A 288,358-nucleotide genomic window follows, 5' to 3' on the forward strand; every position below is an offset into this window, starting at 1 on the left:
GGAGATCCGCAAAGAGTACAGGGAAATTCAGCCAACACAGGCAAAAACTAGCAAGTGCAAAAATCCTGTGTATTAGAACTTGCAAAAGCCCAGACAGCACTGAAACTCACAGCCATCTGCATACTAATGAGCGATCCCCAGGTACAAATGAAACATGTAAGGTGAATAAAGCCAAGCCAGACTCCTCGGCGCCAGCAGGAGCCAAGACAAAAGGAAGGCCAACGGACACTCAGGGACTGCCCAGCGATCAGGGAATAACTCCAGTATTGGAGAAACCGATCCAAGTGATCGGAACGTAGTCCAATCACTTGGAACCAGGTACGGGGTCCGCCCAAAGGGGCGGGAAGCCCCTGGGGACTATAAAATAGAGTCCCTAAGTTCAAGTCAGTCTTCTTGGCAGGGTCACTCAGCAGTGAATCAACCCTTGAGAGTGAACTGCCCAAGCTGCCGCATCAACCAAGTAAGTCTCCAGTCAACGCACACTACGAGATAGGCGCTCCTAGCTACCAGTCCATACCAGCTTTTGAATCCTGCAGACGCAGATCGAACGAAAGGCCATTTGTTCCCCTGACCTGGTGGCCAGTTCCAAAGCTAAGTATAGGCCTTTTAGTGATAGAGAATAGTCTAGAAAGTAGAGTTTATGCATGAGTAGTGATTTACTGTGTATAATAAATGTGTTTTGATTTGAATCTTACTAATTGGTGTGTTGAGTTATTGATCAGTACTTGAACTTGAACCTCGTGGCGGTATCATAAAGATACCTGGCAACTCTAGAGCAAAGGTTAAAGAAACAGAGCAAATTAAGTAAAGATACAACGGGCAACATTTAGGAGCCAACCAAAAGTTAGCAACAGTGTCATGGGTCATATGGTGTCCCCCTAGACCATTCCCCTAGGTATCGTCTGGCCCCAGCCGACCCATCAACAGGATGGGCGCACTCCAGTGCAACCAGTCCCATCTTGTTGGCTGGGGTGAGTGTGTGTGTGGGGAGTGGAGTGCTAATATGTGGCTGCAGCTTGTCAGCCTCATGATTGCCAATCCTGACCCCGGTGAATCAGACACCGTCTTTCATTGGAATCGGTGTGTCTTACGTGGTGCCGGTGCTAGCCCATTAACAGTTCCAGGATTCCTCCGGAAGCGGGGCCAATTTAGCTGCCGTAGAAGTTCACCAATTCTGTCCCAGCGTCATCCTCTGAAAAGGAGAATCCCGCCCCAGATCTTTGATGGAGTTTGACTACCTAACAAACTAAACCCTTATCACCCATAGAATTGTGTCTATCAAAGATATTCCCTGGCGTGGAGAAGAGTGAATGAACAATGAAATACCGTGAAGCAGCTATGAGCCTTTGCAAAGTGTTCAATTATTATCACGAAGCTAAGGATATGTCCTGTACTGATGTGACAACACTTATTTCTCTTCCTAGCCAAAATTAACCTGGCTTGACAGAAAAGATTGGAAGACATCCAGCAAATGAAAAGAAATAAACATATGATGCACTGGCACATGCACAAATTACATATGTAACCATTCAAGTGTTGCAAGTGTTGGGCAGGTCAAGCTTGTAAACAAAAGGGCAGTGTTCAGGATTAATACCTTGTGGTAAGATATGACTAGAAAATTGATGAGTAACAAGGTCACAAATGAACTGTGCCAGCTTCATGCGTGGAGAGATTTGGAACACCTCATTGCTGAGCAGAGCATATTCTCCTCATACTGTATACTGATGGTTTGTTTCACTTTAGGCCAGGATAGTAAATTCAGTGTAGGGCCAGAATTAAAACTTTGGCCATATCTGCTAAGTCTATTCCTCCCCCTCTTGCTAAATTCAGTGGAAAACTGCAGCTAAGTGCTGTGCGGGACAGGATGGCTGCTGTCTTTGGGGTATGATAGGACAGGATGGCTGCTGTCTTTGGGATATGGTAGGACAGGATGGCTGCTGTCTTTGGGATATGATAGATGAGTGCTTCCCATCTGTTACAGCCCTGTTAATGTTTTGTGATTGTAAAAAATTCCCACCTGTCATCTAATGCCTCATTCAAGCGTACAATCCCCACAGAGACTTTTTTCATGTTTTCTGTTTCAAAGGCTTCTTTGACTAACACTGAGTTCTTCATAAAGGCCATCAAACTGAAATGCTAGATTTGATTTTACCAGCTTTATAGAGACAGTCGAGAGATGGGCGGGCTGGTAAAATTGCGGCAGGTGGTGAGAAGGGGCTTCGATGTGTTCCTGCTGCCCCAGCATAATACCAGAGGGCAAAGGTCAGTAGTGTGTATGTTTGTTGGGTGGCCTTTTTTTGCCAATCAAGTGCCGAATTAAGGGCCACCTCCCTCACCTGGCAGTAGTTTACCAGCACATGAACGCGCCACTGCTACATGGGGAGACTGCCAGGTAAATCCTATAGCCTCCCATTGTGCCTCTGGTTGCTGGTCCTCCTTTATACCCACACCATGGCCCGCAGAACCCTGGTAGCAATGGCTACGCCACCACCATTCGATGGTGTTTCCACTCTAATCCTCCTGTCACCACATACCACTCCCAAATTCCGAGGTCTACCTGCCCAGTCCCAGTACCAGAGAAGCTTACGTCATCTTTGAAGGTGCCTCAGCATGGAGTTTCCCTCTCCTTCACGCTGTGGCCTCAGCAGCAGCCATCTCTATCGGTACACTGCTGAGGCTGCTTTCTCTGATTGACCAGAACTGAAATCCCATAGCCCTGGAACCATTCTTGACAATAGTTCTGGACCCTCTCTGAAGCCTTCACATCTTTCCAAACGTTTGATGCCCTGAATTAGGCACAATGCTCCAACTGAGGCTGAACCAGCTCATCCTATCTTCCTTGTTTTTGTACTTTATACATCTTTTTGTAAAGTTCAGAATTCCATATGCCTTTCAAATTCTCTCAACATTCCCAGCCACTTTCAACAATTTCATTAGAATCATAGAATCCCTTCAGTGCAGAAGGAGGCCATTTGGCCCATCGGGTCTGCACGTACCCTCTGAAAGAACACTATACCTAGGCCCACACCCCTGCCCTATCCTCGTAACCCTACCTAACTACAGATCTTTGGGCCGTGGAAGGAAACCGGAGCACTCAGAGGAAACTCATGCAGACACGGGAAGAACATGAAAACTCCACACAGACATTCATCTGAGGTCAGAATTGAATTTGAGACCCTAACGCTGTGGGACAACAATGCTAACCATGCCGCCCACATTTGGGTACATATGAACTGGCATTTATCTCCCCAAGGTCTCTCTGTTTCTGTATCCCATTTAGAAATGTGTCCAAATTTAACATTGCCTCTCCTCATTCCTCCTACCAAGTGTAACTTCTCTGACCCCTTCCCCTCCCCCACCATCAGCGATATCATTCAAAACCATACGGGAGAATGTGTATACATTACCTTCATTCTGCATTTGCATTTATGATTGTCTTCCTTTATGTTTTTCCAAGCAAATGCCAGACCGTCCACAGAATTGGCAGGAAGCAGTTCAACTGATGCCCCATCACAATTCCAAGAGTTTGCACTGCATGGCCCAGTTATAAGAGGTTCTGGATTGAGCATATGAAAAATACAGTGTGCAATCCATCACCCATGTCTTAATTGACATAGTGATGAATTGCACACTGACACAGGCACAAAAACTTCATCCTTAGCATTTTCACTTTTAAAATGATCTGTCGGCAGAATGAAGTTCTCAGAAACATTCAAGATGGAATCACTGAGCGTCAGAAAGAATACCAGGGGTAATATAAGTCACAACAGAGAAACAGGACATTCTTCACAACCAGTAGCTCATGCTACACAGGAGAAACTAGTCCTACTGACATTAACCTACCTTGTTCCCCTATCACTTCATTCTCTTTTATTCCACCTAATCAAACTAATCTTGAATGTTAACATGATTTCTGCCTCAACCACTAACCCTAGAAGTGAATTCTACAACTCACAGGCGTTAATTTATCTGTGACCTGCACACGTGACAGGTAGGATTGAAGTGACTGCGTTTACCGGTTCTGCCTCCGATCCTGGAAAGACCAAATTATTACGTTGGCAGCCGGCATGAGACACATCAGAAAAGGATTAGTGAGGCCAGTGGGGGTGGGGGCAGGAGCATGGCAGATGCTGGGTCCAATGGTGAACCGGTGAGATGTTTAAGGCAGTTCCCTGAGACCACTGAATACATCAGTAGAGGCAGAGGGAGGTCTTCATCATGGCAGCAGCACCCAGGCAGGAGGGCACCTCCGCTGGACAGCCAGCCTTCCATTTCTCAGATGACTGCTTCAACGCTCTTGTGGTGGTGGTGAGCGCTAGGCCCGATGTTTTGTTGCTACGGGATGGCAAAAGGCCACCCCACCTCACTACGAAGGCCTGGGAAGTGGTGGCAGCTGAGGTCAATGGGCACAGCTTGATCCACCACACATGGAGTCAGTGCTGTAAGAGGTACAATGGCAAGGTGAATTCAGAGTTGTCATGCTCCAGTGGACAAGTGTGGAAGGGTGCCGTCCTTAGTGACGCTCATGGGTGTTTGAATCAGAGGAACACAACTCTTGTCTCGGTGTGTCAAGCTGAGAGAGAAGATCAAAGGTCAGGTGTGGCCACCTCCAAGAAGGAGAACGAGGACGAGGACAAGGCGGCATCGGACCAGAAGAGGCTGGAGGGGAAAACCAAGGAGGGCTTGCAGGACCAGTCAGAAGATGGATTACAGGTGGGAGAGGAGAAGGCTGGCAAGTTTGGAGGGCCACATAGGACGCAGCCTCATCCGTCATTCACCCTCTCCTCAACCCATCACACACCCTTCCCGCCCCCTTCCCCTTGATTCACCATCCTCCTTGCCCCCCCCCCCTCCCTCCCAGGTCATTTACCACCCTCCCAGCGTTTGTGTAACATCACTCCAGGGTGATGGAGCTGTGACGGCACTGCCAATGGTGTGACACTATGATAAATGTACAGGACTGTAAGGGTTAATGTTATGTCCAAATCAACCACTGGAGGGAGCTAGGTGCAGAACTATATGAGGCATCGATGCTAAGCCTTCTGGGTGAGAGGTTGAGGAGAAGGCAAAAATACAGACTGTAGGAAAGATAGTGTGAGTGAGAGCAGATCATTGTTATTGTATTAGTGTAGAGATTAGTAGTAGATGAGTGTAGATTGCGTGTTTATTATCAACTGTTTATTATATAGGAGTAAGTGTTGAATCTAATTAAGTAGTGTAAATAAATCTTTAGCTTTGTTCAATATAAAAGCTAGCTATGGTCTTTGTGAACACTATGCCAACCATCCTCAGATTAGAACCACAAAGAACACCAGAAATGGGTCATGGTCAAGGACAGGGGGGTGATGGTGACTCGCAGAGAGCCGAACGTTGGTGTTCCTCATTCAAAGCTATTGTCTGACCCCTGCCTGTCTGCTGAGTGCTCGCTCACACCCATCACCTGCATCCAGGGGGCAGGGTGCAGAGGGAAGGGAGAGGAATCCAAGACCTCCCTATCCGTGAGATGGGGCATGGCATTGGTGCTCAGCCTGCATAGCAGAGGAAAGTGCCAAAGGCTTCATATTGGTCGAGGTCAACAGATTTTAATCATTAACAAAAGTGTTCCCAACTGCCCCACTCTCCTGATGGTGCCGTCTCACTCTCCACAACCCTCCCAGACCCTTTCCCCACCCTTTCCCCCCAAAACGCCCCCTCACCCCCTGAGAGAGAGAAACGTCCCCCAGCGACCAGGACATGCTCTGCAGCGCCTCGGCAATGCTCACCTGAGACTGAAACATACTCGGCAGCACTTCGGTTATGCCCATCTGGGACATACACTGCAGTGCCTCATCAAGGACTACCAGTGGCTGGTACATGCTGTTGAGGCGGTTGCGCGCCACCTTGGACACCTCCATGCATACTGCTGACGGCTCTCCCCTGCAGTCGCCACCTCAGCAGTGTTGGCCTCGGTGCCACGCATTGCCAGTGCCATCTGCTGCACCTGTAGCCTCTGGGACTCCTCCAATCAATTATGGACCTGCTTGAGAGTCCCTGATAGCCATCCTCTGAAACTCACAGCCATACCCTAGCGTCTGCATCAGCTCCGGGTAAACCTGTTCTAGAGGCTCATCCAACTGAGAACCAGCTGAGTCCTGGGGTCCAGCAGGATCCCACCAAAACATTCAGCAGTTTACTTAATCATGATTTTCCTGAATACAACAGTGCTGTCTTTCCTTCATTAACTAGTATTTGCCCAAATGACTATTCATTTTGTCCTGAATTACTGTCTCTAAACACTTGCCCAGCACTAAGGTTAAACTGACTCCCCTTGTTGCTTGGCTTATTCTTACACCCTTTTTTTGGACAAGGATGCAATAGCTGCAATTCTCCAGGGAGGGGGATCTCTATTAACCATTGAATAGAAGATCAGCCAATAAGATACCGACCAGAGAGAGGACCCCAGTAGGGATCTACCAGATAGTGTACATAATCGTTATTGTGAATTAATCTAAGTTCTTTATTTTATTCAGTGTGGCCCTCCCCATGTCTTTATTAAAGTAATCTTGGATGCATCCTATCTGTTGTTGCTTCTTTATTGACCCAAGTCAACGCTTGTCCCCATTAAAACAATGCAGGTCTTGTGGCACAGCAGATGCGCCCCACCTCTTGAACTCTGGGCTCAATTTCAATGCCAGGACTTGTTGACCGTGGAAGGAGCATTTGTAATGGGGTTCACCGGCTGTGATCAGCTCGGGAATCCATTCACCACTTCCTCCACCATTCCGTAAACGGAATAACAGTGTGGGTGTGAAAATACGCTAATAAAAGATTAAACAATTACTCTCTCTCGCACTCCGGCCTGCTCTCTCTCTTCTGGTATGCCTCTCAACTCTGCTCCCTTAAGTCCAAGGGTCATTGATTTGAATGAATAGTGTTAACAACTAGCTTTCCCATTCACTGCTGGAGCTAGCTGAATCACTGTTTGGTCCAACTCTTATAGACCCACCCCTGTGCATTATTTCCCCCTTATCAATTTTAAAACCTTCAAGTTTCTGAATTACCTCCTCTGTCACCATAACCTGCACAGCACCTTGTTCATTAAGGACAGATGCAAAGTATTCATTTAATACCTCAGCCATGCCCCCAGCCTCCATGTGGAAGTACCCTTTATGGCCTCTAATCAGCCCCATTCCTCCTTTTATACCATGCTACTATTTAAATGCCTGTCGAAGACTGTTGGATTCCCTTTATTAGCTGCTATTATGAGTTGTACTCTCGCCATCGGTTGCAAAGCTCCAATTTAAAATGAATTTGATAGTTTCAACCCAAGTCCTGAGATCAGAAGCCCACAGTACAACGTTGCCTGCAATTTAACACTAATTGGCCCTAAATTAGCATTCATTGTTAGAAAAACACAAAGTGGTCGGTGTGGGTAATGAGTTATTGCACTAATAAAGTAAAGAGTGCTGTTCTGAGGTTTGGGTTATGTACAATGTTGAGGGAGTGTACACGAAGAAATCTTCATCTAAACTTAAGATTTCTTCCAGGAGTGCTTGATGTTGATGGTAGCTGTGTAGCTGCAAATGTGAAAAAAAATATTCCATTTATTAGCAATAATATCCCTCATAAAAAAAGCAAAATCAAAATAAATTTAGAACGGTACAAAAGTCCAAATCAAATATTCGTTCATCAACTGTGTGACAAATAAGAAATTTTGGCTCAGGAAATATTTATGCAAGGTGGTTTATGAATGGAATTAAATGTTCCTCCTTAAACCTGAACAAGTGAGCACTGTGAATCAATTTTACAGCTCTAAAATAGCTGGGTCTTCATGTAGGATTTGAAATGTTTTACCAAGAAACTGGTTCTGTGCATTTTCACCTGTGTTCAGCAGTTAGAATTTGGAACCGGTTATTGGGTTAAACATATCACTGATGGTGATGCTGCTCTGTAAATCAGTTTGGCTAGACTGGACCCAACTCTAAGTGGGCATGAGTTGCTGAGCCCCTTGCGATCTGAACTGGATATTGTGTCAGTTGCACATGCACACTCTTATTGTTGTGTTCCCCAGTTCTTTAGTGAGTTGACTTAGAAACACATTGGAGGGTTGAAGTTTGCTGAGATTTATTAAAAGGCTTTATTGCACAATTTCACAGCATATGAACAGAGAAATAATCATAATCCCACTCTCCTGCACTCAAAGCAAGGGGGTGCCTCTGATGGATACAGGGGGCCTGTAAAGGAGTCAGCCCCCCCACCCCCATCCTGATACCTGCCTGAGCAGTGTTACTAGGTCGGTTTCCCAACCATTCCCAGCCTCAGTCCGTCGCTTGGAATCGTGACAGAGGCTACCCTTAGGTAGTCATTAATTGGCCTCAAGGGCAGACGGGCCATCTGATGTCTCCCCGCCATGTATAGAATTGTGGTGGAGGAAGATGCAGGCTGATAGTTGGCAGGAAAGACACCCATGGCATTTTATGGGCCCCGCAACCCCACTTACCAGGGAACGTAAAATTCTGCTAATGTTTAAGCTGATAGATGAGGTGCAAATCAAGCAGGCTGCTTTGTCCTGGATGGTGTCTTACTTGAGTGTTGTTGAAGCTGCACTCATCCAGGCAAGTGGAGAGTATTCCATCACACTCTGTGGCTTGTAGATGGCGGACCAGCTTTGGGGAATCAGGAGATGGGTTTCTCACCTCAGGATTCCCAGACTTTGACCTGCTCTTGTAGCCACATTATTTATATGGCTCGTCATGTTCAGTTCCTGATGAATGGTAATCCCCGGGATATTGATATTGGGGAGTCAGTGATGGTAATGCTGTAAAACATCAGAGGAGGATGGTTAGATTCTCTTGTGGTGGAGCTAAGGTAATGGTCATTGCCTGGTGTTAGGATGCCAGACCAGACACCAACTTTTGTTAGGGTGGCACGGTGGCACAGTGGTTAGCACTGCTGCCTCCCAGAGCCAGGGACCCAGGTTCAATTCCAGCCTTGGGTGACTGTGCGGAGTTTGCACATTCTCCCCGTGTCTGTGTGGGTTTCCTTTGGGTGCTCCGTTTTCCTCCCACAGTCCAAAGAGACACAGGTCAGGTTGATTGGCCGTGCTAAATTGCCCCTTGTTGTCCAAAAGGTTAGATGGGGTTATTAGGTTACGGGGATAGGGCGGAAGAATGGGCCTGGGTAGGGTGCTCTTTCAGTGGGCCGTTACAGACTCGATGGCCGAATAGCCTCCTTCTATGCTGTAGTGATTCTATGATCATTATCTTCTATGATCTTTGGACTGTAAATTGATTTTTTTCCCCACGTCCTCTTTTAACCACATGGGAGCTTTTTCCTTTACTCAGTTTCCCATTTGATTTATTGGCCTCTTTTTTTTGCAAATTTTGTCTGAAACTTGTTTCTTTTTCTAATAAGCATATTCAATGTGGCCCTTTCTGCCACAATTCCTACACATGATGGGCGAAATTCTCCACTCCCGCGCCGGTTGGGAGATTCGCCTGGGACGCCAACATTTCCCGGGACGCCGGTCCGACGCCCTCCCGCGATTCTCCCAAGCGGCGGGAACGGCCCGGTCGAGTTCCGTGGGCCGCAGGCCGGAGAATCGCCGGAGACACCCAATATGGCGATTCTCCGGCACGCCCGCTATTCTCAGGCCCGGATGGGCCGAGCAGCCAGGCCAAAACGTCGGGTTCCCCCTGGCGCTGTCCACACCTGGTCGCTGCCATCGGGAACAGCGCGCGAACGCTAGGGGGGGGTGGCCTGCGGGGGTCGAGGGGGGATCCTGCACCGGGGGGTACCTCAAATGTGGGGTGGCCAGCAATCGGTGTAGATGATGCGGCCCCGATCCTAGCCCATTGTCAGGGCCTGAATCAATCGGGATCGGGGCCGTTTCGCGCCGTCGTGAACTTCGACGGCGCGGCCACTTCGGCGCGGGAGTGGAGAATCCCGCCCAATGTCTTTGCACCAAAACTCTTAACTTCACAGGAGCAGGCCAGTCGATTTCGGCAGGAGCGGTGCGCAAGTGATTTCAGGGAGGTAAGTGTATCCTTTAAAAACTCTTACCTTCACAGGAGCAGGCCAGTCGATTTCAGCGGGAGCGGTGCGCAAGTTATTTCTGGGAGGTAAGTGTATCCTTTTAAAAAAACACTTCTTTTCTGTTTTTTTTTTTTTCGACCCGTGGACTTCTGGGAAGACCCCCCCCCCAACCAATAAATTCTGGTGGAGAGGAAACCCGAGACACTACACGTGTAGTGTCTCCCACCCGCCCTCCTCCTCTAACCTAATAATAAGACCCATTGGTGTGAGGTAAGTGCCATATTATATTATTATTATATAATATTATTAGCATTGTGCAAGTCAAGGTTCGGAGGTGGAGGAGCAGTCTCTGTCAGGGAGAGAACCTGAGAACATCTAAGACACTCAGAAGGTAAGAAGTAAATAAGTGATTTTTACTCATTTTTACTTTTATACCTTTTTCAAATTGTGTGTGTCGGGGGAAACTGAAGTGACATCACAGAAAAGCTGTGACCTGAGTGGCTGGTTGGGAATCTACACTAAATTAAAAAAATTAAGCATTGGTAACTAATTAAACATAATTACTTAATTATAATTTAGAGGGGTATCTAAGCCAGAGATTGGAGAGTACTATATTTAGCTTTCGAACTCTATTAGAAATCTAGTGCTAGGAAACAGAGTTAGCAGTAACTTTGAAATTTTTAAAAATATATATTTTAAAAAAAAATTTTTTTTTAATTTTAATTTTAATTAATTGACGCAATGTCAGTTAGAGGGGTGCAGTGCTCTGACTGTGAGATGTGGCAGGTCCGGGATGCTTCCAGCATCTCGGATGGCTTCATCTGCAGAAAGTGCACCCAACTGGAGCTCAACACAGACCGCATGGTTCGGTTGGAGCAGCAATTGGATGCACTTACGAGCATGCAGGTGGCGGAAAGCGTCATAGATCGCAGTTATGTAAATGTGGTCACACCCAAGGTGCAGGCAGAGAAATGGGTGACCACCAGAAAGGGCAGGCAGTCAGTGCAGGAATCCCCTGTGGTTGACCCCCCCTCTCGAACAGGTATACCCCTTTGGATACTGTCGGGGGGGATAGCCTATCAGGGGAAAACAGCAGCAGCCAGAGCAGTGGCACTACGGCTGGCTCTGATATTCAGAAGGGAGGGTCAAAGCGCAGAAGAGCAATAGTAATAGGGGACTCTATAGTCAGGGGCACAGATAGGCGCTTCTGTGGATGTGAAAGAGACTCCAGGATGGTATGTTGCCTCCCTGATGCCAGGGTCCAGGATGTCTCCGAACGGGTAGAGGGCATCCTGAAGGGGGAGGGCAAACAGGCAGAGGTCGTTGTACATATTGGTACTAACGACATAGGCAGGAAGGGGCATGAGGTCCTGCAGCAGGAGTTCAGGGAGCTAGGCAGAAAGTTAAAAGACAGGACCTCTAGGGTTGTAATCTCGGGATTACTCCCTGTGCCACGTGCCAGTGAGGCTAGAAATTTGAAGATAGAGCAGCTAAACACGTGGCTAAACAGCTGGTGTAGGAGGGAGGTTTTCCGTTATCTGGACCACTGGGAGCTCTTCCGGAGCAGGTGTGACCTATATAAGAAGGACGGGTTGCATCTAAACCGGAGAGGCATAAATATCCTGGCCGCGAGGTTTGCTAGTGTCACATGGGAGGGTTTAAACTAGTATGGCAGGGGGGTGGGCACGGGAGCAATAGGTCACAAGGTGAGAGCATTGAGGGAGAACTAGGGAATAGGGACAGTGGGGCTCTGAGGCAGAGCAGACAGGGAGAAGTTGCTGAACACAGCGGGTCTGGTGGCCTGAAGTGCATATGTTTTAATGCAAGAAGTATTACGGGTAAGGCAGATGAACTTAGAGCTTGGATTAGTACTTGGAACTATGATGTTGTTGCCATTACAGAGGCCTGGTTGAGGGAAGGGCAGGATTGGCAGCTAAACGTTCCAGGATTTAGATGTTTCAGGCGCGATAGAGGGGGATGTAAAAGGGGAGGCGGAGTTGCGCTACTGGTTCGGGAGAATATCACAGCTGTACTGCGGGAGGACACCTCAGAGGGCAGTGAGGCTATATGGGTAGAGATCAGGAATAAGAAGGGTGCAGTCACAATGTTGGGGGTTTACTACAGGCCTCCCAACAGCCAGCGGGAGATAGAGGAGCAGATAGGTAGACAGATTTTGGAAAAGAGTAAAAACAATAGGGTTGTGGTGATGGGAGACTTCAACTTCCCCAATATTGACTGGGACTCACTTAGTGCCAGGGGCTTAGACGGGGCGGAGTTTGTAAGGAGCATCCAGGAGGGCTTCTTAAAACAATACGTAGACAGTCCAACTAGGGAAGGGGCGGTACTGGACCTGGTATTGGGGAATGAGCCCGGCCAGGTGGTAGATGTTTCAGTAGGGGAGCATTTCGGTAACAGTGACCACAATTCAGTAAGTTTTAAAGTACTGGTGGACAAGGATAAGAGTGGTCCTAGGATGAATGTGCTAAATTGGGGGAAGGCTAATTATAACAATATTAGGCGGGAACTGAAGAACATAGATTGGGGGCGGATGTTTGAAGGCAAATCAACATCTGACATGTGGGAGGCTTTCAAGTATCAGTTGAAAGGAATTCAGGACCGGCATGTTCCTGTGAGGAAGAAGGATAAATACGGCAATTTTCGGGAACCTTGGATAACGAGAGATATTGTAGGCCTCGTCAAAAAGAAAAAGGAGGCATTTGTCAGGGCTAAAAGGCTGGCAACAGACGAAGCCTGCGTGGAATATAAGGAAAGTAGGAAGGAACTTAAGCAAGGAGTCAGGAGGGCTAGAAGGGGTCACGAAAAGTCATTGGCAAATAGGGTTAAGGAAAATCCCAAGGCTTTTTACACGTGCATAAAAAGCAAGAGGGTAGCCAGGGAAAGGGTTGGCCCACTGAAGGAAAGGCAAGGGAATCTATGTGTGGAGCCAGAGGAAATGGGCGAGGTACTAAATGAATACTTTGCATCAGTATTCACCAAAGAGAAGAAATTGGTAGATGTTGAGTCTGGAGAAGGGTGTGTAGATAGCCTGGGTCACATTGAGATCCAAAAAGACGAGGTGTTGGGTGTCTTAAAAAATATTATGGTAGATAAGTCCCCAGGGCCTGATGGGATCTACCCCAGAATACTGAAGGAGGCTGGCGAGGAAATTGCTGAGGCCTTGACAGAAATCTTTGGATCCTCACTGTCTTCAGGGGATGTCCCGGAGGACTGGAGAATAGCCAATGTTGTTCCTTTGTTTAAGAAGGGTAGCAAGGATAATCCAGGGAACTACAGGCCGGTGAGCCTTACTTCAGTGGTAGGGAAATTACTGGAGAGAATTCTTCGAGACAGGATCTACTCCCATTTGGAAGCAAATGGACGTATTAGTGAGAGGCAGCATGGTTTTGTGAAGGGGAGGTCGTGTCTCAATAACTTGATAGAGTTTTTCGAGGAGGTCACTAAGATGATTGATGCAGGTAGGGCAGTGGATGTTGTCTATATGGACTTCAGTAAGGCCTTTGACAAGGTCCCTCATGGTAGACTAGTGCAAAAGGTGAAGTCACACGGGATCAGGGGTGAGCTGGCAAGGTGGATACAGAACTGGCTAGGTCATAGAAGGCAGAGAGTAGCAATGGAAGGATGCTTTTCTAATTGGAGGGCTGTGACCAGTGGTGTTCCACAGGGATCAGTGCTGGGACCTTTTGCTGTTTGTAGTATATATAAATGATTTGGAGGAAAATGTAACTGGTCTGATTAGTAAGTTTGCAGACGGCACAAAGGTTGGTGGAATTGTGGATAGCGATGAGGACTGTCAGAGGATACAGCAGGATTTAGATTGTTTGGAGACTTGGGCGGAGAGATGGCAGATGGAGTTTAATCCGGACAAATGTGAGGTAATGCATTTTGGAAGGTCTAATGCAGGTAGGGAATATACAGTGAGTGGTAGAACCCTCAAGAGTATTGAAAGTCAAAGAGATCTAGGAGTACAGGTCCACAGGTCATTGAAAGGGGCAACACAGGTGGAGAAGATAGTCAAGAAGGCATACGGCATGCTTGCCTTCATTGGCCGGGGCATTGAGTATAAGAATTGGCAAGTCATGTGGCAGCTGTATAGAACCTTAGTTAGGCCACACTTGGAGTATAGTGTTCAATTCTGGTCGCCACACTACCAGAAGGATGTGGAGGCTTTAGAGAGGGTGCAGAAGAGATTTACCAGAATGTTGCCTGGTATGGAGGGCATTAGCTATGATGAGCGGTTGAATAAACTCGGTTTGTTCTCACTGGAACGAAGGAGGTTGAGGGGAGATCTGATAGAGGTCTACAAAATTATGAGGGGCATAGACAGAGTGGATAGTCAGAGGCTTTTCCCCAGGGTAGAGGGGTCACTTACTAGGGGGCATAGGTTTAAGGTGAGAGGGGCAAGGTTTAGAGTAGATGTACGAGGCAAGTTTTTTACGCAGAGGGTAGTGGGTGCCTGGAACTCGCTACCGGAGGAGGTGGTGGAAGCAGGGAGGATAGTGACATTTAAGGGGCATCTTGACAAATACATGAATAGGATGGGAATAGAGGGATACGGACCCAGGAAGTGTAGAAGATTGTAGTTTAGTCGGGCAGCATGGTCGGCATGGGTTTGGGGGGCCGAAGGGCCTGTTCCTGTGCTGTACATTTCTTTGTTCTTTGTTCTTTGTTTGACAGCGACGCCAGCGTCGACCCGATCAAAAGTGCACAGATTCTGCGCCACGGAAGGGGCCAGCACTGGTGTCATGGGAAGCGCAATGGCGCGACCCGGAACGCGTAACAGACGCACATGGTGTAATTGACGGCGCGCTGCATCGCTCTGAAACAGACGGCACCCGCACAGATACAGGCCAACGCGGGAAGATGACCGCATGCTGCCATGTCCATGACATGGAGATGCTGCTGGACGCCGTAGAGCAAATGAGGGAAGCCCTGTACCCCGGACACGGCCGCAGGGTCGCAGTCAACACCGCCCGGCGCCTGTGGAGGGAGGTGGGAGAAGCTGTCAGCGCCATAGGCGTAACACCCAGGACAGGCAACCAGTGCCATAAGAAGCTCAATGACCTAGTCAGGGCAGCCAGGGTGAGTACCCCTCACTGTGCCCATCGTACCAACCCCTCACACATGTGGCTCTCCCGCCCCCTCCGCATGGGGGGTGGTACAAGCCTAGCTGAGACCCACATGGCTGCACCCACCCATGCAAGCTGCATTGGCAGGATGGCCTGTGAACCTGTGCCAACTACACACAACCACTGGGCTGCAAGTATATGTCCGCCTAACACTATTGATCTTTTTGTGCCCCCTTGCCAGGAAAAGCATGCCCATAACAACTGGGAGCATGCCAGGGCCGGAAGGGTTCCACCGAAATTGCGCCCCCTCACTGTGCATGAACTGAGGGCCCTGGACCTCACAGGCAGACCCGAGGACCTGGAGGTTGCGGATACCGAGATTGGGAGCGCACCACTAAGTGAGACTCCCCCTGCCTGCCCCCCCGCCTCGCCCCCCTCCCATCCCCCCTTCTCTCCCATCCCCCATTCCAATCTCCTCCCATCCCCCCTTCTCCCCCCATCCCCCATTCCCCCCCTCCTCCCAATCCCCATGACCCCCTTCTCCCATCCCCCCTTCTCCCACTTCCTCACACCACCCCTTCCCCACCTCACACCATCCCTTCCCCCACCTCCTCACACCAGCCCCTCAGCCCATCTGTGTGTCTAACCATGCAAGGTGTATCGTGTCTTGTGAAAAGCCCCTAGTCGCCACACTGCGTCACCTGTTCGGGGAGGCTGATACGGGAATCGAACCGTGCTGCTGGCCTGCCTTGGTCTGCTTTCAAAGCCAGCAATTTAGCCCTGTGCTAAACAGCCCCTATCTATAAGTTGTAAGGGGGCATTTGCTTCCTAATTGTGCTTTTGCAATTTTAGCATTTTGGGTATTTTTTTCTGGATTTGTTGGTATTTTTGATATTTTTTTACTGTAGTTAGGTGCATTTTGCTATTGGTATTTGGGGTGTATAGATGGACGAGGCAGAGGTGCCCGCTGTCGCCATTGTTATTTGCATTGGCGATTGTGCCCTTGACGATGAGTGGCTGGGGATAGTGAGAGGATGCAGCGAGCACCGGGTATTGCTGTACATGGATGACCTGTTGTTGTTTGTGTTGGACCTGCTGGAGAGTATGAGCAGAATCATGGGTTTTTCGGAGAGGTTTGGAGCCTTTTCGGGCTTCAAATTAAATGCAGGGAAAAGCAAGGTGTTCCCAGTGAATGCTTTGGGGAGGAGGGTGAACCTGGGGGATCTCCCATTTAAGATGGCAAGGGAGCGGTTTTGGTATCTGGGGATCTACGTAACGCTTGAATGGGCCACATTACATCGGTGGAACCTGACGGGGTTGGTGGAGGAAGTCAAGGCGATCTTAAGAGGTGGGATACACTGCACCTGACATTGGCGGGGAGGGTACATGTGCTGAGGATGAACTTGCTGCCAAGGTTTCTATTTGTGTTTCAGTTCCTCCCGATTTTCCTCCCTAAAGCCTTTTTCTGGAAGGTGGATGTGCTCATCTCGGAATTTGTGTTGGTGGAAAAGGTGCCGAGGGTGAACAGGGCTCTGTTGGAAAGACAGAGGCAGGGAAGGGGCTGGCGCTCCCAAACCTGATGCATTAATATTGGGCGGAAATTGTGGAGAAGGTTAGTTGATGGGGGCAGGGGCAGGGGGAGGGGGGGGAGGCAGAGTTAATCAGGCTGGAGGAGGAATCCTGTAAGGGCTCGGGTTTGAGGGCTCTCGTGACGGCACCGTTGCCGCTGGCTCTGTGGAAGTATATGGGGAGTCTGATGGTGGAGTCGACTATTAAGACATGGAATCAGTTGAGTAGGCACTTCAACTTGGGCCATATGTCGGTATTGGGAATCATAGGTTTAAGCCGGTTGTGCGGGAGGGGAGACGATAGGACAGGATGTACAGGCGGTGTAGGGAGGAAGGGTTGGAGTGGGTCAGGAATATGTTCTCGAAGGGGAAGTTTGCGGGACTGGAGGAACTGCAAGAGAGATTTGAGATCCCAAGGGGGAGTGAGTTTAGGTCATGACAGGTGCGGGACTTTGCGCGAAAGGAATTGCCTTCTCGCTCTCAATTACCGGAGTACACGCTACTGGAGAAATGCTGCTCCCAGAAATGAGGTGGGGGAGGGAAGGATTGGGGATATGAGTGAGTGGTTGGGAGACAAGGCAGGGCATTAATAAAAAGGATCAAGCGGAAGTGGGAGGAGATGCTGGGGAGGGAGATAGGATGGGGACTTTGGTGTGAGGTAATGCGACGAGTGAACCTCCTCCTGTGCAAGAATGAGTTTGATACAATTTAAAATGATGCACAGGATCTACATGACTCGCTTGGGTGAGTGGGTTTTTTCCAGGGGTAACAGATGGATGCGGGTATTGTGGGTGGGGGGGCGATGAATTATGTTCTGGGGATCTGAGGGTTTGGAGAACTACTGGGAGGCAGTGTTCGGGACCCTATCAAGGGCAATAGGGGTTGAGATGAAGCCGGGCCCAAGGGTGGTGATCTTTGGGGTTTCAAAGGTGCCGGAGCTGCTGGAGGGGAGGGGGCTGATATTATCGCCTTCGCTTCTCTGATTGGCTGGCGACGGATACTTTTGAATTGGAGGTCACTGGGGATCATGGCTTGGCTGGGGGATTTATCTGAGTTGGAGAAGATCAAATTTGCCTTCAGGGAATCTGAAGAGGGTTTCGAGGATATGTTTGAGGAGCTGTTCGTCTCGGTGGGGAAGAGGGCGGAATTAATAGGGGACAATGTACAAACTGTATACTTTGCTGTAATTGAGTGTAGAATTGATGTTATTGCTTGTGTTTGGAATAAAATAACTTTTTGAAAAAAATGTACACCCACAGTGCTGTTAGGAAGAGAGTCCCAGTGACCGTGAAGGAACAGCGATAGCTTTCCAAGTCAGGAAGAGAACTTGCAGTAGGTGATGTTCCCATGTATCTGCTGCCTTTGTCTTTCTTGGTGGTAGAAGTTGCATGTGTAGGAGGTACTGTGGCAGGAGGCCTGGTCAGTTCCAACAGTTCGTGATGTAGCTGGTACACACTGCTGCTACTGTGTGTCACTGGTGGAGGGAGTGGATGTTGCTGGATCAGACTACATTGTCCTGGATGGTGTCAAGCTTCTTGAGTGTTGCTGGAGTTGCACGCCTCCAGGCAAAGGGAGAATATTCTGTCACCCTCCTGACACTTGCCTTGTTGATTGTGGACAGGCTTTGGGGAGCTGGGAGGTGCATTACTCCCTGCAGGATTCCTAACCTATGACCCCCTTCTTGTAGCCACAGTATTTATAAGGCTAGTCCAGTTAATTTTTCTGGTCAATGGTAACACCCAGATTGATTCTTCTAAACTCAAAAGACTATAGGACCAATTTACTTAGCTTCTCACCATAGGGCAACCCTCTCATCCCCAAATCCAGTGATCCTAGTTGTACAGTCTCCAGTGCGAGTATATCTTTACCTGAATATGTACAGCAAGGACAGGCACAATCCATGTGAAAATAGAGCACCTAAAGCAAAGTGTTTAAACTAAAAGCTGAGGAAAGAAAATAAATGGCTAATGCAGGAAAGGTACTTGATGTATTGGGTGCTCTGGATCCGTGGAACGCATACAGGCCACCAACACTTAAAATAGTACAACACTATTTTATTAAGTTAGAAACTGTTGAACATACTTTAACTGTGGGTTAACACGATGTTAGATTAAACTAAAGACCTATGCCTGTCCGAACCAGTCTATGCACTCAGCACATGGTGAGGATCTGTGCTGTATGCTGTAAGCTCTGTCCTTGTAGGAGGCTGCATTCCGAATGAGCGGAAAATTGATGCCCTCTGTCTTTATAGTGAGTGTGCTCTAACTGGTGATTGGCTGCTGTGTTGTGTGTGTTGAGTGGTCTTGCTGTGTGTCCATCAGTGTGTGTGTCTGCACCATGATATACTGGTGTATATTATGACATCCCCCCTTTTATAAAAGAATGTATGTGTGTGGCAATAAATAATGTGTGGTGATAATGTTCCTAACTACATGTGGGGTGCGAGGACATATTTACAGGACTACGTACATGAGAACTAAGCTATTTACATGGGAAGGTGCCTGGTGCAGAGAAGCAGTATGCAACAAGAATAACGAGATCGACACTATATACAAACCAGAGACACGATCACACAAAGAAACTAAAAAATTCAGAGAGTTTCTAAGTCCGCAAAGTTCATAAATTAAGTCTCTGAGGTGGGCGACGAATTCTGGTTGACCGCCTCAAGGGTGGGTCGAGAGCCGCCGGTTCAGGAGCGGGCTGGACTGCGTCAGTGTCAGGGGGAAGCAGAGTGACAGGGAGCTCTGCATAGTCCCTGGCAGGGTCAGCAGGAGGACGAGGCGACAGTGGAGGATCAAGTGGCGAGCGTGGAACGAGACGAAGGGCGCGTCGATTGCGGCGCAGAACAGAGCCATCCGGTAGATGAACCAGGAACGAGCGGAGGGCCACCTGCCGAAGGACAACAGCGGTTGCAGACCAGCCACCATCCGGAAGATGGACGCGGACGTTGTCATCTGGAGCCAGAGCAGGGAGATCAGCTGCACGGGAGTCATGAGCCGCCTTGTGCTGTGCACGAGATATCTGCATCCGGCGAAGGACCGGAACGTGGTCGAGGTCTGGGACATGGATGGACGGCACCGTCGTCCTCAGAGTACGACCCATGAGGAACTGAGCTGGTGACAGGCCAGTGGACAGCGGGGCGGAGCAATAGGCCAGCAAGGCGAGGTAGAAATCGGACCCAGCATCGGCAGCCTTGCATAGGAACCGTTTGACTATACGTACTCCCTTCTCCACTTTGCCGTTGGATTGGGGGTACAGGGGACTGGATGTCACATGGGCAAAATTGTACAGCCTGGCAAAGTTGGACCATTCCTGGCTGGCGAAGCAGGGGCCATTGTCCGACATAACCGTGAGCGGGATGCCATGTCGAGCAAAGGTTTCTTTACATGCACGAATGACTGCAGACGAGGTGATGTCGTACAACCGTATCACCTCCGGGTAATTCGAAAAGTAGTCCACGATCAGGACATAGTCTCCATCCAGCGCGTGGAACAGGTCGATACCCACCTTAGTCCATGGTGACGTGACCAACTCATGGGGCTGCAGGGTCTCACGTGGTTGGGCCGGCTGGAAGCGCTGACAAGTGGGGCAGTTGAGCACTGTGTTGGCTATATCCTCATTAATGCCGGGCCAGTACACTGCCTCTCGGGCCCATTGGCAGCATTTTTCCACGCCAAGGTGGCCCTCGTGTATTTTGTTCCAGGACAAGTTGGCGCATGCTATGCGGGATGACAATGCGGTCCAGTTTTAGAAGAACCCCGTCTACGACCGCCAGATCATCTCTGACATTATAGAACTGAGGGCATTGGCCCTTGAGCCACCCGTCGGTTAGGTGCCGCAGGACACGCTGTAGCAAGGGGTCAGCCGCCGTCTCGTGGCGAATTTGGACGAGGCGTTCATCCGTGGCAGGTAGATTGGAGGCTGCAAATGCCACATGAGCGACAACCTGGCAGACAAATCCCACTGGGTCACATGGAGTGTTGACTGCCCTGGAGAGAGCGTCAGCAATGATGAGGTCTTTGTCTGGGGTGTATGCCAGCTGGAAGTCATATCGCCGGAGCTTGAGAAGAATACGCTGGAGGCGAGGCGTCATATCGTTCAAGTCTTTCTGTATTATATTGACCAGCGGGCGATGGTCGGTCTTGACGGTGAATTGAGGAAGTCCGTAGACATAATCGTGAAACTTAACCACACCGGTCAGAAGGACCACGCACTTCTTTTCTATCTGCGCGTAGTTCTGCTCCGTGGGGGTCATCGCACGTGACGCATATGCAACGGGGGCCCATGATGAAGCCTCATCACGTTGAAGGAGCACTGCCCCAATGCCGGATTGACTGGCATCGTTCGAAATTTTGGTCTCCTTTGCTGGATCAAAGAAAGCTAAGGCCGGGGCCGTGGTCAGTTTTGTTTTGAGTTCTCTCCATTCGCGCTCGTGGGCAGGGAGCCATTGGACGTCTGTCGTCTTCCTGACCAGGTTCCTGAGAGCCATGGTATGAGAGGCGAGGTTAGGGATAAACTTCCCTAAAAAATTGACCATGCCCAGAAATTGGAGGACCGCCTTCTTGTCCTCTGGTGTTTTCATAGCTGTGGTGGCAGCTACCTTGTCCGCATCCGGCTGCACACCCAATTGGGAGATGTGGTCCCCGAGGAACTTGAGTTCCGTCTGACCAAAAGAGCATTTGGCCCTGTTTAGGCGGAGGCCCTGCTCATGTATACGTCTGAATACGCGCTGGAGGCGACTAACATGCTCCTGCGGGGTGGTGGACCAAATGATTATGTCATCGACATAGACGCGAACATCTTCAATGCCTTCCATCATTTGTTCCATAATCCTGTGGAACACTCCTGATGCAGATTTGATCCCGAACGGCATCCTGTAGTAACAATATTTGCCAAAGGGGGTATTAAATGTGCACAGTTTCCTGCTGGATTTATCAAACTGAATTTGCCAGAATCCTTTTGAGGCGTCGAGTTTGGTGAAGAGCTTGGCACGAACCATCTCACATGTGAGCTTTTCGCGCTTGGGAATTGGATAATGCTCCCTCATGATATTGCGATTTAGAGCCTTGGGATCAATGCAAAGTCTCAATTCGCCGGAAGGCTTTTTTCTACGTACCATGGAACTGACCCAGTCGGTCGGTTCCGTGACTTTGGAAATCACTCCTTGGTTCTGGAGGTCCTGCAGCTGCTGCTTGAGGCGGTCCTTGAGGGGTGCTGGGACCCTGTGAGGTGCGTGCACCACAGGCGTGGCATTCGATTTTAATAAAATCTTGTAGGTGTACGGGAGCGTGCCCATGCCCTCGAAGACGTCGTGGTACTGGTTGATAATGGTGTTGAGCTGCGCCCTGAAGTCGGTGTCCTGAAAGGCCGACGCGTCAGCAGGAGAGAGAGAGCGAACTCTCTGAACTAGGTTCAACAGCTTGCATGCCTGCGCGCCAAGCAGGGAGGCTTTCGAGGAGCCCGCGATTTCAAAGGGAAGGATGGCTTTGCGTGACCTGTGCGTCACTTCAAGTTGACACGAGCCGCTGGCAGCAATGGCATTGCCATTATAATCTAATAGCTGGCAGGCTGATGGGAGATTGGCTGGTTTGACACGAAGGCTTTGGAGGTCAGACCGCACAATGAGATTGGCGGAGACACCAGTGTCCAGGCGGAATTGTATTTGGGACCGGTTGACTGTAAGGGTGGCACACCACTCATCGTCCGGATCAATGCTGTAAACCGACAGAGGCTGGATTCTTTGCTTCGGGGACACCCTGATTTTTGTAACGATACCGACTCGAAAAGGTGCCTTCGGGTCCTCAGTGTCAATATCGGATGGTAGGTCCGCATCGGACTCGGTGACCATGGGTTGAATGGCCTGGACATTCCTGCGAGGCTGGCTGGAGCGATACGAATTGGCAGGCTGAGCTGATTGCATAAAGCAGCGTAGTGGCCAAGTTTACCAGATCTCAGGCATCGTCGGGATTTGGCAGGGCATTGCCGCTTTAAGTGGGCGGAGCCACAGTTGTCGCACATTGTAGTGTCAGTATGTTCGCTGCGCCACCGCGCATGCACGGTGCGGCCATATGTGGTGCGCGCCTGCGCAGTACGTTCGTCGACGTCGACGTCCCCTCGTTCGGTGCGCACAAGCGCGGGAGTCCGCGAAAAGCGCACAAAATGGCCACCCTCATCCAGGCTGAGGCCCCGGAGTTGCTCGATTGCTTGGACCCGTTCTGCCTCGTGGGGAACTTGCCACACTGTTTCAGCCGCTTGGATGTGGGAATACCGACTAGTGGCGTGTTCGTGTAGCACGCACGTCTCGATGGCAGTCGCTAGGCTGAGCTGCTTCACCTTGAGGAGCTGCTGTGTAGGGGGTCCGACTGAACACCTAAAACGATCTGGTCACGTCTCATGGAGTCGGAGGTGGGCCCGTAATTACAGGACTGCACAAGGATGCGGAGGTGGGTGAGAAAGGACTGGAAAGGTTCATCCTTACCCTGCAAACGCTGTTGGAATACATAGTGCTCGAAACTTTCATTCATTTCTATGTTGCAGTGAGTGTCAAACTTGAGGAGGACCGTCTTGACTTTTGATTTATCTTCATCATCGGCAAAGGTGAGAGAATTGAAAATGTGGATGGCATGTTCCCCGGCCGTGAATAGGAAGAGAGCGATTTTCCTGGTGTCTGAGGCAGCTTCCCAGTCTGTGGCTTCAAGGTAGAGCTGGAAGCGTTGTTTGAATACCTTCCAGTTGGCCCCTAGGTTACCGGTGATGCGGAGCGGCGGCGGCGGGCGGACGCTGTCCATTTTGCAGGATGATTGTATGCTGGTGGAAGGCAGATCACTTGCAGGTAGGTCTAAGAAGTTCTAATATCCCTCAACTCCTGGTATCATGATGTGTTGGGTACTCTGGATCCGTGGACCACATACAGGCCACCAACACTTAAAATAGTGCAACACTATTTTATTAAGTTAGAAACTGTTGAAACTTTCACTGTGGGTTAACATGATGTTAGATTAAACTGAAGACCTATGCCTGTCCGAACCAGTCTATGCACTCAGCAGATGGTGAGGATTTGTGCTGTAAGCTCTGTCCTTTGTTGCTAACTTTCCGGTTGGTTCAATTGCTCTGTTTTATTACCTTTGCTCTCGAGTCGCCAGGTATCTTTATGATACCGCCACGAGGTTCAAGTCCAAGTAATGATCAATAACTCAATACACCGATTAGTAAGATTCAAATCAAAGCACATTTATTATACACAGTAATCGCTACTCATACACAAATTCTACATCTAAGCTACTTCTACAACTCACAGGCCTATACTTAACTTCGGACTGGCCCACCAGGTCAGGGGAACAAATGGCCTTTCGTTCAGGTTCTGAGTCTGCGGGATTCGAAGTTGGTACGGATTGGTAGCTAGTAGCGCCTATCTCGTAGCGAGCGTTGAATTAAGACTTACTTCTTTCGGTGGTCACGGTCAAGGTTGCTTCGCGTTGCTGGGTGACCCGGGCAGGACGAAGAGAGCGAGTTGAACTTGGGGCTTAACTCTTATAGTCCCCAGGGGCTTCCCGCCTTTCGGGGCGGACCCTGTACCTGGTTCTAGGTGATTGGACTTTGTTCCAATCGCTTGGTTAGATTTCTCCAATACTGGAGCGGTTCCCTGATCGATGGGCGGTCTTGAAGTGTTCGTTAACCTCTTTTGTGTTGGCTCCTGCTGGCGCCGGGAAGTGTGTCCCAAATGTTGCTGTTGTTCCCGGGGATTGCTCATCAGTATGTAGATGGCTGCTACATTGTTATGCTGATGGTCGCTGGTATCGATGCTGTCTGGGCTTTTGCAGAGATACACAGCAAACCTGCACCTGCTGGTTTCTGCCTGTGTTGGCTGAATTTCCCTTCAGCCTTTGCCGTTTGCCATTTTAAATCGGGAGTAGGCCAAATTAGGTGGCTACACCTTGTAGGAGGCTGTATCCCGAATGAGCGGGAACTCTGATGCACCCTGCCTTTATAGTGAGTGTGCTCTAACTGGTGATTGGCTGCTGTGTTGTGTGTGTTGGTTGGTCCCACTGTGTGTCCATCAGTGTGTGTGTATCTGCACCATGATATACTGGTGTATATTATTACAGTACTAAGGTACGAATAGTCCATTTATCAATTGAGCAATGCCAACATGGTCATGGGTAGGATTTTCTATCCAGCGATGCCTAAATTGCGAAGTGTGATTGGGTGGAGAATCGTGCCACAGCCAGGCACCCAACAGAATGCCATGCTCTGGTGCCTCGCCAGCGGTGTGAATGCATTCCTTGCTGTACGACAGCGTGGCCATGCAAATTGTACAGTAAAAACTATTAGCATGTTATTAACGGGCCCACCCGGCAATTTCTGGGCCCCCTGTAATACTCCGCCTCCGCCAGGAGGAAGTATCAATGGCGAGGTTCACTTGTGGTATTTAAAATTGAGAAACAGGCTGCGTGGCTGCTGAGGGAGAGGGAGGGGTACAATAAGTGTCTAACACCGCTATAGTGTGTTGACAGTTGTGCCACTGGCTGGGGGGCTTCTGCTAGGGCCAGGGGTGTAGTGGACGGGTGGCCGTGGGGCCGGGATGAACGGCACGGACCACCATTGCCCCAGCCTGCAAGGCAGCCATCGGCTGCGCACACGGCTGACTGCCCACTGTGAGCTTAGCACCACGGGTCGTATGGGCCATCCTACCTAGGTACCCTCCGGCCCCAGCCAGCCCATCATCGGGGTGGGTGTGCTCCAGCGTCTCTTTCTGCACTGTGGGGATTATGTGATACATGCTGTTCAACGCCTTTAATTGGTAGTTCAGAGAGCAAGATGCTATTTATGAGAAGCTAATGGTGAAGAGCCGCACACAGCACCTTTTGGAATTTTACATTTAACTGTTCATCTGCTGTGTTTGAAGCTGATGTACCATTTGCGCTTAAATGATAGTGAGGATCATTATCCTCACTGTTATTTTGAACACAAAATCTGGTCCAACAGGACATTTTCAACACTTGCCCCTCCTCCATTTGTTGCAAAATTGATCAAGGCTGACATTCTATGCTTGAAGTGTATCAACACCGAAAGTGTATGAACGTCAGAGTATAGAATTTGAATAATTTTGGAAGAGCTGACATTGATCTTCTTGGGAGCTGTCTTGGGACAGTCACTGGTATTTAAACAGAACACTCATTTTTAAAAAAAAAAACTATTCACTACGGGAATCGAGAGATAAGGGGATAGAGTGAGAAAGTGGAGTTCATGTACATGGTCTTCTTGACTGGCAGTGTAGGCTCGAGGGCAATGTCACCTACTCCTGCTCCAGTTTCTATCATTCTTATTCGAAAACCAGTTGTGGGCGGCACGGCAGCACAGTGGTTAGCAGTGTTGCCTCACAGCGTCAGGGTCCCAGGTTCGATTCCTGGCTTGGGTCATGTCTGTGCAGAGTCTGCACGTTCTCCCCATGTCTGCGTGGGTTTCCTCCGGGTGCTCTGGTTTCCTCCCGATGTAGCCATCACAGATGGCCACCTGCAAAGGACCATGGGAATTATGGTCAACCCAGGACTCAGACACACTCAGAGCTTGTGTGTGTATTTGCAACCCAGATAGCTAGACACGATCGAAACCCCCGCTCGTTTGCATTCTAATAGCCCATTTCCCCAGAACAAAAGGACTGTACTCAGGTAACCGATACAGATACTGACTAATCGGCGCCACTCCCTTTACTCAGGGAACCCAAACAGCCAAGGTCAATGACGGTTAAGAACACGCCCAGCCATCAAGGCACCAAAATCGAAGGCAGTGATCGAAGCCTGTCAAATTATTGGGTCCAAGTTATGGACGGTCCCAAAGAGTGCAAAATCCCAGAGGGATAAGAAGAGACACAGCCATGTGCTCGGTCTCTCTTGGATTCGGCCTATGCCAACCCAAGTGCAGCGTAACGACCAGACAGACAAGTTCAAGACCAACAATCGCTACCAGTCGGATGAGCCCAGCAGAAACAGCCACTTCTTCCACCCAGCCACACAAGATCCGGACAAACGCCTTGTCCATCTGCAAAGAGCCGGTTGCCCTGAAGTTATGTATAGGTTATTGTAGTTGTTAGGTGTAGTTTAACTTGTAGTGTTTTGTGTTGCATGTCGAAGTAATCCTTGTGTGTAAATAAACCATCTTGGAACTCGAACTGACTGACTGGTTGTGTGGTCCTATGATCGCTATCCGGTAAAGCCTTGTGGTGGTATCATTTGATACCTGGCGACTACAAGGAGCAACATTATTAATTGGCAACATTATTCGTCACTCTGGTGGCCAATTGGCAACACCACAAGTCCCGAAAAACGTGCTTGTTAAGTTATTTGGACATTCTGAATTCTCCCTCCGTGTACCCGCACAGGTGCCGGTATGTGGTGACTAGGGGATTTTCACAGTAACTTGATTGCAGTGTTAATGTAAGCCTACTTGTGACAAAAATAAAGATTATTATTATTACAAAGGAAAGCATTTGAAATGGCTAAATACCAGCAAGATATTTGAGGCCAAATTTAGCTTCAAAAATGTATATATAATAAAGCATGCATGGGAGGGAATTACAAAGTCCTAATTAAATCAAGACATGCTGATAACATTATCCTCGAGAGTGAAGTTGATTCCTCAGCAGTCCTTAAGATTTAGCTACATCTTTGACTGCTCAGCATTGGTTATTTAATATATGTGCATTTGTAATATTTGAAAATAGAAATTTTAAATCATTATATTAACGGTTACCCTACAGATTTCCGAAGAGTCTTCCAGTTTTGCAGCCAGTTGAACATAATTAACTATGAAGTATCATTGCAAAATAATGTAATGGCTTGATTCACAGTGAGTGGAACCACTTTCTGCAGTGGATGATTGCAGGCTATATTGTCCATTTTTATGGGTGTTACTTGTCTTCAGACCTAAGTGATGATTCCTCATGCAGGTATCCATTGGAATAAAGGCCACAGTCAGCTCAGCCATGATATTATTGAATGGCGGAGCAGCCTTGAGTGGCCGAGTGGTCTATTCCTGTTCCTACTTCTTATGTTCTTACGTGGTGAGTGAAGGCAAGCCATTTATGAGCGACAGACCTCGTAGCTCACATCGCCTGCCAGAGTCACTGGATATAATCAAAAGCAGGAACCCAGATCGTATTTTTCCACAATAGGCTCAGGGCAAACCTCCATTAGATGAAAATCCAGTCAGTTATGTAAGGTTCAAACATTCAATTCCAGCACAAGGCTGGTCTCTGTCCTTATATGCGACTGGCTGTAATTTTTTGAGTTTGAGAGATACAGGTTTAAATTTTCTCTGCCACTACCAATTAAAAAAACAAACATTTTCTCAGTTTTTCTTCTAGTCAAAGTGGGGCCGGGGAAGCAATTTGCTGGTAGCAAACTGAAAAATAAAGGTTAATATTCAAATACTTTAAGACGCAAAAAGCTTGGGCCCAGTGGCACAATGATGTAGGAGGCCCAGTAAATGCCAAAATTGGGGTTCAAAAATGTCCAACCATTTCAATCTTCCAATTTGTATTCCATCAAAACATATAGAATCCCTACAGTGCAGAAGGAGGCCATTCAACCCATCGAGTCTGCACCATCATTCAAAAGAGCATTTTACCATGACCACTCCCCCGTCCACCCCACCCTATCCCCGTAACCCCATAACCTTTTGGTTATTGAGGGGCAATTTACCATGGCCAATCCACCTAACCCACACATCTTTGGACTGTGAAAGGAAACCAGAGTACCCGGAGGAAACCCACGCAGATATAGGGAGAACGCACAGAGAGTGACCCAAGGTCAGAAATGTACCCGGGTCTCTGGCGCGGTGAAGTAGCAGTGGTAACCACTGTTGGTACAAGTGATTATTGAACTGAGAGGATGGAATTTACCACGTCAATAATTTCCTCCACTTGAAAAACCTGCACATCAGTATGGAAGTGGGGCCTATCTGGAAGAGGCGGCATTACGGCTGTGCAATTGAATCAAAGAACAAAGAACAAAGAAATGTACAGCACAGGAACAGGCCCTTCGGCCCTCCAAGCCCGTGCCGACCATACTGCCCGACTAAACTACAATCTTCTACACTTCCTGGTTCCGTATCCTTCTATTCCCATCCTATTCATATATTTGTCAAGATGCCCCTTAAATGTCCCTATCGTCCCTGCCTCCACTACCTCCTCCGGTAGTGAGTTCCAGGCACCCACTACCCTCTGCGTAAAAAACTTGCCTCGTACATCTACTCTAAACTTTGCCCCTCTCACCTTAAACCTATGCCCCCTAGTAATTGACCCCTCTACCCTGGGGAAAAGCCTCTGACTATCCACTCTGTCTATGCCCCTCATAATTTTGTATACCTCTATCAGGTCGCCCCTCAACCTCCTTCGTTCCAGTGAGAACAAACAGAGTTTATTCAATCGCTCCTCATAGCTTATGCCCTCCATACCAGGCAACATTCTGGTAAATCTCTTCTGCACCCTCTCTAAAGCCTCCACATCCTTCTGGTAGTGTGGCGACCAGAATTGAACACTATACTCCAAGTGTGGCCTAACTAAGGTTCTATACAGCTGCAACATGACTTGCCAATTCTTATACTCAATGCCCCGGCCAATGAAGGCAAGCATGCCGTATGCCTTCTTGACTACCTTCTCCACCTGTGTAGCCCCTTTCAGTGATCTGTGGACCTGTACTCCTAGATCTCTTTGACTTTCAATACTCTTGAGGGTTCTACCATTCACTGTATATTCCCTACCTGCATTAGCCCTTCCAAAATGCATTACCTCACATTTGTCCAGGTTAAACTCCATCTGCCATCTCTCCGCCCAAGTCTCCAGACAATCTAAATCCTGCTGTATCCTCAGACAGTCCTCATCGCTATCCGCAATTCCACCAACCTTTGTGTCGTCTGCAAACTTACTAATCAGACCAGTTACATTTTCCTCCAAATCATTTATATATACTACAAAGAGCAAAGGTCCCAGCACTGATCCCTGTGGAACACCACTGGTCACAGCCCTCCAATTAGAAAAGCATCCCTCCATTGCTACCCTCTGCCTTCTATGGCCTAGCCAGTTCTGTATCCACCTTGCCAGTTCACCCCTGATCCCGTGTGACTTCACCTTTTGTACTAGTCTACCATGAGGGACCTTGTCAAAGGCCTTACTGAAGTCCATATAGACAACATCTACTGCCCTACCTGCATCAATCATCTTAGTGACCTCCTCGAAAAACTCTATCAAGTTAGTGAGACACGACCTCCCCTTCACAAAACCGTGCTGCCTCTCACTAATACGTCCATTTGCTTCCAAATGGGAGTAGATCCTGTCTCGAAGAATTCTCTCCAGTAATTTCCCTACCACTGAAGTAAGGCTCACCGGCCTGTAGTTCCCGGGATTATCCCTGCCACCCTTCTTAAACAGAGGAACAACATTGGCTATTCTCCAGTCCTCCGGGACATCCCCTGAAGACAGCGAGGATCCAAAGATTTCTGTCAAGGCCTCAGCAATTTCCTCTCCAGCCTCCTTCAGTATTCTGGGGTAGATCCCATCCGGCCCTGGGGACTTATCTACCTTAATATTTTTTAAGACACCCAACACCTCGTCTTTTTGGATCACAATGTGACCCAGGCTATCTACACCCCCTTCTCCAGACTCAACATCTACCAATTCCTTCTCTTTGGTGAATACTGATGCAAAGTATTCATTTAGTACCTCGCCCATTTCCTCTGGCTCCACACATAGATTCCCTTGCCTATCCTTCAGTGGGCCAACCCTTTCCCTGGCTACCCTCTTACTTTTTATGTAAGTGTAAAAAGCCTTGGGATTTTCCTTAACCCTATTTGCCAATGCCTTTTCATGACCCCTTCTAGCCCTCCTGACTCCTTGCTTAAGTTCCTTCCTACTTTCCTTATATGCCACACAGGCTTCGTCTGTTCCCAGCCTTTTAGCCCTGACAAATGCCTCCTTTTTCTTTTTGACGAGGCCTACAATATCACTCGTCATCCAAGGTTCCCGAAAATTGCCGTATTTATCTTTCTTCCTCACAGGAACATGCCTGTCCTGTATTCCTTTCAACTGACACTTGAAAGCCTCCCACATGTCAGATGTTGATTTGCCCTCAAACATCCGCCCCCAATCTATGTTCTTCAGTTCCCGCCTAATATTGTTATAATTAGCCTTCCCCCAATTTAGCACATTCATCCTCGGACCACTCTTATCCTTGTCCACCAGTACTTTAAAACTTACTGAATTGTGGTCACTGTTACCGAAATGCTCCCCTACTGAAACATCTACCACCTGGCCGGGCTCATTCCCCAATACCAGGTCCAGTACCGCCCCTTCCCTAGTTGGACTGTTTACATATTGTTTTAAGAAGCCCTCCTGGATGCTCCTTACAAACTCTGCCCCGTCTAAGCCCCTGGCACTAAGTGAGTCCCAGTCAATATTGGGGAAGTTGAAGTCTCCCATCACCACAACCCTGTTGTTTTTACTCTTTTCCAAAATCTGTCTACCTATCTGCTCCTCTATCTCCCGCTGGCTGTTGGGAGGCCTGTAGTATACCCCCAACATTGTGACTGCACCCTTCTTATTCCTGATCTCTACCCATATAGCCTCACTGCCCTCTGAGGTGTCCTCTCGCTGTATAGCTGTGATACTCTCCTGAACAAGTAGCGCAACTCCGCCTCCCCTTTTACATCCCCCTCTATCCCGCCTGAAACATCTAAATCCTGGAACGTTTAGCTGCCAATCCTGCCCTTCCCTCAACCAGGTCTCTGTAATGGCAACAACATCATAGTTCCAAGTAGTAATCCAAGCTCTAAGTTCATCTGCCTTACCCGTAATGCTCCTTGCATTAAAACATATGCACTTCAGGCCACCAGACCCGCTGTGTTCAGCAACTTCTCCCCGTCTGCGCTGCCTCAGAGCCACACTGTCCCTATTCCCTAGTTCTCCCTCAATGCTCTCACCTTCTGACCTATTGCTCCCGTGCCCACCCCCCTGCCATACTAGTTTAAACCCTCCCGTGTGACACTAGCAAACCTCGCGGCCAGGATATTTATGCCTCTCCGGTTTAGATGCAACCCGTCCATCTTATACAGGTCACACCTGCCCCGGAAGAGCTCCCAGTGGTCCAGATAACAGAAACCCTCCCTCCTACACCAGCTGTTTAGCCACGTGTTTGTCTGCTCTATCTTCCTATTTCTAGCCTCACTGGCACGTGGCACAGGGAGTAATCCCGAGATTACAACCCTCGAGGTCCTGTCTTTTAACTTTCTGCCTAGCTCCCTGAACTCCTGCTGCAGGACCTCATGCCCCTTCCTGCCTATGTCGTTAGTACCAATATGTACAACGACCTCTGCCTGTTTGCCCTCCCCCTTCAGGATTCCCTCTACCCGTTCGGAGACATCCTGGACCCTGGCACCAGGGAGGCAACATACCATCCTGGAGTCTCTTTCACGTCCACAGAAGCGCCTATCTGTGCCCCTGACTATAGAGTCCCCTATAACTATTACTCTTCTGCGCTTTGACCCTCCCTTCTGAACATCAGAGCCAGCCGTGGTGCCACTGCTCTGGCTGCTGCTGTTTTCCCCTGATAGGCTATCCCCCCCGACAGTATCCAAAGGGGTATATCTGTTCGAGAGGGGGACAACCACAGGGGATTCCTGCACTGACTGCCTGCCCTTTCTGGTGGTCACCCATTTCTCTGCCTGCACCTTGGGTGTGACCACACTTACATAACTGCGATCTATGACGCTTTCCGCCACCTGCATGCTCCTAAGTGCATCCAATTGCTGTTCCAACCGAACCATGCGGTCTGTGAGGAGCTGCAGTTGGGTGCACTTTCTGCAGATGAAGCCATCCGGGACACTGGAAGCCTCCCGGACCTGCCACATCTCACAGTCAGAGCACAGCACCCCTCTAACTGACATTGCGTCAATTAATTAAAATTAAAATTTGTCTTTTTTTTTTTTTTTTAAATACTTTTTTTAAATTTCAAAGTTACTGTCAACTATCTGTTTCCTAGCACTAGATTTCTACTAGAAATGCGATAGCTAACTATAATATTCTCCGATCTCTGGCTTAGATATCCTCTAAATTATAATTAAGTTATTATGTTTAATTAGATCCCAAATACTCAAAAAAATTTAGGTTAGAATCCCAACCAGCCACTCAGGTCACAGCTTTTCTGTGATGTCACTTCAGTTTCCCCCCGACACACACAATTTGAAAAACAGGTATAAAAGTAAAAATCACTTGCTTACCTTCTGAGATGTTCTCAGGTTCTCTCGCTGACAGAGACTGCTCCTCCACCTCCAATCCTTGACCTGCACAATGCTAATAATATAATAATATAATATGGCACTTACCTTACACCAATGGGTTTTATTTATAGGTTAGAGGAGGAGGGCGGGTGGGAGACACTACACGTGTAGTGTCTCGGGTTTCCTCTCCACCAGAATTTATTGGGGGGGGGGGGGGGGGGGCACTTGCCAGAGGTCGAACTTCCGGTTCCCGCCGAAATCCAAAGGGCTGCTCCTGCAAAGGTAAGTGCTTTTAAATTCACTACTCACCTCCAAGAAGGCCCCTGCGCACCGCTGCCGCCGAAATCCAAAGGGCTGCTCCTGCAAAGGTAAGTGCTTTTAAACTAACTACTCACCTCCCAGAAGGCCCCTGCGCACCGCTGCCGCCGAAATCCAAAGGGCTGCTCCTGCAAAGGTAAGTGCTTTTAAATTCACTACTCACCTCCAAGAAGGCCCCTGCGCACCGCTGCCGCCGAAATCCAAAGGGCTGCTCCTGCAAAGGTAAGTGCTTTTAAATTCACTACTCACCTCCAAGAAGGCCCCTGCGCACCGCTGCCGCCGAAATCCAAAGGGCTGCTCCTGCAAAGGTAAGTGCTTTTAAATTCACTACTCACCTCCAAGAAGGCCCCTGCGCACCGCTGCCGCCGAAATCCAAAGGGCTGCTCCTGCAAAGGTAAGTGCTTTTAAATTCACTACTCACCTCCAAGAAGGCCCCTGCGCACCGCTGCCGCCGAAATCCAAAGGGCTGCTCCTGTAAAGGTAAGTGCTTTTAAATTCACTACTCACCTCCCAGAAGGCCCCTGCGCACCGCTGCCGCCGAAATCCAAAGGGCTGCTCCTGCAAAGGTAAGTGCTTTTAAATTCACTACTCACCTCCAAGAAGGCCCCTGCGCACCGCTGCCGCCGAAATCCAAAGGGCTGCTCCTGCAAAGGTAAGTGCTTTTAAACTAACTACTCACCTCCCAGAAGGCCCCTGCGCACCGCTGCCGCCGAAATCCAAAGGGCTGCTCCTGCAAAGGTAAGTGCTTTTAAATTCACTACTCACCTCCAAGAAGGCCCCTGCGCACCGCTGCCGCCGAAATCCAAAGGGCTGCTCCTGCAAAGGTAAGTGCTTTTAAATTCACTACTCACCTCCAAGAAGGCCCCTGCGCACCGCTGCCGCCGAAATCCAAAGGGCTGCTCCTGCAAAGGTAAGTGCTTTTAAATTCACTACTCACCTCCAAGAAGGCCCCTGCGCACCGCTGCCGCCGAAATCCAAAGGGCTGCTCCTGCAAAGGTAAGTGCTTTTAAATTCACTACTCACCTCCAAGAAGGCCCCTGCGCACCGCTGCCGCCGAAATCCAAAGGGCTGCTCCTGTAAAGGTAAGTGCTTTTAAATTCACTACTCACCTCCCAGAAGGCCCCTGCGCACCGCTGCCGCCGAAATCCAAAGGGCTGCTCCTGTAAAGGTAAGTGCTTTTAAATTCACTACTCACCTCCCAGAAGGCCCCTGCGCACCGCTGCCGCCGAAATCCAAAGGGCTGCTCCTGCAAAGGTAAGTGCTTTTAAATTCACTACTCACCTCCAAGAAGGCCCCTGCGCACCGCTGCCGCCGAAATCCAAAGGGCTGCTCCTGCAAAGGTAAGTGCTTTTAAATTCACTACTCACCTCCCAGAAGGCCCCTGCGCACCGCTGCCGCCGAAATCCAAAGGGCTGCTCCTGCAAAGGTAAGTGCTTTTAAATTCACTACTCACCTCCAAGAAGGCCCCTGCGCACCGCTGCCGCCGAAATCCAAAGGGCTGCTCCTGCAAAGGTAAGTGCTTTTAAATTCACTACTCACCTCCAAGAAGGCCCCTGCGCACCGCTGCCGCCGAAATCCAAAGGGCTGCTCCTGCAAAGGTAAGTGCTTTTAAATTCACTACTCACCTCCAAGAAGGCCCCTGCGCACCGCTGCCGCCGAAATCCAAAGGGCTGCTCCTGCAAAGGTAAGTGCTTTTAAATTCACTACTCACCTCCAAGAAGGCCCCTGCGCACCGCTGCCGCCGAAATCCAAAGGGCTGCTCCTGTAAAGGTAAGTGCTTTTAAATTCACTACTCACCTCCCAGAAGGCCCCTGCGCACCGCTGCCGCCGAAATCCAAAGGGCTGCTCCTGCAAAGGTAAGTGCTTTTAAATTCACTACTCACCTCCAAGAAGGCCCCTGCGCACCGCTGCCGCCGAAATCCAAAGGGCTGCTCCTGCAAAGGTAAGTGCTTTTAAATTCACTACTCACCTCCAAGAAGGCCCCTGCGCACCGCTGCCGCCGAAATCCAAAGGGCTGCTCCTGCAAAGGTAAGTGCTTTTAAATTCACTACTCACCTCCAAGAAGGCCCCTGCGCACCGCTGCCGCCGAAATCCAAAGAATCACATGAAGGCCCAGAATAAGCCAGGATATGGTTTCTCTTCATGGGCAAACTGCGAATGACTGAGATATTTTGTGGATATATTATACAGGAGAGTGTTGACTTTCAGAGGTGGTCTGATACACCAGCAGACGCATGGAAACATCCCTGAGTAAACACCTCAAAAACACAACCAACATTTTTGTGCAAGGATAGACTCTGATGGTTTTAAAATGATTTTTTTTGTGAACTGTCAGTATTTCTTTAAAAGCAGCAGCTGCCTAATGCCATGGGCTGACTGATGCGATAGCATTCTGATGCACAATGAACCCTTTTAAGATCTATGTTTATAATTGTGTGCCATGGGCAAAATATTGGATCAAATTAGGAAGGTTAGGTGTTTCAACAATATTTGCCAATTATAAAACATTTTGAGATGAGCATTAAGCTTCTTTTTCCCACACATATTCAGTAGCACAGGTACTAGTCACACCATTGCAGATTGGAGAGTATGATTCTGTCCCATTCATGAAATATTTAAAAATGCAGTTTTTCCCATTCTCCCAAATATGTATGACTTATCCGAGAAAGCAGGTTTATGAATAATGATCAGAAATGATAAGTTAACTGAAAGGAAAATATTACAGTTGTTTGCCAAAATCATTCCTGATATTTTAGATATATATCTTTTTTGACATTTCATAACAAAACTTATTAATTATTTATGAAGCGCTGGAATACATATCATGCATTTGTAAACTTAATTTGTCGGGTGATAAAACCTTTTGAATAATAGTATTTTAAACCATCTCCTCACACCTTACTCTCAGAGTCATCCTCCGCTAAATGCAGCCTCTCAGTACATTTCCTGCAAGTGGCAAAACTCTTAGAGCATTGTTGCTGATGGGAAGATAATTGGTCTAAGACTGCCCTGACACTTGCCCTAAACCTGTCAGACTCAGTTCCTACTGTTGGTTTCTGCATCGATTTCTGCCCAGCAATAACAGACCTTCTTACCGACAGCTGAATCTGGGTTATTTTTTAATATTGTGAGAGGGCATGCAGGTTAGGTTATATTCACCAATAAACGCAATTTGCTAGGTCTAAGGTTTTACGAAGTAGACAGACAATATTTTCACGCTGATTTGCCAACAATACGCAAGTGGGAAAGAGCATGAAGCTTGAATTTCTGAGGACCCTGACTGGCAGGAGCACTTCAGGGTGCCCGGTTGCAGCTCACTGGTTTCGCTTGATTAAGCCTCAAGTCCAAGGCCCAACATGGAGCTTTGCCTCTGGGTGCCATCTTCAGACAGACCCCATCAGTTTCTCGTACAAAGTTATTTCTGAGCCTACATGAGAATTCTTTCAGAGGGTATTTGATGAGAGCATGAGTCTCAGGCAACTGAAAATCTTTGTATTGATAATGGAAAATCAGTTGAGTACAGAAATGGGATTATATGTTTGGACTCAATCTTACCTTTTCGGTAAAATTCTTGGAGCAGACATTTTTGCCCTCTCATTTCAGATCGTCATGATCTCATTGAGTGGCGGAGCAGACTCGATGGGCCAGATGGCTCCAGTGTCTTATGGTCTTATGGGGCGGGATTCTCCCCTACCCGTCGGGGCGCGGGGTTCCGGCGTAATGGAGTGGCAGGAACCCACTCCGGCGTCGGGCCGCCCCAAAATTGCGGAAGTCTCCGCACATTTCGGGGCCAAGCCCTCATCTTGAGGGGCTAGGCCCGCGCCAGAGTGGTTTCCGCTCCGCTGGCTGGCGGGAAAGACCTTTGGCGCCCCGCCAGCCGGCGCCGAAAGGTCTTCGCCGGACGACGTATGCGCGGGAGCGTCAGCGACTGCTGACGTCATCCCCGTGCATGCGCAGGGGAGGGAGTCTCTTCCGCCTACGCCATAGTGAAGACCATGGCAAAGGCGGAAGAAAAAGAGTGCCATTACAGCACAGGCCTGCCCGCGGATCGGTGGGCCCTGATCGAGGGCCAGGCCACCGTGGGGGCACCCCCCGGATTCAGATCGCCCCGTGCCCCCCCCAGGACCCTGGAGCCCGCCCGCGGTGTTTAATCCACACCGACGGGAGAGGGTTGACAGTGGCGGGACTTCGGCCCATCGCGGGCCGGAGAGTCGCCGGGGGTGGGCCCGCCGACTGGCGCGGCGCGATTCCGCCCCCGCCGAATCTCTGGTGGCGGAGAATTCCGGACCCGGTGGGTGCGGGATTCACGCCAGCTCCCGGCGATTCTCCGATTCGGTGGGAGGTCGGAGAATCGCGCCCATGGTCTCTCTGTATGCACCCCTTCTTCAGGACCTGCTTATATAAGTGGTTTTTCAAAGGACAAAACAGAATTGAATTTATTGTACAAAAGAAATAGCGTTCTTCATCAAAATGAGAAAAATTCAAGAATTCCTACTGTGGAAGAGGCCATTCGGCCCATCAAATCTGCATTGACCCTCTGAAAGAGCACCCAACCTAGGTCCATTGTCCGGTCCTGTCACTGTAACCCCACATAACCTGCACATCTTTGGACCGTGAGAAGAAACCTGAGCACCCAGAGAAAGCCACGCAGATACAAGGAGGAATTGCAAACTCCACACAGTCACCCAAGGCCGGAATTCAACCCAGGTCCCTGTGAGGCAGGAGTGCTAACCGCTGTGCCACCGTGCTGCCCGAGGCCCAACTTCAATGTAAAACCAATTCTCATGAAGGATGCTTGCCCCGTTATGAATGATCTCACGCTGTACATTTATCATGTACCGTTGTGCTAATGTTTGTGTGTATTCTGTAAATGAGCTGCTGGTTTATGAAATGGTAGTTGACATTTCAGGAAGATTTGGTAACAGAACGCATGGTGATATTAACTACATTAAGGGGATTAAGATCGGTAATTTGTCTCCCTTATTAATGGACTTCTGCAAGAACAGAATATATAACTGCCAGATCGAGTGGGATAATGTCTACTTACAGGGATTAGCATAGACTGTTGCTCGTGATGAGAGGTCCAGCAACCAGAAACTGTAATAAGTTCCATAGGTAGCTACTTTAGAAAACTTCAGTTATAATGGAGCAGTGGTCAAAAACTACCTGGCCCCAGGTCTATTTATTAATGTGCCAGTGGGAATGGCTACTGACCACAAACAATGAAAAAGAATGGGAACTCGGGAAGTAATCATTTTAAAGACAGAAGCCTAAAAATGAGAAAGTGTAAGCCTTATATAGCTTAATTTGAAGCCAGGAATCGGTGAGTCGTTCAAAAGGATTTTACAGTTTGTGCTGATTTGCAAAAGGTACAAGTGTGGGAAACAAAGGGAAAATGGTATCCCGCTGGAAGTGACAGCTTTGGAATGCTTGGGAAGCTGATCTGGGGAATGTGTGTTAAAAAAAATAGGTTTGAGTCTGGACATTTGCTGATTTTTGTACAGTACCACAAGAATTTCTTTGCTGTTTACTTTACAAAAATCAGTTCATTATTTTTAGACCCAGACTTTCATGGGTCTGCGATCGTGTTAGTTTTGCAAACATTATGCCGATTTTTTCACAGAGTATAGCTGAGACAAAAGTCTCATATGGAGCAGAGCAGGATAAATTGGAAATATCAACTTAAATGTTTTACTCCAGCAAGAAAGCCTCAAGAACATGTTTATCGGCGAGGACTGATTGGGCAGAATGGCCTATCACTGAGTAGTATATTCTATGTAATGTTTGAGGTTGTGGGTGAAATTGAGGAGCACGAGTGACCCACAGAAGCTAGAGGAGGATAATCAGCAAAATCCACTAATGCATCAGGTAGCATGCTCTATGATCTGTAGAAATGCTATCTGACTAAACAACAATATCTCTCCAAGTAAGTAGTCTGAACTATAACATTCCGTGCAAGTCATCACAATCGGTGACTAACATCAGCTCTGCACTGCTAGTGGCAGGAAATGTGAAGGTAACAATTAACGGCTTTGCCATTGGCTCCTTCAAGGCAACGACTGATCCTTACCATACTTCTTGTCAGTTTATTGTCCACTGCTGCATTGCTGATGTCTCAGATGGAATAAGGTTTCTTTTAATGTGCTGGTAACACATTAATGAGTGGCAGCATGCAGCAACAGCAGACTGGCTGTTTTACATGGATAGCATTTCAAAAATCAAGGGCAGAATAAACTCAGTCCATCTGACTATCCAATCACATCTGTTATATATCATGGCATTGATTAGTAGAAAAGGATGCCACTAAATGAACAGTTAGATGCTGTGTACAAATTTTATGTTTCCATGAAGTTGATACCCATAACATGAATAAATCATGCATTCTGCATTTGTCCAAGGTGTTAACAAGTTAAATCGTCGGGTCATTAAACATATAGATTGCACCTGCAAAGCATAATTCATTGCACTGCTATGCAATCCCTGTGCCACAGCAAGGAACCTACTATGATGCACATCTGAGAGGCCAAGACACAACTGAACAAATATATAGCCTCGGTGAGGAAAAGGAGTTTCAGACTGTGCACATTGGCTACTCTGGTTTTCCCCTGAAACTGCACATATGCAGGGAGACGCCTATCTAAACAATGGCCCTTCAGGGCACCCCGAGCACCGCTGCTAGCAGCCATTAAGATATTGTATTCTGTCTCATTCTTCAAGTGTCACAATTTGTTGGCTGCCTGCAATTTTTTCAAAGCAGAGTGAATTTCTGGGTGGGGCAGAGAGGCAGTGAATTGAAGTATCGGCTTAGATGAGCAAAAACTCGATAGCTGCAGCTCTGGGCTCATATCAGAACAATCAGGGGAAATACAGGTTTTCTCAGTGAACAAAATAATCATATTTTCAGTGAGTTTGTAATTCTAATATTGGCATAAAAGACATGAGGCCACCACCACCGATTTAAATAGGCTGTGCACTTCATCATGTTTATTATTCAAGCATAATTTTCTATTTACCCATTTTAACTCACCTCTGAATACCCATGCCTAACAAAAGTCTATTACGTTTGGTTTTGAAGTTTTCAATAGATTTTTGGTGACGATTATTTCAAATTTCCTCTATCCTTTGTGTGATGAAGTGCTTCTAGCCTGGTTCTAACCTTAAGGTTGCGACGCTTGTTCTGAACTCTCCTGCAGTATAAGGGTGAAGGCATTAGGAGGTGATGATTTTGACTATGGATCAGCATGTCCAAAGCCTGTGGCATTCTGTGCAGGCGCTGGGCGAGGCTCAGGGCAGGGTTGCTGTCTCACAGGCAACCATATGCCAGAGCCACCTGGACATCACAGTGGCGCTCCTGAGCATGGCCCAGTCACAGCAGACCATGGCTAAGAACAGCAGTGGCATTGCCCAGGCACTGGCCGTCTTGCCACAGATGCAGAGGGTGGTGGCCCAGTCCCAGCGGGAGATGGCGCAGTCACTGGCTGATGTGACACAAACCAAGAAGGTATTGGCACAGTTAACGGGTGATGTGGTGCAGTCCCAGACGGAGATGGTCCACTCCCTGTGCTCCATGGCCGCAGAGCAGAGCAGGCCTCCAAGACTGTCAGTGCCAGATGGCAGGGGGATCCCCAGGGGATGGCTCCGCACGCACCCCTATCCCATGGAGTAGCCTGCAGACCATCGGGCACCCCAAGGGAGGAGGAGGTGATGGGGCCCGTGCTTGTGACGCCTGCAAGGGAGGTGCCAGACCATCACAACACCTCGGACTCCCCCCGCCCCACCCCCACCCCTCCTGTCCCTGGTGCATCTGGTGAGCAGTGGGCAGAACAGGCGTCATCACATTATCTGGGACCTACGAGCAGCAGCCGGGCCCACCCAGGCAGGGTCGCCCTGAACTTTTACGTAAGATGCCAAGTGGAGATTTCTGGTGCAGCACGCCGTCGGGATTCTCCCTTTCGGCTGCTGGTCAATGGGATTTCCCATTGTGGGGCAGCCCCACGACGTTGGGAAACCCCCGGGCTGCCGGCAAAATGGAGAATCCCGACGGCGGAGAATTTAACCCCTAGCCTCTGAAACAGAGAATCCCGCCCACTGTTCCTCTTTTCGGTTGAAAGTGGATGACCTCATTGTCATGATATTCAGGTCAACATCATGGTACAAACATTCATACATACTGATGGACAGATCAACGGATCAATCAACACACACACACACCACAGCCAATCACAGGCAAGAGCATACACAGTACAAAACAGGGAACACGACACTTCCTGAGCATTCCAGCAGGAGACAGCTCAGGGCACAGAGCTCACAGCAAGCCACTCAGACATCCACCATGTGCTGAGTGCCACTACAAGATAGTGTTAGGAATAGGTCCACAGATTCTTGGGTTATGATCGAACCTCAGTAACCAGTTTACCACTGTAAATAAATGTTAGTAATAAAACTGTGTTGTGCCATTCGCAACCGTGTTGCTTCGTCTGTGTAGCAGAGTACCCAACACATCACTCATCATTCTGCATATTGACCTCCATCTGCCACAGTTTCCTCTCCTCACTTTTATCTATTAATGTCCCTTCGCAACTTTCTGCTCCCACCAATTGTTAAAAATGTTCTCATGGGATGTGAGTGTCGCTAGCAAAGCCAGCATTTATGGCCCATCCTTAATTGGCCTTGAGAAAGGCCACTATTACTGTGTCACCTAACCTAGCATTATCAGTCACTTGCATAGACAACTCTCTGTTCATTCATCTCTGACATTCATAAATTTAGTCAAAAGTTAAAGTCCACTAAAGATCCCTGGGGGACACCATTAGTCACATCCTGTCAATTAAAATACAAATCCGTTATCCCTACTCTGTCTCCTAGCTCTTACCAAATTCCTTACCTATGTCAATCAATTACTCCCAATTCCATGCTCTTTAATTTTTGCTGACAGGATGTTTTGTTTGCAGTAATTTTGAAGTCCACAAGCTTCCGTCCTTGCATGAACACGGCAAAAGTTAACTGACAGAAATGCAAAATTCTTTTGCAGTAAATTGCGAGTGGCACCAAGATAACACGGAGCAGGACCTGGGGCATTACTATGAGGCTCGAGGCTCCGTTAGTGTTCAGTTGTGCTCAGTCAGTGCAGCAATACCAATTCACAATTTAGGACTGCCGTCTATTCGGTAACATCGACGGTGCACCTTCGCCTTCTTCAGTTTAGCCTCAGTTAAAATTTTAAATAAGTGAGTCTCCTGTTGGTGATCTGAAACTGGTTTATACATTTCAAAGAACTCCAAAGCTGGTTAATATTGAAACAAAAATACAACAGTTACTGAGTTCAGAAGCTTCAACTAAGTGTCTCACATGATGGAATGGCACATTAAAGGCCAGATATTTTCCATTATTGACACAATTAAGGCCTTTGCTGAGGCAAAGCTAGTCAGCTAACCTAGCATTATCAAAAGCTAGTCAGCTTTGCAGTGAAGTGACTTTTCTTAATTTTCACTGCCAGATCATTTAAATAATTATTCATAGCGGCCTGCAAAATTTCAACCTGATGTGAGAAACAAGTGGAAGCAGAAATCCAGCCAGCAGGTCCAAAGTAAAGGTACGGGCAGACCTGAAAAATAAACGGCTGCATATGGAGTCTTTTGAGCCAAAGGTTGAAATTAATTTTAGATATTCTCCCGGGTACGGAGGTATTTTCTTTCTTTTAATAAATTTTAAGTACCCACTTATTTTTTTCCAATTAAGAGGCAATTTAGCATGTCCAATCCACCTACGCTGCACACCTTTGAGTTGTGGGGATGAGACCCACGCAGACACGGGAGAATGTGCAAACTCCACACATACAGTGACCCGGGACGGGATCGAACCCGGGTCCTCAGCACCGTAGGCAGCAGCGCTAACCACTTTGCCACCGTGCTGCCTGTGGAAGTACCTTCTTATGAAGGTTTGGCCTATACTGATTGGTGTTTAGAAGAATGAGATGCAACCTCATTGAGGCATGTAGGATTCTCAAAGGGGTTTGACAGGGTAGGTACTGAGAGGTTGATAATACCTTTGGAGAGTCTAGGACCAAAAATAATAAAGAGGGAGAAGATAAACCATGAGGGTAAACTAACAAGGAATAAAAAGATGAACAGTAAGAGCTCCTTACATATATAGGGGAGGATTCTCCGTTTGGGAGACTGGCAGCGGAATTCTCCATTTCTGTTGACGCTAAGTGTTGACGTCAGCACAGAATTCGTGGAGTTCCACGATAGCAAACTGGTGCTGTCCTGGACCGACTCAGCAACAGTTAAGGAGGCTGCCAGCCCCTGCCATTTGCTGTGCATGGGCGCAGATGGCAAAGGCCTTGAGCGTCATCAGCAACACTGCTGGCAAGCAGTGCCGGCAAAAACTGCACAACCTCCTCAGGGTGGCCAGGGAGAATAGGCAGCGCTGTGCTCCTGGCACTAACCTCCGTCTCACACACCTGTAACCCGAACCCCCCCCCACAACCTGGAGGGTGGTCAAACCCCACCCTACACCACATGCCGGCAACCATGCCGGCTGCCATGCCGGCTGCCCTGGCCACTGAGGACACCAGCTACCCAGCCCCTGGGATACATGCGCCGAACTGTATAACAGTGTCATTTTCTGTTTCCCCTACCCTCCCCCCACCCACAAGAAGGAGGCTCATAACCAGTGGGAGCGGGAGAAAACTGGAGGGGGACCGCCGGACATGCGGCCCCTGACCATGGCAGAGCTGAGGGCCCAGGGTGTGTTTGGCGGCCTGGAGGAAAGGGAGGTCACCGGGGTGGAGGTCAGCCTTGGGGGAGGAAGTGAGACCCTGCTGAGTTGTAGTTCCCTGTGATATGTGTGTCAATGCCCCCCCCCCATCAGCCCACACCACCCTCACCCCCCACACCGCCTTCTTCCTCACCAACCCCTCGCCACCACCTGCACCACCTCTTCTACCCCACCCTCACCCCCACACCATCCTCACCACACCCCCTAACTCACCCTCAGTCCAACCTCTCCTGCACCACCACATCACCATCACCACTCCCCCATACCACCTGCACCCCCACCATCACCACTCCCCCCGGCCCATGGTCTATTCATATGTCTTGTCTTGTGTCTTGCAGAACTTTCTGGTTATAAAGAGGGTCCATCCGGTGTCCCCCGCACCCAGCCAGTGACACAGCTGGAGGACCCCCACCCCTCGCCTCCCCCCTCCCCCATGAGCCAAACAGTGACGAGGAGAGCAGCACGTCTGACAGCCCTCGACCTGAGATGTAGGACACCCCAGAGCACCCCTGAGTATGACACAAATTTCCTGTCACAGCTGTCTCCAACACCCTCCATCATCTCAGAGACACTAATCTCGGTTGGGCACTTCAGTGAAGAGGCTTCTGGGACTCTAACTGGTGAGCACAACACAGCTGATCATAGAATCATAGAATTTACAGTGCAGAAGGAGGTCATTCGGCCCATCGAGTCTGCACCAGCCCTTGGAAAGAGCACCCTACTCAAGCCCACGCCTCCACCCTATCCCCGTAACCCAGTAGCCCCAGTTAACCTTTTTGGTCATTAAAGGGCAATTTAGCATGGCCAATCCAGCTAACCTGCACATCTTTGGACTGTGGGAGGAAACCGGAGCACCCGGCGAAACCCACACATACACGGGGAGAAGGTGCAGACTCCGCACAGACAGTGACCCAGCAGGGAATCAAACCTAGTACCCTGGAGCTGTGAAGCATCTGTGCTAACCAATGTGCCACCGTGCCGCCCACGTGCTGATCCGGTACAACAGATGGAGGTAAGAACACACAAGGGACGAACGGTGGGAGGGTGGGTCAAACCCAGAGACTAGCTGCCATCCAAGCAGGTTTCGGACTTCTGGAACGGAGAGTCCCATCTATTGTGGAGATGCAGTCGCAGAGCCAGGGACTACATGAGGGGTTGTCGGCGAGCATCCAGCAGCTGCATGTGCATTGGAGGAGCCCAACCACGTGCAGGAGCAGGAGGTGATGCCGACAATGCCTGCACCCTGGCCAATACCGCACACGTGGCATCCATGGTGGAGGCATTGGGGGCGATGGTTTTGGCTATGGATCAGCATGTCAGAGGCCTGGGGCATTCTGTGCAGGCGCTGGCCGAGGCCCAGGACAGGGTTGCCATGTCACAGACAGCCATGTGCCAGAGCCACCTGGACATTGCAGCGTTGCTCCTGAGCGTGGCCCAGTCACAGCAGGACATGGCTGGGAACGTGAGAACATTGCCGAGGTGTTGGCTGACGTGGCGGAGCCACAGAGGGAGGTGGCCCAGTCCCAGAGGGAGACTGGCTGATGTGACACAGACCCAGAAGGTAGTGGCACAGTCAATGGGTGATGCGGCGCAGTCCAAGACGGAGATGGTCCAGTCCTTGTGCTCCATGGCCGCGAGCATGCAAACCCCGGTCAAGACCAGAGCAGGCCTCCAGGACTGGCAGTACCAGGTAGTGGAGGAACCTCAAGGGATGGCTCCGCTCGCACCCCCATCCCATGGAGTAGCCCAGGGGCCATCGGGCACGCCGAGAAAGGAGGAGGTGATGGGGCCTGTGCCGGTGACTCCTGCAGGGGAGGTGCTGGAACAACACAGGTTCTTGCCCCCCCCCCTCTCCTGTCGCTGGGGCATCCACGGACCAAACCTCCCCGCACCTCATATCGGCCCCAACCCGCCACCCCGACCATATTGCAGCTGTGGCAAGTGTGATGCTGTAGACCAATAGGTTGGGTCATCGAATGTATGGGCTCCTCCCGACTGATACAATGACGATGCCCTAATGCTTCACAATACACCCATCCCCATCTCTCCAGGGCTATGTAAGCTCTGGCAAGAAACACATTTAATGCACAGTTATATCTTTCTAATCCCCTGCCACATTCCTCCCCACCCTATTGTGCCCTTGTATCGCTATAGCCACTGAGTTGAAAATCCCCTGTAAATGGTATAAAAATACAAGATGTGAGTTTCTGTTTTGTGCTCCCAGCAGACATCGTGCCCATGAGAAGTGGAGAGGAAAGATTTGAGTGTGGGTTTTGAATCATTGAAATATATAGTTGAACGATGCTGGGCAACATTGTCCAAAGTTCCCTCACAATGGCAGAAAATTTCCCTTTATATTTCTTTGCAGGTTCAATTTATAGCTTTACGCATCAATTCTCTCTAGATGCTAAGCCTGTGTTGAACCTTGGTTTAGCCACACTTGAGAGTGTGCAATTCTGGTTGACATATGATAAAATTGATTTTGAGGCACTTGGAGAGGGTGCAGACGATTACAATGATGATGCCAGAAATATGTGTAGGTATATACATATTAAGAAAGGATTGGCAACGTGGGAGACTCCTATCGAAAAGGAAAGGCTGGGAACTGGCTTAATAGCTGTCTTTATAATTCTGAAAGATTTGGACAGAGAGCATATATCAATTACTCTCGAGACAAGGTGAGGCATAACTAATAGGCTTTAATCTGCTAGAACTCTTCCCCAGCAGCTTCGATACAGAAAGTGAAGGCTGCTGGGTCGGCATTGGTTCTTATACTCCGCCTCTCAGGGCGGAGCTATGTATATCAGCCAATGGTAGACTCCTGTGTCTAACCAATGGTCATCCACCTCTCAGGTACCGCAATACCTGGTATTACCACAGGTGGAATGGGTGGAATTCTACCGTAGCTCCACCGGTGGGTTCAATGGTGGTTTTGGTGTGTGTGGGGGGGGGGGGGGGGGGGGGGCATGTGGAATTCGGCAGGAGGCACAAAAATCGGTTTCCTGTCACGTGAAATTCCCGTGAGACCTTCCACTGGAGTCCGCCATGCTGGATTGTGGAAAACCCACTGGTAACCTACATGAGCAGCACGGTGGCACAGCGGTTAGCATAGCGGTACCTGAGTTCAATTCTGGCCTTTGGTGACTGACCGTGTGGAGTTGGCACATTCTCCCCATGTCTGCGAGGGTTTCCTCTGGGTGCTCCGGTTTCCTCCCACAGTCCAAAGATGTGCAGGTTAGGTAGATTGGCCATGATCAATGTGTGGGGTTTCAGGGATAGGGCGGGGGAGTGGGCCTAGGTAAGGTGCTCTCGGAGGGTCGGTGCAGGCTCACTGGGCTGAATGGCCTCCAGCACTGTAGGGATTCCATGGAGGCCACTGTGAAACTGATTTGCATCCCAGTAATGGGAAGCAGATGAAGGCCCAACCTGACGTCTGATTGGCATGTAACAGTTGGGACTGCCCTGAACAATGCCTGGAACTGCCTCCAGAGTTGGGAATAGAGGCCGTCAGCAGCCAAGAATTCCAGAATGCCACAGCAGTGGGTGCAGGAAGCATCTTCAGGTGGGCCTTTCAGATTCAGTGTCATCGAGGAAGCCCATCTTCCAGCCTCATCTTCCAAGAGCTGTGTAATGATATGTATATATGTATACAACTAAAGGGTTAATTATTATATCTCAGTATAACACAACCACGAGAGGGCACAACTAGTTCCTAATATAAATATAAGAACTCCGGGGATTTGGGGTACTTCTAGGAAACTCTAGTACAGTGACTTAATTGGATAACCTTTCATCTGAATAATTAGTCTCTCTTTTTTAGTGGTGTTGAATCACAGAACCAGGTGCAAGGTGATGGGAGAATTCCAATTCTTAATATGGGGAGGTAGTTGCCTCAGGATATTGCCAGGAGATTCTAGTCAGTAGAGTGTAAGAGAGGGAGCTAGATCACAGCATAGTTAAGAATAGATAGAAGCAGCATGTGTAGTTTAAATTAGTTGTTACTTAAATATAGATTACTTGATTACTAGTTATAGTTCTGTAGAGTGTGCAAACTCATTATTAATCAATTGTTATTCAATAAATAAGTTTTGCTTTATGTTAGAGATTGGTGGTTTATTTAAAATCACACCATCAGACCATTCTGGTTACAAAGCAAAGAGTAACGACATATTACCAGAGAGTAATATAACAAGCTGCATCTTCTTTTTTAGGGCATCCGTCTTCTTTCTTCAATAGTGGATCAATGATGTTGGATGCCTTTTCAATATGGCACCCAGATATAATAGCAGGACATGTGATAGATGAAGTGAGTATATTATTGCTTTGAGAGGGAAACTAAAGGGAAGGAGAAAGGAGTAGAGGATTCCAGTGGTAAATTAATATGAGGAAGGTTTAAAGAAGGCTCGAGTGGAGCATAAATACCAATATGGCTTAGTAGGGCTTTCCAGTTGTTGGCTTTCCCACTTATCAGTGGCCATTGGCACCAGACGTTCCATGCCCCAATAGCAGAGCTGTAGGCACCAACGGCTGCAACCTTATTAATCGCGATTCCCGTAGAACAGTTTCCCCTCTACCTCGATGGCCTAAACCCTTAGGGTCTGAATTTGATAACTTCTCTGCAGGTAACCAAGGGCACTTCCATATTGATGTATATTCGCACCTGTCTACCTGACACATCTCCTGGTGGGGCTGTTGATTTGATATTGCTGTCATCCCTCTGATTGAGCCACCTGCTTCCCTAGTTCGCCCACCGTTCTTAATTGGATGGAGCTCCAAGGGACAGCTTATTAAATAGCCACCTGTGGGAAGGTCACAACCAATGTCCCGGCATGGCCACTCCCAGTTTTCAGACCAGGAATGCAGGGCAATATTGGGAACGCAGCCCAAGCGGGAAACTCTAGTACAGTGACTTAATTGGATAACCTTTCATCTGAATAATTAGTCTCTCTTTTTTAGTGGTGTTGAATCACAGAACCAGATGCAAGGTGATGGGAGAATTCCAATTCTTAATATGGGGAGGTAGTTGCCTCATGATATTGCCGGTGGACTAGTTATCCAAGGTAATGCTCTGGGGCAAGTGTTTGAATCTCTGTTGGGGTCTGATCGGGGTATCTCTGTTGGAGGTCTCTGTTTGGGTCTGATGGGGGGTATCTCTGTTGGAGGTCTCTGTTGGGGTCTGATGGGGGCTATCTCTGTTAGAGGTCTGATGGGGATCTGATGGGGGGTATCTCTGTTAGAGGTTTCTGTTGGGGCCTGATGGGGGCTATCTCTGTTAGAGCTCTCTGTTGGGGTCTGATGGGGGTATCTCTGTTAGAGGTCTCTTTTGGAGTCTGATGGGGGGTATCTCTGTTAGAGGTCTCTGTTGGGGTCTGATGGGGGGGTATCTCTGTTAGAGGTCTCTGTTGGGGTCAAATTGGAGGGGTATCTCTGTTAGTGGTCTCTGTTGGGGTCTGATGGGGGGTATCTCTGTTGGAGGTCTCTGTTGGGGTCTGATGGGGGGCTATCTCTGTTAGAGGTCTCTGTTGGGGTCTGATAGGGGGTATCTCTGTTAGAAGTCTCTTTTGGGGATCTGATGGGGGGTATCTCTGTTAGAGGTCTCTGTTGGGGATCTGATGGGGGGTATCTCTGTTAGAGGTCTCTGTTGGGGATCTGATGGGGGTATCTCTGTTAGAGCTCTCTGTTGGGGTCTGATGGGGGTATCTCTGTTAGAGCTCTCTGTTGGGGTCTGATGGGGGTATCTCTGTTAGAGGTCTCTGTTGGGGTCTGATGGGGGCTATCTCTGTTAGAGGTCTCTGTTGGGGATCTGATGGGGGGTATCTCTGTTAGAGGTCTCTGTTGGGGTCTGATGGGGGTATCTCTGTTAGAGGTCTCTGTTGGGGTCTGATGGGGGCTATCTCTGTTAGAGCTCTCTGTTGGGGTCTGATGGGGGTATCTCTGTTGGGGTCTGATGGGGGTATCTCTGTTAGAGGTCTCTGTTGGGGTCTGATGGGGGCTATCTCTGTTCGAGGTCTCTGTTGGGGATCTGATGGGGGGTATCTCTGTTAGAGGTCTCTGTTGGGGTCTGATGGGGGTATCTCTGTTAGAGGTCTCTGTTGGGGTCTGATGGGGGCTATCTCTGTTCGAGGTCTCTGTTGGGGATCTGATGGGGGGTATCTCTGTTAGAGGTCTCTGTTGGGGTCTGATGGAGGGGGTATCACTGTAAGAGGTCTCTGTGGGAAGTCTGATGGACGGTCTGATGGGGGTCTCCAGTGTGGTGGTCTCTGATGGGGGGGAATGATGGGGGTTTGGTGGAATGATGGTTCACCCTCATGTGTGAGTGCTGTGGGGTTGTTGCCTGTAATTCATGTGGTGGTGGGGTGGGGAGTGCACCTACTTGTCAGGGTGGGGGTAGGGACAGGATTTGTGTTGTGTAGGGGAGCAGGAGGGGGGCCGGCCGCCAGATCTCCCTATTGGGCCGTTTACTCAAAATGACGGCACGATAGGGGACTGTAACAGAATCCTACAAGCTCCCGGCCGTGCATAAATTTGCATGGCAAAGGAGAGGGAATCGCTCCTTGTGTCATCACATACCAGCAGCGGTCTCTACTCGGGAACTTGGTATCCCGAATGGGGAATCCTGCCCCTTCTTGATTTGACGACAGACAAGGGAACACATCACCCCTTTACTGCTGCTATCGTTATGAGCATAGACTTCTCTGGAGCCAGCAACTATTTCCCACCCACAGAAGGAAAGCTCTCCACTCCCTTTACCACCGACTTACTGAATAAAAAGAAGCCTCACTCTTTGCTCTTTCCCAATACTCACATCATTCCTCATGCTTATTTTTATTCCCCCTGTTCCTCCAAATTCTAGATACACTAAACCACAATAAAGGATAATCAGCTGTGTTACAATTGACTCAAGCGGCTGTGAATTTTTGAAATTCTCTACCCAGAGGATTGTGGATGCGCCATTGTTTTATCATAGAATCATAGAATTTACAGTGCAGAAGGAGGCCATTCGGCCCATCGAGTCTGCACCGGCTCTCTTGGAAAGAGCACCCTACCCAAGGTCAACACCTCCACCCTATCCCCATAACCCAGTAACCCCACCCAACACGAAGGGCAATTTTGGACACTATGGGCAATTTATCACGGCCAATCCACCTAACCTGCACATCTTTGGACTGTGGGAGGAAACCGGAGCACCCGGAGGAAACCCACGCACACACGGGGAGGATGTGCAGACTCCGCACAGACAGTGACCCAAGCCAGCAATCGAACCTGGGACCCTGGAGCTGTGAAGCAATTGTGCTATCCACAATGCTAAATTGTGGCGAGCACAATTGTAAGGCTAGACAGACAGATTTTTGATCTCTCAGGGAATTAAGCGATATGGGGAGTGGACGGAAAAATGGAATGAAGGTTGAAGATCAGCCTTCATCATATTGATTGTTTGAAGCAAGCTTGACGGGCTGTCTGGTCTTCACCGTCTCCTTTATGATAATGTTTATCACTTGTAACTAAGGTTTTTGTGGATACTAAGTTTAACACACACCTTCCCAGATTCTCTACAAGGATACATACATTGCTTGTCGGGAGCATTGCAATTTGTTGTATATGCAGATGTTGAGTTTAATATACCTATCACTCTATAGACTTGTCGTGTAGTCATCTAGTGAAACAGAAAGAACAGATTCACAGGGGAAGGACACATTCAAATTCTACACCCCAGCAAGCACTTCATTGACTGTGAAGCACTTAGGATGTCCTGAGGATATGAAAGATGTTACATAAATGTTCGTCTTTCTTTTCTTTCTGTCGTTAAGAACAGAGAGGAGGAAATCAAAGCTTTAGCAAGGCATCAATGATTTCCAGCTGGCTTAAAATGTTGAACACCTGCAAAATCTTCCCTGATTGAAGAATTATTTCAAAAGTTAACAGCAGCTTTTGTTGGCACCAATTTCATCGGGGAGCCTTCTTCTGCTTGTATCCGCTTGTTTCTCTTCGCCAAATTAATTACGAAAGAAGTTTAACATCTCTCATTTGTCAACAATGAGACAACAATGAGACTCAATGGGCCAAGTGGCCTCCTTCTTCACTGGTAAGCCAGTGTCAAAGGGCTTTCAAATAGTTAACAAGATAACATAACTTTAATGGGCAGCATGGTAGCACAGTGGTTAGCACTGTTGCTTCACAGCACCAGGTTCCCAGGTTCGATTCCTGCCTTGGGTCACTGTCTGTGCGAAGTCTGCACGTTCTCCCCGTGTCTGCGTGGGTTTTCTCCGGGTGCTCCAGTTTCCTCCCACAAGTCCCAAAAGACGTGCCGTTAGGTGAATTGGACGTTCCGAATTCTCTCTTTGTGTACCCGAACAGGCGCCGAAATGTGGCGACTGAGAGTTTTTCACAGTAACGTCATTGCAGTGTTAATGTAAGCCTATTTGTGACAATAAAAAAAATTATTATGTTAGAAACTCACAAATAGGGAATAATATAGCAGGTTCTCATGTGGGGTTTCTCATACTCTCTTCCATTTAGCTTTTCCCACGTTACACAGGGTATCCACAAAGCTAATTGACCTCCAGTGCCCTGCCATTTCACCAGCTGCAGCAGGAGGCCATGCATCTGACTGTAATAAAACCACAGTTGTACCCAACTTTAGTCTTTGTGCAATTGATCATGCATCAGAGCTGGACCTCCAATTTGGAAATTTGGCCTGAGACTCTGACATATTAGAGCAACATGGCGAATGGATCCTACAGCACATGTTCAAATGTTGAGAATGTGCTTAATGTCAACTGGAAATATAAAAGTTGGAAGATGTTCCTTGCTCCTGGATTACTTACTTGAATATCTGTCATTTCAAATTGGGGAGACAGCAGAGAGTTACTCAGCTAAAATCAACCTGAGAAACAGAGGAGCAGGAGCAGGTAAACTGCTCCCTCAAACCCTCTTAGCCATTCAATAAGACCATGGAGGAACTAGCAAGTGGCTTCACTGCATCAATAAATATCAAGGCATTGCATAACTCAGTTACGATTGTGCCACTCAGCTACTAATCGTCTTTTGTACAATATTGAACTGCCAATTGCCATATTTCAGTTTGATCTGTACTTTAAAGTATTTGACATAATCCTAAAGCAATATGTATACATCCTCCTCCCCGGCACGGACCCCCCCATCCCCCTCCCTGGCACGGACCCCCCTCCCCCCCCATCCTCCTCCCCGGCACGGACCCCCCAGCCCCCCAAAAATCTGTCTATCTAGCCTTAATTAGGCTCCATATCTGAGAGATGGTATCTCTGAAATTGTTGAAATTGTTGAGGGTCCCCACACCCATGGACAATACCACCCCCTGCAGACATGGGCATTAACCACCTTCCCCACCCTCTCCCTCCCAACAAGTGGGCAACCCCGCTGTGGGGTCGCTGATGGCCCTTGCTTTAAGGACACCACCCCACTTTTCAGGTCCCCCTCTTTCAGGACCCCTCCTTCACTCCCCCAACCTTTATGAAGCCCCTTCAAAGCTCCCTTCACCCCCTCTCCTCCATTCATACACCACCCTGACCGTTTCATGGGCATGGCCCCCCTCAGGTCCCAAATTTTGGAAGTGCCAACCTGTGACCCTGACACTGCAGTGACTCTGGCACCATGGCAATGTCAACTAGGTACCCTGGCAGTGGCAGGGGGTGTGCCAGGTAACTTCCCTATCCTGTACCTCATCACCCAGGGGATTCAAATGGCCGAGACCCCCGAGGGGCCATCATGCCTGGCCTTTGCTTGTGAAGACCAGTACTAATTGGTGCCCGAGTGAGGCCTCACTGGTGCAGCCGGTGACACCCGTGTTCCGGGAGAATGCAGCATCAACCCAGCCGCACATATTTAAATTAGCCTAAAGCATATTTAAATATGCTTATCTGGATCATGCCCAGCGAGGCGGAATCCAAATCACGCTGGATGCTGGGTGACTCGTGCGCAGTTTTGCGCACGGCACAAAGCCCGATTTGGGTCCCTCCTGCAGGGCTTCTGGTGCGCCCGGATCGGCGCCGGGTGCAATGCGGTGGGAAAATCATGCTCAAGAGTTCAACAAAGTTCCAGTCTACCATCCCAAAAAGGTGTAAAAGGTTTCATTCTCTGTTTCAGAATGTGCTGAGCTAGGAATCCAACAAAGAGCTGTAGGTGCATCAGAATATTCATTAGAAGCTACTTTATTTACAGTAATTGCATATTTTGGGGCTACCAAAGAGTACCTAGTACATGACTGCTTGATATCAATGCTATTTGCCTCATAGATTAGCGTGTCAATTCTGTTGTCCACTCGTTGGAGCTTAGAAGGATGAGGGGGGATCTTATTGAAACTTACAGGATACTTCCAAGGCCTGGATAGCGTGGACGTGGAGAGGATGTTTCCACTTGTAGGAAAAACTAGAACCAGAGGCCACAATCTCAGACTAAAGGTACGATCCTTTAAAACAGAGATGAGGGGGAATTTCTTCAGCCAGAGGGTGGTGAATCTGTGGAACTCTTTGCCGCAGAAGGCTGTGGAGGCCAAATCGCTGACAGGGATAAATAGGTTCTTGATTAAAATGGGGATCAGGGAGAAAGCAGGAGAATGGGGATGAGAAAAATATCAGACATGATTGAATGGCGGAGCAGACTCGATGAGCCGAGTGGCATATTCTGCTTATCTGTCTTATGGTCTTATGGTTAACCCTTTATTCTATACCTCCCCCCCCCCCCCCCCCCCCAAGGGTACTATTTTAATTCGAACAACAATATGAGACTATGGGTAGAAGTCGCTGGCCTTCCATCCATGTGTTTCTCGGCAGTGGGATTCTCTGCTCCAGTTGTTGTTAATGGGAATTCTCATTAAAGCCATCCCACACCTTTGGGAAACCTGCGGGAGGGGGTCTGCTGCCGGCGGGACCAGAAAATCCCAGTAGTGTGAGCAGCCGGAGAATTCCAGCGTGTACCTTTAACTATTTACATGATGTTTGGTTTTGGACTATTTACATTACTGTCTCCTCTTCTCCCGCCCCCCTATCCTCACCACTTCATTCTCCCAGAATCCTGCAGCTACAGGTTCAATCTCTGTGGAGCCTGCGACTGCTCAGCAGATCGTCGTCACCGGAGGTCCCCATCCAGGAAAGTTTTAACGGTTGTGAGGCAACCCGCCTCTACCACCCTCCCAGGCAGTGCACTCCAGATAGTCAACACCCTCTGGGTAAAATAGTTTTTCCTCAAAACCACCCCTAAAACCTCCTGCCCCTATCCTTGAACTTGTGTTCCCTCATAACTGATCCTTCAACCGAGGGGAACAGCTACTTCCTATCCACCCTGTCCATGTTCCTCATAATCTTGCGCACCTCGATCAGGTCACCCCTCAATCTTCTATGCTCCAGCAAAAACAACCCAAGCCTATCTAACCTCCCTTCATCATTTAAATGTTCCATGCCAGGCCACATCCTAATGAATCTCCTCTGCATCCCCTCCAGTGCAATCACATCCTTCCTAAAATGTGGCGACTTGAATTGCACACTTTACTCCAGCTGTGGCCTCACCAATGTTCTATACAACTCTAATATGACTTCCCTGCTTTTGTAATCTAAGGCAAGTGTCCCATAAGCCTTTTTCACCACCCTATTAACCTGCCCTTTTGCCTTTGCCCTTTTGCCTTTAGAGATCTATGGACGAACATGCCTATGACAATCCCGAACCTCATAGTCTCTCTCGCCCCAAATTCTATATGTAACTCCTCATTCTCTTGGGTGAAGACAGATCCTTTTTTTAAATTTAGAGTACCCAATTTATTTTTTCCAATTAAGGGGCAATTTAGCATGGCCAGTCTACCTACCCTGCACATCTTTGGGTTGTTGGGGCTAAACCCACGCAAACACGGGAAGAATGTGCAAACCTCACATGTACAGTGATCCAGAGCCGGGATCGAACCTGGGACCTCGGCGCCGTGAAGCCACAATGCTAACCACTGTGCCACCGTACTGCCCGGGTGAAGACAGATATGAAGTATTCCTTCAACATCCTACCAATTTCCTCTGGCTCCACCCACAGCTTTCCTTGTTGGTCCCTAATGGGCCCTACTCGTTCCCAATGATATACTTAGAGAATCTTGGGATTTTCCCTACTTTTGTAGCTAGTGCTCTCGCATATCCCCTCTTTGCTCTCCTAATTGTTTTCTTAAACTCCACCCTGCACTTTCTTTACTCCACGAGTGCCTCCGTTGATTTGCTCCCCGTGTACTTGCTAAAAGCCTTTCTTTTCCTTCTCACCATATCCTGAATGTCTCTGGTCATCCATGGTTCTCTGGGCTTTTTACTCCTTCCTATTACGCTAGAGGGAACATGTTGGGCCTGTACCCTCCCCATTTCCTTTTTGAATGCCCTCCATTGCTCTTCTGTAGATTTCCCCACAAGTAACTCTTTCCTGTCTACGTTGGCCAGATCCTGTCTCATATTACTAAAATCTGCTCTCCCTCAATCCACAACCTTTTTTTGCAACTTGTCCTATTTTTTTGTCCATGACAAACTTAAATTGTACCATGTTGTGGTCGCTATCACCAAAATGCTCCCCCACCAACATATAAACCATCTGTCCGGAATCATTCCCCAGAATTAGGTCTAACTCTGCACTGTCCCTTGTTGGACCCTCTACAGACTGAGCTAAAATGATGTCCTATGCACCTGAAGAAATCCACTCCATCTAAGCCCAAGTTATGTCTCGGGTGGATTGGTTGCGTGTAGGCAAGGTGGCCCAACACCGCTCGGAACATCATAAAAGTTTTGTGACAAGTCATCCAGCAATGATCTCTATCTGGGTCTTTGAGGCTTAGAAACAAATGAAGGGGGGTACTGACTGGTCTTGCATTGCTGCAATCACTACCCTTCTTCAGTGAGGGTGTCATGTACAGCACCAACAATGGACTAAATTAATGCTGCCACCACTGCTACGGTGTTGTACAATATGCTAAGCCGGGATCCTAAAAAGGAAGAGCTGTCGGTGCATCAGGGTATTAACTTAAAGACTAGTTTATTTGCAATATTTACAGTATGTGCACAGTGGGTTACAGGAAAGGCATATCTCCCCTCAGAGTTACCTGTTTGCTGCCTCGAATACCCAACACATGACTGCCTGGTGTCAGTGTGACATCATCATGTGTCTCATAGAGTGGCATCTTCAGTTTGTTAACCGTTTATCCTACAGTTTCCTGGCCAATGTTTATCCCTCACTGAAGCAGTTTAATTCATCAATCATCTCATTGCTGTATTTTAGACCTTAGTGTGTGCAATTATCCCCATATTACAATAGTTACTACACTTTGGGCAGCACGGTAGCTCCAGGGTCCCCCAGGTTCGATTCCGGCTTGGGTCACTGTCCATGTGGAGTCTGCACATCCTCCCCGTGTGTGCGTGGGTTTCCTCCGGGTGCTCCCCCGTGCAAGTTAGGTGGATTGGCCATGATAAATTGCCCTTAGTGTTGGGTGGGGTTACTGGGTTATGGGGATAGGATGGAGGTGTTGACCTTGGAGCTGTGCAGACTCGAATTGCCGAATGGCCTCCTTCTGCACTGTGAATTCTATGATAATCTATGACTTCAAAAGGATTTAATGGAATCTGAAGTGCGATGGTGTGTCCTGAAGTTGGGTCTGTCAGGGATATTTTCAATCTTAACAGAGTCACAATGTGTGGCACAGAATAGTTTCCTTCTAGTCACAGTATATACCTTGGAGATTGCACAGTCTGGCCATCAATGTATATAGGTCACTCAAAACTCTTCCAAAATTGCTTTGGTCATTTCCTTCTCTCAGTTTCTGAGATTCCGAATAAGAAATATAAAGGTTTAAAGAAATCAGAATATAAGTGATTTACATTTAGCCATCAAATTGTTTTTTAAAAATATTTTTATTCTCCTCCTTTTTCACATTTTCTCCCAAATTTGCACCCACCAACAATAAACAATAAGCAGTAATGAATATAATGTCAATCCCCATATCAACAACAACAATCCCATCCTCCCCCCGCAACATTCACAAACATCTTCTACCCCCTCAAAGAGCCGGCTCATCCTCGCCCTTGTGAGGTGCACTCTATTTACCACCTTCAGCTGTATCAGCCCCAACCTCTGCAAGAGGTGGAGGCGTTCACTCTCTGAAGCACCTCACACCAGAAGCCCTGCTCCATACCCTTTCCCAATTCTTCCTCCGACTTTGCTTTGATCCCTTCCAGTGGTGCCTTCCCCTCTTCCAAAATAGCCCCGTAAACCACCGACACTACCCCCTTCTCCAGTCCCCCTGTCATCAGCACCTCCTCCAGCAATGTGGAGGCCGGCTCCACCGGGAAGCTCTGTATCTCTTTCCAGGCAAAATCTCGAAACTGCATGTATCTAAACATTTCCCCCTGCTCCAGCCCATACTTCGCTTCCAGCTCCTTCAATCCTGCAAACCAACCCCCAAGAAACAAATCTTTTAGTGTTTTAATCCACTTCACCCATTTCTGAAAATTTCCGTCCCACTCCCCTGGCTCAAATCTGTGGTTCCCCCGAATCAGCATTTCCTTTCACCCTGCCTCCAACCCGAAGTGTAAGCGAAACTGCCTCCAAATTCTCAATGAAGCTATTATTACCAGACTCCCTGAGTATTTCCCCGGGGCCATCGGGAACGGTGCTGTTGCTAGCACCTTCAATCCCGACCCCCAACACAAACTCTCCTCCATTCTGACCCATTGGGAATCAACCCCTCTGACCCAGCTCCGTACCTTCTCCGCAGTCGCCGCCCAGTAATAATACATCAAGTTCAGAAGCCCCAAACCCCCTGCCTGCCTTCCCCTCTGTAGCAGCACCTTTTTAACTCTGGCCACCTTTCCTCCCCATATGAACGAGGTAATCATTTCTTCAATCTCTCAGCCATCAAATTGTTTTTCTGTTTTTAATGCCTCCTTGAAAGCTGTTCCTTGATCTCAGCCTCTCCTACCAACTGGATTTGTACTTAATATTCCTGCCTAGAAATATGACTCCATCTGCTAATTTCAGATTGTTCCCTTTATACTGAGAGAAAGGAGAAAATGACAGCATTTTAATGTCGGTTGTAATTTTTGACTTGTGTTCCAGAAGCTTTTCAAAAATGGTATTGAACTATTACAAAGAGCACAAAAGAAAATAATATGTGATTTTTTTTTCATTTAATTTCACTTCAAAGTTTTTCAAAAACAATTAATTTCAAAGTCAACCAACTTATCAGCTTGAAAGTTGCAAACATTATTCTTAATTGTGTGCACATGTAAGATCAAGATTTAAATTTTTAACACAGGCAGAGGGAGAGAGTAAAACACAAATAGAGCAAAGAACAGTCTGACAATATTAATCCTTCATCTTATTTATTTATTTTGTAAAAGCTTGAATTTTGAATGCCTCTTTAAGGGAATCTTTAAGGTTAGATGAGGTAGGAGAAGAGGAAACCTCTGTCCTCTTGGTATTCATCCTTGGGAGAAGAGAATGAGAATGGGGCAGAACATGGAAGGTTCAGGCAGACTGACAGTGGGGAAAAGTTACAGGGCTTGCATGGGTCAAAGGTAATTAAGGGAGTGAGAGGGTTGTTAGAAAGTAAACTGATAGCGGTAAGCTGAAAGGAAAGGGAACATTTTGGGAGTGGGATGAAGGCTCAGTGATAAGGGGAGATGGGAAGGGAGTCCGTGAGTGCTACATTTTCTCTGTAAGCTCCACCCTAAATACAACCTGCAACTGTTGAGGACTCTTTTCTCAAACACATCCCACTCTATCACCCATCACATCCCACCAGACAAGAACAAAATGACAGAGTGAGAGAAGAATAATGAGTTAAAGGGAGATAAGGAGGACACAAAGAAACAAACAGATGAAGAAGAGAAGAGAGTATTGTTCTGAGATGGACCCTCTATCTGTGGATCCAAGATATGGTACTTGGCTGTTAGACAGGCTGCAGTCATATTCTAGAATCTGCTTAACACTTATTAGCACTACAGAGTAGACATGTTGCTCCGAGGCATGGTATTCCATTCTCTCTCTCAAGTCTAACACATGACTGACTGATGTCAGTGGTACATCATCATCTAGGTCTCACATTTGGATATCCCATCTGCTAACACTTTATACTACAGGTATCATGGAGACACCAAAGATAGAAGATGGAATGGCCATAATCGCTAACTTACTTTGTCCAATACAGTACTAATCACAAATGAAAAAATGAAGTTAACATGTCTTTGTAACATATAGTCATAATTGTATGTTATTTCAATTCTATGTATAAAGATCTGAAACATTTTCCTCTATTATTTTACTCTAGAGTGTCCTAATATTAAAAAAATACTGTTTTACATTTGATTTACTTCGACTGTCCACTGATGTTCCAAAGGTATTCATACAGTACCTGCTGCTAGTTTAAAAAGTCCATAGTTGATTTTTGCTGAACCCAGCCCAGACACTGTTAAAACAAATTCAGGAGCTGAAATTCATCCAAATCTTAAACATCAACCTTCCTGTGATTTTCAAAATGCTTGAGCAAAGCCTCAGGTACTTCCTTTGTCTCACACAATGAAAATGTTGAGGGAGGCTCATTATAACCCAATGGTTTAATCATTGCTGGCATTATAAGAATCATCTTTGGTGGTTTACTAAAAGTGCCAAAAACTTCAGTGTCTAAAAATATCTCCTTAGTGTTGTGGTGAATGTATTCACCTAATGCATGAGCTGTCTGTATAATGCTGTGACCTATGATCTGGAAGTGATGATACGGTCTACTTCCAGGTACTGTACTGGAACCCCGATGGGCTCCGCCTCTGACTCCGCCCTCACCGGGGCCACACATAAACCGGCCACCTGTGGGAGGCACTCATTTGTACAGCCGACTCTATCAGGCGAGATCATGGATAATAAAGCCTAATGTTCACTCGTTCTCATGGTCTCACAGTGAATTGATGGTATAACAAGTGTCTTTCTTGTTGTTACCTGCATGTAGTTAGAAGCATCATTGGAGCCTTGGGATTGATCTACTTTAATCAGTCAAGTCTCTTCCCTCAGGTATTTTTTGCTGCAAATATAAGGGCTTCCTCTGTGGTTTTCACATGGTGATAGAAGCCCTCAATAATCTTACTTGCAATCTCACTCAAGGCATCCAGACATAGAAATATAACTGTATGCTTGTGGTGTGTACAGTTCAAAAGAATAGGTGCCCTATTCAAAAAGAGCTAACGACATCTTAGTTTCCCTTAACATGTATGAACATAAGCAGTAGGAGAAATAAACCATGCAGCCACTTGAACTAGCTCTGCATTCAATACAATCATGGCTCATCATCTGTCTCAACTGCCTGCTTGCTCCCCAATATTCCCTAGATCCCCCGAGAAACCAAATATGTATCAATTTCAGCATTAAATCCACTCAAATATGGAGCATCCACAACTCAAGAGAGTATAGAAAATTCCAAAGATTCACCATCATCTGATGGAAGAAATCTCCCTTCACAGGATTAGATTGGATATCCAGCGCAGAGCCGACAATCAGCCAGATCAGTTCAGGTCAATGTTAATGCTCCACTCAAGCCTCTGTCATTGTCCCTGTAGATACCGATGAATTTTAAACAGAGATATGGGGCGGGATTCTCCATCGGCTGACGCCAAAAGCGGGAAAGGCGGTTGGGCGAAGAATCGCTCTTGCCACCAAAATCGTGGCAGGCATCGGGTTCACGCCAAATCCCAATTCTCCGTCGCCCCGACAGCGGAATCAATGCGTTCCACTCCACGTGTACAGTAAATGCCGTAGGCATATCATTAGCGGGCATGACCAGGTATTCGCCGGGGCTCCTGTGATGCTCTGACTCCACTGGGGGAATTCCCGATGGCGAGGTTCACTTGCGCTTTTAACAATCAGGAGGTAGGACATGCAGAGGTCCGACCATGCGCTGCCGGTCCTGACACTTACTGTGCTGGCTTGGGAGGGAGGGACTAGGGCCAGGGATGGGGGGACACGGGACTTGCCCCATCCCCCCCCCCCCCCCACCATGGGACTGGGGTGTCCAGGAAAGAACTGGCATGCAAGTCCTTGCTGCACACCCCACTGACCACCCTCTGTGGCCCATGGTTTTGCAGAGTGACGCCGACTGTCAGGGTGCCCACACCCGTTATCCACCCCACCAACCCCGTAATCCACTCCCCCCCCACCCACCATCTCACCTCCCCCTGCACCCCAGCACCCACCCTCCGCCATACCACCTGCCCCCCAACTGGTCACCACCCACCGGTGGGCTCGCATGTGGCCCACATAAAGGCAATGTCCACAGTAGCCACCACAGGGGGGCGCCGGACAGTTGCCAAGGAGCATACTGCTGGCATGGGCAGTGCCAGCCGATGGTACCCCTGGCAGCAGGGATGGATGCCAGGGTCAGAGACCCCCACAGTGCCGGGCTCCGACGGGGCTGGGGATGCAGAGATGGGTAAGGCGGGAGCGGGTGGAACGCATGGGGGCAGAGTCTGCAGTGCCAACCGGGGCCTCCATGCAGCCCAGAGGACCTAGTTAAGCATGGGGAGTACACACCATGCTAACATGTTGATCTTACACCCCCTGCAGACATTGGATATTGGAATTCAACCAACAATGGTGGCCTTCCTCCTAGTTGATGCAACACTGGGGGATGCCCTGAGGCTGTACGAGTGGGAGCTGCTCAAGGAGGAGGATACTGCAGCAGTGGAGCCTGCCCCAGATTTACAGGAGGCAGCCAGTGAGGCTGGAGAGCCAGCTGTACAACAGGGGGGGAGGAGGCGCAAAGAAGGTGTTGCATGAGGCACCTGTCATTCGAGGAGCTGCCAGAGCACGTATAATGAAGACTCCGGCTGAGCAGGTGGATAGTGCAAAATACCTGCCAGATCATGGCGCAGCTGGCACCATGGGGGAATGGGGGAGGATACCTGCACCTGGTGGCTGTCAAGGTGATGGTCTCCCTGAACTTCTACGCCACAAAGTCTTTCCTGCTCCTGGAACTAACCCCTGAGGCTCCACCGCCAGTCCTGGAGGCCCGCTCTCATCTTGACTAGGGTCTGCATGCTCCCGGCCATGGAGCACAGGGTGTGGGCCACCTCCCTCTGGGACTGTGCCACATCATGCTGTGACTGTGCCACCACCTTCTGGGTCTGTGCCACATCTGCCAGTGACTGTGCCATCTCCTTCTGGGACTGAGCCACCACCCTCTGAGTCTGTGCTACATTGGCCAGCGCCTGGGCAATGCCTCCAACGCTCTCAGCCATGGCTCACCGTGGCTGGGCCACCCTGCAATATCCAGGTGGTTGTGGTATATGGCTGCCTTTGATAAGGCTGCCCTACCCTGGGCCTCGACTACCACCTGCACAGATTGCTCCAGGCCTTGGATAACTTGACTCATGGCCGAAACCTTTGCCCCCAAGGCCTCCACTGTATATGCCACACATGCAGTGTTGGCCTGGGTAGCACCACCTCCTGCAGTTGGACCCCTCGAACTGCTGGTGCTGACAACCCCTCACGTAGTCCCTGGCTCTGCGATTGCATGTCCACAATCGATGGGACTGTTCGTTCCAGAAGCCCGAAACCCATCTGGATGGCAGCGTGTCCCTGGCGTCAGCCAGCCCTCCGACAATCTGCCCTCTCGGGTGTTCCTACCTCCACGTGTTGTACTGCAGCACATGTGTGATGCGCACCAGATAGTGTCGCAGGGGCCTCTTTACTAAAGTGCCTAAACGAGATGAGTGTCTCTGGGATGGTGGACGGTGTTGGAGACAGCTGTGATGTGAAGTCAGTGTTGTCCACGGACTAGTGCTCCAGGGTGTCATGGGATACATGTCGAGGGCTCCCATTTGTGTCCATGTGTTTGTCATTTCAGCTCGCCACTTGTGGCACTGGTTGTGGTTGGGTCGGGGTCACCAGGAGGGCCCATGCCAACACCAGCAGCTTCTGCAAGACAGAAAACAAGAGACAGGACGCATGATCGCATCATGGCGGGGGATGGGAGGGGGTCTTCTGGTAGAGGGGGGTGGTGGTGGTGGGGTAGTGTTGGGTGTGGGGGTAGTGGTGGGGGGTGACAGACGTGACATGGGGGTACCGCAATTCAGCGGGGCCTCATTTCCTCGCCCGATGCCAACCTCCACCCTGGCGACTGCCCTTCCTTCGGGCCCACAGACCCTCTGTTCCGCTGCGGTGTGGGGGTCCTCTCGATTTCAATCCCAAATCTGGCAAATCAGACCCCGCTTTTTATTGGAATCAATCATGATCCACATGGCGCCAATGCTAGCCCCTTAATGGTCAGTAAATTGGCCCAGGTGCGGCGCCAGTTTTAAAGTCGTAGAAGTTCACTAATCCTGGCCTGCCATCAACACTTAGTCTCATGAACGGAGAATCCGGCCCATGAATTTTCCAGTGATCAGTGAGAAGCATTGCATGACAAGATTTCACATTTTAAGATTTCTTGCTGTAACAAACACAAGTTAAAATCAACATAGACTAAACATTACTTCGGAGGCAACGATTATGCAAATTTGCACAGACGGTATTTTTCCCTATCAATCAGTTAACACAATCAGAATCCCCATGCCACATTGATGAATTACACTACATTCCCTTGTAGATTCAAGTCCAAATTCTTGGCATATATCAGCAGCCTTCTTTCACCATGTCATGTCAGGGTCACCCTCCAGGGTCCTTTTGAGAGTCACTTTGTTCAAGCTTCTCAGCTTCCTAAACCCTCTCTTCCTTTCTCTCTCTCTCTCTCTCTCTCTCTCTTGCTCTCTCGCTCCCTTCTCCCTCTCTCTCTCTCCCACTCTCTCTCCATGGTCCCTAAGACTGAGACTGTGCTTCAGATTTTCTCCATGTTGGCAAACCTTTCCATCATTATGAAAATGGCGGAAGTGGCTGTGAATCTGAAGTCTTTGCCTCCGAACACAGCAATTCCCATTTTTGTGACCACAGGAAAAGGTACGGGTCACGATTCACTCCTGAGCATTTTACAGAGGTAGCTGGCCATTTAAGCCATCAGCTGGCTGCATTCAAGTGGGATTTTGGTAGCCTAGGAACATGGAACCTGAATGGTGCAGATAACATTAGGTCTGGTAAAAGTAGGTCTGAATATTGTGGATTTATTTGGATAGCTACGGTACCCCTTTGGAGAGGTAGGATGCCCCTTTCGATTTGGTCCCAGGTCACCTTTGGTGGATGTCACATGCTTTTTTGGGGTAATAATAACCTTTTATTGTCACAAATATGAAGTTACTGTGAAAAGCCCCGAGTCACCACATTCCGCCACCTGTTCGGGTAAGCTGGTACGGGAATTGAACCTGCGCTGTTGTCCTTTTTCTGCATCACAAACCAGCTGTCAGCCCACTGAGCTAAACCAGCCCTAAACTAGGTAGGAGTGATGTCCCTTTCAGAGAAAAAAGAGCCTTTTGGAATTGTTAAAAGTAAACATCAACGTGCGTCTTTATCATTACTGTTTTTTTAGTGTTCATCCACTGACAGGCCAGGCTGCACTTCTCGAGTAAAGTACGTAAAGTCACCATAGTCCCAGTTGACCATAGGCTGTTTTCCCCTTCGAGGAGGGAGAGCTGGCTGATGGTGATTTAAGCTGAGGATCACCACACCTCAGGCAAGGGGAAAGGCTGAGAAGAAGGGGCCTTCATGAATAACCTCAGCCGGTATGGGAATTGCGAACCAGCTGTCCAGCAAACTGAGATGAACCAGCCCCTTGAGCATCAGAAGGGAGAAAAACATAAAGCTAAGGCTGTGGTGTGAGAAGAGGTAAAAATAAAATATATATGTTTACAATACGTCCCGATTGTAAATCAGAAGAGAGTGTGAGACAAAGTGTCATGGCAGTGTCCCTTTGAGAAATGTTTTTATCACATGGCTTCAGTGATGTCATTGTGTGGGTGGAGCTGGGCTGTGGCTCTACGTTTTACTTTCGCTTTGAGTTTGATCTCGTTTTGTATTGCACAGGTTGGAAAGAAGTGTCTCTCTATCTTCAGTTTAAAAGCTGTTTCCAGATTACTTGATAACTTAAAAGTGATAACTGTTTTCTGGAAGGAATTCAAACCTGCTGTTTTGGACAGGAAACAGGTGTGGCCATACCCAAGTCTTAAAGATGTAAGAATGCCGTGTGTTGGGCCACGTGTTTGAAAAGGGGTTTCTGGTTTATGGGATCTTGTTATTAAATTGGAACAGTTAAAGGGGGAAATTTATTAAGGGTGATACTTAGATTACTGTAGCTGTTTGGGGTATTTATGTTTGTAGTCGATAAAAATGCTTACTGTGTGTGTTTATACAAATGTTAACTAAATTTGTAGAATAAAGCTTGTTTTTGATTAAAAGTGCTTAAGGTCTCTGTTGAATAACACCTGAAAGGCAGGTCCTTGTGCTCATCGTAGCCAAAATCAATAAACAGTTGTAGGTCAGGTGAACTCCATGTTACTCTTTGGAGTCTTTTAAACCCTGGCCCATAACAACCCTGGCCCATAACATTCGGGATGAGTAAAGATACCATTTCAGCCGTACCATTTGACATAGAACATAGAACATAGAACAATACAGCGCAGTACAGGCCCTTCGGCCCACGATGTTGCACCAAAACAAAAGCCATCTAACCTACACTATGCCATTATCATCCATATGTCTATCCAATAAACTTTTAAATGCCCTCAATGTTGGCGAGTTCACTACTGTAGCAGGTAGGGCATTCCACGGCCTCACTACTCTTTGCGTAAAGAACCTACCTCTGACCTCTGTCCTATATCTATTACCCCTCAGTTTAAAGTTATGTCCCCTCGTGCCAGCCATTTCCATCCGCGGGAGAAGGCTCTCACTGTCCACCCTATCCAACCCCCTGATCATTTTGTATGCCTCTATTAAGTCTCCTCTTAACCTTCTTCTCTCCAACGAAAACAACCTCAAGTCCATCAGCCTTTCCTCATAAGATTTTCCCTCCATACCAGGCAACATCCTGGTAAATCTCCTCTGCACCCGTTCCAAAGCCTCCACGTCCTTCCTATAATGCGGTGACCAGAACTGTACGCAATACTCCAAATGCGGCCGTACCAGAGTTCTGTACAGCTGCAACATGACCTCCCGACTCCGGAACTCAATCCCTCTACCAATAAAGGCCAACACTCCATAGGCCTTCTTCACAACCCTATCAACCTGGGTGGCAACTTTCAGGGATCTATGTACATGGACACCTAGATCCCTCTGCTCATCCACACTTTCAAGAACTTTACCATTAGCCAAATATTCCGCATTCCTGTTATTCCTTCCAAAGTGAATCACCTCACACTTCTCTACATTAAACTCCATTTGCCACCTCTCAGCCCAGCTCTGCAGCTTATCTATATCCCTCTGTAACCTGCTACATCCTTCCACACTATCGACAACACCACCGACTTTAGTATCGTCTGTAAATTTACTCACCCACCCTTCTGCGCATTCCTCTAGGTCATTGATAAAAATGACAAACAGCAACGGCCCCAGAACAGATCCTTGTGGTACTCCACTTGTGACTGTACTCCATTCTGAACATTTCCCATCAACCACCACCCTCTGTCTTCTTTCAGCTAGCCAATTTCTGATCCACATCTCTAAATCACCCTCAATCCCCAGGCTCCGTATTTTCTGCAATAGCCTACCGTGGGGAACCTTATCAAACGCTTTGCTGAAATCCATATACACCACATCAACTGCCCTACCCTCATCTACCTGTTCAGTCACCTTCTCAAAGAACTCAATAAGGTTTGTGAGGCATGACCTACCCTTCACAAAGCCATGCTGACTATCCCTGATCATATTATTCCTATCTAGATGATTATAAATCTTGTCTCTTATAATCCCCTCCAAGACTTTACCCACTACAGACGTGAGGCTCACCGGTCTATAGTTGCCGGGGTTGTCTCTGCTCCCCTTTTTGAACAAGAGGTGTCAGCAATGGTCATTTCCAATAATGGCCAAAACCATCAACTCCTTGGGGATTAGGACATGCAGGCGTTCTTGTACCTTCTTAGTTAGTTAGCTCCTGCTTCCTCTAATTGCGTATCCCACAAGAGAGAGAGAAACGTGACCTTGGGTTTCGGGAAATCGTTTTGGGTAATGTGTGGCTAAACAGCTGACTGTGTGTGAAACCTGTGAACTTAGGCTGGAAGGTTTGTAGCAGTCTTGAGTGTGTGAGGGTGAGATGAAACTTGGATGTTAGTTATGATCACTGAGGATTAAGGATTTTTAGTAGGTGAGCAATGCGGATTTAGCAGTGCATGAGGCTAGTGATTCAGTTGTAAGGGTAAAGCATTTGAAAATGTATTCACTGGCTTTGATCAACTGTGGACTTTCTGTGGCAGTGCATCCATGTCCTGTGGCTTTGACTATTTTATTTCCTCAAGCGATGCAGACATCACAGGCAAGGCCAGCATTTGCTGTCCATCCTTGAGAAGGTCAAGGATGGACATCAGTTACTTAAGGAGGAAGTTTCAGCATTTCGACTGAACGGCAATGAAGGAACAGCGATAGAGTTCCAAGTCAGGGTAGTATGGGATTTGAAGAAGAAGTTGAGAGTGATGGTGTTCCTATGCGGCTGCTGCCATTGTTTTTCTAGATGACAGAGATCAGAAGTTTGGAAAGTGCTGTCAAAGAAACCTTGGTGAGTTGCTGCAGTGCATCTTGTAAATGCTACACACTTATTGCCACCATGCATTGGTGGTGGAGGGAGTGAATGCTCAGGGTGATGAATGATATGCCAGTCAAGTCAACAGTGTTGAGGTTTTTCAGTGTTTTCTGGAGTTGCACTCTGTGATAGTATTTCACTACACTCGTGTATTGTAGAAAGAGGCTGGGGAATGAGAAAGTGAGGCATTCATTGCAGGACCAGCAATCTCTGACCTGCTCGTGCAGGCACAGTATATATGCGACTGGTTCAGCTTAGTTTCCAGTCAATTGTGACCCTCTCAGAATGTTGATGGTGGGGTCTGGATGATGATAATATCATTGAATGTGAGGAGCTTGTCAACCTCTCTCTTGTTGGAGATAGACATTGTCTGGCATTTTTGTGGTACGAATGTAGCTTACCATTTCCCAGCCTCCAACAATCAAAATCACTTTCCTTTGTTCCAGGTATCATTCCAACCAGTGGAGAATTTCCCCTGATTCTCATTGATTTTGAATTTATTGGGACTCCTTGATGTCGCACTGATTAAAATTCTGTCTTAAGATCAAGAAAGGTCACTCTCACCTCATGGAAAGACCTTCTGATCCTGTCACTGGCAGCACACCCCTGGCGGCGCACCCCTGCTGCAGGTTTATAAGCGGAGCGGGGTGGAATGAGTGGGAAATCCCATTGATAGCGTGGGACTAGAAGATCCGCCTCCCACCGCGGAGAAACATGGCACAGGGAGGCCAGAGAATCTCGCCCCATTCCAGCTCTTTTAGAATCATAGAATTGTCAGTGCAGAAGGAGGCCATTCGGCCCATCGAGTCTGCACTGGTCCCTGGAAAGAGCACCCTACTTAAGCCCACGCCTCCACCCCACCCCCCGCAACCCAACCTAACCTTTTGGACACTAAGGGGCAATTTAGCATGGCCAATCCACCTAACCTGCACATCTTTGGGCTGTGGGAGGAAACGGGAGCACCCGGAGGAAACCCACGCAGACACGGAGAGAACATACAAACTCCACACAAACAGTCACCCAAGGCTGGAATTGAACCTGGGAGCCTGGAGTTGTGAGCCAGCAGTGCTAACCACCGTGCCATCATGCCACCATGTTTAGATCAGAGGTATAATGAGCTCTGGAGCTGAGTGAGCCTGAGGGAACCCAAACTGAGCAGGTTAAATGCTGTGAATGAGTAATGGCAATAACGGCAACATCTTCCATCACTTTGTGTAGTGACTGAGAGTAGATTAATGGGGCAGTAATTGTCTGGATTGGGTTTTTCCTGCTTTCTGCAGATATGCCATACTTTCCACATTGTTGGGTAGCTTTGGCTGTACTGAGATAACTTAGTTTGCAGGTATGGCTGGTTCTGGACCACATGTCTTCAGTCAAGATTATAAACTTCACTCTATCCATTGCACTCAGTCATTTCTTAATATCATGTGGAGTGTATTGAATAGATTGAAGACTGTCTCCGCTATTTGTGTGGACTTCAAGAAGACATCAAGGTGGATGATCCATGATGGGCGCTTCAGCCTTATGTTTGGCACTCTGCTGCTGGAATCTGTCATGATTCAGGATTGGGAGGTTCATGGGATCTCCCGATCCTGTTAATTTTCAATTGGATGGGTGCGGTTTCAACAAAACCTGGGACGTTTTGAACACAATACAAAATAAAGCAGTCCAGTTTGTTGCCCTCAATCCATTTGAGATCAGCACTCTTTTCTAACGTGGGAGTACCATAGGATAACTAGCAAGCTGGTGTATTTGAGCCAACTATGGTCAAAACCAATAGTCTGAAATTTTCAACAGAAGCTGCAATTACCATCCTTCGCATTGATGATCTATCACTGTATGAACTATCTACAGAATGGACTATAGCAAATTGCAAAGGTTTCTTCGACAGATCTTTCCAAACCCACAATCACTTCCACCTAGAATAACAAGCGCTGTAAATTCACGTGAATATTTCCAAATTTCATTGCAAGTCACAAACTATTTGACTCGGGCATACATCACTATTCCTTTGTTGGGGCTGGGTCAAAATCATGGAACTCCCAACCTAACAGCCTTATGGAAGTATCATGACTGCAACAATTCAAGAACATGGTTCACCATCAATATCTCAAGGGAACCAGATAATAAATGCCAGCCTTGCCAGTGGCTTCACATCTCAAAAAACTTGTTAAAAATTTAGCACATTTCCCCTTTTCCTTGCCAATGACATGAAGCAATTAAAAATTTAAACTTCTCACATTTATAATCAGCAGTAAAGCACATAGTAGAACCCTGAGGTAATGCATTCGCAATATACTTAAACAGTTACATCATTGATGAATGCTCTCCATGTGAATATTGGAAATTGTGTCTTCTGTCTTCATTGAGCAGGACAACCTTAGTACTGTTGCTATGGTTCTTGCAGGTCTGTGTGCTTATCTGTAATGAAAATGCACAGCAGGTACAAGTGCGGGCCACTGTAGTTATGTAAGGCAACTTCTTCAATGCTTCCATCAGCTTGCAGTTTAATTACCCGTATGGTCATTTTTGATTAAGTTAATGATGATGAATGTAGGCCATTGTACAAACATGACAGGATGTTAAACAAAGATATGGTACAAATCTGCATAGTCAGTAAAAGGACCACTGTTCATCACTTGAAACCAACATTGATGCACGTTTTCACTGATAAAGTAAAACAGTTTATTTTAATTGTATTTGCATAAAGAGTACTACCAAATGGGAGTGGACTATGTTTGCACTGTGTCATTAGTATATATGTAACTCAATGTTGCTGCCAAAGAGCAAGGATTTAGACTGCTTTTTGAAAGGCGCTTTTATTGCTGATTTTAATCAATAGTAATTGTAATATCAAGAGAACCAGGAAGACAGCAGACTTACGGGAGTGTCATGGGGGGGAGCAAAATGGCTAGATGAGGATCTAGTGGGGGGGGGGGGGGGGGGGGGGAGGAGGGGGGAGGGGGGGGGGAATGGGTTGCTGCTGCATTGGCCAAAGGGGAGATGGAAATAGGAGAGGTAGTCGGGGCGGGAGTCCGCCGCCTGGGGGACTGGAGGGTGCGGTTGGCGCAGGCACGTGGCTGGCCTAGAAAAGGAGATGGCTAGTCGGCGGGGAGGTGGGGGGGGGGGCGAGTAGCCCCCCGATCCGGCTGATAACTTGGAATGTGAGGGGCCTGAACGGGCCGGTCAAGAGGGCCTGGGTGTTCGCGCACTTAAAGGGACTGAAGGCAGACGTGGTTATGCTCCTGGAGACACATCTGAAGGTGGCAGATCAGGTTAGGCTGAGAAAGGGATGGGTAGGGCAGGTCTTTCATTCAGGGCTGGATGCGAAGAACAGAGGGTTTGCAATACTGGTGGGGAAGCGGGTGTTGTTCGAGGCACTGAATATTGTAGTGGATAATGGAGGTCGATATGTGATGGTGAGTGGAAGGTTGCAGGGGGTGCGGGTGGGACTGGTTAACGTATATGGCCCGAATTTGGATGATGTCGGATTTATGAAACACATGCTGGGTCGAATTCCGGATCTGGAGGTAGGAAGCTTGATAATGGGGAGGGACTTCAACACGGTGCTGGACCCAGCACTGGACCGTTCTAGGTCCAGGATGGGTAAGAGGCCGGCTGCGGCCAAGGTGCTCAGGGGGTTTATGGACCAGATGGGGGGAGTGGATCCATGGAGGTTTGCCAGGCCGCAGGCCAGGGAATTTTCCTTCTTTTCCTACGTCCATAGAGCCTACTCCCGGATAGACTTTTTCATTCTGAGTAGGGCGCTAATCCCGAAAGTGGAGGGGACGGAATATTTGGCCATAGCCATCTCGGACCACGCCCCGCATTGGGTGGAGCTGGAGTTGGGGGAGGAGAGGGACCAGCGCCCGCTGTGGCACCTCGATGTGGGACTGTTGGCGGATGAGGGGGTGTGCGGGCGGGTGCGGGGTGTATTGAAAGATACTTGGAGGCCAACGACAATGGGGAGGTGCAGGTGGGGGTAGTTTGGGAGACGTTGAAGGCGGTGGTCAGGGGAGAGCTAATCTCCATTAGGGCCCACAGGGAGAAGAGAGAGGGGAGGGAGAGAGAGAGGTTGGTGAGGGAGATTTTAAGGGTGGACAGGAGGTATGCAGAGGCCCCCGAGGAGGGGCTACTTAGGGAGCAACGGAACCTCCAGAAGGAATTCGACCTGTTGACCACGGGGAAAGCAGAGGCACAGTGGAGGAAAGTGCAGGGGGCGATGTATGAGCATGGGGAGAAGGCGAGTCGGATGCTGGCACATCAGCTTCGTAAGAGAGAGGCAGCGAGGGAGATTGGTGGAGTCAAGGATAGCGGGGGGAATATGGAGCGGAGTGCGGTGAAAATAAACGAGGTATTTAGGGATTCTATGGGGATCTGTACCGGTCTGAGACCCCAACGGGGGAGGAGGGGATGCGACGATTCCTGGATCAGCTGAGGTTGCTGAGGGTGGAGGAGGAGGAGGTGGCTGGTTTGGGGGCGCCGATTGGGCTGGAGGAGCTGGTTAAAGGATTGGGGAACATGCAGGCGGGGAAGGCCCCGGGGCCGGATGGGTTCCCGGTTGAATTTTACAGGAAATACGTGGACCTGCTGGGCCCGTTGCTAGTGAGGACTTTTAATAAGGCGAGGGAGGGGGGGACCTTGCCCCCGACAATGTCCAGGGTGCTGATCTCTTTGACCTTGAAGCGGGACAAGGATCCATTGCAATGTGGGTCGTATAGACCGATCTCGCTCCTCAATGTTGACGCTAAGTTGCTGGCGAAGGTGCTGGCTACAAGAATTGAGGTCTGTGTACCGGGGGTGATTTGTGAGGACCAGACGGGATTTGTGAAGGGTAGGCAGCTAAATACAAATGTGCGAGGGGGGGGGGGGGGGGGGGTGCGTGCTGGCACTGCCAAATCTGTGTGGCTATTATTGGGCAGCCAATGTGACGATGATCCATAAGTGGGTAATGGAGGGAGAGGAGGCGGCGTGGAAGAGGCTAGAGATGGCGTCCTGTGTGGGCACGAGCCTGTGGGCGCTGGTGACGGCACCGCTCCCACTCTAGCCGACAAGGTACACCACGAGTCCGGTGGTGGCGGCGACGCTGAAGATCTGGGGGCAGTGGAGGTGACACAGGGGCGAGGTGGGAGCCTCGGTTTGGTCACCGATTCGGGAGAATCATCGGTTCATCCCGGGAAGGATGGATGGGGGGTTTCGGAGCTGGCATCGGGCAGGGATTAGAAGAATGGGGGACCTGTTCATCGATGGGACGTTTGCGAGCCTAGGGGCGCTGGAGGAGAAGTTTGGGCTACCCCCGGGAAACGCTTTCAGGTACATGTAAGTGAGGGCATTTGTGAGGTGGCAGGTGAGGGAATTCCCTCTGCTTCCGGTACGTGGAATTCAGTTCAGGACAGGGTGATTTTGGGTGTATGGGTTGGAGAAGGCAAGGTTTCGGCGATTTACCAGGAGCTGAAGGAAGTGGAGGAGGCCTCGGTGGAAGAGTTAAAGGGCAAGTGGGAGGAGGAACTTGGGGAGGAGATAGATGAGGGTCTGTGGGCTGATGCCCTGAGTAGGGTTAATTCTTCCTCCTCTTGCACCAGGCTCAGCCTAATACAGTTCAAAGTTACTCACAGAGCGCATATGACAGGGGCGAGGTTGAGTAGGTTCTTTGGGGTGGAGGACAGCTGCGGGAGGTGCTCGGGGAACCCGGCAAATCACGTCCATATGTTCTGGTCATGCCCGGCGCTGGATGGGGTTTTGGAGGGGTTTTGCGAGGACTATGCCCAAGGTGGTGAACGCCCGGGTCAAGCCGAGCTGGGGATTGGCATTATTTGGGTTATCGGACGAACCGGAAGTGCAGGAGGCGAAAGAGGCCGATATTCTGGCCTTTGCGTCCCTGGTAGCCCGGAGGAGGATTTTGCTACTATGGAAAGATGCGAAGCCCCCTAGTGTGGAAGCTTGGATCAATGACATGGCAGGGTTCATTAAGCTGGAGAGGATAAAGTTTGCTTTGCGAGGGTCTGTGCAAGGGTTCCCCAGGCGGTGGCAACCATTCCTAGACTATCTCGCGGAGCATTAGAGGAGGTCAGCAGCAGCAGCCCAGGGGCGGGGGGGGGGGGGGCGGTGGGGGTGGGGGGGGGGTGGGGGGGTTCTTTTGGGGTGGCGTTTGGGTGAAGGTGTTTTTTTTCCCCTATTTTGTGCTTTTAAATGTTATATGGGGGGTTATTGTATATGGGGGAAATCCAATGTATAATTTCTGATTGTTGTGTTTTTGCTTCTTTTTTCTTGTTGGGGGGGGGGGGTTTGTTGAAAATTTGTTGGATAATTTGAATAAATATATATTTTTTTTAAAAGAGAACCAGGAAGAGACAACTACCGTGACGTTCTTTCACAAACATTATATCAAAGCACCTTTAATGTTTTCTTAAAGGATCAATGGTGCTGCTTGCAATTCTCCGATGTATTGTTTGAATCTTTTGGCGATGATTGTAAGTGCAACCAGGAGATCGCTGGCGGAGTCTAAATGTGAATCCTGTTTGATAGTAACGAGCGCTGCCTCATCCAGCAAATGTCTGCCTCAAGATCTGCACCACAAAAGTTTAGACTCCAGTACTGTGTATAAAATTCAAAAAAAAAAGAACACCTCAGGCAACCATTAAAACAAATTTATTAAATCTATGAGAATTACCTCACTGGTAAGAGATGTAATTAAGTGCGTGATTCTCCACATTGTTGTGCTCTCTCTCAAGCATAATGAACTGTGGGAGAGATCAAAACCGAGATCCGTGCCGGGTGCCAAATAGTTTGCGATGCAACATACCTGCTTCCATAGGCAAAATTGGGATCTCGATGTAACGTCGCGAGAAACCACTTATCACCACTTAAGCCCCATTTCCGTACAATAAATGAGAGCCACCCCAAATCCAACAGCCTCCTGTCATTCAGCAGCCTCCCCAGCAAGTGTTCACGCTGGCGCCGATTAGTACTCCTTTTTAAAAATGTGAATCTGGCAGAAGGGCTTCTGTGGGAAGTTGAGGAGGTGAGTAGCCATCTCTGCTCAGAGGCAAAGGACCCAGGGGCACTGGGCTTACTACCCCAGTGCTCGGTGGGGGAACTCTTCGCAGAGGTGGGCCGCCATGGGTGGGGGTGGGGGGGGGGGGGGAGCTGGAGGGGCAACTGGGGGATAATAGCTCGCGGCACCACCATCCCAACCCCGGATCCCAACCACATTCCGGAGGCAATGTGGACTGCAATGTGGACTGCTAAGGCCTCTGTCTGTGCGGCTGAAGGCTATCGCTAATAGGGAAATGGCAATCATGGTTAAGTGAGCACTTGACACATGCTAAGTGGATTCCCGTGGGTGGATGGGCCATGTAGCATGTGGGGGTCATTGCCTAGCATCCCAATCAGACCATGATGCCTGGACACCATGCTTAAACACTGCGAGAGGCCGCACCACACACGCAACATACAAACAACTAAGGGATGGGACACAGCCCCGGGGACATGTCCACAGCCAGAGGGTGGCTGAGTGCCATGGGGGGGGGGGGGGGGGCGGTGATGTGTGGAGAGATGGGCAATGGGTCCGGCGGTCAGCCCGCACTGCAGAAGAAAGTGATAGCGGCATCATAATGTTGTTTAATGTGCTGTCAATACCCCACTCCTGATGGTGCTTCCCTCCCCAACACCCCCTCACCGCCCCCTACCTACACCCCCACATATACCCCACCCCCTCTCCCCTACCCGGTGCCCTCAGTGATCCTAACGTGCCTGGCTCTCCTAGCTCTACCACTACATCGTGGTGTTTCCCCAGGATGAACATCAGAGGGGCCTATGCATGAGTAATAAAGTTGCTGAAGTATATCAACTTGCAACGATGGCCTGCCTGCCTTTAAACATGACTCCCTAGGAGATACGTAGCTCATCCCGATAAGGTCAAAGTGCTCTCATGTTCGTGGACAAACTGAATTGAATCAGGACATCCTACATTGATGTTTTTCCACAGTTTATGTAGCTGTTGACATTTGCGTTGTTCAAGTGTATCTCAATGTTGAGATCACCTTCAAGTTCAATGTTAATGAAGTCAAATTGTAAACCTAAGGATACATCTTCTACTTTCATTGGGTAAGTGTATCCGACAGGACCTTTAGGTTTCCTGGCTTGTACCTGATCTCACAGTCGTAACCTTGAATCTTTATCAAGAGACATTGCAATCTTGGTGGTGCACTTGTCAATGGCGTTCAGCATATCATCAGTGGCTTGTGGTAGGCCTCTACCACAAATCGTCTGCCAAATAGATAGGGATGAAAACGCATGATTGCACATATTAAAGTTAATGTTTCCCGCTTGATGTTGGAAAAGTTGGATTGCGCTACGGACAAATGTTTTGAAGTAAGTGCAATTGGTTTGCCTTTTTGTCGTATGCCTACTCCCAGACCTTTCTGTGAGGCATATAGTTCCGGGCAGTTGCTTCCCTGGGCTCATAAGATTGCAATGTCGATGCTTTTAATAATGAGTGTTTCATAATTTTGAAGAGGTAGTGGTGGTCTTTGAGCCACAGGAAAGGCACAACAATTGTCAACAATTCCCATAGCAATGAAGATTTTTAAATGTAAGGAGAATGTAAGGAGACAAGAAAATTCAGAGGCCTAGACATCTTAGAAGATAATTCTTATCTTGATGAGTTGGCACGGGCTTAATATCCTCCATTTTACTTGGATTGGAACATATGCCAACACTGGAATAAATAGTACTGAAGAAATTGACCTGTTGCAAATTGATGTTGCACCTTAGACTGTTGAACACCAATCGTTCATTACGTGCTGCTGCCATCAATAAGTGCAGATTATGATCATGTTCTTGCTTTGCTCTTTCCACAACAGCTAAATCATATTCGATACACATGCTGTCTGGCACATTGCACATAATATGGTCCATGTGAGGTTGAAAGAGATCCTGGCTGTCAGATAGCCAGAAAAGTAGTCAGCATATACCGAAATGTGTTAAGTTCTTGGGACTTCTCCGCAAGATGTACTGATCAGTAACCATGCTTGGCATTATGTTTTAAGAACAATTCTGCACCCACAAATCTTGAATTTAATTTCCTAAACTTCGTTTAAGCTCAATTGTGGATTGAGACGCACTCTCAAATGAAGATCCTTTTTTATGACATATGTGATTGAGCTGCATTAATCATGTGCTCTTCCAATGATTTTTTCTTTCTCCATTTTGCCTAGTTTGACCTTCAATTTATCTTGTGTGTGGATGCTGTACTTATGTGGTGAATCAATTGACAGGCTAGCATTCTCCTGAAAGTTTAAGGTTGCAACATTCTTGAAACTGCCAATTCTGTCAACATATTCTAAATATTTTGATGTTGGGCCATGAACTGACTTGATGAGAGTAGTTTCTGCGGTTTATCTACATTGTGATGTCTGACTAATTCCATGTATTGTTACTAGTATGAGGTGATGACATGCCAGTGGACCGGCAATCACCAGGCCTTTAGTTTCCATGACGTAGAACATCTATGACAACCAGGGGGATTCATTAGACTTGCATTCTCGGACCATAGATCCTGCACATGGAATTAGTGAGCACCGGAAGTTTCATAGTAATAGGTTTCACCAAGGCCGTTCATGTCTGTGAGTACATGTCTTTTAGGATTTGCCGAGTTAATATGTTGGCATTTGTCTTGGCCAAGAGTGAATAATGACCAACTTTCTGAGGACAGATAATTTGAATCTTGGCAAACACTTACGACGGTGAGAATGGCATTTATGTTTTCTACAAGATTGACGGTGTGAAAGCTGTATTTACTGCTCTTCATCTTGTGCACATCATCGTTATTTTCTGGTTCGTCAGTCATCTCATGTATATATTTCTGATGGGATACCAGATGGTCATTCTTATTGCTTGAAGATACCCATTGTGTAAGGTCTCCTTCGATCAGTGCACGGCTTTCTGTAGCTGTATCAGCCTTTGCTCTAGTGCATTGTTGCTGCCAATGGTCATCTCTGCTACCTGCCTTGCAGAATTGGTGGGAAGCTGAGCATTTCCTTGAGGCATGCAGAAAGATACACCTTCCACATGTCTTGGTAAGTTTGGGTGATCTTTTAAGTTCATCAGCAACTGGGGTTGTATCACCAACTGGACTTGTAAGTTTTGTTGACCTGCAATAACCGGTTCGCATTTAATTTTGATTTGATTTGATTTGATTTATTATTGTCACATGTATTAGTGTACAGTGAAAAGTATTGTTTCTTGCATGCTGTACAAACAATGCATACCGTACATAGGGAAGGAAGGAGAGACTGCAGAATATAATGTTACAGTTATAGCAAGGTATAGAGAAAAGATCAACTTCATACGACGTAGGTCCATTCAAACGTTTGATGGCAGCGGGGAAGAAGCTGTTCGTGAGTCGGCTGGTACATGACCTCAAACTTTGGTATCTTGTTCCTGACGGAAGAAGGTGGACGAGAGTATGTCTGGGGTGCGTGAGGTCCTTAATTACGCTGGCTGCCTTTCCGAGGCAGCGGGAATTATAGATAGAGTCAATGCATGGGAGGCTGGTTTGCGTGATGGATTGAGCTACCTTTTGTAGTTTCATGCGGTCTTGGGCTGAGCAGGCTCCATACCAAGCTGTGATACGTTTTCTATGGTGCATCTGTAGAAGTTGGTGAGAGTCGTAGCTTTCTTAACTATAGTATCAGTATGGGGGACCAGGACAGATTGTTGTTGATCTGCACACCTTAAAACGTGAAGCTCTCGACCCTTTCTACTTCGTTCCCATTGATGTAGACAAGGGCATGTTCTCCACTACGCTTCCTGAAGTCGATGACAATCTCCTTCATTTTGTTGACATTGAGGGAGAGATTATTGTCGTCGCACCAGTTCACCAGATTCTCTATCTCATTCCTGTACTCTGTCTCGTCATTGTTTGAGATCCGACCCACTACGGTGGTGTCATCAGCAAATTTGAAAATCGAGTTGGAGGAGAATTTGGCCACACAGTCATAGGTGTATAAGGAGTATAGTAGGCGGCTGAGGACACAGCCTTGTGGGGCACTGGTGTTGAGGATGATCATTTATATCCATCCTTGAGTAACTTTTCAATGCTTTACATTTTGGGCTTGTCGCACAGATCTTTCATGAAGACTCTCATGGGAATGAATGTGATCATCAATTCAACAATTCTGTCTGCTAGCTCTGCATTTGAAAAATCACAGTACCTACCCTTTCCTCTGCATCTGCTGACAAAGTGGCCTATGGATTCTGAAGGCTGTTGTCGAAATGTAAGAAGTTTAACCAGTCTTCCAATTGTTACAGACAAGAGAGAGAGGCAAACTGAACTGCTTTATCATCTCGCCATCTGTCCACAATCAGTATTTTTCTTTGTTTGTTTAAAAAAAGGGCGGCGATGTGTTTTCCCAAACCCTCAGTTTGTGAGGTCCAGTTTACTCTCGACGTGCTTGTCGTGTTGGGTGTTCTGATGCATAAATGATCCAACACGGCTGTAGATGGTACAACTCTGTTTTATTGTCTAATCAACGGTAACAACTAACTACTGGCTTGGGTACGTGATTTACCAGCTAACCTGTGGACCCAGCCCTATCACTATCTTAGTGAGGCACTCAGCACATGGTCTACGTCTGAGTGGCACGCTGTGAGCTCTGTGCTCTGAGCTATCTCCTGGTAGAATGAGCGGGAACTGTGGTGTTCCCTCTTTTACAGTGCATGTGCTCTCACTGGTGATTGGCTGTGATGTTGTGTGTGTGTTGGTTGGTCCAACTGCCTGTCGATCAGTGTGTGTGTGATTGCACCATGATATGCTGATCTGGATATCATGACAGTGCTGTCCCACTCACTGAACTGACAGGCTGCAATCTCACCACAAGGGATCTGTCTGCTCAGCATGTCTTTATTTGAGTACTCTCCCCTGTGTCTCCAAAGCTTTTCTTTGCAGCCATCAACACTGCATTTCTCGGTGTGTAGGGGGGGTATCGTATTCCTCAAGCAACCACCCTGCCCACATTCCCGGGTCGGACAAATATTGGGATGGTGGATTTCAGGCTGGCGCAGGATGGATATTGCCTGTACAAACTTGCATGATTCTCTTTCTGTGATTGGAGCTAGCTGGGCATTCATAAAACCATAGAATTCCCACAGTGCAGAAGGAGGCCCATCGAGTCTGAAAGAGCAATCTGCCTAGTCCTACTCCCGCCCCCCCTCCCCCCCCCCCCCCCCCCCCCCCCCCCCCCCCCCCCCCCCCCCCCCCCCCCCCCCCCCCCCCATCCTCATCCCCCACCTAACCTGCACACCTAGAGACTAAGGGGCAATTTAGCATAACCAATCCATCTAATCTCCACATCTTTGGACTGTGGGAGGAAACCAGACCCACCCGGAGGAAATCCACACAGACACGGAGAGAATATACAAATTCCACAGACAGTCACCCAAGGTCGGAATTGAACTGGGGTCCCTGGTGCTGTGAGGCAGCAGTGCAAACCACTGTGCCACCATGTCACCCAGTGGTAGTTTTTTTCATGGAATGGTAGTTTTGTCTGCTGCTGGATGTCTGCTGTTCTGCAGCCTTGTGGGCAGCCAATGAGGCCTTAAGTGCGAGGGAGGGCAGCTTCTACTGCGCAAGATCCTCCATAATACAGCTGTGTACTGCAGACTGAAAGGAGCCAGTGACAAAGGAGTTTATACTTGCAGTGACTTCCACAGCCATTGGAAAAGCATGGCTCCCAGCTCCGGCAGGCAGCATGTCCAAATCGTAGATTGTGCAATTGCCTATCTATCTATGGAGATGCACCTCTCATTGGATAGACCCAAATCCTGGCCCTTGGCTGTGCCTGGCCTCCCACAAGTAGTTCCCCTCGTCTACTGGTTTCCGGCAGCTGGTTTTCTTCCTCGGAATGTTCCTCACTCATCCTGACGGAGATGACTGATGACAATAATGTATTTCTATAGAATCATAGAATCTCTGCAGTGCAGAAGGAGACCACTCAGCCCATCGAGCCTGCACTGACCCTCTGAAAGATAATCCCACCTGGGCCCATTCCCCCACCCTATCTCCGTAAACCCCACCTAACCTGTGCCTCCTGGATACTGAGGGTTAATTTTTATCATGGCTAATCCACCTAACCTGACCTAGCACATCTTTGGACTGTGGGAAGAAACTGGAGACAGCAGCACCTGGAAGAAACCCACACAGACACGGATTGAACGTGGAAACTCCACAGAGACAGGTACCCGAGGCTGGAATCGAACCTGGGATCCTGGAGCTGTGAGGCAGCAGTGCTAACCACTGTGCTACTGTGCCGCCCGTGCCATGGCACATTTAACAAAATTAAACCTCCCAAGCTGCTTCACAGGAGCATTATTAAACAAAGCATGGCACTGAGTCACAAAAGGAGATATTGGGCGCAATCTACCGCTGTGTCGCGCCTCAACGGTAACGCGTCATGGCCTGTAGATGGGCGAGAAACCTGACGCGGGCTTCCCAGCAGCCAGATTGCCTCGCAAGATCTATCCAGATCTCAAAAGGCACACCCTAAATAGATTTAAATCCATTTATGCATGTTCACCCAGGCATCTAACAGCCTCCCCAGGGAGGCAGGATTGGAGGCTGGGCATGAGAGGTAAGATTGGTTACTGGGAAAAGAGGCTTGCGAAAGTAGGCCAGGAGTTGGATTTCTGTTCCTCACGGTTCCATATTCAGGTTGCACTTGCATTCAGCCAATCTTGAAGTGTGGCCTCAGGCAGGCCCCTTATTTGCATGCGTCTTTTCTTTTACTTTCTCAACCTGGCGGGTGAGGTACTTCCAGTCGGAAATGTGTGCATGTGTGACCAACTCTATAGGCCAGTAATATCACCCCGCTTTCTTCTAACCTGGAGTCAGAAATTTAAACACACCTACCAATATGCAACATTCCATCACAAAAATAATTAACTTAGAACTGACCACAGGATGCTTGCCTTTGCATCTTAATTGAGACCAACCACTTAAAATACAAGTGCATCTTAGAATAGTGCAATGTGTGTGACATAGTGTAATGCTCTTGTCATTATAAATAAGTATATCATCCATTTTACTACAAGTATGTTCATGTGATGTTGCCAGTATATAGCAATTAGCATCGCAGAAGGTGACAGCATCATTGACTGAGCGAACCTGATACTCGAGGAGGCTTGCTGAAATCATTCTCTGTAAATATTTGTTCTGAATAACTCTTTAATCTCTGTTTATCAATGGTTTACACATTCTGCTTCAGCAACACGTAGCTGCTCAACAGTAAATTAAATACTACCTAACACTTAGAAAGAAAACAGTTAACACGTGCAACTTTGCTGTTTCAATGTGTTCCTGATGGTTGCGGTCTTGTATTTATGCAGGCAGATCACATGATGCGCATCGCAATCACCATCAAAATGAATAGGACTCCAGCTTTATCATTTACCAAACGATCCCAGCATAGTTACTATTGACAGGCATTGCATTACACAGCTTAATCTTACAGATTTTATTGCAAATTTAGAAATGTAATTGCTTTCATTTTAAATATCAAGTTTAAAGTCCATAAAAATATCTATGAGAATCCCGGCAATATACAATCCCAACAATGTTTTCGTATTTTGCTAAACTAATTATAATGGCTTTGACAATGCATATTTTTGATTTTTTTTTTCTCTGGCTCTCTGAGGGTTGGAATGTGGAACTCAGTAGCACATGAATTTTTGAGGTTAAAAGCAGAGATATATTTAATAGGAAGATAGAGAAGTACGTTCGGGACAAAAGAATAGAAGGATTTGCTGATTGGATTACATGTTATGCATGGAGCATAATCAACAGCATAGACCCGTTGTGCCGAAATAGCCACTTTCTTTCATTATGACCAGTCCCCAGGTGAAGTTTCCCAAATTAGTTAATGTGGGGAAAATCCCACAATTTGTTAGCGTCCAGCTGGGAAACCCACAATTATTATTCCCGAGTGTGGACGGATGAGCTGCTTTCCTTTCTTTATTCAACCCCCTCTGCTGGTTGCAGCATGAATAATCAGGAAAAAAGGATCTCTCCCTTTTCACAGTTCCAATATCAATGTTTTAAAAGGAGTCAATTTAATCAAGTAATCTTGAGTTAAGGATAGATTGAGGTTATTAACTACTAAAAACAGGAAAATGGGAAAGCATGTGTGATGCACAATCAATTACTCGTGAGACAAGGAGAGTCATACTAGTCGGCTTTAATCAGCTAGAACTGCACCCAGCAGCTTCGATACAAAAAGTGAAGGCTGCTGGGGCGGCATTGGTTCTTATACCCTGCCTCTCAGGGCGGGGCTATGTGCGTTAGCCAATGGTAGACTCCTAGGTCTAGCCAAGGGGCATCCACCTTTCAGGTACTGCAATACCTGGTATTACCACATTCACCCCCTGTTAAAAAAGGACCCAGAAGGGTGATAGCCAGTGTTACTGTCGCCTTTTGTATGGTAGGACCAGGTATTGCAGGTACCGTGATGTCGAGGGTAACGGAGAAAGTTTTTATTGTTTTATGGTGCAGCAATCAGACGATCGGGTGGCCTGGTCATCCTTCTGGAGCATCTGGGCTTCGGCGATGACCCTGGTGGGGGCCCCGGCAGTTGTGGCTCCGGGAACGTGGTGTCTTCCTCCCTGGCAGCTTCGTCACCCCTAGGCGGCGTTGTTGGGGTGAAAAGTGGGCAGGGGGGAGGGGCGTCTGTAGGGGGCGTCAGTGCCTGTTCGCCGCTGAGTAAGGGCGGCGGCAGTACTGACCCTCCGGTCAGGTGCGGCGGGGAGGGTGGGGGTGGGGGCAATGGTGCGGGTGCGCGTGGGGCTCCGGCGGGTGCCAGGTCCCAAAGGGAGACCGTGTCTTGGCGGCCGTCGGGGAACGCTACGTAGGCGTACTGGTGGTTGGCATGCAGCAGGTGGACCCTCTCGACCAACGGGTCCGACTTGTGCGCCTTAACATGTTTCCGCATCAGGACGGGTCCGGGTATCGCTAGCCAGGTTGGTAGCGAGGTCCCGGAGGAGGAATTCCTGGGGAAAACAAGGAGACGTTCGTGAGGTGTGTCTGGTTTGTGGTAGTACAGAGCAGTGACCGAATGGAGTGAAGGGCCACTGGGAGGACTTCTTGCCAGCGGGAGACTGGGAGATTCCTGGACCGAAGGGCCAGCAGGATAGTCTTCCAGACCGTTCCGTTCTCCCTCTCTACCTGCCCGTTTCCCCAGGGGTTGTAACTGGTCGTCCTGCTGGAGGCGATGCCTTTGCTGGGCAGGAATTGACGCAGTTCGTCGCTCATAAAGGAGGACCCCCTATCACTATGTATGTAGGCGGGGAAACCGAACAGTGTAAAAATACCCTGGAGGGCCTTGATGACGGTGGTCGTGGTCATGTCCGGGCAGGGGATGGTGAATGGGAACTGGGAGAATTCGTCAATCACGTTCAGGAAATACGTGTTGCGGTCGTTGGAGGAGAGGGGGCCCATGAATTCCAAGCTGAGGCGTTCAAAGGGATGGGAAGCCTTTATCAGATGCGCTCTCTCTGGCCGGTAGAAGTGCGGTTTGCACTCCGCGCAGATTCGGCAGTCCCTGGTGACTGTCCTGACCTCCTTGATGGAGTAGGGCAGGTGGCGGGTCTTAACGAAATGGAAGAAATGAGTGACCCCCGGGTGGCAGAGGTCCTCGTGGAGGGCTCGGAGGCGGTCCACTTTCGCGGTGGCGCAAGTGCCGCGGGACAGGGCATCAGGAGGCTCATTCAGCTTCCCGGGACGGTACAAGATCTCGTAATTGTAGGTGGAGAGTTCTATCCTCCACCGCAAGATCTTGTCGTTCTTATTCTTGCCCCGCTGTGCATTATCGAACATGAAGGCCACCGACCGTTGGTCCGTGAGGAGAGTGAATCTCCTGCCGGCCAGGTAATGCCTCCAGTGTCGCACAGCTTCTACTATGGCCTGAGCCTCCTTTTCGACCGAGGAGTGGCGAATTTCGGAAGCATGGAGAGTTCGGGAGAAGAAAGCCACAGGCCTGCCCGCTTGGTTGAGGGTGGCCGCCAGAGCTACGTCGGACACATCGCTCTCGACCTGGAAGGGGAGGGACTCATCGATGGTGCACATCGTGGCTTTTGCGATGTCCGCTTTGATGCGGCAGAAGGCCTGGCGGGCCTCCATCGACGGGGGAAGGTTGTGGACTGGATCAGGTGTCGAGCCTTGTCTGCGTAATTAGGGACACATTGTGCTGAAGAACCCGAGACAGCGCTTCAGTGCCTTGGGGCAGTGAGGGAGGGGGAACTCCATGAGGGGGCGCATGCGTTCAAGGTTGGGGCCTATGACTCCATTTCGCACTACGTAGCCTAGGATGTCTAGACGGTCGGTGCTAAACATGCATTACCCCATATTGTAGGTCAGATTAAGGAGACTCGTGGTCTGGAAAAATTTTCGGAGGTTGGTGTCGTGGTCCTGCTGGTCATGGCCGCAGATGGTGACGTTATCAAGATACGGGAACGTTGCGCATAAGCCGTACCAGTGAGAAGACCGAGACCCCATTCGTGACACCGAAGGAAACCCTTAAAAAGTGATAGAGCCGCCCATCTGCTTCGGAGGCAGTGTAGTGGCGGTCCCCATGACAGAGGGCAGCTGGTGGTAGGCAGACTTGAGATCCACCATGGAGAAGACCTTGTATTGCGCAATCCTGCTTACCAGGTCGGCTATACGGGGGAGAGGGTATGCGACCAGCTGCGTAAACCGGTTGATGGTCTTGCTATAGTCGATGCCCATCCTATGTTTCTCCCCGCTACTTGAGCCCTCCAGGGGCTGTTGCTTGCTTCGATGACCCCTTCCTTCAGCAGCGTTTGGACCTCGGACCTGATGAAGGTCCGGTACTGGGCACTGTACCGTCATCTCCTGGTGGCGACGGGTTTGCAATCCGGGGTGAGGTTCGCAAACAGGGAAGGCGGGTCGACCTTAAGGGTCGCGAGGCCACAGACAGTAAGGGGGGGTATAGGGCCGCCAAATTTAAAGGTCAGGCTTTGTAGGTGGCACTGGAAATCCAGCCCAAGAAGGGTGGCTGCGCAGAGGTGCGGCAGAACGTACAGGCGGAAATTGCGGAATTCCCTGCCTTGGACAGTGAGGTTCGCTAGGCAGAACCCCTTTATCTCCACTGCGTGTGATCCGGAGGCCAGGGAGATCCGTTGGTTTATGGGATGGGTGACAAGGGCACAGCGCCTTACGGTGTCGGGGTGGACGAAGCTTTCCGTGCTCCCGTATTCGATCAGGCACGACGTCACGTGGCCGTTGATGGCGATCGTTGTGGTGGCTTTTGCTAACGTCTGGGGACGACTCTGATCCAGGGTCACGGAGGCCAGCTGCTGCAAGGGGAAGGTCTGGTCAGATAGCGTGGAGTCGGCAGTGCTGGGGGCCTGAGGCCGGCCCCGGGTAACGGAGGCCAGCTGCAACAAGGAGGAGTTCCGGTCAGGCAGTGTGGAGTCGGCGGTGCTGGGGGCCTGAGGCCGGTTCAGGGCAACGGAGGCCAGCTGCAGCAAGGGGGAGTTCTGGTCAGGCAGCGTGGAGTCGGCAGTGCTGGGGGCTTGAGGCCCCATCCAAGATGGTGTCAGCCACGGGTCGCACATGGGGAACAGGGATACAGAAGATGGCGTCGGCGAGGGACAAAATGGCGGCACCCATCCACCCAGCGTGGTGGCCTGGGGGCAAAATGGCCGCGCCCGTGGGTCGCATGTGGCCTGGGGGTAGGAGGGCTGCGGTGGGCCTTGGATGGCCGGGACCTGGAACAAAGGCTGCTGATAGTCGCTGGCAACCGCTGCCACGGCGCGGGCCTGGCAGACCGCGACATAGTGGCCTTTCTTGCCGCACCCTTTGCAGGTGGCGGTGCGGGTCGGGCAGCGCGCGCGGGGATGATTCGCTTGGCTACAGTGGCGCAGGCCTGCGGGGTTAGTGGGAAAGTCTTGGGGGCTGCCGCGACGGAGTGCCACACAGCCCAGGGGGGGGGCGCCGTGTGCCCAGGAGCAAATGCCAGTGAGTTTTTGTACGCAACGTTCATAGACCCTGCCAGGGCCCGTGCCTCAGTGAGGCCCAGCGTGTCCATTTCAAGGAGCCTTCTGCGGATGTCAGGGGAAGACATACCTGCCACAAAAGCGACCCAAATTAAAAGTTCCGTGTGCTCATTCCCCGTGAATGGTGGGCAGCCGCAGCCCCGGCCCAGCACTAGTAGAGCCCGATAGAAGTCCTCCATTGTTTCTTCAGGGCTCTGCCTTCTAGTTGCCAACAGGTGATGGGTGTAGACCTGGTTCAGAGGACGGATGCAATGTCCTTCTAGCAACTCGATAGCTGCAGCATAATTCTCCACCTCCTCGATCAGAGGGTAGATTGCAGGGCTGACTCGGGAGCGTAGAAGGTGCATCTTCTGCCTTTCCGTGGGGGTGTCGGCGGCTGTGTCGACGAAGCTCTTAAAACACGCCAGCTAGTGCTTGAAGATAGCAGCGGAGCTGTCTGCGTGGGGACTGAGCTGAAGGCACTCCAGCTTAATGTGGAGGTCCATCCTTTCAGAAGTAATAGCTGATTAAATTGATGCACAATCAATTACTCGTGAGACAAGGAGAGTCATACTAATCGGCTTTAATCAGCTAGAACTGTACCCAGCAGCTTCGATACAGAAAGTGAAGGCTGCTGGGATGGCATTGGTTCTTATACTCTGCCTCTCAGGGCGGAGCTATGTGCGTTAGCCAATGGTAAACTCCTAGGTCTAGCCAATGGGAATCCACCTCTCAGGTACTGCAATACCTGGTATTACCACATTGTGTACATACATTCATAGAAGTGAGAATTAAGTCCAAAGTAAGTAAAAACAAAAGTATACAAAAGAGTCTGTGACTCATGAAGAGTAGATGATTAAGCATTGCGGCTATTGCGATTTGAGATTCCACTGGCATTGACATCAACAAGTGAATAGTTGGTTTTGAGGTTCTGGTGTTCTGCAGGTTGGTGGAAAAACTTCCTTGTTACCATTTCAGCTGTGGCTAGCGCTGACTTGGCTTACCGCAACAATCAGAGAGAGATCCAGAGATATAACTGCAAATGGCTTTGGCAGGGATTCTGCTGCTGGTTAGCCTTTTGCTTCTGTGCCACACTCTCCCGTCATCCCAGCACTGGTTCACACACATGCATACACACCTTGGGCAGCTATTCAGCTGGCTTTTATCCCAGTCTTTATGTATTCCTGGAAGGCAAAATCTACAAATTGGCTTGTGACATTACGCATAGGATATGTCTTGTTGCAATGATGCTCACCTCCCATTATCTCCCATTGTCTCCAGCAAAGATGGCCATTAGTTTCTGTATGCTTTAGAAGTATCTTTGCCTGGAAACAGGGTGTGGAGTATCACCACCAGCAATTCAGCCAGTGACTGACTACATCCTCAGCCATCTTTGGCTAGTATGTGCATTTTTAAAACTAATGGGTCTTATTCAAAGAACAAAGAACAAGGAAAAGTACAGCACAGGAACAGGCTCTTCGGCCCTTCGAGCCTGTGCTGATCAGGATGCCCTAACTAAAAAAAAAACCTTCTGCCCTTACTCGGTCCGTATCCTTCTATTTCCTGCTTATTCATGTACCCATCTAGATGCCTCTTAAATATTGCTAATGTGCCTGTTTCCACCACATCCTCTGTGCAGCACATTCCAGGCACCCACCACTCTCTGTGTGAAATGCTTACCCCCTCCATCTCCTTTAAACTTTCCCCCTCTCACCTTGAACCTGTGCACCCTTGCAATTGACACTTCCACTCTTGGAAAAAGCCTCTGACTATCCACCCAGTCTATGCCTCTCAGAATTTTGTAGACCTCTATCATGTCTCCCCTCAGCCTCCATCTTTTCAGTGAAAACAATCCTAGTTTATTCAACCTCTCCTCATAGCCAACGCCGTCGATGCCAGGCAACATCCTGGTGAACCTTCGTCGCACTCTCTCCAAAGCATCCACGTTCTTCTGATAATATGGTGACCAGAACTTCCCGCAATACTCCAATATCGGCCTCACCAAGGTTTTATGATCCTCCAAAATGCACCACCTCGTATTTCTAATACTCTATATTTCCAAACATAATTTGGTGTTTTTCCTTCATTGAGTTTTCTGCGGGTGTTCCGGTTTTCCCCCACAAGTCCCAAAAGATGTGCTTATTAGGTGAATTGGGCGTTCTGAATTCTCGCTCAGTGCACTCGAACAGGCGTCGGAGTGTGGCGACGAAGGGATTTTCACAGTAACTTCGTTGCAGCATTAATGTAAGCCTAGTTGTGACACGAATAAAGATTATTATTATTATTTTGATATTGTGGTGTCATTTCTATGTACTCCCATGTAATCCCTGTGCTCAAAAAAGCATTATTAGAATCAGTCAGAATAAGGTTTTTAGCATGTGGAATTTGGGAATATCCCACGGAAAATAGAAGCTATGTACAATAACAACTAATTGAAGGTTTTGGCTTGGTGAGATACCAAAGTCAACCTTTGAACTGAGAGTCAACTTCAGGTCACCATACCGGAATCTTCACTCTGCCTGTGTAATTGAATTTTTAAAACGTTTTCGAAGAGTGACATCCCACTGAACTACTGGTGCATCATCAAAAATCATCAATTGAGATAGCTGCTGCCATCACAAATATAACAAAAAACAATAAACCCAAACTGTGAAATCTTTCCAACAGGATGCGTTAAAGTAGATTAAAGTAGTAGAATTTTTATCGTGAGTTGTTCAACTAACCTGGACACGAAGCTGGGCGCACAAACCTAAGCAAATCCACATTGTGGTGCATTCAAAAAATCTGAATTTTTCCTTAACTTACTTTGAGTAAATTGCCCCTTTAAGATCGTGTGCAGTGTTTTCTTTAAAGGGACCTGCCCCCCTTGAATTTATGTATCAAAACAGTCCATATGATAATGTTTCCCCAAAAAATCTGAGTTTGCAAAAATTTCAAGAAATTCACACTTAAATTTGGTTCAAAGTTCAATATAGTATTAAACTAAAACTAATTAGTATAATAGAATGTTCTAATCCTTCTAACAGTTTGATTGTCAGCATTTAAAACAATTTTTAAAAGCTTAAATATTCCCAAGGTGCAAGTACCATTAAAATTTCAGATGCTGATAATTGAACTACAAGGGTCACATTTTAACTTATTGCACATAAAATATTGACAGACAAGTCTGAAAGAAATAAGAGATTTGGGCCTTAAACAAGCTTTGACAGACAGACAGAGGAGAGAACTGACCTGCAAATGTAATTTTTATGAGATTTAAACAATTTTAAGTTTCAGCATTTGATTAATTATTGATTACTCCCTTGAACCCAAGATTGTAATAGCATATAATTCATAAAGTATGCTGATGTTGGCAGGAGAGTCAGGTTTTAAACTGTAACTTTGCCTTTCAGCTGCATGCTAAACCTGATAAACCTAGATTATGCATTGACAGTAATCCAGCAGAGTGGATCACCATTGGAGAACTGATCGATTTCAATGGAATCCATATTGGACCAGTTCTATAATAGGGATCCACTTGGTCAGAGACAGGCCGTGACATGAAGGCAAAAATTAATCTCAATCTCGACCAAGAAAAAATGTGCTATTTCGGCTTGGGTGTTGCGGGGGGGGGGGGGGGGGGGGGGGGGGGGGGGCGGGGGGGTGGTGGGTGGGGGGGTGATAGATGTGGTGATGTGGAGGGATTTGGCTGGGGAATCCCAGGGTATAAAAGAGCAGGTGCAGCACCTTACAGATTGAACTAATAATAATCTTTATTTTCACAATGTGGCGTCTATTAACATTGCAATGAAGTTACTGTGAAAAGCTCCTAGTCACCACATTCCGGCGCCTGTTCGGGTACACAGACAGAGAATTCAGAATGCCCAAATCACCTAACAGCACGTCTTTCGGGATTTGTGGGAGGAAACTGGAGCACCCAGAAGAAACCTATGCGGACACGGGGAGATCGTGCAGACTCCACGCAGACAATGACCCAAGTCAGGAATCAAATCTGGGACCCTGGCGTGTGAAGCAACAGTGCTAAACTGTGCTAATGTGCTGCCAGACAGTACATCTGGCAAAATTCAATAAGAGCGTGGAGTCCATTTCATCTAACTTTCTATTATTTTGCCCAGGCAATTATTTAATTGAGACACACAACAGGGGAAAATCTATCCCTTGTACCCAGAGTTGTGAATGTTGGTGGCTTTTTTAAAAGCATGCAATAGACAAGAGGTAAAATAGCAGCATGTACAGCCAATACTATTGTTATTTTGACTGCTGTATTCCATCATCCATGCACATTTGACATGGCACAAAACTGATTTTCGAGATCCAGCATAAAATAAATAAGTCAAGAGTGCCTATATCTTATTGGGTCCGCGCATTATACCAGATGCTCTGTTGATGCAATCATTATCTTTGTGGCCTTCTTTATTCAATTAAAATTACATTCTTTTTTGGCAGAGGACAAATAAATTCACTGAGGACTCACGGCACGATAGCTGGTGTTGACATTTTTAAACAACTGTCAGTGTTGGCTCAGAAAATGAAATCGAGAGTGGATCAAGGTAACAACTGAGCAGTAAAAGAAAGTGAATTCGGAAAGAAGTCAAATATTAAAGCTATTGTGATTTTTCTAATTTCTTTCATGGGATGTGAGCATTGCTCACAAGGTCAGTATTTGTTGCCCATCATGAACTGCCCTTGAGAAGGTGGTGGTGAGCCACCTTCTTGAACACATCTGTGGAACTGCATAAAGTTCATAATCGGGGGCTCGATTCTCCGGTTCTCCGGCTCCGTGTTTCTCGGCGGCCACCCATTCGCTAGCGGAGGGACTCTGTCTTCCTGCCGCTTTCAATGGGATTTCCCATTGAAGCCACCCTAAGCCACTGGGAAACCCATGGGTGGGGTTGCACTGCCGGCAGGAAATGTGAATCCCAACAGCCAGAGAATTCTGGCACAGAGAAGAGAGAGGATTGAGCTGATTCAGAGAGAGGGGAACAGCATTGGAGGGGGATGGTAACAGAAGGCAATAATGTAGACGTTTCTCATCTTTTACCTCAATTTTTAAATGTGGTTGTGACAAGGAAAACGTTCCAATCCCCCTTGCCAGTTGTACTTATGTAGACCAGATGGGCAGGAAATCAGGCATGTAGGTTGTGGTTTTTTTTTCCCATTGCCTGCAAAGTTGTTGGGTGGGGTTATTGGGTTATGGGATAGGGTGGACGTGTGGACCTTGGGTAGGGTGCTCTTTCCAAGAGCCGGTGCAGACTCGATGGGCCGAATGGCCTCCTTCTGCACTGTAAATTATTTGATATGATTCAACAGAAGGACAACTTGTGAATGAAACATTCCCAACCCTCAGAAATTGAAAATAAAAAAGTGCAAGGGAAAGGCATCTTTTCCAACTCCCACATCACAGGAATTCAGGAAATCACAAGGTATCTATGTAACCATCAAGTCCATCAACACTGTTCATTTATCTGTCCGCAACTTTTATCAAGTTAGCACTGTTGTTTCACAGCGCAGGGTTCCAGGTTCGATTCCCAGCTTGGGTCACTGTCTGTGTGGAGTCTGCACGTTCTCCCTGTGTCTGCTTGGATTTCCTCCGAGCGCTCCGGTTTCCTTCCACAAGTCCCGAAAGACATGCTGTTAGGTGAATTGGATATTCTGAATTCTCCCTCTGTGTACCCGAACAGGCGCTGGAATGTGGCGACTAGGGGATTTTCACAGTAACTTCATTGCAGTGTTAATGTAAGCCTACTTGTGACAATAAAGATTATTCTAATTATTAGCACTGGGATCAACAATGCCAGTGAATATGATGTCCACATATGTATCAAATAAGTAACTGAAGTATGAAAACTCATAGCCAGGACGTAAATTATTTTTCCCTCTGAACAGCAATAGGTGTATGCTGTAACTGCCCAAAGATGTTGCCTTATTCATGACAAAATGCAATGCTGCCAGGCTGCTTTTTCAGATCTCCAATGATACAAAAGGTGAAAATGTCTGATTAAGCAGAACTCCCTTCACACAAATTGAGCTACAACAACATCAACAACTTATATTTTAATATCATCTTCAACTTAATTCAGAGCTTAGGGCCCAGGCAATTGAAGGCACATCATCTATAAGGAGCAATTGAAATTGGGGATGGACAAGCAGCCAAATGAGATGAACGTAGATATCTCAGAGGGTTGTGAGGCTGGAGGAGATAATATTGATAGGTGTTGCCTTTTTTACCTACTGTAAATATGGCAGTCAGTCAGGTTGCCCTTCTTTCTTTTGATATCAATATTATATTGCTCAGAGTCGCCAGGTATCAAATAATACCACCACAAGGTTCAACCGGCTATCGATCAAAGAGCCAAACACCAGGGGCGGGATTCTCCAACCCCCCACCAGATGTGATAATCACCGGGGGCTGGCGTGAATCCCGCCCCACCGATTGCCGAATTCTCCGGCGCCGTGCCGGTCGGCGAGCCCCCCCCGGTGATTCTCCGGCCCGCAATGGGCCGAAGTCCCGCTGCTGGAATGCCAGTCCCGCCGGTGAGAATCAAACCACCTCTCTTACCGGCGGCGCGGGTGGGCTCCGGGGACCTGGGGGGGTGCTGGGCGATCTGGTCCAGGGGGGTGCCCCCACGGTGGCCTGGCCCACGATCAGGGCCCACCGATCCGCGGGCGGGCCTGTGCCGTGGGGGCACTCTTTTCCCTCCGCCACGGCCACAGCCTTCACATGGCCGACGCGGAAGAGACACCCCCCCTGCGCATGCGCGGACTTCTGTCAGCCGGCGAAGTCCTTTCGGCCCCGGCTGGCGTGGCGCCAAAGGCCTTTCCCGCCGGCCGGCGACGCGCCAACCACTCCAGCGCAGGCCTAGCCCCTCAAGGTGAGGGCTTGGCCCCTAAAGGTTCGGAGAAATCCGCACCTTTGGGGCGGCCCAACGCCTGAGTGGTTCCCGCCTCTCCATCCCGCTGGGACCCCCCGCACCGCCGGGTAGGGGAGAATCCAGGCCCAGTTAGTTAGTTCAGGAACAAGGGTACTTTATTTACACACACAATTAACCATGCAACATGGACACTACTAGTTAAACTACACCTATCAACTATGAAAACCTGTACTTAACTTCAGGCACCTGGCTTAGGTCAGAGGAACAGTGGTCGTTGTTCAGATCTATATCTATCGGGTCTGTAGAAGTAACTGCTGCTCAGCTGAGCACATCCGTCTGGTAGCGGGCGTTGAACTTGCTTCTGGTGGTGCTGCAATTGGAGGTTGACGTTGCCGGAGCGCCAGGTCCAAGAGGTTCCGAACACACGGTGGTCTCTCTCTTTATATCTTTGGGGGTTTTTCCGCTCTTTTGGGCGGTCCTTCAGTTTGGACCCCACTAATTGTGTAATTCCTGATCACTGTGTTCGATTCGAACCAATAAAGGGGCGGGTGCCTTGATGACTGGGCGTGTCCTAAGCGGTCATTGACCCTGTTGTTTATGCTTCCCGAGTACAGGGAGTGGCGCCGAAATGTCTGGGGTTGTATCGGTCTCTCAAGTATCAGTCCTTTGTCTGGCGGAGATGGGCCATCAAAATGCTAATCGGTTGGGGGTTTCAATACCGTCTGGATTCCTCACTCGCAAATATACATTTCCAGGCTCTGAGCCTGCCTGAATCTCGCATTGTCCATTTTTCCCGCTATGCTTTGCGACCTTCCCTGTTCCTGGTTGTAAGTGGCCATCCCAGATGGCTACATTGGGAGGGAAAAGGCCTTGGAAGGGTTTGAAAACAAGGATATGAATTTAAAAATAAATATGTTGCTTGACTGGGGCCAATGTCAGTGAGTACAGGGGTGAAATGGGAAGGGGATTTATTGCGGGGTACAAAAGAGACATCAGGATTTTGGATGCCTTCAAGTTTACAGAAGTTAAACTTGTGAGAGGTCAGCCAGGAGCGCATTGGAGTAATCAAGTCTAGGGTAACAAAGGGTGAATGAGGATTTCAGTAGCAGATTATCTGAGACGGGGGTGAGGTCGGGTAACATTACGGTGGAGAAAATGGATAGTCTTGTTGATGGCACGAAAATGAGGTCAGAAGCTCCTCTCAGGGTCGAATGAGACAAGGTTGCAGACAGATTGGCTTAATATCATGATTGTTGCCAGGGACAAGGATGGAGTCAGTAGTTAGGGAACAGAGTTCAGAATGGGGACTGCAAAAATGGCTTCAATCTTCCCAATATTAACTATGGCTAGGGAAGTGAGTATGAGGAGAAATTTCTTCAGCCAGAGAGTGGTGGGTCTGTGGAATTCATTGCCACAGAGGGCGGTGGAGGCCAGGACGTTGAGTGTCTTTAAGACAGAAGTTGATAAATTCTTGATTTCTCGAGGAATTAAGGGCTATGGAGAGAGAGCGGGTAAATGGAGTTGAAATCAGCCATGATTGAATGGTGGAGTGGACTTGATGGGCCGAATGGCCTTCCTTCCGCTCCTATGTCTTATGGTCTTATGGTCTTATGGTAATTCTATCACCGAATTGGTCTAGTCTGTCAATTACATTCACTGGACCAATTAGTGCAAACAGAAATGAACTTACACAATGAAAATCCATATAGATGTAGAAACGTCAACTATTCTTAACCCCAGCTATTATGCTTGGCATCAGCACCAACAATTGTCACATTTTTTTAATGATGTTAAGGCATCAACCCCTCATTCGGGATTGTGAAATCATGTTATGCGTTCATTTATTTAGACTCTGCACATAAAAACAGCGATACAAAGGTAGAAAGACATCAGCAGCAGAGCTCTGTGTGCTATGTTCTGCTCACAGGCAAAAGTGAAACTAAGGCTGGACTGTATGACACACTTCCCTTCCTGTGATGTCGTGCTGCTATCCCATCAAGGCATATTGCAACACCAACATGCCCAACCATAGAATTAGCTCCATGTGTCTCCAGCTATCTGTGTAAGTCCAGTGGAGTAATAATGTAACCTCATTGTAGTGTTAATGTATGCCTACTTGTGACAATAAAGATTATTTAAAAAAATTATTATTATGACCCTAATCAAGGACCTTAGGAGAATCTCACCATCTAACGGCTCATTGACAAGTCAGGGCGTAGACTTCCCTCTGAGCCTTGGACATTGTTGTAGTGTTCAGCACAGCAGGGTTTTCAGAATACTGACAGCTGCTAATCTTCTGTGCGCCTGGGTTATATTTGTGGAAATCTTTTGAGATAAAGATATGTGCAGTCAAGATCTGAATCTAAGTCAGAAAAATGCTTAGGTTTTCTTGAATTTTCTGGCATACAGCCAAAGCTATTCCAGGCATGCAGCCAATGTAATGTCCGTTATAAACAGGTATAACTAGCCATATTCCATGACATTCATACTGAATTCTTCAATTAATGGTGCATATTTTGATAAGGTAGTGATGGCCATAAACAGAATTGTATTTTTAATATGTTCAAACTAACATCAGAGAGGTAATTTTTCCTCCATCATTTGGAATTAGCTTATTAGTATAGTATTAATAATTGGCAATTCTGTATTCTATATTTTTTTAATATATTGAGTTATGGTAGATATTTCTAGCTGGTGTGAGCCATTGCTCACAGTAACCATTGGACTGATCGATTGCCCTTTGGAGACAGACATAACTACAACGGGGAACCTTGATGTGGGTCATATATTCATGCTAGCTTATAAAGAAACAGTGGAAAACATATTCATTCTGAATTCTCCAGAGATGCTAAAGTGAAAAGGTCTTCCTATCGCTCACAAATATTATGCAGGATACTGATTATTACTACTTTAAACGTAAGGCTGCTTTTAATACACTTTTAACAACCTATGCAACTATGATTTTCATTCCAAAAGCCAACAATCACCATTTATTTTGTCTACACAAGTGGTTTCAAGGATACTTGAAGCTAGCAGTGCATTATTTTGTTCCCCGTTGTAGTTATGTCTGTCTCCAAAGGGTTTTTTTGGGCGTGGAGTGGGTGTCTGTGGGGGGATCTGTGAGGTGTCCTTTTAGTTAGGGGGTCCCTGTCCATGGGGTCCCGATAGTTATGAGGGTCTCTATGCAGTGTTCCTTAAGTTAGGGGGACTCTATGGGGGTTCCCTTCAGTTAGGGGAGTGTCTGTGGGGGGTTCCTTTAGTTAGGGAGACTCTGTGGGGATACCCAGGCAATCCAGGGGTGGGGGGGCTGCTTTGCTGTGCAGTGGGGGGGGGGGGGAGTAGTCAGCCACGGGACTTCACTAATGGCAGCTTGATAGTGGGCTTCCCTCAGGAATCCCTCATATTCCCCGCCATGCATAAATTTGTACGGCAAGGGGTACGGAATTGGTTCCTGATTTGCGCTCGCAGGGGAAACGTAAATCCGTTGCAATTCTCCTCCTGCAGGAGAATAGTCTCCCAAAAGGAGAATCTCACCCACTGTCCAATTATGTTTGAGATTTGCTTTGAAACTACAATAACAACATTTTAGTATCAGTGAGACTGTTGAGAAATGTTCTTTACGTATTGTTATTGACTATTTTCTTTCTGAAAATCTTTTTCTTGGCTTTTCTCATATTTATAAACAGTTGTTACTTACATCCATTACATTTTTCTTGCCCGCGCTAATTTGCTTTATTTTACAGAGAGGTTTGTTTTGTCCTTCATTTGACTAACTGTACCCCCCCCCCCCCCCCCCCCCCCCGCCCCCCCACCCCCAACCTCCCGGGTTACACAGTCCTTTGGTTCTTCATTTTTTGTTTTTTCCTGGCTTACTCCTCATAGCCGGCCTCGAACAGGTTTAGGAACAGGCTGGCGAGCTGCCCCCAAGTATCCAGGAAGCCTTCCTCTGACCCTCGGATGGCGTACTTAATCTTCTCCAGGTGAAGAAATTCCGAGAGGTCAGCGAGCCAGTCTGCAGCTTTGGATGCTGCTGCCGATCGCCAGCCGAGCAGGATTCTCCGGCGTGCGATTAGGGGAGCCAAAGCAAGGGTATTAGCCCCTTGCCCATGTGTACCTCTGGCTGCTCCGATACCCCGAAGATTGACACTATTGGGCATGGCTTCACCCTCACCCCCACAACCTTGAACATTGCCTCGGAGAAGGCTGCCCAGATCCCAGCAAGTTTGGGACAAGCCCAAAACATGTGGGTGTGGTTGGCCGGGCTCCTCTGGCACCGCTCACATTTATCCTCCACCTCCGGGAAGAACCTGCTCATTCGGGTTCTAGTCAGGTGCGCTCTGTGCACCACTTTGAGCTGCATTAGGCTTAGCCTTGCGCAGGAGGAGGTGGAGTTCACCCTGCTCAGTGCTTCGCTCCAGAGTCCCCATCCTACCTCTGTCCCCAGTTCGTCCACCCATTTTTGTCTGGTCCCGTCCAGTGGTGTTCGGGCTCTGTCCAGTACCTGTCTGTTTATTTTCCCACATAGCCCCCCCCTTCTCGCCACTTGTGCCTATCAGGTTCTCTAGTAGTGTGGTTTATGAGGCCCCCGGGGTACCCTACTGTCTCTTTGCGGAGGAAGTGTTTTATTTGGAGGTGTCTCAATTCGTGTCCTTTTGCTAGCCTCCACTTCCTCGTCAGTTCATCCAGTGTCGCCAGTCTGCGCCCTACGTAGAAGTCCCCGACCGTCAGTGTGCCCCCGTCCTGCCTCCATCTTTTGAAGGTGGTATCCAGCATGGCTGGGGGAAATCTGTGATTGCCGCAGATGGGGGCCATAAGGGACATTTTGGTTATCCCGAAATGCTGTCTCAACTGGGTCCACGTTCTCAGCGTGGCCGCTACCACTGGGCTCGTTGTGTACCTTGCTGAGGATGATGGGAGCGCTGCTGTCGCCAGGGCCTGGAGGGTTGTCCCTTTACAGGATGCCTCCTCCATTTGTACCCAATCTGTGTTGGGTTCTTGTACCCATCCCCTCACTTTTTCTGCCGTTGCTGCCCAGTGGTAGTATTGTAGCTTCGGTAGAACCAGGCCCCTCTGACTTTCCCTCTTTGCAGTGTCGGTTTGGGAATTCTCAGATTCTTGCCCTCCCACACAAACGCCATGATTAGCCTGTCTATGTTTTGGAAAAAGGCCTAGGGGATGAAGATCGGGATGGATCTAAACAGGAAGAGGAACCTTGGCAGTACGTTCATCTTGATCATCTGCACTCTCCCCGCCAGGGAGAGTGGGAGTGAGTCCCACTGTTGAAGGTCATTTCTTACTTCCTCCACCAGGCTGGTCAGGTTCCACTTGTGGATCTGTGTCTAGTCTCTGGCTATCTGGATCCCCAGGTAGCCGAATCTGTTCTGGGCCGTTTTGAACGGGAGCCCCTTCAGCTCTGTCCCTCCCTCTTTTGGGTTCACTGGTAATGTCTCGCTTTTGCCCAGGTTATGTTTGTAGCCCGAGAAGGTTCCAAACTCTTTCAGTCTTTGCAGTATTGCCTTCAGTCCCTCCTGTGGATCTGAGACATAGAGGAGCAGGTCATCTGCATAGAGTGAGACTCTGTGCTCTTTGTCTCCTCTCCGGATTCCCTTCCAGCTTTTTGCGTCCCGCAGGGCTTTCACCAGGGGTTCGATCGCTAGCGCGATCAAGAGTGGGGACTGTGGTGATATACATCACTGTAAGTACACAAAAGGTTAATGTACATACTTTACACCTAGCTAGACACTAGAGGGAACACCAGAGACATGACACACAGGCAGTCAACCAATAGGTCAGTAAGATAGGACACGACCAATGGGCAGTCCCGATACACACAGAGGTGACACTACCACAGGAGGGCATTACACCAACCCATATAAAAGGACACATCACACATGCTCAGTCTCTTTCCAGTGGAGACACTCAGTTAGTACAGACACAGGGTTGATTGAACATCACACCCACCACGAGGATTGTAGCAGACTGGTTCGCCAGTCTGAGTAGCTATAGCAGGATTAACAGTAGAGTTGAATCCGAGTAGGAGAATCATTAACAGTTTAATAAATGTGTTAAAGCTATCTCCAAGTCTGAACCTTCCTTTGTCAGAGTGCACATCAAGGAAGCACCTTATGCTATGTCAAGAGCATAACAAAACAGGGACGGGGGCAGCCCTGTCTTGTTCCTCTCTGTAGCTGGAAGTATTCAGAGCTGGTGGCGTTAGTTCAGACACTCGCTTTGGGAGCGTTGTATAGGAGCCTCACCCAGGCGGTGAATCCCGCTCCTAGCCCAAACCGTTCCAGTACCTCGAAGAGGTAGCTCCATTCGACTCTGTCAAAGGCCTTTTCTGCGTCCTTCTCTGGTGTTCTCTCCCCAGAGGGGGTCATTATCACATTCAGCAGCCGCCTGATGTTTGCTGTGAGCTGCCTACCCTTGACAAAGCCCGTTTGGTCCTCTGCGACCACCTCTGGTACGCAGCCCACCAGCCTTTTGGCCAGGACCTTTGCGAATATTTTCGCGCCGACATTCAGCAGTGAAATGGGTCTGTATGGTCCACATTCCGTCACGTCTTTATCTTTTTTGGGTATTAGTGAGATTGTGGCCTGCGCTAACGTGGGGGGGGGGGGGGGGGCAGGGTGCCCCCTGCCAGTGAGTCCGCGACCATGTCCCTTAGGTGTGGGGCCAGGACTGGTGCGAATTATTTGTGGACGTCCGCCGGGAACCCGTCGGGTCCCGGTGCCTTCCCCGCCTGCATGGAGCTGATGCTCTCCATGATTTCTCCCAGGTCTATTGGTGCTTCCAGCTCCCCCCATCTGTCTTCCCCCATGACTGATAGTTCCAGTCTGTCTAGGAACTGTTTCATTCCCACATCCCCGTCGGGGGGTTCGGAGGAGTATAGTCCCCGGTAGAAGGTCTCGAATTCCCGATTGACCTCCTTTGGTTCTGTTACCAGTCTGCCTTTGCTATCCTTAACCTGCGCTATTTCCCTCGTGGCTGCCTGCTTTCTCAGCTGGTGAGCCAATAAGCAGCCAGCCTTGTCTCCGTGTTCGTAGAAGGTCCCCCGTGTCTGACGGAGTGGGTACACTGCTTCCCTAGTGTCATAATATGCACCCATGCACATAATGAGGTAAAAGCAGGCAATGACAGACACCCAGGTGAGCCAATCAACATACGGAACACGACCAATCACCAGACAGAACACCAGAGGGGGGCGTCCAACTATAAAACACACAAGGCATCAGCACTCCGCCTCTTTCCACTGGTGACAACTGTAGTGACAGTCAGGGTGTGAAAATCATTAAACACCTTCTACACGTGGATCAGAGCTAGCCTGGTCTAGATAGTTAATGTTAGTTTACTTAGAGTAGTAGAGAGTCAACCCACAGGCAGCTGTGTGCTTCGTTACTGAAGTTCAATAAATCTTATTGAACCAACGCCTATGTTTGATGTATGCTTGATCATTTAACTGCATGATGTTGCAGTCCGTATTACCCCAGGGTGAATAACATGACACCTAGTGGATAGCAGGTTAAAGTCCATTTGCAGCTTTTTCATCTCCGCCAGAAGCTCTACGGTCGGGGCCTCGGAGTATTTTCTATCGACTTCCAGAATGGAGTCCACTAGCTGTTGCCTGGCCACCCTCTCTTCCCTATCTCTACTTGCCTTGTAGGGTATGATCTCTCCTCTGACCAGTGCCTTCAGTGCCTCCCAGAATGTGGAGGGTGTGACCTCCCTGTTTTGGTTGTTACTAACGTAGTCGCCTATGGCCTGCGATATTTTTTGGCAGAAAGCCTTGTCGGCCAGGAGGTCCGTGTCCAGCCTCCATGTGGGGCACTGGGCCCTGCCTGTCTCCAACCTCACATCCATATAATGTGGAGCGTGGTCGGAGATAACGATCACGGAGTAGTCCGTTCCCGTGATCCCTGGAAGCATCGATTTCCCCACTGCAAAGAAGTCGAGAACTCCCTTTCTCCCGGGTGCAGGAACCTCCATGGGTCCACCGTTCCCATCTGTTCCATGAAGGCCCCTAGCTCCCTAGCCATGCCAGACTTTTTCCCCGTTCTGGGGTTTGATCAGTCGGTCAGTGGGTCCAGCAGGCAGTTAAAGTCACCCTCCATAATCAGTCGGTGTGTGCCAAGGTCGGGGATTTCCGCCATGGTCTTCTTGATGAATTCTGAGTCATCCCAGTTGGGAGCGTACACATTTACCAGTATGACCGGTGCCCCTTCCAGGACACCACTGACCATGAGGTACCGTCCCCCTGGGTCCGTAACTGTCCTGGTTTCCGTAAACCTCGTCGTTTTGCTAATTAATATTGCTACCCCCCTAGCATGAGTGGTACGCTTGTCCCACCCAGCCCTTCCTTACCAGCAGTCGGTCCTTCTCCCTCAGGTGCATCTCTTGAAGGTAGATTATGTCTGCTTTTAGGCTTCTTAGGTAGGTGGCCGTAGACTCTGGATCTTTCCACTGGGCAGTTGAGTCCCCTTACATTCCAGGTCACAATCCTGGTGGGGAGTTTCTGACCCCCCCGGTCCTGTGGGATCCCCCATACGTACCTGGTGGACGCACCCCTGAATTCCGGGGTTTCCCTTTGCTAGGGGGCCGTCCAGAATGGCCAGGGTCGCTGATCTCACCATGGGGTCGGGCCCCAGCATTCCGGGATTTCCCTTTGCCCCGGGGGCACCCAATGTAGCCTCCAGCTGTGTGTATGCCACACGGGTGTGCCCCTGCACTCCGGGGTCTCCCTCCGCCCTGATACCCTCTCGAGTGGCTGTTTGCGTCGCCCCCTTGGTTCCTCGCCCTGCTCCATGCCCGCCGAGGCCTATGTCTGCACTGCTTCACTATCTCATCATTCTCTTTGCTTCTCTTTTGTTCTGCGTTCTCCCCCAGACTCCTCTCCCCCCTTAGCCCCAGTCCCTTTGTCCCCCTCCTGCTTTCTCCCCCCCCCCCTTCTGCCCCCCCTCTCCTCCTTGTGCCAGGTGCTCCTCCTCCCGAGAGGCGCGCTGCGGCTCTCCTTCCTTCCTGCCCTCCCGTGTGTGGTAGTATGTATTGGGGGTCATGTGGGACTGGAAGCCCTAATGGCATTGGTTGACAGATCCCGGGTCCTGGTTGGCCGTTGACCTCAAGCTCCGCCCTGAAGGCGAAGTATAAGAAGCCGGTGTCTTCCCCCGCATGCCAGTTTACTATCGGGCTGCTGGGGAACAGACACGCTTAATAAAGCCTCATCGACTTCACTATATTCGTCTCATGGAGTCTTTGTGCGCTACAATTTATTAAGCGTGTCAAAAAAGGACTATGGAGCTCAGGATCATTCCAGAATGCCTGAGGATCAGCCCCCACGCAGTGAATGCGGCAGCAGCCTTCAAACACTGGCAGACTTGCTTCGAGGCCTACATCAGGACGACCACAGGCCGAGTCTCAGACGAACAAAAACTGCAGGTCCTGCACTCGAGGGTGAGCACGGAGATTTTCACCCTCATTGAAGACACCGACGATTTCCAGACGGCGTTCGCAGCACTCAGAAGTCTCTACGTTCGCCCAGTTAACCAAATCTACGCTCGCTACCAGCTCGCGACGAGACGGCAAGCTCCCGGAGAATCGATGGACGAGTTCTACGCCGCGCTGCTGATTTTGGGACGAGCCTGCAGCTGCCCGTCGGTGAACGCAAACGAACACACGGACATGTTAATGCGCAACGATTTTGTGGCAGATATTCAATCCTCCCAAATCCGCCAAGGACTTCTAGAAAAAGAGTCGCTAGGACTCTCAGAGGCACGGGCCCTAGCAGCCTCCCTAGACGTAGCCGCGCGTAATACCAGCGCCTACGGCCCCGACCGCGCGGCAGGCCATTGGGCCCCGTACGTACCCGTCGCGGCAAACCCACTACCCCACCTCCCGGACGCCCGCAGGCGCAGCCGCTCTGGGTCCCGACCACCGTGGTCCCGGGAGAACTGGGAGCCCTGCACGCCGCCTACGCTCCCCAACCCCCCTTCCCGCAGCCCACGTATGACCCGCCGCCGGCGCTACCGCTTTGGGTCCCGGCCAACACTCCCCACGGAGAGGAGGGGGTTTTTTGCGTCCCTAACGCCACCCTAACCCCCATCCCGCGCCCCACGCCTGACCCGCCGGCGCCACCTACTTGGACCCTGACCACCGCTGTCTCCGGCGAGGGAGCTCCGCACGGTCCCAGCGCTCGCGGCCCCACGCCTGACCCGCCGGCGCCGCCGACCTGGGCCCCGACCACCGCTGTCCCCGGCAAGGGAGCTCTGCACGGTCCCAGCGCTCGCGGCCCCACGCCTGACCCGCCGGCGCCGCCGACTTGGTCCCCGACCACCGCTGTCCCCGGTGAGGGAGCTCCGCGCGGTCCTAGCGCTCGCGGTCCAAGAGCTCGCGGTGAGGGAGCTCCACGCGGTCCTAGCGCTTGCGGTCCTAGCGCTCGCAGTGAGAGAGCTCCGCGCGGTCCTAGCGCTCGCGGTCCTAGCGCTCCCCAGACCTCCCAGCACACCATGTGCGACCCGCAGACGCCGCCATTTTGGGTCCCGGCCACCACGAGGGGAGGAAGGGCGCCGCCATCTTGGACCACCCCAGACCTGTACGACGCATGGGGGCGGCCATTTTGTCCACCCTCGCCGCCATCTTGTGACCCCCCAGCCACGTGCGATGTATGGGGGCGGCCATTTTGTCCATCCCCGACGCCATCTTGGACGGCAACAACGGACCCCATCCCACTACTACAACCACGACTCGCTTCGGTTACGCTCGATCAGGCTCGGCCCCGGACACTCCAGACGACGACGACAACGGTCCTAATTAACGGCCACGAGACGCCATGCCTAGTCGACTCCGGGAGCACGGAAAGCTTTATACACCCCGACACGGTAAGACGCTGTTCCTTGACCACCTATCGCAGCGCACAAAAGATTTGCCTAGCTGCAGGATCCCACTCCGTACAGATCCAGGGATTTTGCATAGTTACCCTAACGGTGCAGGGGAGGGAGTTCAAAAACTACAAACTTAACGTCCTTCCCCAACTCTGTGCCCCCACCTTGCTGGGATTAGATTTCCAATGTAATCTACAGAGCCTTACTGTCATGATATTCAAACACACACATCATGATAGACACACCAACAGACAAATCAGAACACACAATACCACAACCAATGACAGAAAGATATAAAAGCACAGACACGACCCCCGGTGGTCAGTATTAGCTGCAGAGGAGAACCAGGACACATCTGTTGCCAAACACACTTAGGGAGACAGCACGTGCAGAGTATCCAGAACGAACTGTATTATAAGAGTTATAATAAAATAGAGTTGTACCACATACAACTGTGTTGGCTCATCTGTGCACCAGAGCACCCAACACCACATGGTACAGGAGTGGATCGATACCTGCCGGCATACCTCCGTGTACACAGACAACCAGCAGTGCCCAGACATGATGTACGAGCTCCCGGTTCCGCAGCCGCTCCAGTGCCACGGCGACCTCCGCGAAAACTGGCGGCGATTCCGGCAAATGTTCGAATTGTTCCTGGTGGCAGCTGAACTCAAAGACCTGGATGATAGGGAAAAAATTGAATTTCTCCTCACCATCGCCGGTGCAAGGGCAAGAGAAATATTCAGAAGGTTCAGGTTCTTCAGGAGGCAGCAAAGGTACGATTACCAGGCAGTCCTGGGCAAATTCTCCAAGTACTGTGAAGAAAACGCAATCCAATCGGCACATAAAGGTAAGAAAAGCTGCAGTACTCACCTCGTGGCTGGGATCCCGGAGCCCGAATTCCCAGAGGCCGAAATCCCGGGCCTGAGAGAAGGCTGGGTCGAGGTCGGCGGCCATCTTGCTAAAGGTATAACGCTAGCACAGTTGCGCGAGAAGTGCGCAGAACCGGAAGTTTCGTTTGCGCATGCGCGAGATGCTGCGCATGCGCAGTCAAGAAAACGGCCATCGGTAAAGGAACAGCGATCTGAGCATGCGCAGTCGCTTCCTACGTGCTACATACCGAGCGTCAGGATGTCAGAGGCCCCAGACTGCACCAATTTAAAAGGGAAATGTCCCAAATCCAATTTAAAAGGGAAACGTCCCAAATCAAAAAAACAAAAATCTGTTAAAGCTGTAAAACAACCTTCCCTCACCTGGAATGACAGCACAGTGCCGCAAATTGACCCAGGAGATGAATTTGACCTCCGAAGAACCCTCCGACAAGCAGTTACCTACGCACAAGCCGATGATTCCGACCTTGAATACTTCGATGACGATCTTTACAGTGTTTCCGGACCTTGCGAGCCCAATGATAGCTCCGTGGTCCTATATGACTATGACTCCAGAGCGCAGTCCTTGCAGGAACAAGACCATGAGGGTCTAGCAACCTCTCCTGACCAACCAGCGGCAGACGATGCAAGTCTGCCATGCTCACGTGAACAGCAAGAAGGCTATAACAGCCTACCATGCTCCACTACACAGCAGCATGAACATGACGGTCTCTCATGCTACAATGAAGGGCACAGCGCTGAAGACTGTTCAAGCCCAACTGAAGACAAGCCAAAGGAATCGCCTCGTCCAAGCCCGAAGAAAAAAGGTTTATGCGCTGACCTTCAGGATCATTATAGCCAAACAGAGATTAATAATGCTGCACGGCCACAGAAGGATGCTGAGGATTTGCTAACAAAATTAATTGAATGTTTAACTTGCAAGGAGCAGACTGAGAATTGCCAGTGTTTTAGTACGGATCGAAAAAATGGACAAGACATTGATCCTCAGGTAATGGAAATAACACAACCTGAATCATATCTACAGCAGGGACAAATGTCTCCCTTCAACACAACACCGCAAAATCCCAACTTCGGAGACCAGCAGTTAGTAAGTAATGACTCTTCAAACCTTGAGGGGAACATTAATTGCATTGAACCTATACACGCTCCACTGATTATTGAGCAGAACATTGGAGCAAGAATCCTGAGGACACCGACATCGAGTAGCCAGATAACGAATTTAAAACCCACAGCAGTGTCAAGTGAACCAAGTGTGCTTTCCACTAATGGTGAAGATGCAGATAAGGTCGACCCGATTATCCATTGTACCACACTAACCCCAGTGATTAAGCAGTTATGTATGGGGAGTATAAGGTGGGCAATTGAGAACAGTAAAAGAGAGACTGTGACCATGCCAGTCCCAGCAAAATCAGACCCAGAGACCATGAAGGCATGTACATTAGACAAAGATACACATGAGGCACCTGAGAAGAAAAGTGAAACGGAATGTTCTTTGGAAAATAGTACAATGTCGATAGAAACATTGGATCCTATATTCGAGACCATACCTATGGGAGAATTTGGGGGTAATAAACAAGGTTCTGCAATGTCTGGGGGAAGATTTAAAATTCCAAAGAAGAAAAGCCCAAATGAAGGACAACGGCAAGACAATGACAGTCCACCGACATGGTGTGCACCACCAGATGAAAACTCTGACAATTTACCCAACCCTAGTGAACAGCAAGCTGCTAATGAGGATCTATCCACGGGATGTGAGACGAGTGATGACAGCATCCCACTTCCCATGCAAAAGGTGCAAGGTGACAGACCTAGTGCGTACCGAGGCACTCGACGATCACGGTGGGACCACTGACGACTGCGGTGGCAGCGCACCGCTTCCACCCTCGATGGCTCGACCCTCTCCACTGGTTGGTGCATTCCTGCATGTTCCGACTCCAGAAGTGCAGCTTCAGGGAATCTCGGCTGCCTCCAGTGAACCTGTTGGGACTCCGGACGGGGGGCATCGACGGAAGGCAGACCGGACTCCAGATGGGGAGCAGCCAAGCGCCGACTCTGATTCGCGCACGCCAGACCTTGCTCCGGACGGGCGGTGTCGCGGCCTCGGTGATGGCACGCTCAGGGTGACGGCGGATGCCACGGCGACAGGGAATGGATCGCGTGGCAGTCCCACTGGGTCGGCAGTGGCAACCAGCACCGGCGGTCCAAGATGGACACACCAATTCGCGCCATCGCCAGACGTTGATGCGAGCAACAATTCTCTCTCCAAGGCGACATGCTTCGACGTTTCTCTGCGGAGTCGCCCTTCCGGCACAGCAGGTGGCCGGAACCAGCGTACACGGTCTCGGCCAACTTCCACATCTGGCACAGTCATCGCCTTGCATGATATTAGTGATGGTGCTACTTCGATGGCAACGACCCATCGGCTACAAGATGCCGTCCACCACAAACATAAAAAGAAAAAGACTCCACCTTGTTCCTGGCATGCAGGGCGGATGGATTGGTGCGTAGGCGCAATCAGCGAGCTTTGCGCCGCCTTCCACGCTCACAACTGAACCGTACGCACACGCCGGATCCTCCACTGGTTCCCAAGGATGACTTCGTGGAGATGCCACGGATCATGCCCCTTCCATCGCCACCAGAACCAAATCTCCACAGCTGAACCGGCTTGAGGACCAGCCCATTCTTGAGGCGGTCACCCATTAGACTGGACTTATAACGCTGTTCATACGTTCAAAAAGTCAAACACTTCTGTATTATAACCTGTTGTTGTTTATTGCTCCAGATATCGTCTGACCAGACCAATGTTCAAGTTTTTTTTTTCTCTCGCATCCAAGTTTTGTTATGGTACAACCTTGTTAGTGTGACGCACCCGACATCGCCCCATGTAAATAGTTACGTCATATACACACGCTGTACATAACACACACACACACTCTTCGATGCACTCACGACACAATTATATTTATAACCACGTAGGCACATATCTTTGTAAAAAGGGGGGATGTCATGATATTCAAACACACACATCATGATAGACACACCAACAGACAAATCAGAACACACAACACCACAACCAATGACAGGAAGATATAAAAGCACAGACACGACCCCCGGTGGTCAGTATTAGCTGCAGAGGAGAACCAGGACACATCTGTTGCCAAACACACTTAGGGAGACAGCACGTGCAGAGTATCCAGAACGAACTGTATTATAAGAGTTATAATAAAATAGAGTTGTACCACATACAACTGTGTTGGCTCATCTGTGCACCAGAGCACCCAACACCACATGGTACAGGAGTGGATCGATACCTGCCGGCATACCTCCGTGTACACAGACAACCAGCAGTGCCCAGACATGATGTACGAGCTCCCGGTTCCGCAGCCGCTCCAGTGCCACGGCGACCTCCGCGAAAACTGGCGGCGATTCCGGCAAATGTTCGAATTGTTCCTGGTGGCAGCTGAACTCAAAGACCTGGATGATAGGGAAAAAATTGAATTTCTCCTCACCATCGCCGGTGCAAGGGCAAGAGAAATATTCAGAAGGTTCAGGTTCTTCAGGAGGCAGCAAAGGTACGATTACCAGGCAGTCCTGGGCAAATTCTCCAAGTACTGTGAAGAAAACGCAATCCAATCGGCACATAAAGGTAAGAAAAGCTGCAGTACTCACCTCGTGGCTGGGATCCCGGAGCCCGAATTCCCAGAGGCCGAAATCCCGGGCCTGAGAGAAGGCTGGGTCGAGGTCGGCGGCCATCTTGCTAAAGGTATAACGCTAGCACAGTTGCGCGAGAAGTGCGCAGAACCGGAAGTTTCGTTTGCGCATGCGCGAGATGCTGCGCATGCGCAGTCAAGAAAACGGCCATCGGTAAAGGAACAGCGATCTGAGCATGCGCAGTCGCTTCCTACGTGCTACATACCGAGCGTCAGGATGTCAGAGGCCCCAGACTGCACCAATTTAAAAGGGAAATGTCCCAAATCCAATTTAAAAGGGAAACGTCCCAAATCAAAAAAACAAAAATCTGTTAAAGCTGTAAAACAACCTTCCCTCACCTGGAATGACAGCACAGTGCCGCAAATTGACCCAGGAGATGAATTTGACCTCCGAAGAACCCTCCGACAAGCAGTTACCTACGCACAAGCCGATGATTCCGACCTTGAATACTTCGATGACGATCTTTACAGTGTTTCCGGACCTTGCGAGCCCAATGATAGCTCCGTGGTCCTATATGACTATGACTCGGACGAACCTTTCGTGTTGCACATTGGCGGCCCCCACATTGAATCCGACGCAGATGCGGATTCATTTTTCGGATTTGAGGATCTTCAATCCAGCAGATATGACGTTCCAACTTATCAGTACCGGATGATGCTGCAGCCTGACATTAACAGACAGGGAGCGGTGCAAGCACACGGAGAGTGCCCTGCTGCCACACAGAGCGTGGTCCACGTCCCGCTCAACGTTCCCGACTCTATGAAAGAAGACATGCAAGACTCCAGAGTGCAGTCCTTGCACGAACAAGAAGTGACTCCAGTGTCACAAGCCTCCACAGAGAGCTCGTGGACAGCCTCCACGATAGAAGCAACGCAAGACTCCAGAGCGCAGTCCTTGCACGAACAAGAAGTGACTCCAGTGTCACAAGCCTCCACAGAGAGCTCGTGGACAGCCTCCACGATAGAAGCAACGCAAGACTCCAGAGCGCAGTCCTTGCACGAACAAGAAGTGACTCCAGTGTCACAAGCCTCCACAGAGAGCTCGTGGACGGACTCCACGATGGAAGGAACGCAAGACTCCAGAGCGCAGTCCTTGCAGGAACAAGACCATGAGGGTCTAGCAACCTCTCCTGACCAACCAGCGGCAGACGATGCAAGTCTGCCATGCTCACGTGAACAGCAAGAAGGCTATAACAGCCTACCATGCTCCACTACACAGCAGCATGAACATGACGGTCTCTCATGCTACAATGAAGGGCACAGCGCTGAAGACTGTTCAAGCCCAACTGAAGACAAGCCAAAGGAATCGCCTCGTCCAAGCCCGAAGAAAAAAGGTTTATGCGCTGACCTTCAGGATCATTATAGCCAAACAGAGATTAATAATGCTGCACGGCCACAGAAGGATGCTGAGGATTTGCTAACAAAATTAATTGAATGTTTAACTTGCAAGGAGCAGACTGAGAATTGCCAGTGTTTTAGTACGGATCGAAAAAATGGACAAGACATTGATCCTCAGGTAATGGAAATAACACAACCTGAATCATATCTACAGCAGGGACAAATGTCTCCCTTCAACACAACACCGCAAAATCCCAACTTCGGAGACCAGCAGTTAGTAAGTAATGACTCTTCAAACCTTGAGGGGAACATTAATTGCATTGAACCTATACACGCTCCACTGATTATTGAGCAGAACATTGGAGCAAGAATCCTGAGGACACCGACATCGAGTAGCCAGATAACGAATTTAAAACCCACAGCAGTGTCAAGTGAACCAAGTGTGCTTTCCACTAATGGTGAAGATGCAGATAAGGTCGACCCGATTATCCATTGTACCACACTAACCCCAGTGATTAAGCAGTTATGTATGGGGAGTATAAGGTGGGCAATTGAGAACAGTAAAAGAGAGACTGTGACCATGCCAGTCCCAGCAAAATCAGACCCAGAGACCATGAAGGCATGTACATTAGACAAAGATACACATGAGGCACCTGAGAAGAAAAGTGAAACGGAATGTTCTTTGGAAAATAGTACAATGTCGATAGAAACATTGGATCCTATATTCGAGACCATACCTATGGGAGAATTTGGGGGTAATAAACAAGGTTCTGCAATGTCTGGGGGAAGATTTAAAATTCCAAAGAAGAAAAGCCCAAATGAAGGACAACGGCAAGACAATGACAGTCCACCGACATGGTGTGCACCACCAGATGAAAACTCTGACAATTTACCCAACCCTAGTGAACAGCAAGCTGCTAATGAGGATCTATCCACGGGATGTGAGACGAGTGATGACAGCATCCCACTTCCCATGCAAAAGGTGCAAGGTGACAGACCTAGTGCGTACCGAGGCACTCGACGATCACGGTGGGACCACTGACGACTGCGGTGGCAGCGCACCGCTTCCACCCTCGATGGCTCGACCCTCTCCACTGGTTGGTGCATTCCTGCATGTTCCGACTCCAGAAGTGCAGCTTCAGGGAATCTCGGCTGCCTCCAGTGAACCTGTTGGGACTCCGGACGGGGGGCATCGACGGAAGGCAGACCGGACTCCAGATGGGGAGCAGCCAAGCGCCGACTCTGATTCGCGCACGCCAGACCTTGCTCCGGACGGGCGGTGTCGCGGCCTCGGTGATGGCACGCTCAGGGTGACGGCGGATGCCACGGCGACAGGGAATGGATCGCGTGGCAGTCCCACTGGGTCGGCAGTGGCAACCAGCACCGGCGGTCCAAGATGGACACACCAATTCGCGCCATCGCCAGACGTTGATGCGAGCAACAATTCTCTCTCCAAGGCGACATGCTTCGACGTTTCTCTGCGGAGTCGCCCTTCCGGCACAGCAGGTGGCCGGAACCAGCGTACACGGTCTCGGCCAACTTCCACATCTGGCACAGTCATCGCCTTGCATGATATTAGTGATGGTGCTACTTCGATGGCAACGACCCATCGGCTACAAGATGCCGTCCACCACAAACATAAAAAGAAAAAGACTCCACCTTGTTCCTGGCATGCAGGGCGGATGGATTGGTGCGTAGGCGCAATCAGCGAGCTTTGCGCCGCCTTCCACGCTCACAACTGAACCGTACGCACACGCCGGATCCTCCACTGGTTCCCAAGGATGACTTCGTGGAGATGCCACGGATCATGCCCCTTCCATCGCCACCAGAACCAAATCTCCACAGCTGAACCGGCTTGAGGACCAGCCCATTCTTGAGGCGGTCACCCATTAGACTGGACTTATAACGCTGTTCATACGTTCAAAAAGTCAAACACTTCTGTATTATAACCTGTTGTTGTTTATTGCTCCAGATATCGTCTGACCAGACCAATGTTCAAGTTTTTTTTTTCTCTCGCATCCAAGTTTTGTTATGGTACAACCTTGTTAGTGTGACGCACCCGACATCGCCCCATGTAAATAGTTACGTCATATACACACGCTGTACATAACACACACACACACTCTTCGATGCACTCACGACACAATTATATTTATAACCACGTAGGCACATATCTTTGTAAAAAGGGGGGATGTCATGATATTCAAACACACACATCATGATAGACACACCAACAGACAAATCAGAACACACAACACCACAACCAATGACAGGAAGATATAAAAGCACAGACACGACCCCCGGTGGTCAGTATTAGCTGCAGAGGAGAACCAGGACACATCTGTTGCCAAACACACTTAGGGAGACAGCACGTGCAGAGTATCCAGAACGAACTGTATTATAAGAGTTATAATAAAATAGAGTTGTACCACATACAACTGTGTTGGCTCATCTGTGCACCAGAGCACCCAACACCACATTTACGTTTAAATTCGGCGGCCCCATACCCCCACTCACTATCTGCGGCCTCGCTACCCTCAAGGTGCAACCCCCGTCCTTGTTTGCGAACCTCACCCCGGATTGCAAACCCGTCGCCACTAGGAGCAGACGGTACAGCGCCCAGGACCGGACCTTCATTCGGTCCGAAGTCCAGCGGCTACTAAAGGAGGGCATAATCCAGGCCAGCAATAGTCCCTGGAGAGCGCAGGTGGTAATAGTGAAGGCAGGGGAGAAACAAAGGATGGTCATTGACTATAGCCAGACCATCAACAGGTACACACAACTAGATGCGTACCCTCTCCCCCGCATATCCGACATGGTCAATCGGATTGCCCAGTATAAAGTCTTCTCCACCGTGGACCTCAAGTCCGCCTACCATCAGCTCCCCATCCGCACAAGTGACCGCAAGTACACAGCCTTCGAGGCAGACAGGCGATTATACCATTTCCTACGGGTCCCTTTTGGCGTCACAAACGGGGTCTCGGTCTTCCAACGGGAGATGGACCGGATGGTTGATCAACATGGGTTACGGGCCACGTTCCCGTACCTCGACAATGTAACCATCTGCGGCCACGATCAGCAGGACCACGACGCCAACCTCCAAAAATTCCTCCAGACCGCCAAAGCCTTGAACCTCACGTACAACGAGGACAAGTGCGTTTTTAGTACCGTCTGGCTAGCCATTCTGGGCTACATAGTACGCAATGGGATAATAGGCCCCGACCTCGAACGTATGCGCGCACTCATGGAATTTCCCCTCCCGCACTGCCCAAAAGCCGTGAAACGCTGCCTGGGGTTCTTTTCGTACTACGCCCAGTGGGTCCCCCAGTACGCAGACAAGGCCCGCCCCCTAATACAGACCACGACCTTCCCTCTGTCGACAGATGCTTGCCAGGCCTTCAGCCGCATCAAAGTGGACATCGCAAAGGCCACGATGCGCGCCATCGACGAGTCCCTCCCCTTCCAGGTCGAGAGCGACGCCTCCGACGTAGCTCTAGCGGCCACCCTTAACCAAGCGGGCAGACCCGTGGCCTTTTTCTCCCGAACCCTCCACGCTTCAGAAATCCGCCACTCCTCAGTGGAAAAGGAAGCCCAAGCCATAGTGGAAGCTGTGCAACATTGGAGGCATTACCTGGCCGGCAGGAGATTCACTCTCCTCACTGACCAACGGTCGGTAGCTTTCATGTTCGATAATGCACAGCGCGGCAAAATTAAAAATGACAAGATCTTAAGGTGGAGGATCGAGCTCTCCACCTTCAACTATGAGATCTTGTACCGGCCCGGAAAGCTGAACGAGCCGTCTGATGCCCTATCCCGCGGCACATGTGCCAACGCACAAATTGACCGCCTCCAAACCCTCCACGAGGACCTCTGCCACCCGGGGGTCACTCGGTTTTACCACTTCATCAAGTCCCGCAATCTCCCATACTCTTTAGAAGAGGTCCGTACAGTCACAAGGGACTGCCACATCTGCGCGGAATGCAAGCCGCATTTTCTCAGGCCAAATGGAGCGCACCTGATTAAGGCTTCCCGCCCCTTTGAACGCCTCAGTCTCGATTTCAAAGGGCCCCTCCCCTCCACCGACCGCAACGCATATTTTCTTAATGTAGTGGACGAATACTCCCGCTTCCCTTTTGCCATTCCCTGCTCCGACATGACCGCGGCCACAGTCATTAAAGCCCTGAACAGCATCTTCACACTGTTCAGTTACCCCGCATACGTCCACAGCGACAGGGGGTCCTCTTTCATGAGTGACGAGCTGCGCCAGTTCCTGCTCAGCAAGGGCATAGCCTCAAGCAGGACGACCAGCTACAACCCCCGGGGGAACGGGCAAGTAGAAAGGGAGAACGGCACGGTCTGGAAGGCCGTCCTACTGGCCCTACGGTCCAGGGATCTCCCAGTTTCACGGTGGCAGGAGGTCCTCCCGGACGCTCTCCATTCCATCCGGTCGTTATTATGTACAAGCACTAATCAAACGCCGCACGAGCGTCTCCTTGTCTTTCCTAGGAGGTCCTCCTCTGGAACGTCGCTGCCGACCTGGCTGGCGGCCCCAGGACCCATCCTGCTCCGAAAGCATGTGCGGGCACATAAGGCCCGTTGGTCGAAAGGGTTCACCTCCTCCACGCAAACCCCCAGTACGCCTACGTGGAGTACCCCGACGGCCGACAGGACACGGTCTCCCTGCGGGATCTGGCGCCCGCCGGCACCACGCACACCCCCCCGACACCATCAACCCAACCGCCCCCCTTCCTGCCACCGCCGCACCCTGCGACCGCCCCCTTCCCAGGAGGATCAGTCCCCCTCCCCTTTGCACCGACAGCTGAAACCGTGCGGCTCCCGGAGGCGACAACACTGGTACAAGCACCACCACCACCGCCGGGGCCGAGGCGATCGACACGGACGACCAGACCGCCCGACCGACTTGTGGCGTCGATGTAAAACAAAGATGAACATTTTGTTTTTCCTATACCCTCTGTAAATAGCTGTAACAGGACGAAACTGTCCAATACTGTACTACCATGTAACTGTTCTATCCTCCCAGGACCAGCCCTGTAAACCCTTACCACCATACGAAGCATCACCCCGCCGGGTTCATTTTTGACAAGGGGTGAATGTGGTAGTATGTATTGGGGGTCATGTGGGACTGGAAGCCCTAATGGCATTGGCTGACAGATCCCGGGTCCTGGTTGGCCGTTGACCTCAAGCTCCGCCCTGAAGGCGAAGTATAAGAAGCCGGTGTCTTCCCCCGCATGCCAGTTTACTATCGGGCTGCTGGGGAACAGACACGCTTAATAAAGCCTCATCGACTTCACTATATTCGTCTCATGGAGTCTTTGTGCGCTACACCGTGCTGGCCCTCCTCGCTAGTACGGTGGCCCTCCTCCCAGTATTCGCCCAGTTCTGGCACTGTTTAACCTTCCTCCTACTGGCTCTTGTCTCACCCTCCTGTTTGCTTTTCTCATCCTCATTTCTCTCGCTCCACTCCCTCCCCATTGCATTGAGAGAGGAGACAATCTCAGAAACGAGGCAGCACAGTCCCGCGCAAGGCATAAAACACATGTGCACAGTTCATGAGTCCATTGTCCTTGTTTGAGGTCTGTCCTCCGCTCTTTGTTCTGGTTTTCCCTTCCTTTTCCATCCCCATATCTTTCATTGCGTTTGCATCAGCTCCTCCCCCAGTTTGTTCACCCTACCAAACTCATCAGCCGCCGCTGGGGTGTTAAAATACAGTTCTTTCCCCTCAAATGTTACCCAGAGTTTGGCCGGGAATAACATCCCAAATTTTACCTTGTTTTTGTGCAATGCTGATTTTGCCTTGTTGAATTCAGCCCTTTTTTTGGCCAGGTCCGCCCCAATGTCCTCATACACCCTTATGGTCTTCCCTTCCCACGTGCTCTGTTTCATTTGCCGGGCCCACTTAAGAATTATCTCCCGTTCTTGGAACCGGTGCAGCTTCGCAATAATCGCTCTGGGCTGGTCCCCGGCTTTGGACTTGGGTCGGAGCGAGCTGTGCGCCCTGTCTATTTCTGGTGGGTTTGGGAATACCTCCTTTCCCACTAGCTTGCGCATCATTTGGGTGATGTAGCCTGTTGGGTCTCTGCACTCTATCCCCTCTGGCAGACCCACTATTTTTATGTTCTGCCGTCTGGACCTATTTTCCTGGTCCTCCACTTTCCCTCTTAGGCTCCCCTGGGCCGTTACTAAACTTTTGACCTCAGCTTCTAGGGTTATCACCCTGTCGCTCTGGTCTGAGGCGGCCCTCTCCAGCTCCAGAATGGTTTTTTTCTGTGCCTTCACTTCCCTTTCCAGGCCTTCGATGGTCTGCTGCATTTTGTGCGTCGTCTCCTTCATCATTGCTTGGAGTTCCGACCAGAGCGCTTCCTTTATGCTGATCGCTGCGTCCTGCTCACGCTCCGCTGCTTGGTCCGCCATCGTTTTCCCTTTCAGGCTCGCCTGTACCTCTGTCTCATCTTGTGGGGTCGCCTGCCTGCGCGTCCATCGCAATTGCGCCTTACCCTCGCTGCTGCTGCTGCTTGCGTCTCGCTGTCTCGTCACCTTGGTGTTTTTCTTTCCTCCAGCCATCTGTCTGTCTCTCTTTCTTTCCCCGCTGCTGTTCCTTACCCTGAGGTTTCTCTTCCTTCCCCGCTCCTCTGCTCTCGTTATTAACTATTAACATTGACCATATGTACAGCAATCTTTTCTTACTGCATGGCATGCATTCCCATCTAAGGGACAAATGTCTGACTTTGAACTCGCAGTGGGAACTTTGTCACCAACAACATATGTCAGGAATTTCAGCGTGTGCTGCAAACGTTATTTAAAATGGCTCGATTATTATACACTATCACACCAGAATTTCTAACATGCACTCTTGAAGAGTAGGGTTCACTGTCAGAACATTCCTACAGTAATGCCTTGTCAAAGAAAACAGTGTATAACATACACTTGCATTTAGCACACCAATGATAAAATGGTACATGTTGAAGTCAAAAATGCTTGGTCCTATAAGCATTCTGCATTATAAGTTGAGTGCAGGATTTGCAAAATCTGGTTGTGACCCAGGAACTCTGACTTTCTGCTCAGATCCCTGACAATAATAATAATCTTTATTGTCACAAGTAGACTTACATTAACACTGCAATGAAGTTACTGTGAAAAGTCCCTAGTTGCCACATTCCGGCGCCTGTTCGGGTACACAAAAGGGAGAATTCACAATGTCCAGATTACCCAGCAGCATCTTTCGGGACTTGTGGGAGGAAACTGGAGCACCCGGAGGAAGACCACACAGACACGGAGAGAATGTGCAGACTCCGCACAGACAATGACCCAAGTCAGGAATTGAACCTGGGACCCTCGCGCTGTGAAGCGACAGAAGCTAACCTCTGTGCGACCGTGCCATCCATGTGGATGGGAGTTGTCACAATTTCCATCTACTTCAAACATGGCCACTGTTGATCAGAAGGGTGGGAATTCTCATAATGTGAGTTTTTCTTAGCCCCTGTCTACCTTCCACTCACTGAATGACCGTGATGTTTGCAATGAACACCTGATTGCCTTCTCAGCTTTGGAGGTATTTTTAGCTTTGACTCACATTAAAATTTCCACTCCATTGCTTCCACCAGCTTTTGTATAAAGGGGCCAATTGGTCCACATGGAGAAGATGTCTTCATTTACGGTGCGGGTTGGTCAGTGGGTATCTTGCTGGCACCAGCTCTTGTACCCACTCCTCTGGAGGACACCCGGGAATGACGTAGACATCTGTGGATGGAATAACTCTACAGTGGCTTCCTCCTGACCCAGGGTACACCAGCAGGGTCAGAATTGGAGGTCATCCATGCTCCACACTGACAGAGTGGAGCCAAGATTTTCTAGTCCCATTGAATGCAATAATTTTCTGTGGCGTTGCTTTGTTTTAAGTGGAACTGAACTGTGGAGATATATCATTCATTTTATTATATTCCATTTTACTGTGTTTAATTACTGCAATCATTTCTGGGCTGTTCCTTTTTTCCAATGAAAATGTTGCTCTCATTTAATTAGGTCACCTGGGTTACCATGCTCTTTTTTTCCAAGTATGAATCATGGGTAAATTATGTCATCTCCAAAACTCACCATTCCTGTGCAAAATCCACCTCATCAATTAAGCAATGAAAGTGTTGTCATAGAAAGTATGAGTTATTACATTTACTCATCATTTGTTACTGGAAGGGTGAAGTCAAGCTCATAAATGCAGCTAGTCTACGAGAATAAGAACCCGAGGATGAAGAAGCATTTACAGTAATGCACAAGGGCATAAGCTAAGTCAAGGATGAGTAAAGCCCATTTGGTTCATCCCGCTGGAGCTCGATTTTTCCATTGTAATGCCCAGTTGTCTTGTGAATGCTTTATCTTCAATTTCCCTGAAGAGCGCATAGTTTAATAAACAGGAACGATTTCCCCATTGAATTGCAACTTTCGGTAAAATATATCATTTTTAACGTGATTAAATTGAGAACAGTGATTATCAAATCCCATTTAAGAGTCTTGCATCAAAAGCACACCCATAATTTCACGCTTTTTGGAGGAATCATACCTGAGAGTATAGCTTTGTTGATGCCACAGTCCAAACTGCCATGCCGCGTGTGGCATGGTAGCACAGTGGTTAGCACTGTTGCTTCACAGCTCCAGGGTCCCAGGTTCGATTTCCGTCTTGGGTCACTGTCAGTGCAGAATCTGCACATTCTCCCCGGGTCTGCGTGGGTTTCCCTCAGGTGCTCCGTTTTCTCCCACAAGTCCCAAAAGACGTGCTATTAGGTGAATTGGACATCTGAATTCTCCCTCGGTGTATCCCAACAGGTGCTGGAATATGGCAACTAGGGACTTTTCACAGTAACTTCATTGCAGTGTTAATGTAAGCCTACTTGTGACAGTAAAGATACTTATTTAATTCCCCAATCAGTACTAGTGGGGATTAAATTGGCCACCACATTATTATTATTATATCTATTTGAAAACAGTTGTAAACACGACTGATGAGTAAGTACAGTAAGAAGTCTTACAACACCAGGTTAAAGTCCAACATGTTTGTTTCAAATCACTAGCTTTCGGAGCACTGCTCCTTCCTCAGGTGAATGAAGAGGTATGTTCATTCACCCGAGGAAGGAGCAGTGCTCCGAAAGCTAGTGATTTGAAACAAACCTGTTGGACTTTAACCTGGTGTTGTAAGACTTCTTGCTGTGCTCACCCCAGTCCAACGCCGACATCTCCACATGATGAGTAAGTAAGCATCAGAAGACTAATCACCCAGTTTATTTTCACATGCTGCAAATTGTAAACTGGCGAGTGGTAGAAAGTGACCATTCAAATCAACACATTACTTCTTTCAGCTTGTGTGGCCGCAGTTATTTCATAAACGCTTCACAAAAACTAACAATTTTTTTTTAACTTCACTCATGAATTGTCTTAACAGTGCTGTGAACCCCAAGAAAATCTACTCCTGCAAGGGTCTACTCCTGAGGCTCAACTTGGAGTACTTGGCGGAGAGTCAGATGATTTAAAACATATTTATATTTGTTCATGGGATGTGGGTGTCATTGGCCGGGCCAGCATTTATTGCCCATTCCTAATTGCTCTTGAACTGAGTGACTTGCTCAGCCATTTCAGAGGGTCAACTGCACTGCTGTGGATCTCGGGTCACAGGTAAGGACAGAAGATTACCTTCCCTAAAGGACATTAATGAACCAGGTGGGTTTTTACGGCAATGGTTTCATGGTAGTCATTTGACATTTTTAATTCCGGATTTTTATGGAATTCAAATTTCACTATCTGCCGTGGTGGGATTCGAACTTATGTCCCTAGAACATTAATCGTGGGTCCCTGGGTTTCTGGTCCAGTGACAATACCACTATGCGACCACACACACCATGACAGATGTGTCAACTATAACCAATTGCACCACACCGATCAACGCACTTTAGTCCCCTTGCAGGAAAAGGTGGCACACATCCGGAGGTAGCAGGCGTGGGTGGGAGACAAGGAATGGCTACATATCATCAGTCAGCCTGCTCAGATTCTGAGACCCACGCCAAGATGATACAGTTTGAAGCCCAGGCTTTCTAATGCCAGAGCTGCAAAGTCTCTACAGTCTCCCCAGTGAAAATCACCAGCCTTCTGCCCACCATGCAGCTGCCATTGGGATAGCACTGCGTAGGAACACTAGAACTGCCAAAGGCACATAAAAACAGACTGTGTCAAAGAAATACAGAGAGTACATACGGGTGATTATTTAGCCTTGGTATGGAATATAATAATAATAATATTAGATGGTCTGGTCAATAAAGTTGATTTGAATTGTTTGTTTTGCGATTTTGCTGCAACATTCTAGCCAAGGAGATATTGGTCTAAAACGTGCAACCAGATTGCCGGAGGACCGGCGTACCCCCTCTCCACCCCGTTCACCAAGATATGTCTTGGGACCCCGTGGAAGGCCCAACGCAATTACACTGAAGGAATAGCTCGGAAAGCTTGAACTTCCGATGGGCAATTCACCTGTGCACCAGGACCCTCCCAAAAAGTCTCCATCTCAAAGTTGGAATTGGACACTTCAGACAGTTCTGATGTGCTAACAGTTACCTAGGAATTGCTAGACAGAAAAATCATAGTCGAAGTGCTGAGTAACTAAACAACTGACACCCCCTCCCCGACTGCTCTCTTGAGGGCCCAACTATCCACGGACGCCTCCTCCAATCCGCCTTCCCAACTGCTCCTGACCCGACCTGACCTGCCCCCACCATCCGAGCGTGTGCTTCCTGCTGCTGAATGCATGTTCAGCTGTGTGAGGTTAAAAGAGGGCTTTAGCTGGAAAGGGGCACTGATACAGACAAATCTGCCTTCCATGCTGATTGATATCTTGACCTGCCTACTCTGGACATTTCTGGTATGAGAACTTTACCCAAAATGTTGTCTGGGGTGGTCCACTCCAGAAGTGCGCACATATGGCTGACTCACAATTTTAGACCCCAAACTGCATTAACAGTGCTGAGAAAATGGGTTCTCCATAGCTTATTTTTGCAACGAGACTGTGAGAAGCAAAGCGGAAGTCACAGATTTAGAGTCATAGTGTTTTAAAGCACAGGAGTAGGCCCTTCAGCCCATCATGTCTGTGCCAGCCATCAAACACCTTCCTATTCTAATCCCATTTTCCAGCACTTTGCCTTGTATGCCATGGTGTTTCAAATGCTCATCTAAATGCTTCTTAAATGTTGTGAGGCTCCTGCCTCTATCACCCTTACAGGCAGCGAGTTCCAGATTCCCATCACCCTCCGGGTGAAAAAACCTTTCCTCAAATTCCCTCTAAATCTCCTGCCCCTTAACTTAAACCTTTGCCCCCTGGTTATTGACCCACTACTAAGGGGAAAAGCTTTTGCCTATCTGCCCTATCGGTGTCGCTCATAATTTTTTACACCTCAACCAGGACCGCCTAAGAAAAAAAACCTCTCTTCATAGCTGAAAGACTCCAGCCCAGGCAACATCCTGGTGAATCCCCTCTGCACCCTTTCTAGTGCAATCACATCCTTCCTATAGTATGGTGACCAGAACTGCACATAATACTCCAGATGTGGCCTATGAACATTTTTTATACAGCTCCTTCATAGGAGAGCCAAGAGTGAGTGAGAAATGTAAGATAAGATCAGGGGTCAAAGAGGATGGGGAGAAATACAATATTTGGGGAAAACAGAAGTGGATATAAAGAGAAATGAGGGGAGACAGAGAAGCAATTAAAAGACTACTGAGAGTGAAACTTTTTTTCTACACTTAGCCGGTACTTCGAAAAACAGAACAATTTTTGTTTCTCCTCAAAGAAATATAGTTTGATAAATGTAGGAATGAGGGAAATTTTAGATGAACTTTATTGTCAGTTTTGATGTGTTGTTTGAGCAATGTGTGAACTAAGCCAGGCTTAAAAGGATATAAAGAAAATATTTTGCTGTCAAAATTCAATATGGTGTTAATTTGACTAAATTAAAATGTGTGAGAGAACAATTAGGTACATTCTAGGCTTTACAATTGTTTACCTGGCTCCCAACAAGTGCAAATTAAAGTCAATTAAAATTAATGTAATATTGACATATTCACACATTGTTGTGGTAATGATGATGAGGTTGTTAGCATTCACCATCATTACCCTGTGAAACTAACAGCAACCCCCTGGCATCCACACGTGTGCAGAAATTCACTAGTTGCGGTTAAGAGATTCCTGGTTTCTCCACAAAATGCACTGTCGAAAAAAGAAAAAAAGTTAGAAAGACATGCATTTATATCGGGCGAGAATCTCAGTTTCGGAGACTATGGGGTGAATTCTCTATCTTGGGACGCCCGAAGCGCGTTTCCCGAAGTGACGGAGAATCAAAAAAACCGGCATCGGCGCAGGGCACTGGCAGGCGCCAATCTGAATGCGATGCTCCATTGGCAGTGGGATTGAGGTTCACGCACGTGCATCAGTGAGAGGATGTAAATGAATACAAATGGGTCTGAATGACTTTAATAGCCCTACTTCCACAGTGCGTGGGGGGTTGGGGATTGCTTTGGGGGCTCCAGAGTGTCCCGATCTCTCCCTACACTGTGGTGTTCCGAGGAGCAGAGCTCCTCAGTGCACAAAACTGGACTGTGTGTGACCTTTACCGTGCGTTTCACGCTGAGGCCACCATCTCACGCATGACGGGAAGCATGCAGCTAAACACGCTTGCTGTAGGACTTTGTTTTCATTTAGTTAAACTGCCATTTGACACCAGGCCTTGGTAAAAGCTGCACTGCCTGGATCTCGCCTGGACTGAGTCAGGAAGGTCGGGCGCAGCAGGTACAGAAGAAAGTTGATGCAGGTACAGAGTGGCAATCCAATGCTGATTACCATTTTGAGGACGCTACGGCCCAATAACTTTTCCATATGATCCAATTCTTTTTAGCCTGTTGCATTTTCTTGGGCATCGGACATGCAAAGGTTTGGAGGGTTATGACAGCTATGATGAGGTGGCACAAGAGCGGATGAAAAGGTCTGCCACTGGGATCATGGCTGAGTGTAGTAGCAGATTCTGCAGCCGAAAGTTGGCACCGTCTAGGTTTTTAAAAACTCATTTTTTAACTTTATTGAGCCTTCATTAAAAGTAAAGACCGATTCAGAGAGGAAGGCCTTGAAATTTGTAGCTGTGCCCAACTTTCTGTTTGCAGCATAACCCCTCTGTCGCATGACGTCCTGGCCTAAACTCCCAATTGGGCACAGAATCCCACTTTACACTTCAGTCCCCTTCCTGAGGGAGGACCACCAATTGACCATTTAATGCTTGAGTTGGCGAGCTGAGACAGTGGGGATGCGAGCCAGCAGACTACTGTTTCCATTTGCCTCCCTCACCCGGTCGGAGGGGTGCGGGTGAGTGGCAGTAGATAGAGGCAAGAGCAAACAGTATCCCACTCTGCCCCCGCTGACCTTGGCAACATGATGTCCCAATGCTGGGCCTCATCTGCAAGCTGTTGGACAGCTGCTCAACCAAAGCGAGCAGGAAGGAGCTGTCACCAGCAGACAGATGTAGACATTCAGACCTTGGAGTTTTTTGTTGGCATGATGTGACGTTCATTGCCAAGGAGGAGTGTCTTGGTGAAGGACTTATCAGGAGGGACTTCAGGGGTGTTTGCTGTCCACTTAAATCTGCAGGGTAAAACTGAACATGTTTGTCAAGCTGGTGGAGCATTTGGCCCAAAGGAGTATTTTAGTAAGAGTACAATTGATCACTTAATTAACAGACCAAAGTGTTGAGAGATAGGGGCCGGGATTCTCCCTTTTGGGGACTATGTCCCCACGGACAGCGGAAACGGGCGAGAATCACTCCGGACATTTTCCTTGAACGTCAGGAGTGATTCCCCATTTTCCAGGAGGTAAGCAGGGACCCGGCGTGCGTCCCGCATCTCTAGCTGCCGATGGGGCCCTGCTGTCCAGACCGCTTGGCTGCGCATGCGCACGGTAGCCGCAAGTGGCTCCGCGCATGCGCGAGGCGGCCCACCTTGGCTCGGGCGGCGGCGACATGGCGGAGCCACACAGTGGGCCCACGCGGAGTAAGGTAGGTTCCCCCCCAGATCGCGATGGCCCGCCGATCGGTGACCCCCGATCGTGGGCCTGACCACCGCTGTGGCCCCCCCCCAGAGTCAGATTCCTTCCGCCCCCCACCAGGACCGCCACCGCGGCCACGGGTCCGAGCTCCCGCCGGGTGTTACCAGATGCAAACCACTCCAGCGGGAGTTCGGCCGGTCAACAGCGAAGAATTACCGGCGCCGCATTGACCGCGCGCGACTGGCGGGTCTGCGGATGCGCCGCCCCCACGCCGGGCGCGATTCTGGCGCGGAGGGTCAGAGAATCCCGCCCAGGTTTGTGTTCTTGAATTCCTGGAGGTTGCCGTCCCTGATCTTGTCTCAACACCAGCAGTATAGGGAGATGAGACACCTGGCAGGTACCTGTCAAATGCCTTATGCGTGCATAATCTTAAGGGGGAAGGATCGAAAACCCGCTCCCAGTAACTCCTAACATGTGAAGTAAAACTCAAGACTTCAAACATTTGGGGCTCTGATACCTGGCTTTTCGTGAATTTCAAGGTAATTTCTCCGTTACAAAACTACACAGAAATGAATGGGTGGTTTCCGATTTTGCTCTCAACTCTGGTTAAGTTCATGAAGTATTTCTCCTGCTCTGACCTGCGTATTATTTTCAATTGATCAGCAGCCAAGTCTCTGTGGTGAGGTACTGGTAATTAAATAATTAGATGATTTGCAAGCTCTGGCAGCAGATACAATAAATACTGTGATTTAGATCAGCTCATTAACTCTTAAGTGATATTTGTAACCAAATCGTAAAGTGGCAAAGTAGCCACGTGAGTTCATCTTTTTAAATTTCTTCCAGATAATATTGCAAACCCTCGCTTGCAGAATATTGCAACATATGCCTGTTACCAGTTTTATTCTGTGGTTAATGTTGCAATACCTATACACCTAATCAAGTGATCTATGCATATAAAATGACTTGCTGTTTTTGAGACCTCCCCTGATCCTGCAGTATTGATCAAGGGGTGTTGAAAACTCGTTTTACAGTCTTGTGAAGCTGCCCATAAGTACACTGAGAAACATTCTGTGATTTCATTATCTTATGGGTAATGATGCAGTGATATGCTGACAAAAAAAACAATTGAAACACATTGTTTATGGTTTCTTCTATTTCCTTCACCCCACCTTAGTTCAAATTAGTTTAAAGTGAACTCGTGCATTCATTTTAAAGCTGATAACTTTGAGGTAATTTTCTGACTTCCACTCCTGGCTTGACAATCGGGAGTCCGTATCAGAAATGTAGTCATGTGCTGGACGTGATTTTCCCCAGCATTAACTACAGTGGTTGGAAGCTTCTACACAGTGTGCACCTAAGTTTCAGAAATTTGTTCCAAGAGGACGAGTGAGTGAGCCCAGCTGCCCAAAAGAGAAAAGGCAGCTGATTTTCCCTCCAATTGCATCCACTGGCAGAATTGGTCACTCGGGCATAGTTAACCTGGCGGACTGAATGAGGAGCGTGGGTGCCTCCTGATTTTCTGCCCGTTAACAGATGGAAACTTGGGCAGGATCTGTTGCTGGAATGGTACCTACATCTGCACTGACCTTTCATGATCCAAGTGATGACTTTATACCTGCCCATAGTCAGAGGTAACCTTTCTGAAATTCTACGTTGGAAACAAATTGGTTGTTTTTGACTCTTTATTCGGCGTTACGGGCCAGGTCGCCTTAGCTAAAGTGAACAATGATGACACATTTTAAAAGAAGTCCATTGACATCTCAATATCGGAGCCTGATTTGGGGCAATAGAGGAGAGGAGGTCCACCAAAGGTAAGTGTTGATAAATTTATACGGAACACCAAGGAAGAGGAATGTACCTCCTGAAGCGGAAAAAAGTAATCTGGGCTCCTGCCACCCCAGGAGCCCCCATGATCCTAACCTCCTATCCTTACCTATTGCAGAATTTTTCTTGCTGGCGGAAGCTCCAACCTGGATTCCTCTGGCTCACCTGGCAAAGGTTCATGTGAGCCCAGGCCCCAAAATCATCCGCCAGATGCATTTTGACCAGCATGTTCCACCATAAAGTCAAAATAAACCCCAAGGTGTGTTTAATGTGTAAATATTTCATAATTAGAATGTCAGCAAAGCTGACACATCGCCAGAATTAATCACTTAATGCAATCAGGAAGGCAGCTAGCTTTGATTCAGGTATCAAATTGTACCACTGGCTCAAAACACAGACATTACACACTTACTGTTCACATCAAACAGCAGATGTTGCCAGGACCTACCTTCAAAGGGCTTTATTAATATGAAAATGCCATGCAATTCATGTATCAGCAGCTCAGTTATGTTTAACAATGAGACCCAGGGACAGAATACAGCTACATGGGTATGCACAGATTTCAAACTTCCAAGACGCTATTGATTTACTAAGAGGTCAAACCGCTACCTTTCTCTGAAAATTAATTGTTCAATCCTCAATTGTGCAAGGATATCCTCCAGGGATATTTTTTTCTGTCGCTTTTCCAGTTTCACGAATTGGCCCCCAAGGTGTCTTTTTGCACAGATGTAAAAAAAGTCTGTGTGCAAACCTGTTTCATAGTTTAGTCTGTTATGAGAATGTTTGGTGTGGCTGATGTTACCTTATTGAAGTGAGGTAAGGCATACAGGAATTCCTATGTGTTGACTGGTAATCCGAGCCGCCCTGTCTTAAGTTTTAAAATCTTCTCGGATGAAGGGCTCCTCTCCCAGCTAACCACAACGTGGCAGCTGTTAGAAATTAGAAATCATCACTCTGGTATACTGTGTGATATTCTTCTTAGGTTGGCCAGAGACATGTCTTTGCCTGGATACTTGGGACGCCTGACCTGGAAGAGATTGATTGTGACCTCGCAAGTGCAAAGTAGGGAGAAGGATGTTGCATTTATGCAGTATTATGTCTCTCGGGGTATCTTTCAGCATCTCACAGGTAACAGTTGGCTTTGAAATGCTGTCACTGTTGACAAGTGGCTGATTGCAGAAGTTGTTTTGTGCAGAGCCATGTCCCACAACGGCTACACGTTGAATTCATCTCCTGTTGGTACTGTTGATTGAGGGAAGAATGACCAGAATGTATAGAGAATTCACTGCTCGATGTGATGGGAATGTTACGTCCAACCAAAACAGCCAAAGAGGCTGCAGGACAGAGCTTTCAGCAATGCACACTCCCGTAGCAATGCAATAGAGTTAGCCAAAATTGCAGGCTTAGATTTTGGAGTGGGTCTTGAAGCCACAACTTTCTGACTCGAAGGTAAGAATGCAGCCAAATCAGTAATGCTTAAATAGGAAAGTATATTGTTTCCCGGCACTCATATAAAGTTAGAGGGCGGGATTCGCCGGTCTGCCAGCCACGTTTTCCTGCTCGGGATTCTTCGTGCCGGCAGACACCAATGGGATTTCCCATTGTGGCCACTCCACGCTGTCAGGAAACCCGCGGGTGTGGGTGCGCTGCCGGCAGAGCGGAGGATCCCACTGACGGAGAATTCCGCCCAAAGTGTTTCCTTTTATTGTGAAGCAACGTTTAACTGCTTATTTTAAGCTATTTTCTGAGCTGTTAATGTGGTTCAATCCTGTGTTAAAATAATAAAGTTTATTTTAATGTAACATATTCCTATTTGTCAATAGTATCACTCCTGGAGCAAGGTATCCTTTCCTCACAGTTTTGCAAATTAAAATAAAAAGTGCTTGGGGTTCTTGTCCGGTATCCTAACAAGTGTTGGGGTCTGGCCTGGGATCTTAACACTTCTCTTTAGTAAACTCGTACCCTATGATGTCAGTGGAGATGACTGGTCCAAATACACAACTTCTTCTGGGCTAATAACATTGTCGGAGATAAGGAGCAGACAGTAATTCTGCTGACAGCATGCAGGGCTTCGACATTCAGCGTTATAAAAAGCCTGACCTACCCAGGTTCCCCTGACTCGAAAACATTAGACCGAGTGCAAAATCATTGTGACCAGAAGGCCTCTATCATACTCCAGAGATATAGCTTTCATAAGCCAGGGAGAACCACGGGGAACCTGTCATTGAAATTTTGATCAGATTGTGAAAATTGGAGAACATTGTGAATTCGGCCCATCCCTGACCAAGATGTTGTGAGACAGAACGGTGTGTGGCATAAACAACGTGACAACTCAAAAAACGTTACTGGCAGAGCCCAATCAGAGGCCAATGGGCAGCACGGTGGCATAGTAGTTAGCACTGTGGCTTCACAGCGCCAGGGTCTCAGGTTCGATTGTCTGTGCGGAGTCTGCACGTTCTCCCCGTGGGTTTCCTCCAGGTGCTCCGGTTTTCTCCCAGAGTCCAAAGATGTGCCGGTTAGGTGGATTGGCCATGTTAAATTGCCTCTTAGTGTCAAAAAGGGTTAGGAGGGTTATTGGCTTAGAGGGATAGGGTGGAAGTGAGGACTTAAGTGGGTTGGTGCAGACTCAATGGGCTGAATGGCCTCCTTCTGCACTGTATGTTCTATGTCTAATCTGAATCTTTAAAAAAAAAGCAGTGAGACAGCCGTTTCACTGGAGAATGAATAAAAGGGGCTCAGGAGCTCCAAGGGGGCATCAGACAGCAATGTCCTCCAATTAGGGGGAAGGGTCTCCTGTAGAAGTGATCATTCCTCAGCTGAAGACGCCTGTATAAATAGTCCATCATCAAATTGGAGCTCAGCCCGAGATCCCCAACGGCCAAGGAAATATCATAGTGCTAAGGACGCTAGGGAACCTGCTCTGGAAGGTTGCGGATGTCAGGTTATGGACGATCGCAAGCATTGTAAAAGGGCACAGCCAAGGCAAGGCTATTGGAATCGGCAATGCGTATGCTACACAGGGAAGATGCCAAGGCCAGCACAGGCCCATACCATGCAGGTATACCCACTCCCAGAAGCAGAGACAATGCAACTAAACTATGTCATCATGACCACGGTCACTCCAATGATGGTGGAACTACTGTTAAATAGTCATCCATTGGAAATGGAGTTGGACAGGGAGGCTACCACCATTGCTGTCATTGGAGAGCAGACATTTTAACACCAAACTGGTATCTAAACCTGGATTTTAGAAGATGCTAGGGCCAGAATAGCCACCTACTCAGAGGAGCCTTTGTGGATTAAGGACACCACAACAATCTTGGTGACCTACAGCCAGTAAATCAGCCCAGCTTTCACTCATCATTGTGCGGGGACAGGGATCAAGCCTTATGGGGAGAAATTGGCTCCAGCGGATCAGGCTTACATAACTAGAGATTTACAAGCTGAGCGTGGGAAGTCACCAGCAAGCATCCTTAAGTTTTCCAGGAGGCTCTTCGAAAAATAGAAGGAGTCAGAGCCAAAATTTATGTCGACCTCAATGCTAAACCTAAATATTTTAGAGCAAGACCGGTTCCACATTCCCTGTTGGAGAAGGTGGAGGCCAAGTTTGAGCACCTGGAAAATCTAGGTATCATTAGATCTGTGCAATTCTCAGAAGGGGCAGCACCTGTCATCCTCGTCCTCAAGCCGGACAAATCGGTCTTCCTCTGTAGGGATAATAACCTTCGGTCAATCAAGTTTCCAAACTGAGTAGGTACCCCATGCTGCGAATAGAAGGCCTATATGCTAAGATAGCAGGTGGCAAGATGTTTACAAAGTTAGATATGAGCCTGGCCTATCTTCAACTTGAGTTAGATGAGCCTTCCTGCAAATATGTCAAGATCAATACCATCAAGGACCTATGTACACTCACTTGGCCTTCAGGGTCCCGTCAGCATGTCCCATATTCAAGAAGCACATACTCCAGGGGCTACCTAAAGTGGAAGTGTTCTGGTTCGGAGGTCTTCAGAAACAGAGCACTTAGCAAACCTAGAAGAAGTCCTGTGGCAATTTTAGAAAGCTGCGGTACATCTAAAAAGGGAAAAATGCATTTTTGAAGTGAGCAAAGTGACCTATTTGGGCTATCAGGTGGATGAAAAAGAGTTACACCAATGGAGGAGAAGGGGAGAACCATCAGGGAAGCACCACCTCCAAGAAACACCACAGAATTGAAATCCTGGGGACTAGTCAATTATTATGGGAGGTTTATCCTGGATTTGGCCTCCTTGCCATCTCCACTCCACATCCTACTGTGCAAGTACCAAAAATGGTGTTGGGAGGCGCCATAAGAAGGGAGGCCTTCAAGAAAGTAAAACAACAGCTGATGTCATTGAGTTTATTGGCCCATTTCAACCCCAAAAAGGAAGTCATCCTGATATGTGATGCTTCTCCTTATGGGGTTGGGACACTGCTGGAAAGATGGAACGGAGAGGGTTAGCACCTACACATCCAGGACTTTCTCCGAAGCTGAGCAGAGGTATTCTCAAATCGAGAAGGAGGGCTTGGCGGTTATGTTTGGTGTAAAAAAAACTCACCAGAACCTATCCTAGTGATAAACCATAATAGTGATCAACCATAATCCCTTAATTGGGACTTTTTAAGGAGAATAAGGCAATCCCCTTCCCATTGGCTCCACACGGATACAGCGCTGGGCTCTATTACTTGCATCTTCTGAATATCTCTTAGAGAACCTCCCTGGAGCATGAGTAGTTAACACTCGTGCCTTGAGTCGTCTCCTGCTGCCCCAAGCCTGGTTCCCTTGCCAGTGTTGTGATGACACCAAGTATTTTACAGACATTACCAGCATCTGCAAAACAAATCAAGGCCTGGATGGAAAAGGATCCAAATTGAAGCATATGATCCTGAATGGCAGAATCCAAGAACAGCACTCAGATGACCTGAAACCTTGTCTGACCAAGAAAGATGAATTTAGTGTTGAGGGCGGTATCATTCTTTGGGGGTCCCGGGTAGTTGTTCCCTGCCCAGGGAAAGTGAAAATGCTCGCCAGGAGCTACGTCTTGGTGGTCTCTAGTCAGATATCACACGCTTGGTGAAGCAGTGTGATTCAGGAGAATGGTGAAGCAGTGCAATGCCAGAAGAATCAGAAACTTGCTCCTACAGCCCCCCTACACCCATGGGAGTGGCCAGGCAGGCCATGGGTTTGAGTGCATGTGGACTTTGCCAGGCCTCTAATGGGTTCCATGTGGATGTGGCGGCATGGTAGCACATTGGTTAACACTGTTGCTTCACAGCGCCAGGGACCCAGGTTCGATTCCCGGCTTGGAGCACTGTATGTGCGGTGTCAGCACGTTCTCCTCGTGTCTGTGTGGGTTTCCCATGGCCACCTGCAAAGGACCATGGGAATTGTGGCCTACCCTGGACTCAGACAGATACAGAGCTTCTGGGTATCTGAAACGCAGGTAGCTAGACCTGATCGAAACCCCCGCTCGTTTGCATTTTAATGGCCCGTTCCCCAGAACATTAGGCCTCCAATCAAGAAACCGGTACAGCCACAGACTGATCGGCGCCACTCCCTTTACTCAGATAGCCCAACTGCCAAGGTCAATGACCGCTAAGGACCCGCCCAGCCACCAAGGCACCCGCCCCTTTATTGGTCAAAATCGAAGGCAGTGATCGAAGCCTGTCGAATTATTGGGTCCAAGATTAAGGACCGCCCCAAAGAGCGCAAAACCCTAGAGGGATAAAAAGAACACAGTCATGTGTTCTGCCTCTTTTGGATCCGGCCTGTGCCAGCCTCCTTTGAATCTGGCCCGTGCCAGCCAACTGTAGCAGGAACAGCCAGCCAAGTTCAAGACCAACGATTGCTACCTGACGGATGAGCCCAGCAGAGACAGAGCCACTTCTTCAAACCAGCCACGTGAGATCAAGATAAAGGCCTTATCCACTTGCACAGTGCTGGTCATCCTGAAGTTAAGTACAGGTTATTGTAGCTGATAGGTGTAGCTTAACTTGTAGTATATTGTGCTTGCATGTCGAAGTAATCGTTGTGTGTAAATAAACCATCTTTTGAACTGACTAACTGGTTGCGTGGTCATTTGACCGATATACGGGAAAGCCTTGTGGTTCAGTGAGAGAAATAGAAACACCCATAGTATTGGCGACGCTGTTGGGATATAACATCATATTGGCGACTTTAAAGAGCAACACCGTGTCTGTGTGTGTTTCCTCCAGGTGCTTCGGATTCCTCCCACAAATCCCAAAAGACGTGCTTGTTAGGTAAATTAGACATTCTGAATTCTCCCTCTGTATACCTAAACAGGCTCCGGAATGTGGTGACCAGGAGATTTTCACAGTAACTTCATTGCAGTGTTAATGTAAGCTTACTGTGACACTCATAAAGAATATTATTATTATTATTTTTGATCCATAGATGCACACTCCAATTCGTTGAAGATACACCACATGGGCTTCATGACCTCCCACGCAACGATCAAGAAACTACGACAGAGGTTTTGCAAGCATGGCATACCAGAAATCCTGGTTTCCGATAATGGCCCTGTCTTCACCAACAGTGAGTTCAAAGTTTCATGCAATCTAATGGCATCGGACACATCTTATCACCAATCGTCAAATGGACTGGCAGAACGGGATGTGCAGACCTTTAAAATCAGCATGAAAAAGCAACTGCCAGGATCTATGGAGACCAAGTTGGCATATTTTTTATTTGAGTGTGGGACCACTCCTACTACAGCAGGAATCGCCCCAGCAGAACTGTTAATGGGTCAACGGCTTAATATGAGATGAAGCCTGCTATTCCCAAACCTGGCAGCGATAGTGGAGTTCCAACAAGAAAATCAGTAAAGAAATTATGACTCTGCGATATCCAAAAGAATATTCAAGACGGGAGATCTGGTCAATGTGAGTGTGGTGGTTGGAGACATACACTGGAGGCTTCCAGTAGTTAACCAAGGGATTTATTGATAAAATGTAGAGACAGTCAAATGACAGGCACAGATCACGGTACAACAGGCCTTAACACTTCAGCTCTCTGGTTCACAATGCCCAGGGTCCTGCTCCCAAGGCCCTGCGTAAACTCTCTATTGACCAGGCTTCGCACGCTTCCATGCATTAGGCCCTAAGCTGGTCACGTGGACTGTGGAGTTCACCCCCTTAAAGGGGCTCGCGATAACATCTCTTCCTCCTTCAGTCCTATATTACAAGTACCAGAAAAAATTATATACAAAAGTTACAAATGTGAGAAGAGACAACAGTGGAAAGAGAGCTCATCAAAAGGTCAATCAGTCCAGAGTCTTCTTTGTCCTCCCAGACCTCTGTAGCCCTGCCACAGGCTCAGCACCCTTCTGGGCTGTCGAATTGTCAACAGTCGGTGTCACCTCAGGAGGCACCACCCTCAATGACAGGCCCACTAGCCTCACAAGCCTCGGCATTTTGGCAACTGATTGAGCAAATTCAAGAGACCCTGGTTCCTCTTGGCTGGACAAAGTTAGAGGACTGTTCATGACGCTAGCTGGACTTGTCAATTCCAAGCTGGGGGTCGCCACCCCTCAATTCCTCAAATGGTTAGGGTTAGGGTTAGATCCGCGTTCTGATGGTCTTCCCATTAACACTGACCACAAATGACACCTGCCGCAACTGAGCCACAATCCGATCTTCCAGCAGGGCAGACCTGAAACGAAATTACGGACCAAAACCGGTCTCCCAACTGGAACAACCTGTCCCCCCTCTGTTCTGACTGCTGACTCTTTTTGGGAGCCTGACGTGCCCCCACTCTCTCCATCAAACATGGAAATACAAGATTCAATCTGCGGTGGCTGAATAGTCCAATCCTGGATCCGCAGACTCTGTGTCAGGTTTGGCAGGTGGTGTTGATGTGGTGAGGCGCTCTGCATTCTGCGTACTCTTCCCGCTATTTATGCTTGGCTTCCACGTGCCCCAACCTATGATGCTCAAAGTGATTGGCGCCTTCGCGAATGCATCTTCCCCAGTTCGTGCGTTTGAAGGCAAGCAATTCCCACCTGACAATGGGGATGTTGCATTTATTTCGGGAGGCTTTCAGAATATCCTTATAGCGTTTCCTCTGCCTTCTTAATGATCGCTTGCCATTGCGGAGCTCGGAGTAGAGCACTTGTTTCGGGAGTCCTGTGTCCGGCATGTGGGCAATGTGGCCCGCCCATCACAGCTGGTCGAGAGTGACCAGTGCCTCGATACTGAGTATATTGGCCTGGGAGAGGACTCTCACTTAGGTAAGCCTATCCTGCCAATAGATTTGCAGGATTTTGCAGAGGCAACATTGGTGATATCTCTCCAGGGATTTGAGGTGTCTTCTGTACATTGTCCATGTTTCTGATACATACAGGAGAGTGGGGACCACGGTTTTTATGGAGACCATGAGCTTGTTGCTGGGTTTGAGGTCTTGGTTTTCGAACACTCTGTTCCTCAGGCCACTGAAGACTGCACTGGTGCATGGGAATCGATGGTGGATTTCATCGTCGATGTCTGCTCATGGTGACAGGAGGGCCCCAATGTATGGTAAATGATCCATATTGTCCAGGAGTTCACCGCGTATCTTGATGGTCGGGGTGATAGTTTTGTATGGCACGTGCGGACTGGTAGTGACCCTTTATTTTCCGGATGTTTAGTCTGAGGCCCATTCCCTCATATGCCTTGGTGAATGTGTCGATGGTGGTTTGTAGCTCGGCCTTTGAGTGTGCGCACACAGAGACGTTGTTTGCGTACTGCGGCTTGATGGCAGAAGTTGTGGTGGCTTTGGTTCTGGCCCAGAGGTTTGAACAGCTTCCCGCTTGTCCAGAAGCTCCAGTCCAGCGAGGAGGTGAAGGGGTGGAGTGTTGCTGGGAGGAAAATGGAGAAGAGTGTTGGTGCGATGATGCAGCCCGTTTTGACCCCAGTTTGCACACATATTGGATCTGTGGTGGTTCCTGTTCGAGGATTGTAATGCTTGCTTCACAACTCAAAAGTCTTCCTCTCGGGACTCCTCCATTGCCAGCATGGATGCTTCTTTACTCGCTGCTGTAATGGTGGGTCGGGGTGAACCCCCACCCCCGGGCAGGGGTGTCCAGCCATGAACCGCCACTGTCGCGGCCTGCAAGGCAGCATTCTTGCCACGCACCCCACTGAACACCCATCATGGCCTGTGGTTGCGCAGAGTGGCACTGAACATATGGGCGCCGCCACCCAAGACCCCTGCATTCATGGATGAAGACGATCGAAGCCTCCAGCTGAGCAGGGGGACTGTACGGCATATCTGCTTGATAATGGCGCACCTGGAACCGCAGGGAAATAGGGGAGGACACCCGCACCCGGTGGCTATAAAGCTGACAGAGACCCTGAATCTTTACGTCACGGGGTACTTCCAGGTGGCAAGAGGGGACTTGTCAGAGATTTCACAGACCTCAATGCACAGGTGCATCCGCACGGTCACTGAGGACCTGTTCAATGTGCACCGAGCCCACCAGGATGCCCAAGCAGCGGGGTTCGCCATCATCACCGGGATGTCCCAAGTACGGGGGGGGAGATCGACGGGATGCATGTTGCCCTACAAGCCCCAGCCTATGATGGATGGGCCTTCACAAACAGAAAGGGATTCCACTCGATGAACGTGCAGTTGGTGTGTGATCATGAGCTGCATATCATGCACATCTGGGCCTGATACCCGGGAAGTGTGCATGATGCCCTCATCTTGGCACACTCGACGGTACCTGACACCTTCGAGGCGCACCCCCGGGTGAGGGTTGGCTCTTGGGCGACAGGGTTTATCCGCCGCGAATGAGGCTGATGACGCCTATGCACGGTCACTGACATACGCGGAGACCCGCTACAACAACGCTCATGCCACGACCAGGGGCATGATCAAGTGGTGCTTCACATCCTGAAGATGCAGTTCAGGTGTCTGGCCCACTCTGGTGGTGCCCTCCAGTATAGCGCTAGGAGAGTCACCCGCATCATGACGGCCTGCTGCACCCTCCACAGTATCAGAGGGGTGGCATGCTGGAGGAGGGTGATGACTGCCAGGCCTCATCCGATGATGAGGATGAAGGGGAGGGTAGCCCTCCCCTTCATCCTCCATCTTCTCCCTGCACCCTCTGCAGCCAGCCCAGCCCATCTCTCACACCCTCCTGACAGCTCCGAGACAGGTTGAAACGTTGTGAACAGGTGTTTAGTGCGAAACGGTGAACATTTCTGCACAGGTTTGTCCCCTGACCCCTAACACTGTACTGTGTGTTTCACCGTGTCAACTTAACTGTGTCTACCTTTCTGGCCTTACATATCGTAACACTAAGTCTAGGTGGATCCCAGGCAGTGCATCAAGGGTGGAGGTGGCATGCTGTGATTCCTGCCCTGTGACCTGGGTCCTCTTCGGCGACCATCCTCTGGAGCGACCGGACCTGGATGGGCCCGGCTGTCCTCCGGGTGTCCCAGGTGATGTGTTGCCACCCTGTTCTGCCCGCTGCCCATCAGATGCACCAGGGACAGGAGGGGGGAGTCCGAGGAGCTGTGGTGTTCTAGCACCTCCCCATCCTACCTCAGGGTGCCCGGTAGCTCCCGGGCTACTCCTTGGGTCGGTGGTGCGACCAGAGCTAACCCCTGGCGCTCCCCCACCACCTGTCGCTGCCAGTCCTGGAGGCCTGCTCCTGCCTCGACCAGGGTCTCAATGCTCCCTACCATGGATCACAGGTCAAAAAGAGCTAAATATCCGGAATAGTCTTTTGGTGGGGTCATACTGACACAAACACTGGAAATTTTGAAACCCATTTGCTTCTACAAATTAAACTGCTTTTATATTGATCTTGGGTCTAGTTATTGCCACTGGTGCCCAACAAGTATGTAACACCCAGCCCCAAATGTCAATGACTCAGTTTGTTGAGGTCAACTGCTAGGAAGATTGACTGCCCATCGGGTATTCCAGCTAGAAGCCTCAGTGAACCTCACAAATTTACTTTAGGGGTGCTGTTTGCTGCTTGAGACCAACATCTCCTACCCTAACATCGCAGCAGCTTGGCTGAATGTTTAGATTTTGGAAATATTTTTATCAAAGTTTTACATTTTTACACTGTGCATTCATTCATTCATTAAAGATAGATGAGACAGTTACAGTGTCATTTTGTTCCTTTTCGGCACCTACACTCCTCACCCACCCATGCCGCCCTCACACCCTGTCCCCCTTCCCCTGCCTACTTCACTTCTTTTGCTATTTCCGGGCCTTATCCTAGGCCCTTTCCATAACCATGGGTCGTTGTTTGGTGTTTGTCTGTGGGCAGTGCCCTGCTTTTCCCTTCCCTCTCAGCTGTTGCTTGGCCTCCCCGCCCTTCTTTTCTATTCGCCCTCTGATCCCCATGTTGGTCTCTCTCTGGCCTCCCCCTTGGCGTTTCCTCTGGTCTCTCCCCCCATTTTCTCCCTTACATTCCTGTCTGATCACTGTTGTCCCGGAAGCTCCCCTGAGCCACCCCCCCCCCCCCACCCCCCATCCCCTCAGCTCTATAAGTTGTTGGCTTCAAAGAGGTCTTGGAATAGGTTAGCGAATGGTCCCCAAGCTTTGTGGAAGCCATCTTCAGACCCTTGGATGGTGAACTTAGTCTTCTCCAGGTGTAGAAATTCTGACAGGTCTGCCAGCCACCCTGCAGCTGTGGGTGGTGCTGCTGATCGCCAACTGAGCAGGATTCTCCGGCAGGGGATTAGACAAGCAAAAGCCAGGGCATTGGCCCTCTTCCCCATCTGTAGTTCTGGCTGGTCCGATACCCTGAAGACTGCCACTCTCGGCCACGGCTCCACCTTCACCCCACAACCTTGGACATCACCTAGAAGAAGGTTGTCCAAAACCGGAGATGTCTGAGGCATGCCCAGAACATGTGGGTGTGGTGAGCCGGGTCTCCCTGGCACCGTTCATAATTATCCTTCGTGAAGAACCGACTCATTTGTGTTCTTCTCAGGTGTGTTCTGTGCACCACTTTAAGCTGCATGAGCTTAGCCTTGCACAAGAGGAGGTGGAGTTGGCCCTGCTCAGTGCTTCGCCCCAGAGTCCCCACAATATTTCCATCCCTAGCTCTTTCTCCCATTTTCCCTTTGTTTCATCCAGTGGGGAGCACGTCCTTTCTAAAAGCCATCCGTATATGTCCTCGCAGTTCCCCTTTCCCAGACTCTCCGCGTCCAATAACTCCTCCATCATTGTGTCTCTCGGGGCCCTTGGGTACCTTGTCATCTCCTTGCAGAGAAAGTTTTTGGCTTGCAGGGGTCGGAGTTCCATCCATTTGGTAGTTTCAGTCTCTCCGTCAGTTCCTCTAGGGTCGCAAGTCTGTCTCCCGTGTAAAAGTACCCCCCGTCCTGTCTCCACTTCTTAAAGGTGGCGTTGAGCATGGCTTCTGGAAACCTATGGTTGCCGCAGATGTGAGCCATGTCACGAAGATTGGTGGAGTTGCTGATAGTGCCGAGGATTATCAGAGGATACAACAGGATATAGATAGATTGGAGACTTGGGCACAGAAATGGCAGATGGAGCTCCATCCGGACAAATGCGAGGTGATGCATTTTGGAGGATCAAATCTAGGTATGAATTATACTGTAAATGGCAGAGCCATTAGGAAAATTAACATACAGAGGGATCTGGGCATGCAGATCCACAGTTCCCTAAAAGTGGCAACACAGGTGATTAAGAAGGCATGTGGCATGCTTGCCTTCACCAGCTGGGGCACTGAGTACAAGAGTTGGGAAATCATGTTGCAGCTGTATAAAACCTTAGTTAGACGGCATTTGGAATATTGCATGCAGTTCTGGTCACCACATTATCAGAAGGACATGGAAGCTTTGGAGAGAGTGCAAAGAAGGTTCACCAGGATGTTGCCTGGTCTCGAGGGTGTTGGCTATGAGAAGAGGTTGTATAAACTAGGATTGTTTTCACTGGAAAGACAGAGGCTGAGTGGAGACCTGATAGAGGTCTACAAAAGTATGAGGCATGGACAGGGTGGATAGCCAAAAACTTTTTACAAGGTGGTACAGGTTCAAGGTAAGAGGGGGAAAGTTTAAGGGAGATGTGCAGGGTAAGTTCTTCACGCAGAGAGGGGTGGGTGCCTGGAACGCGCTGCCAGAGGATGTGGTGGAAGCAGGCACATTAGCAGCATTTAAGTGGCATCTGGATGGATACATAAATAGGGAGGAAATAGAGGGATACGGACCGAGTAAGGGCAGAGGGTTTTGTTTTTAGTTGGGGCATCATGATCGGCACAGGCTTGGAGGGCCAAAGGGCCTGTTCCTGTGCTGTACCTTTTTTGCTCCTTTGTTCTTGGGACACTTTGGTCAGATCAAAGTGCTGCCTCATCTGATTCCAGGTTCTCAGGGTTGCTACTACCACTGGGCTTGTTGAGTGTTTTGCTGGCGATGATGGGAGTGCTGTCGTGGCGAGGGCCCCGAGGATCCTCCATCCTCATCTATTCCTTGTTTGGTTCAAAGAACAAAAAACAATACAGCACTGGAACAGGCCCTTCGGCCCTCCAAGCCTGTACCGGACATGATACCAAACTTTGCCAAAACACTTGGCACTTCCTTGTGCCGTATTCCTCTATACCCACACTATCCATGTGTTTGTCAAGATGTCTTTTGAACGCCGTTAATGTATCTGCTTCCACACCCTCCCCTGGTAACGCCTTCCAGGCACTCACCACCCTCTGCATAAAAAACCTGCCTCGCTCATCTCCACTAAACTTTGCCCATGGACCTTAAACCTATGTCCCTGGTGACTGACCCCCTCCACCCTGGGAAAGAGTGCCTGCCCATCCACTCTATCAATGCCCCTCATAATCTTGTAGACCTCTATCAGGTCACCCCTCAATTTCCATCTTTCTAATGAAAACAGTCCGAGTCTATTCAGCCTCTCCACGTAGCTAACACCATCCAGACTAGGCAACATCCTGGTAAACCTCCTCTGCACCCTCTCCAAAGCATCCACATCCTTCTGGTAGTGTGGTGACCAGAATTGTACACAATATTCCAAATGAGGCCTAACTAAGGTCCTGTGCAACTGCACCATGACTTGCCAATTTTTATATTCAATGCACCGACCGATGAAGGCCAGCATGCCGTATGCCTTCTTGACCACCTTATCCACATGCATTGCCACTTTCAGTGATCAGTGGGCATGCACGTCCAGATCTCTCTGCCTGTCACAGAAATGAGTTCTACCATTTATTGTGTAATTCCTACATGCATTGGACATTCCAAAATGCATTACCCCACACTTGTCTGGATTAAACGGCATCAGCCATTTCTCTGCCCAAGACTCCAACCAGTTTATATCCTGCTGTATCCTCTGGCAATCCTCTTCACTATCCGCAACTCCACCAATTATTGTGCCCTCTGCGAAGTTCACCCATTCCCTTACTCTCTCGGTCATGGCTGCCCAGTACTAATATTGCAACAGGAAGAGGAACCAGGGCAGCACGTTCATTTAATCGTCTGCACTCTCCCTGCCAGGGAGAGCAGGAGTGCATCCCATCTCTGCAAGCCCTTTTTAATTTCCTTCAATCACGGAGTACTCTGCCCTGACTATTTCTGGAAGCACCGATTTCCTCACTGCGAAGAAGTGGATACGGGTGTAAACTTTGTGTTCTGGTGAGAAGAATGAAAATTCTTTCTCACCCGAGTGCATGAACTGCTGTGGGTCCACTGCCCCCATCGTTCCCAGTTCCTGAGTCATGCCTGCCATTTTCCCTGTTCTGGGGTTTGATCTGTCCGCCAGTGGACCTTGTACACAGTGAAAGTTCCCCCCCCGCCCGCATTATCAGTCGTGTATGTCTATGTCGAGGATTTCCGCCAAGGTTTTCTTTATAAATTCCATGTCGTCTCAGTTGGACGCACACTTATCAGGACCGGCAGTGCCCTGTCCAGGACACCACTGACAATGACGTCCTGTCCCCCTTGGTCCGTAACTGCCTTGGGCGCCGTGAACACTGTCCTCTTGCTTATCAGAATGGCCACCCCCCTAGCTCTCATCCCGTAGCAGAAATGGTAGGTCTGTCCAACCCAGCTCTTCCTTACCAACAAGTTGGTCCTTCTCCCTCAGGTGCATCTCTTGGAGGAAGACTATGTCAGCTTTCATACTTTTCAGGTGGGCGAAGATTCAGGGGGCGGGATTCTCTGATCCTGGTGCTAGGTGTTGACGCCGTCATAAACGCCGGAGCGATTTACGCCGGCGTCACCTGGCCACAGGGGGCCAGCACAGCACTGGAGAGCCTCGTGCAGCTCCAGCTGCTGAGACCGGCTTCTGAACGGGTGCAGCGGATCCGCGCATGTGCACTACGGCCGGCGTGAGTTCGCGCAATAGCGTGGGTTCCCTTCTCCGAGCCGGCCCCGACGCAACATGGCGGAGAGCTACAGGGGCTCGGCGCAGAGGAACATAGGCCCCCACCGGGATAAGCCCGCCCGCCGTTCCTCGCTCCCCCCCCCCCCACCAGGCCGCCTCCTGCAACAAGAATGGCGATTACCCGCCAGGTAGGGCCATATGAGAACGGCGCCGGCGAGACTCGGCCTAACTTGGCGGGCACTCGACCCTTCGCGTGGGGAGAATTGCCGGGGGGGGGGGGGGGCCACATTGAGTGGCCCTGACTGGCGCCGCGCTGGCGCCAATGGCGCTGATTCTCCGGTCACCGGAGAGTCGGCGGACCGGCATCAGGGCGGCGTCGCGTGAATCGCGTTCCCCCTCCCCCGGGCGATTCTCGACCCAGCGCAGGATCGGAGAATCCCGCCCGGGATCTTTTCACTGGGCCATTAAGTCCCCTAACGTTCCAGGTGACAATCCTGGTGGGGGGGTTTTGTCACCCCCTTCTTGTGAGATCCACTTTGCACTCGGGTGTTTCCATTTGTTAGGGGTGTCCAAAATGGCCACGACTCCCGTTCTCACCATGAGGTCGGGCCCCTGCGCTCCAGGGTTTCCCTTTGTCCAGAGGACACCCAACATGGCCATGGAATGTGTGTACATGGGTGGGCCTCTGCTCTCTGGCATTTCCCTTTGTTTAGGGACCCTCCAAGGTGGCCGCAGCAGTGTCATCTTATTCCATCTTCCCAAACCTGACCTGCTGAAGCCAGTCTTTCCTTATCGCTATGTTCCCTGCTGTGGTCCCGATTCCCCTACCAATACCCCTCTCTGCCCTTCCCCACTCTCCCTGTGTCCCCCTTGCTACTTTCCCCCTACCTTACCCCCACTATCCCTTGTTTCCCCATTCCACCTCCCCCCTCATCCCCCCCGCACCCGCAAGGCGCTCTCTCCCACTGGGAGATGTGCTGTGGCCCCGACCTCTCTTTCATGCTTCCTAGCACTAGCTTTCCCCTCTAGTGTGGTGGCTCCCCACCTACGCCCATTCTGCTGCTGTCCTCTCCTCACCCCCTCCGATGGTCTGCTGTCCTCGCCCTTTCCTTCTGATGAGCTAGTGCTCCTACTCATAGTGAGGCAGTGCTGTCCTGAGCAAAAATTATCCATATCCATCACTTTTACTCTGGGTATTCCTCACTGCTGCCTCGTTTGCCTTTTGTCCAGTCCGTTCGTATGGACGAACTCGTCCACCACTGCCGGGGCTGTAAAATAATGTTCCTTATTCTGGTACGGAAACCCAGAGCCTGGCTGGGAATAACATCCCGAATTTAACATTGTTTTTGTACATGGCTGGCTTCACATAGTTGAACTTGGCCCTGCGCTTTGCCAGGTCCGCCCCAATGGCGTGGAGAACCGTATTCTGTGTCCTTTCCAACTGCTTGTTTTTGTCTGCCGAGCCCAACGCAGGATCCTCTCCCAGTCCTGGTACCCGTGCAGCTTGGCGATTGTCGCTCTTGGCTGCTCCCTGGCCTTGGGCTTTTGTCAGAGCAACCTGTGGATTCTGTCGATGTCCAGCGGCATGGCGAAGCTATCCCTTCCAACCAAGTTTCCCAGCATTTGGGCCACGTAGTCAGTTGGGCCTCTGCCCTCAATTCCCTCTGGCTGGCCCAGTATTCGAATGTTTTGTAACCTGGATCGAATCTGTTGGACCTCGACCTTCCCTTTCAGGCTCCTTGGGTCCATCGATTCATTTTCGAGTTCTTGGATCATTTTCCCCTTGGTCTCCAGCTTCCTTCCCATTCTGTCGAGTGCCATCTGCATGGGGGCCAGCGCCTCAGCCCCCCTGACTGCCGTTTGGATCTCCACCTTGATCTCATCTTTCATTGCGGTCAGTTCCTTTGTTAGGAATGTCTTCCAACCACCTCCAGGTGTGGGGTGTAGCCCGCTGTCCAGGTCGCCGATTTCCCTCGGTGTGGCCGGAAACCCCTCGCCTTGTGGGTTCGCTGACCAGCGTGCTCACTACCCCTGCCCTTTCCCGCCGTTTCTGGCTTCCCTGCGGCCTCTCGAACTTCTGCTTCCCTGCATACTTTTCTTCTTCTCTTTCTTCAAGGATGAGGAGATGAATGAGTCCTATTTTCCAGGATAAATTCGGCCAAAAGTGCCTATTTTGCTGTGTTCCGGAGGACAGCCCCTGATGAGCGACTACTCAGCATATCCCCGTCACCGGAAGTCCCCAAAACATTCCTGGGAGTTGTCTCCCGGCCTCCATGTGAGGAGATGGAATTAAACCGGAAATTAGAAGTGTATGTAACAAGAAGGGGTTAATTTATAATCTTGTTGTGAGGCATCCTTTATGGAACAGTGACCATAACATGATTGAATTCTTCATTAGGGTGGAAAGTGAAGATGTCTGATCTGAAACCAGGGTCTTCAATATTCAGGTTTTGATGCATCGAGTTACTCTGTCAGGTTTCAATCTGATGTTTGGTTTGAGATTTCCGCCTTTAAACCCTGATCTTGAAATATCCCTCCTAAAATCCACAATTTCTTTCCAACTCCGGAGCCGGGATAACGACCAAAATACCTGTTAGAGCAGCCAACTTGGCAGAATTTTGTTATTCTTCCCTTCCCTAAGGTTCCCCAGATTACTCGTCCACATTTTGTTCTTTTAAACGTGACACTGTTCAGGCAGATCTCCCTGTCAGAAAGGGTGAGATGTAAGGTGACTGAATCACACTTCAGCTTGTATGAAATCAAAGTAAAGTGCATAGCCTTTCGGTAGGTTCATATTGAGGTTGCACAGTACCTAATAATGTTTCAGTCCTCACATCTGGAAACACTTACAGAGCTTCCTTTGCCACAGTGTTATTTTGAAAACTATTTTTTAACCTGCAGCTGGGCTGGAGAAGATTTTTATTTTTGTGTGGCTGGGGAAATAGTTCAAGGTTGAGATTAACAATCCAGTCAATGGTTTCAGCTGACACCGTGTGATGGTTTTTAATGCCACCACAAATGGGTCTTTCAGGACAGGAATTTAATGTATGGCCGATGGGTTGATTTGGGTGCCAATGGGCACAATTTCGCTGTTCTGCACTTCCTAAGTGTGCATCAAGAGGCCGCACCTTCCCTGGTCTGTCTTCAAGCAGTTGAGGATTGACTAGGTTCTCTGTGGAAGGTTGAACGCTAGGATTTCACCACTCAGGTCAGTTACCTGGTTGTGTTTAGTGATATTTACAGTCAACCAGGAGGTATACTATCAAGAAGTAGGTCTGTCATCAGTTCGTAAAGTGCAGAGCGTGTTCCAGTAGGGAGAGATGTGTGCTTTTGTTTGAGGTCCTGTATCAGCGGGAGTGCTTTGTTAGCTGTCAGCAAGTGGTGTTCTTTTTTATCTGTTCACAAGATGCGATCATCGCTGGCTAGACCAGCATTTACTACCCATCCCTAGTTGCTCTTCAGAAGGTGGTGAGCTGCCTTTTTGAACGGCTGTGGGTCATAAGGTGTAGGTACACCCACAGTGCTGTTAGAGAGGGAGTTCCAGGATTTTAACCCAACAACAGTGAAGGAACGACGATATATTTCCAAGTCAGGATGTCGATTGACTTGGAGTTGAACTTCCAGCTGGCCGGGTTCCCCAGGTATCTGCCTTCCTGTGCTTCTAGATGGTAGTAGTCGTGGGTTTGGAATGTGCTGACTAAGGAATCTTGGTGAGTTCCAGCTGTGCATCTTGTAAGTGTATTCCCTGCGGACATTCTGGGCGGGATTCTCTAATAATGGGGCTATATCCCCACTCCGGCGTCAACGGCCCGTGAAAGTGAGGAATTCTCACCTTTCTAGGGGGCTAGGTTGGCGCCGGAGTCATCCCCACAGCTCCAGCCAGCGCGGAACGGCAAGCATATTTCCGCGCATGCGCAGGGGTTCCCTTCTCCGCGCCGGCCCCCGGGCAATATGGCGGAGCCCTACAGGGACCCGGTGCGGAGTAAAGTAGGCCCCCATAGAACCAGCCCGCCCGCTGATCGGTAGGCCCCGATCGCGGGCCAGGCCACTGTGGCCGCCCGCCCCCCCCTTACCGGGGTCGGATCACCCTGCTCCCCCCCCCCCCCCCCCCCCCCCCCCCCCCCCCCCAGGATGGCCCACACACACTCACCTTCCAGGTCCCGCCGTGTGGGAGCTGAGTAATCCACGCCGGCGGGACTCGGCCAACCTCGTCGGCCAATTGGCCCATCGGGGCCCGGAGAATCGCCGGGGGGGGGGGGCGCTGTCAACGGTCCCTGACTGGCGTGGCGGGGATCCCGCGGGCGCCCGAAAAGTTAAAAATAGATAACGATCTATACTTAGCTGGCTTGTCTCAGAAGGGTGGCAAATACACCCAGACTAATAAGTGCAAAAGCAAGCTTACATTATTGTAACGTTTTTTAAGACCTCATAGTTGAACAGTCTGCCGACATTCACACTTCTGCTTCCTTGTCAATCTTCCTAACCCCTTACGATTCCTCACGATCCGTCGCTGAGGTAAAATTCCAAAAGGTCTTTTCAGTAATCCTGTCTTCATGTACTTCTACATGAATGCGCTAACAGAACAGCTGCAAATTAGCAATCAGAGTGACAATCATGTCTGATATCCCCCCCCCTAATTCTAGAATGTTGTAGCGCAATTGGAATACTTGAGCTGAGGCCCCAATTGAAATCAGCTAACAAAACACAGAAAACGAGCTCAAAACATTCTGATCTGTATAATATTAGATAGTGTCTTTAAGCACCAGACCGTAAAGGTTTACCACTTGAGTGAGATGTCAAAATTGAGCTGGCCCCTTCAAACATTAATTTGTCATGATTATGTTGTAATTATTCATTCCTCAGTGATGGTGTCGTCACCAATTAACATCAGGGAGTATGCTGGCTGTTGGTGTCCACACTGACACCGGTTATTAGCAAAACAGAGAGAAAATTGAATAAAATCTGCCCTAACAATTGCACTGCAGTAGTGCGCACACCGCATTAGAAGAAAAAAAGACACACGTGAATTAGTCCAGGCAGTAATTTCACTCTGGCCTTCAAATGATGATTACAAATGGTTTGAAAATTGTGTTCTTGCTGACTGGCAGGGTTTGTCATGCCGTGTGTTGTTCAAGTAGAGTACCTCATTGACAGCACATGGTCAGTCTTTTCATCAGGCAGGGTGTTTAATCTGTTTTTTTACAGTCTATCAGACAGGGTGCTTAATCTATTGTTTCATCTACCAGTCAAGCAGACTATCTAACCTGCCAAATATAGTTGGTCCAGACTTGTCAGGCTGGGTGCCTAATCTACTGTTTATGATCAGTCTGCTTGTCAGTCACGCATTTTCACTGCTTTAGTGCTTGCAGTTTTCTGTTGCCTGGCGAACCATTGAACAATGCACCTCATGACTGAGGAGTGGCTTCATGGTGTCCAGTCCTGAAGTTTATCGCTTCTGAGAACACTCCCCATGCACTGCAATTACTCAGCAGCATTCAACAGAAGTTTCAGTCAGCATATTGGGAACATAACAGGAGATATCTCCTCCTTAAAAAATGAATGCCCGGAAGACAAGAAATTCCAGAGTAAATCTTTATGTCTCCGTGGAGAGTCCTTAATAGTTGTAGTTTATATCGCTGAAAATGTTGAAGATATTTATGCTATTAATTTGTTTCGGGTCTCCAAATCGGACTTTCATAATCTTCCGTTTACTGCGTAAATCTCCCTGAGAATAACTAATGGCATAGGTGGGTTAGGTGGATTGATCCCGCTAAATTGCCTCCTAGTGTCCAAACGTTAGGTGGGGTTGCTGGGTTACAGGGATAGGGTGGAGGTGTGGGCTTGGGTAGGGTGTTCTTTCAGGGGCCGGTGTAGACTCGGTGGGCTGAATAGGCTCCTTCTGCACTGTAAATTCCATGATTCTATGATTCTCTGAGGAGCCCTGTGCTTGATCATCTTCATGCTGTCTTGCATCAAACAAGTGGGCTGTTTAAGGGCAGAGCAGAGCAGAAGAGATAATTAGGAATTTCCAGATACATCCACATCCCCAACTATCTTTTTAAATAGTTGGGTTTCCATCTATTATTTTAATGCTGCATATGTCCAAATAATCAAAGAAATTTCAACTCACTCAAGTCGTTTTCTGTGTTCCATATGGGTGAAAGTGCTCTTAAGCGGTATTGGAAAACACGCAGTAATACATTGGATGCTCGTTGTACTTCACACTCAGTACTCATCTTCATTTCCTATCACTGTTTCGAATGTCCCTCGGTTTGAGGATAATGTATATTCAGGGCTTCAAGTTTCTGCCAAGGGCCTTCATGAGACTGAACAGACCTATTCTTGCCCCACAGATCTTTGGGCAGATGAGGCAGGATGTCCCATGAGTTAGTGGGATCCAAAGTAGGATCTCTGATACAGCTGTGGCCCATCATTAAGATATTTGGACTCAAAGCAGGATAGGCGAGGGGTGGGGTTTTCTGACCCCCCCCGCCCCCACAGCATATTTCCAGGGGGTGGAGGAGGCCTGCCATTGGCTGGCAGCGGTATCTTCAGGTCCCGCTGATGTCTGTCGGGTTCTGCATGACCTGCACTCTCCACTATCGGGGAAAATGCCACAGGAGTGTCGCCATTCTGGCCCCGCCGACGTGAAGAGCGGGAAAATTTTGGCTCAGGTGTCATAATAATATAAAAAAGCAAAATACTGCAGATGCCGGAATCTGAAACAAAAGCACATAAACTCAGCAGGTCTGACAGCATCTGTAGAAAAAGAAAATAGAGTTAATGTTTTGAGTCCGGTTGACTCTTCTTCAGAGAATAAAACTCTGAAGGAGAGTCATGCGGACTCAAAATGTTAACTCTGTGGACAAGAGGTCATATTTTTAAATGATTTGTAGCAAGCTCCTCCCAGTCATTAATGTCATGCTGCCACACTTGGAGGGAAGTTTCCGAGTGTCTTTGAAGTGTTTCTGCTTGTCTTCCCCTGGAGCACTGACCATTTGGGGGTTGAGAAAACAGGACCTGGCAGGGGAGATACTTTTCGGCCATCCAGATATAGGCCTGGATTTTCTGGTCCTGCCGTGATGGGATCTGCCATGGTGAGACATGCTGTGGGGGATACGGCAGGCCAGCCAAACGCCCTCTGACTTTTGGCGAAAACGCAAGATCCTGGCAGCGGCTGGGGAAGGAGAATCCCAGCCATCATTTCCAGTTCATTGAAGTTAATTTTGCAGGAGTTTGCCTGAATGCCTGCAGAGCTGGCTTCAAGGAAGACACCAATATTTGCACAACGGTCCTCCCAATGAATCCAGAGCATGCAGCAGAAACATTACTAATAAAATTTCTCTCGTGCTCCTATGCGCCACTGATACACAGTCCAGGTCTCACTGCAGTACAGTAATGTGATGACAACAATTCTGTTCATTTGGAGATTAAGCTCATTTGCTGCAACAGAACTCAATGGGCAGAATTTTACACTCTCCCCAAGATGGACTCTGAGGCAAGGGGTAACGTTAAATTGAATGGATGGGATTCCCCCAGGGAACCTATCCGCACACGCCCAGATGCAATTTCACGCTTGGGTGAGCTGGGCCTCTGGCAGAAAACCTCCTTATTTACATATTAAGGCTTTTAAGTGGCCATTTAATAGCCACTTAAAGGCCTTATCCCACCAGGCCTCAAGCTTTAGGCGCATGTGAGCAGGTGTGGGGAGGGTGGGAATGTGCCATTTATACTTACCCCCCATCTCGGGCAGGAGAGGGGTGCACCTCACTCTGAAGGTCCCCTCAAATTTGGGACACCCTCCCCTCCGGGATGTTGGAGATCCAGGGACACCACCCGACCCCTCCGGCCTATCCCCGCCATGCTGAAATCACCCCCCACCTTCCTACGCCTGGGCCCCAGGGATTTAACGTTTTAAAGGTCAGTCAGTGCAGTACTCTGCCTAACCGCGTTGAAGAGCTGTCAGTTAATCTGATTGGCTTGCCATAGTTAAAATTATGCCCTATATCAAGCATACTGTGGCTGCGGTTACTATCCAAGACAATTTTTTTTGCCACTACGGCCAGAATTTTCCAGCTATTCCCATTGGCGGGATCTTCTGATCCTGCCCTTGCCACAGGTTACCCGGCGGCGAGGGGTGCATTCAATGGAAAACCCCATTGACAATAGCAGGACAAAAAGATCCCGCCATTGTTCAACAACGGGCCGCCTCTGTAAAATACATGGCGGGTTGCACAGAAAATCCCGCCCCATCTGTTTCAAGGATATTATTCGATTTATATTGCTATTAAATCGTCATCCTATACATGAAAAATTAATTTTGTTTCATTAAGAAGGTGACATAAAACTTTCCAATAATTATTGTTCAATACATTAACAGTAACAATATAATGTTTTGGGCGACATGGTAGCGCAGTGGTTAGCAATGCTTCCTCACGGCACTGAGGACCTGGGATTCGATCCAGGCCCTGGGTCACTGTCCGCGTGAAGTTTACGTGGGTCTCAACCCACAACCCAAAGATGTGCAGGGTAAGTGGATTGGCCATGCTAAATTGCCCCTTAATTGTTAAAACTAATAATTGGGTACTCTAAATTTATAAAAAAACAATATAATGGCCACTGCTACTCACGTTAAAACTCCTATGAATGAGCATTTAAAGCCCATTAAAACCCTTACAGCTTAATTGAAGAGTGTTAGCAAAACAAAAATTAATCAAGAACAAAATAAAAACTGCAAATAATGTTAAAACAATGAATAATGTATGAGTAATGAGTCATTGGCACATTATGACTTTCACTTCAGTGAGAATAATGGAGATATAATGCAGCCCTCATTGCCAAATTATTACAACAATTTTGTCATTTCCTTTGTTTCTCATGTAGAATTAAAATACTCAGCGGATAGATTTTGCCAATACGTTTTGTTTAGAATTGAAATGGAACTTAACTTTAGCGGTCCCAAATATAGATTTTGTTTTTCATCAAATGGCTATATGGGCGGCGCGGTAGCACACTGGTTAGCACTGTTGCTTCACAGCACCAGGGTCCCAGGTTCGATTCCCGGCTTGGGTCACTGTCTGTGAAGAGTCTGCACGTTCTCCCTCTGTCTGCGTGGGTTTCCTCCGGGTGCTCCGGTTCCCTCCCACAAGTCCCGAAAGACGTGCTTGTTCGGTGAAGGGGCGCGATTCTCCGACCCCCCACCGCGTCGGAGAATCGCCGGCGGCTGGCGAGAATCCCGCCCCCGCCGTGTCCCGAATTCTCCGCCACCAAAGATTCAGCGGGGGCGGGAATCACGCCGCGCTGGTCGGCGGGAATCGCGCCGGTCGGCGGGCCCACCCCCGGCGATTCTCCAGCCTGCGATGGGCCGAAGTCCCGCTGCTGTCAACCCTCGCCAGACAGTGTGGATTTAGACCACCTTTTGAACGGCGGGACAAGGCGGCGCGGGCAGGCTCCGGGGTCCTGGGGGGGGCGATCTGGCCCCGGGGGGTGCCCCCACGGTGGCCTGGCCTGCAATCGGGGCCCACCGATCCGCGGGCGGGCCTGTGCCGTGGGGGCACTCTTTTTTAGTGAAGACCATGGCGAAGGCGGAAGAGACCCCCTCCCCTGCGCATGCGCAGGGATGCCGTGAGCGGCCGCTGACGATCCCGCGCATGCGTCGCCCGGCGAAGTCCTTTCAGCGCCGGCTGGCGTGGCGCCAAAGGCCTTTCCCGCCAGCCGGCGAAGCGGAAACCGCTCCGCCGCGGGCCTAGCCCCTCAAGGTGAGGGCTTGGCCCCTAAAGGTGCGGAGACCTTTGGGGCGGCCCGACGCCGGGCTGATCAGCGCCGTTTTTGGCGCCAGGTAGCGGACATCGTGCCGTTTGCGGAGAATCCCGCCCCTGGACATTCTGAATTCTCCCTCTGTGTACCCGAAAAGGCGCCGGAATGTGGCGACTAGGAGCTTTTCACAGTAACTTCATTGCAGTGTTAATGTAAGTTTACTTGTGACAATAAAGATTATTATTATTAAAAAGCGATCGATTGTAGAACAAAGAGGCAATGGTGGGTTTTAAGAATTCCTGAAATTTGAAGGTAACTTTATTTACTTTTATTGAATAGCCGCTAAGAACTGTGACTCCCCCTCTGTCGCAGTATCATGGCAGAGTAGGATTTTCACCCACAGTCCTGGAACCCAATTCAACTCTGACCCGTTTTTGGATGTTTTGGAGTCATTTCCTATGTGAGTGGGCTGCAGGTGGGTTTTCCACCACTGAGAGCGCAAAATCCCAACGGTGCTGCAACAAAACTGTCACTGCAACGTCAGAAGAAGCAGATGTGGATGAAAAAGCTGGCAAACAACGCCAAAAATGGATCCCGGATCTTTTTGGAGGCTTAGAATGAGACCGGGGCCGAGAAAAGCAAATGCAATGGACTATTTTGGAAGAAGAGGAAGTACGAGTTTCTGCGTAGCCATGCAAATTGTGTGACATTGGGCTAACCCTGCAAAACATTGGTAGAGTTAGGGTGGAAAATTATCGTCATTACACCATGATATCTTATTCTTGGATTTGTGGCCCTTAAGAAGCCTTTATTTCAACACTATAAGGGTGGAGGAAGAATGTGTGCCATATAAAGGTTTACAGAATGCTTCCTGTAAGCAAGTATGGTCAACAGTACTTTAATGCTATCCAGGTTTGGATGGAGTGATTTTGGCAGAGTAAGAATCCAGCGAGGAGCAATAATTGTACGCTGTGTTTGGAGGTTCGGAGGAGCAGGGGACAGACAATTGATGGAAAGGATTTGTTTAGTGCACCAAATTCAATCTTCCCTGCAGAGGTTGGAAAAAGAGTTCTCGACATTTACATCAGTCATGTGAAATGAGAGATGGTCAACCATTCTTTAGCACTGCTCGGAAAAATGACGGGAAATAGTGTAAAAAGGACCTGGAGATCAATGCCAATTAGCTGTTTGATTTCTCTGTCAATATTCCATCATTACTCTCACAAAATGCCATTTGTCATAATTTTAAGTGCTCATTGCATTTAACGTAATGGAATTGAATTTGCTGTCATATCCAAAATATTTTGCAAACCTCTGTAAAATCCATTTGGTAATGGATAACTGCTGGAGCTGTGGCAGAGGTGAAGGGACGTTTGGGGGTGGGGGGGGGGGGGGGGGGGGGCTGGTGGAAGGTTTGTTGGGCTCCCAAGGGAAGTCAATTAATGTTGTATATTTTATTTTCTTGCTTGTATGCACGAAGGTGGTAAGTTGCACAAACCACCCTGAGGACAAATCCCTCTTTGGGGGAGGGACAGCGCAACCCGGTGAAGGAGGTCATGGCTGCTGATCCTGCCAAAGTTTGTGAGGTCACAGTTGCCAGTGCAACAAGAGGCATATTTTGTTATAGATGTCAGGAATTCTTGAAGGAGGAAATGTTGGTCCAACCTAGGTACAATGCAGGGTTAATGCACACAGAATTCACAAAAGTTGCAACACAGTGATCCTTTATTCCATTGACATCAAATCAATCAGTATGTTTATGATAAAGCTTAACTTTAACTTAAGAAGGGCTGCATCGTAGTGCAGCAGTTAGCATTGCTGCCTTACAGCGCTGAAGACCCCGGTTCGACCCCGGGCCCGGGTCACTGTGTGGTGTTTGCACATTCTCCCTTTGGCTGTGTGGGTTTTGCCCACACAACCCAAAAGATGTGCAGGGTAAGTGGATTGGCCATGGTAAATTGCCCCTTAATCGAATGCTCAGCTTCTAGTCTTTAATAAGTTGGGTAGCAGAATTGATTGTAGAATGGTTTGAGGTGGCGATGGTTTATGTCCAGCTGAGTGACTGTCTGTGATCACAGCAAACAAACAAGGTTGGGAGCCACCATACTCCTGGCAGCCCTATTGCTAATTTTCCTTGGCCAGATGACCCAGATCATCTTTCCATCCAGACAATAAAGGATGTCTTCCTCACCATGAGCATCTCAGACTCGGGTGCGGGGTGGGGGGAGAGGGGGTTGGGGGAGAGGGGGTGTTCTCTGCTAACCAGATGGTCCTGGTCAGCAGAGAAGGTGGGTCTGCTGTCCAGCCCAGTGCTGAAGTCCAGATCTGGGAGTTAAGGCTGAGTGTTGCTTAACCCTGCTACACTAGAAAATAAGAGAAAAACACTGACAAAGTCTGTGTTCAGGAGACCCCTGTCCTCAAAGGATATGTTCTGTCAGCAGGAATAAAACTGTTGATGCAAAAGCTGTTTGAAGATTTGGGATACGGAAAGTGTGTGAGGTTAGCTCGGTTGGTTAGTTGGTAAACCTGTTCATCAGATTATTATCAACAGCACATTCCAGAGGAACTGGTGAAAATATCATGGCAATTTATCGTGGTTTGGTAATACCAAGGACCTGCCTTTGGCCAGAGAACTCAAGAAGGAGGGATGTGGAAAATCCTGACATTGGAACTGTCCATTCCCAGGATGCTTCCTTTTACGGCATAGTCTTTTTAAGGTTCGGTTGGGTTGAGTTGTCAATGTTTAGTAGACTTCAGGGGAGAATAGATATAAAACCAAGATCTCTCAAGCCCTTCCAACACTGTCTTATTGGAAAAGCTGTAGACTTTCAAGCCCTGTTTATATAACAACATAAACTATGATCTATAAACATTCCTGCTCCTCTGGCAGCTTAAAGAAATCATTTAAACTCATCTCAATGAATCTCTTCAGGCCTCAATTCCTTGTCCCAGCAGGTTTGGCTTGATTGGAGAGTTGCCAATGCTCAAACCTCAGTTTGAAGTAGCAGATCAGGTCCCAGTGACAAATCGTTACAGTAATTGAGAAAATAATGTGGTAATTATTGTTCCTTTTTTGTAGAGAAACTATTTAAAACATATCTTGCTTTATTACAGGCCTTTTTGCAAGGCTACCAAAGGTGATTTTATAGAGAGGTTTTACTGCATTAAAAAGTCACAAGTGCTGAGTAAACCTCACGGCACTGATATTGTGACAATGGGTACACATGGTTATTACTCATTAACCCTCCCAAAAACTTATTATTCCTTTGAAAGGTCCACTTTAAGCACATTTGAACCTTGACCTTAAAAACAAAAATCACCTGACATTCTAGACATGAATGAAAGCGATTTAGGCGACATGACAGATAGCTGCAAAACATTTCTTGAATGAAGGATAAATGTTTAATGTTGTGGAGTCCTCTGTTGGTACAGTGAATGGAAATCGCTTGCAATTTTTAACACTCCAAATTAATCTCGCCAAGAGTTTTTTATTAGCTTTATGTAACAGTCTTGTGAAACACTAAGAGCTTCAGTCAAGCTTGTCACCTGCCCCCAGAGTATAATCAAACACCACAAGTGAATCAATAACCCAAGGAGAGTTTTTACTGCTTGAGTTTAACAGCAACCCCTAAGTGCTCCAGGTGGCAGGGTCATTTGTTCATTATACTGACTTATCACAATAAACAAATGAGGTCCCGGGTGGCAAGGATAGTAATTAAACAAAAAAGTGGGAGGAAGTGGAGGCCTTAAGCTAGTCTTCAACTCGCCAACCAACAGTATGAAAAACAAACACGTCTTCACCTCACAAATGATAACAAATGGGTTTTCAATCCCCACACATCCACAATCCCATGGATTCTATTTTTAAAAATGAAAAAAGACTACAGTCTAACAAATGAAGCAGAAATGAAATTAAATTGTAATGTGGCATGTAGTCATCTCACTATTTTGTTCTAAGCCTCACACCATCACTTAATTAATATAAACATGCCCATTAGTGATAATAAATGGAACGCCAAAATATACGCATGGTACAACTTGATGGTTCTAAACTGCAAGTATAACATTTTGCAGAGCAAAGCACAATTGAGGTAATGATTTGAATTATTTTCTGCTGAAATTGCTACCGTAATTTTAATTGTGCTCAAATGAGCTAATGAATAGAAAAGAATATAATGGAGAGAGTATTGATTAAACCTTTTGTTTTGCCTAAATCCTTATAAAAAGGGAAATGTAAGTGCAGCACAGTAGCACAATGGTTAGGATAGTTGCTTCACAGCTCCAGATTCCCAACTTGGGTCACTGTCTGTGTGGAGTCTGCACATTCTCCCCGTATTTACGTGGGTTTCCTCCGGGTGCTCTGGTTTCCTCCCACAGTCCAAAGATGTGCAGGTTAGGTGGATTGGCCATGCTAAATTGCCCTTAGTGTCCAAAAAGGTGGGGTTACAGGGTTACGGGGATAAGGTGGAGGTATGATCATGGGTAGGGTGCTCTTTCCAAGGGCCGGTGCAGACTCGATGGGCCAAATGGCACTGTAAATTCTATGATTTTATGATCACACATTTTGCATTTTTAAGCAATTTGCACGTTACACATTTACTAGGTTCTAATGTTTTGCAGCCCCATTGCAAAACATATATTTTGATAGTTTATAGGTGGGATCATCCTTGAATGTATGCATCCTTTACTACGATAAGTTACATTTCATTTACATTATTTTGTTCGTATCTGGAAACACTACACTGCTTGCCCGGGCAACATTCATAGCAATATGTTAACAATTATTGCGACAGAAGGCAGGAAACGTTTTCTGATTTTAAGAACGACTTTCTCACTGAGGGTTTGCTTTTAGAGAAAATATGTTTCACATTCACATAGTCACTGAGGCACCTTTTTACATTTAACCTAAGGTGGGAAGATGGGTAGAAATAGCCCACAAAATTAAGGGTCTCTCTTCAATTAGGGCAGCACAGTGGTTAGCACTGCTGCCTCACAGCACCAGGGACTTGGGTTCAATTCCGGCCTTGGGTGACTGTGTGGAGTTTGCACTTTCTCCCAGTGTTGCGTGGGTTTCCTCCGGGTGCAACGGTTCCCTCCCACAGTCCAAAGATTTGCAGGTTAGGTGAATTGGCCATGCTAAATTGTCCCTTAGTGTCCAGTGATGTGCAGGTTAATTGTGGTTGCAGAATAGAGTGGGAGCCTGGTCAGGGTGCTCTTTCAGAGGGTCGGTGAAGACTCAATGGGCAGAATGTCCTCCTTCCGCACTGTAGGGATTCAATGATTCAATGATCCTGAAGAGAAAAGCCATAGGGTGGAATTTTATGGACCTTTCCACCAATGGCATTAGCTGGTCCCTATCGTGTTATTCACCCTGGGGTAACACGGACTGCAACTGGATGCAGTTGTACTTGAAAGTAGACTCCAAACTTTGATGTAGTTCAATATGCCTTATTGAACTTGTTAAGCAGTGCACACAGTTCGCTGTGGGTTTGACACTCTACTAATCTAAGCATGCTTACTATAACTAACTAAACCAGACTAGCTCTGAGCCACGTGTAGAAGGTGCTAACTGATATATACACCCTGACTGTCACTACATTTGTCACCAGTGGAAAGAGGCAGAATGTTGATGCCTTGTGTGTTTTATAATGGGAGACCACGGGCGAGATTCTCCGACCTCCCGCCGGGTCGGAGAATCGCCGGGGGCTGGCGTGAATCCCGCCCCCGCCGGTTGCCGAATTCTCCGGCACCGGAGATTCGGCGGGGGCGGGAATCGCGGAGTGCCGGTTGGCGGGCCCCCCCCCCCCCCAGCGATTCTCCGGCCCGGTTGGGCCGAAGTCCCGCTGCTGGAATGCCTGGGGCTTGCATCAGATCCTTGTCGACCGCCTGAGAGGTGGAGGTGGGGACGACGGCGCCTTGACAGCCAGTCGTCCAGACGGCAGCCAGATTGGTGGCCTCGTGGTGCGAGGTGTCTGGAGGAGGCATAACAACAAATGGAAAAGTAGGATCTGGTGGTGGGCAGGCAACTTTACAGAGTGCCCTTCTGTTGCGCCTGACAATGGAGCCATCAGCCATACGAACGACAAACGATCTGTCAAACAACAACAGCTGGAGCTGACCTATCAGGTAGCTTGATCCGAACAACATCTTCCGGAGATAGCAGAGGCAAATCAGTAGCATGAGCATCGTACGTCAGCTTTTGCTGGTTCCTGAGTTGCTGCACCTTTTGCAGCACTGGGAGGTGATCCAGGTCTGGTAAGTGGATGGCTGAAACAGTCGTCCGCAGATCTCTATTCATGAGGAGTTGAGCCGGAGACATACCGGTGGACAGAGGGGTTGCCCTGTATGCCAACAGCGCAAGGTTGAAGTCAGAAGCAGAGTCCACAGCCTTGCAGAGCAGTTGCTTCACTATATGGACCCCTTTCTCAACATAAAATGACGAGTGGATGAAAGCGAGTGGACTGCAGGTAGTGTGGGCTTGAGGTAATGTGGTTGAATTGGTACGACTTGGCGAAATTGGACCACTCTTGGCTGTGGAAGCAGGACCATTGTCACTCATGACAGTGAGCGGAATACCATGCCTGGCAAATGCCTCCTTGCAGGCCTTGATGACTGTCCTTGATGTGAGGTCTGACAGCTTCACAACTTGCGGGTAATTTGAGAAGTAATCTATGATGAGCACATAGCCACGCCCATTGGCATGAAAACGGTCGATTCCCACCTTGGGCCATGGAGAGTTCACAATCTCATGTTGCTGGAGTGTTTCTTTTGTTTGAGCAGGCTGGAAACGCTGGCAGGTCGCACAATTGAGGACCATGCTGGATATGTCCTGGCTGATTCCAGGCCAATAGACATTATGTGCATGAGTGCATATCATGACAGTCCCGACAAAGTCAATGGCGTTTTGAACGGCTCATCGCATTTTGTGGCCCCGGCTTTGCTGCAACAGGGCCATAAAATTCCTCCCACTGTATGGAAAGCACTGCTAGAAACTTTCAAAGTGTAACCATGAATCTTAATTAAAACACTGCCCTGCACGTGACAAGATAACCTACGCTTTATGTTGAAAGATATCCTTGTAGGCTTCAGCTGCACTCAGCTTGTATTCACGACAAATTGAGGTATTGAGCTCCAGTGATGACAGCATAGGGAGGCACGCCTTTCCACTTCTGATGCTTAATCAAAGTTGCCATTCATTCACTGGTCTAGTTTCATGGAGGAAGATGCAGACTGATGTGGAAGAAAAGGCTCAGGGTAGAAGTACTTTGATTACAAAAAAAACAGGTCTGATTGGGATAGCAGCCAATGCAATTTCCTTTGCCCTCCAAAGAGGAAAAGGCTTTACAATCTTTACAAAATAGGCCGATTTGGGCCTGGAAGGATGTACAGATGTACAAGAAATGTTAACACTGAGGACAAACATTGGGTTGGATTCTTTGTTCCACAGTCTAAGTGCTCCTGCCAGCAGAACATTTTTGCGATGTGCAAGGAACGTTGGAGAAGCACGATTCCGTCTATAAAAATGAGCCGGCCCACTGCCCACGTGCATCCCACCAATTCCGAATTTCCCCAGGTGTGTGATTCGCTGTGGCCAGGATTCCCATTGTCAGTCTGACAAGCGGAGCAGCTTTTAAGTGCTCCATTCACCCCAGACTCACATTCCAGCCAAGAAGATGGCTGCTAAAAGATGTGCACCGTGTTTCCTTGATGCAGAAGTCCACAGAGCTTTGGACGCTGTTGAGGACAGCAGGGACAACACCCTCTTTTCCAGGGTGGGTGGAGACAACAGGCCACAGTTATGGATAAAACTGTTATGAATACATGAGGCGGAGGCAGCACGGTGGCACAGTGGTTTGCACTGCTGCCTCACCGTGTCAAGGACCTGAGTTCGATCCCGGCCCCGGGTCACTGTCCATGTGGAGTTTGCACATTCTCTCCGTGTCTGTATGGAGTAATTCCAGAGTTGAGGGGGTTGGATTACGAGGAGTGGTTGAGTAGACTGGGACTGTACTCGTTGGAATTTAGAAGGATGCGGGGGGATCTTATAGAAACATATAAAATTATGAAGGTAATAGATAGGATAGATGCGGGGAGGTTGTTTGCACTGGCGGGTGAAAGGGGAAGTAGATTTAGGACTCAGTTTAGGAGTAACTTCTTCACCCAAAGGGTTGTGAATCTATGGAATTCCCTGCCCAGTGAAGCAGTTGAGGCTCCTTCATTGAGTGTTTTCAAGATAAAGATAGATCATTTTTTAAAGAATAAAGGAATAAAGGATTATGGTGTTCGGGCGGGAAAGTGGAGTTGAGTCCATAAAAGATCAGCCATGATCTCATTGAATGGAAGAGCAGGCTCGAAGGGCCATGTTAGCAATCAGGTTCTGGGGTCATCCCCTGGTGAGCACCACACACATGCTGCAGTGCATCACGTGGAGGTAGGGACTACCGAGGGAGCGACTAGTCGGAGGGCTGCCCAATCCCAGGGAACAGCTGCCCCAAGACAGATATCGTGCCTCTGGAAAGGATGATCCCATCACTGGTGTAGAGGCAGATTCTAGGGCAGAATTTACAGGAGCGGGTGTCCGCTGCATTCCAGCACCTGTAAGTATAATTGGAGGAGTCCAGTCACCGTCAGGCATGGGAGATGTTGCCGATCTGTTTCACACTGTTGCCCCATGAGTGGGAAGGTTGGGCTGGCGCTGGGGCTGGGTCTTGGGCTATGACGGTTTGGGGTGGGGGTGGGGTTCCGGGCGCATCAGATCCCTGGATGTCCCACAGGCATCCACCATCACCGGGAAGTGACATGCCATGGGAGCCACAGTGAGATACTGCCTGGTATGACAGCATCCCCAGTATGACCACAAAGCTTACTTCATCTCGCCCTGCCTCACCTCTCCCAAAATAACGTGGCCCAAGAGAAAGAGTCCCCATCGCACAACCACGAATCATTCAGGCGGACAGTGGTATGCTATCAAAAAGACAGGAGTCAGACTCTGTCAGACAGTGAGGTACACCAAAGCTCATCCCATAGCGAGTCATCAGCATCCTCCATCCCAAGACAAGACCCGCTAATACTGCCAAGCCAGGCCCAACAACCTGTTTTGATGCTGAGATGGACCTTGGAGCTGTGGTTGTGGGAAGGGGTGAAATGCTAAGAAGAAGGCAGAGTGAAGGACTAAGTTTCCCCCCCACCCCTCCTCCAGCCCCTTCTCGTGTCTGCGGCACGGTAGCACAGTGATTAGCAATGTTGCTTCACAGCGCTAGGGTCCCAGATTCGATTCCTGGCTCGGGTCAATGTCTGCACGTCCTCCTCGTGTCTGCGTGGGTTTCCTCCGGGTGCTCCGGTTTCCAACCACAAGTCCCAAAGACGTGCTGTTAGGTAATTTGGACATTCTGAATTCTCTCTCTGTGTACCCGAACAGGAGCCGGAATGTGGTGACTCAGGGCTTTTCATAGTAACTTCATTGCAGTGTTAATGTAAGCCTATTTGTGACAATAAAGATTATTAAAAAAACATTTCTTTTAAAAAGATCATGTACCTGACACAGCAGCATTGCCCCATCAGTGACTGACACTCAGACCTTGATGTGGGAAACCTCTATCCTCACCACCCGTCCCTGCCAAATGGGGTACTAGTGGCTGCCACAATAGGTGTTAGCGATACGTTCTGTGGCTCCTGTTGTGGTTCTCCCAGTTGTGTCTACTGTGAGTGTCCTCACTGAGTGAACCTCGTGCCTTCCACCAGGAGGGTGGCAGCTGGTTGTGTGGTAGAGATGTTTATGCTGTGCAGGCATGCAGCTCTATGGTAAGAGACTGGTGTGCGGCCACGCCCTACCGATGCAGGTCACTGCAGGATGTGTGCCTTTGCTGGGAGCTTGGCTGCCGTGAGATGTGGAGTCTGGGTTTAACACAGGTTGTGACTGGAAGCTTCAGGTTTCCTAGTAGGATCCAGGATCCATACACTCATACCATGTGTTGCCAATGGTGCACATTTGACCTGCATGGCCTGGAGAAATTGCCTGATCCTTAGGAGTGGATTGGCTGATGGCCTCACTAGTAAGGCTGTTACTCTGAGAGGGGTTGTGTGCCAGGGAGGCATCCAGTGGTCACCGTTGCCTGTGTCTAGTTTGTGAGGTTAGCTCTGTTAATCCCCTGCTTCCTCTGCTGTAGTGCTGTGCATGTCAGGAGTGCAAAGAGGAGTCCCAACACGTGGTGGGCCAGTGATTGAGCATGGCCGTGCCCATCGCCTTGATTATACCACAGATACTGAGGGGTTTCAGATGGTGGAGTAGATGGATATCATCATTTCCAGGATACTGGCAGCAGTCAACAGTTTAAACAGCATCTTGGAACTTGTAAGGAGCACCTAAGGCGTGAGTTGCTAGTCTTTTACAGCAGCAATAGGAGCTTCAGCCACTGCACCTCAATCCAGAGGGGGACACCCTGAGTCCACAAACCTGTTACCAAGTCGGTCCCCACTAGTCCCAAAGCTCCAGGCATATGCCCCCCAGCAAGCCTGAAGACAATGAAAAGATACTCAAAAGCCATTGCTCCAGGACCCCATTTGTAAATACTTGCACCAAATCACGCCTGTAAGACTCCAGGCAGAGAGTGGTGGAGCATAGAGATGGGGGGTGGGGGTGGAGGGGGGGGGGGGAGTGGAGATTCGGGCTTCCAGCTTGTTAATCCCATTCAAATTAATGCAAAGGAGCTGTTTGCATGTTCCCGCCGGCATGCTGCGGGAATCCTGCTATGGCCGATGTGATGGGACCAGAGGCTGGAAACAGGTCTGTCGCCTGGCGCAGATCCTGTTCTTGGGCCGCTGTGAGACTCTCCGCCTGATCGGTTTTCCCGACCTCAGTAGCAGGGAACAGAGAATTCCGGCCATTATCTCACATCCAGTAAAGGTGGGTGGAAGGCACAAAAATAAGAGCAAAGGATTAGAAGGGAAGAGTGAGAGTAGGCAAAGGAGAGGGAATGCACAAGGGAGATGGAGAAAATGGAAGGGGGGAGTAGATGGGGAGGGGGAGCCAATACGGGGGAAAGAGAATTGAAGGTGAGTAGAATTAGATGGGGAGGGGCAGTAGATGGGGCGGTGAGGGGTGTGGAAGAGGTGACAAAAAGATGGGGTATTCTATTGTAATAATTTGACTTGGTGAACTTGCATCTTTTTTCCTGAAAATGCTTGAACTGGTGGCCTGAGAAAGGACTTCAAGTTGCAAACCCGGGAAGCTACAAATAAATATGAAACAGAACACTGAATGCATGCTTCTGCGAGGTTTATTACTTTCCAATCGTGTCACTAGATAAATCCCTTTTCTAATATCCGGCAAAGAGACAATTAACAGAGTATGAAGAACACGTGATACCATATCCTTAATGATATCGCAAACATTACTTACCCCCTGGACATTCACTAAGTCAAACCGTCTTTTCTCTTTCTGAAGTTACTTAATTTAATGAAGCTGCCTGGAGGGAAACATGAGTACAGTCAATGGCTCCAAAGATGTTGGGAAATTCTGCCCTGTCAAAAAACTTCTGTTCTATATTCAGCAGCTGCTCGGAGGTCAATGGGAAGCAGATGTAGTGGTCAGCTTTCCTCAGCATGGCAGCAGTGACCTGTGAAGTGCACCTTGACATTACTGTCAAGTGGCACCAGCTGGAGCCTGAAGGATACCAGTGCACAAAGCACGAATGTTGCAGTCACCTTCACTGGCACCAGCAGGAGCATCATTCACAGGGGCATGACACTTTAGATCCTTTTCAAATCTTCGCGGAGATCATGCAGCATCTGTTTGCTTGAAGATCAAATCTATGGCGACCGTCCCATAAAATTAATGTGCTTTCTATACATCCTTTTCATTTGCCTCAAGAGAGCCAGGCCTTCTGATCAGACAAACCTGCCAGCTTGTCACCTTTTTGCTGACGACGGCAGAGGGATTTGTTAATTCCACACCCTTATGGGTTTTAGCAGCTCGCTTGGTTTGTCACTTGAAGAATCATGACATCTTAAACTTCATTTAGTGATGTTCCATGAGGCAAGGTTAGTGATGCAGTCATGTGACAGATCAGTGTGGACTGGCTCCTTTGCATATTATATGGAATATGTTTGAAAAAGTGCGAGGAAATGTTTACAGTTCTCTTGCAATTATTACTACAATTACCAAGAAATTATATAGTAAATATTAAATCATTATAATCGGTGCGTTTAAGCTGATGGGGGTGGCTGGCACTTTAGATTCCTGCCAACATAACATATGTGTGCATTGTGTGTTCAATTTTAAGAGTCAAAGTTTAAGAAGAAAATCCAAATGCAAATTAACTATGACGTATATGTATGGGTAGTTACTTTTAATGTCCTTGTGCAGATAGGACTTCCAGTTCCCTAAGAAAAAGACGACTTTAAATTTGGAATTGGGAGAAAATATTAGAAAGTAAAGTAATGCTTTATGATTCAGTAATTTCTGAATACACTAATTGAGAGCAGGCATGAAATAGTTCTCAGTTTGTGCTCAAATGAGTTAAGCTGCAGGTTAAGCATAACACAATTCTTTTAATATTAGCCTTCTAAGCCGGTGATATTTTTTTATTTAACCCTCAGACTTCTGGAAGAAAAAGGAAGGTTTCAATCTCTCCAGACCAATTGGCTTTCTTTACACTGTGACATTGAAATCATTTTATTTCCATCATGAAGCTGGTAATCTGAGAGAAAACTGTAAGAATGGTTAATTGAAGCTTTGTGTCTGTAAATTGAATAATAAGGGGGGTAATTTTAATCTAACCCAGCCAATGGGAATCTGATGGGATCAAATCAACCTTCCATTGTAAACCGCTTGCTAATTTTATATTCTACTGAATGCCATTGAAATCAACGGAAATGAATTTTGGTTGGTCAATGTGTTACTACTCTTGTATTACTGTCCTGGTTGAATTTCTACTGCAACAGATTATTGTGCACTGTTCATCAGAGAAAAGAGCTGCCCATGAGAAGCAAAATGGTACCGTACTACATATTTTCCAACTTGCAGTGTTCCCACAAACCAAAGCATCACTCAATTCCCCTCTGAAGCCCTACACACAATGGTATGCCATTCATGAACCAGAAGGGTTTCTACCTTGAAATTGAATGGCGTTGCCATCACAGGGACCTTCATCATTGACCAGAAATCCAACTAGACCAGCCACAGAAAGACTCTGTCAACAAGCACAGCTTACAGTTTCTCTCAGATTACTAGCTTGCGAGATATTTTTCCAAGCCCTTCGAGACAAGTTTGGAGCTCCGGGGGTGGGGGGGGGTCCAACAAATTTGTGAAAAAATGTGTTCGGCCAGTTTGTTGGTAAGTTCACAGCTCTGGCTGCTTTTCCTGGGTGTGGACTGGATCCGATGTTGGAAACCTGCACATCCGTTGCAGAAAGCCGATTTACATGGTTAAGGGGATCAATTTTCAGCAATTTTTCTGACACAAGCAATATTATCTGTGTTGCATCGGTGTCAGCAACCCAGCAACACCGAGGAGATGGCTGCACAAGGTCAGAACTGCGCGGGATTTCAAGGCTTTTTAATGTTTACTTGCAAGAAATAGCAAGGCTGATGTATTCCCATGTAATCGGCTTGCCATTGCATGAGGTTATGGAGACTAATACCTCTTACAGTGTCCGCAGCCGCCTCACGAGCATCCCAACCGGCCATAGCATGTTAGTTCCACGCCGTAGGGAACTCGGCTGGTCAGGAGCGGAGGATCGCTGGGCGGGCCTCTGGCAATGGTCCCCCCAGCCGCGTGGAGTACGATGCACACACGCCGATTTTTGGGGCTCGGAGATTCGCCAGACCAGCGCCGAGCCTGGGGCATCATTCTCCGCCGGCGGGAGTCTCCGTTCTGCCGGCACCGGGGGTTTCCCGACGGCGTGGGGCTGCCCCACAATGGGAAACCCCATTGACCGGCCGGTGTTACGGAGACTCCCGCCGGCCGGTCGGCGCAGAAATGTGGCGGGGCGGGTACGAGAATTTCGCCCCAGATTTCGGCGCAAAATCAGATTCTCCGCAGGGCTGCAGAGAATCCAGCCCCCTATCTGCAGAAGTATATTATAAGTAAATATCCATACATTTGCGCTGTGGTTAATTTGAATTGGATTTTCTTCTTTAACTGTCCCCTTTTAACTCTTAAAATTAATAATAATTAATAATTTTTATTGTCACAAGTATGCTTACATTAACACTACAATGAAGTTACTGTGAAAAGCCCGTAGTCTCCACATTCCGGCACTTGTTCAGGTACACAGAGGGAGAATTCAGAATGTCCAAATTACCTAACAGCACGTTTTTTGGGACTTGTGGGAGGAAACCGGAGCATCCGGAGGAAACCCACGCAGATACAGGGAGAACATGCAGGCTCCGCACAGACAGTGACCCAAGTGGGAATCGAACCTGGGACCTGGCGCTGTGAAGCAACAGTGCTAACCACTGTGCACATGATACACTTGTTAAGGTTTATTGTTGCTTCCATTGCATCTGTGTTTGTGTGTGTGGTGAGATAGAATTTGGAAGGGTAAAAGAGGATTAGGTTCGAAGAATCTCCACGCAATATCTTCAGTGGTACCAGTCGCCCGCATGCACTTGACTTTGGTACTTCCCATGATGGTGAGCATTCTCCCTTATCCAGTGCCAGCCTGCGACCTGTAGTTGTATCTAGCTTTCTCCTGCTGCCTTGTGATGTGTTCAGCGAATGTACCTGTCATGATTACTGGCTAATAATCTGTGTAAGTGTACACTGTGGGCCGGTGAGTGTTGCAATAGTGCTAACATACGGTGTAAGGTTTGCAACAGAGTGGAGAGAAATGGGGATGGAGGGTTGTGTAAGTAGCAAGGTTGTATAATGCAGCTGTGAGCCAAGAGTAAGAAAGTTGTGTTCGGAACAATTCTAATGAGTTATTTTATGGTGCACCCGTGTTTGGGTTCTAGGCCTCCTGGCATTCAAATATTGCATGAAAGCTTCCTGCTGAAAGTGGAGGTAATGTCATTTAGAGCTTCATGATCTCAGGTGAGGACAGGGTGGAGATCAGGAGGATGAATGAGAGCATGTCCCTTCTTCTATCCACTGCCTCTTGCACCAATTCCACAAAGACAGTATTGGCAATCCTTGTGGTTTCTCAGTACTTTGGTGATTACTTTGGGAATAGCGATCACAATTCCGTAAGTTTTAGAATACTCATGGACAAAGACGAGAGTGGTCCTAAAGGAAGAGTGCTAAATTGGGGAAAGGCCATGTATAACAAAATTTGGCAGGAGCTAGGCAGTGTGGATTGGGAGCAGCTCTTTAAGGGTAAATCCACATTTGAAATGTGGGAGTCTTTTAAGGAAAGGTTGATTAGAGTGCAGGACAGACATGTCCCTGTGAAGATGAGGGATAGAAATGGCAAGATTAGGGAACCATGGATGGCGGGTGGAATTGTGAGACTAGCCAAGATGAAAAAGGAAGCATACATAAGATCTAGGCGACTCACATCTGATGAAGCTTTGGAGGAATATCGGGAAAGTAGGACAAATCTCAAATGCGCAATAAAGAGGGCTAAAAGGGGTCATGAAATATCTTTGGCTAACAGGGTTAAGGAAAATCCCAAAGCCTTTTATTCATATATAAGGAGCAAGAGGGTAACTAGAGAAAGGATTGGCCCACTCAAAGACAAAAGAGGGAATTTATGCATGGAGTCAGAGGAAATGCGTGAGATTCTTAATGAGTACTTTGCATCGATATTCACCAAGGAGAGGGACATGACGGATGTTGAGGCTAAGGATGGATGTTTAAATACTCTAGGTCAAGTCGGCATAAGGAAGGGGGAGATTTTGGGTATTCTAAAAGGCATTAAGGTGGACAAGTCCCCAGGTCCGGATGGGATCTATCCCAGGTTACTGAGGGAAGCGAGGGACGAAATAGCTGGGGCCTTAACAGATATCTTTGCAGCATTCTTGAGCACGGGTGAGGTCCTGGAGGATTGGAGAATTGCTAATGTTGTCCCTTTGTTTAAGAAGGGTAGCAAGGATAATCCAGGGAATTATAGACCTGTGAGCATGTCGTCAGTGATAGGCAAACTGTTGGAGAAGATACTGAGGGACAGGATCTATTCACATTTGGAGGAAAATAGACTTATCAGTGATAGGCAGCATGGTTTTGTGTAGGGAAGGTCATGTCTTACAAACCTAATAGAATTCTTTGAGGAAGTGACAAAGTTAATTGATGAGGGAAGGGCTGTAGATGTCATATACATGGACTTCAGTAAGGCGTTTGATAAAGTTTCCCATGGCAGGTTGATGGAAAAAGTGAAGTCGTATGGGGTTCAGGGTGTACTAGCCAGATGGATAAAGAACTGGCTGGGCAACAGGAGACAGAGAGTAGTGGTGGAAGGGAGTGTCTCAAAATGGAGAAAGGTGACTAGTGGTATTCCACAGGGATCCGTGCTCGGGCCACTGTTGTTTGTGATATACACAAATGATCTGGACGAAGGTATAGGTGGTCTGATTAGCAAGTTTGCAGATGATACTAAGATTGGTGGAGCTGCAGATAGTGAGGAGGACTGTCAGAGAATACAGCAAAATATAGATAGATTGGAGAGTTGGGCAGAGAAATGGCAGTTGGAGTTCAATCCAAGCAAATGCGAGGTGATGCATTTTGGAAGATCTAATTCAAGAGCGGACTATACGGTCAATGGAAGAGTCCTGGGGAAAATTGATGTACAGAGAGATCTGGGAGTTCAAGTCCATTGTACCCTGAAGGTGGCAACGCAGGTCGATAGAGTGGTCAAGAAGGCATACAGCATGCTTGCCTTCATTGGACGGGGTATTGAGTACAAGAGTCGGCAGGTCATATTACAGTTGTATAGGAGTTTGGTTAGGCCACATTTGGAATACTGCGTGCAGTTCTGGTCGCCACATTACCAGAAGGATGTGGATGTTTTAGAGATGGTGCAGAGGAGGTTCACCAGGATGTTGCCTGGTATGGAGGGTGCTAGCTATGAAGAAAGTTTGAGTAGATTAGGATTGTTTTCATTGGAAAGACGGAGGTTGAGGGGGGCCTGATTGAGGTCTACAAAATTATGAGAGGTATGGACAGGGTGGATAGCAACAAGCTTTTCCCAAGAGTGGGGGTGTCAATTACAAGGGGTCATGATTTCAAGGTGAGAGGGGGAAAGTTTAAGGGAGTTGTACGTGGAAGGTTTTTTATGCAGAGGGTGGTGGGTGCCTGGAACGCTTTGCCAGCGGAGGTGGTAGAGGCGGGCACGATAGCATCATTTAAGATGCATCTAGACAGATATATGAACGGGCGGGGAACAGAGGGAAGTAGATCCTTGGAAAATAGGCGACAGGTTTAGATAAAGCATCTGGATTGGCGCAGGCTGGGAGGGCCGAAAGTCCTGTTCCTGTGCTGTAATTTTCTTTCTTCTTTGTTCTTTGTTCTTTGTTCTTTGTTTTGTTCCTTCAGCTCCAGCTCTGGCCTCTGCAGCCAGAATGCATCTTTCCTTTGAATGGTGCTGGCTGCCTTCATGTGGTGCCGAAGTCACTTTATATCCATGGTCCCTTGAGCAGCAGGGGTGGCATTGGCTGTCTGCCTGATTCAGAATAATGATCAGGCTGCATGAATTTTATAGGCTGCATGAGTCAATTGCAACAGGTGTGTGCAGTGCCACTCCTTACCAAGCACCCAATTCTAGGTGCCATGAAATTTCTGCAGAGGAGGGAAGAGGAAAAATGAAAATAAATGAATGCCTATTCAATAATACACGAGTCAACAAACTGAATTGTGGTACAATCAGTGGTAAAAACAATTGAAATTTGAAAAATGTTGAGTTGCTGATGGGTATTTTATGCATCGAGCATTCCGCTCCCATTTTCCACAAACCTATTTATAGAACCGTGCAGCGTCAATGGGGATTTGATGTGTCTGACCTCCCCCCCACCCCTTTCAGAGTGTATTCATTGACTCAGATTCAGGTGCACAGGGCAAACTGACCCAAACTTTGCTCAAATCTAAAAGAAGCTGCAGCGTAATTATATTTGGTACATGAAGCATGATGTGTACACAAACCTGACATTAGAGAGAGATGCCCATTGCAGTTCTGGAGAGAACCCAGCTTACAGTGAATACTCGCCATTCAATTGATTCAGGAATAGATGCCGGCTTTGTTTCAACTGGAGCTATTTTTGATTCCCAGGTAACAGTATTTGGAGCAACTCCAGCTTCCCGATGTAAATAAGGTCACATTGCAGCTGTTATGGGCAGATTTAAAGACTATTCACCATGCCAGCATGTCTTTCATTTCTCGTGCATCTTTATATTAAAATGCCTTTCTGAGACAAATATAAAGCAAGCAAATTATTAACAGTAACATTATTATCAGCAAATGTTGAAAGTCCTTTTGTACTTAATGAATCATGATGGCTATCAGCATGAACCTAAAAGGAGTCTTTGAAGTTGAGAAAATGCTTCAGTGTGTCAAATGTACACATTTGATTATTTTCTGCAGCCAAAGACATTTCTTAACTCTCGGTAATTTACAGAAACATGCAGCATTCCTTTCAATAGCTTTGATGTCAATCATTATAAAGTCTTACCACAGTAGGAATTCAAGTGCTGCATGGTATAAAGCAGGTGGAATCTTGTTCAGATTGTGGGTGCAATAATGTGTCCAGATTAAAATTCCACAAGGTATTGTGCCACTTATTAATTTAGAGGTATTCCTTTGCCAAGAGATTGGGTGGTACAGCAACTTAAGAAATTACCCTTTCATCACTGGGACCCAGCAGTTGAATCTAGTGTGGACAGATGAGATGAAAGTTTCTTTGGCAGCTAAGAGACCTTAAGTTAAATTAATTAAGGCAGTCTGAATCCATTTCCCTGGGGGAACACCAGTTCACAGTGCAAAATTGTCCGTAATTTAGCACGTATCAGCCAATCTCTGTTAGAGAAACCATCAAGTATCGGAAGTGGCAGTGATACAATGGGTGAGGTACTTTCCTGAGTGGGGCGATCACATCAACTAGTCCATACTGAGTGTCGATGTTGGGTTTTTCGGTGGAAAAATATTCCATCAGCATGATCATCCATCAACCAAATGAGCACAAAAAAGCACCTGGGAGGAAATGTAGTCATTCTACAGATCCTCTATTTACAAGACACTAAAGATGAATGTTGGCTTCAGTTTTGTTTCAGCTTCTTTTGCAGGTGCAAAATTACTACTGAATTATGTCATTAATGAACCCAGTGCTGCTAATGACACTGAACACATTTAAAACTCAAAATGTTGTGATAGGGATAGAAAAAAGATATACGAGCAATGATCACTGTAACTGGAGGAAACTTATTCATTAGCTGAAACCTGTTCTATACAATCATAGAATTTTACAGCAGTCATCCCTTTATACAGTGCCAGTTCTCTTAAAGAGCAATGTGCCTACTCTTTTTTCCTTCTTCTTTTCCATTACCCGAAAGGGGGAAACAAAATTAAATATATATCCACCTTCCTTTATTATGGGACAGGGTTTAGAGAACCCCAAAGTGTATCATGGAGTTCACCTGACCCACAACTTTTAATAGATTGTGGTATGGGAACACACGGCCCACTCTACAGGTGTGGTAGAGCAGAAATGGAAAAGTATGTTTTAAAGCAAAGCAATGTTTATTCTATGAACTCAAGTTAACCTTTTTAAAACATACAGTGAACATCTTAGCAACCATTAATTTAAATACAACCCCCAAAGACTACAACACTAAGTAATCCTTTAAGCTTTCCTTTTAACACCCAAAGACGCGCTGTTAGGTAATTTGGACATTCTGAATTCTCTCTCTGTGTACCCGAACAGGCACCGGAGTGTGGCGACTAGGGGCTTTTCACGGTAACTTGATTGCAGTGTTAATGTAAGCCTACTTGTGACAATAAAGATACTTATTTAATTCCCCAACCTGTATTAATGGGGGTTAAATCGGCTATCATTCGAAATTGGGCAATTAACCTGCGCCCATTGCATTTCAGGCAGCATGCCAAGCTGCTGTTGCCTGTTTTTATTTCAACAGTGATTGCCGCATGCAGCCGCCAGGACCCAGACTGTAAGACGACACGCATCAGTGGAAGGGTCCAATATTGCTGGTGGCTTTTGCTACTTAAAGGCAACCTGTAGATCTCAAAGCAGTGGGTACATTGTGACTGCAACGAGTGGTGGGAATCCTTTGTGAACTGAATCTATGGCGTTTTATACTGAAGAATAGTAGAACATCCAAGAGAATCAGGTGATCGAGTTCATCCAAAACTCTGCTGCCCCTGTCCTAACTCAAACCTAATCCTGTCCATGCATCATCCCTATGACTGCTGCCCTGGACGAGCTCCTGGTTAAGAAATGTCCCAATTTAAAAATTCTCATCCATTCTTGAAATCCCATACATGGGGCTACATTTTATTGGGTGTCCGTGGTCCCCGCCTCCCCGGCTAAAACGGAAATTTGGGGAATCCACCCAAAGGAAGAACAACTGCCCTCCTGACATTTAACTTGCTTGTACACACTGGTGTAGTGTGTGTTATAGTTCACACAGGGAGTCCAAGTTGCTGTGGCAATAAACACTTTGACATGCATATTGTCTTCCGGAGCTATGGATAGTGATGGTAGTGGCTCCAACACATTTTCCCTCACAAGGAATCTCCCCCTCTTAACGCCTGTCATTGGCATGTATTAGAAAGATGTTCAGATTGATACTCAGCCTGTTCGACCATGTTATGAACACAACTTCCTTGCTGTAAAGCCCTGTGATAGGACTATTTTCTAGCTCAGGGACAAGAATGCTAGCCACTGTGCCACAAGACCTCCCCCACTGACATAATGGCTAATTGTCCATAACGATGCGGGAGGTGAGATTTCTGCCCTCAGAGGCAAAAAGTCCTGCCTCAGTGAATTGCTGGCCAATCGGACGGCTGGCAGCTATACAGTCCCAGCAGCACCATAGAAATCATAGAATCATTAAAACCCTCCAGTGCAGAAGGAGGCCATTCAGCCCATCGATCTGCACCAACCCTCTGAAAGAGCCTTACCCAGGCCCAATTCCCCCGCCCTATCCCCACAATCACACCTGGGGGCAATTTGGCATAGCCAACCCACCTAACCTACACAGCTTTGGACTGTGGGAGGAAACCGGAGCACCCGGAGGAAACCCACTCAGGCACGGGGAGAACGTGCAACTTCACACAGTCATCCGAGGTCAGAATCGAACCCGAGTCTGTGAGGCAGCAGTGCTAACCTCTGTGCCATCATGCTGCCCACCAGGTGGGAGTGGTGTGCACTGCTGGGATTACAGAGGGGCCGCAGTGAAGCTCATCACTGGAGCTGGATACAAAGATAAGTGGCAGTGATTTTAGTAGGGTCAGGCTGACAGGCCCCAGCGAGGTGGGTGTAAGGCTGGGTTTGAAAGGTCAGGATGGGGGGTGGGGGTAAAAGGGCAAAGCGTGATCTTTGGGGTTGAGGGGGAATGCCTCTGATGGCCATGAGGGGCTGGCAAAAGTTCCCCACTTGTCCAACACCAGCTCGCACAGCTAATGCTGCGGGCCTACCCACTTGGCATGGGTAAGAGAGCAGCAACGTAGGATGAGGGCCTTAAATAGGTATTAATTAGCCACCAAAGGGCCTTAATAGGCCCCAGGGCTAGCGGGATACCCGACGCCTCCACCAATCCCCATAGAATCTCATACAGTTGAGGGTCAGGAGGAATGTTGGGCGGAATGCCACATGCTGGATTTTACAAGCCCCCCCCCCCTGTCATTAAACATGATATTACGTTAAAGTTGCTACAAGTTGGTCTTAATGTGTACACAAAATGCTTCCAATTGCACCAGCAGCCAGAAGAAATTGTGATATTGGGGCTTCTTCATTCTCAATATTTTGAACATCAGGTTCAACAGTAAAAGGTTGAGACATGGGGTTGGATAAAATGGCAACAGTGGCTTCATATCTGCTTTGCACAATGACTACATAATGGTCTGCCTGCTCTGTACGTTGTTAGCAATTGTTACATGCACTTGTGCAAACCTCTTTATCAAGATGGTGTCCTTCTGCACTTCTTATCAGAAGTTTGCACATGGAATTTGGACCCCCTTTGTCAACTCTTAGTTGCCCATTTAAAATGGGGCCCAATTTTTCCCCAGCGCATTTCCTATTTAACTTAACAAAACCCCTCAAAATTTTAAATAGCTCTGCAAAATGCCCTTTTAATCTTCCATTCCCTTCTAGTTCTTTCATCGCTTCCCATAACTAAAAACTCTTTTTCCCTCATATAATTTATTGTAGAATCTGAGTAAATCTCTTTTGTACCATCTCCATCATCCTGACACCTGAAAACTGGATACAAAAAAAAGGGATGTTCAATTTTGACATTGTGGGATTGAGTATCAGGAGATTCCACAACCAGCCCTGGTATTCTGTCATTTTATTTCACGGATGGAAAATAACAGCTGTTGGGGTATAATTCCCTTACTTGCCCCCCGTGCAAGTCAGGAGTTTTCTGGCTGGAATATCAGTTGGTGAAGGACAGAACTGGAGTACTTCCTTTACACCCTTTTATATTTATTTACAGAATTACACATTACAAGTATACACATCCTAACCCAACAACTGCAGTTGTTCGTCTTTGTTTATTTTCGAGGAACTTTCAAGTAAATTAAAAGCAATGGATATACAATTAACAAGGAGTAGTGACCTTTTGCTCACCCTGCCTTTTGTCTTGAAATAAGCCGTAACTTTCTAAGTCAGTATTCATTTTCTTTTCTATAACCAATCCTATAAGTTTGTCCAACACTGATATAATTTCTATATTTATTATCTCATGTTGGCATACTTTGACACTGTCATTTCTGCCATTTTGTTAGTTATCTTTGCATCACACTGAAGCTGCCTTCGTTCCCAGTCAAATACCTTCATATTTGTCCTTTTCCTCTCCGTTTCATATTTACTTGAATTCGAATCATGTGATAGTCAATTTCTTAAATGTCTCCGATATTCTTGCATGACCTGTTGGACACAGCTCCTCAACATGATATTCAACAATGCCTGCATCCAAAGATGTACAGGTTAAGTGGATTGGCCATGCTGCCTGTACGGAGGAACTGATCTCAGCTGGGGTGGCAGCAGGGACACTACAATAGGCTTTAGCAAGTGAGGATGATGAAACTCAAGCAAGGTTTCCGATTGAAAAATGCATGTGGATGGATGTCAGGTGAGGATAAGCTCAAATATGGTGCCTTCCATGGCAAATAACGTAAGAGAACTCACTGCAGATCAGTAATAATAATCACTTGGCATTGCAGAAGGAACAAAAGAAGTGATTTTAAACTGTGGCTGCCAGTTCCTCATGCCCACTTTGGCCACCCCATAGATGTCCAAGCTCTGCCTTGGAAATGCAAGTTTGTAAGTAGATGACCAATCTACATGCTTGCCTCTTTCAGATGGAATGCTGCTTAAATATGCAATTCAGAATCCTACAAGTGTAAATGAACGAAGCATGCGTCACTCATGCCGATGCACTTTTGTTTCATGATTTGACAGGCTTAAAGTTCTTTAAGAGTGGTCACTGAAGAAAATTCCCCAAATGTTAATTTAAATGTGGATTAGAGGTGCAAGCCATTATAAGATCATGCTCAAATCCCTGGCCTATATGCGATCCTTCATCAATATGATTAACTCTAAACTGCCCTCTGAAGTGACCTACTGCAACCGTTCATGAAGAAGGTTTCTCATCTGTTGAAAAAGTGCAATAAACAGCAAAACCCACACTCTGGGAATGAATGCAAGAGTGAGTATTTTCAAAGTGGATTTCACAGCTCAATCCGGTTCCCACTGACACCTATGTACATGCACCTTCCAGCATGCATCTAACTGACCCTTTGCCCACTTGACTTAATGAACAACTGTACAAAAACTATAGTTCCCTCTAATTTCCCTGCTGAGGTCAAGCAGCTCAGTGGAGGATGCTGATCACTCCTTCCCGGCTGGTGTGGCTCAATAACATACCAGATGCTGCATTTACCAACTGAGCTATTGAAGACTCACTCAGTTGGTATTAATGAGTATTAACACGAACAAACAAAATTAAAACACAAGTGTGCTTGTGAAGTCATCACCTACTGTAAAAAGAACTGCACTGCTGTCCGGGGAAGAGCCATTGTACAGCACATTAGGTCCTGCAAGACGCTCTAGACATTAATAGTCTAAGTTCAAAAGTTTAATTTAAATATATTAGTTGGAATTCTCCGATGGTTGGGTTTCTCTGTTCCCGCCAACAGCGCACCTCCGTCCATGGGCTTCCCGGAGGCATGGGGGAAATCCCATTGACAAGCGGCGGGAGTAGAGAATCCCGCCACCAGCGAACGCCATGCTGCCGAGAAACATGCGGCTGGGGGACTGGAGAACCCAGCCCAGTGTCATATATCATAATGGTAGTGGTGCTGATTTGGTTGCTTCACCGACTGTCATTCACATTCAAGAAGTAGTCCCATAAATATACAGATCACAAAATCTGCTGCTGTTATTTCTGAGCTGAGTAAAAGACTGTAGAGCAATTGCAGGCTTATTAAGAACCTGAAACTGCGAGTCTACCAAGCCTGCATCCTCAGTGCACTCTTCTACAGTGGTAGGACCTGGGCAACACATACCAGGCAGGAGAAAAAGCTGAACAGTTTCCACTTTTGTTATCTCAGACTAGCCTTGGCATTCACGGTCACCTGCTCAAGAGGTCTGGGAGCAGGCTAAATCCATCCACTGGGTCACAATTCCTCAGTATCCACTACAAGGGCACTTCCAAGCAAATTATAAAGATGATGGACATTCACACTGTCTACTGGGAAACAGTTGCTAATGGCCACAACCTCTGAACAATGACTGTTCAGAAGGGCATTGAAAGAGACGCACAGAAAGAAAAGCTCAGCTGGCCAAGAAGAGGACCCAGAGAAAATAGAGGCCAGTGAATCGTGCACCATCTCAGCTACCATCAACATTTGCAGCAAATGCGACAGAGACTGCTCTGCCAGTGTGGGGCGCCTGAGCCACTCGAGACCATGTTTAACACAGAGTTGACCACCACAAAAAGGAAGGCTGCCAGACCATCACCAAATATATTTTGTTTGCTCTACAAATGATGCAAAAGGTGAGAAAACAAATCCTATATATTGACAAGTCTGAAGTTGTTGGAAGTAACGACCTGGGAGATTTCATTATCATTGAAACACTTTAAGTGGAATCTTACCAGAATTTGGAAAAGTGTCAGGCTCAGACTGAAAGTTGGCGTGTAGCTCTCCAGTTGCACAGACCAGGGGTGGGATTCTCCCAGCTTGGGGCCGGGACAGAGAATCACCGCAACTGGGCCACGCCACCCCGATGCCGGCACGTGATTCTCCACTTGGCGCGCCGCCGGTCATGGGCCGCTGTATGCTGCCGGTCCACCGATTCTCGGCCCACCGATCGGCGGGCCGGCCTCCTGCTCCCCGGGCCTATTTTCTTCCGCGCCGGTCCCTGAACTCCCAGGCCATGTTGCATCGGGGTCGGCGCGTTGAGGGAGGCCACCGCGCATGTGCAGGTTGGCGCCGGCGCCACTGCGCATGTGCGGATCCCGCAGCGCACTGTTCGCGCCGGGATGGGAGGCTGGAGCAGCGTGAAATTCTCCAGCGCCGTGCTGGCCCCCTGCAGGGACCAGAATCGGTACTCCCAGCGGCCCGTTCACGACGTCGTGAAACGCAATGGCATTTCCAACGGCGTGGACACTCTACCGCAAAATGGGAGAATCCCGCCCCAGATTCTCTCCAGACCATGAGCCTCTTTAAAGAAAATAAAACATGAGTGGGCGTAGTTTACGCTGCCACTCTGGCAGGCCGTGCCTGATAGAGCCGACACCTGGGTCCAGAGATCAGACAGCCATCTTTCAGGGTGTCACAATCAGAACTGAAATTGAAGACATTAATATGTTAAAATCCATTTAAGTGAGCTTCCCGCCCTTTTGGGCATGCACCTTATGATGTCGGCGGTGAGGGTTGGGGGAAAATCGGGAATCTCTTTGGAGAGAATTGCGGTTCCCAATTCTGTGTGGATTTTCCTTTCACATTGCTACTCTCTGACGGATGATTACAGGCTGAAAATCGCCCTATTTATTTTTCAGATAGTCAAATATATTTTTGTAAGAAAACTAAAAGCAGCCCTACCTCACTTTTGCTCCTTGGCCGCACATCTGTTGAACTGAAAAGATAATAGTAGAACTCTAATCCTGAAGGTGGTCTCAATTTAAAGAAGAATGTACTTTAATTTCATCTAGTTTTTGATCTTTTTCACTCTGTCATATTGCCTTTGAAAATTAATGGAGGCATTCCAGAGGAGGTTTCACGAACTAAAAAGAAATAATTTTTATGACTTCCTTTAATCCAGTCTTAAGTGTGTTCAATAAAGATATGTGGGAGATCTAGAGGAAGTAGAAGGTATGTTAACAATAGGACCTGCAGCAACATAACAAGAAGAGAGGTTGGTGCGATCCTCGGGCCACGCTATGCCGGAAAAGCAGCTCGCCACGGCGCAGCATGAAAGGCAGGAGACCCCGCTCCTGGCATCTACCTGGCTCGCAACACCTTGTGAGATTCAACGCAATCTCGCGAGATGTTACAAGGTGAATCCTGCCCAACGTTTAGAAAATCTGCACATTAGAGTGACGCAGTAAGCATTACTCTAATGTGCAGATTCCCAAAGTACCTGAAGCTTTGGGATTCAATTCCTTTGCCTCGGTGACCTCGGGTGTGTGCTATTTGGTACTGGTCACCACAAACAGGGACATTACAGAATGTTGCTTAAAGGGAGATTTCCAAGGGATTCAGTGGCCCCAGCCACATGTCCTTTGATCAGGGTGGTACCCTTGCCCTGCTGTTGCCACCTAGGTACCCTGGCAGTGTCATCTGGGTGCCAGCCTGGTACTGCCAAGGTGCCCAGGTGGCTCTGCCAGCCGGCAGGAGTGGTGCCAAGTTGGCACTGCCAAGGAGCCAAGCTGGTATTTTTTGCATGCGTGTGATTGCGTAGGGGTTGGCTGGCATGGATGGGGCGGGGGGCCTTCCCATATCGTGTTCGGGCTGGGGGGGGTGTTCGGGATTTTTTTCGGGGCCTCCTGATCTCTTGCTACATTGGGCAGTTCCAGCATCGGAGCTCCCCATTGTAAAAAACGGGGCTATGTGCGGCTTCGGCCGGGCATTCCCTGTTCAGGCTCCTTTTTCAACATGAGTCGCATTGAATAACCATGTGTTTCTTGGCACTGCGAGTGCCGGGAAACTCGCGGCTCGGGGACTTGTTCCCTTGTGGGAAGATCACGCCTGTTGTCTCTTTGCCCTGAAGTATCATTGGCTGTAATCATTGGCACTGCTGGCATCTATCTCCATCATAAAGAGCAACACTGTCCAAAGAGAATATTTGGAAATTCTGACATGATTCCTGAAAGACAATGAGCCGGATTCTCCGTTTCTGAGACTAAGTGCTGACGCCGGCGCGGGAACAGTGGGGCTTTACGACAGCAAAAACAGTGCAAAGCTGCACCGATTCAGCAACTCTAAATGGGCGAGCACCATCGCAACGTGGATCGCAACCGGTTCCATGTGAAACGGCGGCGGATTCGACGGGTCCGTGATTGGCGCTCATGAGGCTCACACGCCGCAGCCTCACTTCAACGATCCTTCCCCCCACACACCGTCCCAGCCAACAAGATGGCTGGAAGGAGAGCAGCGCCACGGTTCAGGGGCGCTGAGCTGGACACCCTCCTGGACGCCGTGGAGGAGAGGCAGATGACCCTGTACCCCGGCCCGGGATAAAGGCTGCCGTGCCTGGGCGCAGGTGGCAGACGCAGTCAGCATTGTGGGCAACGTTGTCCGGACTGGCATGCAGTGCCGGAAGAAACTGCACAACTTCTTCAGGGTCAGTTGGCTGCTCCGTGCCCCTGGAACTAACCCTGCCCCACCCCCCCCCCCCACACACAAGCAACCAGGCCCCCCCCACCCCCCAGAGGACAGCCGGACCCCCATCCTGCCCCACATGCCAGCACCCATGCCAGCCGCAATGGCCACTGATGCCATCATCTATCCAACCCCTGGACTGCATGCATCGGACCGTCTAACAATGTTGTTGTTTGTGTTTGCCACCCACCCCCACCCCTTCTCCAGGAAAAGGCCGCACACAACCGCTGGGAACAGGAGACGACAGGAGTGGGATCACCAGACCTGCGGCCCCTCACCCTGCCCGAGCTGAGGGCACTGGACGTGGTCAGAGCCCGGAGGAAAGGGAGGCGTCTGAGGTGGAGGTTGGTGGTGGGCGAGCAAGTGAGACCCTGCTTAGTTGCGGATCCCCAGGACACATGTGTGGATACCCTCAGCCCACAACCCCCTCACCTCTTCTCCCTCACCCCCCCCCCCCCCACCCCCCCTGGGGCCCGCTGTCTAACCAAACATGCTGTATTGTGTCTTACAGGACCTTACAGCTGGAGATGGGGCCAGTCCATCAGGAGCCCCCCCCACCCCTAGCAAGTGCCAGAGTGCGTGTCCCCCAGACGGCCGAGCACTGACGGGGAGAGCAGCCCGAACATTTTCCCTCTATCTGAGGCTCCAGACACCCCAGAGCTCGGGTTGGAGAAGGACACGGACTTTCCATCACTGCTGTCTCCAACACCATCTCAGAGACTATCACCTTGGTTGGGCACATTAGTGAAGAGGTTCCTGGGACACTATCTGGCGCGCACCACACATCGCATCCGGTACAGCAGGTGGAGGTAGGAGCAGCCGAGGGGCCGGACGGTCGGAGGGCAGGCCGGCCCCAGGAATCGGCTGCAATCCAGATGGGTCCCAGGTTCCTGGAACATCCAGTCCCAGCAACAGTGCAGGTCCAGGCAGAGACCCAGGGACCACAAGAGGGGATGACGGGCATCCAGCCCCTGCAGGCCCAGGTGGAGGAGTCCATCCGTGTGTAGGAGCAGGGGTTGGTGCCGGTCATGTGTGCCACCCAGGCCGACACCGCACGGGTGGCGTCCGTGGTGGAGGCAATGGGGGCGACAGTGGCGAATGAGTCAGAGTGTGCAAGGCCTGGGGCATTTTGTGCAGACGGGGCCGAGACCCAGGACAGGGCTGCCCTCTCACAGGCAGCCATGTGCCAGAACCACCTGGACATTGCAGTGGCGCTCCTCAGCGTGGCCCAGTCACAGCAGGCCATGGCTGAGGACATCGGCAGCATTGCCCAGGCACTGGCCGGCGTGGAGCAGACACTGGACGGGGTGGCCCACTCTCAGAGGGAGGTGGCCCAGTCCCAGGGGGAGGTGGCCCAGTCTCAGAGGGAGGTGGCCCAGTCCCAGGGGGAGGTGGCCCAGACTCAGAGGGAGGTGGCCCAGTCCCAGAGGGATGTGGCCCAAACCCAGAAGGAGGTGGCCCAGTCACTGGCTGATGTGGCACAGACCCTGAATTTGTGGCGATTCCTGGCTTCCTTAGAGTATAGGGTGCAATCAATTTCACACATGTGGTTTTGAGAGCTCCATTGCAGCAGCCCTTGATGTTCATTCACTTGAAAGGGCTCCACTCCCTGAATGTTCAGCTGGTGAGCGACCAGCAGAATGTACCAGATATCGTGGGAGCTCCCATGACTCCTACATTCAGAGGCAATTCCATGTGCCTTAGATACTCAAAGGCTTGTCGAACTTACAGGGCTGGCTGTTTGATGCTAAGGGGCACCTTCTGAAATGACAGCTCATGACACACCTTCAGCGTTCTCAAAGCGCCACAGAGGAGAGACACAATGCGGTGCATCAGTCGAGATATGCTTCTGATGCTTGGACAGCTCAGGCGGGGCTCTGCTGGACTCGCCACAGTGGTTGCCCCAAATAATCATGGCATCTTCAGCCCTGCGCAACCTGGTGCTTCAAAAGGGAGATCACTTGCCAGAGGGAGACATGGTGAAGGCTGGTAATTCTTTGGATGGTGAAGACCTGGAAGAGCAGGAACCTGGAGAGGGTGAAGTTGGGGAGCTTCCACATGAGGACGTGATTGAGGCTGCAAGGTTGAGGGAGCTAGGGCTTTTCTCACTGGAGCAAAGAAGGCAGAGAGGTGACTTGATGGAGGTGTACAAGGTGATGAGAGGCATGGATAGAATGGACAGCCAGAAACTTTTCCTCAGGGTGGAAATGGCTGTCACGAGGGGGCATAATTTTAAGGTGATTGGAGGAAGGTATAGGGGAGATGTCAGAGGTCGGTTCTTTACACAGAGAGTGGTGGGTGTGTGGAATGCACTGCCAGTAGAGGTGGTGGAGTCAGAGTCATTCGGGACATTTAAGCGACTCTCAGATAGGCACATGGACAGCAGTAAATTGAAGGGGTGTAGGTTAGGTTGATCTTAGATTAGAATAAATGGTCGGCACAACATCGTGGGCTGAAGGGCCTGTACTGTGCTGTACTGTTCTATGTCCTATGTTCTTTGGAACTCCAGCCCTCATGTTTCACCAGGGCCTAACTTTTGGAAAGGTCAGCAGCCAGAGGTGTATGTTGCTGCTCTGGGAAGTGAAAGGCAGCACACTGGTGCAATGCCTGTGTGAAGCGGAATTGATGCAGTTGTGGCCTTCTGAGTAAGACACTTACAGTGCATCAGAGATACATGCATTGCTGGAGGGACCATCATGGCTGTAGGCTTTGTGCTCTGCCATTAACAACAAAGGCATCTATTTGATAATCAGACAACATGAGTGGTAAGCCTGCAATGCATAATTCCATGGTGTTATTTAAATCATATCATTTCCTCATGTAATTTACAGTCACTTTCAATAAAGTGGTTGCATCCCTCCCTGACATTAGATCAGTGGTGAGTATCTAACATGATTCAGCTGGACCTCACAGAAATGTGGGAGTCACAAAGGGAGGTAATCAGAGAATGGAAGCCTAAGTCATCCTTGCAATGAGCGGCCGCATAGATGCATATGCATGACGCATTCAAATAATGAGAACATTATCGGCAACAGCAAATATATTTAAAAAGGTACCTGATACATGCAGTAAGTGAACACATGGCTAGAGCGATGGATGCAGATCCTAGCAAATCTCCACATCTCTGGGCATTCTGCTGCGCCAGGTTCGCCACTGTGTCAATCATCCTCCCCATGGAGACTTCAATGCTGTTTTTGAAAACTCACCACTATTCTTAGAAGTCCCCCTATACCAAAAAGGGCCGACATTCTAAATGGTGATCAGGGATTCTCACTCCCCGACTCCGATGCAAGCTTCAGTGGGTGCTATTCAGGTCAAACTATGTTTTCAAGTTATCCCCCGGTATAACCTATATCTTCACCGAAGATTTCATCTACTTACCACTTAGTAGCATCGATCCTGGGTCCCGCATTGCTAAGTAAGTAAAGTAGACTAATAACCACTGTTTCATGTTAAAACTTTTAAGTTATTCTATTATTATAGATTTTTTCCTCCTTTTAAAAGATGCAATCACTGTCTTTACAGAAAAGTAAAAAGATCTTGCTTCTGGATCCTTCTGGTTGGTTGAAGGGACCTTCAGGCCCAACTTGACAATCAATCTTCTTTAAAGTCTGGTCTTCTTCAGATGTATTCGCTAATGAGCTGGGTTGCTGTGTCCTATCTTTCCCATGTACCGAGCTGTGAGAGCTATCTCTGAGCTAACTCTGCCTACTTCTTAAATTCTAGTCTTCCTTAGAAGTATCAGCTATTTTAGCTCGGCTGCTTTGCCCTGTCTCTTTCCCATGACCGAGCTGACTGTAATCTGACTCTAGCTGCTTCTCCCCTCTCTCTGAGTTCTGGTTGTCGTTCTGGTTCTTCCTGCCCTGGTCTCTTGGTTTATATTCGCTTTCTAACAATTAAGTTTTTATGACGTTATTGTAAAGTAACTCTTGATTAACTTTGATTGTAAAAAGTATCTTTGATCTAAAACAGTCTAATCCAACTAAGTATTCATTTTGACATGACTTCATCTCATAGATCTGATTACATTGTTTCCTTTGTGATGTTCAAAATGCTTTGACTTCAAGAGGTGTTACTTTTAATTCCTGTCATTTCTATAGTTTTATTTTCCAATTGTGTCCTCAGCTCATAATTTTGACTTTGATTTTGGCTTTGAATTATGTTTCTCATAGACTCATAGTCTCCAGTTTTCTTTTGTTTACCTGGTATTGCAAATTTTCACACCTAGAATTATCACCAAATTCAACTGAACCTCATCCATTCTTTTCCAGATCCTTACCAAGTTAGTTACTTTCAAGGAAGGTGTGAGCCATTGTCTTTGGCTTCATTCAAAATCCTGTTTGTCTTGTTTGCTAAGCCTGCTTGACCAAGGATATCTGCATTTTACAATCTTTCCCTGGCAGCTGCTGTTAACCCTTTGTGGGATCTTGCCCTGTATTCTCTCACGTTTCTCTCAGACCAGATATTGCCAGACTTCCATGTTTCAAATGACGCATCTTTCCATATTTTCAATAACATTGCACGTGCATGTTGGAGCCATGGCATCATAGAGCACGCAGATGGACGTCTCCATCTCTCATGCAGCTCTTTTGCGGACCTCTGCTTAATGTTCCCGAGCATGGCGGCACAGCGGTTAGCACTGCTGCCTCACAGCGCCAGGGACCCGGGTTCAATTCCAGTCTTGGGTGACTGTCTGTGTGGAGTTTGTACGTTCTCCCCCTGTCTGCGTGGGTTTCCTCCGGGTGCTCCAGTTTCCTCCCGCAGTCCAAAGATGAGGTGGATTGGCCATAATAAATTGCCCCTTATTGTCCAAAGGTTAGATGGGACTATGGTGTTCGGGCAGGGGAGTTAGCCTCGGCCAGGGTGCCCTTTTGGATGGTCAGTACAGACTCGATGCGCTGAATAGGCTCCTTCTGCACTGTAGAGATTCTGTGATCTTTTCCATGGCTGCTTCCAGGGGCTCATCATCTGACTCGCACCTAGCAGAGCCCTCTTTGCCAGCAGCCCTCTGAGTGCCAAAGACCTTGGCTGCCACTGCCTCCTCCTGCAGCATACAGGTGTCTGTTAGCTAACTGCCAGAGTGTGTGCCAGAGCCTAAAGTAAATGTATGACCCACTGAGGTGTGTCTCTGTGGGCTGGTGGAGGATGTGAAGTCATCTTTGACCTCTTGCAACGTTTCCTGGGGGCTGGGGCTAACTTCAGCTGCGAGGTCTGGCCTTACCTCCTTCCTGCTGGTACCTAGAATGGAAAGATTAGAGAAAGAGTGACTAACTAGGTTGACTCAGACCTGGCACATCAATCACCTTTATATTCCAAAGTTATCTGAATTACACACGCTTCCTCACTAGATGGTTGGGGGGCGCTGACCTTGCTGTTGGGGCAGGCACAGTCATGATCTTCCCCTGCCAGCCCGGCAGCCTACTGTTCAAATGCAGCGAGGGGCCTACGCTCAGGCAGTCGCATCCCATCGTCTCTCGCTCCCTCCTGTTGCGGGCTGCCTTCTCCTGCATTATGACATGTGAGCACGTATGATGAAAGGGCGGGTTGTAGGCAACTACTTCTGTGGCTACTAACTGACTTTGTGAGTTCCCAAAACCCGACCACCAGGTGAAGAATACTCTCTACTTGCTTGGATGAGTGCCGCCCAACAATACTCAAGAAGTGGACACCATCCAGGACAAAGCAGCCACTTGATTGACACTCCTTCCAGCACTCTTGAATTTCACTCCCTCCAACATCAAGGCAGAGTGTCAGCAGGGTGTACCATGTACAGGGTGCACTGCAGCAGGTCCTCAAGGCTCCTTCCTGCTCACCAACCCTGCGAGCTCTGTCAGCTAGAAGGATAAAGGCAGCAGACAACTCGGAGAAGCGACACCTGCCAGTTGTCCTGCACTCCACCCCATGGCTGAGCCTTCACTGTGGCTGGGTGAAATTCCTGCAATCCCCTCGCAAATGGCATAGCACATGGACTGCAGGTGTCCAAAAAGGCAGCAGCCCACTTCTGCTCAAGAGCATTTAGGGAACAGATATGCTGGCCTTGCCAGCGATGCCCAGGTCCCATGACAGAAACACAAATGAGTGGTGATGTGGGTTGGAGAGTAAAAGGTTCATTGGCCCTAGCAACACTGATGAGATCATTGACCCATTTCCAACACTGCAGAGTAGTCCTCCTCTGCACCCCATAAGTGTTGACCGCCCTGGCGACCTCCTCCCAGGCCAGAGTGCTCCGTCAGGTCAACCTCCTGTGACTATCGGTACAACGGGGAGCTGCGGCTTATTGCTTTCTCCCATTCATCCTTCACCCGGCGCCCTGGTGCCATTAGGAAAGGCCTGTTAAATATAATACCCAGAGATGATGGGGGTGTGGTGTTGGGTGCTCTGGTGCACAGATGAGCCAACACAGTTGTATGTGGTACAACTCTATTTTATTTTAACTCTTTTAATACAGTTCGTTCTGGATACTCTGCACGTGCTGTCTCCCTGAGTGTTTCGTGTAGCAGGTCTGTCCTGGTCCTCCTCTCCAGCTAATACTGACCACCGGGTGTCGTGTCTGTGCTTTTATATCTTTCTGTCATTGGTTGTGGTGTTGTGTTCTGATTTGTCTGTTGGTGTGTCTATCATGATGTGTGTGTTTGAATATCATGACATCCCCCCTTTTTACAAAGATATGTGCCTACGTGGTTATAAATATGATCGTGTCGTGAGTGCATCTAAGAGTGTGTGCGTGTGTTGTGTACAGCGTGTGTATATGACGTAACTATTTACATGGGGCGATGTCGGGTGCATCACACTAACAAGGTTGTACCATAACAAAACATGGATGCGAGAAAAAAAAAACTTGAACAGTGGTCCGGTCAGACGATATCTGGAACAATAAACAACAACAGGTTATAATACAGAAGTGTTTGACTTTTTGAACGTATGAACAGCGTTATAAGTCCAGTCTAATGGGTGACCGCCTCAAGAATGGGCTGGTCCTCAAGCCGGTTCAGCTGTGGAGATTTGGGGTCACACTGGTTCACCTTGGACTGTTGGAGGTGATGCTGTTGCCGAAGTCTCTACTTTTCCATTTGTTGTACTTCGTGCAGTGCTTGGTTTTTCATTCGTGCAAATATAACATTCAACATCTTTGTTAGTGTTGCCTTGGCTGTGGTTTGGTTCTGGTGGCGATGGAAGGGGCATGATCCGTGGCATCTCCACGAAGTCATCCTTGGGAACCAGTGGAGGATCCGGCGTGTGCGTACGGTTCAGTTGCGAGCGTGGAAGGCGGCGCAAAGCTCGCTGATTGCGCCTACGCACCAATCCATCCGCCCTGCATGCCAGGAACAAGGTGGAGTCTTTTTTCTTTTTATGTTTGTGGTGGACGGCATCTTGTAGCCGATGGGTCGTTGCCATCGAAGAAGCACCATCACCAATATCATGCAAGGCGATGACTGTGCCAGATGTGGAAGTTGGCCGAGACGTGCACGCTGGTTCCGGCCACCTGCTGTGTCGGAAGGGCGACTCCGCAGAGAAACGTCGAAGCATGTCGCTTTGGAGAGAGAATTGTTGCTCGCATCAACGTCTGGCGATGGCGCAAATTGGTGTGTCCATCTTGGACCGCCGGTGCTGGTTGCCACTGCCGACCCAGTGGGACTGCCACGCGATCCATTCCCTGTCGCCGTGGCATCCGCCGTCACCCTGAGCGTGCCATCACCGAGGCCGCGACACCGCCCGTCCGGAGCAAGGTCTGGCGTGCGCGAATCAGAGTCGGCGCTTGGCTGCTCCCCATCTGGAGTCCGGTCTGCCTTCCGTCGATGCCCCCCGTCCGGAGTCCCAACAGGTTCACTGGAGGCAGCCGAGATTCCCTGAAGCTGCACTTCTGGAGTCGGAACATGCAGGAATGCAGCAACCAGTGGAGAGGCTCGAGCCATCGAGGGTGGAAGCGGTGCGCCGCCACCGCAGTCGTCAGTGGTCCCACCGTGATCGTCGAGTGCCTCGGTACGCACTAGGCGAGGTCTGTCACCTTGCACCTTTTGCATGGGAAGTGGGATGCTGTCGTCACTCGTCTCACATCCCGTGGATAGATCCTCATTAGCAGCTTGCTGTTCACTAGGGTTGGGTAAATTGTCAGAGTTTTCATCTGGTGGTGCACACCATGTCGGTGGACTGTCATTGTCTTGCCGTTGTCCTTCATTTGGGCTTTTCTTCTTTGGAATTTTAAACCTTCCCCCAGATATTGCAGAACCTTGTTTATTACCCCCAAATTCTCCCATATGTATTGTCTCGAATATAGGATCCAATGTTTCTATCGACATTGTACTATTTTCCAAAGAACATTCCGTTTCACTTTTCTTCTCAGGTACCTCATATGTATCTTTGTCTAATGTACATGCCTTCATGGTCTCTGGGTCTGATTTTGCTGGGACTGGCATGGTCACAGTCTCTCTTTTACTGTTCTCAATTGCCCACATTATACTCCCCATACATAACTGCTTAATCACTGGGGTTAGTGTGGTACAATGGATAATCGGGTCGACCTTATCTGCATCTTCACCATTAGTGGAAAGCACACTTGGTTCACTTGAAACTGCTGTGGGTTTTAAATTCGTTATCTGGCTACTCGATGTCGGTGTCCTCAGGATTCTTGCTCCAATGTTCTGCTCATTTATCAGTGGAGTGTGTATAGGTTCAATGCAATTAATGTTCCCCTCTAGGTTTGAAGAGTCATTACTGACTAACTGCTGGTCTCCGAAGTTGGGACTTTGCGGCGTTGTGTTGAAGGGAGACATTTGTCCCTGCTGTAGATATGATTCAGGTTGTGTTATTTCCATTACCTGAGGATCAATGTCTTGTCCATTTTTTCGATCCGTACTAAAACACTGGCAATTCTCAGTCTGCTCCTTGCAAGTTAAACATTCAATTAATTTCTTTAGCAAATCCTCAGCATCCTTCTGTGGCCGTGCAGCATTATTAATCTCTGTTCGGCTATAATGATCCTGAAGGTCAGCGCATAAACCTTTTTTCTTCGGGCTTGGACGAGGCGATTCCTTTGGCTTGTCTTCAGTTGGGCTTGAACAGTCTTCAGCGCTGTGCCCTTCATTGTAGCATGAGAGACCGTCATGGTCATGCTGCTGTGTAGTGGAGCATGGTAGGCTGTTATAGCCTTCTTGCTGTTCACGTGAGCATGGCAGACTTGCATCGTCTGCCGCTGGTTGGTCAGGAGAGGTTGCTAGACCCTCATGGTCTTGTTCCTGCAAGGACCGCATATTGGAGTCTTGCGTTGCTTCTATCGTGGAGGCTGTCCACGAACTCTCTGTGGAGGCTTGTGACACTGGAGTCACTTCTTGTTCATGCAAGGACTGCGCTCTGGAGTCTTGCATGTCTTCTTTCATAGAGTCGGGAACGTTGAGCGGGACGTGGACCACGCTCTGTGTGGCAGCAGGGCACTCTCCGTGTGCTTGCACCGCTCCCTGTCTGGTAATGTCAGGCTGCAGCATCATCCGGTACTGATAAGTTGGGACGTCATATCTGCTGGATTGAAGATCCTCAAATCCGAAAAATGAATCCGCATCTGCGTCGGATTCAATGTGGGGGCCGCCAATGTGCAACACGAAAGGTTCGTCCGAGTCATAGTCGTATAGGACCACGGAGCTATCATTGGGCTCGCGAGGTCCGGAAACACTGTAAAGATCGTCATCGAAGTATTCGAGGTCGGAATCATCGGCTTGTGCGTAGGTAACTGCTTGTCGGAGGGTTCTTCGGAGGTCAAATTCATCTCCTGGGTCAATTTGCGGCAATGTGCTGTCATTCCAGGTGAGGGAAGGTTGTTTTACAGCTTTAACAGATTTTTGTTTTTTTGATTTGGGACGTTTCCCTTTTAAATTGGATTTGGGACGTTTCCCCTTTAAATTGGTGCAGTCTGGGGCCTCTGACATCCTGACGCTCAGTATGTAGCACGTAGGAAGCGACTGCGCATGCTCAGATCGATGTTCCTTTACCGATGGCCGTTTTCTTGACTGCGCATGCGCAGCATCTCGCGCATGCGCAAACGAAACTTCCGGTTCTGCGCACTGCTCGCGCAACTGTGCTAGCGTGATACCTTTAGCAAGATGGCCGCCGACCTCGACCCAGCCCTCTCTCCGGGATTTCGGCCTCTGGGAATTCGGGCTCCGGGATCCCAGCCACGAGGTGAGTACTGCAGCTTTTCTTACCTTTGCTTGCCGATTGGATTGCGTTTTCTTCACAGTACTTGGAGAATTTGTCCAGGACTGCCTGGTAATCGTACCTTTGCTGCCTCCTGAAGAACCTGAACCTTGTGAATATTTCTCTTGCCCTTGCACCGGCGATGGTGAGGAGAAATTCAATTTTTTCGCTATCATCCAGGTCTTGGAGTTCAGCTGCCACCAGGAACAATTCGAACACTTGCCGGAATCGCCGCCAGTTTTCGCGGAGATCGCCATAGCACTGGAGCGGCTGCGGAACCGGGAGCTCTATCATTTTGCCTGGGCATTGCTGGTTGTCTGTGTACACTGAGGTATGCCGGCAGGTATCGATCCACTCCTGTACCATGTGGTGTTGGGTGCTCTGGTGCACAGATGAGCCAACACAGTTGTATGTGGTACAACTCTATTTTATTTTAACTCTTTTAATACAGTTCGTTCTGGATACTCTGCACGTGCTGTCTCCCTGAGTGTTTCGTGTAGCAGGTCTGTCCTGGTCCTCCTCTCCAGCTAATACTGACCACCGGGTGTCGTGTCTGTGCTTTTATATCTTTCTGTCATTGGTTGTGGTGTTGTGTGTTCTGATTTGTCTGTTGGTGTGTCTATCATGATGTGTGTGTTTGAATATCATGACAGGGGGGACACCTAACTTTCTGCTTGCCCTGTCATGAGATTCGATGCAAACTGCACGCATGCATAAGTAATGAAGTGGGGAGAAGGTGGTTATGCATTAAAGACCACCCTGCAGCAGGAATCATTCCAACCTACTGATCTTGCCACAGAACGTAGGGCAGGTGAGGAAAATTCCTCCCACTGTATTCAGGTTCTGGCACTGCATTGAGCTTGGAAGGGGTGCAGTGCCGACCCACTAGATACCGGAGGTTAAATGAGGGATGGGCTGCAGAGATGTGGCTTGAATTCTTTAGAGTGCTGAAGACTGACAGATGATCTAATTGAGCAGTAATACAAACTAAAATGTTTCAATATTTAATGCCAAGGAATTATTTCCTCTAGTGGGCATGTCCAGAACAAAAGGATATGATCTTAAAATTAAGAGTGAGGCCGTTTGGGAGTGAAATCAGGAAGCACTTTGTCATACTCCCACAAAAGGCAGCAGTGGATGCGGGGTCAATTGAAATTTTCAAGAAAAAAAATCAATGGATTTTTTTTCTTGGTGAGAATACAGAACTAACAGGGGTAGATGAGGTTGAGATACAGATCAGCCAAATTCAAATTGAATGGCAGAACAGGCCTACTGTTGATCCTATGTTTCCTAGCCAAAGTTAGCTGACTGGCCCTGTACATCTTCTGGTGCATCTTATGTCAGTTGTTAAGGATGACAGTTGCTAGATAGCTTGGATAAGGAATGTAGATCAAAGTCAGGTAAATGAAATTGAGTTCAGATCAACCTACCCCATTCCTATGTTCTTTGATGTGAGCAGGAACTATTTCCTCAAAAGAGACCTGGACCTGGACAGTTCAGCTGGGCTAATGTTTCTTAAATGATCCTAGATTGCAGCTATGATAGGGCAAAGTTTAGCTCAGTTGGCTGGGCGGCTGGTTTGTGATGCAGAGCAAAGTCAGCAGTGTGGGTTCAATTCCTGTACCAGCTGAGATTATTCATGAAGGCCCCACTTTCTCAACCTTGCCCCTCGCCTGAGGTGTGGTGACCGTCAGGTAAAATCACCAAAATCAGCTCTCCCCCTCAAAGGGGAAAGTAGTCTATGGTCACTGGGAACTAAGGCGACTTTACTGTGGGTATACTGTTGCTCCATTTTCAAAACTGTAACTAAAATTGTAGTTACTCTCTAAAATTACAGTTAAAATTGTAAAACTCAAATTACAACGTGCTTTATTGAAGCATACGCATATCCTGATACTTGAATCACTTTTATAACAAAAGTAATAGTTCAGAATGGATGCCATGGCTTCATCTCGGTGAAATAATCTGCATGAGTCTACTTTATTAAACCATTCTCCTCAACATTTCGCAAGGTTGGACCACATATTCCAATTTGGAAACAAATGTTTTGTGCCTAACTTCCAATTAGTCAGGGTATCTGTCTGAAAATAAAGAATCAAAAAAAAATGGAAAGGAAATACAATTAGAGGATATTGGCGTAAACCCAAATAAGCATGTTCACACAAACCTCATCTCTGCTAGTTATGGAACAGCGTAAATTGTCAAATAGTCAATTATAGGTTAGCCCAACATTCTTAGGCAGCTTTAACATGAGTTGGTATCAAACAGAAATTGAGGAAGTGGGAAATTAATGTTAAAACATTACCAGAGTGCTTAAGCATGTAAAACAGGTGAGTCAGTTTCGACAAAATTTTAACCTATAATTTTGCTTCACGGTACCTGTAATTAACTGCATCTGAAGATATTAAAAATGTTTTGTCATCTAAACATGTATTATTATTTGAATGCAAGCTTTGAAATAGGCCAACAAAGTGTAAGATTCTTTTGGCGTTTATCCATCCTCAGTAGGTGGGCTTACTATTTCAAAAATGCAATTTTAAATGATTCATATCATCCCAAAAAACTAGATCAACTATTTTGCCATTTTACATTACTTGGTAACTTGCACACTTTATTTTTCCAAATTGTTGTGTAACTTTTTGGGTATTCTTAAATACATATGTCTTGCAAGCATGAACATTATTTTCTTTCGGGAATATATAAACTCACAAAACATTGGTGATTGAAATGTTTTTACAGTAGTCTGGGTTTTGCTGTCAGCAGTGAAAAAGCAGTGCTCACTATTGACAGTGCAGACAGCTGCCAATTAAACATTTTCATAGTCTTGAGAGCATAGACATGCTCTAATCGGGTGTTTGATCCAACCGGGTACCTTTACATAGCATCTGTGAGCAGGACAATAAATAGTTAAGCTTGCCAAGCAACTGAGTGTCAGCGGAGACCCAGTTGGTAGCAGTCTTGTCTCTGAATCATAAGGTTCTGGGTTAAAGTTCCAATCCCTTGTTTGAACACAAAAATGTACGTTGACTCTCCAATATTCATGGGGTGCTATAATGTTGGTGGGTGCCGATGTTAAACTGAGGTCCCATCTGCCTGTTTTAATGAATTAGGAATATCCCTCAGTGCCGGGGGGTCAAGAAGAACATATTAGAGTTATGCCTGGTGTCTTCACCAATATTATCCCTCATTCTACATCAGAAGAAAAAGATTGCCTGGCCATCGTCACATTACTATTTGTGAGAGATTGCAGTACGCATACTCGCTGCCATGTTTCTTGCATTATAATAATCGCTACACTTCAGAAGTACTTCATTGACTGCAAAGCGCTTCAATCTGTCTGGCAGTTGTTAAAAGTGCTATAAATATAAATAATTATATTTTTCTTTCAATTTGACTGAAGAATCCTCAATGAAACCAAAGTCCAAACCATGAAGCAGGAAATACAACTTTGTTGTAAATGATATGCAGAAAGCAAAATAAACTGGGAAATACAGATAGGATTCAAATAGAATGATAAAAGACATTGACGGAAAAAGTAAGGAAAGACTTAATTTGTAAATAAAGATATCTTTAACATTAATTTTCTTCTGAGGGAATTTGAGTTAATGCTCATAAACCAAATTTGTCTGACCAAAGAGGTTGTTCAGCAGCAATTATCAATTATGACGCCATTAAAAACGCATTCATAGAACATAGAACATAGAAAATACAGCACAGAACAGGCCCTTCGGCCCACGATGTTGTGCCGAACCTTTGTCCTAGATTAATCATAGATTATCATTGAATTTACAGTGCAGAAGGAGGCCATTCGGCCCTTTGAGTCTGCACCGGCTCTTGGAAAGAGCACCATACCCAAACTCAACACCTCCACCCAACACCAAGGGCAATTTGGACATTAAGGGCAATTTATCATTGGCCAATTCACCTAACCCGCACATCTTTGGACTGTGGGAGGAAACCGGAGCACCCGGAGGAAACCCACGCAGACACGGGGAGGACGTGCAGACTCCGCACAGACAATGACCCAAGCCGGAATCGAACCTGGGACCATGGAGCTGTGAAGCAATTGCGCTATCCACAATGCTACCGTGCTGCCCTTAAGAACAAATAAATCTACACTATATCATTTTACCGTCATCCATGTACCTATCCAATAGCTGCTTGAAGGTCCCTAATGTTTCCGACTCAACTACTTCCACAGGCAGTGCATTCCATGCCCCCACTACTCTCTGGGTAAAGAACCTACCTCTGATATCCCTCCTATATCTTCCACCTTTCACCTTAAATTTATGTCCCCTTGTAATGGTGTGTTCCACCTGGGGAAAAAGTCTCTGACTGTCTACTCTATCTATTCCCCTGATCATCTTATAAACCTCTATCAAGTCGCCCCTCATCCTTCTCCACTCTAATGAGAAAAGGCCTAGCACCCTCAACCTTTCCTCGTAAGACCTACTCTCGATTCCAGGCAACATCCTGGTAAATCTTCTTTGCACCTTTTCCAGAGCTTCCACATCCTTCCTAAAATGAGGCGACCAGAACTGTACACAGTACTCCAAATGTGGCCTTACCAAAGTTTTGTACAGCTGCATCATCACCTCACGGCTCTTAAATTCAATCCCTCTGTTAATGAACGCGAGGACACCATAGGCCTTCTTCACAGCTCTATCCACTTGAGTGGCAACTTTCAAAGATGTATGAACATAGACCCCAAGATCTCTCTGCTCCTCCACATTGCCAAGAACTCTACCGTTAACCCTATATTCCGCATTCATATTTGTCCTTCCAAAATGGACAACCTCACACTTTTCAGGGTTAAACTCCATCTGCCACTTCTCAGCCCAGCTCTGCATCCTATCTATGTCTCTTTGCAGCCGACAACAGCCCTCCTTACTATCCACAACTCCACCAATCTTCGTATCGTCTGCAAATTTACTGACCCACCCTTCAACTCCCTCATCCAAGTCATTAATGAAAATCACAAACAGCAGAGGACCCAGAACTAATCCCTGCGGTACGCCACTGGTAACTGGGATCCAGGCTGAATATTTGCCATCCACCACCACTCTCTGACTTCTATCGGTTAGCCAGTTCGTTATCCAACTGGCCAAATTTCCCACTATCCCATGCCTCCTTACTTTCTGCATAAGCCTACCATGGGGAACTTTATCAAATGCCTTACTAAAATCCATGTACACTACATCCACTGCTTTACCTTCATCCACATGCTTGGTCACCTCCTCAAAGAATTCAATAAGATTTGTAAGGCAAGACCTACCCCTCACAAATCCGTGCTGACTATCCCTAATCAAGCAGTGTCTTTCCAGATGCTCAGAAATCCTATCCTTCAGTACCCTTTCCATTACTTTGCCTACCACCGAAGTAAGACTAACTGGCCTGTAATTCCCAGGGTTATCCCTAGTTCCTTTTTTGAACAGGGGCACGACATTCGCCACTCTCCAATCCCCTGGTACCACCCCTGTTGACAGTGAGGACGAAAAGATCATTGCCAACGGCTCTGCAATTTCATCTCTTGCTTCCCATGGAATCCTTGGATATATCCCGTCAGGCCCGGGGGACTTGTCTATCCTCAAGTTTTTCAAAATGCCCAACACATCTTCCTTCCTGACAAGTATTTCCTCGAGCTTACCAATCTGTTTCACACTGTCCTCTCCAACAATATCGCCCCTCTCATTTGTAAATACAGAAGAAAAATACTCATTCAAGACCTCTCCTATCTCTTCAGACTCAATACACAATCTCCCGCTACTGTCCTTGATCGGGCCTACCCTCGCTCTAGTCATTCTCATATTACCAGCCCAACTTTCTCAGACATTTTTAGTGCAAAACAAGTAGGCAAAACAAAGCAAGTTCATGCTGTCGGAGTCACTTCAATGCCAAATCTATCATCGAGGACTGCAACAGTGCACCCTGGAGAGGATCCAGGTATTACGAACAGCAATTTCTAGAACCTCCACACTTTAACATACAGCCCAGTGATTTGGCCTCCACAGCCTTCTGCGGCAAGAGTTCCACAGATTCACCACCCAGTTGGCTGAAGAAATTCCTCCTCATCTCTGTTTTAAAGGATCATCCTTTTCGTCTGAGATTGTGTCCTTTGCTTCTAGTTCTTCCTACAAGTAGTATACATAAACGATTTGGAGGAAAATGTAGCTGGTCTGATTAGTAAGTTCACGGATGACACCAAGGTTTATCTTCTTTTTTTATTCTGTTATCTTTTTACAAACTTTTTGATGACTGCTATTTCCAAATTATTTCCAATTCTCAGTCATACTATTAACCTACATAACCCTTTTATTTTAATCTAACACTATCCTTAACTCCCTTAGTCAGTGACAGATGGCTTTTTGCTGCTGAGAGTTGGAGCTTGAGCTTCCTTGGAGGGGCAGTCAGAGTCGGATTTCCACTTTGCGCCTACTTTATTACCTTGGATATTTTCTGATCCTTTCTCATTCGATCGTCCGATTCAGGCCGGGCAAGAACTATGCAGGGCAGCCTGTACCCGTGACCTTCTATCAAGGTTTTCAGAGTATGTTGCAAGAAAGACATGCCCCCTTTTTAGAGCACTGCCATTGGGAAGTTAAGGTTGGGGGGTGGGGGTGGGGGGCTCGGGCAGTCAGGGGGTTGGTGGGGTCATGAGGTCAGGCAGATGGTGAGAGGGGTTTGGGATCAGGCAGTTGAGGGAGGGCAGTTGGCCAGTTGAGAGCCGACAGTCGGAGGGGGTCGGCAATTGATGGGGGTGGGGGGGAAGAGTTGGGTCAGGCCTGGGAACTAGTTGGGAGTTGGCAGGGGGAAATGTCCCTTGGGAGTGGTAGTTGGGAGGTTAGGTGAGACTCCTGGGTGTATGGGGGTTGGAGTCGTTTGGGTGGGGTGCCATCTTTGTGCGGTACCAAATATTATCTACTTATATAGCAAGCCTGTGACTCACACCAAAGTTATGAATGCCAAGTAAGGTTCCCACTGCCGTCATCAACATTTATCCAGGTGATGACTTTCAGTTAACTGAACTGTCAGGCAGTTTCTGGTCAGCTGGCTATCTTAACCAGCTTGTAGTTTATTTTGCACTGTTAAAGTTCCAAGTCAAAATATAACTGTTAATCTAAATTACAGCTTATGGAATACTTACCAGAGAGATCCCACTCTCACGCCAACCCCCCTCCTCCCTGTGGCATGCTTCCTCTTGATTGGCCTTCAGAAGGATCTTCCAGTCCCACCAACATTGATGGCATTTTACGTGTTTCGACCGTTATGCCACTGGGGAACCCGTCTGGCGGGGGTTGGGGTTTGCCTTTTGGCAGGACAAGAAGATCCCGATGGTGGGAAGGACCGGAAATTCCCATACTATATGTCAGTGGGTTACTTCATTACACATTTGTCACAGTTAGGCCTATAGTCAGGTCCGGGCACCAGTACCCCTGCCAGCCTGGCAATGCCACCCAGGTACCTTGGCAGTGTCAGGGTGGCAGAACCTGGGTGCCAGACTGGCAGTGCCAAGGTGCACATGTGTTCGAGGACGAACCAGGGGGTCATCCTGCCTGTCCTTGATCACCAAAGGGTCTCCAAAGGCCTGGGAGAGCCCCCGCCAGGTGCCGTTAGACTTCGCACCTTTGTGTGTTCCAGTACTAAACAGCGTCCGGTCTCGGCCGTGCTGGCAAAGCCATTAGTTCCTGGACCCTGGGAGAATATGGTGCAAGCACATTTAAATGAGTTGTATGGCTTAGGACGAGGGCAAGATCCAGATCGCAAAATCTCGCGAGGTTCGGATGAATCTCGTGAGATGTCACAAGCGTCGAGAATCTTGGAGATTCATTGGCCTTGTCGCGCCAGCAGGTCGATGAGGACGTTGAATCGCGCCCAAAATCAATCCACGTTCCTGTGTAGTGTCTGTGCATTGACCCCTGCTGGATAGTTGAATGAACAAAATTGCTATGACACACTTCATAGTCAAATAGCCTGCTGTCCAGTCTCACATGCAAAGATATAGCTTATTGAGTGAGCGGCCGAGGCCTCAAACCCATTGGAAAGCATCACCTTGGAGGAGAAAAGAGAAAATGTGACAAAAAATGATTGGCTGCATTATTTTAACAAAGTAAATACACTGAAAGTTGACGGGTCATGATCATATTTTCGATGTGTTGGCATTTCGCTGTTCTCATTACACATTGTCTATTTCCAGCATTTATTCTTTTATATACTACTGTTGGAATTATGATGGAATATTTCATGGAACTGCAGGTATGCTGTGAGGAATTAACCAGAGGGGAGCTTCTCCACTTTGGGACACACATCAGGAAATTGCAGCACCTCCCCCAACCCCCATCCTATGATTTTCCAGCCACTTATATTAACAGCATTGGCTATGAAATGGATATGGAACAATGGACTTTTGAAAGGCATTTGACAGAATTTTCATTTGAGGCCTCAGAGGAATATAAATGCATTTTGGAATAAATGACAAATTGACTGGAAAACTGACTTGACTCGAGGGCATACAAAGGGGGTGATAAATGAACTGGGTTCTGTTGGGCTGTAACTATCAGAGTTCTGTAGTGATCTGTACTGGAGACTTGGAAGCTTATTACATTCGTGAATGATAGGGGGATGGGTCCCAATATAAAAGCAAAATACTGCTGATTCTGGAAATCTGAAATCAAAAAAGAAAATGCTGGATAAACTCAGCAGGTCTGGCACATCTGTGGAGAGAGAAACTGAATTCTCTGCCGGAGGGATTCTCCGTTCCTCCAGCAGAATACCACCCCCACAGGTTTCCCAGTGGCGTGAGGTGGCTACATTGGGAAATCCCATTGGCCAGTCACTGGAACGGAGAATCCCGCTGCCAGCGACGGCATGCCACCAGGAAACCCGTGGCTGAGGGAGGCGGAGAATTCATCCCGAGAGCTAACGATTGAGTCGGTATGATTTGAAATCATCTCTGGCAATAAAGATGGAAAATTTCCTCTACTATTATTTTGTGACACAATTACAAAAGCCAGAATGATGAATTGTTTTTGAGTTTCACTACAATTGCCAAACTAAGGAAAATGTCCCGCTCCCTCAGAATAACTGTAAGCATCCTTCTCCATAATACAAATAAATACAAAGGGTGTCATAGAACAGCGATGGTGTTTGTTAATGACACCAAACAATGTGGCCGGTTGATGCAGCGTAAAGATTGGTAGCGTACAGCGGTATCTCTGAGTAAGTTAAGTGGATGAATTCAGGAATCAAGATTTTAATGTGGAAGAATAAATCAAATCTGGCAGACCCAGAGCAGCCTGATTTGCATTGGAAAAGGTGAAAGGGAGAACGATTTTGTTGCAGTTATTAACCATTCAATGAAAGCATTCAGTTAATGCAGGACTGCACAAGTCCTGTACTTGTGTGCGCACAAAGACATACGAGTCGAAATGAAAATCCATGTTATACGAATTGCATTCCGTTTATGAGATTATATTTGAAATATTAAGTATAATTTTGGACATCTTGCCATTGATAGAACATTTGATAAATTGAAAGGGATGAAAAGGGAAATTGTAAATATAAAAGTGCAGGATGATCAGCATCTGGGAAGTAGCAGAGATAGGTTAATGGATCAGGTTGTGCTTCATTCGAACGGATAAATAAAAGATGGTTTAAGTGATGGGAGGGGGAACAACCGTTAAAAGTAATGAGTCAAATAATGTAAATCAGCTACTTTTTGCTATCAGTTAGCATATTTGACCAATGACGTTTACCAGTTCTTTTCCCATTCCCTATATGCTTTAGCCAATGTCTAAATTACTGGGGCGAGATTCTCCGACCCCCCCCCCCCCCCCGCCGGGTCGGAGAATCGCCGGGGGCTGGCGTGAATCCCGCCCCCGCCGGTCGCCCAATTCTCCGGCACCGGAGATTCGGCAGGGGCGGGAATCGCGCCGCGCCGATTGGCGGGCTCTCCCCCCCACGATTCTCCGGCCCGGTAGGGCCGAAGTCCCGCTGCTAGAATGCCTGTCCCGCCGGCGTGGATTAAACCACCTCTCTTACCGGCGGGACAAGGCGGTGCAGGCGGGCTCCGGGATCCTGGGGGGGGCGCGGGGTGATCTGGCCCCGGGGGGTGCCCCCACGGTGGCCTGGCCCGCGATTGGGGCCCACCGATCCGTGGGCGGGCCTGTGCCATGGGGGCATTCTTTTCCGTCCGCCTTCACCACGGTCTCCACCATGGCGGAGGCAGAAGAGACTCCCTCCACAGCGCATGCGCAGGGATGCCGTGAGCGGCCGCTAACGCTCCCGCCCATGCGCCGCCCGGCAATGTCTTTTCCGCGCCAGCTGGCGGGGCAACAAAGGCCTTTTCCGCCAGCTGGCGGGGCGGAACTCAGTCCGGCTCGGGCCTAGCCCCGCAAGGTTAGGGCTCGGCCCCCCAAGATGCGGAGGATTCCGCACCTTTGGGGCGGCGTGATGCCGGACTGATTTGCGCCGTTTTTGGCACCGGTCGGCGGACATCGCGCCGATACCGGAGAATTTCGCCCCTGATCTGCATCCCTTATTCATGAATGTTGGGGAGGACACTTGGAGTTTGGGTGAAAGGTTCGACCCGAAATATTAACCGATAAATTGAAAGAGTTCACTAAAAAATGATTGCCAATAAACTTTCTGAGTCTAAAAACATTTGGTTCGTCGGATAGATTTGAAACCATTTGGGGTTGTGGGAGTTACGTTTCACATTGGGCAACATGGTGTAAAAAGTTTATTTAATTACATTTTAGCACAAAATAAAATGAGCATACAAAGCAAATATCAAGTGATCAGAAGGTTGTTTTCTCTCTCTTGCCCCATCTAATGAAGTTGGATTTGCCAAGCCTTCAGGAATTAAAGAATAATTTTCAGGACATTGTTGCAAGCAACCCTGGAGAAAAATTACTGGGTCATGAAAAGAACAGCTGCCTTTTCTCCCTTCTCTTTGAAAGCTTTTACTTCATCATTGTAAAAATATTGGAAATGGGGGTGTAATATTCTTTGTTTGGGTTGATGTGAACAAAGAACATTAGACTTTGTTTTATAAACAAAGCTATCTATTATTAACTCTACATTAACGAATAACTAAAATGTCGAAGGTGAATACAGTTGGGAATAACGTCTATCACTAACTTACACTAAGGTCCAACAGAGCTACTTTAAACTGCGACTGCTATCGACTCCTAACCTTCTGATGGAACACATGGTGCATCCCGGCTCCTGGGACTCCGCACTCGCCCAACCTGCTGGCTGGATGGGAGAACTACAACAATAAAACATATAACTTATAATACACATGCAGATCATAGAATTTACAGGGATGGTGAACTATTCATATTATATGATTGTCTACCTATTATTACAGGGGAGGAAAAAGGATTTTGGTGAAGTAGAATTGTTGGAGGCAGGTAGTCATGTGATGAATCCTGAAATACATCCAAGAAGAGTTGGCAACAGTAAGAAGTGTGGAGAAGTGGATACTTGGAATAGACTTCCATTAATAATGCTGAACAGTTTGTTCATTGATTCCTTCAACAAATGACACTCAGTGCTGACAAAAGTGATTGAAAGCTGCTGGGCGCATGTAGCAGATAGTTTATAGATCATAATGGAGTTAATTTCTGCAGATATTCTCCCACTTATTCACAATTAGAGGGGCGGCATGTGATGTAGTCATTAGCACTGCTGCCTATGGTGCTGAGGACCCGGGTTCGAATCCCAGCCCTGGGTCACTGTCCGTGTGGAGTTTGAACATTCTCCCCGTGTCTGCCTAGGTTTCAACCCCGCAATCCAAAGATGTGCAGGTTAAGTAGATTGGCCACACTAAATTGCCCCTTGGTTGGAAAAAAAAAATATTGGGAACTCTAAATTTCTAAAAAAAAACTTATCCACAAGTAGTGTAGTGGAATAACTGTGGAGCCCCCTGGAAAAACAGTGTAAACACAGCAATTATGCTGTCGAAGAGAGGGCGATCAGGAGAAGCCCCTGTGGAAATTCAGCTTCCTTAAGTATTGGCTCTTGGTACAATTCTGGGCGGCATTCTAGCTCAGTGGTTAGCACTGTTGCTTCACCGTGCCAGGGTCCCAGGTTAAATTCCCGGCTTGAGGGGGGAGGGAGGCAGACAGAAAGCACACAGTGCTAGACAGCTCGGGGTGGGCAGCTGATGGTCTTCTGGTCAGGGCACACAGCCATGGCGGTCAGTATGGGTGCCCGCATGTGGTGCAGGGTGGGGAGCGAGCACACTGCCGATGGGTGGGGTTCGGTCACCTTCCGGGTTTGGGGGAGGTGAGTGGGGGGCAGATACTGGTGTGTGGACAGGTTGTTGGTGTCGGGGCACAGGGCTGCCGACGCACCCTAGCTGCCCTGAGTATGTGGTGCAGCTTCTTGCGGCACTGTTGTCCGGTCCGGTGGTGGGGCCCCAGCCATGGTCTGTGTGATTGGCCAAGCTTGTGTGCGACTGGGCCCTGCTGTTGTGGACCTCAGCCATGGACATCACAGAATGAGCCAAGCCTTGGACATCATCAGACATGGCTCAGACAACTTGTCCGAGACTTTCCATTGCAGATGCCCCCCTTGCAGTGTTGGCCTGGTTGCCACACAATTCCGGCACCACTTCCTGTGAGAGAAGGCCTCTGGACTTCGCTAATTTGCCTTGCAATCGCTGGAATGCCGCTGACACCCCCTCCTGCAAAGTCTGATGCTGCATTTGCATCTCGACCACTGATGGGATCACCTTCTCCAGAGGCCCGACATGTGGCTTGGGGGAAGCTGTTTCCTGGGTTCCAGCAGACCTCTGACTGCCCCGTCCCCTTGGAAGTTCCTGCCTCCATCTGCTGTACTGCAGCAGTAATGCGGTGCTCACCAAAGATTGCCCAGAAACCTGTCCGCTTACATGTTCCACCAATGTGAGTGTCTCGACACTGGTGGATGATGCTGGTGAAAGCAGTGCTGAGAACTCGGTGTCCTCTCCGGGGTGCTCCGAGGAGTTGGACGGGGGGCAGTAACCCCAGGAAATCCAGCCTCATCTGATGGAGGCCCTGGGAAACAAAGGACATGGGGATCAGCATTTGGGAATGACAAGGCTGTGGGAGATGAGAGACTCACTCGAGACAGGTCATCTGGATAAAGTTGCATTGAACTCTCACTTCTTCAGTGCAGGCCAACCGCGAAGTCGGCCATTGCACGCTCCTCGGTCTTCACTGCAAGTTGCACCGATCCCTTCTCAAAGCGGGTGTTTACGCATAGCTTGGGCATTCCCCCACCCATCTTCTCCCATTCCCTCCTATTGTGGCCTATCTTGTCCTACGGGGGCACAATGAAGACATTGGGTTGCCATGCGTGGGCAAGGTGCCCAACCAAAGAGGAGACGAGTTGTGTTGAGGATTCCTGGGGGTGGGGTGGGGGGTGGGGGGGGGGGGGGCATTCTGAGGGAAATACTGGTAGTTTGGGTGTTAGGAAGTTATAAGGGTTTAGGGTAAGATGCCACAGGTTAGGAATAGGAGTGATGCCAGGGGAAACGCAGGTGGGTATTCACCCTGGCAGCTTGCAGGAGGTTGCTTATCGTCTTACAGCACTGCAGGCTGGTCGTCTTCATCATGCTGCCAGCACTTGCAGCCTCTGCCACAGCATCCCAGGCTTTGGTCATCTGATGGTCTGGAAGTCTTCTACCAGCCTGGGTAATAGGGAGACCGTCCTCTCCTCCACTGCGTCCAACATCCTATCAACATCTGCATCAAGGAAGCGTGGTGCCCGTCTTTGTGCAGCCATTACCTTAGGGGAGGCAGTGGTGTAGTGGTACTGTCACTGGACTAGTAAACCAGAGACTCAGAGCAATGCTCTGGGACCCAGGTTCAAATCACCCACTGCAGATGGTGAAATTTGAATTCAATAAAAATCTGGAATTAAAGGTCTATCATGACCATGAAACCACTGTCGATTGTTGGAAAAACCCATCTGGTTCACTAATTCCTTTTGGGAAGGAAATCTGCCGTCCTTACCCGGTCTGGCCTATATGTGTTTCCAAACCCACAGAAATGTGGTTGACTTTTAACTGCCCCCTTAAGGGCAATTAAGGATGGGCAATAAATACTGACACAGTGTCAACGTCCCATAAACAAACATAAAAACATCTTAGCTGGAATGACAGTGCTGAGGAGAGCGTTTAAATGATGCTCCCGCTTGTTAAAGGCGAACAGCTGATTTCCAGCAAATCATGTGCCTAGGGAATCGGGAATGTGGTGAGATTCACGTGAGTGGAAAAATGCAATTTGCATGACTTAAATCGGGCCTCTTCAGCGCTTCTAGCACCAGCGGGAAACAGTCCCGATTCACCGCTGGTGGGGAAAATTGCGGCCACTACATGTATTATTTATCTCAACAAGTGGGCCGATATGCCATCTGTCCATTTTCTATTTCATAATTTCTTATATTTGATTCAAGGTTTCTTTGATAAAGTTCTAGGTTCTGTGAGTTGTAAAAGCTCTGGATTGATAATGTTATAGACCATAGAACATAGAACAGTACAGCACAGAACAGGCCCTTCGGCCCTCGATGTTGTGCCGAGCATTGTCCGAAACCAAGATCATGCTATCCCACTCCCTGTCATTCTGGTGTGCTCCATGTGCCTATCCAATAACCGCTTGAAAGTTCCTAAAGTGTCCGACTCCACTGTCACAGCAGGCAGTCCATTCCACACCCTAACCACACTCTGAGTAAAGAACCTACCTTGGACATCCCTCCTATATCTCCCACCCTGAATCTTATAGTTATGGCCCCTTGTAACAGCTACATCCACCTGAGGAAATACTGAATGTCCACTCTATCTATCCTCCTCATCATCTTATAAACCTCTATAAGTCACCTCTCATCCTCCTCCGCTCCAAAGAGAAAAGCCCTAGCTCCCTCAACCTTTCCTCATAAGACCTATCCTGCAAACCAGGCAGCATCCTGGTAAATCTCCTTTGCACCCTTGCCAATGCAAGATCAAAGCCAAAGGCTCTGCAATCTCATCCCTTGCCTCCCAAAGAATCCTTGGATATATCCCATCTGGCCCAGGGGACTTGTCGACCCTAAGGTTTTTCAAAATTGCTAATACATCCTTCCTCAGAACATCTATCTCCTCCAGCCTACCTGCCTGTATCACACTCTCATCTTCAAAAACATGGCCCCTCTCCTTGGTGAACACTGAAGAAAAGTATTCATTCAACGCCTCTCCTATTTCTTCTGACCCCATGCACAAGTTCCCACTACTGTCCTTGACCGGCCCTGACCTCACCCTGGTCATTCTTTTATTTCTCACATAAGAGTAAAAAGCCTTGGGGTTTTCCTTGATCCGACCCGCCAAGGACTCCTCATACTTTCTCCTAGCTCTCCTAAGCCCTTTTTTTTTTAGCTCATCCCTTGCTACCTTGTAACCCTAAAGCGACCCAACTGAACCTTATTTTCTCATCCTTACAGACGCTTCCTTTTTGCGCTCGACAAGACATTCAACCTCTTTTGTGAACCACGGTTCCCTCACACGGCCATTTTCTCCCTGCCTGACAGGGACATACCTATCAAGGACACGCAGTACTTGTTCCTTGAACAAGCTCCACTTTTCATTTGTGCCTTTCCCTGACAGTTTCTGTTCCCATCTTATGCTCCCTATTTCTTGCCTAATCGCATCATCATTACCCCTCCCCCAATTATAAACCTTGCCCTGCTGTATGGCCCTATCCCTCTCCATTGCAATAGTGAAAGACACGGAATTGTGGTCTCTATCTTAAAAGTGCTCTCCCACAAACAAATCTGACACTTGGCCCGGTTCATTACCCAGTACCAAATCCAATGTGGCCCCCTCTCTTGTCGGCCTGTCCACATATTGTGTCAGGAAAAACTCCTGCACATACTGTACAAAAACTGCCCCATCCGAACTGTTTGACCTATAGAGGTTCCAATCAATATTTGGAAAGTTAAGGTCACCCATGACAACTACCCTGAGACCTCCACACCTATCCATAATCTGTTTTGCAATTTCTCCCTCCACATCTCTATTACTATTTGGGGGCCTATAGAAAACTCCTAACAATGTGACCGCTCCTTTCCTATTTCTAACTTTGGCCCATATTACCTCAGTCGGCAGATCCCCTTCAAACTGCCTTTCTGCAGCCGTTAGACTATCCTTGATTAACAATGCTACTCCTCCACCTCTTTTATCACCTTCCCTACTCTTACTGAAACGTCTATACCCCGGAACTTCCAACAACCATTCCTGTCCCTGTTCTAACCATGTCTCCGTAATGGCCACTACATCGTAGTCCCAAATACCAATCCAAGCTCCAAGTTCACCAACTTATTCCGGATGCTCCTTGCATTGAAGTAGACACACTTCAACCCACCTTCCTGTCTGCCGGTACACCCCTGCGACCTTGATACCCTCCTCAGTACCTCACTACTCTCAACACTGGCTTCTGGACTACAGTTTGTTTTCTCATCCCCCTGACAAATTAGTTTAAACGCCTCCGAAGAGCCGTCGCAAATTTCCCTCCCAGGATATTGGTGCCCCTCTGGTTCAGGTGCAAACCATCCTGTCTGTACAGGTCCCACCTTCCCCAGAATGTGCTCCAATTATCCACGTAACTGAAACTCTCCTTCCTACACCATCCCTGCAGCCACGTGTTTATCTGCATTCTCTCCCTGTTCCTCACCTCGCTGTTATTATTGTCTCTGATTGAAGTCCTTGCTCTGGAATACTTAAAACTAAATTTGAATTATTGTTGAATTGTGGATAATAATTGAAAATATTTGTCTGGAGAATCATGTGACATTTCTTCTCTATTTAGGTAATATTTGAATAGTAACTCTGTGACATTTAAATTGTAATACAAATTAGAACCAAGGCCTGGAACTTCTGTTTTCGGTAGATGTCTCGGATGTTGCCTGAAAAAGCGATGAGGCATTTGTGCTGACTCGTAGGCAGAAACCTCGCCATATCTTCCGTCCATCAGGCAGTTAAGTGGACAGAGGCGGGCCTTCCTCCCAACTGAGAACCTTGCGATACGACGTCCTGCCCGCCATGAGCTGCCGGCCAATCAGAGGCTGCTAGCTCTTGAACTCAGTAGTGACACAGAGGAGGCCATGGCTGCTGTTGCAACAACACCCCCAAGTTCCAGAATCACAAGGCGACCCAGAAAAAGGGTAAAAGTGCTGTTGTGGGGGGGTGGGGAATGAAAGACGGGGCCATAGGGAGGCCATGGGTGGGCAGCAAGGGCAGGAGGTTGCTGTCAGCTGCTAATCCTGCCCTTGTCCATTCCCTCAATCTTGATCATGCACAGTTTAGTGCAGATGGAGGGACGGGGGTTGCCCTTTCTGCTTGTGGGGCCATTTTATACTACGTCTGTGAGTTACCATAGGCCTCATTTACCTGTGCCCGTTTGATGATTTCTGATGGTAGGAATATGCCTATTTCAAAATATTTGTTTTCATTCTGCCTTCAAAAGCCTGCGCTCGCTTCTTGTTGCTTCTCTGAGGGGCAGGCAGCAGCAATCTTTCAGAGCTACCCCTCTCCCATTTCCTCATCCCCTGCCCACAGTCAAAGCTTCTCACAGTACATATGGCAGTCCCAATAGGTATACTATCGGCCATTATCATGGCTGAGGAGAGACACTTTACTGTGCTACAAAGGAAGCCCAGGCAGCAGTTACTGTAAGAGGCATTGCAGCACACATTGTCAATGAAGTCTTCTCTTTCATTGAATAAAGCCTACCTTTGACACAACAGCTTTATCTTCTTCAAACTTTCTGCCCCACCTTTGCAAATAAAGGGACATTTCTTCAAACCATTAACCATTCTACCACTTAATAACATAGCAACCCCCTCTGACATACATGACAGGGCCAATCATCGGCACATTAGTAAAGACTCACCTTTATCAGGAGCACATTGATTTGTAAATACACATTCTATTTTCTCTCAGTAAATTCAAGATCACACCTAATCAACCAACTCTTTACAATGTTCTTCCCGAGGAGCCTACATATTCTTCTTTCATTTGAGGAACAGAGTGGTGAGAAGAGGTTGGCCACTCATGATCCTACAAGAGGCTGAAATGACCCCATCTCAAGGCTGCTTGCTCCTCAAAGTTTGATTTGAACTACCAATGAGGGGGAGGGGGTTGTGCTTCTATCCTGAGAGACAGTGATCAAACAGCTGCGAATTCTAAATAGCTTGGCCCTCATCACTTTCTTCATCACTGAGTTCCTCCACCAGTGCTGCTCGTTGATGTGGTCGATTCACAGGAATATGTCTTCTTGCTGCCATCTATTTTTTCCATTGAAAAAAGATTTTACCTGCTGTTCTGAACAGGCAGAAGGTGCATAATTTTGAGCCGTCAGAATCTTCCACTAAATATGCCACTAAGAATCTGAGAATTACATTAGATCACAAAAATTGTGACATTCCCACCTGGTGAAGAGAGCAGGACGAGGACCTGAGGACAGTGGCGACACAATAGGTAACCTTTTCTGTAAATGTTCATTGCAGAGGAGGGATGCCAATTATAGCTAGTGTCCTGGCCAGAGGCCTCCTGCCCGTTCTCATCTCCTGCCCCGGGATCACACCACAACATGGTGGCCAACTGCCACTAAATGTCCATTTTGGGCGGGCAGCTCACCAGGGTCATGAAATTGAGATCCAAGACAAACTGGCCAAGCTTCACACTGGTCAGGGGAAATGGAGTGCTTGCCATTGTCCCCCGACTCCGGGAACCATACATTTTTACGCTGTGATAATGCTGATCAATTGGAAACCAGTTGTTTAGCTTCTGAATCTCAGATTGACCAACATAATGACCATAGAATAGAGCAAATGGAATTGCACACAGTAACTAATTTTTTTTAACATGCTATTAAAAATCAGACAAAGGGCACCGTCTAATACCAGCAATGATGGAGGTTACCATCCAATGCCTATTTTATTTTGTTTTGTAGTGAAATGTTGCTCTGGCAAACTTTCCCATCTGCACATGCCTTTTGCCTCGTATATCTCAAACTTTACTTCCTCCAGGAACACTTTGTCAGAAGCAATCCCTGAAATGGGGCAATGGTATTGCATAGCCAACAAAGGATATCAGTTGCCTAGTTTGTGACTAAAAAGGTCCACATTTTGATTGGTCTGTCCTGAATTTCAAAAATGTAAACCGGACACCAAGTAGAATTTCAAGATTCCCGCTTATCTCCATGCCCAATGGTAGATGGTATTTGTTGTCACCATGCGATTTAGATTTTCAATGAATTCTCATCACTAGCAAATCAAACGTCACAACTCAAACCATGGCATCACTCCACTGCATACTTTAAGCAGTTTCCTGTCTTTGGGCTTAAAATTAGTTTTAACTGCATTTGTCATTGGTATTGTGCTATTGATCAGATAGTGGCTGAATTCCATTCACAACAGAAGGCCGTTATTAAGATTTCACCCATACATTACTTGAACATTGTGTGCTGAGCTTTCCACGCGATATGTACAGGGAAAGGTTTTAAGCAGAACATCCCTTTCACCACAACTTGGGACGTTTTAGAAAGTACCACTAGGTGGTGCTATGCAGGTATGAGAAGCCAAGAAACAGCTCTTCAGATGTTACACGTCAATTTATCATCGCTTTTACCATCTATCTTCAGGCCAGACTGAGGGCAAGAGGCTGTCATCCAAGACCATCATTTACCTTGATGGAAAGAATGTCAGCTCCCATCTCAAGAAATGTTTCATGGGGCTGAGTAATAAGCACGCCAGACTGGGTAGTTTAAAGAGGTGCTGATAAACCCATTGAAAGCTGCTCAATACACTCTTCTGAGAGCAACCCAGGTCAGTGGGTGTTGGCAGAGAAGCCTGTTTCCTAAAGGCTGTTTGGACTTGCCCACTGGAGATTGTAACTTCAATAAGCACTCTGGTGATTACATTTGTTTTTCAGGAGTGTTCCATAATATCATAGCCATGCTGCGTGATGGATTGGAGTTACACTTCTATACAGAAATACAAGCTACTTAATTCATATACATTTCATCATGATGTATCTCTCTCCCTCCTCCCCGAACATAAAATCACAAATTAAATTGTTTCCTTATTTCTAAGAAATTCAGGCGACATTATAATGCTCTAAATGACTGGGATATTATAACACAATGACTGGTTCGCCCACTGAGTCTATATGGGTGGAACTGAAAAATAAGAAGGGAGAGATCACCTTGGTAGGACTGTACTACAGGCCCCCAAATAGTCAGCGGGAAATAGAGGAGCAAATATGTAAGGCGATTACAGATAGCTGCAAGAATAATAGGGTGGTAGTAGTAGGGGACTTTAACTTTCCCAACATTGACTGGGACAGCCATAGCATTAGGGGCTTGGATGGAGGGACATTTGTTGAGTGTATTCAGGAGGAATTTCTCATTCAGTATGTGGATGGACCGACTAGAGAGGGGGCAAAACTTGACCTCGTCTTGGGAAATAAGAAAGGGCAAGTGACAGAAGTGCTAGTGAGAGATCACTTTGGGACAAGTGACCATAACTCCATTAGTTTTAAGATAGCTATGGAGGTAGCTATGGATAGCTATGGAGGTCTGGCCCAAGAGTTAAAATTCTTAATTGGGGCAAGGCGAATTTTGATGGTATCAGACAGGAACTTGCATAGGTAGATTGGGGGAGACTGTTGGCAGGCAAAGGGACGGCTGGTAAATGGGAGGCTTTTAAAAATGTGTTAACCAGGGTGCAGGGTAAGCACATTCCCTTTAGAGTGAAGGGTAAGGCTGGTAGAAGTAGGGAACCCTGGATGACTCGAGATATTGAGACTCTGATCAAAAAGAAGAAGGAGGCATATGACGTACATAAGCAACTGGGATCAAGTGGATCCCTTGAAGAGTATAGAGATTGTCGAAATAGAGTTAAGAGGGAAATCAGGAGGGCAAAAAGGGGACATGAAATTGCTTTGGCAAATAATGCAAGGGAGAATCCAAAGAGATTCTACAAATATATAAAGGGGAAAAGAGTAACTAGGGACAGAGTAGGGCCTCTTAAGGATAAACAAGGGCATCTATGTGCAGAGCCACAAGAGTTGGGTGAGATCCTGAATGAATATTTCTCATCGGTATTCACGGTGGAGAAAGGCATGGATGTTAGGAAACTAAGGGAAATAAATAGTGATGTCTTGAGAAGTGTGCATATTACAGAGGAGGAGGTGCTGGAAGTCTTAAAGCGCATCAAGGTAGATAAATCCCCGGGACCTGATGAAATGTATCCCAGGGTGTTGTGGGAGGCTAGGGAGGAAATTGCGGGTCCCCTAACAGAGATATTTGAATCATCGGCAGCCACAGGTGAGGTGCCTGAAGATTGGAGAGTGGCGAATGTTGTGCCCTTGTTTAAGAAGGGCAGCAGGGAAAAGCCTGGGAACTACAGACCGGTGAGCCTAATGTCTGTAGTAGGTAAGTTGCTAGAAGGTATTTTGAGAGACAGGATCTACAAGCATTTAGAGAGGCAAGGACTGATTCGGGGCAGTCAGCATGGCTTTGTGCGTGGAAAATCATGTCTCACAAATTTGATTGAGTTTTTTGAGGGGGTGACCAAGAAGGTAGATGAGGGCAGTGCAGTAGATGTTGTCTACATGGACTTTAGCAAAGCCTTTGACAAGGTACTGCATGGTAGGTTGTTGCAGAAGGTTAAAGCTCACGGGATCCAGGGTGAGGTTGCCAATTGGATTCAAAATTGGCTGGACGACAGAAGGCAGAGGGTGGTTGTAGAGGGTTGTTTTTCAAACTGGAGGCCTGTGACCAGTGGTGTGCCTCAGGGATCGGTGCTGGGTCCACTGTTATTTGTGATTTATATTAATGATTTGGATGAGAATTTAGGAGGCATGGTTAGTAAGTTTGCAGATGACACCAAGATTGGTGGCACAGTGGATAGTGAAGAAGGTTATCTAGGATTGCAACGGGATCTTGATCAATTAGGCCAGTGGGCCGACGAATGGCAGATGGAGTTTAATTTAGATAAATGTGAGGTGATGCATTTTGGCAGATCGAATCAGGCCAGGACCTACTCAGTTAATGGTACGGCGTTGGGGAGAGTTATAGAACAAAGAGATCTAGGAGTACAGGTTCATAGCTCCTTGAAGGTGGAGTCGCAGGTGGACAGGGTGGTGAAGAAGGCATTCGGCATGCTTTGTTTCATTGGTCAGAACATTGAATACAGGAGTTGGGACGTCTTGTTGAAGTTGTACAAGACATTGGTACGGCCACACTTGGAATACTGTGTGCAGTTCTGGTCACTCTATTATAGGAAGGATATTATTAAACTGGAAAGAGTGCAGAAAAGATTTACTAGGATGTTGCCGGGACTTGATGGTTTGAGTTATAAGGAGAGGCTGGATAGACTGGGACTTTTTTCCTTGGAGCGTAGGAGGCTTAGGGGTGATCTTATAGAGGTCTATAAAATAATGAGGGGCATAGATAAGGTAGATAGTCAACATCTTTTCCCAAAGGTAGGGGAGTCTAAAACTAGAGGGCATAGGTTTAAGGTGAGAGGGGAGAGATTCAGAAGGGCCCAGAGGGGCAATTTCTTCACTCAGAGGGTAGTGATGGTCTGGAATGGGCTGCCAGAGGTAGTAGTAGAGGCGGGTACAATTGTGTCTTTTAAAAAACATTTAGATAGTTACATGGGTAAGATGGGTATAGAGGGTTATGGGCCAAGTGCGGGCAACTGGGACTAGCTTAATGGTAAAAACTGGGCGGCATGGACTGGTTGGGCCGAAGGGCCTGTTTCTATGCTGTAAACTTCTATGATTCTATGATTCTATCACCTCAGTGGAGTGATTTTTCAGGAAAGGAATGATTCTGAAAAACGTAGAACGGATGATATCCAGCAACAGAAACTTAAACTTTGTGATTGAAAGAAAATTCCTGTCACTGTCAGAAATCAGATAATGACAGTGCAAAAGAGTTTCCGTGGATTGCTCTTTCTTTCCGCCCTGTTCCCCGCTTGTAAACTCAGAAGTGTTGTAAATAACATACATTTTTATAGCACCTATAACATCTCAAGATGCCCCACAGGAGAGCTATCAAACAAAATTTGACACATATCGATATTAGCAGAAGGGACGGTCAGGGAAGAGGTTTTTACGGAGCGTCTTGATGAAAGAGAGAGAAGCGGAGGTGTTCTGCTGTTTCTGCAGGGTTTGTGCTCATCCTCCACCCAGGTTACGTCAGGAGAGGAGGAGAACCATACCCTGAATTTTCACAGGGGTTCTCCTCATCCCTCCCATCACGACATCAGCAAGCAATTGACAGAAGCCTGAAATTCATGACAAGGTCATACAGCCTGAGATTTAATGGGATTGCCTTGTCCTATTGCATTTATTTAATTACAAAGTAATTTATTAAGGAGGATGCTGCTACAGTTTCTCCACTATTTTTTACTACTCCCTTCTTTTGCTGAAAACACCACTGGAGCAGCTGTTTCACAAGTGCCGCTATTTATTAACAAATGGACTGACTAAAGGTGGGAACCGACTGTAAGTGTCAGCAGATCTGAACGTGGAGAGCATCACATTGATCCTGTCCTCACTTGTCATCCACATACACACTCTCCCTCACACAGGCTTTACAGCAGGTACGATCAGTCAATGGGCAGGTATAGGAACACAAGCTGTTTACCGCACCCCGCCCCCCCCCCCCCCCACCTTTCTAGTCAAAGGCCATTATGGCCAAGATGGCTGATTGAAAAAGGCCTAACTCGACTTTGATGAGCGATTAATCATAACACCTTCCTCGTCTGGATAATGCATCTTATTATTGTAATAAACCGCAATTATATTTTTCCAACTGCTTCTGTTGACTTTTCTGGTTTGCCATGGAGTGAGTCTATAGTTTCCCAAAACTGTGCTGGGTAAGTATATATCTAGAATGGTACTTATCCACCAGGAAGGCCTTGCGCTAGTTAGCTGATTTCAACCTATTTGTCAGTGCTACTCAGCTCAGAAAGGGAACAAAATTAGGCCAGGTACCCATTCTTCACTACTTAAAGTTATCAATTCAGGTAAGTATGTGTGTGTGCGTATGTGTTTGTATGCATACGTGTGTATGTGTGCATGTATCTGTGTGTGTGTGTGCATGGTATATGATTTGGGGTTGACTTACGCATTGGTAAAAGCAAATTACTGCGGATGCTGGAATCTGAAACCAAAAGAGAAAATCTCAGCAGGTCAGGCAGTATTTCTCTTTTCTCTCCCCACAGATGCTGCCAGACCTGCTGAGATTTTCCAGCATTTGCTCGTTTGGTTATGCATTGGTAATCCAGTTGGAGTAGTTCTGTGAACATCATAATTTGTGAAATGGACCGATGATGATTGAGAACAAAAACTGAGGTTAAACCCATTGTTTTCACATTCCAATATATTTCACATAACGATGCATTGCTTCTTTATAACATGAACCATTCAATTATAATTTTCTGAGTGCACGTGTTCTGAGATTATATGGAGAAGGTGAACAGATGAGATAGTGGAATGATATAGGTCCTAATGGTGCATGGTATCATGGGATTTGGTACAATAGTGTTTTGTAGTTCTTTATGCACAGTCAGCTTTACAATATACAGAGGATATTGTAGCAGATTATTTTTGATGTTCCTTCACCAATGTCAAAGATCTATGATTTTTGAACATAGTAACTCAAGAGAATTATGGGCTTAGCAAAAGCAAAGTAAACCTTACCAATCAAGAGTCCCATGTTATATTTCATTTTACATATATTATTGTATAAGTGTGTATAAAAGGTGAAATACAGACATTTCTTTTCATTTAAATGCACACTTTTTTCTGAACAAAATACTGTGCATTCACAAACACACAGCACAAAGATGAAAATTGAAGGATGGCCTATAACCAACCTCATTATCTCCTAGGATACCTTCAAGCGAAAAGTGATTGGTATTTGTGCTCTTCTCCCATGTCGCAAACAAAAAGGTTTTTTATATATATATATAATGATCGTGTTTTCTCAAATTGAATTGAACTAATTTCATAAAGTGTGTTCTGCCACCATTTTGAGTTTCTGTCATGTATTGAGACTTGCTCAGTTTCTGCTCTGATTTTGACTTCTCATTATGCGTTTGTATGGTTTGCAGATGAGGACAGCTTGCTTCACATGGCTCAGGGATTTTTGTAATGTTTTGAGAGTCACACAGCGCTTTTGAGAAAAATAGTGAACTATGTAGAGGTCAGTGTGCGATAGAACCAGATATTGACTGATAGATATCGTGTTGGGTGTTCCGCTATACAGACGAACCAATGCGGTTGCAGATGGTACAACTCTGTTTTATTACTATCAATAACAACATCTGTAAACTTATGACTGTGGTTCGTTCTTTACCCTTTAACCTGTGGACCCAGCCCTTACACTATCTTAGAGAGGCACTCAGAACATGGTGTATGTCTGAGTGGCTTGCTGTGAGCTCTGTGCCCTGAGCTGTCTCCTGCTGGAATGAGCGGGAACTGTGGTGTTCCCCGTTTTATAGTGCGTGTGCTCTTGCTTGTGATTGGCTGTCATGTTGCGTGTGTGTTGATTGGTCCGTTGATCTGCCCATCAGTGTGTATGTATGTTTGCACCATGATGTTTATCTGAATGTCATGACATCCCCCCTTTTTTGACAAGAATATGTGCCTATGTGGTAATAAATATAGATGTGTACTGAGTGCAGCTGAATGTGTGTGTGCAATATCTCCAACATGTACATGAGGCTAAACTATATACATAGGAAGGTGTCAAGTGGAACATAGCAACGAGGTTGTACCATAAACAAAACAAGTGTAATCATCAAACATCAAAAACGAACTCCTGTAACGACAAAAAGAGAAACATATTAACATTGTGGCATAACACTTTAGTGAGACCAATGTTCAAACAGGCTCATAAGTCCAGCCTAGTAGGTGGGCGATGAATTTGGGTTGACCGCATCAAGGGTGGGTCAGGATCTACCTGCTGAGGAATGGGCCTGGCCACAGGTGACAGAGGAATAGGCATGGTGGCAGGAAGCTCCACGAAGTCGACATCAGGAACAACAGGAGGGCGTGGCACCGGTGTATGATCACGTAGCGAGTGCGGAAGCAGGCGAAGAGCCTGGCGATTACGCCGGCGAATGGAGCCATCAGGCATGCGAACCAGGAACGAGCGGGGAGCCACGCGGTGGAGAACCTCAGCAGTTGCCGACCAGACACCCTCTGGTAGGTGGATGCGGACGTTGTCTCCAGGCGCCAAGGCAGGAAGATCAGTTGCCCGAGTGTCATGTGCCACCTTCTGCTCAGCACGCTGCTGTCGCATCCTTTGCAGTACTGGAGCATGGTCGGGTGTAGGAACAAGAATGGATGGCACAGTGGTCCTGAGGGCGCGACCTATCAACAGCTGGGCTGGTGAGAGGCCAGTGGATAGTGGGGCCGAGCGATAGGCCAGCAGGGCTAAGCAGAAATCCGATCCGATCAGCAGCCTTGCAGAGGAGCCGCTTGACGATATGGACGCCCTTTTCCGTCTTGCCATTTGACTGGGGATGCAGAGGGCTGGACGTCACGTGTGTGAAGCCATACGAAGCAGCAAAAGAAGACCATTCTTGGCTTGCAAAACAGGGCCCATTGTCCGACATGACAGTAAGCGGAATGCCATGGCGAGCGAAGGTGTCTTTGCAGGCCCTTATGAAAGCGGACAATGTCAAATCGTGCAGGCGTATGACCTCTGGATAATTCGAAAAGTAATCTATGATGATGATGTTAGTCCCTGCCGAGCGCATGAAAAAGGTCCACACCCCCCTCGCCCAGGGGGACGTTACCAACTCATGGGGCTGAAGCGTCTCAGGGGGTTGCGCCGGCTGAAACCTTTGGCAGGTGGGGCAGTTGAGCACCATGTTGGCAATGTCGTCGCTGATGCCCGGCCAGTATACAGCTTCTCGGGACACTCCGCCTGCACTTCTCAACCCCGAGATGGCCTTCGTGTAATTGTTCGAGGACCAGCCTGTGCATGCTGTGTGGAATCACAATCCGGTCCAACTTTAGGAGGACACCGTCAATGACGGCCAAGTCGTCCTGGACATTGTAGAATTGTGGGCACTGTCCTTTGAGCCACCCTCCCGTCATGTGGCGCATCACACGTTGTAGAAGGGGGTCAGCCGCAGTCTCCCGGCGAATACGGGCCAGACTTGAATCATTAGCTGGCAGATTGGCCGATGTGAAGGCCACATGCGCTTCGACCTGACATACAAACCCCTTCGAATCGGGCGGTGTGCTCACTGCTCTGGACAAGGCATCCGCGATGATGAGGTCCTTTCCCGGGGTGTAGACCAGTTGGAAGTCGTACCTCTGGAACTTGAGCAGAATGTGCTGGAGGCGAGGGGTCATCTCATTCAGGTCCTTTTGTATGATGCTGACCAGGGGACGATGGTCAGTTTCCACGGTGAACTGAGGGAGACCATACACGTAGTCGTGGAACTTATTTATGCTGGTTAACAAACCCAGGCACTCCTTCTCGATCTGCGCATAGCGCTGTTCTGTGGGGGTCATGGCCCGCGAGGCATAGGCGACCGGGGCCCATGATACAGTGTCGTCCCGTTGCAGGAGCACTGTCCCAATGCCGGACTGGCTGGCATCAGTCGAGATCTTCGTATCTCGAGAGGTGTCAAAGAACGGCAATACCGGGGCTGTGGTGAGCTTAATCTTGAGCTCCTCTCATTCCTTCTGGTGTGCGGGCAGCCACTGGAACTACGTGGTCTTCTTCACTAGGTGGTGAAGAGCCGTTGTGTGGGAGACAAGGTTGGGAATGAACTTCCCCAGGAAGTTGACCATCCTGAGAAAGCGTAGCACTGCCTTCTTGTCTGCCGGCTGCGGCATGGCTGTAATGGCGCTCACTTTGTCTGCATCCGGACGCATTCCTGACCGGGATATGTGGTCCCCCAGAAACTTTAGCTCAGTTTGGCCAAAAGAACACTTGGCTCGGTTGAGGCGCAGGCCGTGTTCTCGTATCCGAGCAAAGACACGCTGGAAACGACTAATGTGCTCCTGTGGTGTGGTGGACCAGATGATGACGTTGTCAACATAGACGCGCACCCCTTCGATGCCCTCCATCATCTGTTCCATGATTCTATGCAATACCTCGGATGCCGAGATGATGCCAAACACCATTCTGTTGTAGCAGAACCTGCCGAAAGGGGTGTTGAAGGTGCACAGCTTCCTGCTGGACTGATCCAGCTGAATCTGCCAAAAACCCTTTGAGGCATCAAGCTTTGTAAAAATTTTAGCCCGGGCCATTTCGCTCGTGATCTCTTCCCGTTTGGGTATGGGGTAGTGTTCCCTCATGATTTTGTTGTTCTGGTCTTTCGGGTCGATGCAGATCCTGAGTTCGCCAGAGGGCTTTTTAACGCACACCATGGAGGTGACCCATACGCTCCGTGACCCGGGATAGCACCCCTTGGTCCTGGAGATCCTGCAGCTGCTGCTTGAGGCGGTCTTTGAGTGGTGCTGGGACTCTACAAGGTGCGTGAATGACCGGGGTGGTGTCCGGTTTGAGCCTTATTCTGTAAGTGTAGGGCAGTGTGCCCATGCCCTCGAAAGCCTCCTGGTTGTGGGCTGTTCACTGGCATTTGCTGGTGGGTCCTGCTTGGGGACATCCGGTTCCTGTCAATGACTGCGACGCGGAAGGCTTCCCGGTCGTCGGTATCACCGGTCTGTACATCGTCAGGGTATGACTCGGTGTATGGAGGCTGAATGGCCTGCACGTCCCTGCGAGGCTGGCGGAATTGGGGAGCATTGGCGGGTTGAGCTGCTCGACAGCAGGCAGCGTAGTGGCCCATCTTGCCACAGCGGAGGCATTGTCGATTCTTTGCCGGACATTGCCGCTTTAAATGCGCGGATCCACAGTTGCCGCACGTCATGACGTCATGGCGTTCATTGCGCCATCGCGCATGCGCAGTTCGGTCCTGCGTAGAGCGCGCCTGCGCATCGCGTCCCTCTGCGCCGACGTCTCTTTCGGCGCGTACAAGCGCGGGAGGCTGCGGAAAGCGTGCGAAATGGCCGCCCTCGTCCGGGCCGCGGGCCGGGAGGAACTCAATTGACTGGACCCGCTCGGCCTCGTATGACCCCTGCCGTGCCGATTCGGCCGCCTGGAATTGGGAGTACCAGGTGGTTGCGTTTTCATGGTGGAAGCAGGCTTCGATGGTGGTGGCTAAGGTGAGGCTCTTAATTTGGAGCTGCTGGCGTAGGGTGCCCGAGGTGACCCCAAAAACTATCTGGTCCCGAATCATGGAATCGGAGGTGGCCTCATAACCGCAGGACTGCGTGAGGATACGGAGGTGTGTCAGGAAAGATTGAAAAGGCTCATCCTTACCCTCCAGGTGCTGCTGGAAGAGGTACCTCTCGAAGCTCTTGTTCACCTTGACGCTGAAGTGCTGCTCGAGTTTAAGAAGGACCGTCATGTACTTCGTCCTGTCCTCACCGTCCACGAACACCAGGGAGTTGTAGATGTGGATGGCGTGTTGCCCTGCCGTGGAGAGGAGGGCGATTTTTCTGGTGTTCGAAGCATTCTTCCTTTCTGTGGCTTCTGGGAAGAACTGGAAGCGCTGATTAAACAGCTTCCAGTTGACGCCGAGGTTTCCAGCGATTTGGAGCAGCTGCAGCAGGCTGATGGTGTCCATGGCGCAGGATGGCGGATTCCTGAAAATGTGTAGGTAGGTCTCACAGTTGCTGGGTTCCAAGCCTGGTACTATGTCGTGTTGGGTGTTCCGCTATACAGAAGAACCAACACGGTTGCAGATGGTACAACTCTGTTTTATTACTATCAATAACAACATCTGTAAACTTATGACTGTGGTTCATTCTTTACCCTTTAACCTGTGAACCCAGTCCTTACACTATCTTAGAGAGGCACTCAGCACATGGTGTATGTCTGAGTGGCTTGCTGTGAGCTCTGTGCCCTGAGCTGTCTCCTGCTGGAATGAGCGGGAACTGTGGTGTTCCCCTTTTAATAGTGCATGTGCTCTTGCTTGTGATTGGCTGTGATGTTGCGTGTGTGTTGATTGGTCTGTTGATCTGTCCACCAGTGTGTATGTGTGTTTGCACCATGATGTTTATCTGAATATCATGACAATAGATACTTCTGCCCAATTTTAAGGTGATTAATTTTGGTAGGAGGCATGTGGCGCAGTGATAGCCAACCCCCCCCCCCCTTCCCCCCCCCCCCCCCCCCCCTGCCCAACTACAACCACCACTGTACGTTTGAGTCTGATGCGAGCACTCGATGACCGCAGAAGGAGCATTCACGACAAAGTTCAAAGTGCTGATAATCAACTCCGGAATCCTTGCATCAGTTCCCCAAAAGGTGGAGATGCCGGCGTTGGACTGGGGTGAGCACAGTAAGAAGTCTTACAACACCAGGTAAAAGTCCAACAGGTTTGTTTCAAATCACTAGCTTTCGGAGCACAGCACCTTCCTCAGGTGAATGAAGAGCCTCTTCACACCTCTTTATTCACCTGAGGAAGGAGCAGTGCTCCGAAAGCTAGTGTCTGAAACAAACCTGTTGGACTTTAACCATGTGTTGCAAGACTTCTTACTGTTCCCCAAAAGGGTAAGAAAGAGCGTGAGTGCGAAAATACGCGAAAACAACATTATTTTGGCAGGTAGAATAGGGAGAGGTAACACAAAATAAATCGTACAATCCTAAAGGAGAAGCAGGAGCAGAAGGATCTGGGAGTAATGTACACAAATTGTAGAAGGTGTCAGGGCAGGTTGCGGTAATAAAGCACACTTGAACCTCAGCTTTATGAATTGAGGTACAAAAGCAACTAATTTATGATAATTAATGATAACAACAGCCTATGTTTATATATTAATTTTAATGCATAATGAGACATCCCGGGGGATTCACAGGAGCTTTATGACCCGTGACTTCCTCAGAGTGGCGATCTCTGTCGAATTGCCACTCTCGCCAGACTTAACCACGCGGGGAATCCAAAGCCCCAGTCTCGCCCAACCTTCCTCACTCAGGCTGGGTGAGACAGGAGCAGTGAAGCGCACCCCCAGCCGGATCATTGGGGAGTAACTTGGCCGCAGACAGGTAAATCACTCCCCATTTTTACGCCAGTTGCTGCTATAAAGGAAAAGTTTAAATAAAAAATTTACAAGGTATGTTTTAAAGGGGCTCAGTCCATGAGGGGCTCAGACCACGAGGGAGGGATGGGGCTCAGTGCGGGAGGAGGGGTCATTCTTGGAGGGTCTAGGAAGGAAGGATGGGGCTCAGTCCAGAGGGGCGGGGGGGCCTTTTCGGGGGCGAGGGGACAGTCCAGGAGGGAGAGATGGGGCTCATGTTGATGTGTTGGGTGCTTTGGATCCGTGGAACACATACAGGCTACCAACACTTAGCACACTCTGCTAAATCACTGGCTTTTAAAGCAGACCAAGGCAGGCCAGCAGCACAGTTCGATTCCTGTCCCAGCCTCCCCGAACAGGCGCCGGAATGTGGCGACTAGGGGCTTTTCACAGTAACTTCATTGAAGCCTACTTGTGACAATAAGCGATTTTCATTTCACACTTAAAATAGAACAACACGATTTTATTAAGCTAGAAACTGTTGAACATACTTTCACTGTTGGTTAACACGATGTTAGATTAAACTAAAGACCTATTCCTATCCTAACCAGTCTATGCACTCAGCACATGGTGAAATTCTGTGCTGTAAGCTGTAAGCTCTGTCCTTCTGAGAGGCTGCATCCCGAATGAGCGGAAAATTGATGCCCTCTGTCATTATAGTGAGTGTGCTCTAACTGGTGATTGGCTGCGGTGTTGTGTGTGTTGATTGGTCTTGCTGTGTGTCCATCAGTGTGTGTGTCTGCACCATATATACTGGTGCATATTATGACATCCCCCCTTTTATTAAAAAATGCATGTGTGTGGCAATAAATAATGTGTGGTAATAATGTTCCAAACTACGTGTGGGGTGCGAGGACATATTTACAGGACTATGTACATGAGAACTAAATGATTTACATGGGAAGGTGCCTGGTGCAGAGAAGCAGTATGCAACAAGAGTAACGAGATCAACACTATATACAAACCAGGGAAACGATCAAACAAAGCAATGAAACAATTCAGAGAGTCCATAAATTCAAAAAGTTCATAAAGTTAGTCTCTGGGGTGGGCGACGAATTCTGGTTGACCGCCTCAAGGGTGGGTCGCGAGCCGCCGGTTCAGGAGCGGGCTGGACTGCGTCAACGTCAGGGGGAGGCAGAGTGACAGGGAGCTCTGCATAGTCCGTGGCAGGGTCAGCAGGAGGGCGAGGCGACACTGGAGGATCACGTGGCGAGCGTCGAACAAGACGAAGGGTGCGTCGATTGCGGCGCAGAATAGAGCCATCCGATAGGCGAACCAAGAACGAGTGGGGGGGCACCTGCCGAAGGACAACAGCGGTTGGAGACCAGCCACCATCCGGAAGATGGACGCGGACGTTGTCATCTGGAGCCAGAGCAGGGAGATCAGCTGCACGGGAGTCATGAGCCATCTTGTGCTGTGCACGAGACAGCTGCATCCGGCGAAGGACCGGAACGTGTTCGAGGTCTGGGACATGGATGGACGGCACCGTCGTTCTCAGGGTACGACCAATGAGTAATTGGGCTGGCGACAGGCCAGTGGACAGTGGGGCGGAGCGATAGGCCAACAAGGCAAGGTAGAAATCAGACCCAGCATTGGCAGTCTTGCATAGGAGCCGTTTGACGATATGTACGCCCTTCTCTGCTTTGCCGTTGGATTGGGGGTACAGGGGACTGGACGTCACATGGGCAAAATTGTACCGCCTGGCAAAGTTGGACCATTCTTGGCTGGCGAAGCAGGGGACATTGTCCGACATCACCGTGAGCGGGATGCGTGTCGAGCAAGTTTCTTTACATGCATGAATGACTGCAGACGAGGTGAGGTCGTGCAACCGTATTACCTCCGGGTAATTCGAAAAGTAGTCCACGATCAGGACATAGTCTCTACCCAGCGCGTGGAACAGGTCGATGCACACCTTGGTCCATGGTGAAGTGACCAACTCATGGGGCTGCAGGGTCTCACGTGGTTGGGCTGGCTGGAAACGCTGACAAGTGGGGCAGTTGAGCACTGTGTTGGCTATGTCCTCATTAATGCCGGGCCAGTACACTGCCTCTCGGGCCCGTCGGCGGCACTTTTCCACGTCAAGGTGGCCCTCGTGTAGTTGTTCCAGTACAAGCTGGCGTATGCTATGCGGGATGACAATGCGGTCCAGTTTTAGAAGAACCCCGTCTACTACTGCCAGATCATCTCTGACATGATAGAATTGAGGGCAGAGGCCCTTGAGCCACCCGTCCGTTAGGTGGCGCATGACACGCTGTAGCAAGGGGTCAGCCGCCGTTTCGTGGCGAATTTGGACGAGGCGTTCATCCAAGGCAGGTAGATTGGAGGCCGTGAATGCCACATGGGCGTCAAACTGGCAGACAAATCCCGCTGGGTCACATGGAGTGTGGTCTGCCCTGGAGAGAGCATCAGCAATGATGAGGTCCTTGCCTGGGGTGTATACCAGCTGGGGGCCGTATCGCCGGAGCTTGAGAAGAATACGCTGGAGGCAAGCATCATGTCGTTCAAGGCTTTCTGTATTATATTGACCAGCGGGCGATGGTCGGTCACAATGGTGAATTGAGGAAGTCCGTAGACATAATCGTGAAATTTAACAACACCGGTCAGAAGGCCCAGGCACTCCTTTTCTATCTGCGCGTAGCGCTGCTCCATGGGGGTCATTGCACGTGACGCATATGCAACGGGGGCCCATGATGAGGTCTCATCACGTTGAAGGAGTACTGCCCCAATGCCGGATTGACTGGCATCGGTCAAAATTTTGGTCTCCTTTGCTGGATCAAAGAAGGCTCAGACCGGGGCCGTGGTCAGTTTTGCCTTGAGTTCCCTCCATTCGCGCTAGTGGGCAGGGAGCCATTGGAAGTCTGTCATCTTCCTGACCAGTTCCTGAGAGCCGTGGTATGAGAGGCAAGGTTAGGGATGAATTTCCCTAGAAAATTGACCATGCCCAGAAATCGGAGGAGCGCCTTCTTGTCCGCATCCTGCTTAAAACCCAATTGGGAGATGTGGTCCCTGAGGAACTTAAGTTCTGTCTGACCAAAAGAGCATTTGGCCCTGTTGAGGCAGAGGCCATGCTCATGTATATGTCTGAATATGCGCTTAAGGCGACTAACATGCTCCTGCGGGGTGGTGGACCAAATAATGATGTCATCGACATCGACGCGAACACCTTCAATACCTTCCATCATTTGTTCCATAATCCTATGGAACGCTTCTGATGCAGAGATGATCCCAAACGGCATCCTGTTGTAACAATATCTTCCAAAGGGGGTGTTAAACATGCAGTTTCCTGTTGGATTTATCGAGCTGGGTGTGGTAATACCAGGTATTGCAGTACCTGAGAGGTGGATGCACATTGGCCAGACCTAGGAGTCTACCATTGGCCAACGTACGTAGCTCCACTCTGAGAGGCGGGGTATAAGAACCCATGCCATCCCAGCAGCCCTCACTTTCTGTATCGAAGCTGCTGGGTACAGTTCTAGCTGATTAAAGCCGATTAGTATGACTCTCCTTGTCTCACGAGTAATTGATTGTGCATCAATTTAATCAGCTATTACTTCTGAAACGATGGACCTCCGCATCAAGCTGGAGTGCCTTCAGCTCAGTCCCCACGCAGACAACTCCGCTGTTATTTTTAAGCACTGGCTGGCATGTTTTGAGAGCTTCATCGACACAGCCGCCGACACCCCCACGGAAAGGCAGAAGATGCCCCTTCTACGCTCCCGAATCAGCCCTGCAATCTACCCTCTGATCGAGGAGGCAGAGAATTATGCTGCAGCTATCGAGTTGCTGGAAGGACATTACATCCGTCCTCTGAACCAGGTCTACGACGGTCACCTGTTGGCAACTAGAAGGCAGAGCCCTGACGAAACACTGGAGGACTTCTATCGGGCTCCACTAGTGCTGGGCCGGAACTGTGGCTGCCCGCCAGTCACGGGGAATGAGCACACGGAACTTTTAATTTGGGACACTTTTGTGGCAGATATGTCCCCCCGACATCCGCAGAAGGCTCCTTGAAATGGACACGCTGGACTGAGGCACGGGCCCTGGCAGGGTCCATGGACGTTGCGTACAAGAACGCACTGGATTTTGCTCCCTGGCGCACGGCACCCCCCTGGGCTGCGTGACACCCCGTCGCGGCAGCTCCCCAGACTTTCCCGCTAACCCCGCAGGCCTGCGCCGCTAGACGGCCCGTTTTCACCGCCGGCCAACGCTGCTTCTTCTGTGGCCAGGCGAATCATCCGCGCGCTCGCTGCCCGGCCCGCACCGTCACCTGCAAAGGGTGCGGCAAGAAAGGCCACTATGTTGTGGTCTGCCAGGCCCGCGCCATGGCAGCGGTCACCAGCGACTATCAGCAGCCTTTGTTCCAGGTCCCGGCCGTACAAGGCCCACCGTCGCCATCCTACCCCCAGGCAACGTGCGGCCCACGGGCGCAGCCATTTTGCCCCCCGGCCACCACGCTGGGTGGATGGGCGCCGCCATATTGTCCCTCGCCGACGCCATCTTCTGTATCCCCGGACTCCATGTGCAACCCGTGGCTGACGCCATCTTGGATGGGGCCTCAAGCCCCCAGCGCTGCTGACTCCACGCTGCCTGACCGGAACTCCCCCTTGCTGCAGCTGGCCTCCATTACCCTGAACCAGCCTCAAGCCCCCAGCACCGCCGACTCCACGCTGCCTGACCAGAACTCCCCCTTGCTGCAGCTGGCCTCCGTTACCCTGAACCAGCCTCAAGCCTCCAGCACTGCCGACTCCACGCTGCCTGACCAGAACTCCCCCTTGCTGCAGCTGGCCTCCGTTACCCTGAACCAGCCTCAAGCCCCCAGCACCGCCGACTCCACGCTGCCTGACCAGAACTCCTCCTTGCTGCAGCTGGCCTCCGTGACCCTGGACCAGAGTCGGCCCTGGACGCTAGCGAAAGCCACCACAACAATCGCTATCAACGGCCACGTGACGTCGTGTCTGATTGACTCCGGGAACATGTAAAGCTTCGTCCACCCCGACACGGTAAGGCGCTGTTCCCTTGTCACCCATCCCGTAAACCAACGGATCTCCCTGGCCTCCGGGCCACACGAAGTGGAGATAAAGGGGTTCTGCCTAGCGAACCTCACTGTCAAAGGCAGGGAATTCCACAATTTCCTCCTGTACGTTCTGCCGCACCTCTGCGCAGCCACTCTCCTTGGGCTGGATTTCCAGTGCCATCTGAAAAGCCTAACTTTTAAATTTGGCGGCCCTAATCCCCCCCTTACTGTCTGCGGCCTCGCGACCCTTAAGGTCCACCCGCCTTCCCTGTTTGCGAACCTCACCCCGGATTGCAAACCCGTCGCCACCAGGAGCAGACGGTACAGTGCCCAGGACCGGACCTTCATCAGGTCCGAGGTCCAACGGCTGCTGAAGGAAGGGGTCATCGAAGCAAGCAACAGCCCCTGAAGGGCTCAAGTAGTGGTGGTAAAGACCGGGGAGAAACATAGGATGGTCATCGACTATAGCAAGACCATCAACCGGTTTACGCAGCTGGACGCTTACCCTCTTCCCCGTATAGCCGACCTGGTAAACAGGATTGCGCAATACAAGATTTTCTCCACGGTGGATCTCAAGTCTGCCTACCACCAGCTGCCCCTCCATCTTGGGGACCGCCAGTACACTGCCTTCGAAGCAGATGGGCGGCTCTATCACTTTTTAAGGGTTCCCTTCGGTGTCACGAACGGGGTCTCGGTCTTCCAGCGTGAGATGGACCGAATGGTTGACCGGTACGGTTTACGCGCAACTTTCCCGTATCTTGATAACGTCACCATCTGCGGCCATGACCAGCAGGACCACGAAACCAACCTCCGAAAATTTCTCCAGACCGCGCATCTCCTTAATCTGACCTACAATAAGGAGAAATGCGTGTTTAGCACCGACCGTCTAGCCATCCTAGGCTACGTAGTGCGAAATGGAGTCATAGGCCCCGACCCTGAATGCATGCGCCCCCTCATGGAGTTCCCCCTCCCTCACTGCCCCAAGGCCCTAAAGCGCTGCCTCGGCTTCTTTAGCTATTATGCACAATGTGTCCCTAATTACGCAGACAAGGCTCGACCCCTGATTCAGTCCACAACCTTCCCCCTGTCGACGGAGGCCCGCCAGGCCTTCTGCCGCATCAAAGCGGACATCGCAAAAGCCACGATGCGCGCCATCGACAAGTCCCTCCCCTTCCAGGTCGAGAGCGACGCATCCGACGTAGCTCTGGCGGCCACCCTCAACCAAGCGGGCAGGCCCGTGGCTTTCTTCTCCCGCACTCTCCATGGATGTTCTCCTGTAGAAGGGAAATTTATGGGATGTAATGTGAGTCCTCCTTGTTTATTCCGTTTATTCCCCTTTTGCCCCTTTCTTTTATATTTGCCGTTACATTTTTGATCCATGGATGTTTAATGGACTTATGGACCTGTGACTTTAAGGCAAAGCAGCCTGTACCTTTAATTCAAACAGAAGTCTGTGCTGTTTAGGCTGGTAATTGCAGACTGGCTGACATCAGTGATGACTCGGTTTGATTGATTTGGCTGGTGATAAAGAATTGGCTCAAAATGCTGTGCTCTGCCTGGTAACAGGTGGTGATTGAATCTGATCCCACTGGAAGGTTTTTAGAGTCACGAGGTTACAGTTTAGTTTCACTTTTTATTCTGAAGCCTAAATGGAGGAATCTAACTAACTCCCTCCCAAATGGTCTAACTAATCCCCTCCATAAGGCCACTGTGAGGGTTGACTCTCTGGATGTCATTCTCTTGAGACTGCAAAGGCTTGAAGTCAAACCACGAGCTGAAAGCAAAGTTTGATGTGAAATAAAGTTTGAAAGGGAAAGATATCGGCCTGGATGTGAACTCGAGCTGGAGGCCTAGTTTAATAAGAAATAAAGCATCTCTCCAGGAAGCCTGCTGCCTGTAAGTGTTGTATTGAATGTATGACTCAGCAAGGAAGACCATCGGCAGCTGTAAACCAGAGACTTTGATCAACCAGCATGCTGTGAGGAAGGCATGCTAAAGGACCACCTTTTAAAGCAAAGACTCTTCTCTTTTGACCTTCATCCTTATTATTTCTACCCCTCCCCCCCTCTGTGTTTGCCTTGTGCGCGTGGGTAGAGGGTGGGACAGTTACAGGGTTAGCTTGTCGTTATCCAGTTGCGTTTACTGCATGTTTCATCATCATTCTTGTTATAAATAAACAGTAATTGTGTTTCGACTTACAAACCTGATTGGGCAGCCAAGGGTCAATGGCTTTGGGAATTTCTATAAGAATTACTGGTTAATTCACTTGTGTCATGACTGCATGGCATGTGGGCTGGAATTGACTGTGCACTTGCTCAGGCTGGCGTAACAATTTTCAATATATTGATGTATCTGGACGGAGTAGGTAGAGACAAAGTGATTCTGTTGGTGGAAGGATTGAGAACTAGAGGACACAGATTTCAGGTAATTTGCAACTGAAGCAGTGGCAACAGAAGAAATATCTTTTCATCAGTAAACGGTTTGGATGTGGGACTGCGTGGCGGAAGAAGAAGCAAGCATGGCTTTCAAAAGACAATTGGATCATTATCTGAAGAGAAAAATAATTGCAGGACCGAGAGGAAAGACAGAGAGCGATACTTCATGAGTTGCTCTTACAGAAAGCTGGCATAGACACAATGAGTCAAATAGCCTCCTTCTGTGCTGTAACAGTTGTACAATTTTATGGTCCAATTCACTGCAGGGCAACGTCATGAATAGCAATCGGGTGAATAAAAAAATATTGAACTTAATTGTGAAATAAAAGAAAACTTTGAAAAGTATATTGGGTGTGACATTGAAACCACAATGTTAAAACTAGTGGCTCTCAGCTCAGGCCCCAGTAGTCCTGTTATCATTAGTTTTGGCTTTTAACAAACACATGTTTTTATTCCAATTTCTCCTTGGCAGAATATTGGAAAAAGATGTTTCTTCCAATACAGATACGAAAAACCTCATAGCAATGCAAAACTATTATTAGTCTCAATTGCATATAATAATAGTTTGCCTGTCTATTTATTTATTTTTATTGAGAACAAATCAAAATTAGGGACTGCACAGCGGCGCACCAAGGACTCGGTTTCGATCCTAGCCCCGGGTCACTGTCCGTGTATCACAATAGCATTAATTGTTTAAAAGTAATAACAAAAAAAGTATTTTAACTGCCTATCTCGAAATCGCTCCCTAACTGCAGTGTGGGTCTACCGACACCACATGGACTGCAGCGGTTCAAGCTCGCCACCAACTTCTCAAGGGCAATTATGGATGTGCAATAATTGCTGGCCTAGCCAGCGAAGACTGCATCCTGTGGAAGAATAAGAAATATTTTGGCCTTTCTGGTTTCTGTACGTTTGGCAGAAGCAAGATGGTTGCACAAATAAATTGTTACATTAAAAATATTGCAAATAGTCACATCCAAATCGGCAACAAAAAAAATTAACACTCCAATAAAACCAAATAATAAGCAAAACACTACTTGTCAAGTAAAAATGATTCTCACCGTTTAGGAATTCTGCAGACACAGTTTCCAGTGTGTTTGCGCTGCTACCAGTAAGAAAATGGGACTAATGTTGCAAGGTGCAGCAGCAGATATGTACACACTGCTGTAAGGCCTGTGACAAGGCTTGCACTGGGCATCAGCCCAGTCTCCAGTGGACCCATATTTTTGCCTCTGTTATACGCAACCCACTATTCAATTGGAAGACTGGGCTGAGAGCCCAATGTAACAGCTTGCGTTCATAACAAGTGAGATTCCAAGCTGTCAGTGAAGGCACAGAAGATTGGAGCTTGTGTGCACACTTGCCAGCAGGAGTCTTTAGATAGAAGTTGTACATGGGAACTCTTGCTGTGATTCTCCACCCCCACCGTCTCCTCGCGCACCGCCACCCCCCCCCCCCCTTTCACATACACACACACACATGAGGATGATGTTAAAACCATTGTCGGGCCCCCTTTGGTTTCCCATTGATGGTATACTTGTGAAAGTGTATAATTACAGATCGGTCATTGATATATAATGCAGTGAATGGAAAATTAAATGGAAGACAGCTTAGACTACTTCTCAAGGTAGCAATGTGACATTCAAACTAACACAACTCTAGTGCACAAAAGTATCAGATTGCTATCAGCATTTTACAATAATTTTAAAAAAAAATTTAGAGTACCCAAGTCATTTTTTACCAATTAAGGCAATTTAGCATGTCCAATCCATCTCCCCTACACATCTTTGGGTTGTGGGGGCAAAACTCCACACGGATAGTGACCCAGAGCCGGGATCAAACCTGGGACCTTGGCGCCGTGGGGCAGCAATGCAGCATTTTACAATAATGAGAATGAAGTGTGAACTAAAGATCTATTAGAAATACATTTATCATTGCATACTTGACAAAATTGTTTTGCCAGAAGCAACCCTTTGAATTTAATTTAAAAAGAAATTAAGAGTTATATAATCTGTATATAGGTTTTTATGCATATACCTCACTGGGCCAAATGCCCAGGGGTACGTGTATGCTGTGCACAGACAATCATGTCCCGATAAACAATTATGGTGTGTGACCTGAAGGGTAACAGCAGGTGCTGCAATTCAAATATTAAACAGAGAAGGCTGGAAATACTCAACAAGCCTGGTGGTATTTGTGGATCTCATCAGCACGGTCTCAATTCCCGTACCAGCCCCCCCGAACAGGCGCCGGAATGTGTCGACTCGGGGCTTTTCACAGTAACTTTATTTGAAGCCTACTTGTGACAATAAGCGATTTTCATTTCATTTTCAATTCTGAGGAAAGTCCATTGAACTGGAACGTTAACTCGCTTTCATTTTCCACAGATGCTGCCAGAGTATTTCCAGCATTTACCGTTCTTCGTTTGGATTTCTAGCATTTTCAGTATTTTTTGATTTTGTGCTGCGACATAAATATCTTTTCGGCTTTCCTTGTACTGAAGCCAAAGTGCTGAGTTTGCTGAAACTGGCCTTGACAAAACATCCTTTGAGATGCAAAACATTGGGTCGTAACTTCCAAGCTCCCCAGCGTCAGATTTGGGAGGGGGGGTGGGGTGGGGGGGGGGGGGGGGGTGCGTACTGCAAAGATGCACTGGGAAACCTCTCTTGGAACTTCACAGGTAAAGGTTTGCACAGCAATTGCCCGGACGTACTAATTTCCCTTGAGCAATGGCCCTGTGCTGGGAACCATCGGAAAATATGATTTAAATTGAAAGCTTCAGGTGGTTCCAACAGGGTTAACCGTCTTCGAGCTTCCAGGTAACTATTGTAAACACCTAGGCCAACCCCACCCCTGTGGGAAAAAGACCCTGGAAAAAAATTATTTGAACCTATTTCTTTGATATCCATTTTAACCATGTTGAAGATTAAAACACATAATTCAATGACTTCCCCCCCAGGGGCAATCAGTGTAGGATTGCCACTCCAGACCCACTTGCACCAAGTTCCTTTCTGACTCAGGCGGGACGTGATCCAGGCAGCGCAGCTTTTATTGAGGCCCAGCGTCAAAGTCGGAGTGAAGGAAGACATGCCCCTTTTTTACTGCATTAGCAGTAAAGTTTAAAGGTCTGATTGAAAATGGCAGGTCAGCGAACAGGTAAGTGTCTAAGTGGACTGACAAGTGGGGAGTAACACAAGTGCCAGGTAGTGACCATTTCCAACAAGAGAAAATTTAAACATCGCCCCTTGACATTCAATGGCATTACCATTGCTGAATCTCCCACTATCAACATCCTGGGGTTAACCATTGACCAGAAACTGAACTGGGCTTGCCAGAAAATACTGTGGCTACCAGAGCAGGTCAAAGGCTAAGAATCCTGCAGCACGTAACGCACCTCCTGACCCCCCCAAAGCCTATCCACCATCCACATGGCACAAGCCAGGAATACTCGCCACTTGCCTGGATGAGTGCAGCTCAAACAACACTCGAGAAACTTAACACCGTTGAGGACAAATCCCATTTGATTGCTATCGCTTCTGCAAACATTCAATCCCTCCACAACCGATTTCCACAACAGTGGCAGCAGTGTGCATCATCTACAAGATGTACTGCAGTAACTCACCAAGATTCCTCAGGCAGCACCTTCCAAACCCATGACCACGACCATCTAGAAGGGTAAAGGTAACAGATGCCTGGGAACCCCACCACCTGGAGGTTCCCTTCCAAGTCACTTATCATCCTGGAAATATAGCACCGTTCCTTCACTGTCCTGGGTTAAAATCCAGGAATTCCTTCCCTAACACCACTGTACCTACACCTCCGGGACTATAGCAGTTCAACAAGGTAGTTCAATGTCACCTTCTGAAGGGCAACTACGGATGGGCAATGAATGCTGGCCTAACCAGCGATGCCCACACCCCATGAATGAATGTTCAAATGTGGACAGCATTTTGAGGATTGGGAGAAAGGAAGTTGTGGTGGGATGGTGGTGGGGTTGGAAGTCAGGGGTGGTGGATTGCACATTGAGATCAGGGTGTGGAGGGATTGGAGATCAAAGTGGCGGGGGAGTCAGGCATTGGGTTTTCTGGGGTGTCAGATGTCTAGTGGAAAGAGAGTTGTTGGACACTGGGGGCAGATGGAGTGGGTTGCATGTTGGGAGAGTTTCAGGGGTCAGACATCAGGGGCAGGGGTGTTGAACATCAGGGGTCAGATTGCAGTGGGGGTCCAGCCAGATTGGGTTGGGTCAGGGCATTGACTCAGGGGTTGAGAGGGCATCCAGCAGGCTCGGGGTGTTGGGTCGGGTGGGCGGGGGGTCCAGCAGGATTGGGTTGATTCGGGAGGGGGGTGAGCCGGATTGCGGGGTCTGGTTGGGTGAGGAGGGGGGGTCCTACCTAAGCTAGGGATGAGTTGAGCCAACAGATTGTGGATCGGAGTCATTTGTACGTGAGGAGTCGAGGGTGGGGGGAGTCCCGTGGGGGAGGGAGTTGGGTGGTGGGGAATATCATGAGGGGTATGGTTAGTTGGGGGAGGGGGGGAGTTCCTGGGGGGTTGGCTATGTGTGGGGAGTTCTATGCGGGGGTCGGTTTGGGTGTTTAAAACAGTTATGCATAAGTTAGAAGAGGTTTTAATTCTTGTATCTTTTTCGGAGTAACTGTCAGCGTAACCCTGGAAGCTAACATTTTAAATCGCTTTTTCAAATGGTTCACAGCGCTGCACGATTGACCAGGGAAGCTAGCACTTCTGAGCAATTGCCTTACAAATGGTTACCTGGGAACATCCGAGGGGAATTCTCAAGCACATCTTTGGGGTACAACCAACCCAGCCCCCCACATCCGAATCCGGGTAGCCCGGAAGTTACGGTTTCTGACAGTTATTTTGAAAGAGGTCAGTTCAGTCCGAGGAAATCCAAACATTATGCAACCAGCTAAACCCCAGCTCCAATCTGAGGCGTATTTGATTCCACCCTCGTACTGACTGAATTTTGATAATGACATCCTGAAAGCTTCTTGAATGAAACAATGGTGCAAAGATATTTTCGAAAAGCTGAACATTATTTAAATGGCGGTTAATGTTTGCTGCAAGTATAGGGAAGAAACGTCACTGTGGCTGTAACTTCCGATGGAATGGCAACTGAGTCTGTTTGTCAGCCTGCGCAGAGGTTCCCACCATGAAATCCAGTCAATTCCTATCCTGTCCGGCCTTCCGACTCAGGCTGGGCGAGATCTGAACAATGCAGCGTATCCCTTGGACGAGCATCAAGGGCTGTAGAGTCGCAGGTCAGGAAGCCATGCCCTCTTTTCTTGTGGTTGTAGCTGCAGTAAACCAGGTAGGTTTATGAGCCCAGCTAAGTTTAGAAGGTTCTTGACAAGCCAAGAAGAGAGTAAGTATATAATATATGTGGGTAGGGTGGTGGTGTTGAGGGGAGATTGGCAAGGGGGAAATCGGGCCTTGCAGGGCGGGTTTGGTTGGGCCTTGGGGGTGAGTGGAGAGCTTGGTGGGAGTTGTCAAGTCTGGGTGGGCCTTGGGGGATATGTTGGGTCCGGTCAGGCCTGGGGTTAACGTGTAGGGTCAGGTCTGAGGGGATTGGCATCAGGTCGGGTCGGGGCTGGGGCTGGGGTTTGGGTGTCGGTCAGATTTTGGCGGGGTGTTGGGTCAGGTCGCCCTGGCTGGTGGTGTCAGGTCAGGTTGGACCAGGCGGCAATGGCAGGGGGGAAAGTACCCAAAGGGTTGGGAGTCCCATGGTCGGATGGGGGAGTCCTGTGGGTTGGGGAGTTCCCGGCCAGGGGTACAGTCTCTAGGGGTTGTGGAAGTCACATGGGGAGTTGTCCAATGCGGGTTTGACCCATGGAGCGGTAGTTGGTGGTGGGGCACGGGGGGGGTTCAGGGTGTTGCCGTAGTCCCATGGTGGGTCGATGTGGGACTGTACAATTGTTATCCAGAAACTAGAGTGGTTTCAATTCTTTTAACGTTTTCTGTGTAACTATTGATATAAAACAGTCAGAACCATCCAAAGTTTTCATTTTAAATCACATTTCAATTGTTTTCAGCGGGGCAATTGCAATACAAATCTTACCGGGAAACTCCAGGTGCGGCTTGGGGGGGGGGATGCACCCCAACATTTCTTTTTGTTATCCCCTGAATACGATGCCCTGGAGCTCAGAGGTTACAGCCCAATGCATCATATCACTGCCCCTTCATTTACTTCTCACTTTTTGTTTTCCAGTTACATTCATCATCGATCCTGAGATCGATTCTTTTTTATTTAAATCATTTTTATTAAAGGTTTTCATAAAATATCAATAACAAAATGAGAAAGAAAAAAGAACCCAAGCACAAAACACAATCTAAAAAAGCAACCCCCCAAACCCCTCCCCCCCCAGTACCTAAATAATAAATTAACATTAACACCCCGACTTAAGACAACAGGTGTATACACCCTCTCAGACCCTTCCAGTGTAAATAACATAAACAAAAATAAAGTAACCCCGCCCCCCCACCCCCCGAGCTGCTGCTGCCATTGACCAATGTCTATCGTTCTGCCAGAAAGTCTAAGAACGGTTGCCACCGCCTAAAGAACCCTTGTACCGACCCTCTCAAGTCAAATTTCACCCTCTCCAATTTAATGAACCCTGCCATATCGCTGATCCAGGATTCCACGCTTGGGGGCCTCGTATCTTTCCACTGAAGGAGAATCCTTCGCCAGGCTACCAGGGACGCAAAGGCCAGAATTCCGGCCTCTTTCGCCTCCTGCACTCCCAGCTCCTCTGCCACCCCAAATATTGCGAGCCCCCAGCCCAGTTTGACCCTGGACCCTACCACCCTCGACACCGTCCTCGCTACGCCCTTCCAAAATTCCTCCAGCGCTGGGCATGCCCAGAACATATGGGTGTGATTTGCTGGGCTCCCTGAGCACCTAACACACCTGTCCTCACCCCCAAAGAACCTGTTCATCCTTGTCCCGGTCATGTGTGCCCTGTGCAGCACCTTAAACTGTATGAGGCTGAGCCTCGCGCATGAAGAGGAAGAGTTCACCCTCCCTAGGGCATCTGCCCACGTCCCCTCTTCGATCTCCTTTCCCAACTCCTCCTCCCACTTACCTTTCAACTCCACCACCGAGGCCTCCTCCTCCTCCTGCATCACCTGGTAAGTTTCCGAGATCTTCCCCACTCCCACTCACCTCCCCGAGAGCACCCTGTCCTGTACTGTGTGTGGCAGTAGCCGTGGGAATTCCACCACCTGCCGTCTGGCAAATCTGAGATCGATTCTTGCATCTTACTTCCATAAAATGTCTGCCATGTCACCATATTTAAGAAAGGATTTCAAAGATCATTCAATGGTTTGAAGATAGGGCAGATAACCAGGTGATATAAGGCTGCTACCTGTCATTGCCCAAAGTCATTAGAGCTGGCAGGTTGAGGCACCAATTAAAAGAAGCAAATCAATGTAACACCATTCTCCGTCTCATTGTGGGTGGTGAGAGAGCAGAGCGGGCAAAAGTCTGGCAGCAGGATATCTGTCTGCTCTGTCAGTCAAAGAATGGCACATGTATCACAAAGAATGAAACACAGGTGGAATATATTTTTCCTTTGAAAATGTCAGGTTAACACACCGTTGCAGCCACATTAGTAACTCAGTATGACTGCCCTTTAACTTGGTGTTTCAGAATCAATGATTTAGGAACATGTTATTTTTGCATAAACTGATCTCAGTTCTCCATTGCCCTTTGATTCTGTTCAGCATTGCAGCAACTTTCTGGTAAGTAGAACTTTGACATTTGGCTTAATTTTATTACTCGGAAATAGACTGCAAGGATAAAGCAAAGATTTAAAGATGGAAATGAGAAGGGATCTGGTGCAATGCTTTGGTGATAAATATACTTACTCCTTGTAAATAAAACTGCTCATCACACTTATGAAACTGAAGTAAATCTTCTTATATTTTTGAATATTTTTTCTTCTCCCTCCACCAACATTCTCAGTTTCATAATTTCAGATCACTCTTATTGAAATGGGTAATTATTTTACTTGACTAATTGTCATTAATAGGACAGTAGGAGTCCACAAATGAGGTTGATAGCTTTACCATTAATTAACATATGCTAATCACTCAATTAGTATGATTTTTCAATTTAACTTTCCGTTTAGGAGTTTCCCATACTTCCTTGAACTTGACATTGAAAGCAAGCAGTACATTGCAGCAGTTGAGGGGGCTGAAGCAATCTCAGGGAACTATACCAATAAATCCTCAGTGCTCACAGCTACTTTCTTTCCTATTCATGGGAAAGGGTTTGTTCGCAGCACGTGTGCTGAGAGGTAACATTACATACTTCACTTTGGAGCGCTGATATATCAGATTAACAGTAAGAGAACATTACAGGGCTGGAAAGAGATCATATCAGGATGGGTGCTGCTTATGTTGCCTTAGGTTGGATCTCAGATGAGAACTAAGATAATCAGCAACACCAGTAGCGACAGCAGGAATCAACACAACCTGGTGGTCACAGACCCTGTAGCTCCACAGCATAGAGGGGAGCAGGAGCAAGGTGCAGCTAGCAGGACCCGCCACACAAATCATTCTCAATATACCTGAACACCAGTGAGTCAGGAGGTTCAGGGTGTTGTGTCAGGCCATGGCAGACATTTGCAGCCTGTTGGAACAAGACCTGCTGCCATTTGCCAAAGTGACCACCACCCTCAACTTTATTGTCTCTGGATCCTCCCAAGGTTCTGCCAAATTAATTTGCAGGATCTCACAGTCAGTGGCTCAGAAAATGTATAAGACAGGTGGCTCTTTTAGAAAGAGGTGTTCAAATTCATGATGGGCATGGATAGAGTAGCTAGGGGAAATACTGTTCCCAATGCTGGAGGGGTCAGGAGCCGAAGGAGATCAATATAATTGGCAAAAGTACCAAAGATGACGTGAAGTAAGTGTTTTTACACAGCGACTGGTTGTCATCGGGAACGCACTGTCTGAGAGTGTGCTGGTGGCAGACTCTGCGTGGATTCTCCGAGCCTCCGCGCTGAAATTGCGTTCGGCGCGGGGGCGGAGAATGGGTGTTTGCACAGAAATTGTGCCCGGTGCCACTGAAGCGGTCCCCGGAGAATCGCTCGGGTATCACGCGCGCATGATCTATGCAGCGCGGGTAGGGGGCCATTGACCGAGGACCCACCCACGATTCTCTGCGCACAACTGGCCGAGTTCCCGACGGCGTGGTTCTAACCATGTATCGGCTGATGGGAACCGCAGCCGCCCTGGTGGGGGGCGGGGGGGCCAAGTACCAGGAAGGGCCTTATGGGTGGTCGGGGGGGGGGCGATCGGGCGGGAATATGGAGCGGCGCGGGCCCGATCGTTGGGACCTTCTTTTCTGGCCCAGGTCCGCCGGCTGAGTCCGCCATGTCGCAGGGTGAGGCTGCCGCAGGCCGCCGGCATGCGCATGCGCGGACCCCCGACAGAATGCGGGGCCCTGCATCCGCAGCCAGAGCTGTGATAAGCACTCCAGAGCCCTGCTAGCCCCCTGCAGATGGGAGAATCACTGAGGACATTCTTAAGGAAAGTCCAGAGTGAAACGCCAGTGTTTTGACACTGGCGTGGGGACATAGCCCCATTTTTGGAGAATCCAGCCCTCTGTTTTTCAGAAGCGAATTGGATAAACCCATAAATATAAGAGCTTTGTAGGGTTATGGGGAAAGGACAGGCGTGTGAAACTAGCTGAATTGCTCTTGAAGAGAACTGGAGTGAACTCATCCAATCAAACAGCCTCATCTGTGCCATAATCATTCTAGAATTCTGTTCTATGAAGATAATTGGCAGTAAGAAAAATGCGCAATACACTCATGTGCATACTGTACAAATCGTAACTCTTACATTGTCCAGTGCTGCTACATGGCAAATCCCCGTGACTTCAGCAGACATACAGGCAAGCTGCTCAGATCCTTGCACTGCCTGCTGAGCCCCTCTCAATAAATGTCCTCTGAAATTTGAGAACCCCACCAAAGACAGATGCACCTGTATAGGGTAGAGTCAGCCACCTGGGCATGAGGTAACATATCAGCTGCTGACAGATGTGGGGATAGTGGTAACTGTGAGAAGTGGAAATGCATTGAACCGAGCTTCCACTTCTACGTCCTGCCTTTGCCATCGTCTCTCTCGAACTGCCCAGTCGCACTTCACTCCTACCACTGTGCTAGAAAACTCCTTGTTGCAAATTAGCGCAGCAAGTGCGCATTGTACATTTAAAAAGAGAGTGGCATGGAATAATGGACACTGTACCATCATAAAAAGGATTCCAGACAGTTAGGCAACTTCCGTTTGTGTTTCACATGTCTGGGAGCTTTCTTAAAAGATAAGTGATGAAATTAACTACCTTTCACTATTTTGACGGAAGAGCTTTAAAGAACAATGACTATCAGACCTGTTGGCCCCATGAAGATAGGACTTCAAATAAAACCATGCAGTCGATGGTCATAACTGGAATCTTGATGGGAGGAAGGGAAAATAGCATGCTGGGAAATGCTTGACTATAGTTCAACACTGCTTTTGAATGAAAATAAGTAGGTCAGGTAACATAAATGAAATACTGCTTAATATTCTGGTCTCGGCCTTATTATGAAAACACATTGTCCTCCGAAAGATAACAAAATGTGTACTTGAGTTGTTTTTAGCCAAGGGCAAGAACATACGCACTACGTATTTCATCTTACGTACTTCCAAGGTATATTTAATATAAACATGCCTGTTTGCTTCAAGCTGTTATTTCAGACTATAAAGATATGCATTGTTCAATCGAATCTCTGAGAGCTCATTCTAGGGCGGGCTGTCATCATCCTCCATTCCATGGACCAAACCAGCTGTTATGGCCAAACCCACCCCCCCCCGCCCCCCTAGTGAGGCAGGTATGTATATCAGAGGGAGTTTCAGGCAGAGGGTGGGGGGGTGGGGGGGGGGGGAGGGGGGGGGGGGGAGTGTGTGTGGAGGTAGGATGCGGTGTCCGTATACCTAGCCAGTTCCCCCCTGGAGGCGATCAGAGCATCCCACGCATGTTGGCCCTGGCGCACACATCGTGCAGCCTCCCGTACGTGCCTGGGTCCCATGTCTGTCCGTCCACTCCCTCAACCGCATCCTCCTCCTCAGATGAGGACTGCCATTCATCCTACTCCTCCAGCACATTGCTCTTTGCTGAGCAATGTGGAGGACGCAGCAGGCCACGACAATGTGGCCGACCCTCTCAACATCATTCTGGAGGGCCCCTTCAGAGCGATCCAGGCATCTGAACCACATCTTCAGGATGCCGAAGCACCGCTCGATCGCACCCCTGGTCGCTGTATGGGCATCGTCGAAGCGGGTCTCAGCATCGGTCTGGGGCCTACGGATAGCTGTATTCAGCCATGACTGCAGCGGATAAATTCTGTCACCCAGTAGCCAGCACCCTCTGCCCGGTGGGGTGGGGGGCGGGGCATCTTGAATAGGCTGGGAATCATTAAGTATGCCAGGGTGAAGGCGCCGTGCACACTGCCTGGATATTGGGCACAGACGTGCATGATGCACATCTGCTGGTCTCATATCAGCTGCATGTTCATCGAGCGGAACCCCTTTCAGTTTGTGTAGAGCGGCCTGTCATCTGCAGGTGCTTGTAGGGCACCATGAATCCCATCAATCATCGCCTGGATCCGGGGCATGGCGGCGATGGCGACGAACCCTGCTGCCTGGGCATTGGTCCACATTGAAGTGGATGTGCTGTGCCGACTAGGTATATAGGGCCTCCATGAGGGCATGGATACACCTATGCACCGAGCTCTGTGAGATCCCAGAGAGGTCCCCGCTCGGCACCTGGAAGGAGCCGGTGGCATAAACTTTCAGGGCGACCGTCAGAGTGTCCTCCCCCATTCCCCCACTGTGCTAGGTGCACCATCATCTAGCAGATATCTCGCCCTGTCCCCTTGCTCAGCCGGAGTCTTCGATGGCATGCCAGGTCCGGCTGGTCCTCGAATGGCAGATGCTGCCGGTACATGCAAGGCCTCGTGCGGCACCTCCTTTGCACCAAATCCTCCTTGGGCTTTTTTGCATCTTCACCGGCTGCCTCCTGTTCCACTGAGGCATGCTCCGTTGCTGCAGCTTCCTCCTCCTCCAACAGCTCCAGCTCGTACAGTCGCAGGTCATGCCCCAGGGCTGCGGCGACTCGGAGGAAGACCACCATTGCAGGTAGTATTCCAATATCCATTGCCTGCAGGGGGTGAAAGGCCGAAATGTTAACATGGTGTGTAGCCCCGTGCCCAACCAGGTCCAACGGGCTACATGGTTGGCACTGTGGACTCTGGTGGGCCCCATCAGTGCCCGGCACCGTGGGGGCCTCTGGCCCTGGAGCCCATCCCTGCTGCCAGGGGTACCGTCAGCAGGCACTGCCCATGCCAGTAATACGCTCCGTGGCGACCATCCAGTACCCCCGTAGGGACTGCAGTGAGTATTGTCCTTGGGTGGGCCACGTGATGCCCCACCAATGGGTGATGGTTGGGTTGGGGGGAGGCATGACAGAGGGTGGAGTGCAGGGTTGGGGTGTGGAGACACCCATAAGGCTGGCGTCACTTTGCAGAACCAAGGCCAAAGTGGGTGGCCAATGGGGTGCGCAGCAAGATGGCTGCCTTGTAGGCCGCTGCAATGGCAGTCTGTGGCTGGACACCACACAGTCTCAAGGGGGATCAGTCTGGGCACTCGGCCCATTCCCTTGTCACCCCCCCATCACCCCGCGGTCCTGCCAGGGCCCACCCTCCATCCCAGCCAGCCTGGCCTGTGTCTTGCCTGGCAGCCCACGGTTGCGCCTCTCCGTGTCCTACCTCCTCTCTCTCCCTCATCAGCCATAAAGCCGGTTTCACAATTTTTAAAAGCACAACTGAACCTCGCCATCGGGAATTCGCCCCATTGGAGGTGTAGAATCACGGAGGCCCCGGAGAATACCGGGTCGGGTCTGCTAATGATATGCCAACGGTGTTTACTAAATGTGGAGTCTCAGTCCTTCAACTTTTAATCATTGTTGTAGATTTTCTTTTTAACTTAATTGCATTTTATTTTGCTTTCTCTATCTATCCTTTTCCCTCTCTCATTGAATCCAATCTTTTGATCCCTCTCTTTATTTTACTTCCTGAATTTGATTTGAATTCACTTTTCTGACTCACTGTATCTGATTTGTCCCTGATCATGTCACAATCATTCAATCTGCTTAATGAGGCTTAATGACACAGGTTGCCCAGATGCGTTGTAGAGGGCACTGCGCCATTTCAATCTCACACACCCTGAAACTTGCTGTGCAAAAGACCTGGAAAAGAAGGGAAGGTCCAGTGAACAGCAGGGTACCATTTGTTCATTGGCAACAGTAAATTCTGGCGTATTATGTTTAAGATCAAATCTGAAGGTATTAACTCCTGACTGGGTTACCTTTCTGTCCTTTGATACCTCACTCAAATGAAATTTATCCATGTTGACAGGCATGTCAACTCTGAACAGGGCATCAAAATTAAATCCGAAATCCTGTTCTTATCTCATGTTCACGCAAGTACATTTCCAACAGATGTCACTGGATAATGATCAGGGCCAGAGATCTTAGCAATTCTTCCTTCTACAACCCTGGATCGCTTGTAACCTTCCCCTGTCAACCACCCCCGCACCCCACCCCCCCTGCAACCTGCCCCCTGCCACTCCTCCCTACACCACCACCATCTTCACCAGAGCAATTTATGTTGTAGAACGTGCTAAGCCAGGATTCTAGCAAGGAAGATTCTAGATGTACCAGGGTGTTTACTTAAAAGCTAGTTAATTTACGCTCATTACAGTGTGCACATACTGGGTCACATGGAAGGCACACCTCGCCTCAGGGCTACCTGTCTGCTGCCGACAGTACCTAGCACATGTGGCATGTGGCACTTGATGTCAGTGCTACATCGCCTTAGGTTAACATATCTAGCCTGTTAACCCTTTAAGGTACACGTTATTGTTCAGGTCCCTTATGAGCTTTTCTTCATTGTTTATGAATTTTAATTTCTTGATTCTCTCGCTTACATACCACTCCTTGGCTGAAAGCAAGTGGTATGTTCTGAAGCCTGTGCAAAGCTGCTCTGTAATCTGTCATTAAAAAGTCGCATGTGAACACCAAGAGGCCGGAGCCATTCTATCCCCATCGGCTTTATCTGAAGGATAATGCACGAACAAAATGAAGAACGCACTGTGTAGAGAATTGTAGGTGTGGGCACGGGTCCTGACAATTGTCCATTATCGTGCTGTACCACCACTGCAGCCAAGGGGCGTAGCTGCACTTTATATCAGATACAGTGCACGTGACACCAGGACCCTCAAACTTATTTTATTATGTGTTTCCTGTAAATTTGATTTTATATTCTCCCTGGCAACAGGCCCGAGTGGTTGTCTATTATATGATTTTCAAATCCATGCAGACTTTATGATTGGTCCACATTTGGATATCACCACCTGTTTTTTTTTAATGAGTCTGGCAGTTAGGAATTTAGGATAAATGTTGGCAACGCATCAAAAGTAATGAAAGGAGCAGATGGACAACAGTGCTGTGAATGTAGCTGAATTGAAAAAAGTCCTTTGAGGGAGGCTAATAGATTTCAGCAAGCTGTCACAGTTCATAAGGAGGCAAAAGGCGGGGCTGTGTATATAACTATTAACCATAGCGATATAGGTTAGGAATTTAAATTACAATTTTTCATTCTTTTCCCCTTTTGGCAGATAAGTGGTAGAATGTCTTCTCTAAATTTATATATATGCCCATATGCCATACATATATAGAGGAATGGTTATTTGCATTGTGTTATTGGATGAGGGATTGTCATGGTAATTCACTGTAATCGGTGAATAGCCATAGACATCTCTTGTGTTGGAGAGAGACTATTGGCTAAATAACCTGAGGGGTACCACTCCACATTAAACATGGGACAAAGCAAGGAGGCCTCCATGAACTACCACAACTGGTACTGGGACTGAAACCATCACTCTAGTCATTTAGCCAACTTATCTAACCAGCAAGGATAGCAAGGGCCTTTAGAATCAGGTGGTTAGCATTATTGATAACTACTTTTGTCACTAAATGCATGTGTTTCTGTATGTGTGTGTGTCTGTGTCTGTGTTACGAGCTCAAAGAGTATAGTGTTTCTTGAGCAATGTCATTATTGAATTGAATGTAAGATGGTTGTTCCCAGCCTTGTGCCTCATGGCAGAACTCACATGACTACAGCCAGCCAGATAGGACATTTCTTACATGATTGCATTTCAAATCCCAAGCACCCTCCTTTCATAATGAACCAAAGATAAATTTGCATGAACTATCATGTGTGACAGTGAGCTACCCAAGTTATCTCCTATACCACAGTGGTTCTCATGAATTAACAATCTGTTTGTTATTCTAAGCAGTCTCTGCACATGCATTATATACATAGTCATTAAATTGCCATGCGCGCATGTTGCCATTGACTGTTCATCGAGGTGCTGTTCCCTCATTCACACTGATGACAAATCATTGCACTACTTTCACACTGTTAGTCGTTGCATTGTTGACATAGCTCTCACCTGATCAGGATCTGGGCAAAGACCTTTTTGTAGACCACAAATGAATCTAAATCCAGTTGGTACAAAAGCAATTTTGGTTTATTGCAAGGTATTTACAATATACATCAGATCCCAGTCGGGCCTGTCCTGCTGGTTCCATCCATGGCCAACTTTATACTAAACTTAACCATGACTGATCTTGCGCTGCATGCCCCCTTAGTGAGTGAGGAAGCTCGTATTTGGCGAGACTCATGGAGAAAGTTATTGCCCCACCCCGTGTGTCTCATGCGGGCTACAACAAATTTTTTTGCTGTAAGTATATGCACTATCTTTTTGATTTCAGCCATTTTGAGATACAGTTTTTCTTATTCAGCTGTAAGTTCATCTGGTGAGCTCGCTCTGGCAGTTTCACCAGGTTCTGATAGCAGTCAGCAATGGCTTCTTCCATTGTGTCTTCACATCCATAGACTAACAGATCTTCACTATGGCTTCCAATCTCAGAAAATCACTGACTACTTCATGACGTCTGCATTGATAGTCTCCTGGAACCGTGGAAAAGCCAAAACTTATGTGCAACTATCTGTCTCGCCCAAACGGTGTCCAGAATGTGGTTAGAAAGCTGCTGCTTTCATCCAGCTTCCCTTTCTAGTAACATCGAAACATAGAAAATGGGAGCAGGAGGAGGCTATTGAGCCCATCCAGCCTGCTCCGCCATTCATTATGATTATGGCTGGTCATTCAATTCAATAGCTGGATCCCACCTCCCTCCACCACCCCTCTCCCCCATCCTTCAAAATAGCTGAATCTATACTTGGCAAGTTGGGGCAACATTACTTTCATGTTTGGTATGGGGTAGTGAGATCTGTTCAGGGCTTTATTTAGATTGTTTTGGTCTGAGCAGAATCGCAGATTTCCAGGTCGTTTCACTGCTATACTACTGCTAATCCAGTCTGCAGGAGTTGTCATTTTCTTGATTGCTCCCTTCTTTTCCAGCTCTTCTATCTTATTTTTCGGGCTGGAGTTGAGGTCAGCTGGAACTCTTCTTGGAAGATGCTGAATTGGTCTTACATGCTCATCCACTTCGAGATGATATTCACCAGGAAGACATTGAAATGATGTAAACACATCTCTGTACTCCGCCAGGATAAGCTCAGTGATCAATAGTCTTGTGTGATGTGACACATTGTAAATTTCTTTTGGCACATTTAGGGCTACCAGTCTAAGCTTCAGACTTGCTCTTCTGAGATGAATGGCTTTTGTGTACCATCTATGATCGGGAACTCTGAGGGGGGAAACGTTCAGCCCAGAAAGAGCGTGAACCTAATTTGCATACATTTTAATATATTTTCAATATACTTACCAAGCTCCCAGTCTACATGATCCCCCTTCACTGAGTATTCAAACCTCGCTGACATGGCGTGACCGGTGGGCACAATTTATAAAAGGTCCTCAAAAATGTGAATCAGTCGAAGGGATACCTCCAGGGGATGCAAAGGTAAGTATAGCCCCTGAGGGAAGAGGGACATGCCTGGGTAATGCCCTGGCACTGCACCCTGGCACAGGTTAGCACTGCCAGATTGGCAGTGTCAGCCTGTGTCAAGGAGCAGTGCTGGAGCCGGATACTCTAGGGTGCCCCATTGGGGGTGAGGGCTCACACTATGTTTGTTGTGGGGGAGGAGCCCCCAATGCTGATGGTGGTGGTGGAGGGGGGTTGCGGACATTGTTGATGGTTGCTGAGGAGGGTGGGGGGCAGGGACAAAGGATGAGAGCTCCAATGCTGATGATTGCAGTTGGGAAGGAGCCTCCAATTCCTGGGAGGGGCGTGGAGGCCCATGCCTGTCGGAGCAGGGGGCGGAGGGGGGAGGGGGGGGAGGCCTGTTGGGGAAGGTGGCTGAGGTTTTCTTCCTGTGCTGAATGGACACCCTATCTCGTTGATGCTGGTCTCCCCACAATGACTGTATAAACCACTCCCTAAATATTTGTTTCAGAGAGGTTCTGAGAAAATGCGAAAATTCCGCTCTCGATCTTTGTTCTTGCAATTGCATTGTGCTCTCATTGTTCTCTCAGTATGAAATTTGCGCCACCAGTTAGCCTCAACCTGAAGTTTTTGGGGTTAATTTTGGATTGCCATGTTGAGTCACTTTGCACAGAACTGTGAGGGTCATGAGGTACCAGTGTCTATCTACTAAAACTTCACTTGATACTCTACTTCTGCAGCCATTATTCTCAGTCACAAATCGCTTATCATCTATTGTTTTATTCATTTATGAGATATGGGCTTCGCTGGCTAGGCCGACATTTATTGCCCATCCCTACTTTCCCTTCAGAAGGTGGTGGTGAGCTGCCTTCTTGATCTACTGATGTTCATGTGGCATAGGTACACCCACAGTGCTGTTAGAGAGGGAGTACCAGGATTTTGACACAGCGACAGTAAAGGAACGGCGATATATTTCAAAGTCGGGATGGTGACTGACTTGGAGGGGAACCTCCAGGTGGTGTGGTTCCCAAGTATCTGCTTTTCTTGTCCTTCTAGATGGTGGTGGTCATGGCTTTGGAAGTTGCTGTTTAAGGGGCCTTGCTGAGTTCCTGCAGTGCACCTTGAAGATGGTACACATGGCTGTTACTGTCCATCGGTGGTGGAAGGAGTGAATGTTTGTAGAAAGGGTGTCTAGTGCGTTGCTTTGTCCTGGATGGTGTCGAGCTTCTTGAGTCTAGTTGGAGCTGCACTCATCCAGGCAAGTGAGGAGTATTCCAGTTTCTGGTCAATGGTAACCCCCAGGATTTTGAGAGTGTATCGAGGTTTGTCAGACTCTTTGGCTGATATCTCTCCATTTCCCATCTCTATTGGCTTAATTTGTTTCTTTCTAGCCATACACCTGTGTGTCAAATTATTCAGCTTCTTGTAGTTAAAACACTGCATTTTTCATGCCGGACAAGCATTCTTTTCCTTTGTCTGATGTTCTCCATATTATTTGCATCCTGCCCTTTGACGTGGTTATTCTCTTTTGGACAGGAATGTCTATCAGCGTAATGTAACTCCTGCTCTATTCTTTTTTTCTTTAAATTTAGAGTACCCAATTCATTTTTTCCAATTAAGGGGCAATTTAGCTTAGCCAATCCACCTACCCTGCACATCTTAGGGCTGTGGAGGCGAAACCCACGCAAACACGGGGAGAATGTGCAAACTCCACACGGACAGTGACCCAGAGCCAGGATCGTAACTGGGACCTCAGGCCCGTGAGACATCAGTGCTAACCATTGCACCACCGGGCTGCCCGCCCTGGTCTGTTCTAACAAACTCTGCACCTCCATCTCTTTCTTGGGAGTATGTTTTGCTCTCTCAGTCGACTTGCTCTCACCATCATATGTCTAATGCCTAAGACAATCCTACCTTTAATGAGATCATCTTTAATTGTCTGAATTCTGTTGCAGCCTTTTAGTAATCAATAATCTCTTTTTTACCTTGATCTTGAGGTTCAAAGCATGCATTAAAGGCTTTCAAATTCTCTGCTGTCTGTCTTTTCTGTTCTTCAGAGGAATTGAGGGTGAGATATAGTTTGTAGCAGTCCCTCCCCAACAGTGTTAAAAGTGTTGCTACTCATATTGGCTCCAGCTTGTTGATTAAAGCTCTTCAAGTCTCATAGTTTTGGTATTGAACAAAGAACAAGGAAAAGTAAAACACAGGAACAGGCCCTTCGGCCCTCCAAGCCAGTGCCGATCATGATGCCGCAACTAAAAACAAAACCTTAACCAAAAAATAAAACCTTAAAGGTAGAACTTAAAAGTAAACCTTAAAAGTAAAAGTAAAAACTTAAATTGCAAGTAGAAAAACTGACAGTTGTGCTGCATATCACCTTTTATTTCAACATGAGCTGGGAAAGGAAAATTTGACTCACCCAGTAACGTTTTTTTTACAGTCTTTGGCTTGTTTGCTTTTCCTCATCAGTGGCTTTTGTTCTGCAGCTTTTTGCAGCTGTGAACTTCCTGCGTTCCTGTTTCAGTGGCGGTAGCTTTTCTCCGGCTTTACAAAACTCAATCTCAGCTCCACGTCCGACACCATGTTATGAGCTCAAAGACGTTATGAGCTCAAAGATGTACAGTGCTTCTGGTACAATGTCCTGAATGTTGAATGGACCTACCTCGTATCAAGTTGATCCTTTCTCTACACCTTGCTATAACTGTAACATTGTATTCTGTAGTCTCTCCTTCCGTCCCTATGTATGGTATGCATTGATTGTACAGCATGCAAGAAACAATATTTTTCACTGTAAACTAATACATGTGACTGTTATAACCTGCCTACTTACCATTGGCTGGGGACTAATGACAATCCCACAATCCTGTGGGAGTATGAGCTTCCCCACTGAGGGAGGCGGAGAAACCATTAGTAAACTCCAAGTATAAATAAAGCTGGCCAGTTTGGAACCAGCAGGAAGGAGTGTGCAGCAAGGGAAGTTGCTGCTGCTGTTATATATATATATGTTATTGTAAATAAATGTTATTACTTTGTATCCTTAAAACTCGTGCTGGATTATTCGTGGCCCTCACAAAACTGGCGACGAAGGTTAAAGTGAATAGCTGTCTACACTGCTGAAGCCACCTCCCTGGATTTTTGTTGGGTACAGGTTGGAAGTTGTTTTCTATTATATCATGCCTCTGTACGGACATTTGGATGTTTTTGATGCTGCGCTGGAAAGCTGGAACCAGTACACACAACTAATGCGTTCCTATTTCCGGGCAAACAATATCACCGAAAATGAGCGCCAGGTGGTCTTATTGCTCACCGCCTGCGGCCCGCATACATTTGGAGTGATTAGGAGCCTTACGTACATCAGCTGCGCCAGACACCAAAACATTTGATGAACTTGTGAATATAGTGAGGCAACATTTTAGCTCAACCCCGTCCACGATAGTCCAGCGTTACCGGTTTAATACCGCTGAGAGGACCCCTGGGAATCGCTTGCCGATTTTCTATCCAGGTTACGCAGGATTGCGGAGTACTGTGACTATGGTGAGACCTTGTCAGAAATGTTACGCGACAGTTTGGTTTGCGGTATTAACAATGCGGCCACCCAGAGAAAGTTGTTAGCTGAGCCAACATTGACTTTTCAACAGGCCATTCAAATAGTATTGTCCCGAGAGAGCGCAGAACAAGGAGTGCAGGAGCTACAGGGAATGGAAGTGCATGCCTTGGGGCGCAACCCCTTCCGTCCGAAAACGTCCCCCCGCACTCCTGCGGTACCTTGGGCGAGGCAACGTCCGGACCGACGCCAGTGGTCGTCGGACATTCCTCCCCGAAGGGAGCCTTCTCCAGAACCGATGGATGAGGAGCCATGTCCATGTCAGACTTGTAGGCGCCGACCCCGTCGTGGACGGCGGTCCTGGGGGCGCCAGAGGTGCCGTCGTTCCGACCGAAACTGGGACCAGCCCAGGGGCTGTAACTGGGACCAGCCCAGGGGCCGTACCTTCCATGTGGATGAACCTGCGGCGACTACTCCTGAGGACGTGGAGACGGAGGACAACTGCCTGCAGCTGCATTGTGTGGCAGCTCCCCGTGTGGCCCCCATTAAGGTGACAGTACGGGTCAATGGCCACCTGCTTGAGATGGAGTTGGACACTGGCGCAGCGGTCTCCGTGATCGCCCAGAGGACATTCGACCGCATCAAGCAGGGTATACAGACCTTTACATTAACCGACTCACAGGCCAGGTTGGCCACCTACACGGGGGAACCACTGGACATTGCAGGAACTACAATGACCCCTGTTGTTTATGGATGCCAGGAGGAGCATTTCCCACTTATCGTGGTGCGCGGCCATGGGCCCAGCCTGTTGGGTCGGGACTGGGTGCGCCATTTGCGGTTGCAATGGCAGCACATCCTCCAAACAGTTTCTGAAGGGTTGATTGAGGTGCTAGGATGATACCCAGATGCATTCCAGCCTGGTTTGGGGAAAATAAAAGGGGCCGTAGCCCTTATCCAAGTCGAACCAGGAGCCACGCCGCGCTATTTCCGGGCGCGCCTGGTGCCTTACGCCTTGCTCGAGAAGGTAGAAGGGGAGCTCACTTGTTTGGAGAGTTTGGGTATTATCAAGCCCGTCCGTTTTGCTGACTGGGCAGCACCAATTGTACCTGTAATGAAGCCAGATGCCACAGTTCACTTGCGTGGCGACTATAACCTTACATTGAATACGGCTTCCCGACTTGACCAAAATCCAATGCCTCGCATAGAGGATCTCTACGCGAAGCTTGCAGGTGGACTCTCGTTCACAAAATTAGATATGAGTATGTAACGATTAATACACACCGGGGCCTGTATGAATATACACGGTTGCCCTTTGGAGTATCCTCTGCCTGCGCAATTTTGCAACGTGTTATGGAGGGCATTTTGAGAGGTGTACCACGTGTTGCTGTCTACTTAGATGACGTTTTGATTACAGGGACGTCTGAGCAGGAACATTTGGAAAATCTGGAGGCTGTCCTTAGACACTTTTCGGAGGCTGGAGTCCGTTTACGTCGCAAAAAGTGCGTATTTCAGGCAAAGGAAGTAGTCTACCTCGGTTATCGGGTGGACCGCGAAGGTTTGCACCCCATCGCAAAGAAGGTGCGTGCAATTCAACAGGCCCCCGTCCCGACTGACACTTTGCATCTTTGTTCTTTTCTCGGTCTCGTAAACTATTACGGGAAGTTCCTCCCCAATCTGGCAACTACGCTGGCCCCTTTGCACCTTCTGCTAAAGAAAAATCACACCTGGGTTTGGGGTCAGCCACAAGAAACAGCTTTCCAGCGGGTAAAGCAACAATTGTCGTCGTCTGGGTTACTAACCCACTATGATCCTGGAAAGCCTTTGCTCGTCACATGTGATGCATCCCCGTATGGTATTGGGGCCGTCCTGTCCCACAAGATGGAGAACGAGGCCGAGCGACCGATAGCTTTCGCCTCCCGCATATTGACTGCAGCGGAGAAAAAGTACGCGCAGATCGAGAAGGAGGGCCTGTCAGTGGTTTTTGCGGTGAAACGCTTCCACCAGTACGTGTATGGCCGCCATTTCACTATCGTGACTGATCATAAGCCTCTGCTGGGGCTTGTCAGAGAGGATAAGCCAATACCGCCCATTGCTTCCGCACGGATCCAGCGCTGGGCTTTGTTGCATGCTGCATACGAGTATTCTCTGGAGCACAAACCAGGTACGCAGATAGTAAATGCCGACGCACTGAGCCGATTGCCTTTATCGACCGGCCCCATGTCGACCCCCACGACCGGTAAGGTGGTTGCAACCCTAAATTTTATGGACACCTTGCCTGTCACGGCATCACAGATCCGTGAGTGGACCCAGACGGAGCCAGTCCTGTCAAAGGTTCGGCACATAGCCCTGTATGGTGGGCAGCATAGACAGCTCCCAGGCGAGTTGCGGGCATTTTCCTCCAAGCTGTCAGAATTCAGCGTGGAAGACGGCATCCTCTTGTGGGGGACGCGTGTGATTGCCCCGGCAAAAGGCCAGGAGCTGATACTAACAGACTTGCACAATGGGCATCCAGGTGTGACCAAAATGAAAATGTTGGCCCGGAGTTATGTCTGGTGGCCAGGCCTCGACACCGACATTGAGGTGGCCCAAAACTGCTCCATTTGCCAGGAGCATCAGAAGCTTCCGTCGGCCGCGCCCCTACATCACTGAGAATGGCCAGGGTGGCCTTGGGCACTTCTTGCATGCAGATTTCGCAGGCCCTTTTCAAGGATCCATGTTCCTTCTACTAATTGACGCCCAGTCCAAATGGCTAGAGGTGCATAAGATGCAGTGGACAACGTCCTGCGCAACAATTGAAAAGATGCGTTTATCGTTTAGTACGCATGACCTCCCCGAGGTGCTGGTCACGGATAACGGCACTCCATTCCGAGGTCATGTTACAGCTGTACAGAACTCTGGTACGGCCGCATTTGGAGTATTGCGTACAGTTCTGGTCACCGCATTATAGGAAGGACGTGGAGGTTTTGGAGCGGGTGCAGAGGAGATTTACCAGGATGTTGCCTGGTATGGAGGGAAAATCTTATGAGGAAAGGCTGATGGACTTGAGGTTGTTTTCGTTGGAGAGAAGCAGGTTAAGAGGAGACTTAATAGAGGCATACAAAATGATCAGGGGGTTGGATAGGGTGGACAGTGAGAGCCTTCTCCCGCGGATGGAAATGGCTGGCACGAGGGGACATAACTTTAAACTGAGGGGTAATAGATATAGGACAGAGGTCAGAGGTAGGTTCTTTACGCAAAGAGTAGTGAGGCCGTGGAATGCCCTACCTGCTACAGTAGTGAACTCGCCAACATTGAGGGCATTTAAAAGTTTATTGGATAAACATATGGATGATAATGGTATAGTGTAGGTTAGATGGCTTTTGTTTCGGTGCAACATCGTGGGCCGAAGGGCCTGTACTGCGCTGTATCGTTCTATGTTCTATGTTCTATGAGGAGTTTGCGAGGTTCACGAAGATGAACGGCATACACCATATCCGCACTGCCCCTTACCACCCGGCTTCAAATGGGTTGGCAGAGCGCGCAGTGCAGACATTCAAAAGAGGCCTAAAGAAGAAGTCTTCCGGTTCAATGGACACGAGACTGGCTCACTTTTTGTTTACGTATAGGACCACCGCTCCGGGGGCGGGGAATCTTTTGAGGGGATAGTCATCTGGACCGAACGTGGTCTACATGTTTGCGCTGGAGACGACCCTGGGCTTGCACCTGGTAAGATATAGGGCCCGTTTGGCGTAAGATTACACCAGGAACCCACTGGGCACCACCAGCAAAATTTCGAACGAACACTGGGTCACCAGGCGCAAACTGCCGAATCGGCCGATGCCGAGAAAATCCCTGTCCCTGCCGTTCTTGTGTGCGCCGTACTTTTGCGCCAATGTCCGGGAAAACCATACTAAGGCGGGTGCGAAGTCTCCGGCCCATTAGGAGTTCTGCGGGAGCTACCCCAGTCACCGCATTCATTTCTGCAACCGCAGAGACCAGAGACAAGGGAAGGTAGTCCTCACAATCTTCCACTGGTGCCTCACTCGAAGCCTGCGCAGGTCGTTACAGAACCGAATGGAGATAGAGACGCTGACATGACGGAGGCAGCAGACTCTGACTCCGAGATGGAGACACAGGATGCATCAGAGGGGGAATCCTCGGGTCCACGGGCCGTGGATGTACAACCGTTGCGCTGTTCATCACGGAAGTGCCGGTCTCCGTCTCGTTACACGCCGCCTGATCCAGCGCCGCGTGCAAATGGTGTCCGGCCTGCGGCAAAACGAGTCCGACGCCCTCCTTTGCCAGGGTCTTCGGTGGATTCGGTGGACTTTGGGGGGGAGGGATGTTATAACTTGCCTACTTACCATTGGCTGGGGACTAATGACAATCCCACAATCCTGTGGGAGTATGAGCTTCCCCAGTGAGGGGGGCGGAGAAACCATTAGTAAACTCCAAGTATAAATAAAGCTGGCCAGTTTGGAAACAGCAGGAAGGAGTGTGCAGCAAGGGAAGTTGCTGCTGCTGTTATATATATATATGTTATTGTAAATAAATGTTATTACTTTGTATCCTTAAAACCCGTGCTGGATTCTTCGTGGCCCTCACAAAAGTGACAATAATAAATCAAATCAAATCAAAGTCTTTACTGAACTGAATGTCAGATAGGTCTCCCCAGCCCTGTGCCTCATGGTGGAGGTCACATGACTACATTGTCAGAAAGGACCTTCCTTACTTTTATTTTTTAAAATTTAGATTACCCAATTATTTTTCCCAATTGAGGGGCAATTTAATGTGGCCAATCCACCTACCCTGCACATTTTTGGGTTGTGGGAGCAAAACCCACGCAGACACTGGGAGAATGTGCAAACTGACCTTTCTTACATGATTGTATTTCAAAACCCAAACTGCGTTTGTGCATATTCATTCTTTATTTCATAAATTTGATATTTTAAAACTGATATTTATGCTCCAATATTTAGCAGGAGCTAGACCCTGTTTGTAAAGCATTGACAACTGCCACTTAACTGGGCCACTAACCTATGATAGGAGAGCAAAGAAATGTGAGTAGGAAAAGGTCAAAAATAATTCACCACAGAATGTTCTCAGGTTTTAGTCAATTATAAATTCCAGACAATATTACTGCATGATTAGCTCAACAGTGTTATCTCACGGAGATAAGAAGCAGAAAGGATGAGTCACATTTGAAATTAGCCCAGTGACAGGAAGTCTTGAAAGCAGCTTAGTAATGCATTAGTAATAAGGTTTTGAGAGCAAGAGACCGGCTGAGAAGTAGTTTTGTGCAGTCATCAGGTGTAAACAGACTGCAATTCAATGTGATGCAACCCATTATCATTGGGCGAGGTATTGGTGAGATGGCAACATCCATACCACCAGACCCCAGTATTTAGCTCCAAAAATAGGCATTCAGAGGCTACCTGAACGCTGCTCTTCACCTTAAAGAGGATCTACTGCCTCACATGTATTTGGCCTTCTCTTTATTGTGCTCCTCCTTGCTATATACATCCCCTGTTCATCGTCCCTTGGAATGATGGTTGCTTCAACCTCATGGCAAACAATAGAGTGAATGTTACAGTTTAATCTCCCAGACACAGCTTCACCCACAGGTTGGGATATTGGAAAATCAGAAAACAGCTTTTCCAGGGATCCATGTGCTCCAACTTCTGAATGATACTTCCAATGGATCTAGCTTCATAGAAGTTCAACTCAGCCACACTTGCCTCTGAGTTAGAAGGTCATGGGTTTAAATCCCACTCCGAAGATTTGAAAATAATATCTGAAGTAGCATTTTAATGCAGTACTGCTTGTTATTAAACAAGGTCCTGTCTGCCCTCTCAGGTGGGCATAAACAATACTGTGGCATCACTACAATGAAAGGGTGTAAGAGCTCGCCACGATGTCCTGGCCAAAACTTATCCCTCAACAGACACAAAGGGCAGGACCTTCTGCTGCTGCCAGGAGTGGGAAGCAAGGTGGGTTGGGGGTTTATTGGAGTGGGAGACCAAAAATCAGCTTCTCATCAGTGAATGAACCTGCGCAATTAAGTTCAGGGATATTTGAAGGAGTATTGACCTTCATAACGGCACATGTCAGGAAGTGCACATGTATGCATGCTCATTTAAAGGCCAGCTCACCAGAATTATATTCTCCTTCACCATTATGTTATTGGCAATCGAGCAATACATGTTTCCCATTTGCAACGGCATATAAATGGCACACAGCAGACAAGGTAATAGGCTTTCTGGAGTTCGAATGAGTAGCCACATTTTTGTTTCCTGTTTGGAGTTGTTCAATGGGGCAATGCTTGGGTGATGGCAGTCTAATAATAATAATAACAATAATCTCTATTAGTGTCACAAGTAGGCTTACATTAACACTGCAATGACGTTACTGTGAAAAGCCCCTCGTCACCATACTACGGCGTCTGTTCGGGTGCACAGAGGGAGAATTCGGCATGTCCAATTCACCTAACAAGCACGTCTTTTAGGACTTGTGGGAGGAAACCGGAGCACCCGGAAAACCCATGCAGGCACGGGGAGAAGGTGCAGGCCACGCACAGACAGTGACTCAAGCCAGGAATCGAACCCGGGTCCCTGACGCTGTGGAGCAACAATGCTAAGAACTCTGCTACCATGCCGTCCCATCTGAGCAGCATGGGGCAATGTGACTGACTGGAAAAAGGAGGGAGCCCAGGACAGGGCCGAGCCAGAGAGGAAAGTCAAGGGTGCAAGGATATGGGAAGAAGGGAAGGGCCTTCCATGATGGTTGGGGGTTCCCATGAATGGGTGAGGTGGTGTTTTCTAGGCTGGGATGGGACGAGACAGATGGCCCTAAAGGGCAGGGTCTTAAGAGTTGAACTGAGTGTACTGGGGAGCAGATAAAATGATAAAAATGAGAAGGTTAGTGGGATACGGTAGGGTGGCAGGTCCAGGGTCACGGCCAGGTAGAGGATGGTTTCTTATGCAGCGTGTGTGTGTGTGGGGCGGGGGGGGGGGGGGGGGGGGGGGGGTGGAGGAGAATCTTATTGGGTGGGTGGAGGTAATGGATGAGCAGAATTAGCAGACTAACGGGACACCCCAATAATCATGAGTCAACTGCAAGGGAATGATTCTCAGGTGAGTTCTCCTCGCTATGGTGAAACATACGGCACCAGGCTAGTTCCCTGACACATGGGTCTCATAACATCAAGATCCCAACAAGATCGGGAGCTACAGTAAAGTCTATGCTGAACGTCAACTCAAGTTGACCATAGTGGAGGTGTGGTGGGACAAAACAGAGGGAGGGATGGAGTAGGGATTTAGCTCCCAGAGCAGAATGTCTGGATGCAAGGGGGAGGCCGACAACAATGTGATGTATTTGAACCTTGAGGCTCCCGGGTATATGGTTTTGGCTGATAAGGGCTCAGTTATACATCTATGATGTCAAAGCAAGGGTCTCTCGAATATGTCTCGAGGGTGATGGAGGAAAGTCCGATAGTTTTGGAGGGAGGGTATGCTGGACATGTCTTTCACTACCCCAGTCAATGCTGCAGAGTCCATGCACATGGATGCAGGAATGAGGGGAAAACTTAGCTGGGGTTCTCCACAATGGGCTTCACTACAGTGAGGTGGAATGGAGCCAAGGGTAGTCATAGGGCATCCCATTGGCTGGAATGGTCAGGGCCAGAGGGACAGTTTCAAAGAATATGCTGACCATCATTCCAACTTGTTCACAGATCACCTCAGGCATTCTCTTTTCGCACGCATTTCGAATGAGTTGACTCGCATGAGATTGCACATGGCAGGCCATCCCGTGCCCGAGCAGAAATCAATCTCATTTCCGCTTCCGCCTTTCAATTTATACTCCAGGCCGGAAGATTCTGCCCATTGGAGACAGATTACCAGATCATTTCACACATTACTGGCTGTGGGACCTTGCTGTGTGAAAATTGCCTACTACGTTGTAACAGTGAATACATTGTGAAAACGTCTATGGGGAAAAGGAAAAACAAAAAGAGAAGCTGAGATGCAGAGGTCATGAGAAATGACAGTTCTGTAACATAGAAATTTTGAGGTTTACCGTTGTGAAGGAGGCCGTTGGGCCTATTGTTTTTGTGCTAGCCCTTGCTCGAGCAATCCAAACCTAGTTCCATTAATCCCATTAGTCCAGTCTCTCCCCGTATGTTGCCTTTCTTCAATTATGCATTAATTTTCCCTTACAAAATGTGATGCCCTGTCTCAACTATTTGCAAAAACATTCCATGCTCCAAAAGTCATCTGTGCAAGGGGATTGCTGGTAACGTCTCTCCTCAGTCTCTATATAATCATTTTAATTGGTGATGCCTTACCTGAACAAGAGGAATAATCTTTCCTTATTAAATCTATTTGATCATAGATCATAGAATTTACAGTGCAGAAGGAGGCCATTCGGCCCATCGAGTCTGCACCAGCTCTTTGAAAGAGCGCCCTACCCAAGCCGACACCTCCACCCTATCCCCATAACCCAGTAACCCCACCCAACACTAAGGGGCCTATTGAGTGCCTTAAAATATTATAAATGATAACATATTATAAACCTCGCCCAGCCGAAGGGCCTATACTGTGCTGTAATGTTCTATGTCCTATGTTCTATGTTCTCCAGGGGGATCTCCATGAGGGGGCGCATGCATTCAGGGTTGGGGCCTATAACTCCATTTTGCACTACGTAGCCGAGAATGGCTAGACGGTCGGTGCTAAATACGCATTTATCCTTATTGTAAGTTAAGTTAAGGATTTTAGCGGTCTGGAGGAATTTTCGGAGGTTGGTGTCGTGGTCCTGCTGGTCATGGCCGCAGATGGTGATGTTATCGAAATACGGGAACGTTGCACGCAAGCCGTACCGGTCAACCATTCGGTCCATCTCGCGTTGGAAGACCGAGACTCCGTTAGTGACACCGAAGGGAACACTTATAAAATGATAGAGCCGCCCATCTGCCTTGAAGGCAGTGTATTTGCGGTCGCTCGTGCGGAGGGGTAACTGGTGGTAGGCGGACTTGAGATCCACCGTGGAGAAGACCTTATAATGCGCGATCCTGTTTACCAGGTCGGATATGCGGGGGAGAGGGTGCGAGTCCAGCTGCGTAAACCTGTTGATGGTCTGACTGTAATCAATGACCATCCCATGTTTCTCCCCGGTCTTTACCACCACTACTTGGGCTCTCCAGGGACTGTTGCTAGCTTCAATGACCCCTTCCCTTAGTAGCTTTTGGACCTCCGACCTAATGAAGGTCCGGTCCTGGGCACTGTACCGTCTGCTCCTGGTGGCGACGGGTTTGCAATCCGGGGTGAGGTTCGCAAATAGGGAAGGCGGGTCGACCTTAAGGGTCGCGAGGCCGCAGACTGTAAGGGGGGGTATTGGGCCTCCAAATTTGAAGGTCAGACTTTGCAGGTTACACTGGAAGTCCAACCCCAGGAGTGTAGCCGCGCAGAGGTGCGGAAGGACATAAAGGCGGAAATTGTTGAATTTCCTTCCTTGGACTGTGAGGTTTGCTAGGCAGAACCCCTTTATCTCCACTGAGTGGGAACCGGAGGCCAGGGAGATCTTTTGATTTACAGGGTGGGTAAAAAGTGAACAGCGCCTTACCGTGTCGGGGTGTATAATGCTCTCCATGATCCCAGAGTCGATCAGGCAGGACGCCTTGTGGCCGTTGATGAAGACCGTCGTCGTTGCTGTTGAGAGTGTTCGATGTCGAGTTTGGTCCACAGTCACTGAGGCCAGACGCAGTGAATTTTGATCGGGTAGTGTATAGTCGGCCGGGCTGGGGTCCTGGGGCCCCATCCAAGATGGCGTCTCCCATGGGTTGCACATGGTGGTCGGAGATGGACCAAATGGCGGCGCCCATCCGTCTAGTGCGGTGTCCGGGGAACAAGATGGCGGCGCCCGTGGGCCGCACATGGCCCTAGGATACGGGGGTGGCGGTGACTGCTAGCCACCTGGGGCCCGAGGGGAAGTTCGCTGTGGCAGCCAGGAGTCGCCGCTGGAGACCGCGGCCACCGCTTGTGCCTGGCAGACCCCCACAAAATGGCCCTTCTTTGTAGGTGGATGTGCAGGCCGGGCAGTGCTGGTGGGGGTGCTTTTCTTGCCCGCAGAAGAAACAGCGGGGCCATGGACCCTGTCAGGGCTCGTGCCTCCCTAAGTCCCAAGGTGTCTTTCTCTAAAAGACGCTGGCGGATCTCTGAGGAGCTCATACCTGCTACGAAGGCATCCCGGATTAGGAGTTCCGTGTGGTCGCTCGCCAAAACTTGCGGGCAGCCACAGCTTCTGCCCAGCACCAGTAGCGCGTGGTAGAACTCCTCCAACGATTCCCCGGGGCTTTGTCGTCTCGTTGCAAGCAGGTGACGTGCGTAGACCTGATTTACTGGGCAGATATAATGTCCTTTTAAAAGTTTGATTGCCGCATCAATGTCTTCCGCCTCCTCGATGAGGGTGTAGATCCCAGGGCTTACCCTTGAGTGCAGGAGATGCAGTTTTTGCTCCCCCGTGAGTGTGCCTCCAGCCGTCTCAAGGTAGCCTTTGAAACACGGCAGCCAGTGTTTGAAAATCGCTGCTGAGTTCGCCGCGTGGGGACTGGGTTGCAGACACTCCGGCTTGATTCGGAGATCCATCTTCTCTGCTTAAGTCTAGTCTATTAAATTGATGCACGATCAATTACTGCAAAGACGAGGTTAAAGCATAACTGAAGGCTTTAATAGACTAGAACTGTTCCCCAGCAGCTCAGATACAGAATGAGGTCTGCTGGGACAGCACCGACTCTTATACCCCGCCTATCTGGGCGGAGCTACATACTATACAGCCAATGGCAAACTCCCAGGTTTGACCAATGGAACTTCAGCCTCTCAGGTGCTGCAATACCTGATAATACCACACCCAATTCATTTTTTTCCAATTAATGGGCAATTTAGCGTGTTCAATCCACCTATCCTGCACATCTTTGGGTTGTGGAGGCAAAAACCAGGAAACACGGGGGGAATGTGCAAACTTCACATGAACAGTGACCCAGAGCTGGGATCGAACCTGGGACCTCAGCGCCGTGAGGCCGCAGGGCTAACCCACTGCGCCGCCATGCTGCCCTTTGGTGCCCTTTCTGACAGACAATGACTCGGTTGGATCTGGAACAAGTGCTAGGGAAGCATTTATGTGGAACTCCCCACTGATTGCAGTGAATTAGTTTCCACGGGGATTGCCACCCAGGCCACCAAGAGTGCGATATTATTCACATGGAAAAAAAAACTTTTGTTTAAGAGGCTCAAAATTCCGTGAGAAGCAATTGTGGGATTTGCACCGTTTTTCTCACCAGAACTGACACTTTGCCATCTTTTGATAAGACCGTGCTCATAGAAAGAGAACATCACACATAACGACAGAGAGAGAGAGAGGGAGAAGTCTAGGCATATTGGGAGACAGGTTGACAAGGAAGCACACAGAGCAAAAGAAGAGAGATTTGAGAGACTTCCAGCCCTAGATATAAATGAAAAATACAGACACAGATAGAAAGAAAAAAAACACATTCTGACATAGACCACAAATACACATAGGGTCATGGAAAGACAAGGAGAACCAGGGGCAAGCACAAAGATACAAGTAAAAACAGAAACTGCTGGATAAACTCAGCAGGCCTGGCAGCATCTGTGAAGAGAGAAATGGAGTTAATGTTTCCAGTCCTTATGACTCATCTTCAGAACTGTAGAGGGATCGAAAGGTTATGAATTGTACAGAGAGGGGGCTAGGGTAGAACAGAAGTTCAGGGATAAGTCAGAACTAAGGAGAGATTGACAAAGATTTCAATGGTGGAATTAAGGACTAAAGAAGGTGCTAATAGTGGCATAAAGGTAAAATAGAAGAATGTGTTATTAAGAGATTAAAGGTCAGTGCTGAGAGCAAACACAACTGAAGAATTGGCAGATGACCCTGTGGGGAGGGAAGTGTTTGCATTGGGACACATCAAGGAAACAAAAAACAGAAAGGAGTTAAGATAGAAAGAAGTTGTTGAACTCAATGTTCAGTCCAGAAGGTTGTAACGTGCCTAATCGGAAGAAGAAGTGTTGCTTCCCCAGTTTGCATTGGGCTTCACTGGAGCAGTGCAACAGGCCATGGGAAATACAGGGGATTGGTTTTTGTCATTTAGCGCAATGGATGAACTTGTGGCACAAGTAGGAATTGCCCATAAGGATGAGCATATTTGACATGGAAATAACATAAGATAAATCATCAATAGGGCACTAACCATGAGCCATAAAGTAAATTTGCAGAGCCAGTGCCAAAGCAGTCGCTGCAGATCCATATTTTTCCTTTCCCGAATTGTAGTTCAAATAGCTGAATGCAAATATCCAGATTGTTGCAGGATTGCCTCAAAGAGATGAATGTTGAGCAGGTCATAAATTTGGGCACTTGTGGTTTTCATTACACAAGGTCAAATTTCTCTCTTGGCGGACTTTAGAATCTGGCTGGGGAGCTTTTTAAAGATGTATAGCCTCCAGGTATTTGAAAGCAAAGAGGACACAGCCTTTTCTCTGAAGCTTCTGTATCTTTTGATATTTTCTGCAGACTGCCCAGGTCTTTCTGGGTCTTCAGATAAAAACTCATTATTTCCAGCCAGTTTCAGTCAGATGACCAATACTGGTTGTCCATCCAAATGGTTTAACTAAAAGACATTGCTGTGTAACTAAGTTAATGGATACGTTTTTCACAAATATTTAAGATGAATTGTTTTTTACCCAGCGTTCCTTGTTAGGATTTTAACTCAGAGGCATATGGAGTCTGGACTTTTGCTTCTGGTAAATCTTCAAACAATAGCAAGTGTGAATTCCATAGATAGTATTCATCTTGGTATCTCCATTCCAGGGGGTGGTCCCCACCCAATGTATTGCAATTAGGAATTTTCTGGAAGCTTCACATGGCTAAAGTTGCAACGGTCATCTGACCCTTGACATGCCTTTACTGGGCATAACAATATAATGTCCTTCTGGACTTCAAGGAGCCCCAAATAACTTCTGCATTGCAATGGCTGAGTCACCTTACTGAACTAGTTTTTTTCCTTTATTCTTCCATGAGGCATGGATGCTGCTGGCAAGGCCAACATTTGTTGCCCATCCCTGAACTGAATGGCTTCTTAGGCCATTTGAGAGGGCAGATAAGAGTCAACACGTTACTGTGGTGAGGGCCAAATACATATAAAGCACTGAGGTAATGATTTTAAACTGTAAATGGCAGTTATCGTGCTGATGAATATATTTCACATCTCTGGCGCCGCAAAGAGCATTTGAATTTTCAGCCTGAGAAAGGGCTGGCATATAATGGAACAAAGATTATTTCCATTTTCTCTACCTCCACCCTCCCTCAAGGATGGGATAAATAAAGGTGCATATTCACAAGTTAGCACAGGAACATTATAAAGAAAGGGATGGTATGCACATGGATAAAATCGGTGCAAAGTTCACCCAACTGAACTTTGATCATTGAGGAAGTAATAATAGGTTTTCTTTTCATTTCATATATCATGGTTTCATATTTAATACCCTGCAGCAATGGAGTCAGATCAATAGTGGAATCATGTTACCATTAATTCGTTCACTTTGAAAATCATTTGTCTGCTCTTACAGTTTTAAGTGGTTCTTTTGAGATTTTCTGATTCATAAATTATCTTGTGTTTGGGCATTTTGGAAAAGTGACTGGAGTCCTGTTTGCAGAGAGGAAGATTTGCTGGTCCTGAACCACTCTACAGGATTAAATTTGAGCAATTAGAGGTTATTTAGTTCAATTGTGTTTTGCTCTAAAAACCTCTCCCGCAGTCTCTGTGTTACTCTTAGCAACTTCAAGTGAGTCAGATTTAAATCCCATTAGGTAGCGATGAACTTTTGGATGAACGTTTGGATGAACAAATTTAGACGCACTGAATTGAAATTTGACATTGAAAAGCTTGGGTGTTCAGAGAAAAATGAGCTGAATTTCTAGGGATTCACGATAAGTACCATTGTTGAGCCATTTGGATCTCATGCTTAAATATCAGTAGAGTTGCAGCGATCAGACATGTATATCCCCTTCCAACCTAAAGAAAGAACTTGCATTTACCTCTCAAAACCTGAGGACATCCCAAAATACTTCATATCCAGATTCGTGCTCTGAGGTTTAGTCTCTATCGTAGAAAGTGTGGCAATCTGTGCTCAGCAAGATTCCACAGGAAATGGACAACTGATTTGTTTTCAACCATTGATTGAAGGATAAATATTAGCCAAGACACCTGGAGGACTCTCCCTTGCTTCAAATATCAGCACAAGTTTTTCTCTCTCCACTTGAGAGGGCAGGCAGAATCTCAGTTAATGTCTTGTGAAAGGATGTGCCTCCAACAAGGTAGTAATCCCATAGTCCTGTACCGCAGTCTCAGCCATACATGTGCTCAAATCATTGAACTGGGACTTGAACCGACAATCTTCCACAATTAACATCTACCGCTTGAGAAAACAGTCGAATATGCCAAGCCAATTTGCAAAGTTAGAATCTGTTAGCATTGACCCGTCTGTTGACCTGGAAGGCCACAAGGTGAATTGTACCCGCTCACAGCTTCCAAAGGACTACAGCCTCTTTCTCCCTATATAGGAGAGGCAAATTTCCTTGTGGGGTCTCTTGTTCACCCAGCCTAGCTTCAGCTGAAAAGCTGAGAGCAACCCCCCCCCCCCCCACCCCGCCCCACCCTCACCCCCACCCGCCACAAAACAAAAATGGAATAAGCACCATTTAAATTCCGTTGGAAATTCACCCCCTAGAGCATTTGAGTGGTGATCATATCATTCTGTTTATACCGAGCAGACAGAGCCCATTTGTGACTGTAATGTAATCATTGACTTGGTAAACTCCTTGATGGGAAACAGCCGGTCAACAATTTCTGACATGTGCTGCTGGTGCGACGAACAGCGAGGCAGCAATCTTGTCGAGGAAATGGCTTTCCCTAATTTTACTTCAACACAAACAGGGAAATTTGCCCACACAGTGCCTAGTGCAAACTAGTCAGCAAATGTATAATGCTTTTCTATCGACCAGAGTGACAGCAGTTCACATTAGGTTTTTACGCTGTCTTGAAATAAACCGTACTGATACATATATCACTTACTGCCATGGAGAGGCATATTTGCTGTGGTCTTAGGTCAAAATAAATACTTGACATATTTACACTCATTCTGATATGCAGGCTCCACGTGAGTTCCCATCCAAATGTGCAACCACAGTCAAAATGAGGAATTAAGCATTCTTTAGCCTTTACATAGGAAAGGGACGATTGAGAAACAGAGAGGGTTTGAAATGGGTCACTGCCAACAGCACAAGGTGATTATCTGTCTGTTAGGCACACCACCCATTGTTGAGTTACATTGCAAGCATACAACTAGGGTTTAATGAGAGGGCAAGAAGGCCGAGAAAATCCATCTTGAGTGGGATCTAGTGGTCCGCCACGCTAATCACCAGTGACCAGGCTGCCTGAGACTAAATGTAACTGAGTCCAGTCCAACGTCAAGCTGTATTTCAGGAGCAAAGCTTTCAAAAACAAACATACATTTATACAGCATATGAAATGTAGTAAAGATTCCAAGCTATTTCATGAGAGTGACGTTAATACAACAAAGACATTTTCTGCATTTTACTGGCTTTGAACCATGGAGAGAGAAACCAGAAAAGATGACCTAAAATGTTTTCAAAGGGATGGGTTTCCAGGAGAGAAAAGGAGAAAGGCAGGTTCAAGTTGAGAATCGCAGAGATAAGGGCCAAGGTAACAATGGGCATCTATGTCAATGAAAAGGCAATTAAAATCACACTCCTTGCTTGAAATTCGTTTTCTACATTGCCAATCCAATATTTTTGGAAAGGAAGCCAGAAGTGGAAGAGTTCTGAGATGTCCAGGATGTGTAAGGTAGGACAAGGTTACAGAGTTAGGGAAGGCTATGGCCATGAAGAGATTATTTAAAAAAGGATAAAGATTTTAAAATTGAGGCATTGTCAAAAACAGAAACAATGTAGGGCAGCAAGCAGCCTGATGATTGGTGAAGGAGATTTGGTGTGATTTAAGATAAGAACAGCAGAGTTTTAGATGAATACAAGTTCACACAGAATGGAAGATGGGCCAATTTTGGAGTGGTCAAGTGTAGACATAATAAGAACATGACTGATGGTTTTAGCACCAGACAAGGTGAGGGAAGGACAGATGGATGGTTGGTTATTTGAAAGTGCTGTGGTTAGTGACGATGGATATTTTCTGGGGGGGATAGCCCCAGAAAGAAAGAGAGGACAGGGAATGTGGACAGGGGAATGGCAGACGAAGAAGGTGGTCGTTTCTGCAGAGTTTAGGTGGAGGGAGAGATTTAGGGAGGAAAGCAGCAAGAAAACAGTTGAGGTGGAGGTTTAAATCACCAAGGATGAGAAGTCGCTCAAAGCAAAGGCTGAGGGCAGAAAGCAGAGAAGGTAACTTAGTGAGAAATTTGGAGTATTATTGGACTGGCATTATCGAGCAGGGATTTAAAGTAAGAGGCATGAAGGGTAGAACAAGATGAAAGGCTCCAAGGAGAAGTTGCCACATACTGGAGTAGGGAGATAGACCAAGGAGTAATTTAGTGATAAGAGCTAACTCACCACTATAGCCACGGTTTGAGAGGGGTAGGTTGTGGAAAGTATAGCCAGACCATGAGCTTCATTAAGGGAAAGGTAGCATTACCCCCACAACTTTGTCTGCTGCAGCCATTTAAAAAGCCAATTGGCCATTTATTGACTTGAAGCAGGATGATAGGTTTTACAAAATTGTGTCAGACCCTATCACCTCAAAGCTCAATGAAGTAATATCAACAGAACTGGGACGTACTGAAATAATCATACATAAACCAGCTTGCATACCTAAACTTCAAATAACTTGCATGGATCTGAAAGTTGGAAGATGTAATAAGGAGAACAGCACAGCTCATGGGAGTTGCTTTAGCAGTAGTCAGGATTAAAGGATTGTTTCATGATTGCTTGTTGCTTTTGTTAGTATGAAAATTAGAAAGTGCAGAAAGAGAGCAAATGTCCCCATTTTACTCTTTTCCCTTTCAGGAGGTTGAAAGGGATTTGGAAGTGCACAGGGTCATATGCTCTGCTGCTATAGTAGCAAGGAAGAGTAATCAATGTGTACATCGACATCTAGAAATAATCCCAATTAATGAAACGTCATGACAGCAAATGTATTTACAGAAGGCGTGGGAAAGTAAAATTGGGATTCGGCTGAGATACAAATTTATTATAATAGTGACTGATACATGTGTAAGCAATTTGAAAACCACTATAAGTTTGAGAAGGACTTGCTGTACTATGTCGACAACATGCTGAAGAACTTATAGTTTGATCTTTAGATGTATATTATGTATTCTCAAGTAATTTATGATCATTTCCTTCTCTTCTTTACCATCTATAGCTTCCTGTCCATCACAAACTTTTATTTTCACCTTTTGCTCCTGGAGAAAGGAACCACCCTCAACTTTCTCACAACTTTTCTCTTGAAATTCTGATGCCCCCTGCCTCTGCTACACCAGCCACCATGTCAGCATCACCTCCGCTGACCTTGTCTGCATTTTAAACATCTTCAGCCACGCCAGCTCACAGATGGAATCCCATTGCAGTCATAATATCACTTTGAGTGTTTCCTTTTTTTTTTTTCCTTTCTTTTAAAATTTAGAGTACCCAGTTCTTTTTTTTCCAATTAAGGAGCAATTTAGTGTGGCCAGTTCACCTAACCTGCACATCTTTTTGGGTTGTGGGGGTGAGACCCATGCAGACACGGGGAGAATGTGCAAACACTACACGGATGTGACTCGGTGCCAGGATCGAATCCGGTTCCTCGGTGCCATGCGGCAGCAGTGCTAACTACTGCACCACCCTGCCGCCCTGAGTTTTTCCTTCTTAAAGGGATCACTTCATACTTATCTCCATTAAGTTTCATCTTCCATGCATCTTCCCATTTCAACAGTTTGTCTACCTCCTCCTGTAGTTTGTTACAACTCGTTATTTCACAATGGATGTGAGCTTTTGTATTGTAAAATACTGCAGAAGATACATGGCCCTATCATTCCTGCCACGACAAGGACCAGGGGGGTAGCCATACTGTTAAAAAAGAGGACGATGTTTACCGTGACGAGGATGGTTATGGATCCAGGGGGATGGTACGTCATGGTCAGCAGTGTCCTGGTCGGGGCACCGGTAGTCCTGGTCAATGTGTATGCGCCCAACTGGGATGACACGGAGTTCATAAAGAGAACTATGGTGGAAATCCCCGACATCGACACACACTGACTTATCATGGGGGGGACTTCAACTGTACAGGGTCCACGGAGGACAGGTCGAATCCCAAAACAGGGAGGACCTCCAACATGGTGAAAGAACTCGGCATATTCCTGGAGCAGATGGGGGTTGTGGACCCATGGCAGTTCACATTCCGAGGGGACAAGGAGTTCTTCTTCTTCTCCCAGGTACACAACGTATATACATGGATCAACTTCTTTGTAGTGGGGAAATCGGTGCTTCTAGGGCTAGTAAGAGCAGAATATTCCGCAATCATAATATCCAACCACGCTCCACATTATAGGTTGGAGATGGGCTGTGTCCAACGCCCCTCATGGCGAATAAGGCTTTCTGCGAGAAAATATCATAGGCCATAGACGAATATGTTACCAATAACCGGAATGGGAAGGTCTCACCCTCCACGTTGTGGGAGGTGCTGAAGTCTGTGATCAGGAATGAAATTATTGCTTACAAAGCAGATAGAGATAGGGAAGAGAGGGTGGCTAGGCAACAGCTAGTCGCCTCCATACTGGAAGTAGACCCGAGATACTCCAAGGCCCTGACCGTAGAACTCCTGGCGGAGAGGAAATAACTACAAATGGACTTTGACCTGCTCTCCACAAGGAAAGCAGTGCACCAACTCTGCCAGGCACAGGTGACCCTATATGAACATGAAGACAAAGCCAGACGCCTGCCATGAGGGAAATAGCACAGATTAGAGACAACAAGGGCAAACTAGTAGCGGAGCCGGAAAAAAAATCAACGATCAAAGAAGCATTCGAGATCTTCTACCGGGGGCTGTCCGAGGAGACAACACCTGAGGTGATCATCTCCCTGGATGCAGAAAAGGCCTTCGACAGAGTCAAATGGGAGTACCTCATTGAGGTACTGGAGCAGTTTGGACTTGGAGCAGGGTTCACCGCCTGGGTGAAACTCTGCTATGGCACACCCACAGCGAGTGTACAGACAAATTTAGAGCACCAGCTCTAAGTACTTCCAGCTGCACAGAGGCACAATGTAGGGTTGCCCGTTGCCCCCACTGCTGTTGGCCTTAGCGATCAAACAACTAACTAGCAATCGTGCTCAGAGTGGCAAAGAATTGGAAGGGGATCTGGAGAGGAGACAGAGAGCATAGAGTATCGCTGTGTGGATGACCTGCTCCTCTACATATTTGACACACAAAGCAGCATGGAGGGAAACATAGCGCTCTTGAAAGAGTTTGGAGCCTTCGCGGGCTACAATCTCAACCTGGGCAAAAGTGAGAACTTGCCAGTAAACCCACAAAGTGGAGGGGCAGAGCTGACGGGATTGCCATTTAAACAGGCCCAACACAAATTCTGCTACCTGGGATCAACAAATGGAAGCCAACCAGTCTGGTGGAAGAAGTAAGAATGCGGAGGAGGCCCGGCCAACCATACCCACATGTTTTGGTCTTGCCCCTGGCAGGGAGAGTGCAGACAATCAAGATTAACGTACTGCTCAGGTTCCTCTTCCTGTTCAGATCCATACCGATCTACATCTCCAAGGTCTTCTTCAACTCATCAGAAAAAACGATCGTGGCCTATCTGTGTGTGGGTGTGGGTGTGCGGGGGGGCGGGGGGGTGGAGAACCCAAGGATCCCCAAAAGGTGCTGCAAAAAACGAGATCCATGGGGGGACTAGCACTTCCTAACCTGCAATATTGCCACTGGGCTGCAACTGCGGAGAGGGTAAAGGGGCAGATAGAAGTGCCAGAAGCCCAGTGGATGTGAATAGAGGAGGGCTCTTGCATTGGGACCTCCCTCTGGGCCCTGGCCATGGCTGTGCTCCCATCCCCACCGAACAAACACTCAACAAGCCTAATGGTGAAAGCAACACTCCGGAAGAAGACCCAGGGTTTGAAATCGAGTAGGAACTCTGGAGCGAAGCACTGCATCGGGTCAACTCCACTTCCACTTGCTCAAGGCTAAGCCTAATGCAGCTAAAAGTGGTACACAGAACCCAGTTAACCAGAACCCGAACAAACAGGTTCTTCCCTGAGGTGGAGGACAAATGGGAACAGTGCCAAGGAGGCCTGGCCAACCACACCCACATGTTCTGGTCTTGCCCCAGACTTGTTGGGTTCTGGACAACCTTCTTTGAGGTAATGCCCAAGGCATTTGAGATGAGGGTTGAAGGGAACAAAGAAGCATGGAGCCCATCCAGGCTCAGCAAATATCAAAATACACGGCATCACGCCAACCATACAGGAACAAGAGGGTACGACAGACGACTAGAAGGGGAGGGGGTGTTAGGAAGAAAAGGGGGAGAGGAAGGCTGGGAACCTGACTGGAGGTAAGCGTCTACTGGAGAACATAAAACAAGAAGCTGCAACCGCTGTAAATAACAGAAGACAACTATTGTATATATGTCTTTTTTTCTCTTTTTCTTTCTGTTATTTTCAATGTATGTTCACAATTGCCTTTGTTTTGTATTACATGAAAAATCCTTCATAAAAACATTTAAAAAAAGGAAGATACATGACCATCTTGGTTGCTAATCCTTAAATTAAAAAAGCATACGATCATTAACTTTGCAATTTTCATGCCCCAACTGATTTATTGGTTAAATAGAACACCCATTGTGTGGGACATAAAGAGTAAGTCTTCCGTTTCATTTCTAGGCTGAACTGATTTGGTTGATCTCGCCAGGGTGTTATGTTGAGCCTCAGTATCCCTGGAGGAGGTAGAAAGACCAGGAGCCATTGCTCAGTCTGCATTTACCTTGTCTGTTTTGATGCTGGGTGGAGAGAGGACTGAGCTTGTTGGTGATGCTGTGGTAGGGACAGGGTGAAATTCAACTCCAGCTAGGCTGCAGGATGGGATGTTGACAGATTTGTCAGCCATTCCATTTTCCTCGGAAACTTCACTAGATTTGCCAGCCCGTTTTGAACCCCGTGCAGAAATAGAATTCTATGAACATATCTGAACAGGCATGGACCATTTAGCTCCTCAGGCAAGTGCCGCCGGGCACTGGAGTCATGGCTGACCTGCGATCTAACTCTATATAACCTCCATTGCTCCAATCCTATAATACTTTTGATTAACAGCAATCTATTAATTTCAATTTGAAATTTAAAATTTGGTCTAACAGCATCAAGTACCATTTGGGGAAGACAGCTTTAAATTTTTACCATTATTGCGTGAAGAAATATTTCCTAATTTCACTCCTGAAAGGTCTTGCTCAAATTTTTAGTCAATGCACTTTAGTCCTGCACTCTCCAACCAGCGAAAATAGTTTTACCCTATCTGTTTTCCTTAATAAGTTGCTGACTTTGATCAAATTGCCCCCTTTATCTTCTAAATTCAAAGGAATGCTACCCTAGTTTGCTTAATCTTTCTTTGTAGCTCAACCCTATGAGTCCACACATTCATCCAAAGAATCTACGCCATACTCCCTCCAAGGCCAACACGTCATTCTTGCATTGTGGTGCCCAGAGCTGGTTAAAGTACTTTAGGTGTGGTCGAATCAGGGCTTCACATATCTGCTCCCTCACCATCTCTAAGTTCTTGCATAAAGGCGAGAGATTTTCAGGTCATCCATCAAGCCCTGAAAATAATGAGATATTTCTTACTACTCATTCTCACTGGTGCTATCTTCTCACTGGGAGACTGGAGTGTATGCCTTGGGTGGGTAGAATTTCCATTAAAAATACAGATTGGAGCCTCAGGAAATCACCTCGCTATTTTTGAACTCAAATGTGCACACTCTAGCCTCAACTGGTGGCTCACAAAAGGAGCTCAGAAGTTAAGTTTTATTTTACTTTTGGAGTGCTGAGAGTAGCAGGGACCCTCTTCTGGACCCTGGAAAAACAACCTAGTCCACTGATGTATCGAGTACCCACCCACCGAGACCTACCTTTCTATGGACCAGTGGGGGTGCCGACCATGCCTCCAACATTATGACAGCCAGAAACAGGATTGATGTCAAGGATGCATCCACCACTATTGGGGTGTCAAAGAAAAAAGAACAAAGAACAATACAGCACAGGAACTGGCCCTTCAGCCCTCCAAGCCTGTACTGGTCATGATACCACCCTTGGCCAAAGCCCTCAGTAATTCCTAGTGCCGTATCACTCTTTTCCCATCCTATCCATGTATTTGTCGAGATGTCTTTTGAACGCCGTTAATGTATCTGATTCCACAACCACCCCTGGCAACGCGTTCCAGGTACTCACCACCCGTTGTGTAAAAAACCTGCCTCGCACATCCCCTCTAAAATTTGCCCCACGGTACTTAAACTTATGCCCCCCGTCTGACTGACCCCTCCACCCTGGGAAAAAGCACCTGCCCATCCACTCTATCCATGCCCCTCATAATCTTGTAGACCTCCATGAGGTCACCCCTCAACCTCCATTGTTCTAATGAAAACAGTCTCAGCCTATTCAGCCTCTCCGCATAGCTAACACATTCCAGACCAGGCAACATCCTGATAAACCTCCTCTGCACCTTTTCCAAAACTTCCACATCCTTCTGGTAAGGTTAATTACAAAGACATGAGAGAGGAGCTGGCCACAGTTGATTGGAAAAGGATCCTAGCTGGGAAGACAGTGGAACAGCAATGGCAGTAGTTTTTGGGGGTCATTAGGGAGGCATAACAGAGATTCATCCCAAGGAGGAGGAAACATGTTCAGGGGAGGACAAAGCATCTATGGTTGACGAGGGAAGTCAAGGACAGCATAAAAGCAAAAGGAAAAGCATACAAAGTAACGAGGATTAGTAGGAAGCCAGAGGATTGGGAAGCCTTTAAATGCGAGCAGAGGACAACTAAAAAAGCAACGAGGGGGGAGGAGATGAAATATGAGTGTAAGCTAGCTATTAATATGAAAGAAGATAGGAAGGGTTTTTTTCAAGGTAAGAGAGAGGCAAACACAGACATTGGACCACTGGAAAATGTGGCTGGAGAAGTAATAATAGGAAACAAAGAAATGGCAGAGAAACTGAATAGTTACTTTGCACCAGACGGGATGGCAGAGCTCAGGAGAATCAGGGGCAGAGGTGAGTGCAGTGGCCATCACTAAGGAGAAGGTTCTGGGGAAACTGAAAGGTCTGAAGGTGGATAAATCACCTGGACCTGATGGTCTATACCACAGGGTTCTTAAAGAGACAGCTGAGGAGATTGTGGAGGCATTGGTGGTGATCTTTCAGGAATCACTGGTGGCAGGAAGGGTCCCAGAAGACTGGAAAGTGGATAATGTAACACCGCTGTTTAAGAAAGGAGGGAGGCAGAAGATGGGAAATTATAGGCCAGTTGGCCTGACTTCAGTCATTGATAAGATTTTAGAGTCCATTATTAAAGATGACATCGCGGAGTACTTGGAAGTGCATGATAAAATAGGACTGAGTCAGCATGGCTTTGTCAAAGGGAGGTCATGTCTGACAAATCTGTTAGAGTTCTTTGAGGAGGTAACAAGGAAGTTCGACAAAGGAGAACCAGTGGATGTGATTTATTTAGATTTCCAGAAGGCCTTTGACAAAGTGCCGCATAGGAGACTGTTAAATAAGTTAAGAGCCCATGGTGTTAAGGGTAAGATTCTGGCATGGATAGAGGATTGGCTGATGAGCAGAAGGCAGAGAGTGGGGATAAAGGGGTCTTTTTCAGGATGGCATCCCATGACTAGTAGTGTGCCTCAGGGGTCTGCACGATATACATTAATGATCTGGAAGAATGAACTGAAGGCACTGTTGCCCAGTTTGCAGACAATACAAAGATCTGTAGAGGGACAGTTAGCAGTGAGGAAACAAGGGGGCTGCGGAAGGACCTGGACAGGCTAGGAAAGTGGGCAAAGAAGTGGCAGCTGGAATACAATATGGAAAAGTGTGAGGTTATGCACTTTGGAAGGAAGATTGGAGGCATAGACTATTTTCCCAATGGGGAAATGCTTAGGAAATCAGAAGCACAAAGGGACTTGGGAGTCCTTATTCACGATTCTCTGAAGGTTAACGTGCAGGTTCGGTTGACAGTTAGGAAGGCAAATGTAAATTTATCATTCATATCAAGAGGGCTAGAATACAAGAGCAGGGATGTACTTCTGAGGCTGTTTAAGGCTCTGGTCAGACCCCATTTGGATAATTAGGAGCAGTTCTGGGGCCCGTATCTAAGGAAGGATGTGCTGGCCTTGGAAAGGGTCCAGAGGAGGTTCACAAGAATGATCCCTGGAATGAAGAGTTTGTCATATGAGGAACGGTTGATGGCTCAGGGTCTGTACTCATTGGAGTTTAGAAGGATGAGGGGGGATCTTGTTGAAACTTACAGGATACTGCAAGGTCTGGATAGAGTGGACGTGAAGAGGATGTTTCCACTTATAGGAAAAACTAGAAACAGAAGACACCATCTCAGACTAAAGGGACGATCCTTTCAAACAGAGATGAGGAGGAATTTCTTCAGCCAGAGGGCGGTGAATCTGTGGAACTCTTTGCCGCATGCGGAAGGCTGTGGAGGCCAAATCACTGGGTGTCTTTAGACAGGGATAGATAGGTTCTTGATTAATAAGGGGATCAGGGGTTATGTGGAGAAGGCAGGGGACTGGGGATGAGAAAAATATCAGCCATAATTGAATGGTGGAGCAGACTCGATGGGCCGAGTGGCCTAATTCTGCTCCTATGTCTTATGGTCTTATGATCTTATGGTAGTGTGGTGACCAGAATTGTGCACAATATTCCAAGTGCAGCCTTACCAAGGTTCTATGCAACTGTAGCGTGACTTGCCAGTTTTTATACTCGATACCCCATCTGATGAAGGAAGCGTTCCGTATGCTTTCTTGACTACCTTGTCCACTTGTGTTGCTACTTTCAAAGATCTGTGGACCTGTACGCCCAGATCTTTCTGACTTTCTATATTCCTAAGAGTTTTGCCATTTACTGTATATTTCTCCTCTTTGTTAGACCTACCAAAATGCATTACCTTTACATTTATCCGGATTAAACTCCATTTGCCTTTTCTCTGCCCAAGTCCCCAACCTATCTACTGTATCCTCTGATAATCCTCAACACTATCTGCCACTCCACCAATCTTGGTGTCATCCGTGAACTTACTAATCAGACCAGCTACATCTTCCCACAAATTGTTTATGTATACTACAACCAAGGGCAGCACGGTGGAGCAGTGGTTAGCACTGCTGTCTCACAGAGCCGAGGTCCCATGTTCGATCCCGACTCTGGGTCACTGACAGTGTGGAGTTTGCACATTCGCCCCGTGTTTGCATGGGTTTCGCTCCCACAACCCAAAGATGTGCAGGGTAGGTGAATTGGCCACGCTAAATTCCCTCTTAATTGGAAAAAATGAATTGGGTACTCTAAATTTACTTTTAAAAATGTATACTACAACCAGCAGAGGCCCCAGCTCCAATCCCTGTGAAACACCACTAGTCACAACCTTCTATTCAGAAAAACACCCTTCTTACTGCTGCCTTTTGCCTTCTGTGACTGAGCCAGTTCTGTATCCATCTTACCACCTCACCTCTGATCCCGTGTGTCTTCACCTTTTGTACCAGTCTGGCATGAGGCACTTTGTCAAAGGCTTTACTGAAGGCCAAGTAAACAACACCCACCACTCTCCCCTCATCAATCATCTTTGTCACCTCCTTAAAAAACTTGATCAAGTTAGTGAGGCACGACCTCCCCTTCACAAAACCATGCTGTCTATTGCTAATGAGTCCATTTGTTTCCAAATGGGTATTAATCCTGTCCTTGAGAATTCTCCCAAATAATTTACCTCCTACTGACTTGAGGCTAACTGGCCTATAGTTCTGCACTATAAATTCTATGATAGTTTCCAGGATTATCCCTGCTACCTTTCTTAAACAGCACTACCACATTAGCTATTCTCCAGTCCTCTGGGATCTCACCTGTAGCCAATGAGGATACAAAGATGTCAGTCAAGGCCCCAGCAATTTCCTCCCTTGCTTCCCTCAGTATTCTGGGGCAAATCCCATCTGGCCCAGGAGACTTATCTACTTTAATATCTTTTAAAAGACCCAATACCTCCTCCTTTTTGATGTCAACATGACCCAGACTGTCCACACACCTTACCCAAGAATCGTCTTCCACAAAGTCCTTTTCTTTGGTGAACACTGATGCAAAGTATTCATTTAGTACCTTGCCCATTTCCTCTGGCTCAAAACATAGATTCCCCCCGCTGTCCTTAAGTGGTACAATCCTTCCCTGCCCACCCTCTTGCTTTTTACATATGAATAAAAAGCTTTGGGATTCACCTTAATCCTACTTGCCAAGGAATTTTCATGACCCCCCTCCTCGCCCTTCTAATTTCCCGCTTCAGTACCTTCCTACTTTCTTTATATTCCTCAAGGGTTTTGATTGTTCCCACACTTCTAGACCATACAAAAGCCTTCTTTTTCTTTTTGATGAGGTTCACAATATCCCTCATAATCCAAGACTCTGCTAAACTTCCCATACTTATCCTTCATTCTCTCAGCAACATGAGTTTCCTGAATCTTAATCAACTGTCGCTTGAAAGACTCCCACATGTCCGATATTGATTTATCCTCCGACAACCGCACCCAATCCAAATTCTTCAATTCCTGTCTAATGTTATTGAAATTTGCATTCACCCAGTTTAGCACCTTAATGCAAGGGTTACCCTCACCCCTATCAGCAGGAACACTTTGGCAGAAATTCTTGAAAGGGGAAATCTACACATTGGTTGGTCACATGATTTGAGACAGAATTTCCTGTCCCCATTGAACATGCACCACCGGTTAAACACTGGAAAGGCAAAAGTGATTGAATGGAATTTAATAGTCATGGCAGGGTTTTGACAGAGGGCATCTATTGGCTGGAGAACTGGTGGTAAAACCGTGTAATGACCATTTTGGGAGGCCCGATGGGATTAAATCCCGGCGCAGGCTGGATGTCCAATCTCTGACCAATCAAAGACCAACAGTTCTCCAGTATGGGCAGTGCCGCCAGGGGCAATGGCCACTGCTGGGACTGCAGTGCGGTCTACATCATAAATGGCTGATGGAGCCCCAGTGGAAAATTAGTGGGGCTGGGTTGCCAGGGCCTCCCTGTCAGGCCCTGGCAAGGGGAATTGGGGGATGGCATTGCTTTAAAGGGTAAAGGGAAGCTTTATTCTGGGTCTTTTGTCTCCTGTCGGCGGGTATCTCCATTGGGTACAGGCTGCCCAACAAGAAGGGACCCACCCACCAGGCCCCAGATCTACTCACCAGCAACATCGTGCCCCTGCCACCTTCTCCCCCCCACCCCATCCATGACTGGTTAAGTACCAATGACATTGGGATGAGGCTGAGTTTTGGTCTTCAGTGGAATGTATTTTTGTTGAACATTTTGAATTGTTCCTTTAAACCTTTCTCAAATGAACAGTGGGAAACATTTAAAGAAGAAATTCGAAATGTTCAACAAAAATACATTCCATTGAAGAACAAAAACTCAGCATGAATGATCCATCGGTGACTCACTTAAGATGTTAAATATAGTATTAGATTAAAAGAAGATGGTTACAGTGTTGCAAAATAGAACAGTAGCAAGTCGAGGGATTGGAAGTGTTTTAAAAACCAGCAAAGAGACACCAAAAAGTTGATAAGGAGGGAAGAAATAGAACTAGTCAAAAATATGAAAACCAATCATAAGAGTTTTTTAAGTGTATAAAAAGGAAGAGAGTAGCTAAAGCATATGTTTGTTCCTGCGAAGAAGAGACAGGAGAAATTGTCAAGAGAACAAGGAAGTGATGGAGTCATCAAACAAATATTTTGTGTCTGTCTTCATAGTAGAAGGCACAAGTTCTGTACCATAAATAAACAATAACCTAGGAGCTAAAAAGAGTGAGAAAATTAAGGAAATCAATATCAGCAAAGATAAAACATTGAAGAAACTGAAAGGACTAAAGTCTGACAAATTTCCAGGACTTGATGGCCTACACCCTAGGGTTCTAAAAGGGTTCTAAAAGAGATACCAGCAGAGATAGTGGATGCACTATGAGTTTCAACATTCCTTTTATTCACAAATAGTCTCAATGGATTTGAAGTTGGCAAATGTTACAGCACTTTTCAAGAAAGGAGGAAGAGAGAAAACAGTGAACTACAGGCCAGGTTAGGTGGATTGCCCCTTAAATTGGAGAAAAAATAATTGGGTACTCTAAAATTTATTTAAAAACAAAATAACAATACAATAATCGCTTATTGTCACAAGTAGGCTTCAATGAAGTTACTGTGAAAAACCCCAATCGCCACATTCCAGCTCCTGTTCTGGGAGGCCGGTACGGGAATTGAACCTGCACTGCTGCCTTGTTCTGCATTACAAGCCAGCTGTTTAGCCCACTGTGCTTTAGCACTCAGCCCAGGGACCTGAACCGCTAAAAATAATGCCCTGCATCAGCCGTTTGCCTGCCCCGGACCGGCCGCACACATTGCCCCCAGTCCCGAATGAAGCCACCCCTGCCCTCCGATCGGCCCTCTCCTGACTGTGGCAGCCCCGGAAGGAGTCCGCAGCCGCCATGCGAGGTTTCTGAATGGCAGGATCAGATTAGAACCACACCGTCAGTAATTCAGCCGGTCGGGGATGGAGAATAGCTGGGTGGGCCTCAGGCAATGGCCTGATGCGGTGGATACTCGACACGGCTTACTCCCCGAGTACGAGGCTTTTCAGGGGGTGGAGAATAGCGGAACCGATGCCGGTCCCGATTTCGTGCACAAAACCAGATTCTCCGCCCCGTCGCCGAATGTGATTTTGGCGTCGGGGTGCGGAGAATCCAGCCCCTGATCTGTGTGTTTAAATGTTTTCATGGTGACACCTATCCCTATCTCTCCTCTAACACTATGACCCCACATCTACCCCAGGACTCTTCCCCATCAAACTTTGGCCCCACAATTTGGAATTTCTTTCCCTCTCCCCTTCCAAGACCTTCATTAAAACCCACCTCAATGAACAATATTTCACCCTGCCTATAGTATCAGTATCTTCTTCTTCAGCTGATTCCCATTTTTGGCTGATTGCAAGTGCCAAGCAAGTTGGATAACTGCAAGACACTATTGTTCTGTCCATGAACCACCCACTTTGTGGAGTAAAGTTAATGGTTGCACATTGGAAAGCTTATAACACAGAAAAAAGCACTGATATTCCTTTATGGCATTCTAAAGTGCTTATAAGAGAGCTGTCGTAAGACCACAAGCATTTAAAAATATCACAATTCTTCTGTAGTCTTGGCTGAAAGTCGCCCCATAGCCTCAAGGTCTACGAATGATTGCTAGCACAGAAATTATGCCAGGGATCATTTGTGCAATCCGAGATCCTTTGAAATTTGTTAGTGAACTCATTTATTCCTCCCCCAGTGTGTTTGCGCTGATAAAACTAAATTTAGTAGATTGGTTTACTCTGAATGAGAAGGAAGCCCTAAAAGTCAATGGAAATCTGACTGAATTCAATTGCAAAATCAAAATAAACATGCTGTCATATGTATAACTAACACAAAAAACATATGACCTCATCTTCTGGAAAATGTCTGATTGGCACACCCTGTTTGGATCATGTAATATTGCCACATCTTAAATAATTTCCAAACTCTTTCTCGCTGACATGCACTTCTCTGGTAAGTTCATGCGAGTCTCTGTCAAAATGCAAATGGGCGAATCGCAGTTCATCCTGGGAGCAGGTACACATCGCAAGAAAATAAACAGTTAACATGAGATATAATCCACCAATTAACATAATAATAACTTGTATTTATAAGAGCCTTAATATTAAACCTCTCACACCCCATCCCCATAAAAACAGTGCTAAAATCTACCAGAGCAAGCTTTTTTAATTGACAGAAAATGCTAGAAAAACTGTGTAGGTCTGGCAGCATCTGTGGAGAGAGAACTAGAGTTACCGTTTTGAGTCTGTATGGTTTCTTCAAAGCTAAAGGGAGGGAGAAATGATGGATAATATACGTGTAAAATGGGTGGAGCTGCAGGAGCAGAGTGCTAGGTCAGTTGCAGCCCTCAAGATTCAACATTAAGTTCAATAACTTTAGACTGCAACCTTTCTCCTCCATCTTGACCCCTTGTTTTATCCAACACGTCTTTTGTCCAAATACAAAACCCACCACTCCTCCTCGCCCACTGTGCCATCTGTCACTTGATCTTTAATTTTGCTTTCACTGAGCACTGGTCTTTGTTCTTCGATTGGTACATTCTGTTTTCCCATTTTTATTTCACTATCAGCACCTTCTATAGCCTTTTGATTGATGAGGGTAGGGCAGTGGATATTGTATACATTGACTCCAGTAAGGCCTTTGACAAGGTCCCTCATGGCAGACTGGTACAGAAGGTGAAGTCACACGGGATCAGAGGTGAGGTGGCAAGATGGATACAGAACTGGCTCAGTCACAGAAGACAGAGGATAGCAGTGGGAGGTTGCGTTTCTGAATAGAGGGCTGTGACCAGTGGCGTTCCTCAGGAATCAGTGCTGGGATCTTTGCTGTTGGTAGGATATATAAATGATTTGGAGGAAAATGTAACTGGTCTGATTAGTAAGTTTGCGGATGACTCAAAAGTTGGTGGAATTGCAAATAATGATGAGGACTGTCAGAGGATACAGCAGGATATAGATCGGTTGGAGACTTGGGCGCAGGGATGAAAGATGGAGTTTAATCCGGACAAATGTGAGTTAATGCATTTTGGAAGATCTAATACAGATGGGAATCTACAGTAAATGGCAGAACCCTTAAGAGTATTGATAGACAGAGGGATCTGGGTATCCAGGTCACTGAAAATGGCAACACAGATGGAGAAGGTACTCAAGAAGGCATACGGCATGCTTACCTTCATCAGGCAGGGCACTGAGTGTAAAAATTGGTTAGAAATGTGGCAGTTTTATAGAACCTTAGTTAGGCTGAATTTGGAATATAGTGTTCAATTTTGGTCACCACACTACCAGAGGATGTGGAGGCTTTGGAGAGAGAACAGAAAAGATTTACCAGGATGTTGCCTGATATGAAGGGCAATAGCTATGAGGAGAGGTTGGAGAAACTTCCTTTGTTTGCAATGGAACAACGGAAGTTGAGGGGCGACCTGATAGAAGTCTACAAAATTATGAGGAGCATGGACAGGTTGGATAGTCATAAGCTTTTCCCAGGATGGAAGAGTCAATTACTAGTGGCAATAGGTTTAAGGTGCGAGGGGCAAGGTTTAAAGGAGATGTACGAGGCAAGTTTTTATACAGAGGGAGGTGGGAGCTTGGAACTCGCTGTCGGAGGAGGTACGGGAAGCAGATACGATAGTAACTTTTAAGGGTGCCTAGACAAATACATGAATAGGATAGGAATAGAGGGATATGGTACCCAGAAGAGGTTTTTAGTTCAGAGGGAGCAGCATGGTCAGTGCAGGCTTGGAGGGCCGAAGGACCTATTCCTGTGCTCTAATTTTTGTTGTTCTTTGTTCTTTCACACAATCTTTGTTGCAATATCTCCAAGTTCCTGTGGTGATATACATCACTGTAAGTACAAAAAGGGTTAATGTACATACACTACACCTAGCTAGACACTAGAGGGAGCACCAGAGATATGACACACAAACAGTCAACCAATCGGTCAGTAAGATAGGACATGACCAATGGGCATTCACGATACACATAGAGGTGACACCACCACAGGAGGGCATTACACAAACCCATATAAAAGGACACATCACACATGATCAGGCTCTTTCCAGTGGAGACTCTCAGTGACTACAGACACAGGGTTGATTGAGCATTACACCCACCACGTGGATTGTAGCAGACTGGTTAGTCAGTCTGAGTAGCTGTAGCAGGATTAACAGTCGCGTCGAATCCAAGTAGGAGAATTGATAATAGTTTAATAAACGTGTAGAAGCTATCTCCAAGTCTGAACCTTCCTTTGTCAAAGTGCACATCAAGGAAGCAGGTTATGCTACGACAAGAGCAAAACAAAACATGGTTCCAGGAGTGAACTGTTTCAATCCATATAGTTAAAACTCAGCAAACAGTGACTACCAGCAACAGCAGCCAGGCAAGATGATGTTCGAGATTCCGGTCCCACAGCAACTCAGGTACCAAGGCAATCTCAGTGAAAACTGGCGTTGGTGCAGGCAGAGATTTGAGATCTAACTGGTAGCGTCCGACCTAGATTGCGTGGCGGATGCAGAGAAAATAAAGCTTCTACTTACCATCGCGGGTCCAGAAGCAGCTGAAATCTTCCAGACCTTCAAATACTCAAAGGGGCAAAACAAGAGCGATTTCCAGGCAGTCCTGGACAAATTCCAAGAATTCTGCGAGGAACATACAAGAAGAAAAGGTAAAAGAGGCGCCAAAATTCACCGCGAGGTAGGCTTGCAGCAACGAACGGCAGTTTTGAATTGCAGCCATCTTGGAAAAGGTGCTGCACATGCGTAGTTGCGCGAAGAGTGCACAGAACGGGAAGGTCCATTTGCGCATGCGCGAGAAGCCACACATGCGCAATTGCAAAAAAGGCCCCAAGTAAAGGACCAGCGATCTGCGAATGCACAATTGCTTCCTATGCTCTACATCAAAAGCGTCATGATGTCAGAGGCCCCGGACCATGCCCACTTAAAGGGAAAATGTCCCAAAACACGGAAAAAAAATTAAAGCCTCAAAACCAGATTCTTTCACCTGGAACGACAGCACAATGCCTGAAATTCAACCAGTAGCTGAAAGTAACCTCCGCAGAACCCTGCAACAAGCAGTAAGCACCACCCAAAGAGATGGTACAGTCGTTGAAGACTATGACTCAGAACTTGAATTCTTCTTTGGACATCGCGAGCCCAATGCCAGCTCCGACACAAAACGTGATGATATGGTCTTGGAAGACAACGACTCAGACAAAGCTTTCACCTTGGGAGGCTACCCCAGTACCAAATCCAAACCGCAATGAGATGTGTTCTACAGTGAAGAATCCGACACAGACACGGATGTGTTTTTCGGATTTGAGGATCTTCAGCCCAGCATATATGACATCCCGACTCGTGAGTGCAGGATTATGCTGCAGGCTGACACCAAGAAACAGAGAGTGGTACAAGCCCACAGAGAGCAGCCTGCTGCCACACAGAGAGTGGTCCACGCACCGCCAAGGGTCCCCTACTCCACACAGAGAGTGGTCCACGCACCACAAAGGGTCCCAGCCTCCACACAGAAAGCGATGAAAGACTCCACAGCGAGACAACTGCACGTCACTGTCATAATATACAAGCAGGTATATGATGGTGCACAGACAAGCAGGATGACCAGTGAACACACAGAACACAGCAGCCAATCACCAGACAGGACACGACCACTATAAAGCCAGAGGGCACTAGTTTTCCCGCTCTCTTGGGATCCAGCCTCTGAGACAGTCAGAGCCCGTGAGCAGCAACTAGAACATACACCATGTGGTAGTAAGATAGTCTGGTCAGGTTAGCCTCAGGTCTCCAGTCAAGTCAGCATAGTGTCAACCCACAGTTAAAGTATGTATGATAGTTAAGAGTTCAATGAAATCGAGTTGCATTTCTTCATGTGTTGGAAGCCTGCCTCTCTCACTGCTGCAGCAAACGCAGTCCTCGCAGACCTGGCATACCCAACACATCAGTCACCACAGAGGAAGTGACTCCAGTGACACAAGCCTCAGCGGCAAGCTCGTGGACAGATTCTACGATAGAAGCAACGCAAGACTCCACAGCGCAGTCCTTGCATGAACAAGAAGTGACTCGAGCGACACAAGCCTCCACAGATAGCTCGTGGACAGACTCCACGATAGAAGCAACGCAAGACTCTGGAGCGCAGTCCTTGCATGAACAAGAAGTGATGACAGTTCCCACAGAGAGACCAATGCACGATTCCACACAAGGAACGCTGCAAGACTCCACAGAGGGGTGGCACAAGCCTCCACAGCGAGCTCGTGGACAGTCTCCGCGATAGAAGCAATGCAAGACTCCAAAGCGCAGTCCTTGCATGAACAAGACCATGAGGGTCTAGAAACTTCCTCTGAGCAACCAGCAGCAGACAATGCAAGTCTACCACGCTCAAGTGAACAACAGAAAGACTATGACAGTCTGCCACGCTCAAGTGTACAGCAAGCAGACTATGACAGTCTACCACGCCCCAGTGAACAAGAAAACTCTGACGGTCTACCCATCTCAAGTGAACGACAAGAAGACACTGAGGCTCTACCCACTGTATGTGAGACAAGTGATGACGGCATCCCACTTCCCATACCAGATGTGCAACATGACAGACCTCAGCGAGAATGTACAGAGGCACTCGACAATCACAGTGAGACTACTGGTGACCCCGGTGACACCACGTTACTTCAAACCTCATTCGCTCCCGCCTCTCCACAAGCAAATGCATTCCTGACTGTTTTGACTCCGGACAGGGAGCATCACGAAACCTCAGAAGGTTCAAGTGAACCTGAAATGACTCCGGGCGGGGAGCATCAAGAAGCCAAAACTGACTCAGGTAAAACAGACCAGACTCCAGACGGGGAGCATCCACAAGCCAAAGCTAATTCAAGTAAGCTGGACATAACTCCAGACGGGGAGCGCCGTAAACTCAGTGACGGCACGGTCAAGGAGATAGCAGATGCCACAAAGCACGCTAACACGAGTAAATGTGTGAAGGACTCGTATTATCCACAGAGCGTGGTCCTTGAGCGCAGCAAACACGGCAACAAAACCAACCACAACAACAACATCAAAGACAATAGCAAGAAGCGTACCAAAGACAACAACGTCGACAACAAGCACGACAAAAACAACACCAATGGAACTACGACTGTTACGACGTGGTACAACTCTGCAAATGAGGGACACTGTTACTGCTCAGCTCAGTACAATGACATGCCATGGCAGGACGATGCATTTTACCAATTCACGTTTGCTGCACTATCAACAGGCAACCTGGCTTTCAGGACAGATGCCATCAAGAATTACCACCACAAGCATCGAAAGAAAAAAAGAGTCCAAATCCGACAACAAGGTGATTTGACCATTTCTTGGTTCCTTCAGCACAGGGACACTGATGGTGTTTACAATGCAATGCCACCATCAACATCACCAACTCACCAACCAAACAAGAGAGCCATTCAACCATATTAATTCCTGAACTTTGGACTCATGCATATGATTTGGACTTATTGTTTAATGATCACTGTTATCATAACTTGTACAGAGTATCACTCGTCTACCTAGGGGTTTTTAGTTCAGACGGGCAGCATGGTCAATGCAGGCTTGGAGGGCTGAAGGACCTATTCCTGTACTGTAATTTTTGTTGTTCTTTGTTCTTTCACACTGCCATTACTGCTTCCTCTTCTCGTGCTCTACAAATCTTTGTTGCAATATCTCCAAGTTCCCACCTATGATTGACCTCCTCTGTTCCAGCGGCTCCGCCCTCTTACACAGTATATAATCCAATACATTTCGCCCTCTCTTTAACTCTGAAGAAGAGTCATATGGGCTCAATGCAAACTCTATTTCTCTCTGCACAGATTCTGACAGTCCTGTTGAGTTTTTCCAGTATTTTTTATTTTTATTTTAGATTTCCAGCATCTGCAGTATTTTTTTTAAAAATTAATTCTTTGAAGGGATGTGGGCATTACTAGCAAGGCCAGAATTTATTGTTCATCAATAATTGCTTTTGAACTGAGTGGCTTGCTGGGCCATTTCAGAGCACAGTAAAGAGTCAACCGAAAGTGATGTTTGCAATCTTGTTGATGATCAGTTGGAAAAGGTTCTGTCTTATTCATATGCAATTTCAAACTGTGGAGCTGAAATATTCATCTCCAGCCCTCCCAAGTTCTCATATGCTGTCATGGGAGGTGATGTTCTGTTCCAAGAGGATATGACTTTGGATCCTGTAGTCACTCAGAGCACTTTAACAGTATCTTGCCCTCAGATTAAAATAACAGGTGACTCAATAAAAAAACTGAGGAGAAAACTACTCACAGAGCTAATGTTGAACATTCTACAACAACAATTTGCATTCATATAGCACTTTTTAACACAGTAAAATGCCCCGAGATGCGTTTGGAGGGTGTTACCAAACAAAATTAGCACTGAGCCATGGAAAGTGGAATTAGGACAGACGGAAAAAATCTTGGCAAAGAGATAGGTTTTGAGGAACATCTTAAAGGTAGATGGAGAGTTCGAGAACATCCAGGATGGATGTTAAGGTTTAGGCAGAGAAAGCTGCGGTCTCCAAGGGTGGAGTGATAAAAATCAAGGATGCACAAAAGGCCAGAAATGGAGGAGCAGGGAGATTTTGGAGAGTTGAAAGACTGGAAGGGGATCCAGAGGTAGAGGTGGCAAAGCTATGGATGAATTTTAAAAGTGAGGCTGAGAATTGTAAACTTCAGGCATTGCTGGACCAGACGCCATGTAGATCAGTGGGTGCAGAGATAATAGTGTAGCCATCTGGGATGGCCACTTCCCGAATACAAAATGGACACTTTGCAAAGGTTGCAGGGAAAATGGACAATACTGAGAAAACAAGTAGGTTCAGGATTTGTCTGTATATTGGAGCCACAGCTCCCAGACAAGACCAAAACCGTAGGCCCATTAGCATACTAATGGCCCATCTCCGGGAACAAAAGAGTAACATTTGAGTAACCGATACTGAGGCAGAAACCCCGGCGCCAGAGGAGACCGAAACAAAGCAGGCCAACGGCCACCTAGGACACGCCCAGCCATCAGGACACCCACCCTTTATTGATCGAGATCAACAGGAATGATCGGGAAACGGCCCAATTTAATGGGGCCAAGTTCAAGGCCCACCCAAAAGAGCACAAAGCCCCTTTGGTATAAGAAGGGGCCCCCAAGAGAGAATCATTCTCTTGGACGCGGCTCTCACCGAGGAGCGACCTGTCCAACAGCTGCACCTGAAGCAAGTAAGTCCAAGGTCAACGCACGCTACCAGACAGGCGACCTTAGCTGTTCCCCTTTACCAGTTCGACCCCAGCAACCTCAGAACAGTTCCTCTAACTGAGTGGGCGCCCAAAGCTAAGTATAGGCTTTAGCAGTAGTGATAGTTTAGTCTGTAGAGTTTCGTGCATGAGTATATTTAATTGTGTGTGTAAATAAATAAGCATTGGCTTTGAACTAACTAACTGGTGTGCCGAGTCTTTGATCAGTATTCGGTTTTGAACCTTGTGGCGGTATCGAAAGATACCTGGCGGCTCCAGAGCAAACGTAATTAGAATTAAGGAGGGCGACCATATTGACCACCATATTCAGAGCCAACCAAAGAGAGCAACATTTACTGGCGACTTCTGATGGGACTCGACCTAGAAGAGGCCTAGTCACTCCGAGAGAACCCAAATTTGAATTGGAATCCAATTGGAAACAGAAAAACCACAAGTGTGAGAACGATACTGATCAAACCTCCGAGATTCAGAAGTGTGTTAATGCATGCGTACTAACAGGGATATAAGGTAAACCTGAGAAATTTTGTTGCGTAAAACTGTTGGGAGTTTTGTAGGCCGGAAAATAGCGTAAGCTGTACCCGTGTTTAGATCAGCACTTTTGTTCCAAATTCAGTAGAGAACCCAGAGATAGAGAGAAAATGGCAATGAAGGCAATGGAACGCCTTATGAACCCCCAAGAATTTGAGGCCGCAACGACCAGGAGAGTAGGACAGTGTCCCGTATGGGAAGAAGAGATCAGAAAATATCTCAAAGGGAAAGGATGGTCCCTTTAGAGTGAATTCTGCGCCAATGATGAAACAGGTCCCGGAATTATCGGGCATACTTGGTGGGAGAACCTGACAGAGATCCATAAGAAGGGCTTAGGGAAAGCTTGCAAGCCGATGGCAATCGTGTCCTGTTTGGCAAAATTACGAGGCACAGAGGAGTTCGTGAGGACGCTCCGTAGAGAGATTGAGGAGAGAGACAGAAATAGTGAGGGAGATGTGAGCGAATTTGAGAAGGAGAATAAGGAGTTAAGAGAACAGTTAGCAGCGAGGGCCAGAGAGGTGGATGATGCCAAGAGGGTGATGTGTTGGGTGCTCTGGATCCATGGAACACATACGGGCCACCAACACTTAAAATAGTGCAACACTATTTTATTAAGTTAGAAACTGTTGAACATACTTTCACTGTGGGTTAACACGATGTTAGATTAAACTAAAGAACTATGCCTGTCCAAAACAGTCTATGCATTCAGCACATGGTGAGGACCTGTGCTGTAAGCTGTAAGCTCTGTCCTTGTTGGAGGCTGCATCCCGAATGAGTGGGAACTCTAATGCCCCCTGTCTTTATTGTGAGTGTGCTCTAACTGGTGATTGGCTGTGGTGTTGTGTGTGTTGA

Source organism: Scyliorhinus torazame, chromosome 4 (assembly GCF_047496885.1).
Source record: "Scyliorhinus torazame isolate Kashiwa2021f chromosome 4, sScyTor2.1, whole genome shotgun sequence".
NCBI lineage: Eukaryota > Metazoa > Chordata > Chondrichthyes > Carcharhiniformes > Scyliorhinidae > Scyliorhinus > Scyliorhinus torazame.